Source organism: Channa argus, chromosome 22 (genome assembly GCF_033026475.1).
Source record: "Channa argus isolate prfri chromosome 22, Channa argus male v1.0, whole genome shotgun sequence".
Classification (NCBI taxonomy): domain Eukaryota; kingdom Metazoa; phylum Chordata; class Actinopteri; order Anabantiformes; family Channidae; genus Channa; species Channa argus.
Window position 1 is genome coordinate 8103719 of NC_090218.1, and position 262328 is coordinate 8366046.

Consider the following 262328-nt stretch of genomic DNA (forward strand, 5'->3'; position numbering starts at 1 on the left):
GCTGTCAAAGGTCAAAGAACTGTTTGATCCTGTGGAAATAAAATGTGGGCTTTCACAGCAACTCGCAGTGCGTTGTCGTGGAATTGCTGCATCAATCTTTGTGCAATTATTGTAATAAGCTAAACTCGCAGAATGCTGCGGTTGGACCCCGAGCTTGATTTGCATGGCATTTAGTTTGAATGCATGAATGAAGAATTCGACGTGGGTTCCACGGTACAACGCGTGTTTATTATCCCCAACATTATTGTGTTTGACGTTTTCATTTCGGGGAACAAATTAAAATATTTCAATGCAGATTTTATCTCCAGCACCGGGATAAATGGCTGCAAGTGCCACTGAGTAGCAACATTATGTGATATTTCTGCCTTGCACTTCAACTGAGCAACAGCGCCTCCCTCTGTTTGGTTTCCGCCATGAGCATGATTCCTTCTTTCAGGACGACGAGAGGACGAGATCCTCACACAGACAATCAGCGCGTCGCTGCCTGTGTATTTACCTTTGTGTTTGCCTTTCCAGACCGAACAACAGCTGCTAAGAATTTCAATTTTTTACATTTCCGCGGAATTTTGACACAGGATTGACACAGAAACATGAGACCAAGGTGACATTGACTTGAAATGCACATGACACAATGCATTAGAATTCAAATGTAAAGTAGTACAGTGTGCTGCAGTGTAAAATGTAGTCTTATAAACAGGTGCAGGGCCAAGTTCAATTATTCAGTCAGTTAGTACAAAAAGCCATCTGTACCGCAGGAAATGCAGCTCATACAAGACAATGCTCTTTTATTTTAATTTGGTTTTTGCTCATTTTTACTCCAACTTTGCACTTTTTACCCTTTCGATGTCTAAATGTGTTTTGCCTCTGATGAGCTGATGTCACAGCTCTTGTCTTTACAATTTCATTGTATTCTGTTTGTCAGCATCGATGGTAGTTTACAGAGACGCAGTAGCAGTCACTTGCATGGTAACAGTACCTGAAGGTATAGGATTTGTTTTTGTGCCATGAAAGCGCATCAACGTTTTTTTATTTACACATTAGGAAGCAAGATTGCAACTCCTGTGTAGCATTTCAAGCAGACCTGCTTGAATTATGATTAACTCTTCCCCCTGAGCCACATTTGTACTGTAATATCAATTCGAACCCTGTTTTAAATGGGCATATGGCAAAACTAAAGAAATGCCAAAGTGAGGGTCACTTTGAAATGCAAACAGGTTTCCCAGAATCGCCCGTTCAGTTGTTTCTAATTAAACTCTTATTGTAGATGAATGAAAAAAGACTCGAAAAACAGTCATTGCCATTTGAGACACTTTGAAGCCTGCACTGTTGCAGCTCAGTATGACCACGACCAACAAACATATTCCTTCATATCTTGTACAAACAGCAACAGTTCACTGTTATCCTGCAAACTAACAGACATTTTAGTACACTATAGAGAACAGCACACTTTATTGACTTGCCTGTGTTAGCTAGTGTAGTCATATTAATACTGTGTCTGGAATTAAAATCTTGCTTCAGTCCCTGGTCATTCATAAGAAGTGTCAACATTCCATCAGAATAAAAGAAAAATGGGGCAAGAAGATGAGTGATTAAAAACAAAAAGAATAAAAGTCCGAGGGAGAGCGAGGGAGGTGTGCATGGCTGGGACGCGAGCAGTCACCCAGAAGTAGGCCGTGAATGTAGCTTCATCATAAATACATGTAGCCACTACACTGCACCCTGCCGTGCTGCTATTTAAAGACCAGATGATTGACCACCTGTAAGGAGTAAAACCTGCTCGGGCTAACATAATTCATTCGAGCTCGGCCTTTTCTGTCCCCAATGAGCACTTGGTTCAATGGGATAGAAGCTGTAAAAATACAGTGCACCGCTTTTCTTTCTGGGTTTTTTTTAAACTGTGCTTTCATTTAAAAATATTCCCTCTTATACTGCAACGTGTCATTAGTCGTGGTCGGTAAATAAAATAAAACCCCACCCGAAAATTAGGCTTTCAACTTTGCCGATGTAAAATAAGTGAAACACAGGCTATTTCGGAGGCATAACGACAGACAAATTCACACCAAACAGTGTTGTGGTTCATTTGGCCGCTTTAAGATGATTTTATACAAAATACATGATGAAATATTTACTCGACAAGCACAACAGCAGCATTTATAATTCATCATTTTCCAAAACAATAAGGGGAAGATCTTTTAATTTTTGACTTGCAAAAGCAATCCACTTCTTGCACAGTCCCAAGCACTTCAAAATCCTTGACTCAGATCAACTTGCAGCACAGTCGTTCTCTTCCTTTGTTGCAGAGAGGAGACTATTAAAAGGAATTTCCAGGCCGGTCACAGATGGTTGAAATAAACAGCACAGTACTTCCAATTCCATCGCTCATTACGGTCACACTGACTGATGCCAGACCTTAGATGGGAAATCTGCAAGTACAGCAGTCGATGCATAAATTCAGTCGACTCGGAGAGGACGAGTATTTAGCAAAATGACTTTCTGTGTAAGCCTCAGCTCTCCCTCAAACTTGGATCTTTAGTATTTGTCAGAGGAGACAGAAGAGATAGGGGGGAGAGGAGGAGAGGGGAAAGGAGACTACAGCAAAATAAGGTGTCTGTCGGGTGGAATAAGGGATTTGGGGAAGTGATTATAGGTGTCATGGAAAGGACACTGCTGATGGCATTATGCCTATTTATTTGAATGCGTCGGTGCTGCCAATAATGAGCCATCAAGTAGTGTGAGTCGCTGCATGATTAGATGCTCTGAAGGCAAACAAGAAGGGGTGTCTGTGGCTTTCAATAGAGCTTTGAAAGGGCAGCGATCGGAGGGCTGAGCCATCGACGGAGAGGGCGAGGAAAACATCCTAATGAGAAGTAGAAAGTCGTGCACAATGGCCCCGAAATATAAAAGTCTGCTGTTCGTTTCATATGACTCACGAAACACACTGAAGATAACAAACCTAAATATGGAATGTAACATACGGATGAAGGTTTTTAAGAAAGCCGGCCAATGCTTTTCACATCTTCTCAAGATTGAAAAATGTTCTTTTATTTCTTTGCCCATTATGTTTTTGCATGTTCGGGCCCTGCTAGATCATGAAATGTTAGCACGCTGCTGTACTTCTGTCATCCTTCTGAGCAGGTACCGTCCATCCCCTCTGCCTACTAAGCCAGTGAGTCATCAAATTCAAAATGAGTCTTCCAAGACTTGCTTTGAGCTTTTTCAGCTCATTATCGATGAACTTGTTATAATTAAGAGGTGTCTTGTGTCTGCAATATTGATCTTCAAGCATAAACTCCATGAAATCCTTTTGGGAATCAGCAACAAGTCCAAATGCCCCAGATTTTGCATCAAAACAAGATATTTTTAGGTGATTGCAGAAAAGTAGAGAAACCTATTGCTCAGAGATGCAACACAGGAGTTAAACTGAGGAAGTATAATTAGCTGCCACGCTAATCATCGCACTTCAAATAATAGCATAAATAATATCTATTAACACTTTCATGTAGAAATGAACTCCCTCTGTGTTTCAAATAACAGATTAAATGCCAGCAGAGTGAGACATTGCGGGCACATGTCTTGGAAATGCTATAGTGTGATAGTCTGATGGCTACTGGGATAAAAAAATTGCAATATTTCTGGATTTATGCTCATTTCAGCAGGTCAAAAAAATATAATAAGTTCCTTGTGGCTTTGTGTCGTTTTGCTGCTCTTCCCATCGGCCCCTCGTCATCCACTGTGAACAGGCTGAGACAGCTTTCCCTGCTAAACTAGGTCCACTGCTCTCCCCGGAGACAAGGCTATTTAACGGAAAGTCCACTAAACATTAAGGGCTTTGGCAGCCGCAGCAGAGCAGGGTGCTGAGGGACACACAAGCAACTCCTGGAGCCAGGATAAGTAGAAGCCTCCAAGACACCACAGAGAGCTTGAAAGTCTCAAGTTGTCTCCTGGCCAGCAACAGAGCTGTCATCCCACACACTGTGACAACAGTGACTCTGCAGGTGTCACCAGTGCTGGTGAAGGCATCGGGAAAGAGGGTGTATCCTCTGAACAGATCCGGTAAAATGAAGCCAGAGCTATTTTGGATGCAGCCAGCTGAGCACCAGGAGTTCTCCTCACGCTTGTGCTGTATGTTGCCTCGAATTTGTGAAGCTGGCAACAGGAGAAAAATGGATTCAAGAGGATGTATAATTAGCATCTTTGCTTGGAGGCAAATGGCCTTTAGATGTTTTCATGTCTTTTTTTTTTTTATCTAGACATTTTCCTCTTCCCTTCCAACTCCTAATTTTGGCTCTGTGATTCTTGACATTGTACATTAAATGTTTTTCTTTGATTCAATTCTTCATTTTCTTGAAGCATAATTTGCATCAATTCTCCACTGAGATGCATATTAATATTCTTCTCTTTGCTTGATTTGGCTGCGAGCGTACAGTTGTTTTCTGCTTCCTGTCACTTAAATCTTTTAATTGATCAGTTTTGTATTCCTCGGTGTAGTGTGGGCATATTTAGTTTTCTGCCAGGGGTCTTTCTCAGCTACTGCACAAACCTCCCGTCTCACAGCACAGTGTCACCTTTAAGAGCTGAATGCCGATCCATTAAACCAAAAATCACATGGCTGCATCACAGTTTTGAGTGTGAAGCTTCTCTCTTGGTCTGCATTCGAACAGATGATTACTTTCCTTCAGTTCTCAACAAGAAAGCTGATGGTATAAGATTACATAACTTGACAGATTTGCCAAGCTAACTACCGGCTACCCACACAGCAAATGATAATTCATTCATCCACCAGTTTTCTAAACCTGTCAGTGGTGTTTTATTAGACACAGTCTGCTCCATATACTGTATGTTTGGACAGTGATACACTTTTCATCATTCAGACTTCATCAAGTCTGCGGCGTATATTGTTAACTACATGAATTTAGTTGTAAAAAAAAAGTGGGTCTACACCTTATGCGTTACTTCCAGGTACTTCCAGAAGGTCTACCATCGATTGTTGATTTGGACGCAAAGCCCCTGTGAGGACAGTCATTGTCCAATAGTTGTTGAGGGCTTTGTCTTCACAAGAGAAAGAAGTCTTCTGTCGTCCACAGTTGTCGTGGTCTTCCAGCCTTTGCTTTCAGCTGTTGGATGTTCCTGAGGTCACAGTTTGTTCTTTCATCTTGAGAATCTTCAAAAATAGTTAATTTGACTAAGCCTAATGTTTGTCCTCTGTTTGATGGGATTGTTTTGATCCTTCCGCCTAATGATGGCTTGTTCGTTGGCAGTGACAGTTCTTTGGACCTCACATTACCAACAACAGATTGCAAATGCAAATGCAACATTTAAAATCAAATCCAGACCTTTTAGCTTTTCTGAGATGGACTAAAAGCACTGAAGCCCATTCTCACCACTGTAGCTTGGATTTGAACGCAGATATTAATTAACAAAGATGTTAATTGTCTAGGGCATATGCATAGACTATGCCGTACACATTCTTAACCTCAGGACTACACACAAGACCCTACCTCTCACACTGGATGAGTGAAGCTGTGAACTTATCTCCAACTTCCTTCTCTGCCATTCAGCCGACTGTGACTTCACTCCTGGCATCTGGCCTGAAGCTTGATTCGGTGGCAACACTGCTGTTCTGTGTGTTCTGGTTAGTCCGCTGCTTTGTGTCGCGACCGCAGGCTTTCGTCTCATGCTACTAAGGGCTCCTGCTCTTCTGGACCAAATTGAACTTATTAAGTTCAATTTGGTCCAACAGAAACACACAAAACTAACTAAACTCTAACCTTCAAAGAGGGAGGCTTGAATTCACTATTCTCAAATCCCCCAAAACAACATGGGAGAATCACTTGTCTACAACTTTTCAACTGATTGTGAAACAGAGGCAGATCCTAAACTTTTGGATTAGGGTCAAAATAAGGTGGCAGTCAAATGTAAGAAAACCTTTTCATATATAATAAAATTAAATTAACAATAATCTATTTGTGAAGTGTTTGAATATAATAATAATCAGTTGGGTAGAGATAAAAATATGTCATGCAGAGATAAACTGCCTGATTATCTGGTTTTGTGAACAGCTCGAGAGTAGTTTAACACGGGTACGAAAGCGCGAGCAGCAAACTCTCCAAAAATTGTCTGTAATTCTTAATAAGTTCATCCAATAATTTCAAGCAAAAACTACAATTAAAACTGACGGTCCACAATTTAAGCACCTTTTTATTGTGTCATTTCACAATTATTGTGTTGTCATACAGAGCAACAATTATTTTTTTTAAAAATGTCTCACTGTCCAAATACATTTGAACCTTACAAAAACTGACGGGGACTGTTTTTATTTTGTATCCAAACGGGAATGTGGTTGTTTGAGACAGTTGCAGTTGCACATGGACAGTGATGTGACTGCTTTAATGGTTCTACCTTAGAGGTAAAGCAAGTTTAAAACAGAAATCATCCAAATATCATGATAATAACATGTAGTGCATGACTTAAAAGTTAATTTGTGTTTAAGCTAAGAAGAGAATTGTGGTTGCTGAACTAATTAACCAATGAATCTGATTAACCAATAAAATCAGCTTTTATTTCCAAATAACAGACCTTTCTCCTAATTTTCTTAGAAATAGCGCATTTGTGTTCAGAGAGATCATTAAACTTGTACCCAGTGTTTAAACCCGGAGGTTCTGTTTGCATCTTACAGTAGCTGGCGTTTTATTCAATTTGCACCACGTGAGACTCCGCAAGCAGTTGGCCAGGATCAAGTTGTGGGTGTAGTGGAAGGATGAGAGGGGGCGGAGGATCTGACAGCTGCACAGCGAAGGAAGAAATCTCTGTTCATTTGTTACGAAAAAAAAAAAAAAAAGCCTCCACTGAGTCAGACTGTGTGTAAATGTATTCCGACTCGCCTTTCTCACGGATGAGCCGTGATGAGCATGTACAGAGTAACATTCAGTCTGATCCATGTCAGATCCTATGAAGTCACTGCACATCAGAGCTCCTGCCAAAGGTTCAAAGTGGCATCAGCAGCAGTTCAACAGCATGATACACAACCGAATTATAATAAAGCACCGCATTCACGTTTACTCTTTAATGTGGTGCGTTATGGAGCATTAGTGTTAATTAACATTACATTACTGAACTCGCTGTTGATTTAGTTGGATCTGTTCCAGTTGTTTTGAACGATCCCATTTTTACCTTCATTCAGTCAACCTGCAACTGGAGGCAACAACCACCTGCATCTAGATTAATTAAAAAAAAAAATGTATTGTCAAATTTGGCCTGTTAAAATACTTCCTGAAGGCTACAGACTGACAGAACAACGTAGGAGTCAGCCCATATCTGTACCATCCTCCCAAGCTCTGAGGCCTCCTTGGCAGTGCACAGCCAGTCGACTTCCCCAAGCCTAAAGGGATCTCGACCCTGTTGATTTTGCAAACCATGCAGATGAGATGTTGCTAAGCACCCGGTCTCTCTCTGCCAGCATAAAGGCCATGTGGGAACAGCGTGGAGGGGTAGATAGCTGTGCTAGATTTGTGCCACAGTCAGCGCTCCAGCAGTGTGTGTTTCTGTCCCTGGGAGTGTGTAGGAAAGTGTGTGTGTGTGTGTGTGTGTGTGTGTCTCCCCCTTCTCTCTGTGTCTCTCCCTTGAGTATTTTCCAAGCTTCACTCCCTGGCTCTTGGGATTAAATGTGGTTTCCACAGGTCCTCAATGTGTGACAAATCTCTTGATGGGCCTAAATCTCCAAAAGTCCTTTGAACTGTAAAAACCCCTTTAAAGGTGTAGTATCCAATTTTCCTCTTTAGCTAATACCATCAGCACTTTTCTGTAAATGCTTCAAAGGATGTTCCGTACACGATGGATGCTGCAAATATAATATGTTGCAGGAAAAACCTAATTTTGTTTTTCTTTTTTAATGTGTTCATCTGTCTAAGCTGTGTATACACATAACTTTCCACACAATCCACAATCTGCTTCCGCATTGTGAAGCGGAATTAAGGTGTAAAGTAAGTTGAACAAAGAGCTGTACGAAGCTCTCAGCACAATGAAAATGAATAAATTCGGTCAGTGTGTGAAAGGAAAGGGGGAGGATGGACGTTTAAACGTGTGGTGGGTCTCTGTTTACTCCTGTCGTCAGTAATCTCATCAGGAAAGCAGAATACACATTTAGTGGGGAGTCGACTGGACTTACCAGTCTTGGCTACTTGGAAACACACCTCTTTGTGTGGGTCGCAAGTTGTGTGTGATAATCAGCTTCTTTTTGTCATCAGATGCATTTGTTCACTTATTTCCTTGTTTGTCTCATTTCTGTGTTAAGTATTGCTGAGATAGTATCTGTACGGTGCAGTAAATTGGCAGAACATATCATCTGTAACAAAACAAAAATATGATCAGATTCTCTTCTGCAGAATCAGGAAATGTGTGGCTGTCTAGACTCGTTTTGTTTTCCTTGATTCTATTCATACACGTAGAAGTCCATCACTAAATGTCTGGGGTTTATCTCTCCAACCGACTGTGGATTTAACAATGCAACATGCAGTGGAACCTTTAAACACTGTGCCTGTCAGTCATTCCTCCTCAACTGAAACCATCACAGGAGGTCACAGCTATAGGCAACAGCATCATACTGTACCTGTGCTCAAAGGATTGTCAAAAGCGTTCTGGGAAATACACGATGACGTAGAAATTTGAGGAGACAGGTTGGGGGAATGGGCCTGAAACAAAAACAGAAAGAAATTGCAACACTTCATCATAACTTCGGGAACTTTTGAAAATGCGTCGTGAAGTGGTGAAATGAAACCAGGTGAGAGTATCAGAGGCAAGATTTTTCTGACGCAGAGTGGCTGAACTGATGATTGGATAATGTGTGTTGGCAATTCCACTGGAGTCCCAGAAGAAATCGCTGCATCTTAGACTTGGACCCACTTTTACTTCTACCATCAAATGATTTGTTTCAGTTAGAGGGGAAAATATACACTCGGGAAGATGAGAGGAACATTTTGGATGGTGAGTGTTTCTACTAGTCTGATCGCGTTGGCCTTTTGTAAGAACACTGAGTACTGAATCTGAATATTCCTGATGGTAAGAATATAAGAAAAAAACACAACACAAACTAATACTTGATGAAAACTGCTAAATTAAAGATATTAGAGATTGAGACACATTTTTGCTGATTAGCAGTTTCTTCATCCAAACACATTGATTGTTGTGTCAAGGTTGATGGTGAAATCCATCGGAATTGATCCGCGCATCACCAGCGCAAGAATTCTGCGCGATCTGGGCCTTTTCATTGCAAAAAAAATAAAAAAATGTTGGTCTGCACTCTGGAAATGCTATCAGCGAAAACCCCGAGATTTAATTATTTAACAAAGTCATAAAACGCCAAGTCGTTATTTCACGTCCAGCAGGACATTTCTTAGTTTGGTCAGGCCCTGCAACCACAAGGAACTGTGAAGTGAAACTTGGCAGCGCGGCTCTGAGAAGAAGGAGTCAAAGCCATGCAACTGTTTATAATATGAGACTTATTTTCGAAGCCTCGAAATCTGTTTTGACAGGTAGAACACTCGTGGGTCGGCCGGTGCTGTCCCCGATCGCAGCCAGAGGCAGATAAGGAAAGGATGGCACGACTCCACAGCACACAGCGTCAGAAAGCATCAGACCTGTTTCAGGGTTTCACCAGTTCACAATGAAAGGCTCGTGCATTATGGTGCTTATTTCATGATGCATGCAAAGACAAAGAAATGGAGCGTAGATACCTCTGGTATCTTCTTTGCACTTTTTGGTTTGTTTCTTTTTGCGTAATTTGATTATTGAAACAAATAAAAACATGTTCACTCAGCCCCCAGCGTTAGATTTCCATTCTATCTAAATACGTTTGCTATCATTGCCAGTGTCGTCAATATACTCTGCAATGAGATGTAATTTCATGTTGATCATCATTTTTATCAGGAGCTGTTCAACTGTGAGTGGGTTGAAATCTCATTTTGGAACAAACCAACTTGACAAACTCTTCAGATGCTGATTGTTATTTTAGCTCCGTCACAGAGCGAAGAAAGCTGCTCCCGAGAAAAAGGCCCATGCAAGTACCAGATGCCTACTAATTCACGATCTGTGCCGCAGTCATATCAAACGCGGTGGGGGTGGGGGGGGTGGAGGGGGTAGGAAATTAAATTAGATGAATTAAAGGAAATTTAATCTTGTAAGTGAGGAAACATGTGCTTCCATTTCTGCGCTGTGTGTTCTGTGTAAACTCAAGTGCTTGCTACATTAAAAATTATCTCCCATCTGCATAACTTTTTTTTGTTCCTTTGAACATATAATAACATCATTCTTTGCTTTTGCCTCACTCCCTGATCCTGGAGAGGCGGGGAGAGGAATCTTAATTGAGGGTACAGTAGGTGGTTGGGGACGAGAGGTGGCTGCAGAAAAGAAAATGCAGTAGTTTTAATCCACTCATCCGCCCAGGCAGTGACAGCAGGATTACAGCAGAGACTTTAAAAAAAAAAAAAAAAAGCCAATTATGACAGCATGTGGCAATGCACTGCCCTAAATTCAATTACCCTCTCAAGCACTTTTCAATTTTCTTTCATTAAGTGGATTAAAAACAAAGGCTCTTAAAGTTTAGAAACGATTAAGTCAAAAGAAAGATGAGAGGCAAGGCTGGGGAGGTGACTCATTTCTGCTTATGATTAGTCATGGGTGTTTGTGGTAGGAATTTATATTTCGTGCATCAAATTGATCTGGTTCAACCGGAGGTAGAAAAATTAAAAAAAAACATATCAGGCCTGCACAGCTGCTAAGTTAGTTAAGGATTTTCTTTTTCATGTGTTGTGAGTTTCACTTACTTTTGCATCAGCGTAAAGAGAATAGAGTGGGTTTGGAAAACTCATGGATTCCCTTCAAAGGGAAACACACTTGTGACAGCAGGTCACAACGTTTCCTGGCAAGAAACAGTCCTAATTTATGCAGCCTTGCTGGTGCAACGGCTTTGCCTATGAGGTTTCTCTGTGTATTTCGGCATTAGACCCATAACTCAATCAGAATTTCTCTGTCAACAATGGAGGAAGTTCAATGTGTCTCCTATGCTTAATGAGAAATGTTCTCTTGATGCTTTTTTCCCCCCCACTGTATTATTTTTCCTATTTCTCCTTCTTTCCCTCCAGGTCGTAGAGCAGAGCCAAGTGTATGTAATTTCGTTTCATTTCACACTGCACACAGTTGATATTCAAACATTGTTATGAATGCCAGAGGTGGTTTTCTTTCTGCACAGAGGCAGAAATAATCCAGTTTTAATAAGCATTGGCTAAGAGGTCACGATAGCTGTTACAGATGTCCCAACCACTAATGTGAATTTCTCAGATTATCAGCATAAAATGTATTTATTCATTTTAAATGTTGCCTTCATCCGTTGGCCATATCTCCTTTAGTCTCTTGACTAAATAATATATATATATATATATATATCAAAATAATATATAGAGGGAACTGGCAATGATGTTGTTATAGCTGTTGCTCGTTTATCACAGGTGACGCCGGCATCTGTGCTGCTCTCAGCGCCTGCCGTTCCTTCCTGTCCCTACTTCCTCTCAGAGGTCATCAGCCTATTACTTTATGTTATCTGTCATCATCAAAGAGGATGGATCGGCCTCCGGTATTTGGTAGCCGGGCACTTCACATGCACAGGGAGATTGATTGATCTGCTCCACTACTTCCTGATGAAAGACAGTACATTTGTTGTTGCTTGGAGCCCAGCACTTGTCCTGTTAAATCATCTTCTATCTTCTGTCTGTTAATATAGAAACAGTTTTTTTCTCAGATAAATCAAAAACCGCTAGGTTCTCCTTTACCTATAGTACTTGTGGTGACCAGTACACACTGAATTTGAGGCATCAAAACATATCTCATTCTTAATTCGCCCATTCCTTGTTTATTATTTAGCGTTAATTGTTATTATTTGTTTTTAATAATAGAAGTTTGTCATATTTCTTAGAGGGATGCTTTTTTATGGTATGACCTTTTAGTTCTTCATTAGTACTTAGATTTTTTTTCTTTGAATCACTATAAGATCACACAATGTGCTATTCCTGTGATATTTGTGCATCATTCATCATTTTGTAATATATAATACAGGCTGGTGCTGGCGTTCCTCTTTAACGAGGGTTAACCACAACATTATGAAATCCAAGCACTTCAAGTGTTCTGACCTTTAAAATGATAATGGAAACATGGACAATGATTTGTTTTTTCGTTTGCTTTATAAGCTTCAGAATTGTAAATATTTCAACCAGGAAAGTTTTACAGGCAGTAATATTCAGATACACTCCCAGAGTGGGGACCATCATGTTATACCAACTTAGTCTGTAGGCGGCGCCACATTTCAGCGAATGGAAAAAAACTCAGTGTCCCTAACGACTTCCCGTTGTCTACGTATCATCCCGGAAGATTTTACCTTTCTCCTGACACGTAGCAGCCGCAACCAAGTTGGCAGTGTTCTGTACAGATTCAGGAGAGGTAGGTGGTATAATTTTCGATGCTTTAACATTTTGAAAGTGTTGATTATGTGAGAAGACTAAAATTGAACAGAAAAGCCAGCGATGACATCACGCGCAACATGTAAAGGGCTGCTCTCGAACTGCGGCGACTAGCATTAGCTAGCGAGCTACCCGCAGAGTTAACGGTACTATCCGGCCCCCAAAGATTCACAGTTTTCAGTTATTTGGCTGAATGTGCTGTATTTTCAGGTAGTTGCCATCGTCGAATCATTAAATGGGGATGCATCGAGTTGATGCATTTACTGGATGTTTAATGGCTTTATTTTAGTTTGGTTTTGTGTGCGAGGCTGACTGCGTTAGCTATTTTTAGCCCGCTGCTTGGTTAAAATAATGCGGAGGTAACATTACGTTACTGTTTTACTTTTACTCGACTCCGGCAACGAACAACTAGTTTAAGTTGTAGAGACTGTTAGAACAGCTGCACTCAGCTTTGCTTCAACAAGCTCTGTCACGTAGTTGATGTTACCAATTTTGCCACGGGCCACGATTTTACCAGTCGGAACTTGGAAATGTATTAATGATCTGTTTGTTACAGATGTGTTTGAAGACGTCGGGCTCCTTGTATTGACTTCAGGCTTAAGCTAGAGTTGTTTCTTCTTTGGTGAAAATTACAGTGTATGTTAGTCAAGCAATAATTGGACTTATTAGGGGCCTAAAGTGGCCAAAAGTTTGGACACACTACATCAGTACTTGGTTATTCCTCTTTGATAAACATGGAGTTTAGGAAGTCAGGACACACTGCGTGGATAGAGAGGACAATGGACTCCACCTATTGATGTTATGTAGTCTAAAAGGTTAAATTGCACGCTACACCACCTAAGCTGAAGCTTTTAGAACAGCTTTCGCAGTGACTTTAAACATTAAAAATTGGGACGAGTGGGTGAGAATTCCTGTCGAGGACAGAAAGACATTTAACTGGTTACAACTTGTGTTTACAAGCTGTGGTATCTATCTGGATTACGGGCTTGGAAAATGTTTGCACGCACCGCAATTTAATTTTAATATTTATAAAATCTAAGCGTATGAACGTGTTTGTTTGCTGCAGCAGTTGCCTTTACTTGTTTTTACGTCGAAAATCAGTTTTTGCCTACAACTAGATTTGTAAACTAGTTTTGAGTATTCAGTTATGCTGTGGTTGGATGGATTGTTCAGATAGTGAATACAGTACCTAATTATCTAGTTTCTGTGTTTTGAGTCAACTAATGTATTTGTTGCAGAGCCCTATTCTTTAACGTAATTGCAGTTCAGAATTTCATTATTTGATTTTGATAAACCACAGAGCCAAGCAACATGATCAGTGCTGCGACGTGAAGAGAACGAGACTGACTGGCTGTATATAACGTATACTATATAAAACCACCTAGATTTTAAATGGATAATTTTGATTCTACTTGGGCTAATCCCCTTAACCCCTGTTTTATGTCCTTATGTTTCATGTGCCAGTGTGAGAGATGTCGGGGTTTGACAACTTCAACACAGATTTTTACCAGTCAAGCTACAGTGTAGATGACCAGAACCAGGGTGGCTACGGCTACGCTAACAATGAAAACCCATACAATAAGTAAGTGAAGAACGATGTTGTACCGGATTCTCCCATATGAAATCCACAAGAGCAACACCGCATGTTATTTCAGCTTTTCAAAACTAGTATTGATCCTTCGACAATATTGTTATGTGATTCCCAGGCCATACGGTCAGTACGACTACTCCCAACCCATGGGCTACACCTCACCAGAAATGATGCAGCCCCAGCAGCCATACACAGGACAAATCTTTCAGCCCACACAGACCTACGCGCCATCTCCGTCGCAATCCATGTATAGCAGCAGCTTCGATGACGAGCCGCCGCTGTTAGAAGGTAGGTAAACTACACCCTGGAGACTGTGAATTCTTCTTTGCCTCACTCACTTCTCTTTATATGCCATGAGAGTGTAGAAGTATTGCAAGAGAACTAAGTACAACAGCACAGTTACACAAGATACGGTTTTATGTGCACAACACCGGGATGCTGTAACTGAATGGAATTCAACTTTAGACAGATTGAGCAAAGCACACCTCCAGCACCAGCTGCTGTTTCGCGCTGTCGGTCATGGACAGTTCACTCAGCCAAAATACATAATTAATACGATGTTGATCAGCATGTAAATCTTTGCCATCAGATTAGGTTTAAATGAGATTAAATTTGACTATGCACCCATTTGATAAAGCTGACATAGCATTGACCCACAGGTCAGTTTTAATTGCTCTTCTTGTATTTATGTGTTCACGTATGGTGCCAAACAACTCTGTCTGAACAGCTGAGACCATAAAAGTCCTGTCAACCGTACGGGATCATTTTGCAAAAACGTATTTTCTCCGTATTTCTCCTCTTAGAATTAGGAATCAACTTTGACCACATCTGGCAGAAGACTCTGACAGTGCTCCATCCAATGAAAGCAGCAGATGGTAGCATCATGAATGAGACAGACCTAGCGGGCCCAATGGTCTTCTGTTTGGCTTTTGGAGCGACGTTACTCCTGGTAAATTGTTTACTTAAAGTTTTGAATAGGTCAAACGGCAAGTAATGAAATCCTTCTGCACCTTTTGGTGTAGTCTATCCAAATCCTTAACATTTATTTCCATTCACAGTCAGGTAAGATCCAGTTTGGCTATGTATACGGAATCAGTGCAATTGGTTGCCTTGGCATGTACTGCCTACTCAACCTGATGAGTATGACGGGCGTCTCTTTCGGTTGTGTGGCCAGCGTGCTTGGATATTGCCTCCTCCCCATGATCCTCCTTTCCACTTTTGGAGTCCTCTTGTCTTTACAGTGAGTACACAAGCAAACATTGTTAAAACATTTAATAGCTAGCTAAATGTAATAGCACAGATAATAACATCGGCTAAAGTGTTCATTGCTTAAAAAAATTGTCAGACAATGTTTGGACTTTCAATGTTGCTGTTTCGATGTTTGAAAGCCGTGTAGTTAAGAAAGTTATAAAAGGTAGTGTGAAAAGCTAACTTCCTGCTTCTTTCTTGTTCTCGTCAGGGGCATGATGGGAATCATACTAACAGCAGCAATCATTGGCTGGTGCAGTTTCTCAGCCTCAAAGATCTTCATTTCAGCCCTGGCAATGGATGGACAGCAGCTGCTGGTTGCTTACCCCTGTGCTCTCCTCTATGGGGTGTTTGCACTCATCTCTGTCTTCTAAAAAAAAATTATCGAGCGACAGTTTAAAATAACTTCTCTCCAGTTTCTGTAATTTCAGTCTAATTAGTGTCAGCGTAATTAGTGTAATTATTTGCTGATTATACTGTTATTACAGAAAAATAGGAGCTGCTGTCTAAAATGGCACCAAGATGTTTTTGTTTTTTTCTTAACCTCCATGTCTCGCTGTATTCTGAGTTGCCCATCTGCAGTCTGGACTCATGTCTACTCTCCTTGGTCCCTTCATGTCTTCTAAAGGAGAGGGCTGTCAAATAACTCTCCGGTGGATCACTTTGAACCTTGAATGGCCTAACACAGTCTTATGATTTGAAGGATGTGAAGGGAAAGAAGTGAGCAGTCACTTCACACAATGGAAACCCGAGGAGACAATTTAATTTAGACACGGGCAGGAAAAGGTTCTCGCTTTCCAAGAAGAACCCGTAACCTCAGAGAACCGTGCAGTCTAATTTGGAGACAGTGGAAACGCAGCCTGTCATGATATTTTGGAAAAGCCCTTTTGAGTCATTTCTGGAAATCTTCAATAGCTAATAACTACAAGACTAAGGGAAACATCAATGTCCATTCCACACAAGACTTCAGTAGCCATTTCTCCTGGTGGGTGTTTCCTTGACGGTGTCGTCTTTTCTCCAGGACTAAGAAGATCACAGCAGTGACCTGACCTGTGATTTCAAATCAGCAGCTTTGCTATATCTTCTCATGTATTGCTATATTTTATTCTCATTTTAGTTTTGATGCCTTTCCAGACGAAAAAAAAAAAAAAAAAAAACAGATTTAATTAGATATTAAAAAACAAATTATTTGAGGGATACAATAGGTTGTTGCTGTAGTTGGCATGACTTAAATTTCTATATTGTTATTTTAGAGTTGGCCCACTTTGTGTATGCTTTGATGTGTCAGGTCTTGTCTCATACAGAATAAAATGTTCTGTGAAGATTATCTGCCTTGTAATAATAATAAAAGCTGCATTAGAAAGGCAGGCTATTGTATCTATTAGTGTCATAACTTTATACTGCTAACTTTACATCTGGGTGACTTTCAAGTTTTAAAACAAGGCTTTCTAATATATGAAAAGTATGCAGATGTTATCTCATGGACATGAGTTTGCACCTCCAGCACTAAAGCTTGGTCTGGTGAAGGCAGAGTTAACCACAAATTTCCACTTGTTTAGTCATCAGCTCTTGAAGATGCTCTGCCTCTCTCATGTGTGTGATGAGCTGATTATTGGCACAGCTTCTTTTCTACGTTCTCAGCAAAGTGTTTCATGTTCACTGACAGTAAATGTTTCTTCTGAACATTTATTTCCATTTGCTTATGAGTAGTTATTCACCCATGTACTGCATTTCTCCATAAAACCCAAAGGTATTTTCTTTACACCCTGGTTCTTTAAAAGATTCTTAAATTAAATACTGTACCCTGACACAGATGTATAGAAGTATTCTTCATTTAACAGAAGCACCACCGGATCAGATGATTTTGCTAGAACAAAAACCACAAATCCAACTGTTAATGAGATGCTCAGTCTACAGTAAAAACACTGATTAACCTTTTGTGTTCTTAAACTTCCTACTCTGTGAATTGATAGCGCACACTGGGGCAATAATGATGTTTAGTTTGAAATTTAAAAAATTAAAATTAAGTTGATATGTTCCTTTTTTCAAGTAAAGTTAGCAGGAGCAGTCTGGCAATATGTATGTGTCTATAATATTGATTTGAAAGGAAGCAAATCAACCGGAGTTTTGGGAGTTTGATGATTATTTTTTTGTCTGAATGGTCTCCAGAGTCACATATTGCTTTCTCTAAATAAACCATTCGTTGTGCATGTCAGGAACGGCCTTTTTCAACTCATTCATCCAAACACATAATAGTGAGTGTCTTGAATGCTCTAAGTTACTCTGCAGGGCGGATTTCTCCTCCCTGAAAATGTGAAAGCGGAACTTGCAGAAAAGTGTAGGGCTATATTGTGAGCAAAAATAAAAAGTATGACTAGCACATTTTATTTTCAGTGGTGCTCGTTTTAGAATATATTTTAGAACACAGAGATTCACTAACGCTGCTGGAAACTGGGCCTTAGCATTTGTGCAACATATACTTTGCTATATTACCACTGAAACTCGTTCCAAAGCCAAAGTTTATCAAGTTGGCTTGCACATATGTTTGCAGTTACTTGTGCGATGAGTCAACAATTCTGCAGTTTACAACACTGATTGAGAAGCGCAAAGGGTGGATTCAAAAGCGGAGGTTTGAGGCTGTTTTTCACTGTTTATCACCTCCCGGAACATTTATACCCAAAGGCCTCCAGATGACAGTGTTGAGTTACACATCGCCCGTCGTCCTGGATGACTTAAGGTTGTGTTTGTGCTGTGTGCATTGGCAACAGCCTGACATTTCCCCCTGGAGCAATGACTACATGCCTCCTCTTAAACCCTTACAGTTATTGTCAGGAAATTATCAGCTCGATCAGATCAGATCAGTATGTATGAGTAGCTCAAGCCTCTTCCACCGTAGCTCAGTACTATTAAATCCTTAATTGGTTGATGTTTATACATTTGTTTGTTCAGCCCTACTTCTGACTAACTGCTTCTCTTAAGTGACATAGCATAATGTGTCATTTGGGGAATGTTGCTTTTTAATTTTTTTATTTTTTACTGAAACGCATGGAAATAAATTGATGTTAATTTTAGCTTTCAGTGGAATAGATGCTACATGTCTCTGTTGCTCTCATCACTGCTCCTACATTAAAATCATCATCATCTTCAGCATAAGCAGTTTAAGAGAGAGGCGACTAGTTGACTGGTCTGCTAGTCTGGGGAATAAGGGCCACTGCCCCATTGTGTTATCTAATGGAAGATAATCTCACCTCCATCTGGCCACCCTGAGCTTCAAGTGTGTGTGGCCCAGCTAGCAGCTAATGATGAAACTGTCTCTCCTGCTCTGTTAGAAAGAGATACATGGAGAGACACAAGCGGCGGGAAAGTGACGGTGTAAATCTATTTTTGTAGTAAAGGCGCCTTAATAATTTCAGTCGTTAAACGCATTTGCATTTTATCTTCTTTTGCGACATCCTATTTCCCTGTAATCAACCCTGTGATAATGATAGAGCTATATGAAATTAACTGCATTGTTACAGGCAAACCAACTCTCATTGTAAGTGTTAACATACATAATAGTCCTATAGTCTTAGTCCTATTTGAATGAAAGTAAATTTCAGTCAACTATTCTTACTCACCAGTTTGTAGTTTTATTAAAGCATTAAAGATTTTTTTCTGGGGGAATGTATCAGTCACTTAGAAAATGTTCCCACTGCAACAACACTTAAACGTTTGTTCAGAATTTGAATAGCATATATATTTTTCCCCCCAAACAAAAGAGTGTAGTAGTATTAGTAGTTATACATGTGTACTTATTGCAATAGGCTTTTGAATTGTCTAAAAAGCCACAATAACATAAAAACTACGCAAAGGGGCAAGTGTCTACATAATGTCGTAAAAGGTGAGAAGGTGCATCTGCTTTGAACTGGCAGACAGCAGCAGATGTGGCTGGCTGGGTTAACAGATGTGGCCTGTGTTTGAGATGAGATGGGCTCCAAAAAGCCTCACAGCACTGAGGCTCATTAGGGTGTTATCCTCAGTGAGGAAGCAGACAAGTGGCAGGTGGAAATGTAACGATTGGTATTCAGCAATGCAGCACTGCCTTTTAATGCATCTGCAAAGCCAGCAGCGCATGAATATTCACTGAGTAGCTGTTAGCACAGCACTGAGTGTGATTTGCTCCTGCACTTCATTAGGCTAATTGTCCCCCCTCATGGCACTGTGGATTCTTCTAACAGTTGACTCAGAACTCAGTGAACTAACACAGATGTCATGGGTCATCTGTTTATAGTTGCAGTGCTCTTACTTAGCTCTGAGTGTTTTTTGCCCTGTGCATGCATGGTAACTTATCATTTGGATCATTTTTTTTTTTTGACTCTATTTGCATTGCATTTATTTTAACTTGGCCTTTAATTTGCATGTTTTGTGCTCTTATTTAGATGTTTATTGTAACTGGGTGAAAAGTCGTCCGTGATACACTGGCGACACAAAACAAATGCACATTTACAAAAACAGAGACACAATGAAACACAAGCGTGGTGTAAGACTTTTTTTAAAAAATGCACATTGACCACACAATCATTACTGCTTTCATAGCAATAGTTTAGTAGTAACCAGCAGTTGTTCTTAATGCTGCAATTGCCTTATTGTTTCAAGTGCAGCTTTAAACTTTTGAATTTACTTTTAACTGGGCAAGAGTTTGTGAAACTGGTGAGTTTGTGGAGCTAATTGCCTTCAGAAAATCTTAAATTTATTCCTTCAAGACTTTCCCTGTTATCCAGTTCTGCTCTAGGCAAACAGCTTCATGGAAAACATTACTGCACAGCAGTTGATCAATAGTCAGCAATTCGGGCATATATTCGTGTGCTTCAGTCTGTCTGGATAAAAAAAAAATTATAAATGTACGAGAACTTGCCCCGGAGATACCATGCCGCTTTCTAAAAGAAAAAGTACTTTAGCTCTCGGTTCTCCCATCTTCAGAGGGGATGCTTCACTTCTTCAGTCGATTCTCTAACCAGCCTCTCTGCTGCTTCCTCTTGATTCTTTGCAAACGGTGTGTTTTTGGTGTGCAGTGTGTGCCTCTACAGTATGATGTCTGCGAATGTACTCTCCTCCCAAACCAAAAAGGGGTTTTCTGTGTGGCAAAGGAATGAATTGTGAAGGGATTATGAGACATAAAACCCAAACAAAGGAATAATGAAAGATAATCTAGATGACCTAAGGCTGAATAAGCCAAGCAGCATCTGGTGGATGACCAAAAGCAATGTAAGCACAGCCTTACATAATAACTTATGAAGAAGAAGCTATATTACTAGACATTTTTACTACATAAGCTGGTCAAACGTTGGACATGCCTCGTCATTGAATTCAGTGGAAAGGGAAAGTGCGACTACGTAATGCTAAAGAATACTGGATGTCCTCATGGGTCATTGGTGGCAAATTTAAAAAAGGGAGCTGGTTGTCATTCATTTAGTCTCCCGGACCACTGGACAAGGGAAAAGCAGCAGCAAACAACACAACAGCAACAGCGACTGGAGGCCATCAGGTACATCAGCACTCACAGTCAAGATGTCAACATGAACCTTTAAATCCATTGTGTGAAAGTCCCCAGTTTTAATGAGGAGTCCGCCTGGGTTTGCCGTATGTTGTTCGCTAATTGCCTGGTGGACTTCATCGAGTACCTCGTTCCTATCGCTGGTATTAAGCAGTGGCAGGGATAAACACGGCAACAACATACTGCGATATACTTTTACATATCGTTGAACATTTAACATCATTAATCAAATGTAGTGTATAATATACATTTGATTATTATGTTGATAATAATATGTGTTTTTAAGTGTTTAAAGCTTTGTATGCTCTGAGAGAATGACGTTTATCTCACAGGGTCACATAAACAAGATATTATTGTCATTTTTACCGCAGCCTGGCCATCACATAGCAGTTGGATTAATTCTACACTGCTCACTGTGGTAACGATAACATCATGATTATTTCAAAAGTCATTAGCTCAGTAGTGAAAATAGGCAAATGCAATGGTAGTAAGAGTAGTTTGACCTACTCTCTCTCTTCTCTCCAGGGACCAGGAAGTAATTGGCATCACAATGAGGAGCTGCAGAGGGACCTAAGGACCTTATTGCAAAAGCAGAAAGACAAAAAAAAAAATCCTCACTTGGCCTTGTATAACCTTGTATAAACTTAAATCTCGGCTTTGATTATTTATAAACTAATAAGTGAGAAACGCTGCTGGGTTTGACACGATGGTCCAAGACATGACACGGGAAATAACAAGCTAAAAGAGGAAAGTCGGAAAAAGTGAGGCTGACAAAGAAAACAATTTTATTGACAGCAACAGTATGCAACCAGCCGTTGCAACAAGGTCTAGCATTCGCTGCACAGATGTCCCATCACACCAAGAACATTTTCTGCACTTTACCTTGCCCAGAAATTAAATTCAACCAAATGGTGAGAGGAGACAGGGTCTCGTTGAGGGGATGTGGTGCAATGCGATTTACTGCGACCCTATTACATTCATCATAAATAATACTGTTAGAGTTCTTCATCACATTAGTCATTGCACTGGGGTCTGGTAAATGCAGATTCCGGTACTGTACAGTAGGTCTAGCGTCAGCCATTTGTTTCCATAGTGACAAGAGGCGCTAGGTATTCAGATATGACAACCAATCAAAGCATGTGCTCTGTGACTCAGCAGATACGGCACAATGAATGGAATGTTTCCATTAATGGAAATAACTCTTTGTGCCAAGTAAGACTACAAAGTAAGTAGTCAGGCATGTGCCGCAACTTGTAAATTAACTTTATGTATGTATATATATTCTTAAGCAAATTGCACTGCTTTTCCTCCCCAGGAAATTATTCCTCTCCCAGAGTTCCACTCAACCAGTGAGAGACTGTAGAAGGTCACTGATAAATGTTGAGAGACAGTGTTGAATAAGTCTGTGTTGCTTAGTGAGTAATATAATGTACTAAAATTGTGCTGGAGGTCATGTGTTTCTCAGCTTCTTTGCAAATAATGGGACCACTTTTTTTCATGGTGGTACAAAAATAGAACACAGTCACATATTTAAAAAAAAACAACAACCATATTTCTACTACAACCTACTGCTAACTGAGCTAAAATCCAAACTATTGTTGTACTTACGAATGGGACTGAACTGTTTTGAAGCTTTGTGGTGCCTTAAATACTTCAACTGTTTCACGTCATTGTCATTATCCCTGTCAGTTTTGTACGGGCAGTGCCTCTTCGCCTTCAGCCACAGATGCATGATGCACACCTTAATAGCAAATTAGATCACGGTGCCGGTATTATTTGCCACTATTAACCTAGAACAGACAAGACAGACCTCTCCAGTAAGAACTTCAAGAGCAAAGTTTGTTCTGTCACAGTTTCAATAAACTATGAGTAAACAACCCTGACCCTTAAACTACTTAGTAAGCTAATTCTATGTTAAAGGGAACATGAATCGGGAAGCCTGGGGGCCCCAGGGATGCCTGGGGGCCACATTCACACACAAGGACAGCCTTTTTAAATCTCTTGGCATGTCAAATCCCACCAAACCTTTTGGTCTGCACGGATGTTAGCTCTGCTATACAGTAAACCAGGAGAAGCAGAGGTGCTGGTTGGAGAATCGACTGCAGGACTGAAGCAACGCTGGAGCAAAAACTTGCTGTAGCTGCTGCTGAATACTTGCTGCATTTCATAAGCACGTTTTTCTGCCAGTGTCACTTGGGAATGGCTTTGCAGGAAGAGAAGCTGTGCCAGGGTTCCACAGCTTGGTTCATCATATCAGTTGTCAGCCTCAAATTGAAACGTATTTTCAGCTGTGGACAATTTGGGACCACTGTTACAAAGGCTTTATTGTTCTATGAGTTGCTACAGACCAAGCTACTGGGAGGGTTGGTGCATGGGAGCCTATTTGGTCTACCGTGCATAGCCTTGGCTCATTGTACTTACAGTTGGTGTGATTGGCAGCAGCTATGGGACTCTGTCTGCCATGGCAAACTAGGATAGCTGTGCTCCGACCATACGACATGATCTTGCGATATAAATATGGAAAGTCATTTTGCCCCATTCCCTGCGTATACTCTCATTGCTAGAGGTGTTTTTGGTTTGAGAATTACCACATGATGTTTGGTGTTTAGCCCCGAGTCAGAGCGCAGATGCCAAATTTCAAACGTTAATGTAATATACGTATTCGGTTTCCACATAATGCTTTCAAGGCCCTCTCTCGCTGTTAATATTTGGACTAAGCACTACAATATTTTCTCTTTCCACTAAACACTCAGATTAGTAGAACTCATTCTTCTATCTTGGGACAAATTGTGCAACACAGCCTCCATAATCGCCGTGTCCAGCCTGGAGTAGGCATGGGAACATTCATTCGTCCGCATCCTGATTGCAGATTAAAACACTACGGCTGTAATGGACGCTAATTTACACATCTAATTACTCCTCCTGGATAAACAAGCTCCTTATTAGCGCAACAATTAGCCAGGTAATAAAACCCATGCTTTTGGATGACTTCTCGGTGCTATAAATGATAGAAAGGAAGGAACAGATTAAGATAAAATACGACGCCTAAGTAACAGGGACGTCTCTGAACAAACGGTACACGAGGGAAATGTCCTCGTAGGAATTGTCTGAAGAAGCTTAAAAATTTCTCAAACTTTTTTTCCTACTTGATTTTGTTTGGTTGTCAATTAAGGATCTCTAATTTAAGATATTCTAATATTGCCACATAGAAGATCTGCCTTTGACACAAATATAACAGGTCCACACTGACTGAATCAGCAACCTGTTTGTTTTTGTTTGGTGCAGACGGATAACGCATGCTTAGAAAGCTAGTGTGCTCTTTAAAATCGAATTCAAATTCATAATGAACTTTTATTTTTATCATAAGAACTATATGCATGTATTGTATATTTTACATACACATGAACATATTTATTATTGTTCTTTATTTCTTTGATTTTCTATTTGTAATCGAAGCTATGACAGGAGTTTTAGATGGACGTGATGACAGCCTCGCACGCATTTTAATGAGTTTGGTTTCAATTAACATAATGAAAATGTTCAGAGTTTTTTTTTTACATGGCTTAATTTTTTTCTGTTGAGGAGATTATCAAATTCTCTATCGTTCAGTTTAAAGGTTTGAGTGAGATGGTTGTTTTATGATTATTTCGATTTCTGGAATGTAGTGGGATGTTTGGGTGCATGTAAACACAGCGGGCAGCAAGGTAGAGAAGTGGTCAGTGCTGCCACTTCACAGCTGAAAGGAGTTTCTTTGTGGATTTTGTTCTCCGAGAACCCAGAGGAAACCCACGCAAGCACTGGGAGAACATGCAAACTGAACCAGGGACCATGTAGCTGTAGCAATAACCACTCGACCCCTGTGCTGCTGTTTTTAGGGAGCAAGAAAGAATAGCAATATTACTCCCTTTTTTGTATTATTGATTGAAAATCAAAAGCAAATTAAACGCTGAGCTGTCAGCTCAGTGATTTCAGGGATGGTGTCATAGATGCCGATCATGATCTCATTACACTGGCTCACAGTCAAATTCAGGCCCTTACAGCCTCAGGAGACTAGATATGTTCACAGTGTGCCTTTGTGAGTCCATGCAGAGATATAGCTATGATACTTTATCCTCATATTAATCTTTGGTTTAAAAAAAAAAAAAAAAAAAAAAAAAAGGCAAATGCTTTAGTTGCTAGAACATCACTGCAAACCAAAGAACACAGCAATGACATAAAACTAGCCTCCTCTGACACATTGTGTTTGTTTGTGGCCGTCAACTCTTGTTTTGTGTCACGTGTCAGTTAAATATATGAATATAAATATATATCGTATATTCTCTCAGTCTCATTTTCTTTCAGAGTCGTCACTTTTCAACCGTCAGCAGTCATAATTATGTTTTGTAATGTTTTCAAAAAAATTTTTGGCACTTTTCCCCAAAGTCCCCCCCGAACCGACAGATTTAATCGACAGATTTTTGTGAGCTCTTATTTGAGCTCACAAAGCCATATATAAATATATATTTTCCTGAGCTTCCCAGGGATTTTTATTTACAAATTTGAATTGCTAAGACAACATCCGACACTGCTGAGTTGGTGACTGAATCACAGTTTTTCTGTTTTTTTTACCTGATCATGATCTCATCACACTGGCTCACAGTCAAATTCAGAATCCAGAATTCACGAGGCTTGTTGGTTGACTCTTTTGACGTTTATCATAAGACACTTTATGAATTCCAGACATTTTATGATGACCGTAATCTAGAAAGACACACATCAGTATGGTCAAACAGGTTTTGTTCTCAAAGGGATTTCCTGGATAAAATTCAACTTAACTATTTTAGATAACTACATGCATTTTGTGGTCATTGAGTTTGTAGGTTACCGCTAATGTCTGAGCAGCTAATTGTAGTTGTTAAATGTGAATAAACTAAACAACTACATTCCAGTAGTCAATTTTGTGTAAGTAAAAAAACACAAACAGACAAAAACAACTAGTATTTTACATGGCACATGACAATTATACTAAAAGAGCAGATTTTAGCAGAAAGTAAAACACTGCTTGAAATGACCAAAATCTTGTCACAGTCCAGTCCAGGTTTGTTGCCAGTAGAGCACGGTGTGCAGACAAAACACATGGCGGCACAAACAAGAGAAAAGTCCAGGAAGGAAGACAAAATGTCCAAATCTGATGATGGTAGGGATTAGGAATAAGCTTGTCAAAAACAGGCCTGTAATCCAAATTGAGAACCCTGGCTTGCAAAGCTCGATGAACAATCTGGCAATGTTTGCGTGTTCTGGCAGGAGGCCTATTTACAGTCTGTTAGGAGCTGGTGCAGTGGGCGGAGGAGGTGGGGGCTGGTGCCGTTACGCTGGAGGCAAGAAATGTTGGGTGGATGTGCATAGCACTGGGGAGGTTCGTTCTCACCACCAGAAGGTTCATGACCTTGGAGATGGAAAAGGGGCCAACAAAATGGGGGAAGGGCAAACTCCTGGAACCCACACGAAGGGGTAAATCTTTTGTCACCGGACATATGACGTGGTAGAAGAGGGACGCCCGATGGCCATTCATGAGCACGTTAGTGTCATCTCCTTGTGTCAGAGAAAGTAGTGCCTGGTATCCAAAAGTGGCCTGAAATGAGGCAGGAGGAGTGTAAACCACATCAAGTGTTCCAAGTGGAGAGGTTTAGGGAACACAGACACCAAAGAGTCATCTACTAAATTCTTTGCTCCCTCAGGCCGTTGGACTGCAGGTGAAACACTGAGGAAGCCCTGAGTGGCTCCTCAGAGCAGCTGCCAGAACTCTTTCCAATATGTGGATGTGAACCGCAGGCCCCAGTTTGATCATGTAAGCCATGTAATGAATGTCTCCACAGGCAATGTTGGACCCCAGTTCAGGTGTGAATCCTTCTGAGGTGACAAATCAATTGAGAGAGAATTCCCCCCACAGCAGGACCTAGAAGCAGAAGTTCACAGAGATTTTCTCCACATCAATACGATATGGAGACACTTGTTGGGAATAGGGCAATTATTTAGGACTGTGCCCCGTCCCTTACTTCCCAGGAGTCTGTTTCCATGACACAGGAGGCTGGAAGGACGTGGTCCACATAGTAACCAGGACAGTAGGACAGCACAAGGTTAAAATGATTGAATAATGCCCATCTGTTCTGGTGTGAGTTCAGTGTTTTTTGCAATTTTCACTGTAGTTTCTCTCTGTGGGGGTCAACTCATGGGCAGACTGCTGTAACAATTGGGAAAGTAGTTGGTGTCTCGGCAGGTGTAAAGGGTTTCTTGAGCTCACAGAAGGCCCTTACAGCCTCAGGAGACTAGATATGTTCACAGTGTGCCTTTGTGAGTCCATGCAGAGATATAGCTATGATACTTTATCTTCATATTAATCTTTGGTAAAAAAAAAAAAAATAAAAAATAAAAAAAAGGGGCAAATGCTTTAGTTGCTTCCTGGAGCTTGGGGTAGAACATCACTGCAAACCAAAGAGCAATGACATAAAACTAGCTTCCTCTGACACATTGTGTTTGTTTGTGGCCGTCAACTCTTGTTTTGTGTCACTTGTGTCAGTTAAATATATGAATATAAATATATATATGAGGCAGGTGTGGAAAACCCCTGGAACATTTACACTATTTTACTATGAAGCAGGTGGGACAGTCCATCTTGGACAAAACATCTGTTTCAATTTATCTCTAAACATGTAAAATCTTCTCTCAGTCTGATGTTTCTTTCAGAGTCGTCACTTTTCAACCGTCAGCAGCTCCCGACTGATTTGTTACTGCAGGGTTATTCTAGATTACTGCACGAAAATGTACAGATCCAGTCTAAAAAAATAAGGTGTTTCTCCTTGGCTGTGTTACACCGACTGTTAAGAACAACAAATGTGCAAACAAATACAACCATAAAGACAAAACTAATGTGCATGACTGCAACCGTGTGCCCCATGATATTTTTTACTGCATCCCTAAACCAGGTCCTGTTGAAACTTGGATGCATTAGGGGCACAGAAGGCAACGCTCATAACGGCCACTGGGGGAGTGAGATGCTCCTCCCAACTACGCACCAAACTGAAAGGCACTGTAGCACTGAAGCGCTCTCCTCCATAGGCCCAAACACCCGCCTAACTCCTTTAAATGGATCATTCAGTTGTAGTTACCTATTTAACTGCCTCTCATCCATTTCCATGTAGGCAGTGATGTAGTGGAAAACCCATTATGATTGTAAAAGGTTAGGGAGGTCCGCCACAAACAGAAATCGAGTTAGTCATTATGGAATGGGTTTAAGATGTGGAATGACATCCCTGTTTTACAAAGTAATACAAAGTCTGACTCAAAGAGCTGTATTTGGTTATTCTATTTCATCCCCGGCATTAAAAAATGTGTGAATATGTTGGAACTGGTAGTGTTGAGAATGAGTAAGTATTTTGATGGTTGATGGAAACTGTGGTGTAAAGTTTCAGTTGGCGTGAGTTAGCCACTATATGACTCATCACATCACATAACCATCAACCCAGAGAACAGTTTTCCTATGTGTGCATGTGTGTACCTGCCCCCCCCCCCCCCCCCCCCCCCCCCCCCCCCCAACCACAGCCACCACCCCCACCCCTCCAGCCAGCCACCACCACAACCACTACCATCATTCTCACCAGCGGCATCAATCCCACTCACCCTTTGATCGCTAATGCATGACGTTTGCTTCGATTAACTTGGAGGGGAAAAACATGACTTACATAGAAGAATAGAGCAGGTACATATCTTTTTTATTGTCTCCTTACATAATTATGTTGTGTAATGTTTTCACAACATTTTTGGCACTTTTCCCCCCAAGTCCCCCCGGAACCGACAGATTTAATCGTCTGGCTTATTTGAGCTCACAAAGCCACATATAAATCTATATTTTCCTGAGCTTTCCAGGGATTTTTATTTCCAACTTTTAATTGCTAAGACAACGTCCGACACTGCTGAGTTGGTGACTGACTCACTCGAACATGAATCACAGTTTTTCTGTTGTTTTGTTGTTGTTTTTTTTACCCTTTTAAAGCAATATAGTCCTAACACCCACCATATTTCTTTTATTGGATCTCTGAAATGCACTGAGCTCTTGCAAGAGCCTCTAATTCTCCAAGTCTTATAAATAGGCAGTGATGTAATGGAGAAAACATGAAGGTAAATGAAGGAGCCATTCAGATTAAACCATCAATACAAAAGAACACGGTTACAGTAGAATACACACAAAATGTAAAAAGACAAAAAACATGAGGCTGCAACAACAAGTCCTCCAACCTTGGGATCTTATAGGTCGCTTGTCGGAACCCTCTTAAACGACTTGCTCACATAGGGAGGCATGTTTCTGTTGATATTACATCACAACTCAGTGCCGGGCAACAAAATGGCTGATGCCATATCATACAATGAAAGTGCCAAAATGGCTGCAGGTGTAACACTGTATTTACACCAAACAGTAAAAAGATTACAACTATTACAACTGTGCAAACGCGGCAGCTAGTTTGAACTTAGGCACCGAAGTTAAAATGTTGTGGTTTTGCTTAACGTAGCTACTTCATGTCCGGTCACAGTAAGCAACAGAAAGTTGTTTCACACTAGAGAACGTTTGAGTCCTGTGGGAAAGTCCTCTACTGTGTTGATCCATACATTCACCCTAACTTCCTCCTTTCAAGAGATTCTTCCTCTAAATACTGGAGCTATTTTGGTCATTTGTTCCTGCTTATATACAACCTACAGAGTTGACTGATGACTCCATTTTGTGATTAAACAAGCTGTAACAGCACTGACATGTTAAGACATTTAGTCCTCGACTACTTTTGGACTAAATCTCCTGAGGGAAATGTACAGCTTTTCAACAAGACCATAAAGTTATCTCCCACAAGACAAGCAAGCAACACAAAATGCTCAGTAGATCTTTCCATGGATTTATCAAGTCTTGCCTTGTTATAGTTATTTGATCCATTGTTTACATTCAAATATTGATCAATGCAGCTTTAACGTGATTTATTTGTTTATTTGATTTATTATGAAATAAACCAGCCGTTGCCTCCAGCTGGTCCAACTGAAAAGATTTTAATTTCCAAGGATGATTTCAGTATTTCTTTTCTCTTGTAGCTTCATGGCTACAATTTGAGGTAACACTTCACATGACAGTTTGACATTAACAGAGTAATGGAGGGGTAATTTTTCAGGCAATAAGGTAATAGTGAGGGTAATATTTTGGTAACAACAAAGCAGCGGGGGGATAATGTTTCACTTTTATAAAGGTAATAATTCACACCTACAAGCACCTAATAACCTGACTGCATGCAAGGAAAACTCCACACAGGAAGGGCGCTGTCAGCTGACGGCTCTGTGAGGCCAGGGTGTAAACCATCTAGACCTGACTATAAGTCTAGTTGTCTCCATGTTCGCCCTTCCTGACGCAACCCTCCCGCACGGCTGGGGGTGGGAATGGGCTGTTGGGGGTTCGGTGTCTTGCCAGAGACACTTTGACATATAGCCGGGACCGGGGATCAATCCACTGACCCTGTGATTCGTGGACTACTGTAACTATCTTTGGGAAAACATATTTGATATGCACTTTGAATTTTTTGTTTGGCTAGGAATCACAGAGGGAAATCTTTTTCTCTTTACAACTGTGGCTTGATGTTACCATGATAATGAGTAAAAACAGGACGTTTAGCATGTTTCACCTCAATTTCCTCATCATTATGTAAACTATTACATGTTTCCAGGCCTGGCCGTTCTGTGTGTGAGTGTGTGTGTGTGTGTGTGTGTGTGTGTGTGTGTGTGTACTTTCTTTTGTGTGAAGACAACCCTACACTAAGCCATATCCTCTGTGCTTAGTGTCCACCAATCAATTAACACATGATGGGTCGACCCTGAAAGGTCACAACACAGCAAGTAACCATGGTGACAGCATTGGCAGTAGAAAAATGAGCCGCAGGTTAAGCTAAATGATGATGCACACACAATACCCACCAGAGGGAAGGATGTTGGATAATATGGAGAACAATAACTTACCGTAAGAATAAAAAAGTCCAGGCAAATGGTCAAGGCAATTTACTGCACCAGTTTGAGTTTAGGTTTTTTAGTTTTTAGAACACAAAGTCCAATTTGTTTGAAGTAAAAATCATAATAAACTGAGGAATTTGCAGTGTGGACAGGCAGATGGGGTAAAGATAAGAAAAGACTGGTTCAACAAACCGTGCTATGGGATCCTTTATTCTTTTTCTTTCATTATTCATTTCGTCATTGCTGAGCAGCTGAAAGACTAGAAACCTTTTCCCTTAATGCACATATGTTTCTTTTATGAGCTATGTAATTAAATAAATGTGTATTCAAAAATTCAAAAATCAACTGGATGAGCTCAAATACAGTAAATGATAGTACAGAGATTGTTCAAAGTGTTTTATAATTAACCTTCTGGATTTTAAGGTTCTGATATTTACTCCAAACATACTCCAATCCATGTACGTTCCCTGAAGAATCTTGCCATTATCAAAGATAGATATCAATGAAGCAATTAAAAAAACCTTTAATACACTGTACATTGTGTAGTTTAGTGAGATGAACAGTCCTGCAAAGCCATAGATATGTTCCTGTATATTCCATTGAAATTCCTTAGTGCATGCTGTACATTAATTGTACTCATGTCCATATGCAGAAACAGTGGCTTATGGTACAGTTATTGTAGTTACGTTGTGAGGAAATGATGAAGGGCTGTCTCCTGACAGCGCAGAGTCATCGTACAGACTAATGGCTGTTGGCAGAAATGACTTGTACCGTTCTTTGTCACAGCGCATTTCACTTGCTGAAGCTGCTCTGTTGCCTGACCAGCAGCTCGTGGAGAAGATGTGAGCTGTTCTCCATGATGCTAAACGGTTTGTGCAGCATCCTCCTCTTCACTACCAACTCCAGAGTTTCCACAGTGGTCCCCAGGATAGAGCCAGCTTTCCTAATCGGTTTATTCAGTTCATCATTGTCACTGGCTCGGATGCTGCTGCCCCAGCAGATTGCAGCAGAAAGATTGCATTGGCCACAACAGACTGGTAAAACATCTGCAACAGCTGGCTGCACACATGGACCTGAGCATCCTCAGGAAGTAGAGTCTGCTCTGAGCCTTTCTGTAGACAGCCGCTGTGTCGAAAGTCGTCCAGTCTGTTGTTGAGGTGCCGTTTACTCTGCTCCCAGTCCTCCTGATGTCCACGACCATCTCTTTGGCCTTAGCCACATTCAAGATGAGTTGATTGTTTCCACACAAGTCCACTAAGCCTCAGTACTCTGCCTACTCGCCAACACTGATACACCCCACCACTGTCTTAGAGTTGTTAGAGTTCATTTCTGCAGGTGACAGGAGTCCAAGTTGCACTGGAAAGGTGTACAGGGTGAAGAGGAAGGGTGAGAGGACCGTCCCCTGAGGTGCTCCTATGTTACTAACCACCTGCTCTGACACACATCCCCCGCAGCTGCACAAATTCTGGTCTGTCGGCCAAGTAGTCAGCAACTTAGGCCAACATCCTCATCCTGCCTGGGCAGAAGATCATCGAATTCTGTAAGTAAAATGAATAAAAGTTACACAAGCTGCTTTTAAACAACTGCACATAAGCTTTCCATCATTAAATCGTAAAATAGCAAAACTTTTGCTGTATGTTTTCTAACCAATTTGTCCCCACATCATCGTTTCCTTGAGGTTGGTTGTCTTTCTTTCAATGCAGAAGCTTTAGACCACTATGAGTCATTTACATCAAACTGAGGATTTATTACCTGATTCTGTTTCACTCCCTTTCTCTCCTGCATAAAAGCACAAGCGAGTAGTATTACTCCCCCCCCCCCCCCCCCCTCCCCCCCTTCTCTCTCTCTGTCTACTTTCTCTCTGCTAACTCTGCCAGGTGAGCAAATGAGTCACCCTGTTAAATAGAACATCTGTGTGCCACGTATCAGCTGTGAAAACAACAGCTGGCTAAAGCCGCAAAACAAAATAAGCAAAGTACCTAATGAGGTTTGGACAAATTATGAACAGAGAGCATTTCCTCCTGTTGTTACATTCACACACGTTCTGTGGATTTTTTTTTTTTTTTTTGAACTGATGAAAGCTGTCTTCCTAAATGTAAGCTTGGCTCATTACACACAATCTCAGTTAAATCTACACGGGCCCCATCGTGCTGTGACAGAAAACCAATCATTCATTACTAATACATTGGTTCATTTATGAGTCGCACGATGCCAGTTTGTTTACTACCCTGATCCTCTATCATCCTGTTACTAAAAAAGAACCCCCATTACATTAAATGATAATAATATAATAATAATAATAATAATTGTATTTCCTCTGTTTTTTGTTTTTTTTGTGTAGTGCATTTTAAGGTTAATTGCATTAAGAGGTATACGGTAATCTGCACTGATGATGTCATTAGTGACATCATACGGCTTTGATGATTGCCTTTATAGTTTACCTTTGTAGTTTACCATTCAAGTTTGTTAGCAACTGGACAACAACTTAAACTTGTATGTACAATTGGTCCGTCATCGGCTAAGTCGAGGAGAAAATACGATAAATGTTCAATTTCTTCATACAATGATCTCCGGAGTGAAGTACTTGCTGGCCTTTCCGATTCAAGTAAGATCTCCTCTACAATAATAATAATAATAATAATGATTATTAGTTTTTTTTTTACTGTGCTTTACTACTTTTATTATCTTTGTAATTTGTTTGCCATAGTATTTCTGTAAATATTGTATAATTCATGCTGTTTCTTACCTAGTAATAACGTTAATGTCGAAATAACAGTACTGATGCTCCCAAAAAAGCCTCAGTTCATTGGACACTTTTAAAGCCCTAAAGACATTTACGTGTGCAAATGTTCCAGCATTTACTTTGGTCAGTTATTTTAGTACTGTCTTCCCTTACTTGCGTGGGTTTCCTCCAGATACTCCAGTTTCCTCCCAGAGTCCAAAGACATGCAACGTAGGTTGTGAATGTGAGCATGAATTATTGTCTCTCTGTGTATTTCTGTCTGTGCTGTCCCTGAGATAGACTGCTGAGCTGTCCAGGGTGTATCCAGCCTCTCGGCCCAATGATAACTGGGATAGGCTCCAGCCCCATCCCCCCTCCGCACAACCCTAAACATGATAAGCACTTGCAGATAATGAATGGATTTCACTATTGTTGTCCACAAGTGCTTGCTTGATGCATGTCAACCTTTGGCTTAACGGAACATTTTACAATGTCATTTAATAAAAACATGGGCACAAATTTCACTGTAAAAATTGTACTTACTAGACATAACCTAAACAATGGACCTAAAAGCATTTTTCAAGAAACTTGTACGCTAAACGTTGGGTGAACCTTTCAAAATTTTGAGTTGGGTTAATTTAATAATATATATATTACTGAGCGTTTTCCAAGCAACCTGTAAGAGTTGGTTGGTCGTCTTGGGGTTTGGAGAAAAAGCACAACAAATGAGAAAAATGAAAGCAAATGAAAATCCTCCACAAGAATAAGCAAGAACTGGCAATAGCCTCTTGCCTATTTTGCCTGCACTTTCACATTCATCCTGGTATTGATATCGACTTATTAATAGCTTGTATATACAAAACAATGTGCGTGCTGATCTAAAGTGCCGCAATAAAAACCTTATCACCGTGTTAGCTGTCAGTTAAGCTTTGCTTGAAGTCTTTGGGCAACATGATAACATCAAAGCCAATAAAAGCCAATAAAATAATCACCCATTTTACTCCCATTTAATATTGAATAATGCATTCAGAAGATCTCTTTTGACTTGACAGTGACCTGAAAATGTCCATATGCACAACAGTCATAACTGACTGCATACACATGAAACATAATTAGTTTTGAGTTGGCGTGTGCTGGCTGCTGTTCCTGTTGCCACACAGCCAAAACGGTCTCTTTCATTTTCATATTGTTTTTTTTTTTTTAATAAGGCAGGTGCTATAAAGGCTGTTGTGACTAGATATAAAAATGTTTACCCTACAACAGAGCAAATCATTAGCCGTAGATGTGGAGACATTTTTACTTTGTCTAATCAATAGTAGTGAATTAATTTGCTTTGTTTTTCTAACATGACCTTTTTCATTTAAGGATTCAGTGTTGTAGTTTTTCTTTAGAATTTTGCAGCAGTGGCTGTGAGAAAGGCCACACAACGGCATTGTCTTTTAAAATTTCCATCTTTCTGAATGACTCACGGGATTTTTGGACAACTAATTTCACACTGTCCAAACAAATTGACTAAAACTGTAAAGGGTAGTACTACAATGGGGGAACCATTGAGAAACTTCCATTTCTGCAACACACAAAGTCTGTGTGGGTTTTCTTCTCAGAAAATTAGGTCAAAGTAGCTCATCAGGCTAAGATAACAAATTGGAGATGTATAAAGTTACAAAAAGGCCAAATTCTAAGAGGGCTGAAGCGACTTCAGGTTTCATTGCTCCGTTCGGTGTTTACAAGATGGAAGGTCATCTAACCAGTCTGGACAACAATTAGTGAGTATTCCCTGGAAGGTACAGTGTCATGCAGCATACTCACATGTTTGTAGCTGTTTTAGATGTGGAATATGGCCAAAAACACAGACGTGTTTAGCTGTTTTATTAACTACGTTAGAGCCGAATGGTCGTAGAAATGCTGCATGCTTAAAATAGCTTTCGGCAACATCTCTAATCCGCAGGTACAGCATTTCAACTTATAACACGTAAAACACAGCATATAAAATTTATAAGCTAGGGTCCTAATTTCATCTAAATGTAAGGCCCCCTTGTTAACAGCAGGACTCGATACTTTCAAAATGCTTTCAAAACGTCATTTCAGATTATGATGGTTTTATTGGACGGCTCCGAGCGAAATCGAACGGAAACTGAAATAAATTGACAGCCTAAGAATGAGACGGAGGAACTGCTCCTGGACTGTTGGCGTGACTACATTCTTAAGGACTATTAAAGGTTGGCTTATCCTAATTGTGTTGGTGCAAGTATAGACATATAACCTAAAGTGTACTCGTGAATAAAGGACTCCAGTGTTTGCCTTGTTTTGACTCAACACACTCGGTTAGTAAAAAGTTATCAGGAAAGCGTTTTACAAATTCCCGTGTAGCATCATTCATGAGTAATTCAGTGTCAGCTGCACTGAAGCATGGACTCTCAAACTATCTTTAACACAACAAGATCCTTAGGGGAAACCACATGGTGACATCCCCTTAGTCAACAGGACTGTTGTGAATTCATGGCACCAGTGGCAGTTAACTGTTTTCCCCTCCGGATGTTTATAATACGGTAAATGCGCCAAACATCTTGTCTTATATGTGTTTACCTGCTCATACAGTTGTGGGTATTTTTGTGCATTCCCTGTGTCACATTTGCCATTTGTGTGTGTGTGTGGGTTGTTGTTGTTGTTTAGATTGCTGTTGACTTTGAAAATGAGTGGCTTAAATGCAGGCTGGAGTGGAGCATTAGGAGCAATCATTAAGGCGGGGGGGTGGGGGGGGGTTTGGTCTGCCAGAATTTACTGTACAGAACATGGGGAGCACACACACAAACACATACAGACTTGCTCAATCACGTCACACAAGTCATTTTCATAATCATAATTTCAGCTGTGCAGAAATACAAATTTGGTTTCCTAGTTTAGGAGCAGAATGAGAACAGGCTGTTCTGATTGGGTTTTAATATAACTGCTACAGACAAACTTTTTCGGCTGGTTTGTCAACAACAGCTTTGCCTTATCTGCTACCAACCGTTATGTGTCGCACAGGGCACAACGAGACTGAAACCCCATTTTTTCTTCCCACTCGTGGTTTTTTTCTCTGTCCTTTTTTGGAACTAACTGCCTATTTCTCTTTGTGGTGGTAAAGTCAATCTGATCAAACGTCATGCTATCAGTAAATTGAGTGGTTTGCTCGGGGGGAACGTAAACAGCACCTGCACCTCAGCTAACCTCCATACCAGGACATGTAACACTTGCACAGCAATTTTAGAGCTCTCATTTTTTTTCTTCTTGCTTTCATATTGGGAGATGTACTACGTGGCAACTTATCCATTCAGTTAACAAAGGATGTTTCTGAGGCAAAAGAATATAATAATATTTTATAATTGTTTTTCAGCACCACAATATTGTTTTGCTGATTTGTTTTTACAGTGAGTGCAACTCGCTAATTTGCGTGGGGAATTTATTGTGTCTTTACTCAACAACCACAATTCCTCTTTGCATATGCAGACACGACAATGTGTCTTGAATACGTTGTGGGTTAGTGAGTGTCTGCATTTGCAAGTTTACAATAGGCACAAACTGGTAGCTTGAGTCTCCTCTTGAGGAATTATGAAAAATAGGATACATTTTTTACCGTGTAGCTGAGTTTTGAGTCCTGCTGACTCTGCAGCCACTGTGTTGTCAGATAATTAGCGTTTACAGATCTTACTGCTTTGTGAACAGTTAAATCCGAAGGTCACTGCGGTCAGTTGACTTGAAGGTCAGCGTCATGCCTTGCTCTCTTTGCAAAGCAAATACTCATACAGAAAACTGAAATCTCTTGGGCTTGTTTTTGCTAAAGTGAAGCCTTTACACATAAACGAAGATTTGCATCGCAGACACAGTGGCTGCTGCTGTTTGCTGTGGTATTTGAGCTGCTGTGGGGGAGATACTGTACGTATGTGTGGGTGTTTAACAAAAAACAAAGTCAGACAAGTGGATGTATGTGTATATGAGATCAGAAAAAGCATCATTATTTTGAAACTTAGCAACTTAGTTAGCAGCTTTACTAAACCATTAACAACCCACAAAAGACAGATGTGTAACGTGGGATTATATTAAATCCAGTTTAAAATTCATGCCAAGCTCAACCATTCTATTATAGTACACTCACCACTTGATATACTCTGATAGGGTCTGCGGCAGTCAAGAAATTGTGAAATTTAAGACCTTGTATTAACCATCTATTTACATTACATTTACATTTAGTCATTCGACAGGCTCCTTTATCCAAAGCAACTTACAAAGTGAAGCAAAGCAAGCAAAACATTTGAGTCAAAGAGAAAGCATGAAGCAAAGTGCCACGAGAAGAAATTTCAGTTTGACTTTCATGACACGCAAGCGCAAAATGAGACAGATAGGAAAGTTGTTGTTTTTTTTTTTTTTTATAGTTTTTTAAAAGTTTAAGTGCATTGGAAGTTGTGGAAGATGTTTCCAACATCTTCTTGAATGTTAAGTGTGAGGGTGCTGAAGAGTTTTGTTTGGGATCTTGTGCTGTGTGGTCTATGGTGCACCAGACTCAACTCATTGGCAGAGCACAGAGGGGGGAGGGATTGGACACCTGAATGAGGTTGTTTAGGTAGGAAGGTGCTGTTGGGTTGACCCCTCTGTAGGAGAGCAAGCGGCTGATCAAAAACGGCACGTGCTGAATACATAACACAATGAATGATGAAATCGTTAGTGCAGTAAATCAGGCAGGGCATCCAGTGTAAAAATGGGCCAAATCAACACGAAGGCCAGTGATTTTTCGTGGCGACCCTGAACTTAAGTCATAAGGCGAAAGACAAAAAAAAAAAGTGGAGTCAGAAGTGGAAAAGGTACTGAGATGAGGTCAGCAATACCTCAAAAAACACTCATAAAACTGGTCCACATCATATGAGAAGACAGTGAATAGTCATTCCACACTGCCTGTGTGTAATATGTGCCTCTAAAATATAGAGAAGTATGGAGCATCACATATTACACATAATACACATATTTCAAAACCTGTGCTTAAGCACAGAACTTGAGTAAATGTACTTACAAGAACTGATTGAAAAAACTGGTCAAACTGGACTTCTGAACATACACGCCCACCATTTCCTGTATCTTTGTCTTTGGAAAAATATTACAGCTAGTTTGAACCACAGATGTGCTACAGCACCCCGTGTGAGCCTGGGGGGGCTGATCGAGTCCATGAAAGGACTTCGCACTTCCATTAACCATAAGTGCACTTTTTGTCATACGGGACAGGAAGGAAGATGGATGTGTGCCAAATGCCATCCAGGAAATAGTAAGCCATCATCCAGCGCTCCTGTCTGACTGGTGCTGCAGCTTTATTGGACTACTACTTTATAAGAACTGCCTGACAGTGTGCTCTAATGGTCTGAAATCTAAAAAGTACACATGATTCTTCTGTGATTTACACTTAGAATGATCTTCTATAAATAAATGTGTGAAGAATGTGCGCAAGCACAGCTAGAAACCCAAAATATAGCAGGGTCCATGTAATAGTTTTATACCCCGAATGGATACTATTTAAGTGTAAGTGTTTATTATGTCTATTTCAAAGCCTTGGTAAATGTCTCTATGGACATTTGAGTTTATTCTTGAATCACACATGTGGCAGTGTATCATCCAGTATAAATAACAGCTTCGTGCTTGGATCAGTTCTCATACGGCCTTGATTATATTTGTTCGAATGAGTTCCAGACATTTCGCGTCACCGTGGACGTCTCGTTTGAAGTTTCCCCCTGACTTTGGTGGCGTCTGCTTCTGGGCTTGACAGCAAACACACACACCCACATGTCACAAAGCGCAGAACTTGTTTGTCATTCTCTTGCTGTGTCATTTTCATTCTTTTTCCATTAGATGTTTCCTAACCATTGTCTTCCACGGCTTTCCCTCTGTCTCAGAGAAGAAGCACCAATGGGTGTGAACAGCCGGTTTACCTTTAAAAAGAAACCCTTCCTTCCTTTTTGCACTTCCCTTTAAAAAAAAGAAATTCTTCCTTCCTCACTGTGCTCTCGCCTCAAACTCTGACATAACTCAGTTGGGAAATTTAAGTCCTGTGTGAATGTTACCAGTACTTTTGAGGAAAAGTGTGAATCTTCAATAGTAACACAGAGGAAGGAGGCGAGAAAACACAACTAACTCCTGTTTGTTGTAATACAGTAATGTTTTGCTTTGCACTGAAGTTTAAAGCAGCCATCTAATAAAAAATGTCAAGTCAAAAATCCACAAACCTTCATCTATGCTACAAAAACTGAAAATGAAACTATCACATCAAATAGAAATAACTGCAGGCTGCAATCAAAGAATGATAGAAAACGGGGAACTTACAGCATTTTATAACGAGGTAAGAATTTATGTTAAGAAAAGACTAAGCCTCAGCACTGCCTCTGTTCATCTCTGCTCCCATTTACAACTCAGAGCTTGGCCAAAAGGCCTGGGGACTCATCAGTAGTTTGTCAAGCAGTCAGCCTGCGAGGTTAGACATTTTGGCAAAGACAACAGTGAGAGCAAATCTTACTCCAACCTTCGACACGATACATTTGTCTGCACTCTTTTACTCAATTCACCTTGATTAACACCAGTTAATGAAAGGGCTTGGAAACGTGCCGCTTTTGGATTCTTCCAACTCAGGGTGCACTGGTGATACACTAGTGGGGATGAACCACATACTGCAGGGTCCTTCATTCAAGTCCAGAAATTGACCTTTGTTGCAAGCTTTTCTCCTTATCTTTCTACCCTTGCTTCTCTATAATGGCGTAAAATGACCAAAATTTGTATGCCTCTTTAAAAGATAGTTTTTTCACCGTATTTTCACAAAAGACCTCTTTTGTCTACACACGTCCACTGGCTTTGTCATTTAAATTAAAGCTTTAAATTTCTGAGCTCCATAGCTTATTTAGTCGCTAGGTGCAATATTACAATATACCCGGTGAGATCGTTTTCTTTCCTAATGATAAATAGTCCAGCTATTTCTCAAAAAACATGTTATTGATATCATGCCTTAAATTTTTTTACAGTGTGTGAAAGAGCATATGTTTCTTATCATCTATCATCAAATTTGCCCATTTTATAGTTTGCGAAACTGGCTGGCTAGTATTGCGTGTGTGTGTGTGTGGGTACGTGTGTGCACGCATGCGCCATGTGCATTTTGGTATTGATCAGTGGTCATTGCTTTACATTAAAAAAAATTCTCAAGTAACAAAGATCAACAGTCGGTGTGGGAGATGCAATGTACCTGTGTGCAATGATCACAGTCAGAAGCAGGTAGTTTGTCACAACTGCGATGAGGTAAGAAAAGATAGTTTTATACACACATGTAGCTCGGTTGGTGAAGCAGTTGTACGCGGACCACAGGGGTCAGTGGTTCAATTCTCGGACCCTCCTGGCTTAAACACTGAACCCCAAGTTGCTCCATTTCAAAGTGTTGAAATGAAAACATTCTTGTGTGGACACAAATATAATATAAATGATTATTTTTAACCAAAATGACAAAAGTGGCATAAAAACACATTACACGGTCATTTTTAAACCAACTTGTGGAAGAGTGTAGGGTCCAGTCACTCGTGCATCCAAGGTGTGATCATCACAAATTTCCTCCCCCTCCATTGTATTTAGGTAATGACAGACATTTCAGAGAGAGACTGTATCTAAAAGCTTCACTAGATAAATGAGACAGAGATACCCCTGAAACTATGTGATTTGAATGTACTGACCTTTTAACCGTAGTTGTAATTTAGTCGGATATTTATAAAAGGCTGCCAACAGTGCACAAGTTGCACTGAGTGTGCAATTTAGTGTGCGTACAAAATGTCCTTTTGCTTGGATCTAGTTGTTCTTGAGGCAAAGGTTCAATCAATTTTTTTTGGGGGGGGGGGTTTCTTTTTTTTCCCCCAAAGCTCATGAACATTTGAGAGCAAGCCTTTGGCCTCTGTGAGCCACTATCAGCACATACGAATGCACGTTATCCAATGAATATTCACCAGCAGGTGTCTATACAGCAGCACATTGGCTTAGTGGAACCTACAGTGCTCAGGAAGAAAGGTGTATCACATGATCACATTAACACACTTGTGTCTGAATTCACCGTTGCACATGCATGCACATAGTGCACCACATGTCCCATGTTTTTAATTATGTCTTGCTGAATAGGATCACCCATTTTCACAAAGCATTAAACCCTCACAGTGTTCCCTGTGATGTTTTGAGAACAGTGTGGTTTTCTCAGGCCCTGGGGAGCTCCTGCCTCTCTCCAGCCACACTCACTCTTAATGAGACATCCGCATGCACAGGACACACTCCTGCCCTTTCTAATGGATTAACTAGCATGGAGGGCCACACCTGCACCCCACCTTCCCCTCTCCCTTTTCCGTCCTTCTTCTTCTAGGTGTTGGTTTACGTCTGCACATCTGCCTTTCTTTTCCTGCAGATAGAACAGCATGTGTGTCTGCACGTCTGCGCAGCCTAGTGCCCTTTTTTTTTCTCCCCACTCTTCGTCTTCGTAACGTAACTCAAACTGGTCCTTGCTCTCGTACAGTGAAGTGCCTTCAGGGAAATTAATTTCTAACTAAAGGCCTAATTTCTAACTAAAGGCCTTGTCTGGAGGAAGTGACCAACAGAATTGCCTGTGAAGTGTTTTAATAACTGGCAAAATGTAATTTATGAATATGTCTACTACTAGCCTACAAATACATTTTAATAGTGGAATATTTTTGAGCTGTGCTAAAAAAGTACTGCCCTACTGTAGTAAAGTCTGTTAAAAATGTTTGACCTTTTTTATATGACTCATTTTATTCAAAAATATATTTCATAGTCCTCAAGCAATTAGTTGTATGAAATTTGCTGATAAACATAAAAGGTCATTTATCATTTTGATCACTGGCTGTGTTCATCATCCCTGAGGGGGCACATGCTCCTTCAATCTTTTCCGTCTGTTAAATTCTTTTTTTTACTATATGTGTTTTAAATAGCTTAAGTGGCACTTTTTATATTCATATCTAAGGCACAAACTGGGTTTTCCCAGTCGAGAACAGGAAGTTGTTGCACGTTAAACAAAAGGTAAGAAAAACGAATCACAGCTCACAACATTTGTAACTTGTGGGTTACTAAGAGCTTCATAAGTTTCCTGTTTGAATCGACGTGAGTGGTTCATTTAAATTTTCACTTTGGCTCATCTCCTGTTAACCAGAGTAGAAAGCCAGAGCAGGTTCAGTTAGTATGAAGACACAGTCAGAGATAAAGTTACATCCATCCATCCATTCATTTCCTATTACAGCTTATCCTGTTCAGAGTCATGGGGCAGCTCTCACCGCCGGACAGGTCTCCTGCCTATCTGAGGGCCAACACAGATAGACAAACCTTTCACACTCACATTCACACCTACGGGCAATTGAGAGTCACCAATTAAGCTAACATATGGCAAAGCCGAATTAACACCTAACAGTTTTCAGTTGAATATCCATAATTACATTTCAGATATCAAGAACTGGATTTTGACTAATCTAAATTACAGTGTGACTAGTCAAATTTATAATACCAAATATCAATAACTGCATTCTGACTATTAAGAATGAAGATTTGAGATTTGAGAATTACCTTTGGACTCTCATCACAATTGCTTTGTGGATTTCTGAAAACATCATGGTCGTCATTGAGCTGTTTTAGCATTTATTGGAAGTCAAATTCAAATTTCAGATACCTAGGATTTTTCTATAACTGGTGAAACGTGTGATTTAAGACATCTGCAACTACATTTTAACTATTCAGAATTTTAATTAAAGATATCTTTAATGACATTTTTGGACGTCTCAACGAGTCAAAATTCAATTAAAGATATCAGAAAGTGAAATTATGAGTAGTCAATATGTAGTCACAGATATCTTTAATTACAGTTTTGACTAGTTAGAAATCTATTGCAGATATCTAATATATGTTATCTGTTATATGTTGTCTGTGATGTCATTATGGATATCTGTAAAATGAATTTTGTCTAATCACAATGTAATTAAAGACATCTAGAATTCACATTATGGAGAGTCAGAATTGAACTGTCGATATCTCAAGTTGGATTTTCCTATTCGAGTCAATGCGACATTCTGACGGTCAGAATTGGACATCCAAAATTATGTGAATGTCATCGCGCAGCTCGTTTCAGATTTCCAAAATCCCATGCTCAAACAACAAGATACACTAAATTGCCAAAAGTATTTGCTCACCTGCCTTTAGACCCATATGAACTTCAGTGACATCCCATTCTTAATCCATAGGGTTTAATATGACGTCGGCCCACCCTGTGCAGCTCTAACAGCTTCAACTATTCTGGGAAGGCTTTCCACGAGGTTTAGGAGTGTGTTTATGAAATACATAATACACAGTGCTCGCAGTCTTCGCTCTAATTCATCCAAAAGCTGTTCTATCGGGTTGAGGTCAGGACCCTGTGCAGGCCAGTCAAGTTCTTCCACACCAAACTCACTCATCCATGTCTTTATGGACCTTGCTTCGTGCACCTGAATTCATTTATTTGGATGGGAGAGCGAATACTTTTGGCAATATAGTGTGTCTCTATCCTAAATTCCCCTGTTTCGTTTCCATCTCCAAGGTTGTAAACCTTGTGGTGGTGAGAATGAACCTCCCCAGATCAATGCAACTCCATCCAACATTTCTTGCCTCCAGACTCAAGGCACCAGGCCCCACCTCCTCTGCCCACTGCACCAGCTCCTAACAGACTGTTAACAGGCCTCCTGCCAGAACAAGTAGAGATCTTACATTCACATTCCCATATAAGTCAATGTGACATTCCAACTAGTCAAAAACGTAACCAGTCCTCCATCTACTGCCCATTTGTTTCTGACTACTACTCTCCTTTCGGCTTTTCCCGTGAGTTCTATCCTGTTTAATTTTAAACAGTGTAACATCACTGAGATTTGTGTAAATTGTGAATTGAAAAAAATTGTAATTTCACTAACTTAATATAAAACATTCATCTGTAAAACAATTTAGTGTTTAGTGGTTTGGGAGATTATTTCTATGTCAAAGAGAAAACATTCAAGCACAGAGCTATGAGGAGAAATGTTTCCATGATATTATTCAACTGTAAATGGATTCTAAATGAACTTGTAGACTAGTGACAAATGGATCTTTTCTGCCACCGGATTGTGAAACTGTGCCACTCAAACATTTTTTTGCATGACAGCCCTTATGATTGTTCATATATGTTAGTTACTGCCCTCATATATGAGGGCATGCTCTGTTTGAGGTTATTGTAAATGTGTTATAAAATCACATATTACGCTTTAATTGTTGAGCTGCACCTTCTTGGTTTTGGTTTTTTATGGGCATATATGAGAAATAAAAATTATTTTAGGTTTTTTAAGGGCATTGCCATTAGTTTTGTCCCAGCCAAGATGTAAGATCTCTGTTAATACTGAGACTTGGTGTGAACAAATATTAGATGTGAGATCACCCTCAGACCTGGAAGCTTTTTATTGCTTGTGTGTGTTGTGAATTTACATTTATATTATTTATTTTTTTTATTTTCGCATATGTCTTTACAACTATGGCGCATGTATGAGAATGCTCCTTTTAGGAAACGGTTGATCGATTTGTCCCTGGAATTGATTTTTGTTGTTAGTTAATCATGAATGTTGCTTGACTGAGAACATGCAGAAGTGTATTTATGTTACTTTGACTCATCGCTTTGCTCCAAACGTGACGCTGTATGATGTTGAAACTGGCCGCACCCACGGTGGAAAGCAGTTCTACAATCACATGTATGGAGGAAAATTTATTGGTCACTTATTACTTCAAGATTAATTTGACCTGCTTGAAACAAACAAACAAACAAAAAAAAACTCTTGCAGTTTTATTACTGCACATTCCTCTTAAATGACTCATACAGTCTCTGTATGTGTTTTATATTTTTAACATCTGAAAAAGCGACTTGTCTATCACATCTGATGTCTGATAGGGGCCTTTGTTGAAGAAACGATATCACTGTGTGCAGGGGGGTCGTAAAGGATTCGGCTTAAAGTTTCCAGCGTTACACTCTTGGCTCTAGCAAAAAGCACAGTCAGCTTCCCAGTTTCAACTCCACTTTGATTTTCTTTGGTCCTGAAACTAAAAACGCTCAAGTTTGTTTGGAGAATGTTCTCCACTCATAAAGGGCACAGTTTAATCCTGTACTGGCTGTGTTTGGGGTCTTTCCTCAGTTGCTGCAGCTGAGCTGAAGGCCTGAACAGAAAATAAATAAATTCCTCACAGGAAGCCTGGATGAAAGGAACTGAAGGTGTGAGGTGTCAAAACACCCTGTTTTGCGTTTCTTGGTTGGATTTATTGCTGTGTTTTAGCCTTGTTAGCAGTCTGCGTCTGTGTTACCGTAATCAAGACGTCAGGGGACAAGAAGATAATTGTGATACAGAAGTAAGTTCCTGAGGAGAAGATCATTCTAGTCTGCTTCTGAGTGTATGGCCTAATTTGGGACATAAACCGATTTCCTAATCTTTGCTCAGAAACTTGACCAACAAATGACCACAGATGGAACTGAACTGTGGGAACTCGAAGAAAGCTACCACAGGATTCACATCGACCCCGCTTGGTTTAGTTGAGAAAGCTGCTAACACTACTCGAGTCTCACCGTGCTCGAAGGTTAGCGGCGGCAGACGGACACGTTTTGACAGATTCCCCAGCAGTTTCAGTGGGCAAAGGGGCGTTCACCGGCAAGTGTGAAAATAAGGGCTGCGTCAAGGCGCCACAAACAAGACATGTGACAGGAAGCTGAGCTGTGCAGCCTTAAAATAAAATTGAATTCAACGCTCGCTTCGACGCAGCATAACGTATTCCTTGCGCCGCAACTTCTGGCAATTATTGCACACATGTGTGATTTAAACTGGATTTTCCAGCCCGCGGGGTAGTTGCGCAATCTTTACACGCCCTGTGGCAACATTAAAGCTTTTATTTTGACAGGGCAGGACAGAGGCGCCCTTCTTCCTCCAGTTTTTTTTTTTTGACACCGTTTCACTATCTGTCCGCCCTGCCCTCTCTGAGTTCGCACTTGAATGCGCCAGGGCAGCACGGCTGAATTATATAACTTTAATGTACTCACAGGCTTAATGGCGCAGCAGCGCACTATTGCGTCGCCGATTTGTCGACTCATTGCGGATTTCCACTGAGATTCAGAGGACGCGGGCGGATCGATCACTTTTTCCTCCCTTACGGCGGTATGCGCGTTGAAAGTTATTGGCACTGACCGGAGAAACGGCGCACACCGTGGATCTGCGGCTCCAAATAGCTCAGCGACGTTGTTGACTTTAGTTATAAAACAGCTGATACTGCGGACAAGCTTTTCCTGCCGTGGCGGGAGAGAGAGGCAGCGCCTGGTCCAGCTGACAGTTCTCCGCGCAGCGTTTACTGCGAGGAAAAGGGGGCTGCTATTGCCAGGGTTGACAGTGTTGGATATCGCGCTATTTCTCAGATGTTTTTCCAACTGGGACTTACTGGAGATGACCTAATCAGCGGAACGCTCTTCCTTTTCGCCACAGGTACGATCCGCTTTGAGCCGCAACCACTTCCCTCCTAATTACATTGCTGCAGAAAAATATTGGGGAGAGGTACAAACACTGGTTCTTGGCCGAGGTAGGCCGTCGGTGAGCGTCCTCGGTGCGTCGTTGTAGGCTGACACTGATAGTTCTGCACAGTGTGACACATTGACCACCATTGACAGGGGTAGCTGTATGGGTGAGTGAGTGAGTGGGTGGGTGAGGGGGGGAGGGGGGTGGGGGAGATGTTGCACAAACTCCAGCGGACACGCAGCTTATCAGCGTCTGCAGGACTGTGATCAGTGCAATTTCCCATCGCAGCCAACAGGTTGCACTAATGCTGTACAGTGACATGTTGAGCTGTTCGCTTGGAAAAGTACAGAATGGAAAAGCCCAACTTTTCAACTTTAACATACGAATGTTTGTTTGTTTTTCAGCCTCCCGAAACACGTTATGTCAAGTAGGTACGTTTGGGACTCATGTGTTTCATGTGGTCTAAATGCAGTAAGAAGCCTATTGCATTACGGAGCCACAGTGGGCGGGGAAATGGTGAAACCTGACCAAAACAAAAATCTTTCAAAATCTCCACCATGGAGTCCAAATAAATAAATAAATAAATAAATAAATAAATAAATAAATAAATAAATAATAAGACTAATTTTATTTAGGTCCATGGGCTGCACTTGAAGCCCCTATAATAATACTAATATTACTACTAATAATATAATAATAATAATTAATTGAGTTGATCGACCACATGCATTGAATAAATCACTGGGAACTGAACCGCTCACCAGTAACTTTTTTAATATCCGATTTTCACCGTGCGCTGCAGGACGCCGTACCTGTATTTGTTGTAATACTGATTGAGTGGCAGCGTTTTTTAAGCTCGGCTGACTGTTTCATGTCTGGCCCTCCAGATATGGCAGCTGTCATTGTTAATGATTTACAGATTCATGGGTGAGCTGCGCGGAAAAGGGATTCATTTGCAGAAGTTGCAACTCTTTTCGCCCCCTCCCCAACCATCAATTTGTTTCAGAATATCTGAGGTTGAACTAAACTGCTAATTTGCTCATTCTTGCAAATGGAGATAAAGAGTTGTGATTGCTGCTAAAGCCCAGAGGCCTACAGTGGGTTAATCTGGTTCAAAAATGAACGTTGTTGCTTGCAGAATGTGAGACTGTCTCTGGCCCTGCTTCTAAGTTATGTCTGGGCACGTCTGGCATTGCTCGATCCCTGAGATGAAAGCAATTAAAAGAAACAACTTAAACATTATAGTTAGTAATGTCATGTGATGGCTGTGGTATCCTTTTTTAAAAAAAAATATTTTTAATGTTTTCAGTCAGATTTCAGTCATTTGGGCCTCTGCCATTATGTTCGTGGTTTGGGTGTGAAAGGAGGACAGGGCAGTACTTTTTTTGAATGGGCTGCTGACATTTCTTAAAAAAAAAAAAATGACAAAAATATATAGACGATTGTAGGCAGAGGCATCGTTGCACAATGTGTATCACAGTATTACTGTGATACATCGGTGTTTGTTAAACTTTCAAGTTTTGTGTCTTGCTAACCTTGTGTCTTCTCTGTCTCCCACTCTGCGTGTATTGCACACTCTTTGACTCACACTCCACCGTGCTGTCAGGATAAAGAAATGGATCAGGGTGGACTGAAGCGCAACGGTAATCGAGACGACAGCCTGACATTTGAGGAGAGAGGAGACGGAGTAGGCAGAGATACAGGTGACACAGGTGGTTCACTGCTCCAGTCTACAATGCATCTGCCCGGCACTGGGTCTCTGACCCAGCCCACTGTGGCCCCAAATGGACGGGGTGGATTTAAAGAGCAAGGGGAATTTGGAGGCCTGTTTGACCCCCCTCAGCATAATGTTTTGGAGCTGGACATTAAGGAGGGTAAAATGATCAGAATGGAAAAACGGCAACACCAGGATGCTAGCATTTTCAATATTGAGGACAGTTTGTCTTTGAGTATATCTCATCTTGACCCGTTGTCCACCTCTGTCATCAACACCTCAGAGAACTCTGTCCTGGGCAACCTGCCTCTACCCGACCTTTTCCCTCAGCGCATCAAGCAGGAGGGGAATTTTGCCATGGATAAAGACTTGGGATCTTACAGTGGACACCCAGGCGCTGGTCTATGTGATCTGGATGGCAACAGCAGTCGTCTGCTTGAGGAATCAGAGATTTGGCAAGACCTGGACCTTTCTAGCTCGTTGCCGGAAATCAGTGATTTTGAGCTGGATTCAGAAGTGGCACACTTGGATACCATCTTACATGACACCGGTGGTGGTGGCGGTCCTGACAGCAGCCTGTCAAAGGAACCAAAGTCTCTGGTTGGTAACGGAGGAAACTGTACCAATGTGAATGGTACAGAACAGCAGCGTCAACCCATACATCATCATCATCATCCTCACCAGCAGCAGCAGCAGCAGCAGCAGCACTTACTACAGCACCAGCAACATCAGCTACAGCATCAACATCAGCAGCATCCATCACTTCTCTCCAGCGTCATGATCAAAGAAGAAAAAGATCCCGACGACTCTTTCATCCACATCTGTACTCCTGGTGTGATCAAACAGGAGAAGGACAGCTCTAGTTTCTGCAAGACACAGTGTCTCCAGAGGAACATGAGCTCTCTCCAAGGAGGAGGAGGCCCCATGACTTCGCCTATGGATGTCAGCCCAGGACCTGGCTACCACTACAGAGCCAATCGATCCTCTAGTGTGGACCTACAAGACCAGAAGCCTTTCCGTATGTACTCAAGCCTTTCTTCATTGGGGGAGAACTGGTCCGCAGGGAACCGATATGGAGAGTCGTCCGGGATGCAGAGGGGAAATGATGGACTCCCCTCTACTTCACCCTTGTCATCGTTTTCTGTCAACTTCTCCAAGTAGGTCACTTAAAATTGCTGTTTTTTTTGTCTCTGTGGCATATTTGGTGTTTGCTTTCTTCTTTTGGGTTGCTCGACTCGTTATGTGTGTGCTCAGAGGGTATTAAAAGCTAAAAGACGTTTAAGGGCTTCAAAAAATACCCAAATTATTTGACACCTTATTGACTATTGTTCATTTTGGCCTCTGAAAGCAATTGTGCGTGTGTCCGTTTGCGCCACTCAAATCACACTGAATTCAGAGTGATGTATCAGGACTCTTCCGTTTCCCACACTAGACCTTTTGAGTATGCAATTTTGAAAACAAGTGATCATTTAAGCCTACTGTATATCTACCACTCTAATAGTAGCACAGCAGAAACACCCATTCGGTAAGACGACGATGCTCAGGTGGTGCTGTATTTTTATCTGTAACATTTTATCCTGAGGGGAAGAAGTGCTACCATCCCTGGGCTGGAGGGCATGCAGCATTTATCACCTCCAATAGTCAGACCCAGTATATGACACACAATACTCCATAGCATATTTTAGGACTGCTATGATGAATCAAAATCCCCCCCCCCCCCCCCCCCCCCCCCTCTTATTTTTCACAGGATTGCAGATGTGAGAAAAGGTGATAGGTTAGTTGAAGAGCTGCCAGACTACAAGGAGGGTGGAAGGATAAGAAATGCTATCATGAAGGAAGTAACAATGTAATATTTCAGCATCGGTAATTTCACAATCTAGAATAGTTTTTTTTTTTTTTTAATTTTGATTGCTCAGAATCAGATAATGAAAATCTGTATTTTTTTTGGAAAGCTTATGAAATAAGTCTCATAACTTGTCCATGCGCCACCTTTTGGTATTTTTCCCAAATTGTGTTTTCACACAGCAGTTGTCATAAAAATATCCTGCAGTTACGCAACAGGAAATGATTAATTGAGAAAACGAGATATGTGCATTTCGGATGGCTGCAGTGTTTTTATTGAGAGGGCAGTGAGTCTGAGAAGTCTCTTAAATCTCATAACTGCATTGGCCATGAGTGGAACCTTTAAAAGGAGCTGGATTTGCTGTAATATGAGCTTCTTTGTGAACGTGACTTGAAAGGGCAGTTCCCAAGATGGCGAGAGTCTATTGCGAGTCACTACTGTCCTTCTGAAAGCAGCATTGAGGTGTTTGGCTCTGGCTACTTTGTAAACAAGTCAAACAAGTTGAACATGCGTGTCAGCTACCGTTTCGTCTCGGCCGTCGCATCAATATGCTCCTGGGATGCTGTGCTGCTCGCCAGTTTAAACTGTGGCCTCGTTTTCCTCCCTCTTGTTGCTTTAAGCAAATAAAAAGCAGGGTTATTATTTCAAAAACGCGGTAATTCCTAGAGTACATGCTACAGTGCTGCGCACTCAAACTACTTCCTGGTATGTACTCGAACTACTTCCTGCCGTGTTGGTGTTTGTTGCATCACCTTGGTGTGTTTTCATACGGTGTTCCTCACATGCACGGCGCTGCTCTTCAAGGCCTAAACAACTTGAAAACGCTTAGATGTTAATGCAAAAAAAAAAACAAACCTTCATTTTAAAATAAAATCTTGAAGTTGGTATTATGCCAATACTAAATTGGTCTGTCATATATCATGAAATTGTGAAAAATAGCAATCACATTTTGCAACAACTAAGCAAAAATAATGCTTTACAGTGGTTGCACCTGCTAATCCTTCCATTTCTTTGCTGCTTAGTTTCAAAATCTCATCATTAATTGTTCTGAGCTGCGTAGACTGAAGAAAAGAGTTAAAAAGCTGATTTAAACTCTCCTCTGTTGCTGTGCTGTGTGTGTCAGTGTGTGACAGAGCACAGCCACAGATAGCAAGGCAGACTGCGAGTGTGTGTGTGTGTGTGTGTCTGTGTCTCTGTGTACACAGAGAGGCTGGGAGGCCACGTGTACAGATCAGCCATGGTGGGCTGTTGCCTCGCTCTCACTTCACGACTGTCACTCAGTCCCTTTTTTCATCACCTTTTCACCTCTGTACGCATAAACAGTTCACAAATAAGGTAGAAGTTTAAGTGTAATTATTTAGATGGAAATTTGTCTCATAGAAGAAGATTAAGACCTTTTGCGAATGTGTAGGGAAATATTGAAAACATTAATTGCTGCAAGATTTGAGCTAAATGTTGCATTGCTGTAATGTTTACACTGTCTTTAAGTCTGTCTGGTGTTTTGGTGTCAACCTAACCTAATAAAGTAGAATCCACCTATTATCTGTCACCACTTATCCTTTTTGGATCGCGGGGTGGCTGGAGCCTATCCCAGCTGTCATCGGGCGAGAGGCGTGGTACACCCGGGACAGGTCTAATATGCTAACGTTGCTCACCGATGAGGTGAGGAAGAGCAACAGTTAAAGGTTTGTGTCACAGACAACGCAAATCTGGTCTTCTGTCTTTATACCATGTGCACAAAAGATTGAATCTACGCGGAGCCTACACCATTGGAAGCATTGGTGTGTGTGCAAGTGAGCAGATCATGTTGGAGCGGGAGCTAATAGGCGTTAAACAGCAGTAACTTCTGCTGAAGCGAATGCAATGCAGGAAAGAGAGAAGTTGGAAGAGATGGTCTGCATGACCAGTGAAGTATAGTTACATTTCTGGGGAAGTACACAGCATATACTGTGTAGTGTACTTGTTTGCTTTACACAAAATGAATGTTTAGGTCTCAGAAAAAAAGGGGGGCAGTCTATTATCAATGTCAGTGTATTGTACCTACAGCACGATATAGATCAGCATAAAGAAACATAGTAATTCATATTGTAACATTACTTGCAGTTCTGAATTCATTTTTTTAATAAACTATTTTAAAACCCCAAACATAATGACTTTTATTAAACAGGCTAAACTGTTTAAAAGTACTGTAGATAAAACAAACCAGAGTTGAACTAGGTCAACATGTCTGTTGACTCAGTTTCCTGAACTTGTAATCTCTTAAGATTATGCCAACCTCAATCCACATTGCTCACTTAAGTTCCTGTGGGTTAATAGGTTTACCGATAACCTTTTGGTACATGCAAGTATGTTTCACATATTTTTCTTGTCGCTGCATCGGTGCTTTAATTGCCAGTATCTCATATCAGCAAAGACAAGTTTCCCAATAAGATATGAGCATAAGTAATTTTATTTACTCTGTCTTCTCACTGATCTGTCCATCTGCCTTGAGAGACACACACACACACACACACACACACACACACACACACACACCTCCAGGGGCCAGACTGGACTGAGTGTTTGAAGTAGGCATCAGTTATGATCACTGCAAAGCAGAGAGCCAAAGGCGGTTCAGGCTCCAAGCCGTTTCTTATTTAAGGCTGTTTGGCTGCTGACTTGTTTATCCTGGTGTTTGCTGTTGTGAGCACAGGAATGAGGAGTACGGCCAAAATGATTATCACAATGCAAGGTTTCATGCTGATCGATATTGATCATTGAGCTACACGTTTAACACGCTTAGGAAGGAAGGAAACACATTTTGCATGATTTGATCAAGTCACAAGTTTTTCGGTTTCTATTTAATTTTTAATTAAATTAAATAAATACAGTATGATCTAATACCTTTTGTGATGTAAATGTCATCATATTATATGTATGTGACATATTCAAATGCTGGCTGTACCCTACGTAATCCGACACCTGTTATTTGACCTAAAAACTGGTGGTGCTGTTTCAAGATTGTTCTGTTCTTTTGCTATGCTAAGTTGTTGATATGAATATCGATGCGAATGTGAGGGACTCTTCAGTGTATAGCCTGATATTATTGAAATGCTACTCAAACAACAGTGTAACATTCTGTACTGTTGCTTGTACTGGTTATGACAAAACTTTGCTGGCTGCAGGTCCTTTCAGCTGCCACGAACATTAATCAGTGAGTAACTCTCTCTCTGTCTCTGTAGCTGGTGTCGGCACATATCCCAAGATTGTTTGCAAGAGAAAATGCTCCTTAAAGCAGTAAAACTTTAGGAATTGGGCATTACACAAACACACACACACACACATTTTTTTAATTACTCATTAATTGATGGCATTTTTTAATGACACATTAAAATATGGTGGGAGGGAGACTGTACTTAGATATGACAGACATGAGTATAGATATAGCCCTGACTGATCTGCATCACATAAATGGAGGACTAAGATTATTATGTTTGGAAACCACTCAATCAGGAAACAGGAAGCGTGGAGGCTGGTGACTATACTGAGCCCACTGCCCCCTTTGTGCTGTTGTGGATTTTAAAAAGTTATTATTATTATTATTATTATTTTCTAATTTGCCAAATTGCCTAATTTTCACATCTATCTGAAATGACAATAGAAGGAAAAATAGAAAACAAGGCGAAAAATAGCTCATGGTTTTCATGAAGAAACTGGTTTTACACAAATCCGAAAAAGACAAAAACTGCCACTAACATGTACAAAACAGTCCATGTGGTTTGTACGAGTTGCCCCCTCATGAACAAGAAATAAAAAACCAATTAGTTTGTTTGTGCATTAGTCTCGCATGTGCCGGCAACACACACTGAAGTTTCCACTTGCAGCCTTTGAGGATTAATTAAAAAAAAAACATTTTTTTTTAAGCAAATTAAAGCAGTGACTCATCCATTAGCTCATATCTATGCATCGTACTGACAAAACATTTAAGCTTCATTAATTCTGAATTTGCACTACAAGCATTTCATATCAGATAAATAAATGGTGAAAGAAATTGAGATGTAATTAAGCATAGATGTTTCTCTTGCAGGAAAGAGCATCAACGAACGAGACGGTTTCTTAAATATTTCGGCTTCCCGTTGCTGCTGACATGGTTTTGTTTTGTGTGCGCAAACAAATATAATTGTGTTTTGTTTTTTTTTCATATCCTAACCACTGATCAAACTTGTGTGACGTTTGCACAAGGTTGGGTCGTTTTTCTTACAGTCATCAGTGATCCCAAGTAAATCTAATAGTCACCCTACACCCATGCTGCCGTTGCTGTTAAAATGTTTTTTTCCTCTGCAGTGGTTGATGGATGAGCTTCATTATGTGTGTTTATGTGAACAGATTCAGAAATGATCATAAGAACATTTGTGAGTTTTTCCTTCTTATGAAACCGGGGCCGAGAAAATCACAAAGCTCAGCGGAACACAAACTTTACTAACAGGACTTGTTTTATTACTAGTCCTGTATATTGTCTATGTTGATGAATCAAGTTGGTGGAATTTCCTGCCTTCGCTGCTTTCCAGTTATAGCTCGCCCGTCACTGTAGAAACCCTCAGAGCAGTTCGGCACTGTGCCATTTTGTGTTTTTCAGCATGCTTGCTAAACTGTGAAATATTTTGTTGTTTGTGTCGTGTATAGCCTGTCTGTCTGAATGTGGGTCATCATCGCTTCTTCTCTCTCTGTGTCTCATCTTATACATATGCCATCAATTTCTCCTTCCCACGTCAGCAAGGAGGGAAATGCCTTTATTCTGTAGAAGAAATATGCATGTCTCTTGCCTTCTGGATGTTGGACTAGTAAACTAATTTGAATCATGGTTTAATCGTCTCTCTGAGCACATATTCAAAATTGCTTTGCAAATTACAGATTTTTCCATTGTGCCTAAACATGGTGATGGTGAAATCTTTAGTTTGCTCTTCTATTGGGTCACTTTTCAACCGAACAAGACTTAGGAGCTTTCCCTCCACCCGACACCCTCAGTGCCACCAGGGTGGAAGAGTAACCTGGGAGACTATAAGCAGGGGGGCACAGGCTCAAACCCTACAGACAGCCAGTATCAGCCTGTTGAAGCGTGAGAAACTGATCTCAGAGCTGTGCTTCTTTTTGTTTAGAAACACTTTTTAATTACATTTAATAACAAATAAGTGCTCAGTGCTATTGATTGAGTTGATTCAAAAGGGGAAAAAAAAAAATATAAAAAATTCTGACATAAAACATTTATTAACAACTGTTTACTTCACAATTGTCAGGAGCTATTAGTAAATTATTTCCAGAGTAAGTGCGGGTCTCGAGACTGGACAAAATATGGGGGGGGGGGGGGTTACGACAGGAAGGGTGTCAGGCGTAAAACTCATGCCAAATCAACATGCGGAACATGTTCCGCTGTGGTGACCCCTGAAGGGAGAAGCCGAAAGCCGGTGATCTATTTATAAATTACTTGCTCCTATATTTGCTACTGAGTTAATGTAATATGTGTTTCCTTGGAGACGGGCTTTTAAGTTAAAGGAAGAAACAGAAAAACTGAACTTTTATTTCATTGCATCAGACCTATTGATTATGCATATGTGTGCCTGAGAATGTGTAGTTATGTTAACTGTCGGGATGCATTTGTAGCCCTGCTGCATGGCTCATAGGTTGTCGCTAGACAACGCAGAGGACCTTGTGCCACAAGCCAGTCAATGATTTACCACACCAAGGTTACTGTACATGTGGAGGCAAACCTTCTGCCCCCAAAGCTGCTCTTCAGATCATCCATTGCAGCTGGTTGGAGTTTTGCCTCGATCGAAGAGTATGACTATGAGATTCATTATAGGTCCAGCCACTTATTGTTGTATATCTCTTTCAGCAGTTACAGGAAATATTCCACAATGAATTTAATTCCTTTAAATTATTAGGAATGAGTAAATTCAACATAATGATTAATTCATTAATAAAACTAAATGGCTTGCTGTACACCCAGCATTGGTTCTATATCTAAGCCCCCCCCCCCCCCCCCCTTTTTTTTTTTTCCCACGGTCAACCCTTTCATATCTCACGAGTTTTTAATGTGCCGTTCAACTGTAGCGAATGGAGATTAGTGTCCACATGATCCTGCAGCTACATACAGTAAATGGAAATGAAGGAAATGACACATAAAAAGAAGTAGGCTGATTTCATTTGTAGACCGTTTGAGCCAATTTGGTGGCTTGCTCTTCAGAGGCCGGCGAGATTCTAGAAATAATAGTTTGTAAAAGAAGCAGTCTACAGAGAATGCAGACATTGAATGCAGCACCACGTTTAGCATGGAATTTGGCTGGATGGGTTTGAGTGTGTGCTATGTGTGCTGGTCCAAACATGATATCAAAACAGGCCACGGTCAAGCTCCATAATGATCCGTGTAAAAGAAACTTCTCATTTAAATTTAGTCATTTACAGGTTTAACCTAAAGGTGAGAGACACGCAGACACAGAAAACTTGGGGTTCAGCATCTGGCTCATGGACACTTGAAGGTTTGAAGCACTTCAGGGACAACCTGCTCTTATTTTTAGTCCCTGCATTGGCCTAGGTGAAGGTAAAGTCACTCTGGCCCGTCTTGCTACTTAGACCTTGTGAATATCAACCCTCCTTGCAGCCAACATGCTGCCATTCTTTCAATTGGAAGCCCCTCTGTGTCTAGGGTTTGTCTATTTTGAGCAGAGCTAGTGCTAAGGCCAATCTGCTATTTCTAAAGATGCTTTAGCTCGTGTTGATAAGGCGCCGCTGTGAGTTACAGTGTGCCAATTTTTCCCTCGCCAAAGAAATGTTGGAAATAGACCTGTGTGGTGGAAGGCAGCCATATGATATTTATTGCTTATCTAATGACATTATTTGGCCAAAGTTCAAATTTGTGGGTAATGCCAAATGGCTTTTAAAGCTTGTGCTTTTTTGGGTTGTTGTTGGGGTTGTGGTTACCCCCCACTCACCCCCCCGATAAAGCTAGTTTGGATGGAAATGTCCATGTTGCCTTTTTAAAGTGGGTGCCATGGATCTGTGTCAGCTTAGAGCATTGTTGTGGCTGGGACAGCGGTTCATTTCCAAACGTTGTGACGTGATGGATGAGCCGTTATTAATAGTGAGGCTCAAACTTATTTAAACTGTTTTGATCTACAGTAATAAATTACACATTTCCGTTCTGGTCCACACTGAAATCTACTGCCTGGATATCAATAATAATCAACAAATAAATCTTAATGACTTGTATTATAAATAAATATTAAAATGAATGAGGGGGCCAAAACATTAGGACCACCACTTCATATGATGCACGCACCCATTATATGAAAATATCAAATATATATTCTTTATATTATATTTAGAATCTAATGGTTAGAGCCCCTTGAGTTGCATACTACTCAAATGCTCCGCTCCTACCCTCAACTACAAAACATTTAAGTTGTACATTTCTAGCCACCCACACACACCTTACCCTCTTCCTTTTCCTCCAGACACTATCTGCCTTCTTTGATGTCGCTTGCTTTTAGTTTTTCTTTTTAGAAGTCTTTCTTGCCTCTTCAGGTGCCTCCTTTGTGTTCATTCTCTGTATCGGTTGCACTATACATTCTGCGTTGCTTGCAGTCGCCAGTGGAGAACAAGTGCTTGTGTCCCTCCTAGAGGCTTATTGTCTTTCGTGAAGTAGTGGTAGCGTATATTGAAGGCTATGCAATCAGTGGTCACTGCGAGTCACAGCAACCTTGAAAACAAAAGCTTGACAACTGTGCAAGAGGTTGTGAATGTGGCAGGGACTATTTCTCAGGCATATTTTATTTCTGTCAGACATGCACGCAGGTTCACTGATTGCTGGTAATAAATCAACCCCTTGACATTTACTGCATCACTAAGGTATGTTTGTTTTGTTCCCTTCATTTTTATGTGAGCATAAAGCGAAGAGAGAAGACTGTTGCACAGTGTAGAGGAGTTTTAAGTGGGGCAACAGTAAAAATGGGATTTTCGGGTCAGATATCGACAGTGAATTAGGCTGCAATAATCTAATTTTCTGGTTTCCAGTTTCTTTTTTTTTAATTTCTTTTTTTACATGTGACAGTAAATCTCTAATTTACTGGCACGTTAGAAGCTGTTGGTGAGGGTGCAAATGAGAGGACATATATCGAGCAGCTTTGAAGTGGTACTAGAATACTTCAGCAGGAAGAGCCAGGCATCATCGTGGTCATCACTCATCTCGCTGAATCAGTCACGAGCTGCAAACGCAGACTTAGTTTTGAGGAGTGTCCTCAGTTTTTCAGGCCCATTGATTACAACACAACAGCTGTGCTGCAGGTTTCTTTTTTTTCTTTTTTTTCTTTCTTTCTGTCGTTTGCTTTCATCTGAGAAGGATGCCATGGTTTGAACAGTAACCCAGCACTGCCTTGGGTTGTGAAATGGTGGATCATTTCAGGCATCCAGCAGCCAGACTAGCACTGGGTTCAAGGTTAGCCTAGAGTTGCTAACCCTACAGTAACTCATCCTCTTGAAGCTATAATGGGAAACGTCTACATTGACGGCCACTCCTTTAATCATTTATAGTAAAAGCTGCATGTTTTGTTTGATGTAATATTGCCCGTCAGCTGGTTTCCATTACTTCCACTCGGGATCTTGATAAAAATGCCTCACTTACAACCGTCAGCTGCAATTTAGCAGTAGTGTGCATAAGCAATGCTCTTTGGACAACTGGCAGTGGATTCTCTGATCTGATCATATTACCTTGCAGAAATACCTTCGACAGTGTTAACAAGGGCACGGTCTTGCTTGAGCTTGAATTCTCTGAAGGTGTTTTGCAGTTGTAGCCTACATGCCAATTCATGCTGCAAAAGTGCACTGCACTAATGTGATTCTGGGGCTGAACAGGTGGGACCTTGGCTAACTGTTTTGGCAGCTTCTTGAACTTGAACTGGCTTGAGTCTGATCTCAGCTCAATATACTTTTTGCCTGGTGGACTACTGTGATAGTAGGCAACAACTGGAGCAAATGCAATATGTTAGGAAAAGTGTATAAAGGTATGTAAAAAAATCTGTTGCCATGAAATTGGTCCCGTGTGTGTGTGTGTGTGTGTGTGTGTGTGTGTGTGTTTTCTTTCACAGGCTTGGAAACTAGCCAGCAGTGTTATGTAGCAACTTTCTCAGTTGTATTCAAGCAGATGGGAGCAGCTACGTTTGGAGGTCTGGTGTCAGCCTGTCTTGCCGTACCTTGAATGCACCATGCAAGTCGATGATTTAGCCGCTCAAAGTCGTGGGTGGCCCTTTTCAGCACAAAAGGGTGCATGGATCACACATAAACATTCAATTGGAATATTCAATTTAGCAGAATTGACAAGATGAATTATAGTGAGTTATGGGCCATAAGCACAGTGACTGCATGTTAGTGATTGGCAGTTAAGAGTTTTGCCTGCTCTGGGTGTTTAAACTTGCACAAGTAATTAGCAAACAGTCTACGAGCCTATGGTGATAGGTACGAACTGTAGCTGATTAATCACCTCGGTCTAAATGTAAAATTACATTTTAATTGTAGTACATTGGTCTAAACATGGTTTTAGAAGTTCAACCAGTTGGCTTGTTTTCACTGTTCATTAAAAGTTCAAAAGAACTTTAACTAACCAAACAATTTGTTGCTCATTTAAACTGTGAAGTTTTCACTTCCTCTCTAATGTGGCCTGAAAAATAATTAGTTACAATCAGTTGCCTGAAGGTCTTCTATGCTAGATTAAATGATGTTGGAGCACTTTCTTTGCTATTAATCACCTGCATACTGAAACTAAATTTGAATAATATTTTACCTTGGTATATTATATCGAACACAAACAGCCCAAACTACATTCTTTAAACTGATCGTACAGGTGAACTAACACCGTGAAATGAAAACTCATGTATTAGGCTGCATTGCTTTTAACTAAATATACCACATTAGCTGGCAGCTAAGTACTGTGAAACTGAATCCATCGAGACCAATTCTTTTTTGTTTCTTGTCTGACTGGTCTCACTTTATGAGAGGAGGAGGAGGAGGAGCTCTACTGTATATGGGCCATAATCCAGATGGGTTGGATCATTGGTTCTATATCTGTCTCTGTTGGCAGCTTTCTCCCTGATGCTTTTTGTCCCTCTCTTTCCCGCGGCGTCCTCATCTTATTTTTTTTTTTATTATTATTTTTTTACTTTTCAGCAGTCTGATTCAGACTTTTTAAAACATATATTACCCCTCTCGTCATTTCACGTTGTTTGCAGCTCTCTGAAACTAATGCAGTGTTTTCATCAGACTTTTTTTCTCTTTTCTCTCACTAGTTGGAAAGTGGCCAAAACCAGTCTAAGCAAGTCTCTGCTTTGTTAGTTTTTTATATTTTGTTTTAAAGCTGCGAGCCAGGGCTGCTCTTTGTTTTTAAATTCCCGCCGAGCTTCCTAGTTACCAAATTTAGGTCACCTATTTCTTCTCAGATCTCGCAAGGGCCGGGGGAATGCAGTGCAAATTCTCAAGAAAGCGAAGCCCCAAACAGTTCAAATGAGTGACAACAAATGCTAGAGTTCCAGGAGATACAGTACAAAAAGTATTGATTGTTGACATTTGAGCTCATTGGAGTAAATGGTTGAAACAGTGTTTTGGCAGAATGCTATTACAGAAATACTCAAAAATGAATGTGGCTTTGAAGTCACAACAGACACTTATTTTCCCTTTCTGTTCACCTGTTGATTCTTTTCTGAGTTGATTGAATAATCGATTGCCGGTTCTTTACTATAGAAAGCCCCAATAGAAATTTGGGGCTGATTGACTCCCACCGTCAACCCGATGCTGGCTGTGTCCTTGACGTGTCCTGGCCCTTAGGTGCAGCGTTTGTGTTTTCACAATTATTCACATCAGAATGTAAATGTAATGTGCAGTGAATGAATAATGTATAAATGTAAAAACAACTGAGTTTCATGCACTTAAAAAAGAAAAACGGCAACAAAAGTACAGAAGTAGGAAGCTGGCTGGATTAGCTTGGTAATCAGCAAGTTAATCAAACATCTGATTTGATTCTATGTATCATCCCCTGATGATGGATTGCAGTGTCCTAACTTTGTAGAGACATGACCATCTGCAGGAACTCTGCTAAGTCCCTTTTAAGACATCCTGTCAGCAATACCCAGCATCCCCCCAAACCCCCTTAATTTCTTCTTATTTATATTGAATGTTTTTGTAGATTTATTTCCCATTTCTGTGATTTGAAATAATTCATTTATATTTTGAACACAGCGAAAACTGACGCTCTTTACATTGTAGTAACAGACACCATGACTATGGCTGAAAGTATTAAAAAAAACAAGTGCAGCGACTGACCCGCATATTTCTCTGCTAATTACTAATGACAGTGCAGTAAGATAATCTGAAAAGGGTTGTTGCCCCACCCGCCACTGCCATATATCCAGACTGCTTCACACCAAAGATCATGAGAACAACTATGCACAAATACTGGTAGGAGCATTTCTGTCCTCCCAAAATATTGGAAGGGACTAGTGCTGTGAACGTTATGCAAATTGTAAATTTCTTTTGTTGAGGTGGGGACAGTCATTTCCCCACCTCATTTCATTTAAACATAAAATACAATTCGGCAAGTAAAAAGCCAATAAAGGTTGTTTAATGACACACCCGTAAAACAAGCATTTACATGCATTGTTAATGTCAGCTCTGTCCGTGGTGTGTGTGTGTGTGTGTGTGTGTGTGTGTGTGTGTATGTGTGTGTTAACCATAGTGAGTTTGTCTATTCAGTAATTATTCTGAAAATGCTAAAACAACAGCTGTCTGTATGCTGTGCTAACAGTTTAGCCCGATTTCTCACATAAATTAATAAGCGGGCAGGTTCTGGTGGAGTCTGTTAGCAGCCTTCACTAAACCTGCACCGCTCCCTCTACTATCTGTACCAGTGAACCACATCAGATGAAAAGAAAAAAAGGCTCAGTTAGCGATAGTGACTGATTTCTATAACCCAGTGATTAGTATCAGGACTAGATTATATTTTATATAGATAAAAGTATAAGAGACATAATATGACTTTGAGCTGTATATATGAGTTAATGGATTTTTACTCAGTTGTCAGTTCATTATCTTCACCACGTCAGTAATATCAGTATCGTGTCCACTCTTATGCCAATAAGGGTGTTAAAACTTGAAAAAAGGACAGCCCCAGTAGGGACATGTCCATGGGCAAAGCCGCAGCCTTGATTGGGACGGACATTTCCGGTCTTCTTGTCATAATCAGGTTTTATGACTGGTAACTGTGCATAGCATGAGCTGCCTCTCAGAAGCTACAGCTCTGGTGCGATCTGCCTGTGAGGCGTTCAGGGACTGTGCCAAATGTATGCGATAAATTTTGAAACACTGGATTGGTGTGTGTGTATGAATGATTTTTTTTTTTTTCACATTTCCTTGTTTGATTCATTTTATTTTGGGGTGTAGGTCACAACGTACATGCCTAGTTCATCCTGGGCTCGTCACAGCTCTTTATCTGTGTTAACTTTTGAAAATGATGACGCCGTTCAAATTCTGTGTGTCACTTCTTGTGCACGAGATACAGCTCTGAGTGCTTTACTGCACCTACAAACCTGAGCATTAATCCGACCTCTTGACCTGTGTGGCATTTTTATATGTTTGGACTTTGTGTTTTGTGTATTGCAGAATAAATGTTGCACATGCTCAACTGTTCTACGGCCTTGTTCTAACGTCTCCCATTCCCTAGCTTCACATTAGCCACCTCACTATTACCCTTTTATTCAAAATTACAGCGGAAGCAGCATTTTTCTTCAGTCTGTTCCCTGCTGCTCTTTCTCCCTTCTTTTCTCTCCACTCTCTCACCACTGTTTCACCACTATTTCTCTTTCGGGAGCCCTTACACCCAAATAAAATCATTAGCTCTCAGTTGGCTCTGGTCTAATTCAGCATAGCATTTCTTATTGTTTCAGTAAAATGTGTTAGTTTCTGAGAAGAAACCCAAGTTACCATTGAATGAATTTACTTTTTGTAGACTTTATTGTGTTACAGTTAACTGCTCAGCTTTTGACGGCAGCAGTCCCTAAAGCATCTCACAGAGGAACAACAGCCTGAAATATGCTGCAAATCTGAGGGACGTAGTCGTATTTTAACAGAAAATATTGCCTTGTTTACACTTTATGTCTGCTGGCTGATGCTGTTGCAAAATGTTACACTGCGAGACGGTTTCACTGTTCTTACTCATGCCGTTTCTATGCTGTTGCTATAGACTTGAACCCCAGGGTCAAGTTTGTCACTATTATTCTGAAATCGGGTGCCCGGGAGACCTGCTCAGGGTGGACCTCACCTCCTACCCAATGATAGCTGGGACGGGCTCCAGGCCTTCTGCGACCAAATTTAAATTTTAGTGTTGAAAAAAAAAAGTAACAAGCTCTAATACCCAGAAGCCTCTGTGCCAACAGCCTGGATCAGAGAACTGTAGCAGATTCAGAGAACAACATCCTTACTGATATTTCCCAGATTTATCCAAACTTAAGCCAGAATTTATGCTGCAGATATTGTTATCAATATTCAGCTGCCTGGAGCTGCCTGGTGCTAGATTGCAAGGGAACGATATGAGGAAAAGTAGGTGTGTGTGTGTTCCAATGGAGCAAATTAATCTTTTCTTTATCTCCAGTAATTCAGTGCTGCAGATGTTTGTTTAGATGTTTGCTCGTCTCAGTTTGGATTGTGGCTTGCTAATATTCACCTGCAATATTTTTCAACATGAGGGCCCATATCGTGTGTTTCTGATTTAAAACCACATGGCTTCATTGATATTAGAAGGTGACATGAGGTGCATTCTGGGAAACCTTTGAATACAACATGAGCTCGTTTGTCGCTGACTGTAAGGACATGTTCAAATCACAATATGTAACGAGTGTTGTCATGCTCTTTAAGATTACCATCATTTAAACACATGAACTACGTTTAAATGAGGGATTAACTGTTAAAGTGCTGACACGATCTCAGAGCTATACTGCTCAGCTTTTTGTAATCAATAATTTCTGCTCCGATGTGCTCTGTTTGACTCCACCACACACTGCCCACCCCTTCAGGTATTACTTGTTATGCAATTACCATAAATAATAATGCTACACTTAGCAGTCAAACAGAAATAATTGGCCTTGTGTGATGGTTGGGAAGGGTGTGTCCCATTTCAAAATATTCTGAAAGCAATATCTTTGTACTGCTGCCAGGTTTAACTTGAACCCATTGGCACCTAAAAATGATGGATAAAATAATACGTAGTTGCAAACACTGCTTCATTTTCTTGAGCTTACAATCGAGAAACCAACATTAGTTTTGTGCTGTGATATACTGTGAAAATGATATGGAAAAGGAGCCTTTAATGAGGACATAGTAAGATTATATAGTTTTTTTTTTTTTGAGTATTTGGAAGTTTGGCAAATATGTCTAACTTAAGTGAGCGAGGGTGAGGCAGCAGGGGAGGAGGAGGGAGTGTGTGCGTGCAGATGTTGTAGGAGGGGTGTGTCACAGTGATGATCAGCTTTACGTGTTGCGTTAATTACAGGTTATAAGCAACTGGTCTGTAAAAGTTTTCTAAATTTGTGAAATGTAGTTCCAGCAGCGGTGGTTCTCTGGGGTGGCCAGGGGGTCCATGCCCCCACCTGGCTCAAATCTTGATCTGATCTAAGAATCCTGCTGCAGCTTTTTTTTTTTATTAATGAATGAATGATGATTGTTGAAAGCTACTAAAAATTCAGTGATTCAAAACTAACTGGCTTCTGTCCCCCACACCATAACACTGTACGTCCAAGTACTGCAGTACAGTCCCTTGTCTTTTGCCCTTAAAGGATTCACCATATGGTTTACATTAGCCGTTTCATCCTCGCCGCTGTGTGGCTGCCTTTTGATCTATGTTAATGCTGTTGTCCTACGTGAAAACACTACAGAAGTAATGTTACACCCACTGGGTCATTGAGGTCATCTGGCAGCAGAAAATGAAGTGCACTAAAAAGATTAGAGTGAAACAGGGAGGAAAGAAAAGGAAAAGTACTTGTCAGTCCTCCCCACATTTCTCAGATAGGATGTGGTAGCAGAGTGAAAGGTCTGTCTTGGTGTTTGACTGTGCACTGAATGAAAATAGCAAAAAGTGAAGCTCGGATGGACAATGATTTCAGATGGCTTCAGCACCTGGGGAGATTACCTTGGTATAGCTATGAGGACTAGGTGTGTGTGTAGCGTGTGTGTTTTGGGGGGTGGGGGCATTAGTACACAGATGCTGTCTCGAGGCACTGCTTTGGGGTCTGTGCTTTGTTGTGGTGCGTCCATTAATGTGGAACCATGTTACTTTTACCACTAATGGTTTTATTTTCCTCCATTAATCCAATGCGGCGGATGTTGTAGTTTTTTTTTATTTATTTTTTTGTTCTCTTTTTACAGTTGCTTCGGCCAACAGGAGGAGATTCCGTGACTTTGTCACTACTGATTTAAACCATCAGGACTGATGTATGCTTGTGCATTTCCTCTCTAACCCAAAAACGCCTCTCATCATTTGATTCTTGACCAAGCCCCAACCTTTGAAAGTGCTCTGTTCCATCCAACAATGCACTATTCTGAGTGCTATTGACAGAGTCAGAGGTAATTTCCCCCACTACCTGCCGTGCTGTTGGTGCTATCTGTTGCTGTTTGGATTGCAATAATGCCAGCAGGGACAACTGAATCACCTCTCTAGAGCTCTTATCAAACTCTTTATCCTCCATGTTCTTCTTTCTATCAGTCAATGAGTTCACTTGAGAGAAAGCATATATCTGGAGGGGCCCTCCTCCCTCCCACAGGCAGGGCCCAAAGAGCAGCGCAGAGGCTCGTATTCCATTGGCCTCCTCGTAGGAATCTGAAATGTCGGACAGGTAGAGCGACTGACTTGCTTTCAAGGCCTCAAGCCAGACACCCAGCCACGATTCACCAACCGACCTTATTCCAGTCAGTTGCAGTGGCTTGTTATGAGATCTCTATTTTGAATTCTCCTGGCACGTCGACCCCTCCACACTCTTCTCTGTTTCACTTTGCCATCATTCACTTGCTGTTCATGCATAAGGTCATAAAAATAGTGGGTGCTATTTTTAAATTCTGAGTTGTGAAATCTGGGGGCAGAAAAGTGCAGTCTTGTTGTTTTACTCCTAATTTTGTGTTAATACATGTGCTTTCTTTTTGCTTTCTTTTTGCTTTTCTTTCCCACCTCTTCTCTGCGTTCGTCTTATCTCCCATCACATCTGCCCTCATTGTTTCTTTGGATCTGTCGTGGTAATGCTTAGATCATAAGAGCATCTTTTTCCTTGTTTGATTTCACCTCAGGGAGGTAGGTGTAAGAGGCTCACTGGAAACATTTTTATTATATTTTTCAAGGGTGACGATCTGTCTCTTTCATTGCATTTGTGCATGCATGGACGTGTGTGTGTGTGTGTGTGTGTGTGTGTGTGTGTGTGAGATAAAGGGAGAGACAGCACCCTTATCAGCATAGTCAAAAAAGTAGTTGTGTGTCTTTATTGATTCAGGGTAAAAGTCTACTTTTCTCGCAGGGCTGGAAGCTCCGAACAAGTCACAACACTTGGAAAAATACTTGTTTTGTACAAATACAGTATGAGGCAGCATGTTTTAAAATTAGGATACTGGATGTCTGTGTATGCGTATTTTATGTGCAATTATGGTTTTTTTTTTTTAATTGATTCTGCTGTTATTTTATGATAAACATTACAAGTATACAAATATTGGTTTTTACTGAGTTTAATTCAGGCCAAGAAAACCTCACTTGGGCCTCGTTTCATCTTCTCCACTGGCAGTTTGTCAGCCGTTAAAACAAACATTGTTAAAAACAAACAGTTTTCTAATAACTGCTAAATATTTAACTGAGCCTGTTTGTAATTCACCAGGCTTCATTGTTTGCAGTACGCCTCAGGCTGGTGTGGAATCAGATCAAATACACATTCATGCAGTACTTGGCATGCTTTTTTTGTCGAGGACAGGTTATATAATTTTAGGAGATGTGCAACCACAGGTGTGTGGGTGGGTGGGTGGGTGGAGGGGGGTTATTTTCCTTTTTTATTTTATTTTTGCCACATACTGTAGCTATGGGCTGTGCTGCACCGTTTTGTCTCTGTTATGGTTCGTCTGCTCAGCCACTCTGTCCGATGTTACTGCCGCTATAAATGAAGCAAGTCACAGATGAGATGACTGCAAATAAATCGTGATAAGTGATGGAGAAGGAAAGAAGGCTTTTTTTATGCTTTTAAAATAACTTTAAAAGGTTTCCATAAATTTTCAGATATGATTCTGGATGTGCTGAAGTTTAAGTTACGGTTAGAGTGTATTATATGTAGGTAATGGTGTAAATTGACTGATGTCACTTGACCCTGTATAAACTGTATTCTTCTGACACAGCAGTCTTGTCCACGTCTTGGTACGGTTATAATTGCATGTAAATAAGGTCTGGGGGAAAAAGGGAAAGGGAAAACCCTTTCAGGAAATCAAAATTCACAAAAATCACAACAAATTATTTAGAGCCGGACCAGGTCTGAAACCAAGAGCTGACTGGCAAACTGTGTTTAACAGCTTGGGTGGCTTCCATCAATGGACAGTGCCACCCAATCAGAGCTCATTGTGGTTCATGAGCCTCTACACCAACGGAGCCCCTGAGTATCTCAACGTTTTTTAGGGTTGGAGGAAGTTATGCTCAGGCCATTGCCAGTCTGCATATGCCAAGGTGTAGTACTAACATGGGTTGTGCAGGAACAGAAGAACGAGCAGATCAGGGCACTTGAGGAGCAGCGTTCATCTCAAACCTAAACAGACGTGTAGAGAGTAAAAGGAAAATGAGGTTCCTTTGGGAGCACAGTGCTACAACGAAGACAAGACAACACATTTGGATTTGACAAAGAGAGAAGATCCCTAACTACATCGAGTGCACAGGTGCATGTGCAAACAGTTCAAGACATAGGACGAAGACATAAAGACTAATAGTGTGCAGTAGTATTAGGTCATTTAGTAATACTGATGTAAGAAATAAGTGCAGACGGGCAGCCTGTATAACAAGAACCACTTGTTTTAGAGAATTAGTGGGTGCAAACGTCTGCACCCCTTTATATTTGCAAAATAATGGCAAAAAGAGTAAAAAAATTATGATTATTACTTTAACTAGTGCAAAAATCCCTTCATCATAATAATAACTACATTTCTAAGGACTGTATATAAAAAAGTTAGTGCAAACTTTTTCATTAAACTTTTTCATTATTTTCATTCATTTTTTTCTCTTTGATAAATAAGTAAATAAAAATGACCTTTTAATATGTTCCTTATGTTGTAACATTCATACTAGCTAAATGCGCATTAAATATTATGTTGCTGAAAAAAAAATCTTTGCTTTACCCATTTCGACATTTCAAAATAAAGGGGATACAAACTTTTGCACCAAGCTGTTTGTGGTGCACAAGGCTGGAACAAGTTACCGTTGCATATCAGTTGCATAAGAAAGTAAACTTGGGGCTTATGGAACATTTGGGAGATTAAGTTTGTAATGTCTATCGGGGACTTCGATTCTCTGTCTCTCGTGTTAAGTCAACTAAACAGAAGTAAGAATGTCATCAATGTTGTGGCCTCTGAGATGCTGTCTGCTTAATCAAGTTAACAAATTACACTGCACAGGTTAGGACAGAACTAACCAGTGGCAGCTGACCGGAAACACTCCATGAGCACGTAGCTCGATATTTTACTGCCTTCAGAGGAGCTTTAAAAGGCAGTTTTTCAATTTTTGAAAGACACAATGCTGCCAGGAGTTTGGATTGTAGGGCTCTTCGACAAGCTCTTGTCATGTCTGCCATGTTTGCTATCACAAAGCAGCATCTGTGCCTTTTAAAAACCACTGGTGGAGTTGACTTAATAACGGTTTATGCGTTGCATTTGTGTAATATTTGTTCAAGTCAGAATTTCTCAATACACCTACACCACCGGGTACACGCAGCCGCTGAAGATTTCCTTTTGTTTTTTTTTGCATGCGTGAATTGATAAACATGAATTCTCATAAGAAAACTCAAACTTCTGTGAATGAAGGAAGATGTTCAGATAGAGCGTCATTGTAGAGTTTGTAGTCTGCTGTGAGCTATTGGGTGACTAGTGCAGCTGCTCGCAACTATGTGCCGTATATGGTGCGTGAAAACTGTTTAACTACCGAAAGTCAGCAGCATTGATGCTTGAAATAATAGGAACATTGAGCAATGAAATTCTGTAGGAGGTGATTTTTACTTTCTACAGTTTTCCATAGATGCATCATTCAAGGGGACTTGTCAATCAGCCTGCTCTGACAATGTAGCCACTGTCTTCTTCTGTATTTTTTTTTTTTCTTTTTCCTCATTCCGTGCCCCAGTAAATGCTTTGTCATCTTAGACAGACATCTCTATGACAGGAAATCAGCTTTGTAAAGTGACTGCGATTCACAGCAGCACCCCGTAGGATGCTGATGTCCCCGGTGAGGTAAAACATGATGACCCTGCTCCCTGTAACGTCTTGTTTCTTATACCACGAGCAAAACACCCTTTTCCTGTTTGTGTCCTGCATTCTTGTTGCTTTCTCACTGTCAGCAGCATTCATTGTGCATCTTTAACTCCATTAATGTTTTTGCAGACAGAGATGGTAGGCGTATGCAAATGGAACCCTCCATTAGTCAGCCAAAGCCGCCACCGCTCCGTTTCTGCTATTGTTGCCGCTGCTGTGGACATTTTTTTTTCTGTAGACTTGCCTACCAGCTCTGCCTGTTGACCTTCCTGCCTGCCTGCTTATGTGACCTGGTTTCTACCATCACTCAGCATGTTGGCAACTGCCTCGCAAAGTTGCTTGCTGTCGTTTGCCTTGTGAATTTAAAACGCGTGTCAAAGTGTGTCACCAAACGGCCGTTCGCACACTGCCTGGATTTAAAATCCAATTCACGTTAGCGGCATTTAGCTGCTTAATCTTAGCAGAAATATAGGAATACAGTACAAGGAAACGGGCTTGAGGTTAAAGCAAATGGAATTTCTAGTAACCACAGGGCCTTTTATTTCAATTGTTCGTCAGTGGCAGCACAGAGTAATGTGAGTTGTCATTTATTCCTCTGTTTTCGTGGGGTGTGTATGTGTGCGTGTTGTTTTTTTTTTTTTTTTTTTTTTTTTTTCTCAAGCTGAGTCGGGTCAGACCTCAACATGATACTGCAACGTATATTGAATTTCAGCTTCCTCCGTGTTTTGTGTATAGTGGTCAGACACTCAACACTTGGTTAACCCTAGCCCTCATTTGCTGCTCCGTTGTATGTTTAATCCTTTCATGCGTTTTAGATCAGTGAATGTAGACTAAACAGCTGAATAAATTGTGGATCCTTTTTCCCTCTCACATGACCACCCCGACCAAGCCATTCTTCTCCCCGCCCCCTTTTACTTTTTTTAGACCAGATGGAAAATTGATATTTTGTCACTGCTATATGCATTTAAAATGTCACATGAGCTTTTACTACATGTACTGCATGAAATCTTCACATCACTCTCATTTCAACATTATTCACATAGTCATCTCTGGAAAAAGACCTTGAACACTATCCCAAACTGTAAGTCTTCCCTCCAACAGTAGGATGTTTATATGATTATGATTTACATGTTCATAGTGTGGATAAACATTTATCTCACTGTGGTAGGTTTCCTTTTATTTATCTGATTGTGGCTGCTACATTTCACTGCTGCAGGCTTGTTTGCAGAAATCAAACAATACAAGCCAACGGTTACACAGGATCAGTTGCTCTTTTAAAATAACTTTACATCTTTTTTATATTACTGGCATTGTGATAATAATAGTACGGTGACCAAATGACTGGTGGGTGAAAAGCGAGGCTTTTTCTGTGCACTTGTTGTTGTGAGTAAGAGAGTGGGCTTTCTTGTGGACAGTTTGTGGGGGCTAATGCATTAAAGTCCTAAATGAAAGCTAATTACATAAGGGCACCAGGGAGAATGGGTGCAGTGTGTCCTCAGGCTCTGGCCATTCATCTGATTTAAGACACACAATGTGTCAGGACCAAATCAAATCTGCAGGAAGCAATTCAAGGTTCCCTGCAGAGCTTGTGCGTGTGTGTGTGTTTTATTTATTGTGTTTTATTATATATATTCTAAATATAAATACACACACACTTTGGTTTCGTGGCTGGATCAGAAAAGTTGGGTGTCTGATTAGCCTTTGTACATTTGCTGTTGTAGCAAGTTTTGCAGCAGACAGCTTCAGGGTTTATAGCCTTTTAGAGAATATTAACTTTAACGTTTGCCTATTATTTATTCTTGGATATTTTCACAGACAGCAGTGTACAGGAACATCCTGATCATGGTTAGACACCTGGAAGCTGCTCCGTTTGACTAGCTATAAGACCTGCATGTGGCAGCTGAGCTACTTCACTGGAACAGTTGGGGTTGAAGGCCTTGCTCAAGGACACAGCAGTTGTGGTGATGAAGAAGGAGCAAATATTTCTTTATTTTTCCCACTTATCCATTAGAATTGACACAGCGTGTCTGGATATCTTATAACTTTTTGTTAATTAATGAAGAATGCAGTTTTGATACGATTTCATTTTAATTTGTTCATTCAGTGTCTCTTTAATTATTAGAAGAATAATTACTTGCTTGATATAAGTGATGGGTGGTTGCATTTAGGACTGCAACTAAAGCTTATCTGCTCATCCAAAAATCAAAATTTCCAACCTGTTTAATTTAAAGCTGAAACATCTGAATGTAAGAGTGAAGTTAGGGATAGCGTGCGACGGCAAATCAAGTCCCTCCACATCACCCAGCTCTCCCTCTCCCTGCTCCACTTCGCTCCGCCCGGCCCTCCAGGTATTAGACTTTTGAAATTACAATAAAACAGAATGGTTAACTCACCAGTGAAGCAGAAATAATTGCCCTTAGATTTATTTGAAGAGTGAGGCTCGCTCAAAAACCTTTGGATAGCAGTACCTCCACACTGCTGCCAGGCTGTCTAGTGAGTCACGCATTTAATAGGAGCGTGTTTCGATACAATATTATCGAACAGTTACAGTATAAAACTTTCATATTCTAGAAGACCAGCAAATAAAAGAAGCATGTATTCACATCTGTGAGCTGGCACCTTGTACTTGAAACTTGTTTATGTAGAATTTTAAAATAGTTGCCTGTAAATTCCAAACCTTCCAAATCTGTTTATCTCTACCCGGCACCCCAGAAAACGAACTTGTTTACCTGTGTGAATGATCATTTTATTGCTTAAAAACCTGCTGCAGTATCCATAATTCCGCCTTATGATGAAATTGTGGTGGAATAAATGGTGCACGTAAATCAGCACAAATGTAAAGATGACACCCAGCAGCTTGAAGTAGCTGTAGGGCCAGTGTGCATTCCAGCGTTTGTGTTTGACAGTTGCTCTGAACTTCACGATAAGCATGACCTTACTGTGTTGTGCAGGCAAACTCCTCTTTAAAGAGGGATGAACATGAAAGATTGAGCCACCCGTCATTCTGTTTCCTGTGGTCTACACCATGTGGCCCAATTTCCTGTAAAAAAGCCACATTACAATACAGCATCTACACTCCAGGGATTGAACATGTGACCTTATCTAAACTGTAACCTTCTTGGAGAGAAACAGAAGACGTTTTATCTCCTGTGTAGCTGCCTCCAACTACTCTCTTCTGCTTCGAACATTATTCTGTAGATCAAAGTTGGGGGGGAAAATGGATCCATTTTCTGGGCTGACCTACTTTGCCATCAGCGTAACTGAAGCTGGATCGGTCTGGGTGACGGTGTGTCTGAACCTTTTGATCAGGTGTTACACGATCAAAGAGATGTTCATTACATCACGTAAAATTAAGTATGATGTTGAAAATACCGTGTGATAACGTTGTTTCAGTTTTTCAGTTCAGTTTTCTTTTGATAACAACATAAATCGTGTATCACACGAACTTCAATATTCCTAATAACCCCTGTTTATCACAGTGAGATTCGATTGAAAGAAGATAAACAGTGACAATTATCTATTTATTTTTTTACATTATGAATTCCTGAGGCCAGGTCACTCGCACTTTAGATGCATCAGTTTCTATCCGTTTTAGTATGTTATAGTACACTGATTGAGCACTACACTCTAAACACTCAGTCAATCTACATGGGTTGTTTCAAAAGGGAGAAAATGAAGAATTAGAATTGAAAGTTCCCTGGTTCCCTGCAAGTCACAGTGGAAATTAATGTTGATGAGATGCCATCATATCTGCTTTTCTAATGATTCTTTATGAGCATCTGTGCCAGTGTATTGTAGAACACAGAGGGAGAGAGAGACACACACACACACAATAGAAAAGGGGCAGGCGGGGAGTGGGATGGCGTAAACATCAACTGTCTCTCCGAGCATGAAAGGAAGCGCTTTGCTGAATTGTAAAGTTGTTTTTCCTTATTTGAGCTTTCACTTTTCTCGAGCTCTGACTCTCCTCGCTCTCTTTGGCCTCACGCGGGGGCTCAGAAAGACCGAGCAGACGGTTAAGTTGTTCAAGATGAAACGGGCCTTAATAGTTTGGTTTGGGTAGGCAGCGAAATGGAATGGAGGGATTTTAGTGCATCGCTCAACAGTTGCTGCTGCCCTCCAAACTAAATTTAAACTAGTTTGTTGTTGCTTTTCAAATTGACCCATTGATCTGCAGCTCATTGGCTATCATCATGGCATTATTCCTCAAGTTTTCTCTGCTCTGCTGTTGCTATGGTTAATTTTTGCATCTGTTTGGACAAAAACGCTTCTTGAGATCAAAGAAAGATCATGGTCATGGTTTAAAGAAACCAGCACTGCCACGACTGGTATTGAGGGACAGATCTGAGCAGCCCGGGTGTTGACTCATCCACCCCCCCCCCCCCTTAGCTCCTCACTAACGGGTTTTGCATCTCTTTAACAACACTTCTGCCTTCGCTTCTGACATGCAACATACGTAAATCACATGACCACCAGGATCTGCCCAGGGAAACAAATGCACAATGTGAACAAACAGCCAGCCTGGGCTTTTGAGTCTCGCCTCAGTGTCTGCGTTACAGGAAGAAACAACTAAAGCTGTTCAAGTAAAGTGGGAGCAAAAGGAAGAATAAGCTGATGCTATGAAATGATGATTGAAGTGACAGCAGTGTGTAGGAGAGATGTGAGGAGGGGTGGGTGGGTGAGTGGAGTTTAGTGAGAGAAGAAAAGAGGGAGCCATCGCACGATCACATGATGATTTCTGAAACAAGGGCAGCTTTATAACTGTGCTCCTTTTCTAGCAACCGAAGGCTGCACTCAGTAATTCAAAAAACAAATCAACACACTCGCACAAAAATGCACACATGCAAATGTGTCCTATGACACACATGCGTACACACAGAAAACACACACATATGTTGTGTACGCATGTCTACGGGTAGGTGAGTCGGATAATCCCATGACTCGCCTGACCTCCTTCAAACTCCCTGCCAGAAGTGACACCCGATTGGCTGAGAAGCTGAGCCAGGGAGTGCGGGGAGGGGGTGTGTGTGTAAGGCATGCGCTCCAGCAGCTGTAATACAAATATTATATAACCTTGGCAGATGAGGTGGGGTGAGGGGAAGAGGAAGGAGGAAGAGGGGGAACGAGCAATAAAAGAGGTCGAGATGGAACTGGTGAGAACGGCAGATGTGACGGTAGAGAGGAAGTGAGAGTAGGAAAAGGGAGGGAGGGAAACACCACAGTAAAACAGTGAAACTATACAATAATGGTTCAAAAGGCAGAACTGAAGATAAAACATAAAAAGTGACTTTTACTAAGAACTGACCATGATTGACTGCATCACATTTAGTACATTTAACATACGTACAGCTTTTCCCAAAAATCAACTAAATTAGCATTTTTTTCCACCTTGTACTATAACTTCTATAGTAGAGCTGAAACATTTAGTGAGATAATAATGATTTGCAGGCAAATTCATAAACTGGCAATTGTCAAAGCTGTTTTGATAATTGCTTGCACCATTTTCATACAACTATGACAAATATTTGCGAGTTCCAGCTGCTCCAATGAGAACATGTCAGCAAACTGTGTGGAAAAGCCAATAAATAAATACTAAAGGAATCCTAGTAACAGTCCTTGGATTGGAAAGTACCAAAGCTGTGTGAGTCTGGCTTAAAGTAAACCCTCACCTGTGGCCATGGGGTGAGCCACACTCATAGCTGTTCCACTTAAATGCTATTATGGGACTTTTCCTGCAGTATGGTTTGATATGTTATTTTAGGCCAGAAAGTAAACGCGCAGATTTCAAATATGGTCACTGGTACGATTAATGCTAATCAAGCACTGTCCTCCTGACCTTTTTTTATAATTTGAAACACTGTTGTATTTTCTGTGAAATGCTGTTGTGTTCTTTCTAGGGGCCATTGTAGGATTTATTATGGGCCAAGGGCCTTCAATAAAAACCAAGAAAATATTATGAGGGAATAAATATTCTGCTGAACCTAAAACAAATGCATCATTATTAAGCAAATATATGTTCCTAGACTATAAACATATATTAAACTGGAATTAAAAAGAACTGAAAATTATAGCGCAAGACAATAGATGGTGTTCACGGGTGTGTTTACTGCCAACCTAAATTTAGAAAGGCAGCAGATTATTTTGATATTATGCAAAGGTTTTAAGAATAGTTTCCATAGAAATGTTTATTATATCAAAGGGAATAGCTACAAGACTTTGTGCTCAGCAGTGATAACTAATTTAGTATTGATTATCTATGATATATTACATTGCTCAAATCTCTGCCTTTATGAATTCGGCTTAGTCGATCAGTCTCTATATGTTTCGAGCTTTAGCACTGTGAACGTTCCCATATTCTTCATCATCGCCCACACTTTCGCCTAAAAAAGCTTTGATGTTAATGGAAAAATGATGCTGGCATCATTCTCACTGTAGTCACTGGTGAATGATTCCCCGGTGACTTAGCAGGTCATGATAGTTCAGACCCTCCCACAGTTTGTACAGACTGTTGTGTGTAATTACAGCTCATCTGTCTTTTCCACCACCTCCTCATGTAATTTCATGACTTTATGAGCATCAGTAAAACATAAGTTGTGTCCATGTAATGCATTCTGTTTTTTCATTTATTCTGATGTTATTTATTATTAACAGTTTTCATGTAGTGATTTATAAAAAAAAAAGAAAAATCTGAATCCTGATTTAATGACCTCTATTTTCTGCTGTACATACAACAGAGAATTTTGCTTTCTTAACAAGACATTCTGTCGCAGCAGGATTTAATTAAATCTTTGGAGCTTTGTTGCCAAGAACCAGTGCACACACATTTAGTGCAAACGTGTCGTTCTCTGCCTCCTCTTTAAATAATTACAGGCCTGATTTGAGCACATTTTAAGCAGATTTTTCATGTTAATGCTAGTTTGTCTAGCGTTGGAAAGCAGCATAGTCCAACTGCAGCTGCCAAATCGGTTGGGAATTTTAGCACAATAGCTTACATGGACCATGTCTCGCTACAAGCATAGTTTGCCTAATTGGATTGTCTGACCTTAATGATAAGCGGGTTTACAAAGTATCTATCAGTGTGAAAGTGAAAGGGCCCATTTCCAAATGGCTTGTATTAAGAGTCCCACAGGGTTCTGTGCTTGGCCCATTTATAGTCTTTTTGTGTTAATAATGTTGCCTATTACAGATGGTCATGTTAAACTTTGCTATGCTGATAATATGCTTTTATACAGTCGAGGACCTTGGCCCACACCGGAACAGCTATACTCATTCAGCTCAAGGTTTCCTTGAATGCAGACCATTTAAATATCCAAATATTCAGTACACGACAACAAGAACTAAAATCATGTTCCTGTTTTGTAATAAAACAGAAAAACCTTCTGACACTGCTAATATTGGGACAACTAAAGGGCAAACATATTTTCATTGGTTATAAATACTTTGGTCGTGTGGCTTGAGGACTTTTTTTTTTTTTTTATGCAACATGTTGAGAACCTTCTGCAGAACCGAACAATGACGTTTGGAGTCTTATTTTTCTGTTGAAGCCAGAAAAGATTGTTTGCTGCTTCTTACCTATTACTACCCGTGTTATGCATGAACACACCTGCACAGTGTCTTAAAGAGCCAAGACCCATGTGTTGTCCGTCCCTGTTGTACAGAAAGAGCTGCTTTACTCTAATAGTTTACAGGGAAATTCAAGAACCTGGCATCTTGGCTGCTGTCTGTAGCTGTATGTACTTTTTATTAGTTATTATTAGTGTGTTTGAGCCTTTATTCGTTGTGTGCTCAATACTCAATTAAGGTACTGTTTTCTGTATGCGCGTGCACCAGACAATCTTTGTGTGTTTATCAGTGTGTACAGCAGACGTTTGTTTTAGACTCACTCTTATCAGCACACACATGCATTTTACTGTGTGTGTGTGTGTGTGTGTGTGTGTGTGTGTGTGCGCGCGCATGTCTGTTGCACTGTGGTCCAGTATGGGGGTGTTCCTATTGAGGCTTGAATCTGCCCCTGCATGGCTCAGTGCCACACTTATTTGCTCAGTGATGGGAGGAGCATGTGAGTTAGCATACGAGTGTTTGTGGGTGTGCGGGTGTGATTTAGGAGGGTGGTGTTAATTTGCAAACACCACCCTGTGGTCACTTCACATTACTAGCATTCAAAATCTGGATGCAGCATAATATAAGCAGGCTAGAAACCGAACACAGGAATATTATTTGCATGATAAAAACCACTTTGTACATGAAGAAAACATTAAGCGAAAAGGGTAAACGGGATATTTCCAATCAAATCATGAAGTGCACATGTATCAAAAACGATGTTAATGACCTGCACAGTTTTGTGTTTCAAAGAGCCAATAGAATGTAATTGCTCCCACGTTCACATCTTTTAGCTTTCGTTTGTGGGGGTTTCCTGCGATCTCCCATGTCACTGGCAGCCTGTTATTATTCCGGAGTCTGAGCAAACCTGAAAGAGCCTTGCAGGTCAAGCTTAACCTGCCAATTACTGTTCACAGAATTTTTATTTGAATGCAGCCAGTTTTTTTTTTTTTTTTTTTTTTTTTTTTATAGTTGACAGTTATATTATTTTATTTTATGTCACAATGTAGTTATGTGGAAGAGCTTGTAACTACTATTGAAAAATGTATTAATATATTGCGTATTATTGCGTAATAGTACAGTAGTTTCCTTCGCATGCTACACAAGCTAATACTGAGTATGATTTTTGCATTTCAAATTTAGGTCACATTACCTTCTGTAGAGAGGTAAGAATGGTTACAGGTTGTGGGTTTGATAAGTTTCAGAATGAGCCATTCATAGTCATTCAGGAGCTAGTCATGCAACCTTCTAGGCCTGAGGTTAGAATAAAACTTTTGTCCGCATTTATATTTGGATTCACAAAGGGTAGTGTGCTTTTATAGTAAACCTTCCATACCTGATTAAGCATTAATGTTTGATCATTTCTAGTTGTGGTTGGACTGTGGAAAATACCCATTTTGTAGAGGTGTCGTCATCACTGTGAGGGTCACACGCTCTGTTCCAGGGCTGGACGGCAAAGCTCCCAGCTCCATTCCTCCTGTGTTTATGCCATGTGCAAAACGGGGGGTGATTGTATATTTTCTCCCGACGACTGCCAAGCCTGTCTGCCTGCGTTGGGAATAATCTTTGGCTAGTTCGCAGCTAAGCTAGGGGCTAAACTTCTTAGCTGGATACCTTCCAATATCCAACACCTCTGCTCCATCTTGATTGCAGTCCAATTTACATAAGCCAGAGTTGTCTTTCCCGAGACCGTGAGGCCACTGGCCACGGTGAAGTGAAGTCATTCTTGCTTGGGGGGGGGAGACCGGTGGAGAGGGTTTCTGCGGTTTGTGGCACACACTAAAAAGTTTAATCCACGCACTTTATCCCCTCCCGTTGTTGCAATCATGACTCTGTAGCTTGGAAGCAATAGAAAAGGAAAAAGGTGGGAAAAAAGCCCTTCGTGCATTAGATGTCTTTGTTATCTATAGGACTGGATCTAAGATCATTATCATGCTCCGTAAGCCAGCTCCTGCATAATACCCGTATACATTACCACTACTGCACTGCCAAAACAAACAAGGGAGAAAAATGTAAGCCCTGCTAATGCCGACAAATTCCTCTAATGGAATTCCATCGCACTAGTCTGGAGTTTGTTTGACTACAACTACATTTTCTCGCTTAACATGCTGGTGATTTGCCTGCAGTACTGTGGACAAATTGGTGCAGGCACCTACAACAGCTGCATTTCAGATTGTAGTCCAGGCATCTTAGTTTAAGTCTAGTAATAGACTGTGAGGGATAATGACAACTGTGTGTGTGTGTGTGTGTGTGCATTTCTCAAAAGGTTTAAACAAGGCTTTAATTTGCATCCTAACACAATTGCAGGCTTGCAATGAGATTTAGAGCTTAGTTTAGTGCACAGTGGAGCCGCCACCAGTGATAGCGTTTCATTGAGTTTAGCTTGAAGGGAGCCGAGAGTCACGGCGACACACCTGCGCCGTCCTTTCCCCTACAGGCTTCTGTAATGCAACGCAGTAAAAAAAATGAAGAACTTAACTACACATTTGGAGGGAAAGACGATCATAAAGTGCTGCTGAAAAGGTTTAGTTTCCAGCTTTATGATGCAAGAAGGGAATTTATTTGGTGTTAATCCATCTGTACATCCATGGTTTCTTTTTGTCATTTTTTTTGAGTAATACAGCATTGAGGCTCTCCAAACCAATAAACCGGCACTCTGCTGCCTGCCTTGAATTTTATACCGACACCTTCATATTTACATGCACGTCACATTTATATTCTCTCCCTTCTCTTCTTTCCGTATCCATTCCAGCTCCTCTCCCAGAACAGGAGAGGCTAGCAGCACGGCAGTTGCCGGCCAAACCAAGTCCAGCGGTCAGACCCATAAGATCTGCTTGGTGTGTTCGGACGAGGCCTCGGGATGCCACTACGGGGTTGTAACCTGCGGCAGCTGCAAGGTGTTCTTCAAGAGGGCCGTCGAAGGTTGGTCTCACACAGCCGTACTTATCCACGTCCACTCCCTCAGTCACGATGATTAGAGGATTCCTACAAACCTTTATGCGACAGATTAATATAAAAATGTGACTTTAATTTAATACCTTTTTGAACTGCTTATTGGGGCAAAATTCATGCTTGCTTATAATCAGATGTGCATTTTTAATTTGTATTTTTTAATACTATGCATCCACAACCTTGCCGTACGTATGCACCTGATGAGCGAGGTTACCGGCTCGCAGAGTCTTACTCGTTACAGGAGGTCACTTCTAGAAGTTGTAGCATAACAGTGAGACATTCCTGTGTCATTAAAACATATCTCACAATTCAAGGTCAGAGCTGGATAGTAGTGTCGAGCTTTAGTAGACACAAATTTTGTGGGTTTGAAACTTTGTCCTGACCTTTCATGTCAACAGCTTCTCCTCTTTTGCCTTTCCTGTTTGTCCTGTGTCAAATCAGAGATGGCTTGCAAGTAATTCCCACTGATGACAAAAAAAAAAAAATCTGCCTCTTCTAAAATATTTCTAGCATGATGCCAGCTAACATTGTGCTGCTTTATGTGTTTACTTGAGCTTGTAAGAGCCCCATTGCCATTCTTGCCATTCTTCTGCCTCACAGTCACTGGAGACCCTGGGATGGAGTATTTGGTTCTTCTCTCAGGCGAGCGGCTTAGGCGTGAGGACACTTGTCCTGAATCTAATTGGGCAGACAAAATCTTGTAGTGGAAGTGGCAGGATTTCATCTAACAAACCAAAAGTAATTTGTTAAAAAAATCTTTTCTGCCCTGTGCTTCTATTTCTCCATTTCCTGTCTTTCTATAATTGTCTCTGTAGATGTGTAATTGGTTTGAAAAGGTTTTCTGACAAACGTGTTACCGTTAATGGATTATTTATATGCATTCATCAACGGATAATGCCTAGGTGAGCAATTACTAAACCATTTTATTTATCATTGACCCAAAGCTAGTACTAAATGTATAGAAATGAGTCACGCTGTCTTTTTTTCATGCATCCCTTTTTATTTTATTTTTTTAAATTCTGTCCTTAGCCTCACTACCTGTTTCCCCCAGAATATATTGATGTAGTCAAAATGGATTCTTCTGCGCTAGTTCAGAAGTTAAGGACCACTGGTGGTTATTGCTAGAAGCCTTGTAGACATATTGAGCTTCTTTCACAAGATCAATCAGCCAACGTTCCTGAAAAAAAATCCTACAGATAAAAACGTGATATGAGCTGGAGAATCTGCTATGATTAACTTTTAGTTACAGTATGTTTTGTAAACTGCTTTTGATTTTTGAAGAGCTGGTGTAAATGCCAAGCGCTCAAACTGAAGTGTACGTTTTGTTTTGAAAAGCACTGCCTACAGTAGCACTGAAAAAAGTTATATCTGTTACTCTTGTTTTTCTCCCACCCCCCCCCCACCCATCTTTTATTCTCCGGTTGTGGTCTCTATGCTGAAGGATGGAGAGCACGACAAAACGCAGATGGTAAATGCACTTTTAATAATCATAAGTATGATGGTGATGGTAGCACTATGACCTCTGATTTACCCATGTCCCTGTTTTATTTCATCACTGAAATATAACCAATTTGCGTAGGACACATGCATCACCTCTTCTGTTAATGCATGCAAATGTTCTGATTTGGTAATTCAAGTCAGCATAAATTGCCTGTGAGGGATTGTTTTTTTTTTTTTTTTTTTTTTTTTTTTAATGTGTTCTTCAATTTCTGTTTGGAATGCTCCACCTCCACCTTCCTCACAGGTGGTTGATCCAAAAATTGCAGTCAAATGCCCTGTTTCTAATTCGGCCTCTACTTTTTGCACTGACCCTTCTGAGATCTGCTGTTCGTAATCACCCCTCCCCTCAACTGTGCTGCCCATGTGTTTCATTTGCTCTGTGTGTGTCATTGTTTTTTACTAATAACTGTGTTTAAGGGATAGAACACCACCTATGTGCCGGTATGAAAACTGAAAAAAGTTTCACTTGGTATATTCATTCCTCCTCCTGTTCGTACTCGTTAGAAGTGTTTCAAGTGGATCAAGTGTACATCTTTCAAAGTTAGTCTTTAATCGGTAAGGTTGCCCCTTTGCATTTCGCTGGACTGGGATTCCCTGTGGACCTGCAGTGAACGATGTCCTTTCCTGGAAGATTGTAAGAAAAAGACTTTGGAAAATACCCACTTAATGTGACAAATTTGGAACTGTAAAGCCTTTTATGGCCTTCAGATAAACGTTTCCACAGTGGGAGGACTGTCATCTTTCACTTACATAGGAAGCATCTCCTAAAAGCCTGTATTAACAGGAGCAATGACTCAGTGGTCATATGGGCACTGGGTTTTAGGGCTGACTTGAAAACCTGTGAACTTATGCTGTGAGAAATCAAACAATGGACGCTACAGCCAAGAATTATTAGGGCCACCGTCTGTAGCATCTCAAAGTGACCTGTGTTTTCTTAAGATGCTCTAAACATCATTCTGCCGCAACTAAATAGTATTTAGTAGAAACCTTGGCGACATCGTCACTTAAAGCTGCACAATGCCATTTGTATTTGAGATTTTTTATTTAAAATATGCTCCAAAACATTAGGAAAAAAAAAAAAAAAAAGAGTGATTAAACAGCCTGGCAGCACTACAGAGAGATTCCCCTCTGAGGTTTTTGACTGAGCGCCACCCTTTTATCCAAGTCAGGGCTGAGAGCTCACAGTTGTCGATTAAAACGCGATCACCCTGGTCCGTTACTCGTCTCATGCTAGGGCTTCAAGCTATTAAAAAAGAAAACACAAAATCAGTGCCTAGTGGCATATTAAATAATAAACATAATTACATTTTAGTAATCTTCATATTTAATTCCTCAGTGGAAGCCTTAGAAGTTCTTGAAGATCACAGCCACATTAGTTAATAAGTATGAGATCATAAATATTAGTTTTTGCTGATCAATCTTGAATTGAAGTGCTCATTTGCAAGAACGGATAAAAACAGAAGACACATAAATTAATAAACCAAATTGTTGTTTTATACTGAGCATATTCTTAGTTCTAACCCCACCTGGTCCCTAAACCCATTATTGGCCGTTTTAAATACAATATAACGTTCACCTTTTCCAGCCGTGATGGATAAGTGCTAGTGCTGTTTTTGAACGAACCCAGATGAATCCATTCAGCCAAAACGGTATCGAAGTCATTTGATACAAGGGGGCAGTGACTGTTCACTAGGCTTGATATGCTTCTAGATGAATATTTTAAGACAAAAACTAAAAAGCAATGTGAGGTGTTCACCTTCACAGCGTGGTGACAAAGCATGTCACCGTGGTGAGGGAATAAACGTCAAACTCAATAAAGATATACACTATAAATGGATGCTGAAATATTATACAATGTACACTGTAATGGAGTTATGTGTTTCCAGTGTAGCACAGTCCACGTTATCCAACATCATTCCTGTGTTTTGTGCCGTATAACAGACAATGGTGCACATTTTGTGGACACTGTTTGCAAAACCACCTACTTACTCCACGGGAAGCCCCATAAAGCACAAATGTCCTCTTTGGCGGCTCGTTCGGGGGGTGCGTCTTCGTCCTAAAGCAATCGAGCATTAGTAAGGGGAGTGACTCCTAAACGCACGAGACATGAGTTGCAATATATTTTCCCCTCCCTGGACTTTAGTCGCCTTAGTGGTAGCTTAAAAAGTAGCTGCTTGGCAGGAGAAAGGTACTTAGGAAAGATTGTTTAGTTTGCAGGGATGGAGCCAAATTCCGATTTGATTGACGGATTTTGAGTCCTTTAAAAATGTGTAAATTGTAACTCTAAAGCCACTTGCAGCTCCTTGCTGTGAGTTGATAGTGCTGACCAATGGCCTCCAGAGCAAACAGTCATTAGTTGCGGCCCAACGTGGCAGTGTTAGCTCTAAACCCAGCCAGAGGCTCCGCACCAGCCAGTGCTGATAGCTGCTGCCAGGCCCTTGTTAACAGATCGGGGCGGGATAAGGGAGAGAGGATATCAGTGGGACTCAGCTGGCACGTTTGACACCACAGATGGCTGGTTACGCTGTTGTTTGCACTGACTTCCTGTGATAGCAGTGATGGCTGCAACTGGCAGCTTGCAGGCTGCTAGCTTGTCGTCGTCATACCGCCAACCGTTCAGATAGTGTAGTCCCGTGTAGTCTATCCTTTTTTTTTTTTCTGGTGATTGAAAAAGCCTGATGAAACAAATGAACCCTGTGAACCTCATTTTAACTTTACACTACATTACACCTGTTTGCTCCACTTTTACTGCAGAATTTCTTCAGTTTCGGCCAACGTTAATGTAGGGCACTGCTGTGCTGAGGCGTCAGTAAGCTGAGCTAATCATTGGCTCGATGTCCCACCTTCATTGTTTGCTGCTGCTCACAGTTCATGCATTAAGACTGCTGCACTAGGCTCAGTAGTTACTCACCTGTGGGCAAAAATAATGTGAAGTCTGCATGACAGACAGTGGTGGAAAGTGCGTGAAATAATGGCTAATGCTACATGTAAATCCTTATATAACAGTTTTGTGTATTTTGATGGTTGACGGCAGGAATCTTCTTGTCATACCGACAAAAAGTAACAGTGAGGTTACGTACAGTACAGCATGTAGCCCTTGATAACAGATGCTTTCACTTGTACTTTACTTGTGAATACACAAAACAATGGGCTGCTATTATATCCATGTACCTCCAGCATGTAGTGATACACGTTATACATGTTACTTCACAGTATATATATAGTACCACTGGAATGATCTAATGCCCTTTAAGCTGCATCCAACACACGATATTTGAAAGATCAGTAACAACAACAAAGAGTGTTTTGTCGAGACACTATTGACTTTATATAAGGTCTCCATTAGCCAGTGAAGTTGTCCTCAGTCATGCAGAGACTTGTGTGTGTGTGTGTGTGTTTATACAACAAATTAAAGGTGACTGGAAGAACAGCAATTTTATGCAACAGTATTTATTGCATAATCCAGTGTGATGATTTCTGCATGAATTTAGAAGATGCTGTAGTATATTTGAAGATATACCTGCACATGATAGGGTTTCAATGTGGATATATATTTGATTTTCTGATTGTATTAGCTGTGAGGCTGTGCAAATCTGCTCTGTAATGAGTAATGCCATTATAGCAGGAGTGACTAAAGGAGTGGGCCTCCACCCCACCGCTCCATGTTAAACAGTAATTGGCGATGGGGGAGTCTGTTACAGTCTGGTGATCCAGAAGGAGCATATGCACTCTCATAAGATGTGCTTTTGTGCATCCCATTTATCAGTAGAAGCATGCGAGATCCCTACAGTTGGAAATAGTTCAGCATTTGGTGGCATGCAGGGCAGACGAATGATGAGAGGTTTAGAAGTCTTCTCTTGGCAACATTTAGTTTAGTTTTTTTTGTGTTCACAGCTTAAGTCGTTCCCCCCCCCCCCCCTTTTTTTTTCTTCAGTGCTTTTTACCTTCAGACAAGCATCTAAATAAGCTTTTGTAATTATTCAATAAGATCAGCCGCTTGTGGCCTTCTGCATCCCAACCCACTGATCCACCAGGCCCCCTATGTTTTGTAGCTATTCAGTAAGTGAAGTCAGACCATGACAATAGTTTGTAAGATGAAATTCCTAAGTGTGACACATTACATTACTGATTATTTTTTTTTTTTGTAATTTCGCTGACTCTTTGTCTACAGTGACTTGCAACTGAAGGATGTGGCCAAACCAACAACAATCTGTTTGACTGCATATAGTGTTCACTCACACGTCTTTCTAAATCACTGGCTGTGCTCCATTTTCCACAATGTTACATGATCTCAGCAGTAGATGTGAAGCTCTTTCTTAGGTTAGTGACTCATCTTTCCCAACAGATGATTATAGTTGATTATCAGTTTCATAAGAACAACCATCATAGTGAAAGTTAGGGTTTGTAAGTCTTATCAAATATTTTTTACTGGAAATATGATCAGACACAGCACTTTGTCCTTCTCGTCCATTTCCTGCTTGATTAGCAATTTAAAAAAACCAAAAAAACCAAAAAACAATTCTATCAGCTGTTCAAATTGCAACCCGTCCCGGTTTGCACATTTAGGTAAATGGTTTTTTGTGCACAGTTTAATGACCCTCTGGACAGATAACGTCACCTAAACTTGAGCTTCTGGCGCTGAATCCCGTGTTAAATACATTTACAAGGAAAAAAGGTGCGTTTGTGTATGTTTCTATGCAACAAACGTGCAGTCAGAAGCATGCCGTGCAAAGGCCACATCACCGTCTCTAGAGGTTAAAGTCTAGTAAAATATACTGTACTTTACTGCTAGCACAAAAAAAAAAAAAGCAAAACAAGGAAAAAAAAGCCTCTGCTAACAAGTATTGTACGTGTAGCTGAAGCCTGATATAAAAGACTCCTCTGTGCAACAGACCTCCATTGTTCTCCACAAAAACTGTTAAAACATGTGAATGAACCACTGTATTGCGCTGGCTAACATGAACACGGCCATTGTAGCTTATTTTTAGGCCACGCCACCATACACTGTCTGTGAGAATGTAAGAAGCCGCTTCGCTTGCGCGGGAGAGGCACAGACACCGCAAGGAAGTCGGGAGAAACTGCTGGGGTTGGTCTTTTCATACGGTCTGATGAAATGTGTTCGCATACCACTGCAAAGTGACCCCCCCCCCCCCCAACCCACCCCCCAGGTCCAATATCGGTTGCTGCCTCTTTTTTTAGATCAAATGTAATAACCGTTTCCCTTCTTGTTTATACAACCCAGTTATGTAGGACGGTGATACTGGGCTAGCAAAAGAGTAATTATGAGAAAAGCAAAGTGTTCTGAGTGGCGGAGAGAGCTCTGTTCACAGTAAAGGATTCTGCCAAGTGCAGGCGCGAGGAAGTGAAGCTGTCGACAACAGAAGGAGGCAACAGACTTGTCAGGCTTACTGTAGAATCAACAGGTGGTTATTATAGTCATAATACTGTACTGCTCACACTAATCCTCCTCAAACCTTCCTATCTAGCTAATATGTCTCCATGTTTTTTTCCCTTTCTTCCTCTCCTCTTTACAGGCCAACACAACTACCTGTGCGCAGGGCGGAATGACTGCATCATTGATAAGATCCGCAGGAAGAACTGTCCAGCCTGCCGCTTCAGGAAATGCCTTCAAGCTGGAATGAACTTGGAAGGTAAACAGATGTAGCCATCTTTAGATGGAGCTTGGCATCCTTCAGGAGTTCACCAGCTGTGACTGTAAGATCACAGTAAAGTAGCAGTTAAAGCTGATTTAACTTTTTGTAATGCGACCTCTGTGAAATGGAATATGGTAAGCGGGGTACACTCACGACAGGGATGTGATTAATTTGATTGGATCACTCAAAAGGTCGGCATGGCTTAGCAAATACAGAGCAAAATAGGACTGTAGAGGACTGTTGGCCTCCACCCACACCTTCCTCGACCGCGTTATTAGATCAAGAAGCAGAGAGTGGGGGAGAAATTCACATATTACAGCCTGGCAAACTTCTTTTGAAAGTTAAAGTGTTTTAGTTTTTATTTATTTATTTTTTTTCTTGAACTCATCTGAAAAAGAGCAGTTTTGTAAAATGATGGAAGGAAAATCTGAAACGTAATAAAAATACGTCTTTTACCATAAAACAATCAATAGATATCTATGTAATATATAGATATCTATATATCTATAATATAAGTAATGTATTCCCATGTCCTTGTAGTGACATAGAACAACATTGATCAAGGTTTGATCATGGTTTGGGGTTTTTTTGCATTTAGATTTAGTAATTTGGCTTTTATCCAAAGTGACTTACAAGGCCAGCAAAAATCTAAGTCGAGGCGAAAACATCAAAGCCAAGTGCTAACGAAATAGGTGTTTCCATTTCATTAGATGCAAGTACAGAAAGGAAGTTTTTCTTTTCTATTGACAAGTTTATTTTAACATATAAGTAGCCTACAGGAGTAAAGTTAAATCTAGCATAAAGAAATGAATAGACACACTTGGCAAGTCTGCCAAGTTTAAATGTACCTAGAGCAGACTGTCTGCAAATGCCAGAAGACATATGGGAGACTAGGAAGTCAACTGGAAGATGACTGCTTGGTCTGATGAGAGCTCTAGAGTTCATCAGAGCTGATGCCGTGTTTGAAGGAAACCAAATGTTGCACATCATCACAAATACACCGTCCCCACCGTGATGCATGGTGGAGGCATGGTGGAAGACTTTGTAAAGGTAAAAGGTAAAATGAATCTAGCAAAATACTGGGAAACTTGCAAGAGAACTGGGACTTGGAAGAATATTTGTTTTCCAAGCTAAACAGAAATGATTTAAAGACAACAAGATGTTCTGGTGTCCAATTTGTGGCCTGACTCAAAAAGGCCTGTTCACTCGCAACCTGCAGCAGTTTTTCAAAGATGAATGGAAGAAAATTGCAGTGTTTTGATGTTCAAAGCTGATTGAGACCTATCCACACAGGCTCAATGCTATAACTGCTGCTAAGAGTGCATCTACTAAAAGGGAAAACCTTTTACCAGTAAAAGGAGCGATTACTCATTCAATAACTTGTTTCCAGTTTGAGATTTTAAATAGATTTGCATAACTTTGGAGAGATCTGGTTCAACAAAGCGAAATTAAGTTGACCACAATTGTGAATGAAAAATTAAAAGATGGAAAACCTCCTGCAGGGGTGAATACTTTTTGGAGGCGCCATAAATGCATGAATGGAAAAATGTTCTCTGCCTTTCTTCTTGCCTGTCAGAGTGATGTAATAGTTCAGTGCCCTTATTGCTAGGAAGGCCAATGCCTTGTTCCCCCCAAAAAACCTGATTGTCCTTCAGGAGATGTTTAAATGTTTAAGACCCATCTAGTGTCGGCGATAACGGAGCAACAGGTAGAGCAAACTGCAAAGTGCTCGGTCCTTGTGTCATTTCAGCCGATGCTCCCTTAAGAAATGAACTTGTTTGTCTGTAGCCTGTGCAAATCAGTGCTGAATGGAATTACATGCAAACAGTACGGTGTTTGTCAGACACAGGTAAACGTAGTTCCACATACAGGCAGAGACCGAAAGACTAGAGAGAGGGATATGATGGACGTCAGTGCATCAGCAGACAAACTCCCACCAGAAAGGCTCTTAGTTGCCATAGAAACACCAGGAGAGGAAATTAAAAAAGGTAGAGCATAGGAAAAAAACATCTCTTTTTACGGTAACCTCACAACCCCCGGTATATTTTGTACATGTAGTGAGAGAAATGGTCAAAAACGGGGCCCAGATGATGTGAGCAAAAAACAAAAGCAGGTTGCATTTGCTTCCGTTTCACTGGAGACAAACTGCAAAACATTCAAATGTGAAAATGCGCATTGTTCTCTTCATAAGTCATAAGGTCCTAAGGCCTATTGCTTGACACCAATCCAACATTGTTGCACTCTCTAGCAAATTATCACAACTCATGGGATTCGTGGGAATATTTATTTTCAGTGTATTCACTCAGCTAATTGTTTCAGTTATTGGTGTTATTTTTATTTTTCCATCCATTTTAAAATTTTTTTTTGATTTGGACTCAACCCAAGTGGAGCAGTGGATATACAGTACAATAAAAAGAAAACTGGGGTCTGAGGCCAAAAGTGAGGTGGTTGTGTTGAGACAAGGTACTAGAGAGCCACTCAAACAGAATAAAATGTTGAGTTTGATGTGAATAATGAATAATTCAGGCAGATTAAATGTGTAAGTATGTGTTACAGTATGAGACAATATGCTCACTGGTTCCTTTGTTCTCTTTCTACTCCTTTGTCTCACCTCGCACTCCAGCCAGGAAAAACAAGAAGTTGCTGAAGAGGCCCCGGGTGCCCGGCTCACCAGAGCCTGTCATCAACATGCCCCTTCCAGTCATCCCCAAGTGCATGCCCCAACTCGTGCCCACCATGCTGTCTATGCTCAAGGCCATCGAGCCGGAGGTCATCTACTCGGGCTACGACGGCACGCTGCCTGACACCTCCACGCGGCTCATGACCAGTCTCAACAGGCTCGGGGGACAGCAGGTCATCTCTGCAGTCAAGTGGGCGAAGTCACTGCCAGGTAAAAAAACAACCCCCCCCCCCCACCCCACAAAAAAAAAACCCTCTTTCCATGTGGTGTGGTTTACCACCGCTTAGCAAAGTGGGTCACTGACACTATTCCCAGCTTGTAACTGAGTCTGATGTGTAGTGAAGTGGACCAAGCCACCGACGGAAGACGAAGGCACCCGCTTTCTGTCGTCCGTTACTTTTAAAACGTGGCTGGTGAAGGAAGGTGCATTAACTTTGAGATGTAGGGAAGCAATCTGTGTGTCGGCACTGCAAAATGTGCAGATCGGACCGTCAGAAACACAACGACAGTGCTTTTACTGTGCCGTCCTGTTGACACCGTATCCGCTCGTTAGCATTGCTGTCTTGGTTAAAAGTGAAGTGCACGAGCAGCTGCAAGCTTCCAGTGAAGAAATAGAACGTCTCATACTTACAAGTGGTGAGACATTACTCCAGTCACCTTTGACAGGGCTCCACACAGACCGTTGCTTCTAGCTGTTCAAGTGGACTCGTATAATTAACCAGAAGCTAAGGTTGTATCATTTAGCTGATCGATCGCGGTTAGGCTGGGAGGCTGTGACGCAGCGCTGGGGACTGTGGAAGTCCTGCGTGTCCTCTGACTTCAGACTGAACAAAAACATCTTCTCCAAACAATTTCTCTTGGCAGCAGAGCCAAAGAACAACAGATGTTCGGCAGCCATGAAATAAAATGTGTGCCCTCTGCGGTGGCTGCTTCCATAATTACAGATGGAAGAGGATAATAATTGTGGCTTTACAAAACAAAAATCACTTTAGGCACCCGGCCTCTCAAAAGTACTCGCAAAGTATTTTGATCTGGTCGTGACCAAGGTTAATGTCTTTGGGAATGTTTATAAAGCTGATGTTCCAGCCTCAGGCTAAACCATTATATCTGTGAAGCAAATGCTGTTGCAGCAAACAGCACTGCCCACATTTATTCTCAGTATTGTTTCATTCGTTGATGTGAGAACAGATCTGGCTCTGTTCGGGGATGTGTGTGCAGTGTCCCATCAGCTGGCGGTCTGCCACGTGTGACAGTGAGGAAGACTTAGGGGAGAGACTCCCACATAAAATAGCCACTTTTATGGTTTTGCCAGTGTGATCGCAACTGAACTGCGGTTTAAATCCGGTTTGAACATCGACATTGAATACAAGATCTTCTTGCATTGTTTTGCATAAGCCGACCCTATAATAGTGCTTTAACAAGGTATTGAGCAATTACTCTGTAAATGAATGAATGAATGTTTGCACAAGAACAACTATGCACAGCGTCACGAGTACTAAACTGTAGAGTTTAGAACCAGTGGCCACCAACTTCAGATGTTATCACACCTTTTAAAGGATGTTATCTATTATTATCAGCACCATTACTATGGGCCAGTAGGTACCTGCTCCACATTGTAGGGTCAAAAGGTCATTATCACGTAATATTATGCACTGCAGTGACAAAACTAAAGAGACACAAACCAAAAAAAAAAAGTATTTACTACGGCTGCTAAATGCTACTGATCAGAACTGTGCCAGTAGGTCACCCGTGGATTTAGGACTATGGATTATGCTGTGTGAAGTTGATGACTAATAACAACCATTCAGGCATGAACAAGTTCTAATTAGTTGCCCTAGATGTTGATAAGTAAAATGCATCACAGGTAAATATCAAGATTAATATCCATATTCTTTTGATCAACAATTAAACGACACATTTCGACCGTATCTAAATACTAGTTTAACTTGTGTGACTATGCCTGTGTTTGGTGTTCTAATCTGCTTTAATCTGTCCTTCCTAGGCTTCCGTAACTTGCACCTTGATGACCAGATGACATTGCTGCAGTGCTCCTGGCTCCTTCTCATGTCCTTCAGTCTCGGATGGAGGTCGTATGAGCAGTGCAGCGGTAACATGCTCTGCTTCGCCCCCGACCTCGTGATCAACGAGTACGTATCCCGGCCCGCTGTTGCGCCGTACACCGGTTTTTCTTTGTTTTCGGTTTTGCTCACTTGAATTTTAGAAGTGGAAATTGAAACCACTTCAGTGTCTACGTTAGACGTTGGAGCTTCAGAACTGGAGCCAGGGGGCAAGTTTGGTTAACAAAAACCCAGAAAGGTGACTGCAACAGCTAGTCTGACTGAGTTTTGTTGTTCAATAGTAGTCGGCCGACCGTTAGCTCTGAGGTATCACCGTTTAATCCACACACAGACAAAAATATAAAAAAACATGTTGTTTGTTAGACCTACTTCTTGTTGACTTCTTCACCCAGTTTTTTGTGCTACCCTTAAAACGTCAAACCAAGCTCGCTACTCTGTACTCACATGCACGAAAAGGAGTTTGTTTTTTTTTGTTTTTTTATCTGACTCAGAAAAATCCAAAAGGCATCTTAGAGCGACATGAATAAATCAGCCAGACTGACCTCACCTGATATTAACTTATTACACAGTATGCCTGCCAATAAATGACAAATTGCAGTACAAAATAGCAAAAAGAGCTCTTAAAACTCTTTTTACTAAGTGTCCTGCTTGGTCTGTCCACAGATCAAAGTGTATCACTGCATTTATGTTAAAAGAAATAATGATAATAAGAATCCTATTGACAAAGATTTAAATAAATGTTAAAATTAACATCTGCCTCTGAAACGTTAGCCTTTTCCTTTAAGAACAAATGGTAATTATTTGTTAACACTGTCGAGCTAGAGCCCGTTAAGAACGTTTTCTGTGTACTTTACAGCGTGAATGAAGAAAAACCGTCATTTTATAAAATACAGACTAAATTCCCTAATGATGAAATCCTCATTTTACAGTAAACAACCTTTACAGCGCTGCGCTGTGTCCTGTGTAACATGCTGTGTAAAGCCACACAGCGGCAGCTCGGGTTCGACGGCAGTATGTTAATTACAAAGCCTCGATCCTCAAACATCGATTGTGGTTTGATGGATCTGTGCTTGCTGCAGCCGTTTCCGTCCCTGGAGGAAACAGGATAAGACGACTTCTCTCAGCTTGTACGTTCCTGCAGTGAGAGATTTCAAGAACTTTTGATTTTCCGACACTTAACACTTAAGGAGGTCCCTTAATCCTCCTCATCTTACATATATCTTGATTTCCTCAGTGTTAAATAAATTGGGGGGGGGGGTATGGCTTTTGTTTTTGATTTTTAACCCCTCATTCTGATGGGAACTTCTTTTGAACTTGTGCAAGATTATTTTTCGCCACGGACTTGATATTGTTTGTACTTTGTGCTCGATTGTAAAGGTGCAGCAAACACATTAGGTTCATGCCCCTAAGAAAACCTGCAAACAGCTAATCCTCTTTATTGGAAATACAGCGGAAGAGGCCTGAGCTTTTATTATGATGTCATTACCAAATGACACTTAAACTCACTGAGGAGTAAAAATAGATATCAAACGAGCTGTTGCCAATAGCACTGCGGTCGGTCAGAATGAACAGGCAGCTCTTGCTACGGATCCGGAGAAACCTACTGTATTGATTTTAGAGGTGGAAAGTAACGCGGGCTGTGTGCTGGTGGAAATGAGGTGTGAAAATCCATCAGGACTGATTTCGCAGTCCGCTTTTCTCCCGCAGGGTTAAAAGTGCTTTCTTACTGGGGTTTATTTATCAAGAATGGAAGAACAGAATAATTGGAACAAGCTTTGGATCTAATCTGGATTTTTGCTCTCCCCTTTTATCTCCACTCTCCCGTCCTTTTCTCCTCTCAGTGAGCGTATGAAGCTGCCCTTCATGACCGACCAGTGCGAGCAAATGTTAAAGATCTGCAATGAGTTTGTCCGACTGCAGGTGTCCTATGACGAGTACCTGTGCATGAAGGTCCTGTTACTGCTCAGCACAGGTAATGAAAAACATTTCACACTTTTACAATTATTATTATTATTTTTTTAATAATTGCAGTTTACACATTGCAGTGCAATTATTCCCAAATTAAAACACGCCTCAAACCACCTTTCCCACACACACTGTATGTATGTATGTAATAATTTAAATCTAACATCTCTTAAAGCAACAAAATAACTGAATATGTTTTCCTGTTATGAGAAACTGTTCCCGGTTTGGCTTGTAACCGCAGGTCTGCTTCCAGCGCGTGTTGCAAAATGATAAAATGCCCAGTGATTTCAGCTAAGTGTTGAATTGGTGCTGTGCAGTTTTCTGTTTTTTCTAACTCTGGGTGGGGGGGATACAACTTATTGTTCGGCTTGCAGTGTAATCACCACAATCACCAGTTTCCAAACCAAAGTATGTTATGGGAAACCTCATTACACCAAACCCCTTTTCCAGTTTTCAACTTTTGGTGGACCATTTAACTCGGCAGAGATTTTCAGCGTGTGTTCTAAATGTATTAGCAATTAATTTTCATTCGTTGGTGGAGATGTGCTTGAGTTACTTTAAAATGTACAAATTAGTGAAGGTCATTAGATTGAAGATTAACAAGGCGGAACAAGTGACATATTTATCTGCCCTAGCTGTCCTTTCCTCTCTGAAAAGGTCAAAGAAAAGGTGGTTATAAAAGCTGTGGGCCAGACTAAGTCCAGCTAAAGTATGTAATTAGCGATTACAAATCACCAGACAACTGCTGCAGAGCACAGGGGGGAAAAACTTAGCTACTAAATGAGACTTTTACTCTGCTTATGTAAATTTCACTTTGCTGAAGAGGAGAACGTTCGGCCTTCCTCCTCGCTCTCGGTGAATGGTGGGGGAGAGGATGGTCTTTACGGCCGATTTGCTCGTCGTGCACAGGAAATGACATTTTTATAATGAGCAGCGGTTGCACTTTCTGACTTAAGGGACAGTTTGATGCATTGTAAAGTCATTTTAAGAAGGTGTACACTTCACGTCACAGTGGCAGAATTAACATCTGCGACTAAAGGTAAATTATTAAAAGAAACCCAAAAGGGCAGTGGAGGTCTTTCATTAAACGCATACAACAACACAAGTCAGACTTGAATAATCCAGACTAGAGAGCAGAAAGGCTGTTTGTTTTTACTTCTAGTGTAAATGCACAAAGCACTAAGCACTTGCACTTATCTAATTATGGAAATTCGACCGTATTTCATTCAGAGCCTGTCCTTCTTATCTTTGCATAATCTGTAGGCCAGTGGCTGTGGGTGTGCGTGGGATCGATGCCAGGGCACCAGACTGACAGGCATCCGTGATGTGTTGACATCAATTTAAAAACAACTGCACGTTGACGGGTTTTTGGTTGGGCTTTTGTTAATTTTGTAGTCAGTGCCCCACATGATGAAACCCCCTCAATGTGTATGTGGTTATTTTTTTAAAACACACTATTTAGCCAGACTTTCTGATTTTTACAGAGATTGTGTTCAAACATTTACTCCTCGTCCTAAATCCCATCCAAGGCCACACACTGCACGGACGCTACTGATGGTACCTTTAGTTCTGCATATTTTCCACTGCCTGCAGGATGCCTGGTTAGGAGGTGTGTCTTTACCCCGTGTTAATGCCCCGTGCTGTTTGTGGTGCAGAGAACAGGATGAGGACAAGACAAATGGAACAAACAGAGACAAACCAAATATGCGATACACAACTATTAACCAATTAATGAAAGGAAAGAGTGCTGGCGTAGTTTAGAGCTACGTTGACTTCCCAGAAGACTTGGGGCCATGTGCTGTTGATTCAAGGTAATTTCAGCCAGTTTGACAAAGTGTCTATAAACGGAGACGATTCACTACTGCGGCTACCTCCCCATAAGTTGGTTCCCGGCCAAGATGGCTCCAAAGCAATGTGGGAAAAGAAGCCTGGAGTAACAGGGAAAGGCCTGAGGAATCATTTGGGACTGGTTAAATGAGTTTACCATATGCCAAACTTTGAACAGGCATAGCATCCAGGGCAGGACGCCACAGAGAAAGCCACTGCTTTTGGACAGAAATTTAAAATTGCCATGAAAATCATTTGCGGACTAATGAATCTAACTTTGATTTGTTCGGGAACAACAAGCAGCACTGTTTATACCGAAAAAAAAAAAAAAGAAATGCAAACCAACATCATTCCAGCATTGACGTACTGTTGAGTCAGCATCATTATTTGGTTATTTGCTTAGCTGCCTCTGGACCTGGACTGCCTACTATTGTAGAGAGGGAAAAGTGTCCTGCAGGACAATGTCAGCGTCACTGCCACTCATTAACGATGTCTATATAGTCTTAACTTACGTGTCTCGTGACGTCTGCGTTTGTGTTGATGTTTGCGTGTGTAGTACCGAAGGACGGTCTGAAGAGCCAGGCCGTGTTCGATGAGATCAGGATGACGTACATCAAGGAGCTGGGAAAAGCCATCGTCAAGAGGGAAGAGAATGCAAGTCAAAACTGGCAGCGCTTCTACCAGTTAACTAAGCTACTGGACTCCATGCAGGAGGTTAGAACACCACACTGATGCAGTTCTGTGTTTACCACGTGCCTTATCTTTCCCCCCCATTCTTGTATGTAGCATGGCTTCTTTTTTTTTTTTGCTTTCATACCGTGTAGGTTCAGTTACGCAAGATATTTGGTGTTGGTGCAAAACCCTGAAGAATACGCTCACTGATCTTTCTTTATCTTTTTCTGGCGTCGCTGTATAGCTACATATCTACTGTAGAGATGAATCTGGAAATGGCTGTTACAGTACGACTCTCACTAATCTGATTTGTTTCTTCCAGATGGTCGAGGGTCTTCTCCAGATCTGTTTCTACACTTTTGTGAATAAAACGCTCAGTGTGGAATTCCCCGAGATGCTGGCAGAGATCATCACCAACCAGTTACCAAAATTTAAAGACGGGAGTGTCAAGCCTCTGCTGTTTCATCAGAAATGACTGCCTTAAACTGTGAAGCAATGCCTTAAATCCCGCCCTGCCCACGCACCTCTCTGGGGCCCCGAGACTTTCACCCTGACCCCTAAGCTACTGACCTGCCCCTCCAACTCCCTAGCACTTTGATTGGATTTCATTCTTCTGGGCCCCTTGTAGGAATTCTGCGTTGTCCCGCCCAGGACTCAGCCATCCAGCTTGTGGCCTCATGCCCCCTAATCAGATCCCAGGTGTGGCTATTGTGCAGTAGGACTCCCCTAGTGCTGACCTGAAGCCCTGCCCCTTGTCTAACCAAGACGAATTTGGCCTCCAGGGGACATGATTGGCTCTGATGGATGCATTTTGGGGATCTAAGATTTTGCAGCCCCCCCCCCGCCCCCTCATACCCTTCCTTCGTCCACGACCCTGCCGTAACATTTTTTTTTAAAGGCCGTTTCTCTTTTTGGCCACCTGCCTCTTACTTATTCCTCCTGCCTCGAGTGTGTGACAGCAGTTTTCATTCATAAGCCAACGCCTAGAAGCACTTTTTATCCTTCAAAAAAAAACAAAAACAAATAAAAATAAAAAATACTGTCAAACTCACTGGATTAGCAGCTTGTTGCAGCCTGCCCCAAGTTCAAGCTATGCTGCTCACCTGCCCAGCTCGTCCGTTTGCCCCTCCTAGCTCCACTACGCAGAGAATGTAATGAGCGTTCACTTGTGGTTTCCAGACTGTTGGCAATGAAACAGACAAAGAAAAAAACTAAACAAAACAAAAAAAGAGACACACCCCACACACTCAAAAATGAAACTAATCAAATTATATACAGGATATATAAAAAAACAGGAATACTCGTATTCATTTTTTTTAATGCAGACATGCATTTCCAAAAAAAAAACCAAAATGTTTACATAGGATGTATCTGAGAAGGGAAAACCAGTGCCTTTCAGCTTTTAAAGCTCTACACAGCCATCTCCTCTCTAAACTGTTGTTTTGCATTAGAATCTCACCTTTGACATCCTTCCATAAATTTTGTCTGTTTTCGTTTTGAAACGCTGGCAATTTTGACATTTTGGTATATTTAACGTGGGCAGCTCTCCCTCTTCTGATCCCCAGACGTGCACAAGAACGACACTCTTTGGTACTTACCACTGCTCCAAATCAGAATTGGGTTATTTTCAAAGCTGGTGATATTAACGTTAGATACACATTCAAATATTTGCCCTTTCACAAGTCTCTGAAAAGCTACAACCAGTTGTGCTAAGTGGACACAACTGGAGTTTAAGCAGGCCTTATTTTATGAAATATGTGGGGGCAGACTGGCTGATTTAACATTCCAAGACTTTAGATCTTATAATAATCCGTTTTTAAATTGGAATCAAATTTGTTTACAGACCTTTGCACTTGTGCAAATGTTTTATTTTTTTTTTTTTAGAATGAAATTGCTTTTAAAAGCCATGTCCACAATTGTCTGTGTGTTGGTAAGTAGCCATAATTATTTCAGTAAAGCTGGTTTCAAGTTAAAATTGGCCTTGTTGGATTCATAGTGCGGTTCTAGTTTACCAAATGGTTTCATGCAGCTTCATTTTAAAATGTGCTCTCATGAAGCTCCACTCTCAGTGACTTACCAGGCCACGCTGTCTGTTTGCACCTCAGAAATCAGAGCAAGGTCAGGAAGGAATGGACACAATACTTTGTCTGTGTTGGAACCTCACACATTTGAATGTTTTAGACAATTCTTCATCTATAAGCATGTAGTACACCTGATAGGTAAACAAAAAACATATGTTTCATCATATTAAAATATAAAATTGTATTTCATCAATATACCATTTTGAAAGAAATATGCCCTTTAATCAACTTTATCTCAGACTGTCTGCACTAACAGGGTCATAACTGGGGTTTTTTTTTTTCCCCTCAGTGGTTGAGCTCAATATGGCTGAAAAAAAAAAAAGAAAAGTGAATAACATATTTTGTATGAGAATGTAAAAAGACAAACAGCCACCTCTGTTCTCAGCACAAGATTTCACCAGTTGAAATATATTTGGAAAATGCAGTTTGGTCCAAACAATTTGTGAATTAAAAAGCTCAGGCTATGATTGACTACATCAGCTGCACGCGTTCCACTAGTGCCAAATGTAATAGCGAGATTTTCTATGTTTTGTTTTCATTTTCAAGAAATGTGACTTGTGTGATTTTACAGCTGTGATTTGACGTCATGCCGTAACTTCAGGTTGAAGTTTGGAGAAAGGTCGCAGTTCAGTGTCACACCACACCAGCTCAAACGTAGTGATTGTTGTCATACAGTGTGTGTATGATGTTTTGTTTTCTTTTTTTGGTGATGCACAAAATTTTGTATTTTTGAAATTGTCAGCAGGACTTTTCTGCTGCTGTCAGACAGGTGGTGACCAGCATTTGGTACGTGTGTGTAATGTGCAAACATGATTGTGCCAGTGTATGTGATAGCCAAAGCAAAACATTATCAGCGGAGTTGTACACTGGTTTCAGCTGGAGGCGTAAACACAATGCACCCAGCCACACACACACGCGCACGCACACACACTTCATACCAGACAGTTGTTTTTTTTTTTCTTCACTGTTTTTGTATAACTGCCAGGGCCCCTCTGCCTCGATTGTATAGATTTCCAGCTGTTTACTCTGAATGGTACTCGTCCCTCCGCAGCGCATAACTCTGAATGGCGGTTAACAGGTTGCCATAGTGACTGGCCATTTGTGTGTCGCTTGCAGTTAACGGCACAGCGGGTTCTGGACGCGTACAAGCTGCCATTCAGCAAAAGCGAATATGTTTTTAATCAGAGACTGGGCACTTGCAGCGGAGTCGTTTCATGTACAGTGCAGACCCTTCAGCTTCACCTGCTAACTGGGGTCACGTAGCCTTATGCTTTTTGCAGAGCGTGGGTTTCATGCAGCAACATTGATTATTCTGGAGAAAAGATTTGACTACACTGTCGTCGGGTAACTTTAGTATACAGTATTAAAAGTCAATTCCAGATGGTGTTGCTTCAGAAAACCTGCTTCAACGTGTAAATGTAACCACATCCCTGCTCCTTTCTAAATGGCCATAGGTATATATAGCAGCAGCAGCAGCAGCAGCAGCAACATATCCAGCGCAATGTGTAAACAGTGTCTATTATTGAAAGAAATATTTTGAGACATAACCTCTATACTCATTCATTTTCACTTTTACCTTTCAGCCGCATGTTCGACTAAAGGCCTTGCAAAAGGGAGACAGAGAGCCATAAAAACTCAATTTTAAATCAGGAAATAGATAAACCCTTAACAATTATCAATGCTGATGTTTAAAAAAAACAACAAAAAAATAAATAAAAAACAAAAAAAAAACAACTATTTTCTGCAATTTTGAATACATCAGCTTGATCCTCTTTGATATAATAATTTTACTCAATTCTTTTTTTTTTTATATATATATTGAATGTGTCAAGAAAGTAAATATTTTTCTGTTTGTTGGTTTGTGTTAAAGGTAGATGTGTTGAATAAGTTAGGAAGTGTTAAACTTGTTTGTCTCGTGAAGTACGTGGATGCCCACCGTGTTTCTAAAGGTGTAAGGAAACGAGAGAGGGAGGATGAGATGGACTTTTTTTTTCCCCCTTTTCTTTCTTTCTTTTTTTTTTTTGAAGGTGGTTTGGTGTTTATATAAGAGTGACCAAAGCTGATGAGAAAAAAGAGATTTAACAAATAAAAAAGAAGTATTCAAACAGTTACATTTTAAGTAGCACTTATTATCCAACTTCTAGTACTTATTTTATTTGAAAGGTATCTTTTAAAAGTAAAAGTCTAGGCTTTGGGCCCCATATATATTGCTGTGAGGATTTACTGGTCACTTTGAAATAGATAATTAAGAAAAATTTAATCTCTGCGTGAAAGTAAATATACCAGAGCCTGATGGAATTGCACTACTCTGATACTGGTTGATAAGAGTTTATTTTGTATAAAATACATGCAAATATTATCTTTAAAGTTTAAGGGCAGATTATGTTTCACTGGTACACCATATGGCTATGGCTTTTACAGAAGTCTGTTTTATTCATATTTCAGTTATGTAAATGTAATCCAGTCTCAAAAGCATAAAATGTTTGTTTAAAAAAAAAATAGTTTGTATTACTTCTGTATTACACCGCTTCTGCAGTCAGTGTCAATATTTTCACCTATTTGATTAAATGTTGAAGTTATCTGTGTTGTTCTTTGACATTGGACTTGGCATTGTGTTGGTAACAACTTGGATGATGTTTTCTCATCGTCGGCTAAAAGTGAAAATTTTAGAATTTCAGAACTGATTTCTCTTTAGTTCCGACATCTTACACAATAAAGTATCTTGTTTTTCAATGCTAAGCTCCAGTTGTTCTTTTGTTGTTTGTTTGTTTCTGGAATTTCCCTGCAAATAATAGTTTATCATTCAACATGTAACTGCTATGTGTTAAACTTACACTTACCTGTAGCTTTGGTGCTGAACGTTGGCACACAATCAATATGACGTCTGCTCCTGTAGTAAATATTTACCAAAAAAGGTATTTTGAGGAGGGGGCAAGATCCGCTGCTGACAGGAGGAAGCTCCGCTACATCGGTCAGTTCAGGTCGCACAAAGAAAAACAATCAAAGCTGCATCTGATCAACATTTATCTTTAATCTTTTTAACAATTCACCAAAAGATTTGAAAGAATATTTAAGGCTGTAGATAGACTTAAATGATACAAAAAATCTGGGCAAAGAATGAGTAAAAGGAATTAAGTTAGTAGGCTAAAAAAATACAAAATATAACATTTCATACGTTTAAAAAAAAAAAAAAAAAAAAAATTATACCTTATCAAATGTGTAGTTATTTACAACGACAATAAAACCCCTCAAAAAGAATAAAGTTCAGGATTGTGCCTTTAAGAAAGTCTCATAAATAAGAAGTTCAGATCTGGGCAAAATAGTCTCAATTCACATAAAATGTATTTTTTTTTTTTTACTATTTGATTTTGCTGTTGAAATGCTTTTTCACTATTCTCACTATTCTGTTCTAAAAGAATAAATTCAATTGAACATGTTTTTGTTGTCGTCACCTCCGACATTCGTTAAAGCCTCAAAGCAAAACAACTTCTATATAAACATCTAAACAACTTCGGGAATGTTCCGATTTCTTCATCTCTCTGTTCATATGTTTGAGCTTCTCTAAAAAGCCATTTCTTTATCTCACTTATGAATGACAGCCTTTAAACTCCATAAATCCAAATACACTAAATGACAACAAGTCTTAGATGTTGGGCAGAAGTCATTTGGACACAAATCTCTTCAGTTGCTTGCACACACTCCATGCTGCTGGAGAATTAAGAATAACTTTGGGCATTTTCTAAATGAATCTTATTTTAAACAATTGCCATGCAGACACTAAAAACCAGCGGTGACTGGTGTCTACTGGGGGGATTGTTGAAAATACGATAAAGAAAAAAGACCAAAATCATGCTTTAAAAAAAAAATAAAATTGAAAAATCTACATGGATCTGTTAAAGCTGGGAGAACATAGCCATAATATGTACAATCAAAGTTTTTTTTCTAAAGTAAGAACACTGATAGTTCTTTTTTCCTGTGATGTGTAACGTACAACATCCTGATAGATGGGAATTCCCTGAATGAAATGAAATAGTGCAAACATGACGCAACACTATATACAATACAGGATCCGATTATTTCCAACAATGAAAAAATGTCAGCGCTGGAGAAAAGCAGCGAGGCCTCGCAGCTGTGCTCCTTCTAACCCGCAGTAGTCATTAGTTCCTCCCACACTGCATTGTAAACCGCTGTTTCACATTCTTCTGTGGGGTCTCTGCAGGTCAGAAGCATTGTAGGACAGGAAAAAAAAACCAAAGCTGGCTTTTGGCAAACTCTTTGGGGCTCTCAAACATTACCCAGGTTGGGTCTTGTCCTTGGGAATTACCAGACTTCCACAGCAAGTGCTCACAAGCACATTTGGGGGCATCCAACCAAACCCAATTATTTCAATCTCTTTTTCAACACTCCAGTCCCTTCAGTGGGATTAGCAATCAAGCTTAACATTTAAACACTGCGTTAACTAGCAAGTCCAAAGTCCTAGTCATCTCCATCATCACTACAGGATTAGCTTTCTATTTTTGAGAAGAAAAAGAAAAGAAAAGAAAAGAAAAAAAAAAAAAAGCTGAATCAGTGGCAGTGCAGCTCAAAATAATAAATCAAGGGGTGAAAAACCACAAGCCTCCCAACGCAGACATAGCATACAATTTAGACAAGTGATTACCTCCACAGACACACTTTCCTCTCACGCACACATTCCGGGTTCACAACCGCAACATTTCTAATCAGGATTCCACACTAATCTAACACCAGCCAGAACCACAGTGGGACTCTTATGCTTTTTGTTTTCCCCCCTTTTTCCAGTGCAATACATGGATCATCTCCTCAGTCCACTCTGCATCGGTCCCGTCTCATATCCATGTGACATGATGCTTCTGCTTGGTCCAGTTTCAATTCCCTGTCTAGTCAAGACAAGTGTGTGTGTGTGTGTGTGTGTGTGTGTGTGTCGATTAAATAATGAATCTTTTCAGTCTTGTGCAGTCGGAATCTAGAGCGCCCCAGTCCAGTTTGGTCAACTAAAGTCCAGTTGGAGTCTGGATTACAAGAACTCTACATAGTTTTGTGGTATCAGCCCTGTTCGACCATCCAGAGTCCCTTCCAGCCATCCAGGTTCCCTGGAGGCATGAACTAAAAAGAGAGAGAGAGAGAAAGAACATTTTAATTTGTTCTCAAGGGAAACAGAAAATGTCCCTAAATATTAGGCACTCAAACATGCACATGACAAGCATGTACGCAAACAGTGGGAGAGTGGACTAATGGCCGAGTCCAAACGCCCAAGCGTCTGAGACCACCACAACAACCTGGGATTAGAACTTTGGATAGTGGGAAATATGGAGAAAGTCAGAATTCAAATGGTTTTTCTAAATAAAAAGGGTCTTTCTTAGCATAAAATCATGGCAGTAATGGAGGCTTCAGTGGAGTCAGAAATCAAACCTTAATGAGCCAAAGCACGACCAGACAGCCCCAAAGAGAACTAATATTAGACTAATGCAGCACATCAAGCTTTGTTCACGGAGAAAGAAAAGCAGCTACATCACAGACCCAGAATATATACTGTTAAAAGAAGACCAGTTCGCAGTAGTCTCGGAGGACTCATAGTGGTCCCCATTACATTTATTTTTATGTGCCGTTTTATGCTTATAAGGTTGAAGCATTCAGGAATGTCTTTTTTCAATAAAGTAGGTCTGCATGCAGTAGATTTTAGAGTATAATGTACTATCCCCTCCCCCCAAGTGCCTTTGTACGTTGACAATACTGCAAAGCTTTTCATGTACACCAAGTATTACTGAACTGCAGTGTAAGCAGTGGAGTGGTTCTCAGTACACAGTAGTGTCTAATGTGGGAAAATTCCCCTAACAACAAGACATTTATGAAAGTATAACCAAAAAAAAAAACAGTATTTAAAACGTAAAGGTTGCTCTGTCTGTGTTTTATCTCCATTGATGTACCTGACTCGTTGCTTTTAATCTAAATGTTGGTGACACTGTCTTTACACATTTATACGTTGCAACGTGACAGTATTTTTGTCACTGCTAAAACAGCGTTACGAGGCTGCAGGATGAGCTCCACGGGGACAGCTGGGATGCTCCATCCTTGGCTAACCGTGAGCAAACGGGGGTGTTTAGATACCGCTCTAGGGATCGCATGTCCCCAAGGTCATACTGACCCAAAGAGCTCGGATGACACTGCTGTGCATTATGTAACTCTCAGCACTCTTTAAGCAGCTGACTTTATTTAGGGTCTGAGAGACCGTGTGTCAACTGGCAACTGAATCTCTACCAATCCTGTGTGTGTGTGTGTGTGTGTGTGTGTGTGTGTGTGTGTGTGTGTGTGTGTGTGTGTGTGTGTGTGTGTGTGTGTGTGTGTATGTGTGTGTGTATGTGTGTGTGTATGTGTGTGTATGTGTGTATAGCATTCATTGGAAAAGTTGAGTGAAAGAAAACTGAGGAGATATATGATTTACAGTTTTGGGAGCAGCATGTTGTTAGAGGCTGAAATTAGGCACAAGAAGAGACTGTCTGAAATTCATAGAGGGAGGGGAGACTGAAAGAAAAGGGAGTGAGGGAGAGGGAGATATTGAAAATAGACTTTGTCAAGTATTAATATGAAGATCATATATTAAAAAATAAATTAGAAAATATAAATATGAAGAAAAACATACAGTATATTCAATTATACGTACATATACAGTGCAATAAGGGTCAGTCACATTCATGATTATTATCAGCCTTGAAGTAATGTAGCACATAGTGCCAACTAAAGAAAGTGCAGTCCACCTTCATATTTCATCCACATATTACATGAGGGAAACGCTATTAAAAGCCTTTCGGTTGTATTTTTTGTGCATGACGATTTGGATCTCTTGAAATATACTTTCAATTTTACCAAATCCAGCCCAGAATAAATGAAGCCTTGCAAATTCCCAAGGTGGACTTTTTCATTTCATCCTTGTACTATTAAGAGACACGCGTTCCTTCCCTTTCCATTTCCCTGGCAACTTTAGAGCTCCACTCACCATTTTCGAAGATGGTCCCAGCAATGAAGGACAGCTCAGAGTCGTGCTCTGCCTTGCAAGCATACAGCGCTCGGGCCTTCCTGCCTGCAATACTGGAGACATGAAAATGTTGGCGTGAGACACTACGTTCAACCACCAGGGGAAAAAAAAGTAATGCTTCAGTTAGAAACCTCACACCAAACCCAAGGTAACACCCTAAAATGCTGTACACAACCGGCCGGCAATTACTTTATACAAACTGTTTCATAAGTACCAAGTGGCTCAATTTCCACGTGATAATTTCTACCATAAATACTGTAATTCTCTTGGACTGTTATTTCATGCTCTAGTTGTTGTTATTGGTCGCACAGCTACAGTTTTGTTTTTACAAGTCAGGTTTTACTTTTACTTGCCTTTTACCTCACACACAGAACCTACAAACCAACCTACTGTAGATATTAGTGTCTGAAGGTTTAGGCAGAAACAACAGACACCACCTGTTGGCAATTTCTGCAGCACTACAGGACTTTTGGAGCTCGGATTTTGAAATATAGTGAAATGCACAAAGCTGGTCTGCCAAAGTTGAGTTCACAGCATGGTGCATTTTTATTCCAATGTAAACGGAGAAGTTTAGACGTGAATGTCCACGCCCTGTCTAAGCAAAAATAGTTACGTAATCCAGCACGTTCTATTCACATCCCAAGGAGCAATTCCGTTTTTAAATTAATTTCTTATTTGGAGAAAGGTCAGCAGCTACAGTCAACTACACACCTAGTTTCTAGAAAACGTGGGAAGTCGTGTAAAGTGTAAATTAAAAATGCACGATAATGATTTGAGTGATTTGCAAATCAAGTTAAAGCTATCTTTGATTGTAAGTAGTAATAATACAATAATACGTTTCAAGTAACAATACTGAATAAGTTTGCTCCTTTAACAACATGTTAAAAGGACCGGTGTGAAACAGAAAGCTAATGCCAAACAACGTTCTGCATGTGATAAAACCACATGGCTCCACAGTAAAAAAAATGAAGCATTCTATTTTTTATTGCATTTTATACAGAGGTCCAAGTGTCCTGATTAAGCCAAGTAAATAGATACCACAATAAAGAATTTTAGCATTAGCATATTTAACAGTATTTATGGCACCTGACCTGTGGTTCAGGAGGTAGAGAGGTCAACCAGCAAACCTCGGCTTTGCAGTTCGATCCTATCAAGAAAGCGTTATCTAATTCTACATCATGTACAATTCAAGACATTTCCTGAAAAGTGCTTTTCGAAAAGCCTGAATCAAAACCACTGCAGAAGTGAAACATATCTGTGTCCAATGTGTCTCCTCACGTCTTAGTTCGTTGTCATGTGCTCAGTCAGATCACTTGACAGCTTAGAGTTTCCTAGTACAGCTACAGTCTTTTACCGCATCGCTGTGATTAGAGACAAGCTGTGATTAAAACATTCCAAAAACACCGTGGACCAACCTGACGGGAGAGGAGTCACTGGAGGCAGAAGACGCTGGCTGAGGACTTGACGGGGCTGAGAACATTGGCCAAGAGGGAGAATGTGGTGAAGTGGGACTTGGAGATGTTGCACTGATGGACATAGACACACAAAATGACATCTTTGTCAATATTGGCAGTATGACACCAATATTCAAAAGAAACCGAATGCTATGTTTATCATACAGTTGTGACTTTACCTGGTTGGTATGCTGCCACGGCCCTTTGGGTTGAGCCTGCAAACATCAAAATGAAAGAACGAACAAAATTAATCTCTAACCTAGTGAAGCCACAAGGCTAAGGACTAAGCAGTTTATGGACATGTCAAAACAAAGGACAGTGTTTTTTCCCTGCCCACTGACATCTTACTGCATTTATTTCCCAGCACACAAGAAAGAAAATGACAACTCTGCAAAGTAGATCTCCCACCTTGGCTGACAATAAAAAATCCCCTAAAACAGCTGCAAGGTGGAAGTGACCACCTAATAGCTATCAACAGGTAGGTTGCTCAATGTGCTTAAGTTCTACCCAAGTCAGAAACGCTGGATTATATAAGCAAGGTGTCAATATACTACGCAGAACATCTGTGCATGTGGTCAGACATTAAAAATCTCCAATATCTTCCTGTCCATATACTTAACAGCAAAGACAATTTGTCCCCTTTGTATGAAGGCTTTAAAACTGCTTCATAAGCTTGTTTCTTGGATCTTGGATGTGAAATGAGTGAAAACTGCTTAGTCGATTCAGTTTAAAAAAATCACACACAACACCCCTATAATTACTGTCATTTGGAGAAGTGAGCTAAACAGGGCTATTAAAGCTAATAGTGCTGACACAGTATGTGCGAGTGCAGGAGTGGTACACAAATGCCCTCCAAGAGGAGCAACCCCACCCCTTTGCGAGCTACAGCATTCATACCTAACGAACAAATTAATGAGAGAAAATGTAATTGGTCTAAAATTTATTTTAGACCTGTCAGTAGTTTGATTTTAATGGAAGAGAGCAATGCTGATGGGAGTAGTTAGAAAGCACTGAAGTTTGTGGAGCTGAGAGACGGAGCAGGCCAAACTATGGCCCATGAAACCAAGAAAACCGAGTTTAAAGGTTTCTATTAAAAGCTTGTGTTAGTTGAGAGTAATGAAGGTTCCGGTAATCATTCTAAATAATCACAATAAGTGAATCATTTTATACTACAGCATTGTTTAATCTAGTGTTAATATAAAAATATTGGAAACCTTAAACAAACCAAAAAAAAAAACTTACCAGATACAGTTAGATGCAAAGTTTTCATCCAGTTATTTTGAAATTTGAAGAGTTTTTTTTCATCGACATGATATTTAATGCACTAATTCAATGCAATAATTCAAGAGTCCGAACAAGACAATGGTAAAGACTGGACGCCTACGGTGTGTCAAGTGCTGTAACCTCTGATGACAGAAGAACGCAGAGAGAACACCACAGACTGGTCACGATGTTTACAGGTTATTGCATGTTGTTTTTGTCGTGTGTTTGTTTGTAAGTACATTTTGTAATTGTTTCCAATATTACGTTAGTAATTGTTTCTAATATTAGTGAACAATTAGGCCCCGAGTATGTGTGGGCCAACGGTGGTCGCTGTGTCTTGGAAGGTGGGGTAATGTATGCGTACCGTTGATTAACAACGACATCACATGACTGCCTTTGCTTATGAAGTTTGTCCAGTAAGCTTACAGCTACTGTGGAATTATTTTGGGGAATGTCTGTTTGGACTTTATTGGTTATCGTCTCAACATTTTCTGTGGATATACTTTGTTATAAGCTCAATTGTGGAACAGTGTTTGCCATACGACCTCTAGAGTGGATCATTTTTGGACCAGCAGACATGCGTAAGCCTGCCTCTACAATCAGTAGTAACAAAAATATTATGTTGATGAAAAAAACATTTTTTTCAGTAAGGGGATGCAAACTTTTGCCCTTAACTGTGCTCTGCATTCGGTACCATTCAGGGCCCTTTTTTTTTTTTTTTTTTTTTTTTTACAGAATAGACTTTTTAAATTAAGTAAATTACAGTTGCCATGGCGACACGGCTATATCCTAAGGTACGATTTAGGATAATCACAGTCTGTCTGTCTCCTTTTAGGAATAAAGACAATATTAATTCGTTCAGTAGAAGGAAAAAAGTGATAAATGTAGGTTCATTGAAGTTACTATGAGTCCAGTGTATTTCGAACAAATATTAATGGACTTGACTCTGCAGCTCAGTTACATTATCAAGTGACAAATATACGTAGAACGAGTGGCGGAATAACATTATGTATGAGATAAAAAGTTCATTATCGTTAAACATTGTCGCATTCAGTTGGTGTTTTGGAGCTTTTTGTGTGTATCACGATAAATTCTGGGCAGCTCAAGGATGATGGATGTTGTTGTTGTTTTCACCTCCATACGCTGACAATAAAATGGCTGTTTTTTGCGCCTGACAGGTCACAATAATGTTACAAGGGCTGCAGTGCAAACAAACTGACAGGACCATATGAACTGAGTAAAGATAACAGAATGAACAAGTTCATGAAAAGTTAGAGGAACATGCTGTATTTAATTATTAAACTGTCAGTTGGAGTGATTGTCTCAACGATCCAACTCCTCTCTCCATTTGTCACTCACAGCTCGTCAATGTTAGCTCTCATTCGTTTCCTTGTTTCAATTTCTTTCGGTCCTGTCTAGCCACTTCTAACCCTTTCTCTTTTACCCCAAACACCCACCCTTCCCAGCAGGGCTGTCAGAAAAGCCCATTTCCAGGCTGACAGTCAAGGTATTTGACTCACAATGTAAATCAGTCTTCTCTTTCTCCTTTCTCCAAATGTTCCTCTTTTTCATAGAAGAGTTCCCATTTGCAGAGATGCGTGTTACAAAGTGGATGAAATGGTTTGGTGAATGTCAGTGAGTGGATTTGACGGATAATTTAAATAAATTCATCGGCTGTCTGTCCCCGCTCCACCTGACAGGTCATCTATTAGACACCAACACTCATGCAAAGCAACACATTTCAGTCTTTTTAAAAGTGCCTACAAAGACAGCCTGCATCTTAAGTTCAAAAACATCGCCTGCATCTAGGCAATGATCACACATGCAACAGTTTCAGTACTAAAAGAAATGTCACATCAAAGTGAACCTTTGACTGTGCACCCCCTGTGATGTGCATGTGTTTTGACTAGACTTATTGATTTTTAAATACTCGTGCACGGCAACAGCACTTCCTGTCTTACCAGTGAGACAATTCCCCTGCTCATAACATCTCTTTTGTACCGCGACAAACTGCATATCTTTAAGAGGACAAATGCAGTTTTCAACTTAGGGAAGTAAATGTATAATTTACTGCCCAACAGCTTCGAGGAAATCAGTTTCTTGTGTTCATGACTGAACACAAGATTGAGCATCATATTAAAGCACATTAAAGCTCTTTCACCTTTTAATGCGAGATGGATTTTTCTGTTAGCAAAAGAAAGTCAGAGCAGCATAACAGTGCTTTGGAACAGTCTAATATGGTGGATTTACCATGTGAAAGTTGATGTAGTAGGCTACAGTTTATTCCATGAGCTCATGCTTCATTTATTTTTTTTCCTTAGAGAGTATTACTCAGATGGAGTACTGTAAACAGTATGCAGATTTACCTTTGTAAACTTTGCCGAGTGCAGATCCAATAAAATCCAGTTCCCAAAATAAATCACTATCATCGTGTTTAAATAGGATAAATAGTAGTTATCAAGTCCATTTATATATTTTGTCACATGTACATCTCGCCAACCGTTTGCTTATGACTGTTTGGAATCAAAAAGGGTGGAATACAGAATATTCATTTTTCAAACGTGCCACCTTTTGAGCGTGTGCCCCAGGCTGGTCGCCCCAATGAAATAATTTCTAGGTGTGTATCATGTTCAGTCCAGATTTCTTTGACAAACTTTCAAAGCTGCGGGAGAAAATTCTCGAGTAATAAAAGATGTAAAAACACCTGTCCCTAGTGTTGTTGTGAAACAAAAACATCAGCTCGTAAAGCTGAGTATCAACACCTAAATACTAAAGATCGGATAATCGGCATCTGCAACAGTAACTTAAGCTGTCAAAAAAATGTAGTGGACTAAAAAGTACAATATCAAAGGGAATGTAACATGAAATGGAAATACACCAGTAAAGTACCACAAAATGGACGGGGCAAGATCAGTAGTACTTGAGTTAATGTACTTTACTTTGCCACGTCTCGTATCATCAAATGGCCTTCACTTTTCCGTGCCATGATTTGTGACACTATTTGAATACTGTCGTTTATATGACGGGTTCTAAAAAATTAGGAGAGGAAATGGTGGACTTCTACACATTTAGTTGAAATAATAAGCCCAACTTACTTGCTGATTCATTTCCCTTTTAGATTAAGTTGAAACTCAAAAAGTCAAACTCGTGACTGTCCACCAAGAGATGGTGGTTAGTGTCCCAGAACCTCATAAGTATAGCGATATTTAAAGAATTGAAAATGCCAAGCACCGAGAGACACGTTATTCCTTTCAAAAAGACATAAGTGCTTAAACACAGTTGCAGCTTTTAACGTTGAATCAATCATGCGGGGCTACCACCACTCAGTGTAGTATCTGAAGATCTGAGAGCATTAAAGAGGGAGCTGCGTACTTCGTCTAAAAGAAGTTCATCAGTAAAAGCAGCAGAGGTACACACACAAACACACACACACACACACACACACACACACACCATGTCCTTTTCTGCCATCTAAGTTTAAAACTTGCTCTTCACTTGGGTTCCAAATAAAGCAAACTCTGAATTGAAATAAAAAATTTTTTTTTTAAATGACTACAGTAGGTGAATACTACTGTTCATTTTACTGTATGAAGACTAATAAGTAGGTATTTCTTCACCTACTTATCAAAAGTTTCAATTAATCACATTATACATTATCATCTGTATAACTCCATTATATTAGCTTATAAATTATTATCAGACTTTTTCTATTAGAAAACCATTGCACTTGAGCTAAAAAAAATACTGTATGACTATGGCTGATACAGTATGGTCATTTTTCATTTCTACTGCTGAACATGAGAGTCTTTGTCATCAGAATCTGTTTTGGAAGAATGGCTGCACGCCTGAGCACTTATAGACATCAAATTAATTCTGTTTCCAGTAATCTGTGACCAGCAGGTCCAGATCGCCCTCTGACTTGTGGGTAAATTTAGATCAGATACAGATTTCAGAAGGCCCATCTGCCTAATTTTTGCTAAAATAAAAAAGGGGTCATAAGAGGGATATTATGTAACGTATGGCACAATTAAGAGCCAGATACTGTATCGTTTAATTCGATAAAATACAAAATGTTCCTTTGTCCTGGGTTTATACAACACAGTCGTTGTACACAAACAACAAAAATCTGCTTTAATGACTCGTATCTGATTTTCTATTTTGGTGCAAACTCTTTTACCTCAAGTTATCTGGAGATATTTTGTACCTTATCTAGAACATTTCATTGAGCATGATTGAGCATTTATAGAAATTTGCTAATTACATCATCCAACATGGGTTCTTGTACCGTATTTACTTATGTCATTGTGTCAAGTTTAGCTGATTTCAGTCTTTCAGTCTTTTTGTGTTTTGTAGCAAGATAAGTCAAGCTTATGGTTTGTACCCAGATCAAACTGATGCATCGGATTGCATCTTCTCATCTCATTCTGACAACACACTCTCATTCCCCATAGTGTGGGACTGCTGGTTTGAATGGACAACCTGGCACAATCTTGACAAGCTCACTATATTGATCTTTGCAATGGCAGTTCCTTTGAGATGTCCACTTCAGTGACTAATCCAGCAGGACAGATTTAGAGCTGCACATTCTCTTTACTCCAGTGTGTAGTGTTTTCATTGTGGGTAGTTGCTGAGTTACTAGAAACCATTCAACTGTTCCATCCTTAAATCTGAAAAAAAAAAAAAAAAAAAAATCCCTGCTGTGGCTCTGTTCACACTGAGCTGGTAGAAGTTTAAGGGCACACTGACCTTTATTCATGGCAAAAATATATTGTGGCAATAATCCAAGTGCAATGTGGGATAAGGCTTTGGGTTTTAGAAAATGCAAGATGCTAATGGCTAACGTGGTTAGACCTTTGAAGGAAACAGACCGTTCTGTCATGACCAACATATACTGTTGTCTTCGGGTTTTAAATGTCCCTTTAACGTGACTCAATGTTTGGTTTTTTTAATGATCTGTGGTATACAGACTAGAAAATATTCTGACTGTTAATTTATGTCATTTGTGCCCAAGATTATACATATAAATTAGAATGAATATATATTTTAATAAATAATTTTAGCAAGTCTACTTGAGCTCCTTACTACAAATGTTTCCCACATGCTTTTGGGACTTAGACAAGCTCCCAGTCACAAGACTTCTTAAGCTCCCTGCTGCCACATGTGAATTCATGTGGCCATGGCAAAAGTGTGTGTGTGTGTGTGTGTGTGTGCGCGCGCACACACACCTTCTTGAGCATTTATAACAACATTATCATTAACATTATTACTCGATGAATACTGTCTCCATTTCGTAATAAAAAATAAAATCTGTAGGGCCCATGCACGAGGCACCACAGGTAACTTTGGTTTAACATCATTGCTCTGTCCCACTCACAGTGAACTCGGTCGGATCTGCCGAGTTTCCTGCTCTCCGTCGTTGCTGGTCAGGCTGTGCCTCGGGGTTCGACCTTGGCTGCTGCTGCTGCTGCTACTGCTGCTGCTGTTACAGTTGGCAGAGGAGGAAACCGGCTGCTGCAGCTCACTGACTGTGGCAACACTGTTCCTCTTTTCACCTAGAAGAATAAAGAAAGGGTTCCAAACGCTTTCGTTTTTTTTTTGGGCCAGAACAATGTGTATGTTTTTCCTCCTAACTGTTCTAACACTGTACACCTGTTGACCACTGTGTAGACACTTTCTCCCCGAGAATACTATATGGTAGCAGAAAACATGTGTATGCCAATCGGAATAAACAACAACAAATGGGAGGAATTCAATTAAACGACACATTTTACTGTTTGGTTTGGGCAAATGAGGTGGTTTAGCCGACCTTTATGGGAGTGTGTTGGTGTATGGAAGAGGGTGAGCGGCCTCTCACTGCAGGACGGCGCTTTGCTCTCAGTGCTTTTTCTTCTAGACATGTTGGGCTGCAGATTGGTCTGACCACCTGCAGGACTTGGTGCATCCCCAAATATCTGTGCAAACCAGACAAGAGAATAAGGTTAGAGTACAAACACGAAACTGTATATACGGTACATTTACAAAATGTAAATTACGGTGAAATGTTAGTTTAAAAAAAGTTATCTACTAAACACTAGACAGCATGTTTTTGCTTTATGGCCTTGCGTGTATCTGAAGGACAACACAGCTTATCTTTTACATTTAGGGCAGAGAGACTGATAACAATGTTTTGCTTAAATGAAAAAAACATGACCACCCATGCAGAAATGGTTTGTGATTTCATGCAAACACAGAGCTAAAAATGTAACAAACCAAATGCCGCTTAACCTACAATATTAATACATCTTGCGTGTAAAAACAGTGATGGTTGAATGTGTGACCTAACAACATTAAATCCTGGACTGCTGAATTGCAAGCTTTGCAGCTCAGGCTTGTTGCTGGTTAGCGTAAAATGTATTTTACATTCTGTGTTTTATAGTTCCCTCCTAACTATTTATTATATTTCAAAATGCATGTTTTTTTCCACAACTAATACTCCTCTGCAGGTATTAGCCTGTTATCTCAGCTAAAGTCAAACATCACTGTTATCTTTTTTTTCCTTATGCTTTTCAGCATGCTCCACACCCATAGCTCTGCTCAACACAATCAGGAAAAGAGACCGTGTGCTGGAGAACTCCTATTAATACATACGATTTGTTGTTTCAATAGCAGAAAAGCACAATACATGTAAGATGTATATGTTTTAGTGCAGTATATATATGAACAATCCAAGCAAGACAACACAATTTCTAGTGTTTGCAATTAAATTAAATATTTAGTTTTTACCAAACAGCTCAACTGTCATAAAGGGAAAATAAAAAAACACTTTGCAAAGCAAATACAATGGGCACATTGTCTGAAAGAATTATCCTGAGCACAGCCAAAGTTTAGAGATTAATTTACACTGCACCATGTCACTAAACACTGTTCACACAAATTCAAATCCTCCTACCTTCTCATGATGCTCTATGAGGATCTCCACCACAATGTTCTGGAACTTGATGTCCATGATGGCTGCCACTGTCTCCTCCTGAGGCCGGAGAAGGGTTGGCCCAAACACCACTCCCAGATTGGCGATGGTCATCAGGTTCTGTTGGTGATGACTCGCAACACTGTGGAAGGTGGAGAGAAAGAGAAGAGTGAGGGAAACGCACCGAATACAGAAGTATCTTCTAAATTGGTCTGAGCCGCCTGCTTTCAGCAGCAGCAACTGGATGTTTAAAGAGACGTACTGTCACAATTGTTATCTCACCATTTTGTTTACAGGTAACAGGGTGACCGCAACAATGGGAAAAATTGTAAGTAAATATAGACTTATCAAATGTGAATTTCCCATTGAGATAAATCTATCCATCTGGATCAGTACAAAAACTTTTAAGTGCAATTTCTTTGGCCATGTCATCCTAGTTTTCTACTCTCTGATCTGCTTGTCAGATGGTCAGACAGCTTTTAAAGCACCTTTTATGAACCCTTTTAAAACCAGTAATATCTCATTCACACTCGCTTTGTGCCAATCATGCGACACCTGTGCAGGTGAGGAAGGAGGGACACCACTGGGAACAAACAACAAATAATCAGCCATCTGTGAGCATCAGGTCACAGCTATGACTGGGAAAAGGTCAAAGTCACGAAGCAGGAGCCGCAGTAGGACACCGGTGATAGTCTCTGCTGGACCTAATTTTGACTGTTTATGTGTTTTATTAATTTGAATTCAAAATAGCTTCCAGTGCACTTTGTGTAGTTTTGAAGTGGGAAAACTAGACAGGCCAAGAAAATCACACTGTATTAGGATGTAAATGCAATACATAAAAAAATGTTTACTTGTAAATTACACAATTTACATAGAGGGAGTGACTGTAGGAACATTAGTAACTCAACGTTTCACTTTCTTTCCATCTCATCCATGATGACACTCATTATATGAAATGTATTAATGTATAGCTGTTTTGCCTTATTTGATCTTTTTTTACCCAGTTCTTACAGTTCACCTTGGCAGTGATGCTAATAAACCTGATCTGAAAGAGACAGAGTGCCAGGGTGCTGTGATTCAGCCATTCAGCCTGTAAGTCAGTGATGCTGATGATGACGAAGACGTCTGGCAGGTGTAATTCACCATGTACCTGCATTTGTGATTGACCTACGTTCTGAATGAACATGATCGTCATCTCATTTGTCACACATTATATTGCACTGCCATCACACTGCTGAAAAAAAAGTCTAAAAAAGCCACCGGGCTTCGGCGAAGGTTCGGCATGAAAACGCAGTGGTATTTTTCTGCAAAAGCAGATTACAAACACATAAACTAACAGCGTTATGTTTTAATTCACATGTTTTCTTTATAATACAGTGTCTACTGTATTAGGAGGAAATGTACTGTATACTCATTTTATTACTAGCTTAATGTGGTATTTCAACCTATACACTATGCTATTGGACTTCCTTGCATCCACAGAAACACCTGTGCCTTCACACTAGAGGTATATTTTCCTTTAGAGCATAAGTCTATAAAGAGATTTGGGCTGACAGCTGCTGCATGGATTTCCATTTCAGAACGCACTGCCATAATTCATGTGGTCAGGAGATTACACATAACTGTAATTCTTTTCCAGTGACATAAAAATGACTGCAGTGCCCAGCTGATATTTGCACCTACTTGGCTAGGTGTTTCATGAGCAGCTCCAGCATTTGTCTGTTCTTATCAGGTAGTCTGTGAACCAGAGCATGGATCTCTCTCACTCGGGCCTCTGGGTTGTCCATCTCTGGAGACAGATAGAAAGACAGGGAGAGAGAACGTTGAAGAAGAAAAAAAACACCTCGACAGATGCCACAGTTGTTTACTTAGGAACTGAAAAATACTGTACAGCGCATTTAAAGAGCAGGTCTACAAGTGGAAAGCAAGCAGAATTTATTATTGTTGTTACACAGAGGTTATATACTGTGACAACTGGCAAATGTACAAACTAATTTGGAAAACAACTTGGTGAAGGGCAGACAAATAATGAATATTCTAAAAGAATGAACAAATAAATTTGAAGAATAGTGAAGCTATGGTGAAGTGAAAACAGCAAAACAGCTTTGGACAGATTTTCTAAAAAGATAAATGTCACTCAGATTTCAAACACGTATTATGCGGGACTCTTCACAGCTGTAGGATGAAAATACAAACCACATACCCAGAACAGTTTTGCATATTATTTGGAACCTACTTTTATTTTTTTTCATGTTGTGAAAAGTATTGAGAATTTGATGCCAGCAGACGTGTCTCAAAGAACACTTGGGACAGGGGCATGTTGACGGCTGTCTTGCATCACTTCTTCATTCAACCACACACATTTGAACACTGAGGAGACCAACTGACTTCGTTTTCAAAGCAATGTCTTAACATTCGTGCCAGATATAGGACCTCTGCTGCGCAACAGTTTGAGGCCTCCTTTGTCATATCTTTGCACTTGATAACACACCAAACATTTTCAGTGGTTGACAGATCTGGACTGTAAACAGACCAGTGCAGCACCCAGACTCGGTTGCTACGAGGCCATGCTGCTGCAAAATGTGCAAAATGTGCAAAATGTGGTTTGGTTTTGTGTTGCAGAAACAAGCAAAACCTTCCCTTTTATTCACCGTTCTTTACATTTTACACATGTTGCTTTCACTTAAAGCGTAAATGACAGTAGGATGCAATCCTGTGCCTCTGACACATTGGGGAACAACACAGCCGTTTGCTGGCTATACTGTTGGTAGAACTGCTGCTACTATATATTATGCCATCATTAAGGCCTAAATACTCAATAAAGCAGTAACTTAAAATTCACTATTCACCATTTTTCTGGCCACAAGGAACAAATGGCCTTAGAGCCGATTCCTACCGAAAATCCGTTGCAAAGTATTCAGAGGGAGACTACAGCATTCTTTGTTTTGGTCATCTCATTGGAATTGTCCAAAGTGAGAAAAACACAACATCATGCTTATGGTGAGTACATCACAACATAATTTATATCACTACTGATACTGACTGAAAGAGCATTGCTTACAGGAAGACAGCAAGAGAGAGATGAAGGGAGCAGACAAGACAGGCAGAGTGATGAAATCAGACATGAACACGGAACAGAGCTTGTTTTAGTTCAGTTCTTCTGGACTTCTGCATGGTTACGATTAACAGGTAGAGTGGCAGGGCAGCAACAGACAGGCAGCTCTGTTGACCAGAGACCAGAGTTGTTAAATGACGATTATAAGTCACGGCTGCAGGGCTGGTCGATAAAGAGATGACAGCAGACTCACACTACATCAACCCTCAGGGCGCTGGCTGTCAGCGCCAAGCAATACGCTCACACAGAGCTTCTCAACCACAGGCACATTCTTATCAACTAACATGGCCGACAAGTTCCAACATATCATCTAACACATACACAAAGAGAGACGACCTGCCTCAAATATGGTTACTGAATTTTTAGCAAACACATAAAAAAAAGCATGAGACCAATCACACATACACACACAGCTCAAAATCAAACAGCTTTAACATACACATACATGGGCACATACACTACATTATACCTACACATAGCACCAAACAGATGCATGCATGGGAGTGGTCTACAACACATCTAACCCTGTCCTCTGCAACCTCTTCTCTCACACCAACTGACTTCATGTCCTCTCTCACTACATCCATAAATCTCCTCTTTGGTCTTCCTCTCGACCTCCTGCATGGCAGCTCAGTTTTATTACCGGGCATGAAAGGTCAAACATCTGTTCGAAAATGAGGAGGGTGAGGCTTCTGGAGTAGGACTAAACAACAGGTGTTTGTCTTTGTCTTAGGTTCTATTTATCCCAAAAGCAAAACCCTGGAGGACAAGTAAATCTCCATTTTTCAGTTTCCTGTTTTGTGTTTTCTGTTTCTTGTCAAGCTGACAGGCCTGGAGCTGCCTGCTCATCACTTGCAGAAATTACCAGAATTATCATGGGGGACATGACAAAGCATAATGTTTAACCAATGATTTAATGGATGCTGAAATTATGCCACCTGTCTAACAGCAACATTACACTGTCTGCATTCATTCATGCAAACAAAGCAAGCCTAAATTATTAACTATGCTGGTAATGCCAGCAGGTTTTCTGAAAATTAGAAAGATGCTGTTGGCCATCCTCTGAATTTCTTTCAAACTCTTTATATGCTGTTGCTTGAAATCTTCTGTGTGCAGTTTGCTCACACATTACATCATCATGAGAAGTAAATCAAGAGAAAAGGTGGTATGTCTGAGCAATATGGCTCATTGAAATATCATCAGATGCTCTCAATGTATATATAGTGTTTTAATATACTGTGTCTCTTAATAATGATCAAAGATTGACTTTCATCACGACACTGTTTTTTAGGAGTATCTCCATCAACGTGGCTGCTGGAAAAGAGGAGCAGAATGTTTTTGTCAGTCAAATGTGTGCAATTCAGGTTAGACTTTTAATGTAAAGACTTTTTAAATTCAATTTATGATCATCAACTTTAACCCTTGAATCATGCCTCATCCTTTAAACTCTTTTTTTATGGACCAGATTTTCAAACCTATGATAAGTTACACATTTGGTTGGAGTCAAGAAACCATCATCCTAGTAGAAGTCAAAAATTAAAACCCAAATTAAGCCACTGACTTGAGATAATGAGTGAGTAATTACTGTATATTTCTGTTGCTGGTACATGTCTAAAGCAGGTATCTAAAATCCAGGTGGAACCACCCTCCCTCCTCCTCCTCATCCTTCCCCCTCCCACACTCCTCCTGTTTGATCCATTGCATTTTCTCCATTTGTTGTCCTCCGCACCTATGCTCTCTGTTAAAACCAGGCATTTACACAAGAGCAGCACAAAATGACAGGAGAGTAAGCGGAGATGAAACTAGAGGAGGAAGGTTCGCGAACGCGGTAATGGGAGGAGTTGGGAGCCGATGCACGAAAGAGAGGAGGAGAAAGGAGGAGCTAAAGGAAGGAGTTCAACTGAGGACGCTGTCCTCAAAACACCTCACTGCTTCTGCAAAATCTGCCTTGGAAAAAAAAGACTCCTTCTCACTTGAAGACACACTCCTGCAAATATGCATTCACAGTAATTCATGACATGCAAATGCTGACACCCACAGAAACCCGAACTGAAAGACAGAAGATTTAAAAAAATCAAGTGTCAAGAGCCAAGGTGAGATAAGAGAAGTAAATCATACAAACAGTTGGCAAGTACGTGTTATATTTTATGATTGTTACAAAACAATGCATTATAGCATGGGTGGCCCAAGTCGAACCAGCTACCTTTGTAGACTTTTCACCACATACACACAACAATACACTTTTCTCATTTTCTCTCCTGTTGACCTCATTTCTTGGTAGCATTGCCAGACACATGGTAATTTCCTGGAGTTATTTTCCCTGTCAGATCAGCTTTCTAAATGTTTAGCTACTGACAAGCAAAGAAAACAGGTCAAGGCTGTTAAATGCCCTGGGTTAGACCGAACGTGAACGTGTTGAATGAATCAAAATATTTAGTAAAAGGAAAATACAGCATCAGCACAGAAAAGGAACCACGTCAACCAAACTAAAGCAAAATGTAAAAAAATAAAGAAAACAAGTACAAACTAATGGACTGTCCCATTACATTTTGTGCTTGCAAAAGTTTATTTTGTTGCCTAGGAGCTGCACGAGAAGACTGGAATGCAGTGAAATGATTGCATCAACTACCGTCTTCAAGTATTTAAAAAACTAAATTTCCCCTAATTCAATACACTGCACCCATCAGCTGCTGTTGAAAAGTCAAAAACTTCAAAATACAAAGCTTTTGCTACAGTAAGTTTTCAATTTCAAATATTTACGTCAACTTTATTTATTTCATGTATTAATAAGTGACACTGCACTTTAATCGATACTGACGCTGATAACATCTGTGGAAGTGTGTCACGGTGAGCTCAACAGCCAGTTTGCAGCATTGTAGTTTGAAAGTGGCCTTGTCATTCTGACTGTGCTCAGTGGCAGATCTAGATTTTTTACATTTTTTATTTTATTTATTCGAGTAGCCAGAGCAGGTCACACACCTAAAATAGGTTGGGGAATTTGGGAAAGTACTTTAAAAGGTTTTAAACTCAAAAAAAAAAAAAAAAATTTTTGATAAAAAAAAAAAACCGATATACTAATAATGTTTACATGTCTAAAAAATTTTGCTCAAGGGAGGAGGTGCCACTCCATGAAGTGAGTTTTTATTTTTATTTTTTTTTACCATTCTGAGTAAGTTAAAGTGACCTCTGAATGATATGACAGTGGTGGTAGTCATTTTTGTAGAGAGTATCTTAATTGTACATACAGTTTCTACTATGTGTGAACGTACAGAACATCATCATCAGCAAACATTTGTGTCTGACATTCAAAAGGTTCTAATATGGTCTAATATGCAGCCTTGATGGAACACAATATTGTACTTTAGAGGATCAGATAAGCAAATAAGATTGTATCCTGCAAAATGTTTCATTTGGAATATTTCACGTAGATAATTAATACAACAGAATGTCACGATTAACATAATCAAAAGCTCAAGCTAAAAAAGCTAAAAACAATTACAGCCTCTGGAATTCTAAATACTGATGTGTCGCTCTCGGGGGGGGTGATGTTTATGCTTTACTTGGAAAATTTAAAGATAGATTCAACAACATACATACTGAATAAAATTTAAAGGAGTTTGCAACCTCTGATCATAGTTTCATTTATATCCAATTCAATATTCTTTTTCTTGTTTTCACTGACCATTCCTATTAATTCAATTTTTTTTTCTTCATGTTCACTCACTTATAATTTAAGATAAAAAACTGGTTTAGCTTTTTTTAGGTTTCTTTTCACTGGGTTTCATAGAAATTTGAACATGAATCTGTCATCTTTGTAACCATATTTAATGGAGGGCTCTTTCTTTCATCGGTCTACTTAAATTCTTGCTAAGCGATGGCAGGAAGGTTTTAGGCTTTGTGCTCTACTTTTAACAATTTTTGTAAAGGACAGTGACCTCATTATTGAAAGTCAAATATGAATATTAAATATTTTTCCTGTAATTTTTGTGCTATAAACACGAAACTGTTGTCAGATAAACAAGTCAATAAGTTAAATGATTTACAGAGAATAGAAATTCTGCTCCACTGGAGAAAACTCAATCTACCTGAGTCTGAGAGGTTGGAGTTACTCTAATTCTCCCGTCCATTATCTGACTCACGTTATACTGATACGTTCTGCCTTTAAGCTAATTCCAAGAAGTTTTATTGCCCCAGTTTATGTTAAAATCTCTCACAAGAGTTTTCTATCATTCATTTTCAGAATATTTCCTATTGTAGGCCTGAGACCCGCCATTCTTATGTTTAAAGAAATATTATTCCAAGTGGAAATAGTGACTTTAGTCACCAGGTTAGTATAAAACAACACATATCCCAAACTGACAAATTATTCAGGGCTTGGAAGAAGATTACAGTGATTTGTAGGCCCGCATCAGAGCACAATGGCAGCCATCTTTCAGGGATCATGTCACAAATCAATGCAGACCAGAATAAGCCTGCATTTAGATCCGCGTCTCTATTAAACAAAGTATGAAAACACTACACCACAGCAGGTCGATAACATACTGTGCGCCTCGCAATATCAAGCGGCACTGTCGGTGGCACAGCGGGTGTCTTGGTGCCTCAGCGGGTGAACCCTTAATTTGCAACTGGTCTAACAGCAAAGCCTCACTCATGTGATGGCTTCTCATTGTCACAGTTAAACTGGGGATAAGCTTAAGAGACATCAATCTAATGACTTGAGAGAGAAGACAGAACTTAAAAATTTAAAACAACCTCTAATCCATATTTAATCCATTCATAAACAGCATATATCCACATAATATGATCCAAGGGGATTTGAACCTAAACTAATAGTAATCCAATGTTTATTTCTCCTGCTTAGCAGTTTGTTGTAAGAACATGTGCACCTTAAGTAAAACGTATGACATTATCCTTTTTAATCCAAGGTGAGTTCACAGTAGAGTAAAACAAATAAGACTGAAAAGTACTCACTTGCAGCTTTGATGAAGCTCATCTGGTACTGGTACGTCACGACAGGTGCGGGCAGCATTCTGAAAACACAGAGATGGAGATGTCAGGTGGAGAAAGTCTGCTTAGATGAGCTGCAACAAGCCTGCTTCACAGATCTCAGCAGATCTGGATGAGAACCGTTCTACCTGTTGTCTTTTTTTCGCTGGTGCATGAGAAGTCTAATGTACTTCTACTGATTCTCGGTAGTACTGTGCCTCATCAGAGATACTGATGCAGTACAATTTACTCATTGCAATGCGTGCGATTACAGACGCTTCTTCTCTCTCAGGGCTTTTTTGAGTATCTCCATTTACATGCTAGTGAATTACACGATTGTGTGTGTTACAAGTCCATGATTGCGTTTAATATCTGTGTTTTGTACGTAGGTGTGAACAGAGCAAATTTATTAGGCCCGGTAATTTGAGCACAGCTTGAACACTGTTCCTTTCTCTCTTTCCATCCATGCATTTCTCTTCCGCTTAGCTACCTGTTCATGTCCTCACACAACTGCATGTCCTGATACATCCCTCATTACCAGTTGATGAGAAATCCTTGAAGAGGTCACATAAGAGGCCAGTAGGTACAACTACTAAGATGACATAACTGTATGCAACTGTGTGAATATAAACTGTGTAAATATAAAGAGTAACCATGCTTAGTAACAATTCCTCTATAGCTAGATACGTGTTTTTAAAAGAAGTACACTAAATAGGTTTAACATGAAAATACAGCAAATGCTGTGTGAATAAACAGGAACAGAGATCTGAAACCACTATGAGGTAAAATAGCCTATAAATGCCATCGTTTTAAGTCCATTTATCATGGCTCTTTTGAGGTTAAAACACAATTTTAATCTATACATACTGAAAAACAACTTCATCACAATTGCTACCAAGTAGAATAAGACATTTGGATAATGCCTTCTGAACATTTACATACAATGTGTCTACATATTTGTACTGTTTAACTCATGCATGCATTTATTGAAGGCTTTTCACACTAACCTGAGATAGTGCTTAATAGCACTGGTGATAGTCTTAATTTCCCACTCTGGGGTTTCCAGCTCTACATCAGCACATGTCTTCGGATCTGATGGACAAAAATGAGAAAATAGCCAAATACAATGACCGAGGAGAAAACTGATTTTATTTTCAGTTTTATAGTAAAGGAGTGTGAGTTTCTGAGTTTACCCATAGCAAGGCCCAGAAGTTTTTGTACTTTGGAGTTGACCCCAACGATCCTGTACAAGCCCTGCTCATCAATACCTGGACGACACAAGAGGAGATAAAATTAGAAATGAGAAAAATAGAATTATTTAAAACATTCATATATTTTTCATATACTGTGTGTAAGTGTGTTTTTTATGTGTGTACTATGTTTTTGAAGCTAAAATACTATACAGTAAGTACTTTAATAGTGTATTACAAACAATCAAAGCAAATCCAGTGATGCTGAATTCATATCTTCAATGGCTTCATTGCTGCCCTTCAGTATCTCACTACCAATCACAAAGTACAGTACACAAGTTCAAGAAGCAGAAAGTCCACAGAATCTGATTTAACACTCTACCTCGAGTATCCACTGCATAGATGAACTTCTTCATCACATTGAACCCAGTTACATCCAGCTGAGCCACTGACAGACAGGGTGACAAACAGGGATGACACATTTCAAGAGGTCTTAGAGATAGTGAGTGATTGTTCAGTCACTGAGCTGCATTTTGTTTAAAAAAAAAGAAAAAAGAAACTTACTTCCTTCAGCCTGGTTGTCTTTGTTTAGGTTGTACACCTGCAAATAAAAAAAACACCATCTTCTCAAGCTCATTTACAAGTAAGCCTAATGAAGCAGAAGGTATTTATACTGTGTATTAGTAGCAAACATGAAACTTGTATGATGTTGTGCTGTTTTTCTACATCTGCCTATTAGACTTGTTAGAAAAACCTATTCCACTTTTTGGAGAGCCTAAACACACTGAGCTACATGAAGGCATATACTAGTCAGCCACAAGATTTTAAATCACAAGGTTTAAATGTACAGGTGGACAGGGGCCAGCAAGGTTTGATGCTCTGTGTGTTCTGACACATTCCATTTTTTTCCCCCCGTTCACCTCTAAATTAAAAACCTGCCTGTGATTCTCTCTATTAACACTCAGCCAGAGGCCTAAAATCCCTAAACCACTTAGTATTTCTTAAGAAAATAGTAAAGAAAACTTTTCCAATGCTGTTATTAATTCTGTGTCTCCTCAATGTTATCTCAGGATGGCTTAGAGGTGTTCTGAGCCCTTAATTAAAACATCAGCTTCAGCAGGTGAAAAATTGTGCTATGTAAATTCTGACAGCATGTGCAGAGGGAAAGCTCCTAACGTCAGACCAACAGTACAAAAATGATTTCAAATGATGCTGGAGCTCTTGTTATGTGTACTGGGCACAGTGTCCCTGCCTTTTATAAAATTTCCTTTTGTTTCCTTGACATTAGAACAATCCCGTAACTGTGGTAACCTACTGGTTCTCTCCCATCCATGGCTTCCATCCACAACCTGCGGTCTTCTTCTGACATTGCCTGCATGGTCATCACTCCAGGCCTTCACAGACATAGTCACACACATTGATTTATCAAAAATCAAGGGGAGTGAAAAATAACATGCAAATATATGCACACAGCTATGTTGACCTTTAAAAACAAACTACAGCTGCAATCATAACTTTACACTTTAAGTACAGAGCTACTTAACTGAGGACATTCTTTTGCAGTCTTTCAAGTAACTAGTTAGATGAAGTCATGGGGAAATTTGCCCAGTATTAAAAGGAGACACACATCCAATGGAAAATGCATTATTTAAAAGGCGTATTGCCCTTCCTCAGATTATCGGGTGTATCAGGTGTAGAAAGAGGTCTGCATCCAAATCATATATTTAGTCAAGAGAAGCATATTCATTTATGGGTTCCAAAGGTATGACAGATGGTGAAACAGCTTTTTGTTGTCATAAAAGGATAAAAAAAAAAAAAAAAAAAAGGATAAAAAGGAGAATCAGACCAGGATTCACTTAACTAAACAGCTGAGATATATCACCAAAAATAAATCTGATAAATGCAGCCGTACACACACACACACACACACACACACACAGACTCATTACTCATGACCATTGCAATCATACAGTCTGTCACTGGCAGTACACCTCCAGCACTACAACCACCTCCACGCATGCACACTAATCCACACACTGCCATTCAGTGTTTACAAAAATGACCCTAACAAATATATTTATGCCAATCTGTACAACCACAAACATACAGCATGCATGGATTACTTACAGTACAACTTCAGAGACAAACACACACAAAGCATTAGAATACATAAAACCCAGGTGGGAGAACAGCAAAGCACAAGGATGAGATGATGACAGGGTGAGACGATGTGATCAGAGAAGGTCAATAAAGAGCACACAGGGAGGGAGGGTGTGTGTTTGTGTGTGTGTGTGTGTGTGTGTGGACGGGGGGGGAGACAAGGTGGAGGAAATGTAGGCAAGCAAAGAGCCACAGTAGGCAAAGCCTAAGAGGACACACAGCTTCAGGTCCAAATCAACTGAGCAGCACCTCCCTGTGTATCTAACCTGTAGTTACATCATGTAAAAATATGAGCCAGGCCAACGAGTGGAAAGTCACGGAGATCCGTTAAAAACAATGTTCACACTGGTGTAGAATTCCGTGACACATTCATAACTTTTGCTGAAGCCAGAATCCCTGGATGTTCTATTTTTTGATCAAAATCAAATGAGCTGGATATGTGATACACGTAGGGTATGTAAGTTCTGTTGCTCTGGACTCACCAAAGGATGGGTAATATAACCAAAGACAACACCTTCATAATCCAGTATAGACAGTATGTTGAATGGTGTATTTTTTTTTTTTTCTCTTTCCAAAGGAGAAAGTAGTTCGGCTTTTGCTTTTGATACAAAATTATATCATCAGCATAAAATGGGAATTACAGTGCTGAGTTGGAAAAAGCTGAAGAACATTTTTATCCTCCATTCTACACAGACAAGACAGTTTACATACAGGTTAGTGGCTTTTAAGGTCACAAGAGTCACCACTGAAACACTGAAAGCAATTTTAATTAACAATATGTACAAGTTTGAGAATGTGAATGGTGCCTGTAAGCATCAAACATGTTCCCAGAGACTTCAAACGCATTCATTTTTGCTGCTGCAGAAGCTACAAATTAAATAGTTGAAATGAATGTAATATGTCTTGCTAATAGGAAATCAATTTTTTTTAAAAAAGAACCGGTTGGAGACGGATCAAATGAAGATTTTGAATGGGAAACACACACTTACTGACCTGTCCACAGCCTCCACATCAAAACAGAATCTTTTTTCTATCGAGTCTGTCTTCCTCCTGGTGCATGACTTCAGAATGAAGCTCTCCTCTTCTCCCTGACAAAGAGAGAGTAAAAAGAGAAGTATTACAGAAGCAGTCAGAGTTTTATTTGCGCTCCACATGACAAGAAGAGTAGATTTCTGAAATAGCCAACTGCATTTTATTTTGTTAATTAACAACACTAAGGATGAAGCTGTGCAACTTTTACTTTTTTAAACAAATGATGTCAGTGCAATAACACATCATTTAAGGGCTACATCCACAAAGACATTTAGGATAGTACCTCATTGTGCAAGTCAAACTATTTAACTAATATTTATATGTGTTTATATGTGAGGAAAACACCATTTATTAAAACCAATGCACAACAGTGAGCAAAACGAAGGATACAACAATTAACCAGTTTGACATACACTCAGCACCTCTACTGTATTTTGGTTCCCCATTCTGTAAGTTCCAATTTTTTCTTTTTTTAAATTCTCATTTGCCCTGACTCCAATTACCGTAATTAACCAAAAAGTTCTGTGGCAACTCAGTTTGGGTTATTCAGTGAGTAGGTGGAGTGATATGTAATTGCACTTTGACAAAAATACTTGGATTCATGCTGCGTACTCAAAATACGGTTTGGACACGCTGCACTCACATCTATTAATGATGCTGTTGAGGAAGAATTTGTTTTTTTCTTCTTTCTAAAACTAGTATCTCCATGTAAGACTTCACACTGGTGTAAAATGAAAACATGCGTCATAAAGACCATCTCAAAACAGATATTTTCTATTGATAATTTCCCGTCAAAAGGTCATTGTAGCTTTCTTAGAATATCTCATGAAAGGTATTATCAGGTATTAGGAATTATAAAATAAATTAAAAAAAAACCACAACACGCAAATAGTCAGTGAACAGCTGTGGTGCTGAACAGAGTAGAGTGGGTTAATGAGTGTTGGAGAGCAGCCCACTGGGATGAGCTCAGTGAGAACAACTGCAAGCCCGACAATGGGACGATAGCCTGAAGTTACACTTAGGCCAAAGGAAGTTCCTGTGTTTTACAGGGCTTTAGCTATTGTTCATTTTGGAGTGTTTTCTCCCTTCAATCTTCTCTTCAGCAGGTAAAAGTCAAAAACTTTCCACATTCTCCCTCTTGTGAGTCTCACGTTAAGTTGGCAGTGTGTTTCAGATCAACGTTTTGCTGCCACGATGAGGCTTCTCCCAGTAACCTTTGATGCTTTTCTATGCAACCTGGAATATAAAATATTTCTGTGCACCTCCGAATTCAATCTGCTGCTACCACCATGAGCTGTGTCATCAGTAAGGGTTAGTGGGTCTGTTCACAGAAGCTGACATGCAGCCCAAGGCATGACACAACTTCCACGGTGCTTTACAGATGAGCTTGTTTGGCTTAAATCATGATTGGATCATTTCTTCTTCTACATTTGGCCTTTTCATCACTCTGGCAGAGGTTAATCTTGGTCTCATCAGTCCATAAAATCTGTTCCAGAACTTTTGTGGCTCATCTCTGTACTGTTCTGCAAATGCCAACCTGGTGTTTGGATCATGCAGTGTGGCATCTATATTTCTGCTAAGTTTTTAATTAAATAGTGGATCATGTGGAGGTTGTAGGTCACTGACAGTTATTATTAGCCATCGTTTTCCTTGGCCAACACGTTCTATGTATGTTGCTCATTACACCAGTAGTTTCTTTCTTTGTCTGGACAAATTACTATACTGACTGTGGCAAATGTTTGGGCAATGCCTATGTTTCCTTTTCCTTCTTTTCTCTGATGCAAAATTGCTTGTTTTTCCAGTCGTCACAGGTAAAATTCAAAGCTATGTATTGCTTGAACAATAAATCCCACAAGACACACTTGGGTAGCAAAAAACACCTGCCAGACAAAAACTAATGAATTTGTTTATGGACACAGTCACAAAGAGAGATGGCTACACAGATTGATGGATGGATTGACACCTTGTCTGTTTAGTGACAAAATGTTTTAGTGCCGTGTATTAGAATGGCCAGAGTTACTCACCATTTTCCCTCCTGATTTAGGGTCAAATGGTACCATGGTGACCCTCTTAGGCTCACGATGGTATGTACAGTAGTACTTCACCCAGGTAGATACAAATGACCCTGAGGGAAAAGCAAGAAAGAGATGAAGAGAAATGAAGCGAGACAATGGTTAAAACAAAAACACTGGGGAAGAAAACCAAAATGAATATGGGAAATGGAGAAAAACATAAACAGGGGAGACAAGGTTAAAACAAACAACAAATACACGACGAGTTCTTCATCAGGGCTGCTGTAGTGCTAGACATGTTACCATAGTAACTGCACGCGGTCAGAGCTGGTGTCACGTCTCCAGCAGATCGGACTGGACTTCATCAGCCGTAGGTTAATTAAAGTTTGTTTGTTCTGCTGCTGCTGCTGTGTGCGTGTGCGTGTGTGTGCATGTGCGTGTGCGTGTGTGTTTGAGAGATTTCCAAACAAAACGCTCTAAAATAAATGTGCTTTGCCTACAAACACACACATACTCATTCATTCATGTTACCATGGTACTGCAAGACTGTAAATTGTTGCTGATTTGTGCCGTCATTGTAAGACGTTAATGGGATGATACATACGCTTCTCCTGTACAAACAGGTATCCCTCCATGGTGTGGTGGTTGACAGTCTTGTGTTCATGTGGATCCTCTTTCATCTTCCTCATCAGACTCTCCACCTCTGAGCGTGTGCTCTCAAAACGGTTCCTCGTCTGTCCAAACACAAGCACAGACGTGCACATGTCTTTTTAATCCTGAGAAGACTCAACTTGCAGCAACAGCAACATTTTTACTTAACAAATTATCCTCATAGAAGTAGTAGTAATGTAAAAGAATTAAAAGTGATGTCAAGGGTCCTCCTGGTAATAAACATTATTTCCAGAAGACTCTTTGACTAACTGACCTTTGAATTTCTCAAAGCCTTCAGCTGTTTCACATTTGGAGACTTATTTTTTGTTTGACCTCTGAACTTTTAACATGGATGCTTCAATGTTGCTTTTTAAGCAAACCAATCTTTTAAGTTGCAAATTACAACTGAGAAATTTAGTGAGGCCCCTCCATGCTCTTCTTTTGGCCAAAATCTAAATAAATATGTGCGAAGGTCTACACAACATTTGTACTTAAAATCACATCCTCATCGATCCACATCGAACGGAAAAATTGATAAATCCAACCGACACATCTTAGATCAACTGCAACTACTTAATATGTTCTAGCTTTTTTAATTTATACATCCATGAATCAATTGCATTAATGTATTATTATGAGCATTACTTAAGGGGTGTGTGTGTGTGTGTGTGTGTGTGTGTGTGTGTGTGTGTGTGTGTGTGTGTGTGTGTGTGTTTAGGTTTGAGCTTACATTCTGTATGCTGATGGTGAGGTCAGTCTTAAAGTGGTTAAAGTCCTTTGCCAGCTCATAGCCATGGTGATAGTAGGTGAAAAGGCCTTGAAGAAATGCCAACAGCTGAGGATAGATATAGAAAATATGTTTGAGAAAAGGATAAGAGGAAAAGGAGAAGAAAGTATAAGAAAGTGAAACAAGAAGCTCAAAATTCAATGTTTTAAATCACAAAACTTAAAGCAAGGGCAGGAAATTAAACCTATTTTTACTTTCCTGCAGAGCTAAAAGTCAGGTTTTTGTTGGCCATGTCTGCAACAAACGGTTTTTACTTCCTCAGTGAAAACCAAAAACGTGCCCTCAAGCAACGCACCAAAACCCTAAACCAGTCCTTGTCAAAAACATTTGATCATTATTGTACCGAGAAGCAGCTGTGTCTATGTCAAAGTAAATAAATGAATTAAATAAACCCCTGCAGAAAAAGAGCTTGTGATCTCAGCAACTTTAAGCAGCATATAACAATATGCATATTACATAAAAAGAAAAAACAAGTATCGTCTTACAGGCTCCACAAAGTCAAACATCTTTCTCTCTTGGACCTCCTGCACCTTGAAGACGTATTCCAGAGAAACCTCATAGAAATGCCGGCGAACATTGTCTACCTGGTGGTCCGCCTACAAAAAGGAAGTTAACTTAGAAAACTGACATCTCTGGAAAACGGGAGAAATGTGCCTAACAGTTCGGTGAAAGAGGAAAGAAGTTAAGTCAGACACATTACAGCTTCTTACATCATGTAGGTGCGACTCTTTCTTCTTTGCTGACAGGCTCAGGTGCTTCTCCAACACTGCGCAATACTTCTCTGTCTCTTTGTCAAATTTTTTTTTGGTTTCCTGTAAGAGACACAACAACAACAACAACAACAACAAACAAGGCACTATGTAAATCCAAGCCCAAGAGAAAAGACCATCTTTTTAAGTAACAAATGTGATAGTAAATGTATAGTTTGGTGTTGATGGAGCCAATATTAATAAAGCAGTCATACTAAAAACAAAGAGAAAAAGGTGTACTTTAATTTAAGCTTTCTCCTTTCTCATTGCAGGGTTCTTTTTTTTTTTTCCAAGGAGTCCAGTACAGCTGGTTATAAATCAACAGGCTGTTTTTTATTAATTATGAGATCACTGACATGGGAGAGAAGGATTAACGCACAATAAGCCAGGGACAGAAAGAGAAGGGTGTGTGTTGTATATAGAGATTGTAAAAGGAAAAGTTACTCAAAGCTGTTTGAGCAGTGAACACACAGAGGTCAGGGTGGGTCTCCTTCTGTTAGAGAGGCCCCAGGGTGTTATTACTGTACATCTGTCCTGGCTTGTCAATGTTACTGGATTTCTTTTTTCAAAGCGTACAACCCGACGGGGCAATGTTGTAAATCAGTGAGCAATGAGATTACATCGACGTGATAAATTATTAAATTAGAAAGTATTTAGGTAGCCGGCTTTGCCTTTTGTATTCCTGTCCGGATGTTCGTGATTGGGCAACTCACCTTAAAAGATAAAACTCCCCGAGTGGTGAAAATATCAATATGTTGCCTTGTCAGTTTGTACTGAGACAAGCCCATAAGGTCAACCAGTGCTGCAGTCACATGACTCAAGAGTTTCATTGCCAAGTCAGTTTCAACAAGTAGAATCCTTTGGGCCAAGGGAGGAATCGATGGCAGCTGCAGAATGCATCAGAGATGAAGAACATCCCTCTAAACAACAAGGCCTCTGCCTCTTTACTGTCACTAAGCAAAACATTACTCCTACAACTCTGTATCTTCCTCACTGAGGGTTCCATAGGTTAAATTGGGGTAAAAACATAGGAAAAAAGCCTATTTCAGTATGTAAGAAACTTGATTGCGCAAAAAATTATGCACCCAAAAGCAGTTTTTTAGCATATATTTTTTTAAAGAAGCATTAAAAATGCTTCAGTTGAAGCCATCTCTATTCTCAGCCAGAAGGTGGCGATGTCAGTCTAGTATAATAACTGACAAGTGAGGACTGTCTTTTTTTTTAAATTTTCCGGGAGAGTCAAGAGGATAAGCATTGTAACCAGACCACAGCCGCCGCTCTGCCATGTCAACAATTACTATGACATCCCAACTTTATGCCAATGCTCCATCACCACCTGCCCGTTTCTGCATACAATATCTAAGTACACTAACAATAAAAAGGAAAATACTGCATCCGCTCATTTAAAACACCCTTAACAAAAGCCGTATCTGCTGTGTCCTGTTCAGTGCTTACCGATTTAAATGCCGATGCACGGCTCATTGAAACAGCGTTCAACTGAAACAAGTTCTTAATTTGACCTCAATTAATGGGACCAGCAAACCACGGCACTTCCTAATCCTGAAGCTAAAAATAAAAACCTAAAAGGAATCTTTGCATAAAATCAATCATTTTGTGCTGATCTATTCAAACTTTGTATCAACAACTCGCAAACATCAATGCAGCAACCAGGTCATTTTAGAGAGTATATTCCTAATGTGTTCCCTCTATAACGGTTGCAGAATTGACATCTTTGTTTCGGTTCTTTCTAAGCATGAGCTTGACATTGCTGGCACTATTTCTTGTAGTCTTAAATACATGGCTGTGCTGATTAAATTGAACATGCACTGAAGGCATAAAGAATTGAATTACTTGCTACGGCTTTTTGAGACCGGCCTCGCGCATCAATGCGATTGGCACCGATTCCTTGGAGTTTCTTTAAAGAAACTATGTAATGTAAAACCCTGAATGATTTAAACATATTTTTATTATTCTTTATCCACTCGCTCTAATTTTCCTAAAATTTCTCTTGTGTTACAGAACTGCCAGCTTTAGGACTAGGTGAAACTATGTCAGTCAAAGATGATGTTGGTTCTTTTAGGGCTAAACTGGGATTAGTATATCCGCAGAGATTATGCATTCACTTCTTAATCTTGCCATCATATCACAATCAAACAATGACCGGCTATATGGGAATGGATTAGTAGAGTAGGCACAACTAATGTGTTTAAACGTCTGTGTATCAGCTACTCATCCTTGTCCTATGGCTAATGACAGCACAAAGCAAATGCACCATGACCTGTTGTAGGGAGATTAGTAAATATGCCGTATTTAAGTGTTTAATCACCAGGGAGGGGATTTGGGTGTAGTACTCTTCTCTTAACTTACAGTGTGGTGCCACTTATTTCTAATATCCCGCTCCACAGTGCAAATGCTGAGTTTGAATGGTACTGCACGTGTGAGGCTTTGTGAGCTGTCAATATCTTTACACAGAATGACTAAACAGGGAGAAAGTTGTTTCACGTCCAAGATTCAATGATTAAAATGTCAACGTCGGACTGTTTATCTACTTGCTTACTTTTTTTTTTTTTGTTCAAATGTTTCCATACCCCCTGTACAGTCACTTGGGGTATAAAAGATTTATCCTCGCTGAAACGATAAAACAACAGCAGCTATGCCGTGAGGGAGCCCTGCTGGTCTCTTAGACCCCCCACCCCCCCAAGTGATTTATGGCAGGATTATTTTATTTCTCTAATCTCCTATCCAGGTCATGTACTGATAACAAAGACTTTGTTAGACACTCAATATGGGAGTACAGACCCTGACATATGCAGCCTGTATTCAGCGCATCTTTGGTTTTATAACTTCCCCAAATTATCTGGGTGAAGGGACAGTGTTTGAAGATGGTGAACTTCACAAAACCCTTTCAGCTGTGCATTCAAGGCAGAATATGTTATCATAAAACTAGATAAACTGCAGTAAAGTCAACAAAGTGGTAGAGATGTGGATGTGCAGGTGTTGCTGAAACTGCAAATACACATCCAGGGATCCAAATCTCAAAAGCTGTAATCCATCAATTTTTACATCCAGTCTGCTGTGATCCATAAACCACATTTAAGTGATAATAGTAGCATTTCATGCAAAAAGTATTTACAGTACTGTTTAACCCAAAGTGTGTAATACCACCAACTGTGTTTTGGGTGGGCGTTGTGTCTGTCTGTGCTTCTCAAACAGCTGCAGCAACATTAAAAGGATTTTAATGATTTTGTGGTTGACGTTTCACTGCCAGCATAGATGCATCAATACTGTCGCACCGTACTAGTGAGGGTCATTTTTGTCGCCGGCCACGTGACTGTCACCTCCTTACCTTAGCTGCACTGATCTGCTCTTTCCGGAACCGCTCCAGAGGCATAATCAGCACATCATTAGCATTCTCGATCTGGAGGCACAAACAAACCCACAAACAAAATGAAAGTCATTTACCGTATTAGAAATGTGTCCTGCTTTTCAACTGAATCAATTTGTCTCAAAGAGATCAGCTTTGTCCGTTCACAAAAACTGGGGAGTCGTATCAAGCTCCCACTGCCTCCTACTCAAGAAGTGTAATATCTGGTACAGGTTGTCAGGTCACTCACCATTCGCGTCCTCTCATCCTCCAGATTCTGAAGGACTGTTGCAAACTCTTGAAGAGACTTGGCTAAACACAGGTAGATTTGCAGGGGAACAAAAGATAGAAAGTAAAAGTTTCTTAATACTAATGGTGGCAGAATTACAGGCAAACAGAAACAGTTTGATGTGTGTGTTTGGTGAAGGTTGGTGTAGCTGTGAGGAAGGTGTTTTCTTTCTGTTCCTGGAGCTTAAAAAGGTCATGACACAGCAAAAATAATTGACTGGAAATGAAACTGGAATTTAAAAGGACTGGTTCATTTTTTAAAAGGAGCTCAACTCATTGCACGTTTCCCACAGCTTCTTCGTTTAGGGCCGGAGTTTCCACTGCAGGACTTTCAGCTCAATCCTAATTATTCACACAATACAAAAGTGTGATGTTGCCAATAATAATTACAATGAGATTTTAAACTCACTTTTGTAATACACCAATCAAAAGTATTTATTTTGACTGGATACACTGCAGATCAGTTTAGAGTGAAAAACCCATTGTACCAGAAAGAAGAAATTAGTTTGGACATGAATGACTATGAAAAATCTAAAGCCAATAGTGCGTGGAGCAGCATCTGTTCAGGAAAGATAGGCAGGAACAGTTAAACATCAGGAGTGGGTGGTTCAGGCCAGTGAACTGCTGTGGTCTGCACGGACAGAGCCAGGCAGCATGAGAGGGTGTGGTGACTGTCTGTTGTATGTTTCTCAGCAGGTTGTTTGGACAAAAACAAGCATTGAAACTCACACTGTGACTTCATGGATTTAAGAATTATATTCTCATGTACAGAAAGACATTATAGATCCATCTATCCATTATCTAAAGCACTTAGCCTCTTAAGGGTCATAGTGGTGCTGGAGCCTATCCCAGCTCTTACTGGGAGAACAGCGGGGTACACTGTAAACAGGTCATCCTCTCTCAGGGCTGACACATAAGGACATACAGAGACAGACAACCAATGAGAGACATACATGTCTTTGCAATGTGGGAGGTAACCAGAGCAAAAGAAAGATGAATTAGTGACCGCAAAAAGATAGCCATCCTCTGTTATTGTTTTACTAAAGCTAAACAGGAAAAGACACGACAGTTCTTGGGTTTATAGGAAATGTCAGGGAATGTGACATTATCATTTATGAAAAAAAAAAACTTTCAGACAAAAAAAAAGAGAAAAAAATGCAGTTGAGGCATAATTTGAGACTCTGAAAATCAAACTAGCCCCGACATCAGTGCTGATACGCCGGTTTTATTTCTGAGGGTATTAATGAGACAGCACTGTCTACTGTCTGTTTAAAAGCAATCCTTTGTCTGCCACTGTCACGGTATTGGATTTCATATCAGCAAGCTCACCTATGCATATCTCATCATCCGTCTCTGCGTCTCCAATACACTGGAATTTGAAGTCGTTAAGAGAGTCGGCAAACTTCCTCTTGGCCGTTGACAGACCTGAGAGAAGGGAAAAAACAAAAGAGCGAGAGAGTCAGGGTTTACTGAGGTTTTATTTTACCTGTGAGAACAGCTTTTTTTTTTTTTTTTAAGCAAAACCCATATTTCATGTTAAATGCATCTTATTCTGTGGGAGTTCATAATGATTTATCCACGAGTCTAAAATGTCACATTCTTAGTTTTAAAATTGGTTACCTGGCCTCAAAAAATATACAGTAATACCACCATGAAAGCGAATATTATTCTTTGTCCTGATTACATTTCTCATTCTGTAACTGAGTGGAAAATGCTTCACTGCAGACAGGAGGATAGTCTGAGTGGATCCCAAGTGGCGTTAGTGATGAAGGTTGACAGCTCCTAAATGTGTGTGGTTTGTGTGTCTGTGCTGCAAAGAGCAAGAACTTCCAACAATCTCACGTCACATCAGCCAAGTGAGGCAGTGAGACGCTTTGGACAGAAGGAGGCCTTTCCAATAATACATGAGGGGAGAAGAGCTCCTAGGAAACAGGCAGTGACTTCGGCTTGCTGTCCATTTATATTCGGGACAGGGCAACCTTCACTTTAGCATTTCCTGTTGCCCGATTGGCCGAGGTCAGCCACACAGAGTACACTTATTTTAGAATGCACAGATACTGGATGCATATGATTTATAGTTGTAGAAATATTTAGAGAATGACCATTTATATTAATGCTTTGGCCAATGAATATATAATATTTATTTACAGTTTTTCTTTTTTTTGTCAGAAACAGCAATGAGAGTAACAAATTGAAGCAGTCTAGCCCAGCAGACAGTGCCCACTTTCCCATAACAAAGACGTGTACGAGCAGTTGTGCATTTCGGTAGCAATTTTTTAACTATAGATGGAACTTAACGAAATCCAGACAAGGATGCAGAAAAAGAGACAGAAAAGAAAGATCAAGACTTTCATGGAAAGACAGATGGGAGTCAGGAAAAGGACAGTGAGTGTAGAGAGAGAAGACAGACAGAGCATAATTGGCCATGTTCACATAAATACCACAGTTCCTCCATGCAGATTTGTGTGTGTTTGTGTGTTTGCGTGTGCATGTGTGTATAAATGCTCAGAGAGATCTGCTGCCGCTCGCCAGTCAGAGAAATGAACTGCAGGCCTCTCTGCTCCTGCGCGTCCCGCCAGAAACTCACACATGTTGGCACAAACACACAAACACAACTCTCTCTTTTTCGCTCTTCGGACTGGGTCACACACACACACTGTGGGATGTCCGTTACTTGAGCAGTGAGTCACAGTGGCTCCGCAGCGGCAAAACAACTAACGTATGACCAAAATGAGACCACACTCCAACCTTGAAGGATAAACTGCGGTTTTTAACTGTTAGTGTAGAAATCATTCAGCTCCATTACTCATAGGTTGGGACACATTATATTAAAATGAAAACCATAACAAAAAGCGGCATGGCTACAAGGAGTGTGGACTTAGGAGGAAGGCAGTGGATCATTCCTCATCTTTCATTTTGATGAATTGAAAAAGAACAGGCCTAATGAGCCGCTCACTGACAAAAAGCTTTGCATAAACGCAAATGTGTAATTTTGAGTCATATTGTTAATAAATCAAAAATGTAAGTACTATGTCTAAAACAATTACCTTTAAAACTTGCTGAACTTGGCAAAATCCAAAAGGGTTTGTATTAAATAATCAAACTTACTATAACAGATACAACTGTAGCAGCACAAGTAGTAGTACTAGTAGCATAGGAGAGATAGATTCCACATTAAGTTTGTTCTGAAAAATTCACATCAATTCCTCAAAAAAAAAAAAAGAAAAGAAAAAGCATTAATTTAACAAAGTTCCAACTTAACCATTTAAGTTTAATTGGTTACTTTAAAAAAGACCTAAATCTTAAATTTAAGTTTACCTTAAGTCAAGCATCAAATTCAATTGGTCAGATTTGGTCTTTCCTTATATGAAAATGTAAGATACTGGATAATCACTGAAACAATCAAAAGCAAGGTCAATGCCGATGCTGATTTAAACTTTTATTAGGAATTATAATATAATTCTATCATATGAATGTTGACAGTGTTATGCAAAGTGAGTCACTGTATTGTATACAACATCGTAACCCTCTACCACATAGCCTGGTGCCATCGTAAGAGAATTAAATGGCTGTTTAAAACGTTCCTGTCATACCAAATTTTGTCTTTACACAAAATAGACAGTTTTGCCTTCAAATTGAACCAGTAATTCTTTGCTTTCATTTTTCTAACAGCTTAAAGAACATGTAGCTTTTTTGTTTGTTTATTTTCTTTAAAGTCTTGCCGCAAACTGAAACTCTGATCCTGAAAACGGCATGAATTATTACTGTTCTTTATTTTTCGGACTCATTATTGGGGCTCTCAGATGCTATTTATGCTAAATTGCGGTGATTCGATACTATGAGCAATATCAGCTACGATGTCGGTCCACATCCAGATGTGTTGAGTTTATTGCCATCACTCAACAACAGTAACTGATCTGATACATCTGCATTCATGTGCTGACACTAATATGACATTACTTTTTTATCAGTTATGTGATAGTATTGCTAAGGGGATAATCATAGTTTTTGAAATTTAACACAAACAGTTTTACTTTTTATCACTTTGTCTTAAACGGCTGTTACTCTGGGACCTATTCCACTTGAAAACAATGACTTCAAGTTGTATCACCCAAAGCTATGAAGAAAAAACAAACTCACTAGTATGAGTTTCTGTTTAGCTTTCTTGCCCTTGGAGCATGTTTCACTGTACATTTTGGCAAATAAAGTGATGAGGTAACAGATGAATAGTTTCTGGCTCGTATATACAAACACATCATGCGTGTCGTATCACGCCTAGTGCCATGTTCTTGACCTCTGACACACACACACACACACACACAAAACAGAGCTTGCAGTTCCCTCAAACCGTGTTTTCAAATCAAAAACACATTGTGGGCTGATATAATTCTGAAAGATCACGCCAACACAAATCAATTACTGCAAGACATAAAAAGAATTACATGCCACAACGAGTACATTGTCCAGAGAAGCTTTTATTATTAGAGAATACCTAGTTAAGGATGCAGGGAGCAGTGATACCTTACCATTTATGGTAGCTATTTCAATGCAGTGATTCACAAGTTTGAGCCTCATTTAAAAATACATTTAACAGGAGTGTGTGATAAAAAAAAATCAGCAACACCAAAAGAGGACAATGTAGTCCAAGCACCACACCATCACTTCTTAGATGCACTAATTTCTACTAATTGCACAACCCATTGCACTGAGTGGCTGAAAAGCAGTTTGGCAATAGGAATTAAAAATGAACTTACACCTAGTAGTATTTATCCATGCAGTAGGTTTTATTTCCTGAGCTTTTCCAGATGTTTAGACTTTTTCCTGCCAAGTTACTTCAAATCATGCAAAGGCTTTGGGGTTTAAAACTGTCAGTCAGTCATTTCCTCCATCAGGACAATACGGTTTTTAAAGAAAACTGCTGACAGCGAGGTCAGTGAATTATTCTCAGTAACCAAGACAATGGACACAACAAACTATTTTCAAATTTACCTTCAGTGCATTGTGATAACAGCATGTTTAAGAGGTCTACATTATATCTCTGAGCAAGCAAAAACACAACTAAACTAGAGCTTCTCTAGTCCACACAGGAAGGACAGAAGTGGGCAGTGACGGCTAAAAATATGTCACCCTGTTGACACTCACATAAATACAATAACTTGGGACTTTATGCATTCTTTGGTTGTAACACATTGTAGTTGCCACAATAAACTATCGAGATGAATCCAATCGTACCTTACATCACATACTTTTGATATTATGGCTAATATTTGTATTTAAATGATTGTACAGTGATTTGGGGGATGTGTTAAATGAGCTACAAACAATTCTCATGTTAGTCACATACAGTATATTGGAAGAGAAATAAAATGCAAAAAAGTTAAAACAACAAAAAAAGCTCTCCATTGTGTGTGTGTGCACGCTGTTTTTCAATTCACTTAATCCTTATTACTTATACATGAGGTTAGTAATAAATTTTCTTTACCAGGTACATTACCTAGTCAACTAAAAATCACCATCAGCAACAGTTTGTATTATCTAACGGTCAAATAAAACAAGACAAGATAAACCAACAAAATAACTAACTAAGAAAACAAATTCCAGAATGTGAAAATGGGATAAATGATGACTTGTTTATTACAAGCCAATAAACCCATTAAAGTATGTCTGCATGCTCAGCTGTACCGTTACAGGTGCTGTGTCACTGCTGTAACATTTACTGTAGGGCTAAATGTGAAAGGCAAGGCCTTGGTGGTTTGGGTACTACTGGAATGAGGCATTCTGCTCACAAACGGAACAGAAAAAAAAAATGCTTAACTGTGTAAGCTAGAGACAGAATGAATGTGTAATTAACCACAACCATGCAGCAGCACAGTACAAGGGCCTGCTATGCATATTAACTCTCTCACTCACACACACCCACTCAAAAGAATGGGCCTGTGTGATATCAACAGGATATCCAACAGTAGTTTGAAATGTACAGTAGCTTTGTTCCACAAGTATGTGAATACAAACCCTATTCATCAAGTGAGGCGCACGCACGCACGCACGCACACGCGCGCGCGCGCACACACACACACACACACACACACACACACACACACACACACACACACACACACACACACACACACACACACACACACACACACACACACACACACACACACACACACACACACTTTTGTGCAGACAAAGATTTCAGTTTCCTCCTCTAGATCTTTACATGATTCAAGGAAAGGAAAGAGAGGATTTTGTGGAATCAATCCTTTAGCGAAAGACTCTAGAATCATACTACAGTACATACAGTAGTACACCAATGCATTTAAAAAATAATTTTTAAAGCACTTTTTTAAAATCAGGTGTTCAAAAGATTATTGAATAAAAATAAAAATAGTTTTACTGATATTTAAATTTAAAAAAAGGAAAAACTTAGAAAGCATTCAACTTTATTCAGTCCATTTATCTTATCAATCAATTTATCATCATTTGTTTTGTACTTTCAGCTTATCATGCAAGTTCAGTGTTGCCACAGTGGATCATTTGTCCCCGTGTTGTTTTGGCACAGGAGATGGGGATTGGCTGTTGGGGGGGTTCAGGGTCTTGCCCAGGGACACTTCGGCACGTGGTCGGGAAGAGTGGGGCAAGAACCTCTGAACCTTAAATTTTCAGACAAGCCTAAAAGTGTGGCTGTGACAATGGAAAAGCTGAGGTCAGCAAATCTAACTAAATTAGTTACTTTTTAATTGAAGGTAATTTTAAACTACTCCAACAATACACATGCACACACACACACACACACACACACACACACACACACACGTCGACACACCTATGAAAATCAGTGTTGCTGAAAAAAATTCAAGGGAAAAAAACTCACTCAGTTAAGATGCATATTGTAGCTTTAAATAAAGTCAAATAATGTGCAGAAAGACTTTCAATGCACAACAGTATTTCTCTCTTTTAAAATGCAGTACAAAAGACTAATAATTAAAAACAAATACTTGTAAAGACATCACAGTACACATGACGCTGCAGATTGCAACATCTATTCCATGAACAACATGGACCTAAATTACGTTTTCTATCAGCCTTGTGCTGTACATTTCTTTTTCTCTAGACTCACAATGGGCTACTCAACAATAACTTAACATCATACTGCTGCCAAATGCCTTCACCATAGTACGATCCTGTAAATGTGCCTGAGTATCTGACAGCCTAACTCCGCCTGTGCCAAATGCAATAAATAACACAATGTTATTTCTTTTCTGAGGGACAAAGCATGAATGGCTCAAGAACAGCTCTACTGCAATGCAAGAGAACATGGTCAAACACTGAGCAGGAACCTGCAGTACACGCCAGGGATTTCGGACCACGAGGCCAATTTGACATTTAGCAGAGAGGAAACACCAATTTCATAGCAACAATGGCTCGCAGAATCAGGGAAAGTGCGAGAGAGTGACAGGCAAAGGAAGTGGCTTCTTTCAGGAGTTGCCATGGTGCGTGCAGGATGGGTGTAAGCAGGGGTTAAAGGTCACCTTTTGCGGTCAATTCTGTGATGTCAGCTTTATGGGAAGCAGACTAGCACATTAGCGGACACCATATAGCATCTCATCACTCTTCTGAACACACTGCAGCATCGACGCGTGATTCAGGCCAATGATGGCCATGATTATAGATCCACTTTCAGTACCTCATTTCAGTCCGTCTGTTATACAATCCACCGAAACCGCTGGACAACAGCAAAAAAGCTTCTGTCGTCCTATAAAATTAATTCTATGCTTGTCATACAGTCCCTTGGGCTGTGTAAAGCCGGTTGATGTAGAGCTTAAAGGGTCATTACTAATCGTTGTTAAATCAATTTTAGCCACCTCTGTCACTGGAACATATTTTTACATGAATGGGGTTCATTTTATGGCTGACTTGAAACATGATATAAGCGTGTGTTTTTTAACTGTGTAAAGCGCGAAAACAAAAGTCAATTTTAAAAGTTTTGCTATGGTACAAGAGAAATCACATCCCAGATTGTTTCAGCGCTGTGAAGGTTTGCATTGGATGCAGCAGCGATAACGTCACCTCCGTGATGGAAAGAGGCAGGGATTGGCAAAGAAATGGGGGGAAGGGAGAATAAGCAGCTCAGAGTTTTATTTTATCTCATCACCTTCCAAGGGCTAAGCTGGCTGCTTGTACAGCAAATATGTCATCAGGGCAAGTTTCTGCCAAGATGCCTGGACAACCTCCAGGCTGTGGCTCTTTACACATCCTCGCACACATGCAGGCGATACGTGCATTCACGAGCTCTACATGCCTGCAAACACATGTAGATATTAGAGGGCAAAATTACAACCATGTTCCAAAAAAACCTGAGAAGCTGTGGAAGTGTAAATAGGTTAAAACGGTAAATGGTGCATTGACAACATATGAAATACTGAAACTGAGAAATGTTTATCTTTTTATATGTATGATCATTTTGAATATGATGCCAGCACATATTTTCAAAAACATTGGGACAGAGGTACGTTTACCAATGTGTTGCATAACCTCCTCCTTTTAAAAACACTATGTTTGGGAACTGAGGAGACCAGTAGTTTTGGTTTTTAAGGCAAACTTTTTTCCCCCCATTCTTGGCTGATAAGGTATTTGAGTCGTAAACGGTTCTAAGGCCTCCTTTATATTATTTTTACTTCATTATATGCCCAATGTTTTCAGTCAGTGAGAGGCCACGCTGTTGTAACCACGGCCGCAGAAACTGCCATGACCATCAATACAGTACTTTGAAATACTTTAGTTTGGACCAACATGATTCAAGATACCGACCAGCTTTAATATGCACGATCTCCTCTTCATATTACATCACCTTGTGATGTGTGCTGCAAGGCAAAATTGTACTCCACATAAAGTGTAGCTGCTTCAACAGACAAAACCCTAAGAACACACACACACACTCACAATTTCTACATAACTCCTAATCACACACTAATTGCAGCCACCTGTATAAATATACCAGCTGGTGGTTTAACTACTGCTCCAATACCTTACTCATACTTTAACCCCCAAACGCAAGCTATTAACTTTCAATTTTATTTTTAATACATGTTTCACCAATGAAGTCAATAAAGAAGGAAACAAAGTAATTAAAAAAAAAAAAGTGTAATATGTGTGTCACTTGTTTATGTTCACTGTTATTTACTTCATTATGTTGTATAAGACACCAAAGCTTCATTCCCAGAGTATGTGTAATGTTTTGTTTAAAGTATACCGTATGTACAAGACTGTAGGATTTCCACAGATTACAAACAATTGCTTTTATTTCCAGCTCGAATTATATAAAACCTTTGTGTTTTTGCCAAGAGCCACAGACTGGTGGACCATGAACACCACTGATGTGGTGATGAGCTCCCTTGAATGTAAAAGTCATGACAGTACACACACACACACACACACACACACGCTGGCCTGCATTTGGAAGCAGTTATAAAAGCAAACATGGGCCAATACGTGACACAGCACTGGTGTTGACAAAGCAGCACACACACACACACACACACACACACACACACACACACTGGGAACGCTCATTTTGTCTGACGAAGCAGATGGCTTTCATCACACGTGAATGTGTGCAGCAGTGTTTGTAATGTAAAGGTTGGCTCTAATTAAACTCAGAACAGTCGAAACCTTTTCATTCTCCCCGCACAGTACATCCAGTCTTTCATCAAACTAAACAATCACACACGGTGGACACACCCCAGTTGCATCTTCATTCCTGTTGAATGTGTCAACTGCCCACCCCATAAAGGAATCCCAGAGAAGGAATTTAAAGAAGGAGGTCGAGAAAGAAAACGGGAAAGTGGCTTAAATCATGCGTCGGCAAAGAAATCCTCCAAAATCTCAGCACAGTAAGGTTAATGTGGCTTTTCTATGCCTTGTTATAGCACTTAGCTCTTCAGAAACATGGCTCAATGGTGGTCAGAGGCCAACAAAGTGATTAACAATGGCCAAAACCTGGCAACAGAAAAAGAATTCTACAATGACACATACAAAGTCCCTGTTGGGAGGGGGAGGGGGGAGGGGGGTGAGACTGCAGAAATGGGAAGAAGCAAGAGGAAAAGAGAAGGAGGGAAGTGAGCGGAGAATGACATTTTAATGACATTTTATTAGTGAGATTATTTCATAATAAAACAGATATTTAACCTAACTTTTTATCATGTCTGTGGTGGATTTAATGACTTCACCCTGAAATATTATGATTATACTGTATAACACTACTTTAAAAAGTCAGATAACCATTTGGTGCTGCGATGGTTTCATGAGGAGTGTCTTGCAGTTTATATAAAGTCGAAACCTTAGTAAACACGTTTGTGCTACATGTTAAACATATCAGCCAATGTACTAATGTCACCTCTAATTTAACACCTCAAAAATGTATTATTTTCATAATAGATTCATCTGTTGATTTTTTTCATTAGCCAATAAAATGTTTAGTCTACAGAAAACGGCAAAAGGGTCCAACTAAAGAACCAATTTCTGCAAGCTAATCACAAGAGAGAGGGATCTCATACTGCACATGCAGTTCATCACTTTTATTTTTACCAAAAAAATGCTAAATTTGACCTCTTTTTAAAACAGGTCAACTGTGTGTTGCGTGTACATACATACAGTCCAGGCATTACTTACTGTTTAAAACATTTTTCACTAATACCAACAGCTGAAAAAAAAAATTCCGTTTGTTTTAGGTCTTTAGCAGTTTTTTTCCAATCTGACCTTTTTTTTTTTTTTTTTTTTTTCCTTTTAAGACAGATTGCACATGCCTGACCGTGGATTGCAGACCTGAGGTCTACAGTTGAACCCTTCTAGAATATGGTGGAAAATGCTGCAGGTTCACAGAGCACATGGAGCAACATTTTGAACCTGGTTATGTTGTTAGACCTGCAGTCCAAACCCTCATAATTTACACTGGCTCAAACTCTTGTATTACAGAAACTGAAGTACTTTTTAAAATATTTTTGCTTCATAAACAACATATAGCATTGTATGTAAGCATTTATCAATTATTTATTGCAGCACTATTGTTGCCTGACCTGCATTACACTATGATTTCTTACCATTTACTTATGAAACATGAAACCTCCAAACATTTTCCAGTGTCTGTGGATAAAATTCTACCACCGACTATATAATTAAGTCTAATAGTTGGAAGTGATCAGTGTAGCTCTTGGAGGAAGAGCGAGAAACACTCTCCATCACTGAGGCTTTAACGTTTTCCCTCCTCTTGTCCCAGGCCACAGTTATCGTACCCTAGCAACAGGCACAAAGAGACTAGGCCAACACAAGGAGTTCAGTTCAATTTCTCCATCTTGCTCCTTTTAATCTCTCATACAGCATTTCCCGTTCGGTTTTTCACCACAATTTCTTTTAAATCTGTTCCTCTCACTTTTTCATTGTTTATCTGTTTTGTCCCTATCAGCTTCTCCTACTCTTCTGTCACACAACACTCCTCCTTGCTGCATCACTTTACTCCCCTCTCTTATTTTGGCAGTGCCACAGCGAATACAGACAACCGGGGAGGTTTTCCCTTTTTTTTTTTTTTTTTTTTTTTTTTTTTTTTTTTTTTTTTAGGTTTCTATGGGGTGAAATCATTCTGTGGAGCACCAGTTGCCGCTGGAAAAATCCACAGCAGGAATGTGGGACAATCTTACTTGGAATCCAAGTGGAGGACACAGAAAGTAATGTCCAGCTCTGGCTAAAACTGACCTCGTAATTTAAAAGGCAAGCGCCAAGTTTTCAGCCAGTTTTATAACAATCCTGTGAAGTCAGGAGAACACAGATGCCACAAGTATTCATGTGTCCCCAGTTTCTTGTGCTTTAGAGCATTATTCATTATGCTGAGATGATGTAGCTAAAACTTTTGTCGTATAAAGGACGAAAAGAAAAAATTAAATACACTATACATTTAATGTCATATTCAAAAATTGTTTACAGCAAGAAACCATGTTATAAAGCCTGTGATTTTAAACTGTGAAGTTACTTTACTTCATTTTAGTTGTATTAACTTTATCATAAGATTAGAAAATTACGAGTTTAGTTCATGAACATGTATTTGCAGAAATCCGAGTAAGTTGCTGGATGTGTGACAGTAAACTGAATATATTTAGCTTTTGGACTGTTTTTTGACAAACCAAGCAGTATTAAAATATATATTAGGATAATATTCAAAAACTACCGTCAAATAATTAAAATATTGAGATTAAGTGCTAAAGGAAAAAAAAAATAAAGTCGCTGCCCAATGGCCCTCAGAAAAACTAAACTAAAATCTAATAGCTGATCCAGTAAGACAACCATGCACTGGTGTCCTCTTCAAAACAGGAAATGTAAAAAAAAATAAAAAATTAAAAAATGACCTTCCGTTTACACAGACAGCAAGTAAAGAAAACATGGGATGAAATACACCAAAGATACATGAACAGATGCACACACACACACACACACACACACACAAACACACACACACACAATGACAGAAAGGAACATGGTGACAGAGGAGGATTTACAAGGTGAGAGAGACAGAGAAGGAAGCAAGAGCCAGAAGATGACAGAGTGGCTTGTTGTAGAGTTGCTCTGAGCTGCCTGGAGACGCTGTTGTCCCACTTGAGGTCATCGCTGGTACGAGACAAACTAAATTCCATTCCAACACAAACAGTGGAAAAACAAATTTATTCTTTATCATTATGTCATGTTATGTTGTTCACACATTTTCCATCAGCTTTGCCCAAACAACAAACCAAAACTATTTAACAGTTTAGGTCTGATGCTTACTTGTAGTTAAATGTCTCATGGACTGTAGCAACACAGAAAAAACAAAATACCTAAACCTTTGAATTTGCCTTGTGTGTAATATCTACACTGGCGTTAACAGTATAAAGTCCTTTTTGGCACATGATGGATGAGACTAATGTCAGAAGTGTGGTGATAGGGAAGAAAAGAAAAAGGGTGGAACCACAGTAACCAGATTAGTACCAGTCTCCAAATAGCCTCTGTCCACTTCCTCCTCTGTACCCAACACAAACCTGACCTCTGTTCCAGAAACATACAGCAAAACACTGCCAGCAACTCTCTCTTGGAGCTTAACTGTGACCTCGGTAAAGTCACAATTTTCTGCTGGCTATGTTAAAGCTGAAAAACGGAGATGTTGCACATGGGTATGGAGCTAACTGCACGTGTAACAGCTTGAAATCTTAACCTGCATCCTATGTTTTATGCTGCTGATCAATAAAAGTCATGTTGTGACAATGTATGTCCAGATCAAGACAGTTTGCACAAAAAGAATGGCCCTAAAAATAGAACAAGCACAGTGTTGCCGTCCATTTAATGCAGAATTGACAAGCCCTACATTAGTGGAAGTTATTCCAACTGTTACAGCCATTAAATGTGCTATGCCAGACTTAAACACATTACATGGCTAATGGAGTATCCTGTAGATGCCAGCTCTACAGCATGGCACCTTGCCTCCTGTGGATGCCAACAACTGAATGCTTGAATATAATGCCACTGAATTAGCTGCCAACTCGCTGTCTGTGTGCCAGTCCTGACTGCGTTGAAGATGTTTGGCAGTCGTACAGACTTCCCCGTCCACGGAGACTGGACAGCATCTCTAAGCATGGACTCTGTGATACATTAACCAGGAAATAAAACAGCAGCCTCTAACAGGATTGGCTGAAATCATTCCTGACCTCATTCCTTCAAATCTTATGAGATTGAAAAAGGATTATGGGAGAAGCCAGGAAAGAGTGAAAATCATAGATGTAGCAAAAATGAGAAACAGAAATAATGTACCATCTATATCTTATACATTAATCTATATCTTTTATTAAAAAAAAAAAAAATCTCATACTTGATGAATCACAGATAACATTGGTTTTTGATTATGCAAAACTGTCTTATTCACCCAAAGCGGCAGGTAAATTACTAAGAAGTCTAGTCTAACTTTTACCTTTTTTCAACATACATTGCTTGTCAAATTGTGACAATTGGTAGTGAAGTGTGGAATTTACAATGTGACCAGTGATCATAATATCTAACTTGTGTGCTGCTCTGAATTTCAGCAGGGAGAAATATAAATGTATTAGTCTAAAAAAAAAAAATATATATATATATATATATATATATATATATATATATATATATATATATATATATATATATATATATATATATATATATATATATATATATATATACTGACCCAAGGTCTCACTTTGGTGTCTCCACAGTGTCTCAAAGTTACGCATTTACAGAAGACTGTCATCAGATCACCATAAAGATCAGCACTTGTGCACATATGGTCTATAACATACAGTAAATCTTCAATGCCAAAATTTAAAAAAAAAAAAGCCTCAGGTCTTTATGCTAAAATAGACATTTTTATTTCCATGTTACTTGAATTTATATTGTGACCTTAGAAATAGATCAATTGGACCAAATTATAAAGATTTGATTTTATCTCCCTCCAAGGTAAATTGGTTGTTTATACCTGTATGTGAAGATAATACCGTCACCTAACTTAACACGTTGTTAGTTTACAACTTAACATATCTTAAAGAATACATTTAAAAAAAAAACTGGAACAAAGTATTCATTCTTTGTATACATTCATTTTCAAAAATCCCGATACAGCACTGAAACCAACAATGAATTGTGTCTACTTACTATAAAAGTTCCTGTCCGTACAGCAGACCCCTATTGTCCCAAACACATTACAAACACATTAGCAAGACACATTTTTACATTTCAGATCTTTCCTCAATAATTACTGTTGATGGTTGCTCAAATAAGATTCATGATTTAGATGCAGAATCTTAATCCACAAAAGCAAAACCTTCAAATAGGTCATCTTGGGTTCTGCGGTATTATAATGGGCATTTTTCATATTTTTTCTAGATAAACTGGCTGTTTAAATAATTGGGAAAATAACGATTCATACATGGAAACGTCAGCAGTTGCAACCACACACTGATACACATCATAGACGTAGTATTAATACGTGTGCGCACACTTAAAGTATTGCCGGTCTCATAGTGGCCACACTCCTAGGTTTTTTTGGGGGGGAAGTTTGAAACAGGAAGTGCGAAACAAGAACAGGAAGAGGAAGTAGGTTTTCTATCCAGAATTGTTTCCCAGCTAGAAAAACTGAATCCACACAGTATGGGAACATTCCATTTTCTTTTAACAACCGTGTAAAATGTATCATATGGAGAATTATTGCTAATACATTGCATAACAGTTCTATAACTTATTTTAAAATGTATTTGTTAAATATTTATCATAATGTAATTTTAAAAAAATGTAAAAACCCAAATAATTACATTTTTAAATAACCAGGAAACGTCAAATAATCAAATGAAAACATGTTATACTTTTTCTACGTAAGTGCATTAATGGTGGTATATTATATGAAAACGTGAACTTTTAATAAAATTTAAAAAATGCTATGTTTCCTTCTGTGTGGCCAGTATAAGCATGATATACAAAATTAAACTCTAAAGTTATTAATACGTGCAACATAATAACAAAAGCAAAGAAGAACTGCGTGATCCTGTTTTATTTTTCTGACACAGTCCAAACAGCCACCACATGGCAACGTTAACTTGGCCAAGGACCAGTTTTCCCCTGAGCAGATACTGAGAAGTCATCTCTTTGTGTATCCAATGCCATCTGACATTCACCAGCCAGCGTAACAACGCTGTCTCCCTCCTCACAACGCGCTGCCTTTTATGTGCTGTGGCATTGGAGAATTTGCTGGAGGTTTCCGAGATATTCAATGAAATTCATCTTTAAATCATAATCCAGGAAAAGGAATAAGAAATGTCACTTTCATCTCACTTTGGATGTTGAGTCCAGCCTACATCTCCCTCTGTCACACATGCTCATTCCTCCATCTTTCTTCATCTACATGCCTAGAGGCACAGAAATATACATTTAAATCATGATTCTATTGGCTCCAAAAAGTCCCTGCCACCAACGCCCCACCCCCAACCGACCCCCACTATCTCCAGCATGGAAATCTCAACCTTTAGCAAGCCAAGCCCAATGCAGACAAGCCACCTCCAAGCTGGAATGTCCCTTTCCTCTTCTCTCTGCTTATTCCCTTATTCTTCCGTCACTCTCCCGTTCGCTCTCTTTCTAAAAGAAAATACCAGGTTATCAGGGCAATTACATGAATTCATCAAACCCAAAATGTTCAATTTGACTTCGGGAGAACATGTGTTATAGATTAACTTGTGTGTGCACAGGAAGAAAATTCGGATTGTGTCATTTGCAAATAGTTTTGAATGCAAATTGAGCCTTTTTGCAACCAAAGCTACAAGGCAAACACGGAGAAGTGAGCATGCATGCATGTCTACGCAAGCTGTCTCTGACACCTGCTGCAGCCTCGGGCAAGCTGCTGTCAGGTTAGGCAAAGCTAAGGGCCAAATCAAGGCATAGAGGTGGAGCAACGCTGCAGTGATTTTACACATATAACATAAATGTTTCTAATGCACAATGTATTACAGCGATTCCCTGAATTATAGTATGATGTAGTAAATAGCATTTTTCCATTCATCAGATGTGCTTATGGATGGATAAGGGGGAAATGTGAAGAAACTGCATGCACAGTTGGGCTTTCACCTGTACACATCCATAACTCCTAACCAGCCACTGTTGTCAATCCATCATAAATGTTTATGACTTTTGATCTTTCTTTGGTCCAGTGCCTTAACGATTGTACAGGGGGCACCACAGTATTAAATCTCAGTCCATTTTCTGCATGGCCGGCTGCCATCTGCCATCACTGCAGGTCCTGAACAATTCCAGGACGCTAAAGCATGTAAGGAAGATTATGACCAACACCTCTCAACCCGTTTAGACACTGTTCGTAAAAATCCTCTCTGGCAAAAGGCTGTGGTCCACCAGGATCAAAAGCTCACGCCACAAGAACAGTATCTTCCCAGCTTCTGTTGGTCTCATCAACAAATGGTCATCCCCACTGACCCATATTCTGATCCCATAGCCCCAGTATGACTGCGGCACTCTGGCCATGAGACTATATACAGAGACTGTATGTTCTGTACTTTGAATCTCTTATTCCTGCTCTCTTTATTGTGTCTCTCTTGCTCTCTCTCCTACAATCTCTCTCTCTCTCTCTCTCTCTCTCTGTGTGTGTCAGGATGGATCACAGCAGCCTCCACGGCTTGCGGCCGAGTGGCGGCTGCTCAGTGGTTTGTCAGTTTTATGTCCTTCCTACAATTGCCAGTGAGACAGAGAGACACTGAGATGGGAGAGAAACAAAAAAAAAGATGAGATGAGTTGAAAGTTACAAATTCGGAGACATGGTCCTAATGCCCTGGAAAACAATCTGGAGGTCTAGCTATAAAAACATAACGTACGTTTGTTTTGCTGAATTCTGCCACGTTGAATTCTGCCTCTTAAAAAGATTAAAGCACTAATCCCAAAGCTGCGGGCACAAGTGAAAAATGTCACATGCATCTCATGAAATGAAAACACTTCTTCCGAAAGGACCTTTCTTGGATTTTTTTTCTCCTCGCTTTAGATTTTTTTTTGCCTTGTACATCCCTTGTGAGCCGCTTTGGATAAAAGAGTTACTCAGAATTAAGTCATATCTTTATGCAAATATACAATAGTCAGTAAACTGCACACATATGAGCCAAAGGGGAATGTAGAATGAAGATGAATGGGGGAGAGTTTAAGACTTCAGCGTCAATCTGTGAAATGACACTGGATAACCTATAAATAAAACAGAGAAATGATTTACGGAGAAGCTGAAACGGGAATTCCACTCACTTTACCATTGTAACTTCAGGATTTGTTTGGTCTAATCAATAGCTACTCAAAGAAACTTGAAAAACTCCAATTAACTGCAAAAGAGTCCAACAAATGATGGTCTGTAGACAGTGGACTGGAAATTACTTTGCGGAACCTACAGCAAGACAAATGAGATTTGAATTATTGTGGTTTTAGTGTTTTCATTCCATTCCAGAAAATGCGCTTTAAAAAAAAAAAAAAAAACATATGAACCTCCACAGCATTCCTGCTGCCAGCATCTGATTTTCACTAAACATTTTTCAATGTGGCATCTTTTATTTGAAAGATGGATTTGTAAGCTGCATATTACATTTCCTTGTTCAAATGAAAATTAGAACAGATGTAATGATATAAAAAAGTGCAGCCAACTCAAATGATGTAATGAAAATGTTTAAGTTATGTACCTTTTTTTATTTAATGTTACTAAAAAACCATTACAGCCTTAAATAACAAATGTGCCCTGTTGGATTCCTGACAGATTACATTCATTATTTCTTGGCGCAGTTTATTCCCGCCGCTCTACTCATTTTCATTTATCAGAGCACTGCTTATCATCGGACCCATTTTCCTTTTAAAAAAGGCACAATAAAATACAAATTTTATCAGTTATATTAAAATCTACATTCAGAATAGAAAAGACACTCTGTGAAAACTCCTGTGTCCTCTTTGATGACAATCCATCTTACTGTGTCAGCAAAAGAGATGGTGACTCCACAATATCAACACTGTAAAAAAAAAAAAAAAAAAAAAAAAAAAAGGCACTTGTTTGCTCAAACAAAGCCAAAAATTTCTGAAAAAAACTGTCAAGGCATGGTGTGAAAATTAAGAAAATTAAAATGTCAAGTGTTTGTCTCTACTACATTTACATTTAGCAGACGCTTTTCTCCAAAGCGACTTACAAGTGAGGTACAAGGCAGCAAAAATCTAAGTCAAGGAGAAAACATCAAAGCAAAGTCCTATCAGAAAAGTGTTCACAGTTCACGAGATGCAAATGCAAGAGAGCAGAAAGGATTTTTTTTATTTTTTATTTTTTTAAGATGCTGTACCAGAAAGAGTACAATCAAGTGTTTATTGTGCCAAGTTTAAAATATTACCAGGAGTTCATTTGTACTAAATACTAAAGCCCAACATCACATCACATCACAACTATAGTTATGTATACTCCTTACTGTGACTGAAAAGAAAATATAAACGATACGATGCATCCAACTAACCATAAATCAAACCAGAACCAACTGTGTTTGTCTATGATCAAAGTTTGTAGGTCATCAGGCAGCATAAAGCACAATTACTGCTCTGTTTATGTTCAATTACAGTCAGAGAGACCCTGCTTATTCAGCTCAATAAGTTATTGCTCAGGGCAAAGAAGCCAGAGGCTGAGTGAGCCAACTCAGCAGACAGGCTAAACTCAGCTATTTAAACTAGTGAGTCTTCTTTGACCTCATCTTCAACCTGCAAGTCAGGAACAGCCTTACATAATGCATACATAATTTCTATTGCATAATAGAAAGTACTGAGTCAGACACAGACAGACCTGAACTTTTTATATATATATATATATATATATATATATATATATATATATATATATATATATATATATATATATATATATATATATATATATATATATATATGCCTTGACACCAGGCATAATAAAGCAAGCACACACCTAGCACATTACATGACCCTCACTAAGTCTGAGTTCTGGTTGGATTTACACTACGGGACCCCCCCAAAAAATAAATCCTCTGCTTGTGTTTGAACAGTATACACATCAAATATGCTAGGGTGTGATAAAGCGCAACCCACAGAGGCGAGAGAGTGGTAACCTAGGGATTAAATATGCTTAGCACGGGGTTATTTTTGGAGCAGGCCGGACAAAAGGGATGGGACACACACACACACACACACACACACACACACACACACGCACATGAACGAACACACGCATGCACGCACGCTGCCAGTTTACTGGTTTGTTTGGGTTGGCTCTGGGTGACAGCGGAGATGAGTCTTCTCCTCAGCCCACCCCTGCACGTGCTAAGTCTTTCAGACTGAAACACAGTTCTACATATACACTAAAGCAATGAGGTGATGCTGAATTATTCCAGAACATACTATAGACTATATAATAGGTTGTGACTGGAACCAGGGGGGTAAATTTTACTTTTACAGTAGCATGTTTCCTTCCTCTAACAAACACTGCTTAACTGTTCTCGAGCAACAGAGAAAAGACAAAGAAAAAAAGCTACTGATCTGCTACTTTAATGTTTACTACGGAAGATGCAAAACAGCTCAAAGAGAAGAAATTTAAAGCTGCAACAATAGTTTAATTAGGCCCTAGGTGGGAGAGGAAGTCTATAATATGCTGCCTCATAATGTTCCTGTGTGTAACATATTCACAGGTAGTTGTCCATTTACCCATTCGGCAGACATGGAGCAACATTAACTTTTGTTTCCAGTAGTGGTTGTCTCTACCTGTGTGAAAAATATTTACTCCACTTTAAAAAAGGTCCATTTTTATCTGCTATAGTTCTCAAGTTAGGTTCCACTCTTTGGCCGCCACTTGGTGCTAATCGAGTAGTATTTATGAGGTGTATCGGGGCATGCACAATAACGGCAGCTGGAAATGACGCGGATGAGGGTACTGTGACTGAAACAAAACAAGAAGCAATGAATGGGAGACTGGAAGATCAAAACTGTGATAAAAGAGGCTATTCATTAGTGCAGGGAAACCTTTTAAAACATTTCTGTAACTCTCCGGACCCCCCCCCCCACCTCATTTGATTCATGTTCAACACATACATTTTACCAGCAGCTGACTAATAAATGGTACCGATGGGAACATATATCCAAATTTAATATACATCAGTACAAAAATACTACAAAATGCCTTGCTGGGTCTTGTTGTGTCATGAGTTACATGATTCAACTGGCTTCTCAGTGGTATTAGACCCCCACAACCACCAATGAGAGTAGGGACTGAAGAGCAGCTCAGAGGATATTTATTTAAGATGCAATAAGATTAGATCAAACTTTATTGATCCCACAGTGGGGAAAGTCGCTCACAGGAACATTACAAAGTGCAAAAAGCATTTTTTTTAAGTATTTACAAAAAATATACAAAAACATATACGGAATATACAACGTATATGGAAATGCATTTATAAATAAACAAACAAAACAAACAGAGCCAAGAGTATTTACAGTAGTTGAGTGTTTGAGGTTTGTTCTGTAGCTCTTTAGTGTAGATGTACTCTACAAGGAGCAGACGTGGCTGCAAAGTCAGCTCTCGTTCATGAGGATGAGAGGAATAGAACACAAATGGATCTTATTGTTACAAAACTTAATTATATCCTGATTATATCAAATCATCTAACCACGTTTTATACACTAAATCATATTGAGAGAAGAATTATATAGCATCCTCCCATCCCTAATAGGTTGGTGTATGTTTGTTTTCAGCCAAAGGCTTTAAAACCTTTTTCCCCATATGCCTTTCAGCACATCTGTACCTACGTCTGCACCAACACGTGTTAAGTTGGGTCCATTTCACTGGATTGAAACCTGAGACCTGACACATGAAACTCTGCCTTCCACAGACTTTGCATGCGTCTGCACCACCAGCTTTTTTCCCTGCATTCTTACTGAACATAAAATGGGATGAGGCCACTGCCTCTGGACAGGCCAAGCTAATGTTCTCTAATGTTTTCTGAAACGGGTCATGAGTCTACACACTCTTAATGTGCTCGCTCGCTTTGTGGTTGCAGCTCCATCCCAAAGACTGCTGACAACAACAATAACAGAAAGAGCAGGCCTCAGCTCAGGTCACAGCTTTGTGTTCAATAATTCATTGCATCTGTTCTTTTTCAAGGCCGTTTGCATTCATTTCCAGCACAATTTCTATATTGCTATGACATAAATATAAAATTTTGCCAGAGTGTGATGATAAATAACCAGTTTTTTAGTCTGGACAGACACTTTCTTAATATGTGAATCTGGATCAGCCTGTTAGTCGTTTTCTGAATCACGGCATTACACAAGCCTACTATGTTTGCATAGTATTGATGCCTGGTATGATTACTTCACCACAGCGAGTGTTTGCTTATGTCGCATTAAAAATAACACAACCCCTGGTAAGACGCATTATTAGGCCTGGCCATGGCAAGCAGTCGTGTCTGCTCTGGTACAAAAATGAAACAATGAGACTGATAGAGAGCGTCTAAGCCTCCTGCATTTGATTTAGTATGCACTTCTTCACTCATCTGCCATGCCATTTCCAATAATAGCCATGGCCGGCTTCTCTGCAAGCACTTATCCCATTTCAATAACACGAAACAGCGTATCTTCAGACATGGAAGCCGGACGAGAGAGAGAATTGGGGAAAGAAGAGGGGTAACGGCTATTTCCGTGGCAGACTGACAAGAGGAAATGGTAACAAACAGGATGCTAAGAAAAAGAAAGCTGAAGAAGTGTGAGATTATGATTATAATAAAATATGCACGACCACAGCTAAGAGGAAAAAGGAAGAGGGAAGCTAAAGGAAGAGGAAGAAGGAGGAGGAGGAGGAGACAGGGAAAGTAGAGTAATTGTTTTGGAAGGTCAACCGTCTCCTTCAGCGCCAGTGACAATGAAAGCCTTAAGGATTTACCCAGCATCCATTCATGACTTGTTTAAAATAACCTGACAGCAGATTAGGCTGGAGGCTATAGAGGCTAGAGTGGAATGTTATTAGCCACTGATTATCCTCCAACTAAAGAGATGCTTTACATTTTTGCTTCTAAAAGGAAATGTTCCCTACAAATATACCAATAATGGAACCTAAACTTCCTGATCAGAATAATAATTCAGCATGTTCCTAAAACCCCATGAAATGTGAGAATTTTTGCATTTTTTGTTTCTTTTTTTTTTTTTTAACAGACAGATCATTTCACATCTGAAACAAGCTCATGATTGTATTTGTCATTGATGGAGAGAAAGGGATTAACCATCTGGACATGGAAACTGTTTTCTGAAACACAACGATGAATCGGTTTATTGTATAGATGGTCATTTTTAAGCCCCCCACCCCCCCTCATGGACACAAAACTTCTCATGGTACAGGCAGACAGAAAAGAAAGCTTTCATAGCTCACAAAAAAAAAAAAACACTAAGAGCAAGTGGAGCAGAAATTCAACAGGGGACAACTGTGGTTTAGGTCCAATAGTGCCACATAGTTGCAAGTGGACATGCTTGAGGTTCGTGGAGACATCAAGTCGTTAACACCTCCGCAGTAGATGGAAGTGTGTGGAGATTCTCGGTCATCCAGGTTGCAGTAATGAGTCCACAGAGGTTAAGTTCCTGCAACTCCCCACCACTGATCAGAATTGACTCAACCTTTTGGATGAGAGTCCAAATGTCTTCTTGCTGACAAACTCTATTGCAACTGCAGGCATTCACAACATTGATTAAAGTAACAGAAAAATATAAAATTAGCTTTTCATGTTTTATCTAATAATTGATTTGCATAGAAAATATATCTTTGTAAAAAAAAAAACTACGGCTTTGTAAAAGTGACATATTTTCTTTTGAATTGTAGTGGAGTAGATGCATAAATTGGCATGAAATGAAGGTAGCAAAGCCAGACAAGTATAAGTACTTAAATACTACTTCCACTACTGTCCTTAGCATCACCTTTTGTTTTCTCCTTTATGTGCACAAAGAACTAGGCCTATTGTTGCCCTAACACTTGAATAAAGTCTAAGTTGCTCCTTAAAAGACAGCAGAGGAGGATTGTTCTCTCCTGCACCGAACACAATATCATCCCTCCTCATAATAACAACCTACTTTCACCTTACAAGCTCCATACTCAGGTCCTTAAAAAGCCAGCTTTGAACTTGTAACACTGGCTCCTCTCCCTTTGCTCCGACTCACGTTAAGCTCTGATGTCGGGAGGAAAATAGCTATTTTATCAACAGCATGTGTCAGCATGTATGTGTATATGTACAGGGCTGTGGGAGAGTATGCGAGTGTGGGTGTATTTGTTTCTTTCTGCCTGATTTAAGCCACACATATCAGGCTAAGATGCCTACTTCTGTAAGTGTTCTGGAAACACTTCAACATTATCTTGCTGAATACAACACCTGTGGCAAGTCTGGGCAGTGACTGCTCCAGTGGCCTGTTTTTTTCCCCTGGTAAAATGTAGCTACTAAGAGCCACACCTTTTCTCCACTGCGGGCTGAGAGTTTCTAGGTCATTATTAAGGTCTTGAATTGGAAACTGGCAGCTCAACACTGCAGGCTAAGCAGTGAATGATACCATGAAGCTAAAGATTCACGTTTAAGAGGACCAGAGGGTCATAGAATTCTCTTCCTCTGACATTTCTCTCTCCTGTAGGATAGAAAAACCTACAATTTGTGTCTACACTATTCTATAGATAACTTATATAATTCAGCAGCTTCCATTTGGAGATCATTGGCATTATTGCACTGAAGTGTATTTTCTCCTAATCGATCATAAAATGCTGCAAACAAAGTCATTCATGTCCCGTGATACTTTATAGACTGTAACAACATCCAGCTTCCAGGCATGACACTAAAAACAAGCTTTATCCCCACTAAACCAATATAGGAGTGGGGGGTGGGGTCTTTGATAAGCCAAATCTGCAGAGACAACACACACACACACACACTCAAACTCGGAGCTGTACTAAACACTGAGCACACATGTGACCTTTGAACCTTCCTGGGGGTATACTGGCAGCCAAATTTAAAAAAGCAAAGTTAGTGTGAAGGTAAGAGGAACGGAACACAACAGATGTACAGTTAATTTATCCAGGCTAACATTCCGTGAAGTGTAGTTCATTCAAATTCTCCGTAAAACAAGTTCAGACTTGTAGCTCAAAACATGTAGATGGAAAAAAAAAAACTGTAAAAATACTTTGTTTCTTTTTTATAGGCCACATTAGGTCCTGATCATCCATAAAATCCTGCTACTTTCTCTTTGTGCAGCATACATTTTAAGTGAAACACAAACTTGTAAGTTATCCAGCTGACACCCCGCAGTCATGAACAGGGGGGGGTGTCGTGCACAGTAAGTCACCACTCGCCATCTGCAGGTCCAATTAAACAATTTGCTATAGCGTAATCACGTGCAGTAAAAGCAGGTTATAAAAACACCTGCAAAATGCACAGCTGTCTCTTTTATGAGCCAACAGCAGCGCTCAGGTAGCTGTGTGCAGAAAGTTAAAGAGCATTGCACACAGTTCACTTCCCCTCTTCTCTACCTGCTCCATTCCCACTTTTTATGATATTAAGAGCACAATAATAAAAGTAGCCAGCTAAATAGTTCCTTTCCCCAAGCATCAAACTTCCTCTTGGAGTAATACTTTTGGTAAAATCAATACCAACATCTGAATTTATTGAACCATTTAGGTCTTTAAGCTACAGCAAAGGAGACAGCTGTAGCAGTAAGGCCAAACTCCAGAGCATTATTAAATCAAGTCAAGTTTCAGTGGATTACACGTAGATCCCCCAAAGGGCAAAATGATTCATTTCATTTCACTAAATTATCACGTTAATGATCTTAGCTCTGTTTGGAAATACATCACTGTGCCCTCATTGCAATTGTAAAGGCGCAGGACAAAGTGTAGTTAGGACGTTATGTTACGTACATTTTGTGACTGCACAATATAAAACCCATCAAAGTTATTTTTCTTGTTCTTCATTAGATTTACATGCATATGGAACTAATTTCCATATTGAAGCAATTTAAATTTAGTTTTTGAGGCACTTTATAAAAGTCCTCCGTGACTCAGAAGTTTTTTTAATTATTATTATTATTTTTCACTTGGCTTTCTGATCTTCAACTTGCAGAATGCTGCATGTGCATTTTTACACCTGACTCTCTGTTTTTACATGCTCCTGTTAAACTGTAGGAAATATATGTATCCACCTGATTTGGTGACATCACACGAAATTTGGAAGCCAATCGTGATTCAAAATGAAACTCCTACCAAGTTTAATGGGGAATCTCAAACCGTCAGCGCACAGATGCTGAAAATGGGCTACAGTGAAATAAGCATTTTGTAGAAAGCAGAAGTAACATTGTATTTTATAATTCTAGACGGGGATGTTTAAACAACATCAGCTTACAGGGTGAGGCGTCACCTGCTTCAAGTTTAGATAATGATGCTGAACCGTATACGTTACTAGCACATTTAGTGGACTAGCACTAGCTACTTACTGATAGAGAAGAGCAACACCAGGGTTCACTGTAAGCATGATTTCAGTATTTTGTTTTTAATTGGGTCGCAAGCGAGTTAAAGCTCAGGTATACTAAGGATCCGTTTGTGTTTTAGTAACATGTATTCTGCTCTGTAGACATGTCACAACCAACACCCTTCATCTTTTCTATTTCAATAATGACCTGCACATTTCATAAAACTGTCACAGGGTTGTCCATGAAAATGGTAACTAAACAGCATCAGTCCTTTATGCATTTGCATTCACGTATAAGCAAAGCTGCAAAAAAAAAAAAAAGAAAGAAAAAAGAAAAAGTACCGTAATTGCTAGACTTTTGACATATTCTTTTCATGAAGCCTGGATTTAAATTTAAACATACGGTTGTTTATGTGCGAATGCCACTTCCTGTTTTACAGTTTCATGCATGGACAGAATGTCCACATAGAGTTAGAATTCTTTGATAATTAAGCACATTTTTAACTATAGATACAAGTCTCTTTTGCAGTTCTTCTTTCAGTTCCTCTAACGTCCTCTAATTCTGTAAATCTCAAGAATACCTATGAATGCCTGCAACAGCAACAGAAAAAAGGAAATATCTCATCTTGTTATGGCATGCAAATGAGGGGCCAACTAACTGCACTGTAGATGGCACCAAAATAAGTCCCATATTATCATGACAGAAAACACACAAGTACAACTGCAGTGTAATAAGGCTCTACTGTGTAACCAAGTAAGTCCCGGACCTAAAATATTTACCAGCCTTAGTCCAGCTGAAGACCAGGGCCAATACTCCAAATCAAAAATTTAACTAATAAGATGAAGCAGCCTGCTGGCTGGAGGCCTACTTCTGGGAGGACACTGCTATGAGATTTGCCAGTTTTCAGTCAGTATACAAGTGTCATTTCTGCAACAAAGCTGTTTGCCTAGAAATGCATTGTGCATTAGGGTTTATATTAATTGTAGATGTACTAGCCAAATGTACTTCATGAATGCGCTGGCAGCAGTGCTGAAATTCACTCTGGCTTTTGAGCAAGGCTCACCCTTCTCACTGATCACAAAATCTTAATGAGTTCTGCTTGAGTCAACTTTGCAGCTTCTTATTTATTGTAATAAAAATGACTAATACGAAACCTGGAGGGAGGAGAGTAGCAGACATTAGAAGAATGCAAGGATTCCAGGTCTAATGATTTCAAGTTAACTTGCAAATTGCAGTTTTAACCATTCAAATAGTTCAAAACAGTTACATTTATCAAGTAAAAATTAATAAGCCTGGTGGCCCAATGTATTAATTGTGAGTATTTACGTTGTGGACGTCAAACAAAAATAATTTGAAACATCTTAAAGAATAAGTGGTTTTTCGGAAAGAATATTCACAGTATTCAACAATCAACATATTCATTATTTGATTATTAGTTGTAACTGTAATTTCGAAGCACTATTATAATGGATAATGAGGAAACATGTTTTGCCACCAGTAAAATCTCCAGATGCACTGAAGAACGATGTGCTTAAATGCCCAAAACGTCAAATGCCAGAAGCGACCGTTCCCTGGAATCACAACAGGAATGTCAGCTCTCACCATTTCCTTGATGATGCCTGCACATGTTGCCTTTGCTGGTCAACAAGGTGGAGCAATGGCAACCGCAGCAGATGATGGCAACAAAATAAAGCCAAAGAAAGGTGGTCATGTTGGGGCCTAGCTCAAGCTTTGGCAACTGTTTAAGTTCTATGTTCTTATGTTATTAGAAAAACCCAGTATTTTGCAACTAATCATCAGTTGCACAAGAAAGACAAATGTGCTGTTGCAGAATTCTAAATGTGGGTGTCAGTGCTTCTTCTGCTTTTTTCCAGAAAATATGTAATTTTCATCAGTACGGCACAATAAGGGCCATGATGTGTGTGTGTGTGTGTGTGTGTGTGTGTGTGTGTGTGTGTGTGTGTGTGTGTGTGTGTGTCTGTGTGTCTGTGTGTCTGTGTGTGTGTCTGTGTGTCTGTGTGTGTGTGTCTGTGTGTGTGTGTGTGTCTGTGTGTGTGTCTGTGTGTGTCTGTGTGTGTCTGTGTGTGTGTCTGTGTGTGTGTGTGTGTGCTGACAAAAGCCAAGCAATAATACCAACAAAGCTGGGCTGAGTTGTGCCCTAATTTCCTTCTCCTCCACACTACGTCACAGCTAGAGGAAGACCCCCAACCCCCCACTATGTCGTAGTGCAGTGGCAACACACACACACACACACACACACACACACACACACACACACACACACACACACACACACACACACACACACACACACACACACACACACACACACACACACACACACACACACACACACACACACACACACACACACACACACACACACACACACACACACACACACACACACACACACACACCTTGATAAGAGCAGAAATGTACCAGTAGAATAATTAACACAAATGTTAATTTGCACGCCCTAACTGCTCAGAACTACCAACAATGTGCAGCGTGCATAAAAACCCTGGAGCCCACCCTTATCTCCTCTTTGTTCCTAGATGATATATGCAAAGGAATGCCTTCAGACTGTGACACCCCACCTTGCTTCACCCCCTCCCCATCCTTGCCCCTCCATGCCTTCTCTACACAACCTAGATTGCTCTGCTCAAAAAAAAAAAAAAAAAAAAATCTATAGGCCGTGTCAATGACACCCCCACCTCTTCTTTTGCCCCTTAGAACACTGCTCTGGACCTTTTATAAGAAAACCCAGTGCCCCTCATCAACACTAATAGAGAATTAGTTATGGTGTGGTGTGCATTTGTGTGTGTGTATAAGACCATCTATCAGCACAGTTGACAGTAGAGCCACTGAATCACTACTATTACCCTTCCTATTACTCACCAACAGCACAACGGTCAGCTCCAGAAAAACAAAGACAGAAGGTAAAAAGGAGAAGAAAGAAAGAAAAAAAAAAAAATCAAAAAAGGGAGAGTGTCAGAGATGCATTGCAGCAGTTCAAGGTCCATCGTAGGGAATTCCCACTTCACCTCCCACATACACCCTCAGTGAGCCAGAAACTTGTTTGTAATGTTGCTAGGGGTAGTTAAAAGTTCAGTTTGAATTCAGTAGTAAATGGCTGAAAATGTCGTCTTTATTGAGATGAAGCTAATGGGTGGATGGCTGTTTTTAAGCTAGTAACAGGACACAGACAATGAAGCGCACATTGCTGAACAATGCAAGTGCTTTTACAGTCATGTCCTGTATTTTTTTTCCCCCCCCTTTTTTTTTTTTACTATGTCGTTTTATAAAGCTGTAGCTCTTTGGAAAATAATTTTAGTTTTGCACTATATTTATGAAAGTACTGGCACTGGCTTCTCCTACAGGCATTGTTTAACTGGCTAATTCTGGTCTCTCCAGAAAGGCCAGCTGAAGTAGCCGCTGAAAGTTTTACCATTCCGCAGTTTTTGCCCTAAATAAACCACAGACAGACTTATGGTTGAGGCACAGGCTATTACGAGACAATTTCAAACAGGGCATAGCACATGACTGCACCATCCATGTTTCATTACCGGCCAAATCTGATCTAACAATTTTTCATGTCCTTGTTTAAAGTCTTTGAAGATGGTTCACAACCATTTGTTTGACAGTATTCTGTCCTCCTGATATGTTAATGCTCCATCTGGTAGCATTGTCTCATCATCGTGTTCAAAGTCAGAATAACACACACTCTCAGTTTTCTGTCCACCACATGTGCAGAGCACAGAGAGGCCAATAAGGCTGGAGGAACACCTGAGGGCTATTAAGGACTAAGCAGTTCACACAAAGACTGTTTTCAACAACCATCACAGATTTCTGGAAGTGGCACACTCCGGATGACCGAGTAAACTCGGGACAACAGGTTGAAGACTGGTCAGGAGTGAGGGGATGTTTTCGAGATAGACCCACAACCTCTTACGTGTTCTTCTGCCAAAGCAAATATGGCTTGTGTAGGAGTTCTACTATATCCAGAATAACAACATAAAGGCGCAAACGTAAATCCACACATTCACACACAGTCAAATAACCAGCTGCATCCTGAGCTGCATTCTCTCGAGTTGTATTCTTCCAGGCCCTGCATGACATAATTTAACGGTTTAGAAAAATGATCTGGATGACAGAAATCGTCATGCTTTCACTCCAACATGTGTTTGTGTGCACAACTGTGCATGACAATGTGATTAAACCTCTTTAGGGTGCAGAAGGATGGCTCTCACACTGAAACATTCCTAACTACAGGAAGCAGCACTGTCAGTACAGCGGACAATGACCTCATTGTGAAAAACTAGACCATGACAGCTGAGCCTTGGGACCACAAACTAGTACCACGTATCAGATATAAAGTACTGTACATAGTATCATACACGTATATAGGGGGCCTGGTGGCTCAGTGGTAGAGCATTGGGCTGGGATGCAGAAGGCTTGGGGGTCGAATCGCAAAAGGGTAGCAGCAGGAAGGGCATCCAGCGTAAAAAGCCGTGAATCTTCAATGGTTACAGATTCGAGGATTTTTTAAAAATTGCAAACATGGATTGTGCCTTTGAACTATCTGAATCCACAACATACTGACTGAGAGTAGTGTTAAGTCTTTTAACTTAGGAGGATCATTTAACACCGATCTTGCTTTGTCATTAGTGAATTATATAGTAAATAGTGCAGCACAGTGTTGGAGTGGTTAGCACTGCCACCTCACAGCAAGAAAGTCCACAGTTTGAATACCTGGCCAGCTGTGGCCTTCCTGTGTGGGGTCTCCATATGCTTGTGTGTTGTCCTCCGGCTACTCCACAGCCCAAAGACCTGTATCTTAGGTTAACTGGTGACAGAGTGTGAATTTGTGTGCGTCTCACTGTCTTGGCCCTGAGGCAGACTGGTGACCTTTCCAGGGCGTATCCAGTCTGTTGCTCAAGGTCAGCTGGACAAGGTTGGAGTAGGAGTTTTAAAGCATCCCAACCCGATGCTCTTACCCATTGAGCCACCAGGCCACCATTGAGAGTAGGGAGGTTTAAATCCGTTTTCATTAAGCGTGTTATGTGACATTAATCATGTTAGCTAGCTAGCTAGCCGGTAGCTCAGCCCCCCACATTCAACCAGGAACAACTGGTCACATAAATAGGAAATCGTCTGTAGACCAGACTTATAGGTTTGGCCTTAGTGGTCTACGGACAACAACATAAACCGCGTCCTTTAAAAGGGATGCAGCCCCTGAATTGATACGCAGCTACAAGTATCAACTCATCATCTTGTCCAAGGTTCATTTTTCCAACATCTGAAAGCATTCAGACCATCGAAACATACAGAATAAGATACTTACTGTACATGTGGAAGGCAAATCATAATGTGACACAGAGGTGTGTTATTACATTTTTGATGATTTTACTTGATAGGTTGTTGACATTCTGAGGCTGATATACGATAAAGAAAAGAATGGTAGCATTAAGAAAAAAGGACAGGATTTCTCTCAGACACAGAGACAGAACTCTCTGTTCAGATACAAGTGACAGAGAGAATATAAATAACTCCTTAATCTCAGTTGACATCATGACATCATGTCAGTGTCACACAAAGTGTCTATATGTGGTGTCTCGTTTCCCTCGCAGCAGCAGCGAATGCACAGTTGGTAATTAGGGTTTGTTGGGCAGATTGAGCAGAGTCATGTTAGAGGTGGAGCAGTGAAGCAAACAACTACAGACGCGGTAATAACAAGCTAGATCGGGTGTTAAGTGACATCTGGGTAACAAGCAGATATTCACACACACACTCACACGCTTATATCTGTTTATTGTACGTGAGTGTGTGTATGTGCATTCAAATATACTTATTCCAGGGGGACTTTGTGATTTTTCAGAGTCTATGATGAAACCAAATGTGGCATTTTTTATTTTTTATATCAATGTCCACATGTTTCAGTCTAAAGCCAACAAAGGAAGATGGAGCTGCTGTGACTTTGCAATTAAGGCGATTTGTTTCGCCATTTGAAAAAAAAAAAGATTAAAATAAAACAAATGGCATAGCAGAATATCTAGAGACGAACCATTTCTTTCCCACAAATAACCAAACCAAAAGCTGATATCCAAATAGCTTTTAGTACAAAAGCTTCAAAATCTGCAAAACATACTCCAGACTTTCATCTGTTAGCTTCATGATGACAACACGTCATCAAAATGTTCATATTTTGTTCTTATCTTGAAATGTTAACGTTATTGTTGCAGTGTTTTATTAGCTGGGTGCTGCAGACCAATAGTCTGGAGCAGCCGCAGATGCCAAAACTCAACACCCTCGACTACGCCAACAACACAAGCATTAATCAATTCAAGATTAATGTCTGTGAACCATTACATTTTTAGGGGGGGGAGGCAGTGAACTCAATTCAGAATTTAAAATTGTTATAGAATTTAAAACTACTGTATAAACGTGAACTATATCATTTTCATTGGACAATGCAGTAGAAATGCTATATCAGCAAAAATAAATAAATAAATAAAAATTATGTTTGTCCAGACTTGACTTCCAAGAGCATTAACAGTGTTGATCCACACTAAGTCAATAAACTAAAATAATGATATACGTAGCTCAATATCTGAATGAGACCAATAGTGAAGACAGATCACCATTCAGGTGACGAAGAGGTCAACGAAGAGGTCAACCTGGGTTACAGCATATTGATATAATACACGATTCATCATGACAACGATAAAAAAAGACCTTAAGAGAAATTTTCTTTGGTAGAAAACTAAATTCTGCGCCTAACAAATCAACATATTTCACAACACTGATAGAAAGATCCTGTTAATCCGGTGCTGCCTGTTACACTACACTAACAGCACAGACATTTTGAATGAATAGTTTATTAAACCGTTTCACCGGCCCGTGTCATCCTAACGCCCATCCCCAGTTGGGGTCTTTACCGAGACGCAACAACGGGCTCCACAGTAGCACCCTGTCAGTTCTGATGTAGCACGACGGCACGTGGTGATTGTAAATGTCCCACTTTTTCCCCCTGTGTTGTAACATGCATGTAGTCACCGCAACAAAAACACATGTGCAGGTTGTCCGGGAACTGTGGGCCACTTCCAGCAGCAGCTAGTAATGATGAAAACTGCAGGGGCTTCCCAGGACAGTCGCACTTCCTCTCAGTACTTTACTAAAGCGGAGACGGCGTGTTGAAAGATTGGACGGACATGATTCAAACTGCAGATTTGCAGAGATCATTTCAAAACACGGCTAGAACTTATAGACTTTGTGCATCTGATTCATCACATGTGCCAGCAAAAGCCAACACTGTGTGGTACAGGCACAGAAAGATTAACCAGGAAATTCTGCTGAGTTGCTCTTTGTAGGCGGGACCCTGCTACAATGGCAAAAAAACAAGCAAAGGACTCTGTCGTGCCAACCTCAATGAAACGGGTCATGCTGTTTGATTTCTAGATCTCATCCATAGACAAAAGCCAACTTGTCTTTACAGCCACAGATCAGCTGACAGAGTGGTGACAGAGAGCTGAGCTGGTTTGTTTTTAAAGGTACAGACGATAACACAGGGGCGGAAAGTTCAGGATAATCTGGCCTGCTGCTCTGCCCTGGACTTTCCTGGAGTTGTGCTCTCTGGAAAAGGACAGTTTGAATAACACATTAGAGGAACAGGAGTGTTCAAATGGTGCTCTGTGCAACACAGTGCGCGCACACATTTGTTACTACAAAAGTGAGAATTTAAAAAAAAAAAAATTAAAAATCATCTGTAGATTTTTATTGAAAATCAAAAAAAGGATTTCTTTTGTTCCACCACTTTGTAGTTCGGCAGAGTTCGCCGCATTGTCAGGGAATCAGAAATGTTGCAACTTCTCTTTTATCTTAGTACTTTAGAGTCTTATCATTGATTCTGGCCTAAAATCCATGATAAAAAGTGATTACGTTTCTTTCCATTGGTGAAAAAGATTGTGTGACAAAAATCGATTTTGTCAGCATGTATTATAATTTCCAATATCTGGAGATGATGCAACTGAGGAAGGTGTCATCATATTCTCAGAGCCCAACATTTTAGGTTTCATTTGACAACAATAGATATGTAAAACCATTCTAGTTGGTGCTAGTATCATCACAATAATTACGATGCCCAAATTTTCAATGCGAACAGCTTGTAAAGGATGAGGCGAGCAAGCAGCTCACCGTGCCAAGAAATGTGGATGTTCACATACAGTTTGGTTGTGCAAAAGTTACGTTCACCTCTTCCTAAAAGTTGTTCTCGGAACTGTGCGTAACATGTCAACGTCAAACGTGCTGGGCCCAAAAAACGGATTATACAGAACAACTTAAAATATGATCCATTGAGTGTCCTGCAAAATGACACTTCCACATATGGACTGGACCCACCTGTTCTACCTCCTGTCACACTCTGGACCTGAATGGTTCAGATTCAATACACCAAACAACAACATCAACAACAACAACAACAAATAAAAATGCAGCCCCTTTTTCGGTGAGATGGTGGACATGTAAACTGATTTTCACTTTCTGATGCAGTTCATTAACAGACAAGCAAAATACATTTTAAACAGGAGCTTCTAGTCAGACACTCATCCATATCCATTCAATTGATACACACACACACACACACACTTTACACCCCTTCTCTAAATGCCTCATAATGTAACCTGATGAGAGCAAATGTGCTGACAGCTTTGAGGGTCACTGCTCACTCAAATACACCCGCGTTGCTTTCAACTCCTGTTATTCGTCTTATCAGAAACACACACACACACACATACACACACGGTGTGTAAGTGTAATCTTTTCATGTGACTCCCTTGTAAGTAAGATAACACTTTCATGTGTTTTTCTAGCTCTTTCTCTCTCTCTCTCTCTCTCTCTGACACACACACACACACACACACACACACACACACACGGATGCATCTCAGCTCATTCTGTCAAACCCACATGCACCACTCCACATTTCTGTGCCCCCCCCCACCACACACACACCACTTACTTTTCAAAGCCTGGACGAGGGCTTTGCCGTCTTTGATCAGCTCCTTGATGAACTTGTTGGTCTTGTCCAGCTCCAGTTCGTGGGACTTGAGTCTCTCCCTAAACTGCGGGCTGTCCAGGTAGCAGTCGCTGAACTCCAAGGGGGGCAGTCCCATCTTCTTCTTCTTGCGCTTCTCCTCCGCCGCCACCGGCCTTGACACAACCTGGGCGAACCGGCAGAATGCTCCGAAATTGGGAAGAAGGAGGAGCAGGAGGCAGAAAACCCTGAGCTACTACAACTGCTGCTGCTGCTGGAAATGATGGCAAATCCAATTAGAACATGTAAACAACGGGGCGGAGATGAATCCCAGCGAAACGTCTCCTACGTTTCACCCCTGCTTTTCCTCTTTAAGGACAAGCCCGCAAGTTGGCACCGGCAGAAGTCTTCCTCTTTCCCTCCGAAAGGCTGCAGACACGGCATCCACCTATATCCGATAAAAAGTCGGAGCCCGCTGAGCGTTTGCTGAGTCCACTTGCTCAGGTAAACCGCGACAGCTTTCCTCTCCAGCAAGTCATTCTGGACCCGGACAAAGTGAGCCACGGCCGAGGAAGGAGGGATGGAGGCTGCACAACATAATAACAGAGCGAGATGTTTGCCTCGTCAATGCGGTGTCTTCCCTGGGCGGTTTTAAACGCGCTGCTCTCCGTGTTTAGCGTCGCAGACCGTAACCAACCTACCCGGACACGGATAATCCTCTGACTGACGTCTCTCTAGACCAATCAGATCAGCGCGCAAAAAAAAAGGGGGTTGGGGCGGGTGCGTAGTGAGCCAAGTCGAAAGAAAAACGCGAAGAGTGCTCACTCTGATCGGTTTACTGGAAAGAGTTAGGGCCTGACTCTTGGTAGGTCTTTATGGGTCTTTATGGGCTCTGTCTGATGCCTAGGGTTCCCCCAAATGAAAAATACTAACAATCTTTTGAGCAATCAATAATGCTTTTTGATTTTTCAACATCCAACAATGAAGTTAACAACTGCTCAGAAATGGATTATTGTTTGGGAGTACCTGGCATAGACCGAGGCCCCCGAGACATCAGGGGGCCCCTGTGAAGTCAGTGTTAATTTGTCCTGTTACTAAGCTACAGGGCTCAGTTAAAGACTCCAAAATAAGTTACCAAAAACAGCATCTGTGTTTCAAAAATGATCAAAAAGGGACACAGATGACCACAAGGACATGAAAAAAAAAAGACACATTGACCTAAAAGACACAAAACATGTTCAACATAGACTCACAGTGACTACAAACAATATGACTAAAAAAAACAGACACAAATTGACCCAAAAGAAAATTACCACAAATTGTTAAAACAAAACATCAAAAAGGGACACAAATTATTTCGAAGGCACGAAAACTGGGAAATAAACTTAAAAAAAAAAAGAAACAACACAAAAGGATAAATACAATGTGACCAAAAATTCATAGGACAACCATGAAGAGACACACACAATTATTCAAGAGAGAGGCAGTGCAGACACTGGCACCAGCGCGGCTGAAAACAACAGGGAACAACTCAAACGCCAATGCAGTGGTTGAAGATGGAGACACCCCATCAGTAGTTGTAGCAAAGTGTCAGTGCACGCTGAGGAGTAGCGCATCTTCTTCAGCGTACAAGATCTTTGTTTTCCGCGGGCTTGGAACCTGATTGGTGGGCGGAGACGCCGACGTCATTTCAGCGGGAGCGGGGAATTTCTGTGGAGTGGCATCTCCCCGTGATTACAGCCGCCGTCTCTCTCTTGCGCCCTCTGGTGCTGCGTTGCTGCGATGCATCCGATTCTTGTTATTATCATTTTATATATTTTATATCATTTTATATATTATATATTATCATTACTATTTTGGTGGAATTGTTAAAACTAGTTGCAGTTAATTAAAAACGATGATAAAGACTCAATACATGATGGCTGAATTGCATTTGGCTGCTCCAGTTTGATTTCCACGGTTTATTGGAAAACTGAGTAGAATAGAAATATGGCCGGAACCATATTCACCAATTCACAATCTAAGTTATGTAGTTGGATCTACAGCCAGATAATAATTAATCACAAAATGGGCAGGCACTCAGGATTAAATGGCACTGTTAGGCTACATTCTGTTTATTCATTAATTCACTGCATAACCTCATATAATTCAGCTTTACATTTTCTTTGTTCTTATTGATGGGTGTAGAAGTATTTGGCTTTTGTGTCACTCTGGCCCTGTTCCTGGGTGTGGTTTGCTTCCTCTCTTTTGCAGCAGAAAGCAGCTGTAATAATTGTACTTTTTTTTTTTTTTTATCTGGAAAGTTTTGAGGCCATTTTGTGGTCCTGGCTCACTGCCGCCTTACCATGTGCCCCCTCGGTTTTCATTTATTTTTTAACATTGCATGCATGTCACCGAAACATGCACTATAGGTGTTTGTGGCTACTGTGTGAAAACAGCTTAGATTTAGACACACTACTTCCCCTGCCAAAGCTGAGCACACTGCTCATTTCTCCATCTGCTGCAGCCTGATGTGCAGAGATAGCCATTCACAGGAAGTCATCGCGTGGTGCTTTTTATGTGTCGCCCCTATAGTCTATAGGGGTCTAGTTCAAGAACCAAAATTGACTAGTGTACAGTCGGGTACATGTGGGGAGAATGCATTTTGGCATGATTATGCATAAGGATGTCATAAATATGGAAAACACTGGCCCCTATTGTATAAAAACCAAACACACGCACTTTAAAAAAAACATGATGTGACATGTTGTGTCTCAAAGGTCACAAATTATAACGGTGGGACATTTAGCAGCGTAAATCAAAAGTTTCCTCATGTTATCATTTATCTCAAGCAGAACCTGTTGGTAAGTATAAAAAAAAAAAACTTGATGATTACTTTCTCCATGAGCCATCTTCTCCAAATGCAAATCTGTTTTACTTTAAACTACACGTCAAACTCCTGTTTACTAAACTCAAGCACTCAAGCTCTATGAGCTCATGTACTTTAGTTGGACAGGAAACTTGCTCAGAGGCGGCACGTGTATTAGAGAATGACACCACAATAAAAGGCGCTGTGAAATTGCCGTGGCCTGCTTGTAGTTAAACAAAGACTTTCCATTCGCGTTAGTATCACTGGATGTATTTATAAGCTGTGGCTTTAACCAGCATCAGCTCCGGGATGCTTTATGGGCATCGAGATGCTGTTAATTAGATTTTCTTGCTCCTCTCTAATTGCATCAACCTCTTCTGGAGAAAGCTTCCTGTTGAGAAGAGAGTAACATAATTATCTGTGGGAGAGCTAAGAATATCTACATGCACATTTCCAAATCCTCTGTATGAGCTTAAAACAAGGAAGAGTTAATGTACTGGAAGTTTCTTTCGATCTGTTACAACTTCAACATCCTCTTCATGTTTCAAGAGAAAAAAAAAAGACCCAACCTACATTACTACATTTTGAAAAAAATCCATAATATAAACCTGAATATGCCTAAACTTGTATATGTATAATTGAAAATAGAACAAATGGCATTAAAGAAAATGAAATCATGCTTGATGAAGCACATACTTTAACGTTGCAAACCTGGCAGACCCTCCTGAACGTCTGTCAGCAGCATGTTTTCTAGCTCAAACCTTCTTTATGCATCCACATGTGGTTCAAACATTTCAATCATGATAACACAGACTCTCCCCAAACAGAACGTACAGTTATGAGCTGCCAAACTCTATTTATTTTCAACAGGCAACCATCATTAAAGCAGCTATAATTCATACTTCAGACACGACCATGTTTATCACCAAACTGTGTTCCTCCACACACTCGCTTATTGTTTTTAATAAGGTAACACAGTGTCATGTGGATAAATCATAATCACAGTGCGTTTCTGCACTGACTAATAAGCTGGTGTCTCTAAAGTGTCGCTAGATGTTTACACTTTCATATGTGCATGTGTGTAAGATTGTGGGGAAGTTTCACACACTGCAGTGGCACAATTGTTACACAATCTGCTAATGAGCTCTTCCGCCATCTCCTGGTGAACGGAGATAAAGCAGCTGAAAAGATCAGGGATGAGCAGGTGAGACAAAAGTAGGTCAGACGCTGGGTTGTTTTTTATTTTATTTTTTTGGGCAGTGTCCTCCCTGATTTTGCTTCACATTCTCTGCGTGGCCTTAAAAGGTCACATTTATTAAACGTAGGAGGCGTTGTGATTCCGCAGAAGCCTCCGTGCAGCTATAAGAGCAAACAGGGGGGTGAAGAGACAAATGAGGCGACCACTGTGGACACTCCAGCCAACCTGCTGTGCAGCATATTGTCATGCAAGAGACACAAACAGAGACACAGACAGAGACCCAGACAGCGTGAGACAGACAGCGTGAGACAGACAGTGAGACTCTGTGAAGATGTTGCACAGATGAGATGTTGCACACATCTCAGGTGAGCACCTTGCATGGCAGCCACCGCCATCGGTGTGTGAGTGAGTGTGTGTGTGTGTGTGTGTGTGTGTGAATGGGTGAATGGGAATCAACATTGTAGAGTATAAGTGACTATTTAGATGCTCGTATTTCACCTTCCACTGACCTTATGTCTCTCGTGACCTGACGTTGGCCTCATTTACTCTGTGTGAGTTACTGTTAAACATAGTTATCTTAACTATATGTCTTTACCTGAAGCAGGAGTAAGATTCTGGGATCAATTCTGGGAACTGCAGTCACTCTTTGTGTGTGTGTTTAAATAAATGTTTATATTGTGTGGTACACCAGTGTCTCCAGGAGGACCCCCCCCCCCATTGGAATGTATCAGCGCTCAGTCAGACAGGCAGCCCTGCTCATTTCCAGGCTCCGACTGGATCCCATGGCCAGGACACTTGCGTCACCCTTGAAGTCTCTCTCCATTCCAAGTGTGGTAATTTTAGTCCTGACGTTGGCCTGTTAAAATGAGTCCCCCTGATGCTGGTGGGAGGGCGGCGAGGTGAGAGAGACTCGATGGAGTACAAATACAGACAGTCCCAGCGTAATTTCAAGTCCAGCCACTGTCTCCTCTGGTGGACAAATGAGAAAAGAACCTGCGGCAGGAAAAAACAAAAGAAACAACAAAGTGCTTTCACTGAAAGACGACGACATGCTGGCTCATCAAGGACACTCTCCCATCACTTTCTCCCAGGTAGGTGACTGACTCACTAGAGGACCCTCAGCTGATTCATTAGTAACAGATCAACTTTGATGAGAAGAAAACAAGTTGCGACAACTTTTAGATGTAATTGTTGGATGAGCCAATATTTGTGTGTTTGTGTTCGTGCATGTTAGGGGTTAAAAGCTGCCCCGGCCTCTTCGGAATCCACGAACTCTGTTTCTTAATACCCTGAAGCCTTTTAACAACACGTCCTTTAATTAATATTTACTTTAATATTACACTTTAGTCCACCCACCCTCACGTCCAAACAAACACACAGGTTTATTCTCTCCTCCCACACATCCGCACTTTGACTCATTTGACGTCATGTCCACCGGTGGCTCTGTCCGAAGGTCCCAGCGGAGGAGTTTGGCTCTAACTAACCTCCCATATCCCGTAATACAACGTTCCCCTCCACATCCCGTTCCTAGGAAAACGGGCTACGAGTGGGTAGTCAGTAGGCCTAACATTCCTCTTGTGGCTTTGCACCGCTCTGTCTCTCGCTTTCCTGCTCCCCCTCTATCTTTTGCCAAGACGTGCTCCAAGACATTCCAGATGTGGGCCAGGCTGGCTGCAGCAGCTACAAATGATAACAAAGAGCAGAGCTGTGCGGTGCTTGGCTCCTTCACTGCCTTCTTCATGACAGCTACTGCTCCTCTGGGGTCTCGATTCGACAGGACACAGACTTTGTGACAATGTGGTTTTACTGTCCCAGGGTAAGACAGGGGTTGGACAGATGCTTGTTCCGTGATCACAAAGACTTTTTTTGTGTGTTCGTGAAGTATTGGACCGTAAAATGAAGCAGTCTCAGGGAAACTGTTACTGTGTTGGAAAGGCTTGATAGGTTATTGCAGGGCAACTGTTGTGCTGGCAATTATTTGTTGTCTGGCCTTGAACTGGTTTCAGGTGAGTTACATCACTGCCATCTGGCAGTGATTTTCGCAAAGGAGGAATCTAAGTGATGTTCAGTCAGAAAACAAGTTCGGGCATGTGGCAGCTCCAACCAGCCAACCTCCATCCCTGAGCTCGTAATAGGAGAAAAAAAAAAAAAAACAGTGCCTTAAAAGGATGACAGGGAAAACAGAGACACAGAGAGAAGGAGAACGTGATTGAGGGAGGCTGGCGAGGGAAGAGTTCCCTGCAATGTTATTATGAAGGCGGCGTTGTCTTCTCCTTGCTTTCTCTCGTGTCTCAGAGGCGGCCCGGGGGACATGAACGCTGAACACGGCGGATCTCCTCTGTCGTTGCAGGCACAGGGACATCACTCTGCTTCGCCCAAAGCTCAAACTCTCTGCAGGATGTCCGAGGGAGACGTCACAGTGCTGCCGTTTGCACCTGCATCTATGGACCAGTCCAGGCAGGAGCGTCCCTCGCTGACCAGGCTGTACAGCCAGAACGGAGGGTATCACCTGAGGATTTTGCCAGACGGAACCGTGAGTGGTGGGAGAAACGAAAATGACCCCTATGGTGAGGAGGAAAACACCTGTCTGTCTTTTTGATGTGAGATTGGCTGTTGTATTTCAGAATCACTGGCAAAATGTAAAATTATATTTCCGCTATAACAGTATTCAACAGATTAACAGGAAGGAGGGCAAATTATTGACTTGTAAGATGTTTTAAGGTTAAGACTTCACAGCTGTTTAAATACCGATAAAAGGTAAACTGAACTATTAATGGTCCATTTCACCACAAATAATTGTTTTTCTGCGTACACATAATCACATGGTTTTGTTAGCATATGATATTCATTTAGGTCCCAGGCATTAGGTGGTCAAATTCACCATTTTTGTCAGATTGCTTTTTGAGCCCCTCCCTAATCCCAGCGTCATAGACCTGTGCGTCAGAGAAGCTAATGGCACATTTTTGCTGGTAAAGTGATTTGAAAATGGATCATCAAATTAGATTCTCCTATTATGTCAGTGTGTCCTGTACCGTAGCACTAGTGGCCGATGAGCCTTTAAGGTGGAATTTTACTCGAACAAACTCTTTAGCCAGTTCAAACTTCATTTCCCGCTACAGCTGCTCTTTGACTTGGGTTTTCAATTGAGTTCCGTGAAAACATTTCGAATTCTTTCAGGAGATAAATGACCCAAAACAAAACGCAGACTGGCAGTTTTACTGTGCACACAAACAGGCTTACTGTAAGTCCAGGCAAACAAATGGGTTGGGAGCAAAGTCCAAGGGCAGACAAAGAGAGTGTGAGGCAGTAGAATCAGAAATCGGACACGGAACAGGTAAACAGAAAGTCCTGAATCAACTGTGACAATCTTGAAAATTAGAAAAGGGTAAGAAGCCGATATGTTTACTGAGAAATGAAGCCTAATAAAAGAAACAGGTGCAGGGAAGTGTGGCAGATCCCAAACTTTGTGTGTGTGTGTGTGTGTGTGTGTGTGTGGCTTCACCTTCCATTACAAAAAAGCTGTGTGATGTTTAACCGTGTCACATGTTCGCGTTGCAGACATCCTCAGCCTGAAGGCTGTGAGTGTGGGAGTAGTGGTGATCAAGGGCGAGAAGACAGGGAGGTGCCTGGCCATGAACAAAAAGGGACGTCTCTACGCTTCAGTGAGTTTTTCACATTTTACGGTTTGACAAAATTACTGCTGCCATGAACTCCAAACCTCACCGTACGAAAGATCACATACTTTCTACAGAATAGCAAAGCTATTTTCCTAAAAAAATATTACTCATGTCACTATAAAGCCTGAGTTCCACAACTGCAAAACACTGGAAAATCACAAAAAGTCATGCAAATCACTGTGAGTAATGATTTGTCATCAGGGCTCATAAAAAAAACAATGAGCAATAAGCAATTTTATACACAAAGGTCTATCGTGTGGATTCTTCTTTCTGTTATTCAGCATCACAGTAACACTGTCGCCCTTTTGTTTTCTTGTGTCAGCAATCGCTGAACGATGAGTGTTACTTCCTTGAGACGTATGAGGAAAACCACTACAACACATATTGCTCTCAGAAGTACAGCTGGTACGTTGCACTGAAGAGGAACGGCCAACCCAAAGCAGGCCCCGACACCCACCGGGGTCAGAAGGCCGTGTTCTTCCTGCCAAGGCCCGTAGGCAACATGTAAAGCAAAACGGCACCAGGAACCGCGGACACGCTCGCTGAGGTCTTTACGTTATCCGCCGTTCGTAAACACCACTTAAAATTAATACAAGAGGCGGGTAAAGCCCGAGGCCGACACATAATGCTGTTTCTACAGCTACTTCCAGCTCTGATTTGATTTTAATAAACTAAATGTAGTTGTTTATTCCCCAGGAAGTGTGGGATCAGGCTACCCGAACTCAGACATGATCCTCACCAGGATATTACCCAATATCAAGAATTCCTTTTGCCTACACACGTGCAACCTCTCCCAGCTGATAGAAACTGTGGTATCAGGGCATGTCAGTCTTGATAAACGGCATTCCCTTGGAGCCCTGGTATGAAATTCCACGGCTGGAAGGCAGCAACAAACCACTGTTACAACAGAATAGCTGCAGAATCGAACAAGTCCGGCACAAAGGAAAATGATGGAGCAGAAACAAAGTCAAACAAATGTTTAACAAAATGGCCATAATTAAGAAAATCTGCTAATATGCTGCAGGCAAACATTTGTATGTTTTAAGGCACACGTTGAAACATTTGTTACTGTAATGACTGAAGTTGTTACAGAGTTGAAGATTCAAGGTGGTGGTCAAACTGAGAGCTCGAGTGTAAATTGTCTGATTGTTATTTTTTATTTTTTTAAATATAAAGTTAAATGGAGGTGAAAAAAATATCAATGTTTCTACTGGCGACCACAGATGTTCCAAAAACCTTCTTTCGTTAGGCCTCAAAAGGCTGCAGATGTTTCTACAGATGTTTATTTTAACACGTTACTGTAACTTTATAATAGGTTAAATTACTATTGTGAATATTTATACCATATTATAAGTAATTAACCTGAATGTCACTGAAATCTGTGATTAAAGTGTTCAAATTAACTTATGCATATATACGACAAAAGAACAAAAAGGTAACGTAATCACCTTTTCACAATGTAATACATATTGTATTAAATCTGTGTATGAAATATTATCCACGAATTAAACAATAGTGTTTGATTTACTGAGCCTCTAACTGTTGTTTTTTAGTAAATATGCAAACGTATCCAGTACATTTGTTGCCAAATCCGCTTGTGCGTGTGTGTTTGTGTGCTGATTGTCTGTTTTTGGCCGTGCACGTGAAAGTCATCTATTACACTCTTACAGATGTTCACAAGACCCTAGTTTCCTCTTTAGAAATGATGTCTGCCCACAAGATGGCAGCATTGTTTAAGCTCGGGCAGTGTCTTTCCCCCCAAGGCCAACACTGAGGGCATCCAAATCTCCAGTGCTTCAGAGTCACAAAGTCCAAGTGAAATTAAATTAAATTGATTGGTAATCGAAGAAACCGCGCACGTGCCATCAATAGCATGTGTTTAGCCACTAGCACATACTGTACTTTCAAAACTCATACACAAACACACTGTAGGCTTTTCTAATATGTAATTTAAAAAAAATATAGGGAAAAGAACGCAATAATAATTTTTATTTAATACACACAACCAAATTACCAAACCACACAGTAAACCCTGGCTTTTTGTGCACTGCTGTCAGTATTTGCAACACATTTCTGGATGCAGCAACGCTCCCTTTATCTAATCCGCACTCACAGTAACGTCTAACTGCTGAGACACTGGAACAACACGTGGCCTGCAACATAGTTTCAGACGCTGCTTCGCCAGGACGAACAAAGCAAACAACTCCCGGAGGAAATGCTGGAACGAGGTTTAAGACGTTGCGGAGGGCCAGAGCTGATTCATGTCTCCAACCAGTTCCATTTTATTGTGGGATTTTAATAGAGCTGGCAGGAAACAGTTACAATAGGATTAATAGTTTTCCAAGTACCAGGAGTGTGATGAGGGAGTATTTAAAAGACTGGAGCAACAACAACAATTTCTCATTTAAGAGATTACTTTGTGAAGACCCCTTAAAAAAAAAAAAAAGATCAGACCTGAATTACATATAATCAGTTAGTAAAACATAATGCAAATGTAACTATAGACACTAAACGAGTCACTTCCACATTAACCACCTAAAGCAGTGAAACACCACAGACCTTGTTTTGTTCATGCTTCAGTTAATCCATTGTTGTCTATGCAGGACACACGGCTGTTTTACAATGTAGCAGCGATAGATGTGTGCAACGAGTGTTATCATGCTACTGAATGGAAAGTTATCAGTTATTTTCAGCCCATAGTTGGGATTTGGACCTACAGGCAGAGGTTTGATGAGGGACACCTGTGGGAAATTAGTGACATCTAGTGGCTGCACTAAATATTTTATGCAGCAGAGCTGCACTTACTTGCGTAAGAGTCAAGTCTTTGCAAGAGATTAGGGTGGAGGGGTGGATGAGAAACAATGGTTCATTTGCCATTAGGCAGTGTTGTTTCTGTGTTTTAACCCACCCGCTGATTTGTCGGCCGTGAAGCCCTAATTATTTCCTTTCTTTTGTTTTTCTCTTAAAAACCGACAGTTTTATTAATGCATTGGGTGCGAATACAAAAGTCGAACACGTCAAGTCAGGGACGAAGCCAAAGACACGTAAAAGAACGTTTAGTTACCACCAAAATGTAAGACGTCCCCCCCCCCCCCACCCCCCCCCGTCTGGTCTGCAAGAGAAGCAAACAGATCAGGTTCTGCATTGCCAACACTGACTGGACACATGGCTGTTAGTAAACTGTGACCTCTCATTTACAGGACGGTGTCTCTCCTTCCTTTCGACCATTCACCAGGCCACCCTGTGAACCGACACAACACAAGTGTGCGAGCACACATGCACGCACATGCACACAAACCTGGTTGGCCAGTGGCCTGCAGGGCTGTGCAGGGCAGGAAGGGAATCATTCACTGTAAACTGAACAAGGACTTGCTTCCTCTGGGAGTCCCCTCGCCTGACAGTGGCCAAGATCGCTGCAACACAAACCGCTCTAGCAGATTGTGTGTGCACGCACGCACACACAGGCACACGCACACACACACACATACAAATCAACATGTACACACCCTGGAACTGGGACACATTCTCTGTTACTCGTCTCTCTTTCTTCAGTTCCGTCTCTCTATCTCTCTTCCTTCCTGTCTCTCAATTTCCAGCCTTTAACCTTCATGTCACTCTTATTGCTCCCTCTGTTTGTTCCTTCAGCCTTTCTTTTATACGCTCTCAGAACTCACCACATCTATTTTTCTCTTTTGTGTTTCCTTCATTAAAGCATTACCAGGCCACTTCTTGGACGACAAAAGTCACCAAACCCCTGTGATTGTTCTCCGCCACCCATCAGCTCTCTTCCTTCGCTCTCCTCCCGTTCTGGTGGCCTCGTCATTAAAACAGAAATTCGTTGTCGACGTTACTGCATGCGGGATATTCCCCTCACCCCTGCTCCAGCAACACAAACCAGCAGCAGCGGAAACAGGGGATGCATATCAGTCAGCTGTTCCCACTGACACCAGGGGGGGAGGAAGGCAGAGGGGGAGACAGAGGGGAGCAGGGGGGACAGAGAACGCAACCATTTTGACAACCCAAAGAATCGTGCGAATGCTTGTGGTTAGCTCTGCAGCAACTGTTTTCCCAATAGATAATTTGCGCTGCATACACACATTCTGAGGGGGCTCCAAACACGCAGCTTTGCCTCTGAGTGAGCGCAAACGCCATTTGTCAAACCTTTAGGAGCCACATACAGCGGAGTAAGTATGTGAAGTAACAGTTGTTCCAAGGCAGCAGAAGAGTTGATAGAGCTGGAAAAAAAAGGAGTCCTGACAGAAATATGCGTCTCTTTGTTGTGCTACATGACTTTATTCATATGGCACTAATTCATTTCGTGGACACGAGTCCAAACCCAACTTAAGGTTCTCAACCGACAACACATAGTCACCTAATTACAACATCATTTGATTCATTGAAAAACTGCTTTTAAAAGACAATGTATCCCTTCCAGAAACTTCCCCGTCTCTCCCCTCTGTGTTGTCTTCAGCGGGCTCAGAGATGCCAACGCTGACTGATGGCAGCAGGCAATTTGCATATATGATCGGACCTTTCTGACAGTACTCACTTTGTCTGAGATTGAATGTGATTTTGGATTTAAAACAAAATAACATTGAGACTCACCATAACACATGATCTAGACCTCCTGAGCCCACTAGACTGTGGAGCAGGTACCTACTGGCCCGTAGACATGGTTCTGATAAAAATGGCCACTAAATGGCGTGATAACATCCAAAGCAAGTAGGTTGGCACACTATTCCACAAACCGTGGACCAGTACTAAGCTCTTTGAAAATGTTAATAATTAAAGGCCGTTATGATCTTCTCCGCTTCTATTCATCCTCTTGCTGGCTAGAGTCATAAACTCCAATGGGTTAAATAAGTATTTAGGTTTTCTAAGAGGCCACATTCCAAAATGTGTTGATTTGACTGTAAAGCTATTTGTACTACTACAACCTTCTTTACTAACACAAATAAAATAAAAATAATCAGTGCAGTAGGTGGGAGAATTAAGGACATTTTGTCGTCCAGCCCACTGTCTTTTCAGTATTATATGATACAGCAAAGCTTTATGCCCAGTGCCAGTGCTGAGGTGTAAAATCGGACCGTGGTCCTCAGGATGTAACTCAGACCCTCAGGGTCTGTAACTTTTCCGTTACCTTAACCGGTTGTTAGTTTCACTTGCCATAACCAGAATGTGTCACTAACCATAACCATGTGAAAGTGTCCTGAATAGGAATCTGAATAGGAATTAAATAAATTGACACAGTCACAGAATCAGTCACTCTGTACAACTTGTACACACACACACACACACACACACACACTGTCACACACTTCGGCCGAGTGTCTCACATGTTTTCAGTGTGACTCGCTAAATCACTGCCTGTGCTTCTGCAAGCACAAGCCGTGCTTTTGTTGAGTAGGCGAGCACACACACACACACACACGCACACACACACCTCTTTGAGACCGGAAATTGTCCTGTCTTCTCAGCTGTGATGTCTCACATACACAAATACACTCTCCACTCTCACACACAGACCAACTGCAGTGATGACGCCTGTTATGTTCAAAAATATCCTCAATAGAATAGTTTGCGGTGAGGTCACACGTCTTTTCCTTCTTTTACAATCATGGGAATTTAGACTGCTGACACTGACGCTGCAGCCAGGAACCAAAGATCATTTAAAACACACTGTTCAAGTTCCCTGTTACTCAGCATCCCAAAGGAAACTTGATTGATGAAAGCGAATTTCATAAGTGAACCCTTTAAAGTATTTCTGACGTTCTCGGCTTCCTGATGACGTTCAGAACTAAGGGAATGGGCCACTGTTCAATTGTTTCACATCCATCTTAAACAGTGGCTGTGACCCCAGGAACAACAGTAGTTCCGCTGCAAGAAAACAGCTTTACCAGGAAATTGAATGATGATGAAGTTATTTGCTTGCCCTTGGATATATTTAACACAACTTTAAAGTAAATCTGACAACTTTTAACTTGTTGTGTATATTATATCTCTTCATGACTCATCACCTCTGCAATTTTGTCGTCAAGGGCAACCACAATAAATCTCTTTGAACCCCACAGCCATTTATTTTGTAAATAAGTAAATAGGCGGAAGGAGAGAACATTTAAATCTGTGTCTTTACACAAAACGAATCAGAAAGGCCACTAAACTCTACTTCTTGAACAAAAAGCATGGCAGCACCAGTGTCAAGGACATGATGCAAAAGGCATTACAGTATCCTCTTTTCATTTCCTTGGAAGTTGACATGGAATGATTCTTATTCTGGCAGTGAATGCGTAAGCAAAACCATTACACCCACTCTTCTCTGCGTCGCTGCCCAGTCTCCATTCTGAGAAAGAAATGTCCAAGTTTAACCTCTTTATCTCTTCCTCTTCCCTTTCCCCTTCCCGTCATTCAGAACTTGAAAATAAAAAGAAGTCTTGGCCGACCGAGGGAAAAACACGACCTCTGAACAAGCGGCTGGGGCCTATTTATGGCAAATACCTCACATTCCACGCGCCCTAGATTTCTCATACTGTTTGGTTGCGGCCGTGACGATTTCGTTGCAGGATGCTGCAGCTTCCTCTCTTTTTCTTTCTTTTATCCTTCATTGGATCTTGTCCCCACTTCCTTTCCTTTTTTTGTGTGTACCCAGACCAGAGAAGCAGCTATAATTGTCCTCTTGTCCTACAAAAGGAATGTCCAAAGCAAACCAGCCTTTTGAAGTGGTCCATTGTCCGTTGACCTCAGTAGGTGAGGAAGTTGTGGAGGGGGAGGTGAGGGAGTGGTAGAGACTCATGGAAAGGAAGTGCAGAGTGCAGAGAAACAACAAAAGATGAGAGAAAGTTGCATGAGGAATGACGATACAAATAAAATTTACTTTTATTAATTTACATTTCTTGCACAGGTTTTATTTCCAGTATTTTATCCATTACGTTTGTTTTTTCTTTATTATTATTATTATAATAATTCTTATATTTATTACGTATCACTTTTATTTCTATGTTTCAAACGCTCTATTATTAGCTTGTCAGTCAACTTTTAAGCCCGTTAAATTGCATTACCTTCTGGAAAACTTGCTACAAGTCTAATTCTCAAAACTCAATGATCGAGCGACATAGCAGCAACACTTCCCGTCCCTAACGAATCGACTCTAATTTAAAATACGTTTGCCCACTACAGGTGGGATAGAGTAACTGCTGAATGGTATAGTGAGTTTCCAAGAGTATGGAAGTGGTGGGGTGAAAGTGAAGTTGCCGTCAAGGCAAGGGGGAAAAAATGTAAAGGGAAGCAGACTTGTTCAAAGCTTCCTGTACACCCAACCCCTTTTTTGTTGGACATAGGGGTCTGTTTTTGACCAAGCACAAACAATGAGATACAGTAGTCCCCGACTCTAATAACACTTGTTATGACAACTTTTTAAAATATGTTTTTAGTTAAAATATTTCCCAAAACAAATCCTATTGTGTAGTAGTGACGTTGATGCATCCTGTAGAGTCACATCCTGCAGAGTTCGTTTCCATGAAAACGTTCTCTTGGTCAGCACCAATGTTTAGGTTGGCGGCGCGTGTGCAGTGAATTCCCGCGTAAATGGAATGATTCAAGGCTTCCCAGCAGAACGTTGGCCAAATCATCACACTGCTATGCTAGTTTGGCTTCTTCCCGTACTGCATTCTGATGCCATCTCTTGCCCAGGTAATCCATGCACACACACCCGGCTACCCACCCGATGTGAAAAAAGAACCCCATTCATTAGACCGGGCCACTTTCTTTCATTGTTCCATTGCTCACACACCCATTGTAGGCACTTTGGTGGTCTGCACAGGTCATGATGGGCACCCTGACCAGTCTTCATAGTACTACTGTACGATGTTCAATACAAATACCGTGTACCTCTCCTTCCTATTAGGACTATTGTAAAGGTGCTCTGCTCTCGTTTGATGTCAAAGTTCCAGGTGATGAGGGTTCAAAACGCTTCTCCTGGGTCAAGATGAATTGCAGTGGCAGCATAGCTTTGTGCTTGATATATAAGGGAACTGCTTCAAGCACACATTCCGCGTTATTTTGTTCAGTGTACCTGCACTGGGCTCAGGACACAGATGTCCTGTTTTTCATTTTTTTCTCCCAGCTATTTTTAGATTCTCTGTGTTGCAGCCGGTTCTCTTCAGTCACCTCCCCGAGATTTCGTCTGTATAATTTTACTAAAAATGAGTGCCAAGACCTTCTCGCTCAAAATAGTTCGTCTGTTACTGCAGCATAACAGTGGGAGGGTTAGTCAGCTGGCCAACAACAAGAGGTGAACACGACTGAGCTGTGTTTTATTTGAAGGCGTTAAGAACACACAGCTGCCTGTTATTTTATTCAAAAGTGACTCCATTGCACATTCCTTTTGTCCTTGTCCTGCATTACATTGAATTACAAGAGCTAGACGTGTCACCTGAAAACACCAGTAAATAATTCTAGAATATTGAGATAAATGAAACGTTGGAGTTACCGGTAATTGTTATGAAAAACATCACAAAAAAACTTAAATCTCTGAGGTTTATTTGCAACGAGCAGGGTGGAACCACCAGGTGGATCTCACTATGCATATGCAATATTTAATTCAATTCAATTCAATTCACCTTTATTTATAAAGTTACCTCAACGCACTTTACAGAATAAAGTCAAGACTATAAAGATGTATAGAGAGAACCCAACAATTCCCCCTGGAGCAAGCCATAGGCAACAGTGGAGAGGAAAAACTCCCTTTAACGGAGGAAACCTCCAGCAGAACCAGGCTCAGGGTGGGCGGCCATCTTCCTTGACCGGTTGGGGTGAGTGGAAAGTGAAGAGAGAAAAGAAAAGACCAACAAAAAGCAACAACAAAACATCGGGCAGGTTTTAAGCCTGGACTTAAAAGTACAGAGGGTGTCTGCTTCCCAAACCTGAACTGGGAGCTGGTTCCACAGGAGAGGAGCTTGATACCTAAAGGCTCTACCTCCCATTCTACCTACACTGTAGGTAGATAATATATAATTAAAGTATAGCTTACATGAGACTCTGCAAACTCCAACTTTGCATTAGGAAGTTTAGTCCTAAGCAGTTAGTAAGTAGTGAGTTTAAAAATCAACCTGCATTTATTCTCATGGACTGAACTCCCCTTAACACGTAAGAGGTAATGATCAAACCAGTTCACATTGGTATGTGTGGTCACTTTTTCTTTAAAGTGAAATTTAAAGATTTAAAGTGAAATGCAACTTAAATTGCTTTTTGGTTTGAACTGTTCTTCAAGGGAGTTTGCATTATTTTTTTACTTAAAATGTTTTAATACAAGTAGTAATTTCCTTTTTCTGTGGTGATTAGGGCTGCAGCAGCGGATTAGTACTGGAACAAACAAACCCGAGTGTAAAACTCAGGTAAACCTACAGAAACAACACGTGAATACACAAACGTCTTTAAACTGATGAAGCAAATTTCCACTTCAACAGAGCAACATTAGCATTAATTTAAATTTATTAGTTAATTATCACATTAGTTCAGCCTCACTGTCTATCAGCTCCTGATGGACATATCTGTCTGTTTAGCTGAATGTTAAAGGTAAATGCTAAAGCTTGATGTCTACTCTTGAGTCAAATCTACACTGTAGGTCTTGCATGGGTACTGCAGAGCTGTGGACCCTACGCAGACCCTATGACATGCAGATTAGCCAGACAACACTTGGTCCCTCTTTCTCAGATGGCTCAGTGGTCAAGCCTAGTTACCTCGTGAGCTGTGAAATTGCAGAGGACCAAAAATCATCCTTAGGTGTTCAATAGCCAGCTGCTAAATTTGTATAAAGAAAGGACCAAAACTGTTAAATCGCAAACTCGAAAAGCAAAACAATGAGCTAAACAACACTAAAATGTTGAGTACAGCCAAAAGGAAGGCCACAGTCTGCAGGTTCATCCTCATGAGAAACCTCTGTAGCCGCTATATTTGGCTATGAACTGTGTGTGTGTGTTTGCATGGAAAAATGCTTTGTAGCTTTTGTAGTTATTTTGGCTCCGTTTGTCCAAAACGATTCAAAAACTCCTCACACACACACACTCACACACGTACGGACGCACTTGCGCGCACACACACACACACACACACACACATAGATGCTCCCTGCTATTACCCAAAGCACACAGTGTACAGTTACTCACATCCCCAGGAAACTGAGGTATGACATCACCTTATCATCCCATGGGTGGACCGGAGGGGAGAGAGACCGAAAGGTGGGGCGGGGGAATGAGGGAGGGAGAGAGAGAGAGAAGAGGAAGAAAGTAAGAAAGTAGGAGAGACATTTCTTAAACTTTCCAAAATGATTTTACAACAAAATGAGCAAAGTGTGATGAATGACCTGTTTTCCTCAAACACAACTGCTGCATTAAAGCTGTCACTGTCAGAACTTACTTCTAGGTCTTAAAACAGATGTTTAAAAATGATCAGTGCTGTCAGTGTAATAACTCCAGTTGTGTGTGCTCTGAAAGGAGGTCAGATTAAGGAAATAGATAGTGTGCTGGTTTTAATTACCAGCACATGACCAAGAATCATATGGTTTATCTGCTTCGTGTGTACTATAATCCATGCAAAGGGTATAGAAGGCTTTAGATGGAGTCCTCTCACCTGACGTCAGTGAACACAACAGAAACTCAAAAAACACAAAGGAGAGTTTCTTCCCTTACACTGTTTCTCATCTTTTATGAAGCCCACATCCCTCATATTATCAGGGATACTAATCCAGATTTAAAAAATCCACAAAGTTCCTGCACAGCATAAACACCAAAAGTAAGCTGACCCCTACATGCGTCCTCGGTGCCATTCGATGAAAGGATTGGAATGAGGTGATCATCAAAAATGCTCAAAATACAGCAAAGATTTTTGCCTAAAAATGTGGTTTCTGAAATTCTTCTTCTAGACAGCACAACTGAAACCGGACAATTCAAGTAAACACATGGTGTAAATAACAATAGAAAAAAAAAAAACGTAGCCCTGCACAATGTTGGACACTTGATTCTGTTTATTTTTAGTTACAACGTCAATTTTATTGTTTTAACCATATACAATGAATAATTCCTGAAACTTTTAAGCGATACCTGCACAACAGCATCACAGCGCTTGTTTCATTCTGTATCTGATGCCTCGATGGGTCAATAAAAAGGCTGGACAACCATTACATAACAAACGTCTATACTTATCCCTCAGCTGACAACACTTAACGTCACTTAGTTGGAAATAGACATAAAAATACAAGTTCACTGGAAAATTCATCACCTAGTCAATTGTGTGTGAGTAAGTGTGTTTGAATCACACACAATCAGAGGAAATAACTGTTTGAGCACTGAGTCAGCCCAGCTGTCTTATCAGACTGGGTTAGAAAGAGCTCAAGAGCCTGGTCCACACCGTAATACCAGCGAAGCCCGGGACTCCCAGACAATAAATATTGTCAGACAATTGTACACCGACATCTACCCATTAAATGCAATTTGGTTCTTTTTACACAAATTGTTTGATCACTCGGCCATTGTGATTTATTTACTGTGTGTCCTTAACCTTCACATTCTCCTCTGTGTGATTCACGTGTGGGTGCAAAACCGAATTCAGCAGAAGGGAAAGTACAACAACACAACCCCTGCAATTATTGTAGCAATTTGAATTTTGTGATTTTGATTGTGTAACAGTGGAGTAAATGAGTGACACATGCACTGTATGTGATAACACCTCTGATGTTTCCGCTCAGATGAATGTTGAGTGGCTTGAGCATCACCGTATGAACCGTGCTCATAGATACCTCTGTACACTCATGTACTGTAGGACGTGGAAACCCAGCTTGAATTTTCCAGTTAGGAAACTGTCCACGCAAGATGTGCAGTAACTATAAATTTGTTCGGGGAAGCCACACTACTTTTTGGAGAAAAATAAAGTGACTCATATGAGCAGCTAATGTTTGCAACTCTTCTGTGTAGGGATCATTGGTTTATTAACGGGTGAATATCTTGATCAAGCAACTTATGCTCACAGAGTTTTGCCTTTTGTACATACTTGACGAAACAATGGTAGAATCCACTTGCATCATAAGCCTTTTAGATTTAGAAAATTGAAATTCCCTGGATCAAGATTCAATTGTCTAAATAGTTCATTAAGCGCAGTGTGTTGCTTTAACACCATGAGCTATGTTGGTGCCTAAGTGAACAGTGACATGATCATTTGTTCTGGCCGCCACACTCGACATGTCACAGACTGGATTCGGTGCACGTGTTTTTTTTGTTTTTTTTTTGGCCCGTGGTTAAAGGTTTCAAATGCATTTGCTGTATCCTGGGATCTGTCACTAAATAGACGGGCTTTCTGATGAACGTGGCTTGCTAAGTGGAGAAAGTTTATCATGGGATAGAACAGACGGGGACATCGCTCATCTGGATGGTGAAAGCGGGCAGGGGAACACATGCACTAGATTTGGACTAACTTCATTTCTGTCATTATGTCACGTTTAACCCTTCTCCATACACACATACGAGTCAGGAATTAGAAGCCAACCAAAGCCTCCATGGCCAAAGGTATTTCAAATCACGATGGGTGACAAGAAGGGGAAACAACATGAAGATTTACATGCACAGTGTGAACAGAAGAATGACTACATAACAGACACAGAGGTGTTGCGCGACGTCACGGGAAAAACCTCTGCAGAGGCAGTTCTATTAAAAGGTGCTATTAGTCATATTAAAAGATCACAGCAGGCCATGTGACATTTTGCAGTGACAGGATGAGATTGTTTTGGATGAGAGTAGCCATGCTAAATGAATACATGCTTGGAAACAAGCCAAAATGAATAAACTATATTTGTGTACATTTTAAGATGTAGAGAAACCACATCATAGAGGCATAAACCCGCTGTCCGGTTTTCATATTGGAGGAGACATCTGCTTAGTGAACACAGCACCGAGGCATCACCGCGTCTATAAATAGCCCCAGCGCTATTTATAGACAAGAAGCTAATGGTTGGATGGATGAATGGCTGTAACTCCCCTCAGTGTCATCGAGGCTTAATAACATAATAAGAGCACCCGTACCGTTGGCATTGTGCTCTGTGAGCAATCAATGATAACAGCTTCCAAAAACACGAGGCCGGCAGTTTGTAAAGGGGCTAACAGTAACCGATTTTACCGAAAAAGAAATGACACAATCAGCATGTTTTCACCAACCCACATTTCCTCCCCCATTTCCTTTCCGCGGCGAGCTCAGACACCACTGGTGAGTATTTATCTATGAGTCTCTCTCTTTATGAGCACTCACCCAGTCACTGCTGACCATATTCAACATTTCAGTTTAACTTATGGAAGCCTGACAGTACAGTGTCATTGAGTGGGCTTCAGTGTGTGGTTCTTTTGTATGCATGCATGCATTTATGTGTGCGAAGGCTTTACTAAATATAGCTTTGTTTCCCTGGTAACACCTGAGGATCATACTAGTACCTTCAGCGCATCGACTCTCAAGAGCATTTTGTCAATGAAACTGTAAAATTTCCAAACCCATTCAGCAAATGCTCATCTGTATTTGCAGTGATTCATAAAAAATTCCATTCTTCCCTTCTCATTGTCTCCTACCATCTTTCACATACTTGAATAGACATACACATATGCACACGCACAAACACATAAACACACACACACGCACTTTCTGATCTGCCTCATTTGTGATCACTTAGAGTCAGATATGCGCTGTAGGGGGTGGGTGGAGAAGATATCCATCATTTTAGCTTCTGCCTGCCGCTTTTGTGTGCAGATCAGCAGCTGAAAGGAAGCGATCCGCCAACCATAACAATCCATAATGGCTTTTCTGCCTCATCCACAAGTCTAGAAGCGTGCCTCCGGTTGGGGCTATCCCCATGTGCTCCACCCCACCCCCCTCCGTGGCTGCAGCGTCTACCACCCCCTGATTTCCATGAGTGTGTGCGTACATTTGAGTGGATGGGTAGGGATAGTTTATGTGTGTGTACGGGGGAATTCGGAGCCGGGGCTGCGGAAGATCCCATTGAAAAGAAGTGGAGCCAGCCAGTGCAAGCGGGGGCCTCTGAGCCCGTCTGATAATGCAGCAACAAGGGAACCAAGCCCAGGATCGGACGTCCACTTAATAAGTGGACATCTGTGGACATGTCTGCATGTGCAAACACCCCGATGTGGTGTAAAAGACTGGATGTCCTCCGAAACAGATGGTGCACATTCGTCCAGTTGTGTTTACGTAGAGTTATGGCATGTACGACATGGATGTGTTCACACATATCTGTCATCAGTTGTGAAAAGGATAATGTGGGATTCAACAGAGCAGCGTTTGCACTTTGGGGTTTATACAACCCTGTAGTTTAGACATCCTGAATATTTTATCTCAGCAGAATAGATAATGTTGATTTCAATCTTAAATCATTAAGACTGTACAAAAACCTGTTTATTATTACTGTTATTATCATTATTATTATTATTGTTATTATACTTTTTGAATACATTTATTAGCTTTTTTCTTCCAAAAGTCCCACAAACGATTTACTAGATGAGAACAGTGCTAGAGTTCAGGCATCACGCAGGCCTCTGGTATTTTTAGGCATCACTTTGTTTAGGTACACTGGGATGCATTCATGCATTAACTATAAATACTATAATAATAATAACATGTGCAATATGTAATGATAACCATAAAAGCCTTATAAAATGAATGTAGTTAATATGAATATAACAAACTGTGTTAATCAGCTTAAATTACCAGGTAGGAAACACATCCAGCACCTCTCTCATTACCCTGCACCACACACACCTAATACCTTCACAAATTAACAGCCCTACTTTTACAGGAGCGTCAGTGTTTTAGGCACCAGATGCTCTACAGTAAGTGCCCCCCCCTCTTTCTCCGCTCTCGGCTGACCCCTCCCAAGGGAGCAGCATCCATTTTAGAAGGAAAAATGCAAAGTAAAAAGATGATGGAGCAGGAGAAAAGCAGAGTGAAGACTGGAAGAATTGAGGTTATGTGTTGCTGTGGGTGAACTGGAGAGCAGCAGAAAGGGTCGAGAAAGTGAAAATAAGCGGAGAAGGGGGGAACACAAAGTCGACTGAGAAAAAAAAAGAGAGAGAAATCAAGTAACCATCCGGTGATCATTTTACAGGCTGGGAGGAAGTGTTCCTGGAGAGGGGAAGGAGCCAGACAAATGGCTGAGTGGGTGGCAGCTCCAGCATATTACAGAGCTGCTGGCCTTCATCAGTCCTGCAGGTAGACAGCAGGAACCACAGAGGTGAACTGTGACTTTCTGAGAGTGTGTCAAGCACATAGCAGCTTTGCTAATGATGTAGTAAACAGACGGACAGCACAATGTGAGAGAGACGATCATTAAAGCAGATAACAAACCCAAATTGCTTAAGAAGTTAAAAAATTTTGTTGGTAATTAGAATAGATTAAGGTCTACAGATTTTACGAAATGCCACATTTTGCAGCTGGACAGCTCCCTTAAACTTTCATTTTAGGCCATTTGGGGTCACAGGAGTTTGTAGAAGTTAAGTAAATGCAAAGTCAAATCAAAATACACGACGGGTCCACGGCCTTCAGAACAACACATTTTTACATTTTATTTTTACTTTGATGCCAAAATGGACAAGATTTTGTTGTTTTTGTTTCAAAAATAAAACCAGTTTCCGATCTCACACTGTAGTATGGTTATGGCTCGGTTAGGTTTAGGCTTAAAAAACAACATCATCATCATGGTTAGCGTAATAACCATATGGTTAGGGCTGTGGTTAAAAGGAACAACACTGACTGACGATCGGAAACAAACCCTTGACTCTCTTGTTAAAATCTTGTGTTTCGTTGGCCATCCAGCCACTCCAACCACTTCTTAGGTGGACTTTGTGGCTCCGTAACAACGTCACACCACGTCCTCCTTTGCTGCTGACAGAGAAGGCTCATAATTACTAAGGTCACATGTGTCCCTTGAATAAAAGTAACTGCTGCTTTGGGGCTTTTGCTAAGGAAATGTGCATCAGCCCACACCCTGTTGAAAGTACACCACCCGACTTTCTTTGCATCTTAAAACAAAGGAGTCAGTTTTCAACAAATGTATTAGTTCATATTTGTCATTACTCAGCTGTAACTCACACCAAGTGTTGGCTTCTGTTCCAGTCTGCAGGGCATGCTTTCAATTTTGTTGTCACCTTCCAGGTTCATTAATGCTTCTTTATTTCTTATGTTTAGGTGATTTGTTTCAAGGAGCAAACTCCTTTTCCCTATTACGATTCGTCACCCCCCCTAGTCTCTGTGATAACCAAGAAACTCTGCCTTGCACATTATAAACCAGTAGCTGCTCGTGTTGACTTGTAACGCTGAGCGTGCGGTTCACTTTGGGCCTGTTTAAGAACTGAATGTAATGCAAAACGGCCCATGCAAACCTTACAGTACAGATGGTGCGGCAAGGGGGGTACGTTTACATATGCAGAGCAAGAAGAATATGAGACAGATGGTCATTTGTTGACTAATCTCTCACAGAGCACCTTTTGCACATTCACACTCTGGCGAGACATGGCTGACTAAAGACTGAACTAACTTTTCCTTCCTCTGTCCACATGTGTGAGGCCCCCACATCCCTTCTGGGGTTTTTTTGTTTCAATTCCATGTCACCACATGACCATATTTCTTTATGCCCTAATCACTGTTTTCCCCTCAAAGGCATTGTAAATGTCAGAGTCATCTGAATATAGTCAGTATCTTATACAGCTCTCAACAAAGTTCTAATTCAGATGAAATTAAATGAGGTGCGAGGATGATGAGAAAACTGAGAGCCAGGTGTCCCTGTCTCTAATCTGTCTGCCCCCACCTAAAAACAGACACAGTCACCTCTCTCTTTTTGTCTTTCTCTTCCTCTTTGCTTCTCCCCCCACCTGGTCTGCTTGGCAGCAGCACAGTGGAGCGAGCGAAAGATGCTGTAGTGCATTTGGTTTCAATGCTAACAGACACCATACAACCTCTGCTGAGAATCTAATATGGGAAGTGCTCACTTCCCCTTACACAGGAATGCAGGAAGGTATCAGACATTATTATTTCCTTTCTACCTGAAAACTTTTTGGGATAAGAATGACAATATGACTCTTTTGAGTGGACAAAACGTCCATTAAACCTTCAACTTTGCAATGAAAACTAGAAAAAGTCCAAAATCTGATTTCCAAAGTGAAGTGTATTTCGGTTGTGTCAGTCTGCCTGTCAGTGTGTCAGTGCTAGTTTGCTAGTCTGTTGTATGCATGTGCGTGTTTTCTGGAGTCTTGTAAGGCCCCTGGTATCCAGCAGAGGAATGCAGCAGTCTCTTGAAAAGTAGTTATCAGCTAATGAGAATTCCACTCAGAGCAGGAAGGAAGGGCTTAGAATGCGTGTCCCTCAGCGAATTGGGGCGAATGTTAATCACGATGCCTTTAAGTGCTCATGCTCGCACACACACACACACGCGCGCTCACATACACACACACACACACACACACACACACACACACACACATGGTTTCATGCATGCACTCACAGGAGTCCAGACTGAGCAGAGAGCTGCAGAGCCTGACACAGGAATGGGCGGGAGTGAGAGAGTGTGCGTGTGTGTGTGTGTGTGTGTGTGTGTGTGTGTGTGTGTGTGTAGGGGGGGTAAAGATGGGGAGAGACCGAGAAAGCAAAAGAGGGGATGTTTTTAAAAACTGGGCTTGGTGTTGTCTTCGTGGTTTGGAACTAATTGGTTTCAGATGAAAATCAGCTGGAACCAAACTTGAAAAAAATGTCCGTTTTACTTCGTACTACATCCCCTTTTCACCAAACACCCGCCTCCTGTTTGTCTTTCCTTCACTTTCTCTTCCAGCCAGCCCGATCGGACAGTTTATCGAGCTTCGTATTTTTGCATCGAGGAGTGCAAAGTGTCATGCATGAGGTCAGAGGTTGAGAAGTCCCAGAAATTAAAGAATCAGTTCAAATCAATCAGTTCTGCTCACAACGCACTGACCATTTCACCTACTGGCAGTTTGAACTTTCTCTTTCTCATTCGATCCATCTCCCTCCTTCGGTCTCGCTTTCTCCCTGTTTTGCTGTGAAGGACACAAAGCCTCTGGAGATCCTGTCCCTCAGGAAGAAAGCAAGCATCCCCCTCCCTCCTTCTTCCTCCTTTTTCATAACCTATTATTTATGTCTGACAGACCTCCTCCAGACAAATGGCTGCCATATGGAGAAAGAAAGACAGAAAGGCAGAGGCGAAGAACTACAACCCCCCCCCCAAAAAAAACTCTTTGTCTCTACGACCTTGCAAAATTTGGATCAGATTTTGACAATGCTACCTGGGCTGTGCTGATATTTCCTTTTGGATGGCTTCAGGTTTTGTGTCTCAACGAGCTGACAGAGATATCAATCCTAGCTTACTGTAAAGAGATGTACGCATTCTGTGGGCTGTAAACCACGACCACAGTGCATCCGTGTATCTGTGGTAATATTACATTGACAATAATCAGGCTAAAGAACAATCCCAACTTGTATTTCCAGCTTAGGGATTTGTATAGACTTTATGTAGCAAGGTGGAAATTAGGCATCTGTCTATCATCTATCATCATCAACTCCAGCCAAACCGCCAATGCAAAAATCCAGGGGTCCATCACTGACGACCAACTGACGACGTCTCCTCCATCGCACAGGTTTGAAGACTTCCCCTTCAGACCATCGGAGGGATAGGATGCTACCACTGACTACTACTAACAGGATCAGCAACATGTACAGTCGAACTTCTCACGACAATCCAAAATGAGGCAGCGCTTCTAATGTCTGATTAGCCATAGAGAACACATGTCACGCCGCTTTTCATATTTTTGCCTGCACTGGCTTCCAGCAGCTGCCACCATCTTAAAATTGAGTGCAACACTTTTGCACATTTGCACACGTGTGATGGTTCCCTGCGTCTGGTAAAACAATAAATACCTTAAATGACATCTCATCCATTCTTTTCTGAAACGTAGTTCTTTGATTCCTCTTTTCATTTTTTAACACTTTTCGTGTTTGTCTTTGAGTTGAGTTTGTCTCGAGTTATTCTTCCTGTTTTCACTGCTCTCGTTATGCGAAATGAAAAGTGTCTTCCGCTCTTCGCCTCTCTAAATCCCTCATTCATTCTTTCTTTCTTCCTTACTTCCTTCTTCCATCTCTCGTGTAATAGCTCTCTTGTTTCTGCTGGACAAAACAGCACCTTTGTGGCCTCTGTGGCCTCTTTCTCTCTCCCGCTTGCCCCCCGCCCTTCTCTTTTAGTAAAGCAACATTTAAAGCAGGAATAGGGAAATTGTAAACAGCAGGTTTGGGGCCTGGAGGCCGAGGCAGAGGACAGCAGGGCCCAGAGTCCAGCAGAGCAGAGAATCAGGCCTTTGTTATTGAGGGATTACTGTAGGTAGGGAGGTGAGGGTAGGGTTGCCACCTCAAGTACTAAAACCCCCCACACCATAACCTTTAATCATCAGTAAACCACACACACACCCAAAATAAAACATAACGAATAGAGACATGAGTCTGACTACATTGTGTTTCTTCTTTTTGTATTCATGAGTGTGTTTTTCTACATGTTTTTTATGCACAAAGAATGATGAGGCTTTTACATTAAGCCTCCCTGTACAGTGGTGATTCCACAATACACAGACAACAAAGTTACTGCTGCCTAATTTGAAATGGTTTCCTGGCTGCAAGTGGCAAATAGTAGATCTATCCTCTATTTTAAAGGGTTAAAAATACTTCAGTGAGATACACTATTCAATTAGGTGACACGTTTTTTCTTTTCAAAATGCATCAATGAGAACTATGACAACTACCCAACCTTTAAAAAAAGTCCTTAAACACTGGTTAAAAAAACAAATCAGTCATGTACCCACATGTAAATTACTTTCTCATCTGTTGCCTGTTCATGGGGGCGTTTTGACCTTTTGTCTTTTATGTGTTTACCGTTTATAGTAGCTGGTCTTCGTGGTTCAGTGTAATATGTCTGCACGTGTAATGTTAGGTCTGTATACATTTGGTGTGAGTGTTTTAATGGTACCTACCTGTTTTAGGATGATGGATGAAATGTAGCCATTGTGCTAATTCTGGCATTTTTACATTGATGCCCACTGCTGATATGTTGGATACTGTGCATCATCCTGATTGGGTAAAGGACAAAAAATATAAATTGCCATAGCTTTTTACAGTAGCCCACTACTTTGGAGTAACCCACTTATTTAGCGGGTGCTATAGTTAAGACATTACTGCCAAAACGTGACATTACAAACAAGTTTCCAACTTTTAAAAACTCACATATAAAAACTATTGTTCCAAATAGGAAATCAATGCAGGACATAGCACTGCAGGTATAAAAACATGGGCACTGATGATATTTAGACCTGCATGTTAGAGGATGGATGCACCACTTGCGACTGTATAAGATGTAGCTCTACAGCTTTGATTTTCGCCCACTAATTAAAACCACAGTAGGCGTCTGCCAGACCATTGAGCTGAGGTTTAAATCTTTGCACTATAGCAGATATTCGGACAAAATTGCCGTCCATCAGCACTGGCCATTGTTCTTGTTTTAACCATCCATCAATGCCTCACTGTAAATCACAAAATGACATTTCCTGTCTTCTAAAGAAATCCCCAGCATGTGGCTGGAAGGTGTGTGCCCTAAAAACACACGTGCAAATCGGTGAGATCGATCAAACGCCACGGCTGGGCTCAATCGGGCATGGAGAGAATGACAACCTCATGTTGAAGATTTAACGTCGAGCTGGAAATGCAAAGTGAGGCAGGTTAGTATCGCTCTTTGATGCAAGATATCAAATGGATTGTGTGAGGGTTTTCCTCTCTTCGCCTTTTATGTCTCTCTCTCTCTCTCTCTGTCTCTCACTCATCTATAGTCTGCCTCCCTCTTGGTTTTGTGCTGAACTTTCCATCCACAGCCCTTCTCTCCCGGTGTGTGTGCGCTTTGAACTCCTTAAACTATTCTTTTGAAGGGCAGAGTCATAAAACTTCCTTTTATGCAGGCTCGGTCTCTTTGATGGGGTTGTCACTTTGTACAATGCTACGCTCTGAGCCACAGAAACTTCAGACAGGCATGACCACACCCACAGAGACAGACAGACAGACTGACTGACTGACGGACAGATAAGGCCCCGTGAAGGACAGGGAGCACGGCAGATATGGTGCCTTTACGTTGTTTTCCATCATTTCCCACAAAGCAACTGACCAGTTTGGTTGGAGAAATTCTTCTGCGGGAGAACTTCGTGTAGTGGCTTCTACCTGAAACGTTTCACCTAATAACTCCAGTCAGTAGGTCTAAATTGACAACCATGTTCCTTTGTTCCAAATGAGCACCACACGCTAGAAGCACATCCATTCGTTTCTATTTGGGCAACAGTTTCCCGTCACCTCGGAGCACTTCTGGTTAGATCTGTTGCTGCTTTTATGTTCCTTTCCACTCTTTTGCATCTTTGCTTTGCTGCTCTGTGCCAAAGAGCAACACACGTTTCCACTGCAACCATTCTTCCAATGACATTTAATATCTCATGCTTGCTCTTGGATGGACACTCACACCACAGACATGCACGCATGCTGCCATTGCAAATGTGCACCACGGAACATAAAGGCAACTCTAGAAAACAAGCAAACTAGACGCCTGTCCAGAAACAAGCATCTAGTTTACCTTTGGAGCACAGGCACAGTCGGTGGCACTGGCACTGCAGAACGTCGGTGCAGATGCAAATTGTATATGGATGCCACCCCAACCCTTTACATCATAGAAAACATTAAGTCATTTGGGGAAAAAAATCAAAAGGAGGCGCATTTTAGCTGCTATTGCACAGATTTGTTTTAGATTACTAGCAACATTCACATGACATAACCATACAATGTGTGAGGAAAATGGGGACCTTCGACATAGTTATTGTAGACCTGTGGCTGTATTTCAGTTAAATATGCACATGTGTGTCTGTTTTAGACCAGAGTCACTTACAAACTTGAATGTGAACCGTCGACAGGAAAAGATTGGATCTAACCAAACGAATCAGCCCATAATGTGATTGTAGCCCTTGTTTTTATGTTAATGTGGTGACTGGTCAAGATGCCACTGTAGATAAGTTTGGCACCCTAACAGTAATTTAAACACATCTCATCTTCCGCTGATTATCTGATTAATGCATATTTTTAGCAGTGAATTTTGTAATAATTGATCATTTTTGTTACTCTACATTTGCTTGGTTCTGTGTGGTGGGATGTGAACCCACCGATTTCTCAATAAAACTCCCATGTCTCAGTACAGTAGACGTATCCTGTCTTCCAATTTCCTAGTTGTTCCCAGTTGTCACACTGTGTTCATTACAGTCTGGGTTAGGTTTCCCATAAGCATCCCAACACTGAGACAATCTTTGTTCCACTGAAAGCCGTAACCACTGAGAGGCTTTTGGGAAGCTGTAACCTGGCTGTTCCCAGGATCCTTTTCACCTGAGCCAGAGAACAACAGGGGGAGAAAAGGGGTTACACAGACAGAGACTGTTGGAGAGCAGTAATAGTGGGAACACAAACATGCATTCATTGACACAGAAGAAAATTGAGACACATATCCCCATATTCTTTCTCTGAGAGTTTGTTTTTTAATCAATGCTCCTAAGCTGAAACAATACTAAGTGCATAATAATAAAAGAATAATAAGTGAATAGGTGGTGAGGGTCTCATGGGTAAGTGTAAGACGCATAGTCGCATATGCTAGTCGGATAGTGGGTTTTTTTTTTTTATTGTTGGACACAGTCCCCCGCAACTTTAGATGCTCAGACAGCACTTCAGTTGAAGAATACTGACTCTAGAACAGCTTAGTAGATCCCCACCAAAATCTAACTCAGTGCCATTCCACATGAAACTATTGTAAATAAGTTAAGTAGTGTGGCAGTATGTTAAGTGCTTTGTACCAACTCATTTTTTTTTACTCAAGTAAAATTACTAAGCAACTTATCTACATTTTAAGTAAAGTACAAAAGAAAGAAGAAAGAAAACAGTGACTGAGAAAACAATGCATTTTAAACAATACTATAATAATAAAAGGTCACTGTTGGTAAAGGTGGAGCTGACTTCATCCATTTTATGTGCTGAGAGGCGGCTAACCCATAATGATAAATTAGCATTTATCCGTTCATAATTTAGTTTTTTAAAAAACATCGTATTTTAATATTAAAATCGCCAGGGGGGGTATTAATCTTGTGGCTGATCATTGTAGTCATCCACTGATTGTGTTTTCTACCAAAAACACTATTACAGTTGCAGTTTGGCTGCATAGAAACTATTTTTAAAACACCTACTAAGTAGTTACCGTTTCCAGCACAGGTCGAGCTGTTATCTTTCATAAAAAAGGTCGAGGAAATAAAATGCATAGCAATCTTGGTCGGTAGGTTAACTTATAAAGCGGTAACCTTTGCAGCTGTGACTACCACTGATTGTGATGCATTCCTGGAACAGCAAAAAGGTTTACTGCTCATGATATGTCAAAGCCAGGAAACCAATCTTCAAAAACATAAAAAAAAAAAGACAGAACGTTTGTGTGACAGGACCCTGCAAACTTCTGAAATATCCATCACCCCTCACTTTCGAAGTTCAGCGGAAGTCCTGTCAGGGCTGAGTATGTGAAACAGATTTCTAGGACAAGATCTCTATACATCATAAGGCCTCTGTTAAACCAGTTTGATCATCAACCTGTTTTCTTGCTGAGCATGTCTTCCGCTCTTTGGTCTGTGTGGTGTGTGTGTGTGTGTGTGTGTGTGTCTGTGCGTGTGTAAAAGCACATAAATCAACGCATCAAAAGTTGAACGCTGTGAAAACATCCTGAGCGGATACTGAGACCCGCATATACACACGTATGCACATCCATACACACGCACAAAAATTGTCCATGTGAGATAGGTATTAGTATTTCAACTGGTGGGGTGACGTGTAAGAGAGCACAGTGTGCTATAAATAAATATTTTAACTTGTACATTTATGCACCACAGCCAATTTTTGGATAGGAGGATGAGTCAAATTGCGCTTCTCATGGCTTTTTAAGATGACATAGAGTAAATCAACAAACCACAACACAGTCATTTAGAGTTAGCCTCTTAGATGTCCTGACAGCAGAACAGTCATAGTGCATCAATGTGGGTTTCCACTTTCATCACATCGGAAAGTTATTTTTCAGTTTCCTGTGTCAGTGGCACACGGCTGAATGTGTTGCTGCACCAGACAGCTAAATATAACACCAAGACATCTGCGGTAAGGACGTTTTGAAATCATGCAAATAAGCATTTTGCCGAGGTGTGGGCTGTAAAACTGCAAACTTCTCAGTTATTGTGAGACGGCTCCCGGCCAGGATGGTGAGTCAGGTGGGGATATTCGGGAGAAGGCTCAGGTGCTTTGGACCTTAATATTAAGTTTCTCATCCTGATCATTATAAACCTGTAATTTGAGTTATGATGGGTAAGAATGATCCTATAACCTATAACAAACACAGGGCAGATTGCAGATGGTCAAAGAAATTCTAGGTTTTACTTTTAAACAGTAGCCCATGCGGCATCCGAACACCCATACTGGATTTAAAATAAGTATTTTAAATACATCCAACTTATTTATCAGTCAGAAAATTGCTTTGATGGCTGTCAGTGACCAATCGAGTCATGGGTCAGTGGGTCACAGAGGAACAGGCTGTGGAAGCCACCGAGGAAAAGAGAGAGCGCAGTGAAAAAGCAGTAGGGAAAGACAAACGCTTATCGCTTCAGTGGCCTCGTCTCGGCAGCGCCATCCCTGACTGTCACCACCTTGAGTGACACGCATCGGGGCTGAGGGGTCAGCAGGGGTGAGGGAAGTGTGCTGTATGTGTGTGAGCTCCCTTGGAGAGGAACAACAAAAGCAGTGATTGCAGGAGAGGTTCTGATCCTGTTTGACCTATTCTGTCTTGCTTTTAGACAAGCGAAGGTTTACACTGTAATAATGTTGTTATTAGTAACAATAATCAGGATTCCCATCTTAAGTTCTTAATGTCCATTGTCAACCAATGCTTTCTTGTTTTCTAGCAGTTCTCCGGCTTGTCCTTGATCAATAAACGATGCGAGGAACGCAACACCAATACTTAGTACGTCATTGTTCTCAGTCGTCCCTGTGCACTTTGCGTGTGTCTGGGAGATTTAAAGGATATACACCAGTGGGCTAAATAAGGCCTTATCATCTGTATGTACTGTAGATGTGGCAAAGTGTGGCCGAGCTTTCCCCCCAAAATTTCTGCTATTGTTACGGTAAATTTCTGCTGGGATTCTTTGGTACTGTATCAACTGTAAGCAACCATTTCTGACCACTAAGGCTCCAAATCAACACATTCTCCACAAGGGCACCATGTTCCATCCACCATTGTGTAGTTAAAATCTACTATGTCTGAGGCCTTAAGGGGGAACGGGAATAATTACGCAGGACCAAAGATGGCCAAAATGTTTAGGGAGGCAGGCATCCGTTCAAATTTTCGCCATTTGGCACCAAAGTGGGGGATGCTACCTCTAACCTTGGCACCAAGATGGTGGCTGATGTGTCCCTTTTTTCTTTTTTTTTTAGCACAAACTCTGTTTTACAACTGTGTCAACATAGTCTTGTGGTTGGGATTAGGCACAAAAACATCAGTTAAGCCTTAGAACGAATTACCATGGTTACGATAAGTAAAAACGTTGTCGTATCACTACTTCCTTAGTGTCACATGACAAACGACTTGAACTCTGGTCTCCTGTAGGAAAGTCCTGTGTTTAGTGACCTATTCAACAACTTTAACCTTCTCCCTACAAACTGTCGTGCACCTTAATATTATATCGGGGTCTTATCTTTACTGTACATTTACAGGAGGACAGTAGAAATACAATGAATGCAGATTAAACTTTTATTTTTATTTTTGTATATTTGCATAATATTATAATTAACCCGCCTCATAATGCCTCCCTCTTGCATGTGATCTGTTAATTTGTTATGTCAGTGTAGCTGACCGTGATCCATCAGTAGCATCAGCATTTCAATGTATTACTTTGTACTTATTTATTTGCAGAGACATACACATAGTCAATCTGTTGAAGGATATTAAGAGCATGAACAACAGAACTTACATTTTTTAAATGTTTACATGCTTGACTTCTGTTACAAATTTGAGTTTTCACTTCTGCTGTATCCTTTTATGATTAACCCTAAAATCATAAGGTCATTTTATATCAATTTTAATCATTAACAACAAATTTTAGGGGTCACAGTTTATTGTAGGGAGTAAAGAATATTGTCATTCCTGGAAACAACAAGAAAAGCCCTCTAAAATCCAAGTGGAGCCAAATATTTTGGATTCATGCCTTTGGCAGAAGCACCAGGAAGTGATGAAAAGGTGACCTTTAAAGTGACACTAAGCCACATTTTACTTCAGTGGGACCAATGGAGGACAGGAAGGAATCAAACTAGTGTTAAAGGTCACGTGTCACTGCATGCATTTGTATATGTGTTTATCTATGTGCGTATTCAAAACATGAGAGAAAGCAAATGAAACCTGCATCTTGGCAGTTGGGATGGGCTTCATTAGACGAGAAACAATAGATCAAGGCAAACGTGAGTGACAGGATGTAGGGGACAAGGCGGTAGGTGGGCGGTGTGACCATTGTGAAAGGTGAGGCTACTGTTAGTGAGGAGGGAGCTGCAGAGGAGATTGAAGGTGGAGTGAGGTTGTGACACATGGATAGAGACAGCCAGCAGGGGGTGGGAAGAGGTGGCAGGCAGATAATAATTGAGGCAGGATGCGGGTGTGCTGCATTGATTAGGGTGCGTGTGTGTGTGCGTGTGTGTGTGTGCATGCACATGCGTCACTAGAGGCTATAGGTCTCCATGTTGTTTCAGGTGTCCATTCACCCCCCCCCCCCCCCCCCCCCCCCCCCCCCCCGAGCTAACCAGCAGGCCTGGAAGGGAGGACTGGCAGCTCATTAGCCTGATCAAAGACTGCACTTCCCCCTCTGGTTAAACACACGCCAAGACACACACACACACACACACACACACACACACCCACACCCACTATTGAGTTTATTTCAAGACTGCTATTCCTCATATGCAGGATGTGGGGATCACTTAAGGAAATTAAGGTGTAGTGATGAAGGTAGAGGCGGAGAAAGAAGTAACAGGAAAGGTGAGGCCAAGAAAAAAATGCTGCATTTCCAGGTCAATTTACAAATTATTTCCTTTTTACTGAAGTAAATGTTCTTTGAGCAGACTTGTTGTTCATTCCAGCCTCTAAAAAATCGAAATGTATCGGTATAAATTGCTTTGATTAAAAAAAAAAAAAAAAGGTTATAAACTAAAGGTAATTCAATAGTTGCATTAGTTGGAAAATATTTGGTAAACTCCACATTTTAAAAAGATTAATGACCATGTGAAACCAAAGTAAAAATTGGGCCGTGAGGGAGAAACTATAAGGATTATGCATCACTTTATCAGGGACATTGTTTGACGGTTTCTTTCAAAGTGAAAAAAACATGCTTTTCCTTTAACGCCCGGATATAGGGGGGAACAAGCCATTGTCTTTTATTGCCAGTCCCAAGTCTGGATAAAAGCAGAGGGTTGTGTCGGGAAGGTCATCCGACGTAAAACACAAGCCAAATTAAACATGCGAATCATGAGTTCCACACCTAATATTGCTTCCATACTAGATCGGTCAGGGCCCGGGTTAACAACGACCACCACCGGTGCCGTTGACCTACAGGGTGCCAGTGAAAATTGGGCTACTGTTGGTCGAAGAAGAAGAGGAGGAAGGTGTGTTTGTAGGCAGAGAGAGAAGAGGAAAGCTAAGAATGTAGGACTGAGAGTAGAGATTTTGAATGTTGGGACTATGACAGGGTAGATAGTTGATTGACATGATGCAGAGAAGGAAGATGGACATACTGTGTGTCCAGGAGACCAGGTGGAAAGGTAGCAATGCTAGAAGCTTAGGAGCAGGGTTCAAGTTGTTCTACCATGGGTCAGAATTGGAGAGAATTGGAGTAGGAGTTATCCGGAAAGAGGAGTTTGTGAGGAATGTTCTAGAGGTGAAAAGAGTATCAGACAGGTTGATGAGTATGAAGCTGGTAATTGAAGGTGTGATGTTCATTGTTGTTAGTAGTTTTGCCCCACAGGTAGGATGTGAGTTAGAAGAGAAGGAGAAATTCTGGAGTGAGTTAGATGAAGTGATGCAGAGCATCTCCAGAGGTGAGAGAGTGGTGATTGGTGCAGATTTCAATGGACGTGTAGGTGAAGGGAACAGAGGTGATGAGAATGTGATGGACAGGATGGGTTGCATGTGATGGATCTTCAGGACAGGAACGCGGAAGGACAGATAGTTATTGGGAATTCGTTCTTCCAGAAGAGGCAGCAACATAGGGTGACGTATAAGAGCAGCGGTATAAGCACAGATGCACAGATGTTGTAATCTGAAAGATATCAGTGACTGTAAAGTGTTGGTAGGGGAGAGTGTAGCCAGACAACACAGGGTGGTGGTGTGTAAAATGACTTTGGTGGTGAGGAAGATGAAGGGGACTAAGGCAGAGCAGACTTATAGGTGGGGGTGGGTCTGCATCAATGATCAGTTCTGAGCCCCTTCTTGTTTGCTCTGGTGATGGTGATTTGTAGTGAGAGCGGGGAGCAGGTGGAGGAGCAGGTGGAGGAAAATCTAGAGAGGTGGAGGTCTGCTCTGGAAAGGAGAGGAATGAAGTTTACCCTCAGCAAGACAGAATCCATGTGTGTCAATGAGAGGGGCCCAGGTGGAACGTATAGGTTAGAGGTGAAGAGGCTGCAGGACTTTAAGTACTTATATACTTATAAGTCCACAAATATAATTTAAAACAATATTTAGACGTGTGATAAGGGCATTATATAACACTTGTAATACAAAGTTTTTTAACTATTATTTGTGTCTGATTACCAAACATGTCTAACCTGCACGCTCATCTGTCCAGCTGTGGAAACTGACCTTCTGTTTAATTTTATTGTTAAAGATTTGATTTTCTGGCTGCACAGATGCTTTGCTAAAAATACCAGCTCCTCTGATGCAGTAAAACATTCTTTGTAGATTGAAGTTGACTGTCTGGATGTGATCATTACCACTGACTCAGCTCCTGAAGCTGAAATGATTCATTAAGTGAGAAGTGGATCTTGTAAAAATAGACCTGAGAGTGACCAGCAATTCTCTTATTTTTCATACTGAATCTGATCCTGATTCATATCCTGTACTGACAGGATCTGCGCTTGGAAATGGACGACCTCATCGTCTAAGACAACAAAAGAATCCCAGTGAGTCAAAGCATCCCTCATGAGCTACATCCTCTCGGCTCAGGAGGAGATTGGGTCATATAAGTCAGAGACGTGTGAAGCGCATCCACCACACTCACATCTGGACATACACCCACAAGCACACACCGGCTGTGGGGGGCGAAATCTGATTCACAAACACCTTTACAGCTGGTGGCGGTGGTGCGAAGTAGATGGGTAGAGCATCGGGCTGGGAGACGCATCAAATCCCAGCCCCCAAACTTCATTGTAAGATGTAGTGTATGTGTGTTCAATGATGACAACTAAGCTAAGTTAACTTAACTGTAGCTTAATAAACTTTACGGTGATAGAACACCAAGATGTAATGCTTCAGATTAGCCCTGTTCTAAAAACAGTACATGACAAAGTCAGAACTGACCACAGTGCAGGTTGGCAACAGGACATTTTGTCTGCCACCTTCTTCATCCTGCTCCTGCTTTTCAACAGCCTTGTGGCTCATGGGAAGCTACTGTCTCCTTTCCTGCCATCCTTCCTCTATCCATCCTTCCTCTGCCCTTCTTCTCCACCTCCCGTTTTCCCCTCGATTATTTTACTACTCCTGCGATCACCTCCTTCCTCACTTGCTTCGATTTCCTCACCCCTCTCATCTACGCTCTTTTCAACTCCTCTCCTCTCATTTACACATTTTTTTTCCACTTGTGATCCTCTTTCCTCTGCTCCTTTACTCATTTGTCTCCTCTTATGCTTCCATTGCCCCATACTGCTGGACAACGCTATAGCCACCATGACCTTTGATGTGCCAATAATTTACCTGCTATACTCATATGTTTTTAAGCTGAGAGAAGAATCGGATACGCACAAAGCAGAGAAAAACTGGCTTAGTAAAAATAGGAAGCATACTGTGGCTTTGGTGTGGATTCCACTAATGTGCTATCTGGCACTGAGACAAATTGGCTTCTAAATTTAAGTCAAAAGCACCATTGTAACAAAATTATTTAGTTCTATTGCTTTAAATCACTAAAGTCCACCAGGAAAAAAAAAACATGTTCACCAGTTTGACAACATCAGTGCAGCATTTAGAAGAAAGAAGTTACGAAAACAATGGATAATGGATTCGCACCACCATCTTAGCACACGGCAAACTAATCGTAAAACCTCCTTCAAATACAAACATTCAGATTGCGGGGTATTCCCGAGGTTTTCTGTCTGTCATGAGGCTGGGGGTGTCGGGGTCGTGTGGAGAACACGCACAACTGTGCACATTCATCCCAGTTAGTTAGTAGTTAGTAGATGACATATAGTGAACAAACCCTTTTTCAGGCTAAAATCTATGTAGTATGTACCAGTTCCGCTTGACGGACATGTAATTGTTTTGCAGAGAAATATTATGCAAACGACAATTAGTAAATGTGACCTTTATTTTTACTAATTTCCCTTTGCACCTTTGAGCTTCAGCAATACCACAGTCGTGAGAAGTAAACACAACAACAGCTACAACTGTCAAAATGTCAATGTGGTTCGCTTAAACAATAGATGATTTTTTTTGATGCTTTAAGATATGCAATGCACATTTAAAGGCTTTTAGATTCAGGGTTATGTTTGAATGCGCAATATACGTGAACCCAAATACAAAAAAGTCTTTGCAGTAGGGCTTGCTGTTCTGCTGACATGAAAAATTCCAGAGGAAAAAAAAAAAAAGAGGTTTAGTTTTGTCTTCACGGCTGTCATCTAAGCTGGAAGAACCCTGCTGGGCGAGGGGAAGAAAGGAGAGTGCCGGTGGAAGTTGACCTTCGACCCTTCTTCTGAGGAGTGACAGGACCCCGACGGCTCTCCGACCCCCGGGGACCGACCAATCGCCGAGGCGTGACCTGCCGTCGGGGGCGTGCCCGCAGAGACCCTAGCGACTCCTCTCCACCTCTCACATTCTGGGCATTCCAAGTGTCACTGTGCGCACATATCATCCACGGCCGCAGCAATCGGGGCACATGCACGTACACGCCAGCCTGTACACGCATATGCCACACACGGATTCTACTAATTCTAAAAACTTGTTGTCTCCCACTTTCACAAAATCTTGCATCTGTGTTTAAATCAGTTAATGGCATTGGCCTTAAATTTCTGAATTTCTAATTACTGACGACCTTATTAGAACCTTAAGAACATCTGGGACTGGTCCACTGACTCTCCTATGTATCAGTGCTAAGCACGGAGGACCAACTTTTAGTTTTTCAAGGTGCCAATCATTGTAATTTGTAAACACTTGTAAATTTAAGGCAGTTTGAATATTTTTAACGGTGGACGTAAAAAATATCTGTTTTTTACAGCCTTGACTGAATTTTAGGTTTTCATACATTTTTAATATCATGTTTTGTTAGTTTATAGTTTTCTTGCTTTTATCATATTTTATTTATTACATTTTTCTAAAGCATTTTGAGTTTTCCTATGTATGAAATTTAAATACATTTGACTTCTTTGCCTTTATGTTCTACATTACACTCTGTTCCCTGGTGCACGCATACTGTATGGAGAATTGACAATTAAAGCTCACTTGACTATTTTGAATATACAGATATTTGAACGGTACTTATCCGCAATAATATATTCTCCTATGAGAACATCTTCCAGATGTCGCCCCTAAGTCTGATGACGAAACCAGCTTTGCTCCACTAATGATGAAAATGAAATATGGTGTTTCTCTTTGGGGAACATTCACCTTCTGCAGTTGGCGCAGAGGATTTCTACTTGTTTCACACATTGCCGTCGTTTCAGCATTGGTTCAGAAATGCAACATGGGCCTCACATAGACTATATTTAGTTTTAATGTTGAAACTCTCACTGTCTCTCTGTCTGCTTAGTTTAGCACATTTTGCAGTTTTAGAAGCAATGTGAATGTTTTGTGGCTCCCTGCTAAAAGGCATCACCCCACATTGGTTGTTCTTATCTATTTATGTACTTCCACATATGACTTACGTGTGTATCTTTGGTGTTAGGGTACCAAGGATAGACCTTATTCTATGTGTTTGTGTTTGTGTGTGTGTGTGCATGTGTATGTGTGTGTTAGTAGTATAGTAATGTGCTTTTCATTTCCCCGTCTTTTGTGGTTCGGCCTATTAGAGTGGTGCTGTCCACGTCCCATCCTGTGGTCCTGGCTAACATCACGCTTTACACACACATATACATACACTCACCAACCGTACGCACATTGCCCTCGCACACACACACTCGCGCAGTCTCAACACTGACCCAGACAGAACCAGACCAAGCTACACACTAATTACATGCCTGAAATTAGACATAATATCAGTCAGTCGACTGACTATGGAAACAGTGAGGGGAGGCCAAGTTAGGGTGTGCGTGTGTGTTTGTGTGTGACGTCTGCATGTACTGTGTGTTCATGAATGTTTACAGATGTGTCTCTGTGTATGGATACTTATGTTCTTGTGTATCATAAGTCAAATGTGGAAACATGTGAGTCAGTAGGGGAAAATAATAGACGATGATCTTCAGTGCTACAAAAGACACTGGCCTTTCTTTACATCATGTGTTGTCTTTTCTCTAACTTTTTTAAAAGAGAGACAACCTAACACAGTGTGTTAATGGTGCAAACTTGCAAAGATGGCAATTATCTTTCCATCATTTTGCAAAGTGCAGGGTCCTGTAGTGGTTTGTACAGTATCTACAGTGGGTGGGTGGGGGTCAGACTGGAAGGACTGTGGCAGGAAAATGTGGAGAGGGATTTGGAAAGCATGCCCCAATGAACAAAACACTCAAGTTCAAATGCAGTTTTAAGCCACGAGTAGTAGTTTCATTTTAGAGACATGGTGCAACTGTAAAATTGGTGGTGAACCGTTGGTAAAAAGCCAACAAATTATTAAAAATACATCAGATATCCAAATGTTTCTCTTTCATGCTTGCTGTTTGTCTGTTCTCTGCGTTCTGTCTATTCACAGTTGACGGTCATCATGATTTATTGATAGTAAATAACTTTATTTATGAATCATGTAGGAAATGTATGAACAAAGTCACTTAAAAGTGCTGATGCAGGGCTTTCAAACTGTACACCATGAATATTTATTGAAGGTTTTCGTTTAAATCTTTGAAATATTAATTGAATTTGAACTGACTTTAAATGGTAAAGGGACAAAAACGGGTTGGGTTACAATGGTTTTATGTTGCACTGTTTTACATGTTTTCCAATGAAGTTTTGAGTGATCTTAAGTCATTTTTCTGATTTAGTTTTTTGGGGGGGTTTTTTGGAGGTGGGGGGGGGGTCTGATGACATTATATTATGTTAAATTGAGTAGATAAAAAGTATGAGTGATAGCTGAGTTTGTGCATATGGTAATAACAACCACGGACATGTTTTATGGAGGGTTATACTCAAACACAGCATCCAGTCACTTTACTGAAAATTGCTCATATGGCACAAAAGCCACCTAATTTCTCTGGATTGTGGGTTTTGTTGCCCACTGGACTGTTTCTGAGACGCACACTCCCACTCAGTTCATAGACTTTACACTGCGATGACGCTCTTTCTGTGGGAAATATAAAGTCACAGACTACAGTTAAACAGTGCCCAGACAGAAACTGCATATTTATTTTTTATGGCCTGGTTCTTTACTGATGCCAGGGTTCGGTAAGTTAAAGGTTCTCACCCTCTCACAGTTAGAGCCTCTTTAAGATGTGAGTCGACGTGATACGGCAATTGCCATGACGCATGCCGGAGCGGACACTCGGAAAGCGCAGTGAAAAGTTGCTGTGCAAAACGTCTGACACATTGCCACAGGTGATGTCACTGAGGGGCTGAGGAATATGGAAATGTCAAATTTAGGTGGCGCGGAGTAAGAAAGAAGTCCGTGTAGGTCACTTCTTATCTACCTGCTGGCTTGGGGCTACATTAGTCAAGTCTGTGCTTTCTTGTTTCTTAGAGCAAGGAATAAAGAAAGATGATATAAAGATATCATTTCTTTTAAAACTGTTCATGATGGCCAAACTCTGCTAAGACAATATACCTGTAGCTTTCATGAAGTGCTTAAATTACTTTAAATGATTTAGAATCATGGGCTACACCTTCAGAGCGTTCAAAGAAATGGTCAATTGTCCAGGCCTGCGATTCCCCAGGACCACCCAAACTAAAAATGTATCACAGCGCTTTAATGAGATGGTTTTATTGATCCCTACAGGGACATTCTTTCCCCACACTCAGGAAGTTCAGAGGTCAGGGTCAGTAACAGAGCAGCACCCCTGCAGCTGACACAGATTCGGGGTCTCACTCGAGAGCATTTCAGAGGGGCAGATGCTTGTCAGCATGGGGACCGAGTTTGTGTTATCCGTGGAAATATAGTCTACCTGACCTTGAGGTCAGGGGTTTCCAAACGAGGGACCCTCAAATGTCCCTGCGAGTTGAAATGAAGTATAGGTTTCTCCCCCTAAATCGCCTTTCCAGCAGACGTCCACTGATAATACAGTAATGGCATATACCGCTTGATGTTGTCTCAAGTTTGACAAATCAAAACCAAACAAGGTGAGGCCACATTTCCTGGAATAATTTTACCAGAAAATAAAATAATGAAACATCCTGCAGGCTCACTGCTGACCTAGAAAGAATGAGGGAGCAGGGCTTTTCTCACAATAGGTGTGACTATCTGGAGCCACAAAACCCATTTCCTTCTGCGTAACCTCTCAAATTAAGGGTCGAGATTTTCCTTTTAAAAATGTCAAGTGCTCATGTAATGCTTTACATAAGGTTGTGAAAGAGATCTCTGGACTGACTGAATAAACTTGATAAGTTGACAATTAAAAGTAGAAAAAGGGCATAATCAAGGTCAGAGCGAAGAAATAACAGGTGTAACCCTTATCGTGTTCAGAATTGTGGATTGTGTGGATCCTTTGCAGCCACACGTATCCCAAGATTCGTTTCAGTTGGACCTTTGAGGTCTATAATGAATGGAGACACAGCTTTAGAAACAGATTACCACTCATGTCCACGCGTACAGCTGTGGGCAAATCAGAATCGGCAGTTAATGTAACTGCATGTCTTAGGACTGAGGGAGGAAACCAACGAAGTAAACATGCAAACCTTTACACAGAAATACCTCAGCTGGCCAACAGGCGAGTTCGAACGCATGACCTTCTACCTGTGGGGGCGACAATGTTAACCATTATCACCACATGTTGCATCTTGGTTTCAGTTTGACTGTGGAACCAACTTTCCCACCAACTTCAAATAAGTAACATGTTAGAGATTAATTTAAAGTAATATTACAATAATCCTGTTCCAAAGCAACCTGTCCCACGGTAGCAGAGCCAGTGTAGATGATTTGTCCTCTGTCTTCCTTTACAGGAAATTTCTGAGCTCTAATTTAACGGCTCTAAGTGAATTAGGTCTAATGTGTCCTTATGGTGCAACGAAAGGCAAGCCAAAGTCATCAAACTCTTTATTTTGATGGATGTGGACACACAGACACACAAAACCACATGTACATGCACCCCCACCCCGCCTTCCTCCCGGCTCTTACCACACACCTTTCCTGACTCCACAGCACACAAACACACCTCCTCACCAGGCGAGCGGCGAGGAAGGAAGTCAATATTTGAGGAGTTGGAGTTGGAGGAGCCGGCCTCACGATCGAGATATATGCCTCTTACTACTGTGGAAGAACCATAGCCTTTTCTACAATGCAGCTCTCAGCTCCCTGCTTTTAAATGCTAGTGTGGATTCTAACATGTCATCACATTTGTTACTATTGGCCTGGTTCCTACACCCTCATGGTCACACTTTCCAAAAACACAAGAGCTGGAGATGTTCTGTGCTGTGGTTGTTCACAGCCTGATTTTCATCTGTCAAACTCTGCGGCCCCCATCACTACCCACCGTGTATTAGGTTCATTAGATTCTTATGAAATGATTGTAACCTGGATCTATGGCAGAACCTGGAGATATATAAGCTGTGTGGATGATTTTCAGCTGACTAGCTGAGCTTGTTTTTCAACTGTGCATCTATTATTTATACCCAGCTACAACAACTGCTCCAGTTTAACGCAAAATTCCTTCTCAACTGCTAAACACGCAACATCACGGTCGGTATAATTTGGCAGCCGCAACCATATTTTGAATATCTGAGGGAGGAGCTTCCCTTTATTCCATCCTTGCATCAACATCCTTATGGAATTTGACTAACAAACTCTCTGCTCCACACGACCAAACAGAGTTGTTTTGATATGTAGGAGCCCTGGGAGTGTACCAAACTGTCTAATGTTCAGAGCTAAAAGGTAGAATGGGATTGCTCAATGTTCCTAACAACACAAATATTTACAGGAAGCTAGAAAAGGAACCTTGCCAATGCAGGGACAGGAGGAGATATAGATGTTGCTGTGGGTTAGCAACATCTGTATTGAATTTAAATAAAGTTAACTTTGCTAGTAGTGTTAGGGTTTGGGTTACATGTTGTGGAGAAAAGCTTTTTTTTAAAAAATATTTTCCAAACCTTTTTTAGATACAACTTTGTTGGATATGAACTACCCGGGAACAAATCATTGGCAGAAGAATGGTTTAACACGGAAAAAAAAAGACCACATTTTTTTTCACAGACAAGAAAAAACAAGGCAATGTAAAAACAAAATGGCAAAGACGCATGTAAATCGGTTGCAAAGAATTTAAGATTAAACTGCGCAAGGCAGTTTGTTGCATATCACACGTCCATATTTCAAAGGCTTTTATACATTGAAGATTGAAGATTAGGATTAAAGTGTTTGCACGGAAACTCATTACTAACTAGCAAGAAAGCTAGTAAATACTGTTATTTTAGAAGCTGTTGTTTAACATTTTTTCTTAAAAATATGTAATAATATTACTTATAATAACTAAACAATTATGAAAACTGCTGCTAAATTCTGATCTTTAAATTAACTAGTCAACCGATTACCGTATCATTTCAGCTCTAAAGAGCACTAGTCGGTGCCTGGATAAATGAAAACTGTGGTGGCAGTGGTGGAAGAAGTAACCGGATCTTTTAAATAAGTAGCAATACCAGAGTGTGGATTTACTCTGTACACAAGTACATGTGTTACGCAAATGTACCCATTTGTCAAATTATGGCTTTTCAGAATACTGTATATTATATCCACCCATGCATTATCTTTAACCCCTTATCCTGTTCAGGGGTGCAGTGCCGCTGGAGCGAGAGGCGGGGTACACCCTGAAAACCCACGCAAGCACAGGGAGAACAAACTGGGTTGCAAACTCCACACAGAAAGGCCACAGCCACGCAGCCAGAGAATTCAACCCCGGGATCTTCTAGCTAACCGCTCCACCGCTGTGCTGTCCTTTGCTCATTATGTGCCCTGTGTCATTTAATGTTGCAGTGTATTTTGTTGTATATATTTTGTTATTATGGTGAATCTGAAAAGTTACCACTGCTGTGGTATAAATGCAGCGGAGTAAAAAGTACAATATCTCCCTCTGAAATGTGATGGAGAAAAATTATAAAATAGATGTACAAGTAGTAAAGTATTTCCTTTCTAAGACTGCATTATGGGACGACATCACTTATTTAATCACTTATTTATGTGAATACTATATGCTGTATAAAACACAATGGACCAGCATTAAAGCCTTTTCATCATCCTATCATCACGTCTCGCGTTCTCTCCTCAGGATTGTATGTGAGGAAAGCTGGGGGGCCACAGACCCCGTGTCAAATGCATTTTTGCATCATTTCAAATCTCGGACCTGTGACACTAAAGTCCCACACAACCGTTAACTGGCAGGCGATGTGCATTGTAAAGCGTTGGGGGTTTGCAGAGTAAATGACGGCTTACCTGCAACAGGAAGCGTTTGCTGTAAGCTGAGAGCACTCTGTAGAGCTATCACAGTGATTAGCAGTTAAGCACTGTCACCTAACACTCTGGTCCCACACACAAATACACATGCATGTTGAACGGTTAGCAGCTTTTCTTAAGTTATTGTTTTTGGGGATAAGTCGGGAACAGATTAATGAAAGTAGCAGACCATTGTAGTTTGATTTAGACCAATATGTTGGTGGCTTAGGACAACGGTCCTGGACATTTTAATAAAAACGAGTAAGAAAAAGCAAGTCTTATAATAAAGGTTTTGTAAGATTTGCGTAATGGGATATGGATACAAAAAAAAAACACTGCTCTGGAGGCAGATGGGGCTGTCCATTATAATCCCAAGCTCACAGCAGTAGCCAGCAGATGTGGCACGAAGGAAGGCTGGGAGGGAAGGCTCTGGAGAGAAGTCCAGGCCTTCCCTTTCGTGCATGTATGCCTGGATGACTGCACTGACGAGAAATCCACAGTTCAACACGCACTTCTTGGAGGCCATGCCTGCAAGCCACACAGCTGCAGAGAGGAAAGTATCCACAGTATGAGTCTGTGTACATCTCTGCATGTGTATGTGTGTGTGTGTGTGTGTGTGTGAGAGAGTGAGAGACTGCTGTGTTGGTCTATTACTATAGATTCTATTATGCCAAAGCAGCAACCTTTTTCGGAAAATATGCCCGGCAATAATAGAAATACAAAAGACTGCATCATCTTGTTACAAGGCTGCTTTGTAAAACAAATGGTAAGTCTCTGAGTGAAAGAAAAACTAGCTTTCAGTTTGATGTTTACTAATGTAGCACCAAATTACACACTTACGCCTCAAACAGCTTGATTGTCACCATACAGCTTTAGTTTCACTTACTTTCTGGCTGTTTATTTCCTGCAATTCTATACAATTATGTTTTTTTTTTTAATTATTATTTGTTTTTGGAGTTTGTGCTAAAAGAGAAAAACAAAAAATGGTTTATGTAAGAAGAGAAAATGCCATAAAGTTTGATAAAGATCCCTTAAATTCCTCCCTTGAGAAATAAATCAGCCCCGTGGACCTTTACAACCATCATAAAACGCCCTCTAGCTATTAGTATTTAACTGAGGTATTATAACATTTTAACATACAATTTTATAATTAATAACAGAGGAATGTGTTAGTAAAATTGTGCAGTGAGCTTTTTTTTTTGTATGATAGGTTCATACATTTTGTCTTGAGCACCACAGACACTATATAAGGTTGTTACATTAACAGGGGGTGGAAAACTCCAAAAGGTCTGAGAAAGTCCGTTAAATTCACAGTTCAGCAGTACAAAGGCTGCAGTCTCCTGACATTAGTTATCTCAATACAAATACCTTTTAACGGCGTGTTGTGCCCCCTCTCTTTGTCTTTCTCCAAAACAATAATCCTAATTTGGAGATGTAGTGGTTGCCATGGTGATGTGTGCAAATGGATAAATGGATAATAGGGCAACTGTTAACCTTTGACTGGGGGAGGAGAGGGAAGTAAGTGTCCGAGGGGGGGGGGGGGGGGGGGGGCATACACACACACACACACACACGCTGGGATGTCAGAGAGAAAGGAAATTCACACTCATTTCCTCCGTGTGGTTTCGGTACAAATCAACAACATCCTGTCCTTTTGTGAATTCTGCCTGCCCTCATGCTGGTTTGCGTTTCAGGAAAGGCGTTATAACCCCCCCCCCCCCCTCAACACACACACACACACACTGCCCTCCTCCCAGCCTTCTCCTCTCGTCCCCCTCCTCCTTTTCTTCTCTCTCTCTCTCTTGTTTTTTTTTTACACTACCATAGACGCTGTAGTCATACTTCACATTGTGGCAGAGGAGGGAAGGGCACGTCCTTGTTCGCAATAAACGGGCATAGACATAGTGGCACAGGAAGACTATTATTTATCCTGGTCGACCTGAGATAAGCGACCTCACAGATTCGATGTCCATGTCGAAAATAGTCGTTATAATGAAAAAGGGCCCCCAAACTTCCACAGATGTGTGGTTTTCGTAAGTATAAGCCATGACAGCATCTTCATGTTTTTCATTAGGCATGTTCGCCCCCATTCATCAGAATCAGCGCGACATTTCGGTTCAGATTTAGCAGCAATGGAAAAACTAAGTTAATTAATAGCAGATTTAGCCCACTCACATCTCGCTCCCCCTTTACACAATGGCATAATCACGTCCCCTTCAACATGTAACAGGAAGCGTGAGCTGCTTGGATAAATACATTAACAGGTTACAGTAAAGCGACAGTGGCACCACAGCCGATGAGCAAACTCTTTATGTAAATCAGCCCTGACATTGCCCTTGTACCCAAAAAAAAAAGCCCCCACCTCTTCGTTTCCTTACCCCCTTCTTTCTCTCTCTCATACACACACACACGCACGCACACACACGCCATTCGCCATTTTTCCCCATTCATAAAAATCTCGGCATCGCGCCTGCGCAATGCCATTCGGAGTCCTCCCCATTCATAAAAATGTAACCTCCGCATTTCAGCCCTCCCGAGTCGCTCTGCCCTCCCATTCACAAAAAAAGAGAGAGAAAAAAAGCTGAGGCATCTGCGCAGTACCGTCCCTCTCCCTTCCTCTACCCTCCCATTCATAAAATCTCACTTCCCCCCACTTGGTGGTTGCAACATCACATCCAAAGCTCTGCGTCCACAACCGCAGTCGCCTTTTACGCACCAGTGAGCGCAGAAAAGCGCTGGAGAGCCGCACTCCCTTCGTCCAATTTGCCCATGTTACCTCCTCTAACATTTGGACCTATCTTTGATGAGCATTCGCGGAGCTAATCCCTTGCTTGGACTGGACTATAAGCTGTGCGCAAACGTCGTGCGGGACGATGAGATGAGAGTTTTATCCTGAGACCACAGTAAGTAATCACGTCTGGTGTCTGAACATGTTAAACGCTCGTACCTGTGAGCGTGTGTCTGTACAAACCGACTATCCATTCCCCTGACTGCCTACGCTCGACTGTGCTCCTCAATCCGCCGACTCACGGGCATGGAAACGCGCTTGCAAACTCAGTTTTGCAACAAGCTGTTTCCCTGAACACTGTTTGACACGCTGAGTCAATATTTAACCACTGATTTCTAACCAAAGGCAAGTTTGAGGACGCGGAGAGGTTTCGTATTTAAAAAAAAAAGCCTGGAACACATTCAAACGCGTTTTGACAGCTAAATATGTGTCGCGACATTGACGGAGACGCTGTGCACGGAACGGGATCCACGGTTACCAGAAAACGCAACAGAACGAAGCTATATTCCGACTCCTGTCTCGTTCTCTGTGCGCTCTGAAGCCTGGACATGTTCTATATGTCCGCTCGGTTGCGCATCTTGTTCTCGCTCTGCAGCTGGAGGGCTCCACCACATCGGCTGCGTCAGGTGCTTTTGCTCATAGCTCTGGACGTTTTCATCGTACCACCTTCGTTGCTAAGAAAATAAAATGTGAAGCATGTGCTGATCTGCATGATGCCACGAAACTGCGCACTTAACTGCAGCCGTCTGTGTGGTGGAAGCACACGATGTACCATTATTTTTATTATCAAGGTTATAAGCCTGCTTTTATCAATTTCCAGATATTAGGAGCGAGTGGTTACAGTGCCTATATAAACATGCTATTTGAGTATGCCGAGCAGCCGCCTCCGGTTTTTATGACTCAGTCCATTCACATATTGGAGGGGACGCACGCCACGCACGCACGCACGCACACACACGCACAGTTCCGGCTTGGAGCTCATACTGGTCTAGATTTGATCATCACAAGCGCTTGTGTCGATGCCAGCAATGTCGCAACAGGTTTCTCAACCAGCGCTTTTGCACATTTGAGGAAAAGGGGAATAACATGAGGTGCCGGTCAGGCAAAGCAGTGACAGCTATAGGTTAGAAACCTGCAGCGCCACCGTTTTTTATTTGTATTTATTTTTTTTATTTTTTAGCTCCGTGATTGAATGCGCAAATAAAAATTGTATGCAGTGCATTTTTGGACAGCATGTGGGCAGCGGAAATATTCGTTGCGTTGCGCCGTTTGTCTTCAGTCGCCTTCTTGTTTTCTGTAAAGTAGGTTAGTTAGGTCGTTGCCGGCGTCAGAGCGCTCATTGATGAAATGGACGGAGCCCGATTTCATTCAGGGACTGGAGCGTATTGATTCATGCTTGCAAGGCCAAACGCAAGCAGCAGCATCCATTCACAAAAAAAAAAAAAAAAAAAGTGACAGTTCCCAAAAGTTGTGTGGTTTACAAATTCAAAGATTGTTTTGTCTGATCCAAGTGTATGTTAATATGCATATGTTTTTTTAAAATAAATAAATAAATAAAAATACTTAGTGTCAGTAAATAACTATGGTATTAATGCGCCAAAGACCTAATTTCTTTAGCCTCTTGCATTCATTTTGTCTTTGCTGAAGTCCCTCTTCTGGCAACCTTGTCCTCTCTTTGCTCTGCCTTCTTTTGCATCTTCGAGTCTTTTGCATGCAAGCCTTGCTCTCTGGTCCTCTCTGCTCTTTAGAAAGGAGGCAACGAGAGCCCAACTTCTATTGTTCTAATGTCAAAGTTAGAATGGAGGAGGTTTCAAACCTTGTTGGTATTCAGCCTAAAAATCAAGATCGTTTGGAAACTATACATTCAAAGTATTGCTGGCCTGGAAAAGGATTTGGGGTTTTAAAGACTGAATAGTTGTCTTGGGTGAGCTAAACTAATATATATCAATTTGAATTGCTGTCCTGTGTGTTAGTTTAGTTGGAAGCCAACGGATCCCTTGGGTTCTTTGTGAAGAAAGTGGTTTTAGCAGTTTAATCATGGGTCATTCATCAGCAGTTGAATGCAAAAGCAACCGGACAATGAAACTGTATCACAGAGGGGGAAAAAAAGCATTGAGTTCCATAACATGTGGGATTAAAAACATGCAAAGGTTTTCCACTCACATCATGTCAAACATACTGAAGATTTCAACGCGCCTGTGTAAAGACAACTTTATTTAATTGCTTCGTATAATTTCCCAATGTTTAACCTAACTACCCTAGAATGATCAAAGTTTTACCACTGTCAACGATTTGTTAAACACTTTATTTGGTAAGAAAGGGACTTTAGAAAACAAGGATAAAAGAGCGAGAAGCACAAAAGAACATGCAGCCAGTCATAACTGTTTCTTTTGTACCTGTCTTTGCAGTATCCTAAATGCTGCTTTAGAGTGAAGACGTGCAAGGCACCAGCCTACACATGGAGTCCAGGGTTGCCCACCACATTCCAGGAGTGGCCTCCTCCCTCATTTCCCAGCCCCTGCTGGACAGTCGAGTGCCCTACGGCCGCTTGCAGCATCCCCTCACCATCTACCCCATTGACCAGATGAAGTCTTCGCACGTGGAGAACGACTACATCGACAGCCCCGCAGTTGTCTCCCAGCAGCCTCTGAGCCAGAAGTCTGCAAATCGAAGAATCACCTGGCATAGTCAGAATCAGGAGGCCTTCCTGGGAGCAAACCACAACCATCATCACAATCACCAACACCAGCACCACCAGCAGGGCAGGTGCGAGCCCCACCCTCAGCAGGACACCACCACCCACCCATGGATTTCCTTCAGTGGGAGGCCCAGCTCTATCAGCAGCAGCAGCAGCACCTCTTCTGATCAAAGGCTGCTGGACCATGCTGCACCCAACCCAACGGTGGACCACCACCCAAACCTGCACCCCCAACAGGGCCCTATCAACACAGTCACTACCCGAACTCCAGGCTGCTTCACTTCCTCTGAATCTAAGGTTCTCACCAATTCTTCCTCTGCTTCCTCCTGCTCCTCCTCCTCCAAACCTCTGGACTTCAAGTCTGCAAAGATGCCTGCAGGAGGCGTGTGCCCCTCTGGAGGCCAGCAGGGGTTGGCACTGATCCCTTGCTCCCCCACCGAGAAGAAGCACCTCCTACTCTGCGAGCACTGTGGGAAGTGCCGCTGCACGGAGTGTACTCTGCCCAGAACCCTACCCTCATGCTGGGTCTGCAACCAGGAGTGCCTGTGCTCTGCCCAGAGCCTGGTGGATACAGCCACCTGCATGTGCCTGGTCAAAGGGATCTTCTACCACTGCACAGAGGACGAGGATGACGAGGGCTCCTGTGCCGACAAGCCCTGCTCGTGCTCCCAGAACAACTGTTGCACGCGTTGGTCCTTCATGGCCGCCCTTTCTCTTGTCCTGCCATGCCTCGTCTGCTATCTGCCAGCTACGGGCCTGGCCAAACTTGGACAGAAATGCTACGACAACGTTAGCAGGCCCGGCTGCCGGTGCAAGAACTTGCAAGGTGGTACGAGTGCCCCTGTGTGTAAAAACGGAGGCGTGGAAGCAAAAGTTGGGACCCTAGAGAAGCAGCAGCAGGGGTCATGATACTGGACATAACTGCCTTGCAGTGGCCTTGCTATAAAATGGACAGGACTACATAGTACATGCTTGCTCTCTATGGACAGGACAATCCAACACCAATCCCTTAAACTACACCCTTAATCTGCTGGAAGATGACTTATGTAAAGCAAAGGTACTTAAATGGATTGTTGACCTACATTCCGTAGGGTGGATGATCAAAGTGGGCCTATTCTGAGAGAGCTGGCTAGTAGAAATAGCAAAAATGCCTCTGAGATATATCGGTTCTGTAACAAGAGTGACACAAGAAGAAGAGACTAGATTTTGGGACTGGCGTTTGTGTTTTGCCGCGAAGATCGCTGAAGGCACAAAGTCATTGTACCTCTCTGCTGCTCTGTATTTCTCAGCTAATTTTGTAACAGTAACTAACCAGAAGCTGGTTGCTGATCCTCAGATAACATGAAAGCTATATGATGGAGATGATGTTCTGTACAATCCCTCCCTCCCCCAAAAGCACAGCCCATGTTCCCCTGTCTGAACAAACACAAAAATCAAGTGATTACCTATACTATGGCTTTATGATAGGCCACTGCAAGAGTGAAACCACCACTTACGCACTCGCTGTCTCCACTATTACGATGATCACCATATTTTAGCGTTGCCATTTTTTTCCCTCTTACAGTTCAAAGATTGTAGCTTGGTATTGCTACCATTTCATCTCCACGGAGGAGCTGTAAAAACAAACCTTTTGAGACTTTAAAATAATAGTAATTTCTCAAAACTCTCACTGTATTCTGTGTAAGCAGTTGTACTGCAAGTGGTGAGGGAGAGATAATCACTTTGCTTGCAGAGTGTTTTTTTTTGGGGGGGGGGGGGGGGGGGGTTAATGCCCAGAAATTGGAAAAGATTTTGAATGCCGTTCGCCAATCACCTCAGAAATAATGCATGTCATGACTTGCATGCTCTAGTATAATGGTAACCCACCGTGCTAGAAGTCGCTGTGTCGTAGAGAAATGTGTGAAAAAGTACACCCAACCTTCTCAGGGACTGTTACAGTAATCCTCTCTAGACCTTGGCCCACAACATGTGGATTTTTTTAAAAATGCCTAAGAGCCTGATGTACTTCCTCTTTCATAAGAAGGTAAAGAAACGTTCAGGGGCTGAAGGGCAATAGTGAATCATTTAAATCAAGTTATGTTGGAGTTAAATTGACCTGAACATGTTTCCAAAAGAGAGGGGCTACAAGTGACAAAGTGGAGCGAGAGAGAGAGAGAGAGAGAGAGAGAAGGCCTAACAAAGCTGTTGTGTTTGTATCTCTAGTCAGCCTTTGTCGAAATCAAACCTGCCACTCGCACAACGTTTTTAGGAGGACGTAAACCCCTTAAAGGATGTACTAAAGCACAGTATTAACCACCTCAGCTATCTCGCACTACATTGAGTCCACACACACACACACACACACACTCACACACACACACACCCGAACCCTCCCTGCACACTAGTCTTCATTAAATTCTAATTCATTATGCTGCGTAGCTGCGTTAGTCGGGTAGTTCTCTCTTTTATTCTTAAAGTCTATTTTTGTGGCATGATGTTCGTAGGACTTTGCCAAAGGAAGCAAGCGTACAGTAGTATGTTTTCGCTGTCTGAGTGATCACAGTTGTTATGCACTCTTGCCAAATGGAGCTGACGGCAGTTGGTTTGTAGAGGCATGCTGCCCTTTAATACAGATGGCCTTTTCTGTTTGGCATAAAGGCATATTGTCTTTGTTGATCCATAACACACAACTTGCTTTCATGTGGGGACCCTTAACCTCCATTAGGGCACCTAACTTTGCTCATACCTGTGTTTGTCTTGTTGCACAAAACTGATATCACACAGTTAAAAAAAAAAAAAAAAAGGAAAGAAAAAAAAAACACACACACTGTCCTTTGTCTTGAATGTATGAGGCAATATTTTCAAAACCTAGCAATTCAGTCTGAAAGAAAGGTGCCAAAACCAAGAATGATTGTGTGACTGGGCTGAGGCCTAGTAGGTTTAGGTGGACAGCAAAAATCACAAAAGTTCTGACAATATATTTAGTAATAGAGCTATGCAGGTGAAATGTTATTTGCTGTAAATAGTTTCACAACATTTGTGTTCTTTAAAAGAGACTTTTAAATGTCCTTGAAAGATTGCATGGTACAATATAACTACAGTTCAGTACAAAATATATAGAGAATATATTAGATATATTTTGAGGGTAAGATTAAGATGTTTTTGAGGTTGGGGGAATGAGGAAAGCTGAAATGTGGTGAGAGGAAGCTTTGGGAAGGGGGGGTAACAAAAATGACAGGTGTTTCTATGACTAGCACTTGATTTAGAAAAGTGTGACTGGCAATAAAAAAAAAAAAGAAAAAAAAAAAAAAACTCCTGCTGTTTATGCTATCCATGGCTCATTAGCAGTCGAGAGGCTAAGCTAATTCCCTGGTTCCTCTCCGAGTCCTAAAGACTGTGGACTCATTGAATCCACACAGGGAACACAATCTACCCCTATCCGGATCAACCCATTTCCTGCTGTTACTGCTCAGTGTCTCAGCTCTCTCCCCTCCTTTTTCCCCTCTTTCCTCCCCGAGATTGTCCAACAAACACCCCTAGCCTTGATTGACAAACACAGCTGCTGTGCATAAACTTGTCATACCACAGAGACGGGAGAGAAAGACACGTCTGTCTCTCCCTTTCTCACTGTTTTTTTATTTTTTTATTTTTTTCACCCCTCTTGAGTTGTGCTCAGTGCCATCTTTTTAACCAGCGGACCTCTTCTTTCAACAGCCGTTGCCTTTCTTTACTTTTATTCCTCGGGCTTTGTCAATGCCAGAGAAATGTTGTTCCCGTCACATTAGCTTTATACTTCTACATGTGCTCACTGGCCCGTTCAAGGTGTGGAATAATCACCACCAACAACTGAATGATTTAAACCTTTTTTGTTCCTTTCTGCAACAATGCTGTGTCTTTCACACACCCAGGCCCCCGTCATGTCACTCATTCGCGAGCAATGATTTGTTTTATGTTCTTTCAATTTTAAAGTCAAAGCGGAGGAAATGCCTCGTACATCTGGGTGATTCTACTCCATTCCTTTATACCTTTGCAATGTCATTGTCGGGATTACGAAACAAGATCTGTGCTTTTGTTCTGTTTAGATATAACACAAAGAAAAAAGTCTCTCATATAAAAAGTTCCCTTTATAGATATATTTATTTTGAAGTTCTATTTTATATAGTATTTATTTAGATGCCAACTTTTTGTTTGTGAAGAAAGCTTATGTCGAAATGGAATGTACATTGACAATGGAAATATATATTGTTAAATATACTGGGCTGTTGTGTTGTTACTTTGTGAGAAGTTTTCATTGGCATAACCCACCCCCCCACCCACCCACCCACACACACACCCACCCACCCACACACACACACACACACACACACACACACACACACACACACACACACTATAACATGGCCATGCACAAAAATTGAAATTACACAAATCTCAATTTCTACTACATTAATTTGGAAAGACAAAACATGCTGAGTAAAACTTTTAAGTCTTAAGGTAAAAGTGCAGAGGTTCAGAACATTTTTGGACTGAAAGCACATTTAAATCTGTTTTAAATGTCTCTGTAGCCACTTGTGAACATACTTTAGATTCCACATTCTGATTAATTTAGCCATTAGCCATTCTGTCAAAGAATATTTAAAGGCTTAAGATGTTTCACATTTACATTACACTTCCACTTGCGGAGCCCCCCCCCCCCCACTTCCTGTGTCTGAATAAATAATGACCTATAAAACACCAATGGGGCAAATAAAGCAGCTTGACCTCAAACCGAAGGAAAACATTACATAACACGAACTAATTCACAGACTCCCTCTGGACGGTATAACACAAACCAGTCATATCAAAGCCTATACATGATGGCTGCTGTTTTTCTGTGAGTGTGTGTGTGTGTGTGTGTGTGTTTGGCTTGCAAGTTAAACTGACTTCCTCCTGGTTTATAGGGGTGGTTTGTTATAATCTGGATGTGTAACATTCCTTTCTCTCCAAAGCACCTCCTCATTAAGCTGCAGCACAGACAAAATCGTCCTGTCTTACACACACACACACTCAAAACACTGTCGTCAGCCCCCACCCCCAGAGCCCACCTGTGCTGCTGTTACCCTGAGGTGTTCCTCCCCCCTCCTCCTGCCCCTCTATACACTTGTTTCCTGGGTGTTTCCCCGAGTGCACCTGGGAGAGAGGAACTAATGAAAAACACAGTTTGTGCGGAGAAGAGAGGAGAAGAGAGGAGAAGAGGAGCTGACCTGGCTTTCCAGCATCACATAAAGAACATGTTTCCGCTGCAGAATCCCTGCAGGCACTGCTGTGTCTGCTCCAACAGGTGAGATCAGAGACCAACCTGCCAGTTTACCTGCCGGTCTGTCAGCACCCACCTGGGAAAAACACACACACACACACACACACACACACACCTGCATTTGACTTCCTCCACACCCACATTGTTATCTCCACCCCACCGGGCTGCACACATATCATCAACACAGGAAGCTGTGGCACAGGCAGGTGAAGAAGAAACCATTTATTATCAGCTACTATGATGGCAGGCCAGATTCACTGAGGAACCAGTCCCCGGTTGGAAGCTGTGTAAGCAAATAATTATTTGTGCTGTGGTTTGGCCTGCTGGGCTACCACAAGGCTTGAGGTTTACTGCAGGAGACAATGCAAGAAACACCAGCCAGAAAATGAAATGCTGAAACTAATATCTTCAGTTAGTTTTAGTTAGGATTTGAAACACTTCCCGTCTCTTTTTTTTTGTTTTTATGTTTTTTTTGGTTCGCTTGTTTTGAATGTGCTGACCTGTGTGGAGTGAAGCTGCCGTGTCAGATTGCTGTGGCTGCACGTTTGTGCTCTGCTTCATTTGCAACGTCACTGTACAATGTCAAGAATAAGGTCGTCCCACCCCTGCACACATACATCAGCTGTATAGTCTCTTTTGTGCCAGTGATTCCTGACATATTTACACACAAACGTACATGGAAAACTCTTTATCTAGTACAGTCCTCTGGAAAATAGATGAATAAAATTCCATTGTAGGTAGGATAGAAAGAGGAGAGAGTGAAAGATGGATCATTTCATTATGTTTGTCATCGGGCTTCTTACCGGATGGGACTTATTAACTAGGATGTTTATGTCACCGTCACTACAAACAGCAGTTTGTTGCGATAGCACGAGACAAAAGGATCAGCGGGCGCAATCTCCAAGCGACGTAATCCGTCTCGTGTTTTCCTTCTTATCTGCTGTGTTTCACAACCAGCAGAACTCGTACTGCTAAGTCACCGTATTCGGGCGACGTGACCCGAGATACCACTTAAAGGGGAAAACCGCCACTTTTCAGCATGAATCTGCATTTAGGTAACACGTGTTAGACTAATGCTCTGAGGCTGAGGGGGAAAACCACATGCCAGTTTCCTGCAATGAATGATGTTTCCCCTCAGCTGGTCTCCAAATCCATTTGAGATTTTCAAGAAGCTTACTGTAATTCCGACTTTCCAGCACTTATGTGCTTCAAGTTAGCTCAAGTAAATCCCCCCGCAGTTTGCTATTTAGATGACATATTGCAAAAGTCATTTTCACATCTGGTGCAGCGCTCAACCGAACCCCCTCATACCACAGACAACCCCCAGACACTCAGACACACAAGTTACTCTTTCTTTTCCCTTCACTCCTTTTAGTCACCGCACTGTTTTTGTAAAGCACAATGCATAAATGCTAATAGACTTTGGTAAATATATAAAGTGTGACTGTTTGACGGTCAGTCTCTGATAAAATTGGAAGACACCGCAATAAAATTGATGATAAAGTCAGGATCAAAGTGTTAACATGTGATGTGGCATCACCAACTTAATTTGGCATCAGACGTGACACTTTGTCATTTTAACCACAGAGTGGAAAATCACTTGTTCTATACCTTCGAAGGAGCTCACAAAGCCACCCAAGATCTATAAACATGTCTCATTTCTTGGCTTTCTTTTGCCACATCTGCCTCTGATGCGTCATATTTCTTTGTCATGCAGGTCTCAATCACAAATTGCAAAAATAAGATTTGGGAGAAAATATGTCTCTTCATAAACTTGTATACGGAATCAACGTTCTATGCAGCAAATTGTTTCCCTACTTTAACATTTAGTTTTAATAATACATCAGCCTTTTTTATTTCAGCGAGGTACAAAAACACGTTTGTGGTATTTTACGTTTTACTGTTAGATGGCTTTTGTGCATCCAAATCAAAAATGCCTTTTTAAAAGCAGACTTGGTTTCCTGACTGCAGGTGGCTCTAGAATAGTATGATGATGTTGAGCGAGCAGGACTGTGTGTGTGTGTGTGTGTGTGCGTGTGTGTGTGTGTGTGTGTGTACGTGCTTGCTCATTTGAGTGATTTTGACAAAGGTTCACAGTGTTTTAACGTGCATGAGATCATGTGCAGGTCTGCAGGAAAGCATGGTCATATATGGGGTAGAAATGGCAAGTGCACGCTGTTTGGAAATGGAACCCCTGACATTTGGACCTGCAGACTGCAAAATCATGTCGCCTCCCACCACACACACACACACACACACACACACACACACACACACACACACACGCACACACCCACACACATGGACAGATGAAGAAACACATGGTATCTCCTCTCCTCTGCCCCTTCCTCTTCCCTCCTCTTGTTCCTCTATGGAATTCAAAAGTAAAATGAAGCTAAGTGTGACAGTAAAGCTTCAGCTGCAGGAAAAACACACATTTCAACACATGGAAAGTGTCAAGGAAAGCAGAGAGGAGAGAAGCAGGAGCTGGAGAGAGGAGGAGAACAGGGAGCAAAGGAGGAGCAGTTGTTCGAGCCTGTCTGATTTAATGTGCATGCGTGCAAAAGTGGTCCATGTGTTTGAGCTAAACTCTAGATGCTGTATTGAAAACTCCATATTGTCAAACAACCCAATACTTTTCACTTCCAGGATGCCAAAAACCAAAGTGGTTTTAATAGAACAAAATATTTCTCAGTTCACGGCTTAAGCCTTTGAGTTCAAAGAGGCAGCAGAGGAAGGAAGACCGAAAAAAAAAGAAGAGAAAAGAGAGATTAGCCACCGTTTTTAGCATCCCAGTTGCCTGCCTACCAACAAGTCAGCCAGGGAGCCAGCCTGTCCACCATGAAGCCAGTCACCCAGCCAGCAAACAAGCCAACGGTTCCTTTCATTCAGCAGGGCCACTGGCATGGGACCAAGTAATGCCACTAAACAAAGAGCTAGTGTCTTGCATCACTTCCCCTCAGAGAGGCCATCCAGGCCACAGCCTCTTATCACCAGGCGCTGCCAGTCGGCAGAACACTAAGGCCTCCACTACACCAGCCACTTTACTGCTTTCTGTTACAGCCCTCTCCCATTATACCACCATAAACCTGCACCAAGGAGAAAGGTTTCATTTCAGCTTTCACAGAATGTCCATGACAGAGGCGGCGTGTAAAAAGAAAACAAATTAAAAGTGCACTTTTACCCGAACATCATCTGGGTTTCACCAGTTTACACACAAGTTTAATGGTCATACAATAGGCTTCAGCAGTGCAATCACACATTTGTAACGGAGGAAGAAACACATTTGAACACCTGAAACATAAAAATGTGGTATTCCTCTGATTATTGTCTTTGGTTAAACTTTTATTTTCCTATCGCAGAAGCTAAGCTGTGAAAGTCTGGAATCCTAATGGACAGCTTTGCTCCTTGGTCTTGATAAGTATTCTGCCCGTGTAGTTTGATACTTCCTTCCATTCCACAACCTCTGTGTGTGTGTCTGTGTGTGTGTGTGTGTGTGTGTGTCATGGATGCGTGTCTGTTTTCAGCAGGCCCTGTGGCTGCCTAAGGGGGGTGGACATGTGTAAAGGAACAGTTGCATTCCATTCAGATCCTCCTCTCAAAGGGAAAACACACACACACACACATACACACACACACATTAAAACAAACTGAGAAGAACACACAAACCTACACCCTCTTTCTTTCTCTCTCTTCTCCCTCTTGTTCCCTCGTTTGGAGCCGACCAAACTTGGCTTCCGACCCCGGAGCAGCGACACGCCCACTTGGCGGTGGCCTGCAGTGCATTCCTGGTGAGAGCATTATCAAAGCCAAGCACTTTCTCTGGAGCAGGGCCAGCCTCCCCACAATAACATTTTATACATTTATCTCTTGGCTTGAGCCTCTGACACTGAGCGCTGACACAAACGGTGAGGACACACAGACACGTGCACATGCACAAGCGAGAAACTGGGTGTACATGCAGGCACACAGAGAACAGTATTGCAAAACTCAAAACTGTTTTGATTCCGAGCTTTGCTCACACATCTCTCCCTCTCCTCCTCGACGCCCATGTGTTCCTATCTGTATGTTCTTTCTCTAATCTTGTTTTCTGTTTTCGAAAGTGAAGCTGCTGTACTGACGTTTTCCCTTTCACAAAAATAACCGTAATAATAATCAACTTTCACCTGAGCTCTGCTGGTTATGGGAAACAGCCTATTCTTAATCCCTCTCAGCCTCATCAGTGTCTTCACATGGGCTCTCAAAACTTGGGAGTCTGAGAATTTCACTACAGCCTAAAAACATTGTATTTTGTATACAATTTTTCCCTTATGTCAAGTATTTTATTTTAGAAAACAGGGATTTATTGGCTCTACAGTAGAGGTTGGTTTAAACTTGGTTTAAAGGGAAACTTCACCAATTTTCTACTTGCTTTTGTTAACTTGAATTTACGGTGTAATTGTACATCCAATCCCAAAGTACGGTCAATCATTGACCCAGTGCCAGGATGACAGGTTCCGGGGTGCGTAAGGCTCAATGATTTTTGGGGAGCAAAGGGTGGTCCATCTGCTGCAGCACAAATTCAAAGAGGGTCGTTATTAGCAGGTGACAGACCACACAGTGCATCTGTGTGTAGCTGCAGACCAGTCAGTCCACCAGAGACGACTACAATGAGCATGTGCAGGTCATAACTGGACCACGGAGCAATAGAAGAAAGTGGCCTGGTCTATTGAGACACTTTTTCTTGCAGACTGTCAGATGCATGTGTGTATCGGACCTGGGGAAGAGAACAGACCAGGATGGGAGAACACCCCATGGAGACCTCACCTCACAACTCACAGGGGACTTAAAGGGGTCTGTTGAAGTCCATGACTTTATTGATCAGAGCAAGATTGGAATCTACACAATATTTGGGTTTTTCAGTGTTGGTGAATATTTGACCAAAAGTACTTTGCATCTTCGCATGCAATGTAATAATAACATAATAATCTCAAAAGTAACTAGTGGAGTAAAAAATCTAATATATATTCATCTCAAGTGTAAATACATATTGTGACGTCAAATGAAAATATCCAAAGCAAAATCTCTTAATTATTTCGTTAATTTTCTGTTGATCTTCTACAAAATCACCTATTTGTAATCTTGACTAGTCGCTAATTCCTAAAGTCGACTGCAAGCAAACCTTGAACCAAAGTGAATTTGAAAGATGAAATACAGAGAAACAAACAGAGGAAAAGTTTTGTATAACTGTGTAACCACAGCACTGCGTACTGCAAAACAGCTGCTGTTACTTTTTTCTATTCTCATGTATCACTCTGTCAAAAAGACAGAAATACAGATACTAAAAGTTTCTTTCAAATTCATGTAATTAAATGGACTTTCTCCAGATAGAGAGAGCGACTTATGTAGCAGGTATGATTTCAGAGGAAGTTATTCTATGAGTGTGTGTGTGTATGTGTGTGTTGCTCAATCCTGTTTGTGTGCGAGGGCATTTCTGTGTGTGTCACTTTTATGTCCACACTGACACTACTGTTGCGTGGACGCAGAAGGACAAATCGACGTCCCGTTGTTGTCCAGCTTTATCTTAGATCGGTGAAAATATATCTGTAATTCATCTCTATCTGCTCTGTAATTGATCTATGTTTTTCCCCAAAGCTCGTGAGTCACAATTGTCTCAAACAAAAACATCTGTGCAGAGCTAAGCCATATGGAAATCAGATGAGCTTTTAAGGAGTTAGTGTGCATGAAATTTAAGCCCTGACCCAGCATATTTGTAACTGTCCCCACGACAACAATCGGAAGAGACAAACAGGCAGCTTGTATGAAATTCATCCCGTGAATATGTGCACGTGTTGGCCGTGACTCTGCTTCATCAGGCTGCAAACTAAGTATGAATGCACACATGTTGTTGAGTTGTCTTAAACCTACAGCGGCTTTATATTACAAATCTGGCACAGCGGTGGTGCCAGAGACTAAAATAATGATGTTACACACATCTGTTATTCTACTGAATCTGCCAACTCACTCACTGGCAAAGCAGAGGAGAGAAGAGCAGCGGAGACACTTGAAACGTGCAATTTTTCGCTTGTAACTTTCACATGGTCACATCTCCGTCTTCAGTCAATTGCTAACATAGCTCTGCCCTGAATTGCCCTCTCTCCTTCCTGTTAACATACATCTGTTTAGTCAATATCACGAGCAACAGGATGAAAATCACCATGGCAACCGATCAGAAACAGCTATCAACTCACCAGCTCTCACGCTAACACACCTGTAGGCAAAGACAAGAGACAAGAGAGGTCAGGTCATGTTTTGTCATCTGTGTAAGAGCCGAGTGCACTGGTGCATGTGTGTGTTTGTGTGTGCATGTTCGGGACCTCGGGGTGGGGTATGTTGGCATGTCTCACCATGGTTCGATGTTTCCTCGTAGCTCTGCTGGCATTCTCGCCTTCCTGTTGGCTGACCTTTTCTCTTCCTGTGAAGTTCCTGTCATGCGTTCTCGCCTCTCGAAGGTTTGTCACTCATGCGGAGATTTAGAAATAGACATGAGTTTGAAATATTACAGGCTGTTCAAATGGAGATATTCTTTTAATTTATCCAAGAAAGTTGCAGCAAACAAGGTGGCAAACAGCAAAAACAACTCTTAATTATTGAAATAAAAGGTGTTTCTGAACTGTGAGCTTCCAAAAGAAGCGTGTGTCAGCAGGAGCAACAGTTTACCTACATGGATGTTTGTGGGGAAACATCCGATTTATGGTTAGTGCAGTGGACACATTCCTGCTCAGATTTATGAGGAAGAATGTATTATGTATTTGTATTTAGAGAAATAAGCAATGGGAGAAGATATTTTACAGAGACTTTCTTCATTTGACGTCTCTTTATGGTTGGTTTAAGACTCTTTGTGGTCATGTTGTGGATATTTAAATAAAGTTCTGCAAACTTCTAACAAGAAATATTACCACTGACCTCATACAGAGGCTTTGGTGCTGTGCCCCCCGGCTTCATTGGGCCCCGGCCTTCATAGGCCCGGTTAAGAATCGGTTCATGGAGCGACCCAATCTTAAGGATGTGCAAGATGAAATTGCCTGACTGCTTTTTTTAATCTTACTGAACAGAGCCCTGTATCCAACTGCCAATCAATAGGTTTGAAAAAGCAGAGAGAGAATGAATTACAAAGCCCCCGGGCTTCATCATCCAAAGTGATTAAGGTAATTGTTTCCAAGAAAGAAAAATCTCTAGGAACTACAGGACCTAGTCAAGCTGAACCTAATACACGTACACAGACATACAATGGTGTTTTAGCACATTCAGCTTGTAAAACAGAGAAGGGGCCTGGCCTGGAAAACCCTTTGGCCGAGACCATTATTCCTGTGTGTGTGTGTGTGTGTGTGTGTGTGTGTGTGCATGTGTTTCAAGGAAGTGATGGGTCTCACTGAAATGCTTCTGAGATAACTCCTTCCGACCCCCACCTACCGTACCTTGTACGCTGTCTTCTTGCATGCATGTGTGTGTCTGTGAAGTGTGAAAGAAACAGGGAGATAAGGGGGGGGGGCATCATTCAACAGCCGCTCCTCCATTAGGCCATTGGATATTAAATTAGTGTTCTAACAATCTGAACATCTAGTTTTCTTCCTGTATTTTGTTCTTGCCTTCCTCTTTTCCTGAGTCTGTGTATGTGTCAGCAATCATATGCAAAGTCCTAATTAGCTGCAGACAACCTATAAAGTTTTTTTTTTTTTAGGACAGGACAGTCTGAATTATAGAAGCTAATGAATAACAGAGGCTAGCGACATCATGACCTCACCCCTTTTTTATCTTAATCTGCTCTGTATATAGATGCTCTTGTTCCCCGGGTAAATGTTCTTAATTTTATGTGAATGCTTGGGGACACTGTGGCGAGTGACCGATGGAAAGACAGAGCGAGAGAAAAGAGAGTGTGACACGGAGAGACACAGAGGGAACAAACCCGGAGCACCTGCTCTGCGACCTCAGCTTGGACAAAGACAGCTCTGTCTCACAGTACAATGACGGTCGGGACACTGTAACTTCCTGTGTCTGGTGGGACAACAGGCAAGTTAGTTAGCTGTTTCTGCAGGCTGAATCTATTCACACACACACACACAAACACACAGAGCTGTCTGCATCAGTCGCTCTCTCTCCGGAGAAGTAAACATTTTCCTGCACAGATTTCAGTTTGTAATAAATGAGCCTAATTGACACAGATTTCTTTTAAGGGGAACTGCTGAATGCTCCCCGGTCCTGAAGGACTTCGCTCTGAGTGGTTGTGCTCATCAACTTGCAACCTTTGCTCCACTTCCTTTACACATTTCAGGGCATTTTTAATTCCCGTTTTTTTGTATGAGATTTTTAAAAAGACCAAGAAGAGAAAACAGAAAACAAAATGGGAGAAAATTAGACTTATTATTGCCATCACCATGGAAACAGCTCTAAGGCGAGAGAAGAAATGTAGCATTTCTGAAACACTGTAGTTACCAATAGCAGGTCTAAACAAGAGAGGAAGAAAAAGGCTTTTTGAAAAACAGAGACACTGAAGTAAAGCTTATATCAAGGGATTTCTGTCTTTCTGTCCGTTTTCTTTCTTCTTTTCTTTCTAAGGCTTTAGAATTCAGTTCAGAAACAGCTCCATGATATGCAGTGTTACATAAGTGTCCACCACCTCAATGTCTGTGTCTTTGATAACAGGAAGTAAGCTCAACCGTCTTAAATCAACAAACCTGTTCTTCCATTTCTTTGGCTGAACAGTTCAAGGTAACCAAGACATACAATTCCTGACCTCCTTTTGCTTCTTACAGAAACTAGAAAGTAAAAAATATTTGAACTTTTGTTGCAACTTGCTGCAGCTTAAAGTCGTTTCATTTGGAGCTTGGATAGTAACTGCCATATTCTGGCATTCAAAAAAGTAATGCTCGTTCGCCATTTACCATTTCTATTTTCACCTTTGTGCATATGAAAAAATGATGTTCAGTGCGATGAATGTGGGGATCAACGTTAAAAGAGTATGACTTGGAGAGCATGAAAAAAATAGCCACGTTTACACTTAGATTCACTCGCTATCTTTAAACTTCAGCAACTGTTTCTCAGTAACTAAAGTTATAGCATGAAAGTGGGCAACTTAGCTGCCACTACAACAGTGAGATACATGGCACTTATTAGGACCTTGTCAGATTTATTTTGTTTTCCTCAAACGCAACGTCTGTAAAGCGACTACATACATTCCAAGTCAACCAGGCTGTAGTAGCAGAGCTGTAGGACGCATGTATGGGAAAAGAACAGAGTACCGGGCCTCACCGTTAGCACGATGTGACTGACTTTGATTCTGGGTGCCAATTATGTGGTTGCTATGTTTCCTCTGTTGCTACCCTGGTGTCTTCTGTTCACACGCCCGAGAGGACGACGACAGGGACAGGAAAGGATGTTATAAATACATGTTATGTTATGTATAGGTGAAGCCAAAAATATAATTATTGGTGGGGCTAAAAATAGGGAGTTATGTGAGTTTACAACAGAGAAACCGCTGAAGTGATGCAGAGAGTGGTTTTACACGGTTGTTTTTGTGACACATATTCATTCGTTTTTTTTATTAACATAAAGTCTTTGTAGAGGTGTTACACCTTTAGTTGTCTGTCGAAACATGTTCCCTACACGTTAAATACAGCATCGCACGTTTGCTGCCACTGCAGACTAAAAATTACACAACTGTTTTCTCACCTATGTACGAGAGGGATGTACTGTAGGTCTCCTGCAGGTTCTGCAAAAAACAAGCTAAATGTTAAGCAATAAGCATAAATACTGAGGAACTGATCTTTAGTGGTTCGTTAACACTTTACACCTCAGTTCAGGGAGAAAGTATAACCTCGTCAAAGCCGAATCCGTGGCAGAGCTGCAGGTGAACCCAGTGTTTTGTCTAATGTGTGTAGCTGTTTTGTGAGGCCTGTGCTGCTTTTTTTTTTTTTTTTTTTTTTTAATTTACTTACTGCGTCTTTAGTTTAATGCAGGAATTTGTTTCAGGCTTGAAATTATTGAGTGTGGGGCAATCAAGAATACTCCAAAGTTTCCCTTTCAGTATGTTCAGGGTTGTTGTCTTGTGTGGATGAACATTGCAGGATGTACATACACACTGATGCATGTTCTGTTCCACTTTTTTTTTTATGGAGCCTTTTATATGTGGTGTTCTAAGGGGTAATTAATTTGTTATGATAGAAAACAGTCCTCCTCTGATTTAAAAAATAAAATATGGGAAATGGAAAAAGAATGACACAATTTCAATACTACATTTTAAGAACCATCAACTCATCTTGTGGACACAGTTTCCTTCATTTAACCTCCAAAGTATAGGCATTAAATCTTTGTGGAATTGCTGGTTATCTCCTCTTATTCCCCTCTTTCCTCTTCCTGTAACAGAAGGAGACGTTCACCCCTCAACAGTGGAAACCTCCGAACACCGAGTCCAAGCCCACAGGCCTCTCAGAGTGTCAGCTCGTAATACTGCGGCTTAATGAGGGAAGAAATAGCAGTGGTTACCCGTTTGGTCTGAGTCCTCCTTCACCCACAGACTGTGTGCATGTGTTTGTGTGTCAGCACATACCTGAAGGTTTGTGCGTTTGTGTGTGTGTGTCTGTGTGCATATCTGTAGTTCCGGAGATGTGTTGTGATGGAAAATCAAGTATTATTAAATTGAATGATTAAATTTAATCCTTAGCATTTTACCTTGTTATAATAGCAACTTGTACTCAGTGTACTTTTGAAGAATGTTTAAAACATATTATGTTGTTCAAACTTTGTCTCACATATATGTTTTGTCTCGAAGTGTTTGCAGAACTGCTACAAGGTCAGGTATTGCCTAACAGCAGACCATCCCACACTGGCTCTGACCCAGAGTTACTCTATGCTCACAGGTGCTTATCAAAGTGCTGGAAAGGGAAATGGTTTCCATAAAAGGAGAAAGGGCCGAGGGCAGTGTCCTGAAGGTGGAGGATGGTCTGCCCAGCAACAGAAGGTTATAAAATTATGTGTGAATGTATGAAGTTTAGAACTACATAGGATAGAGAATTGAAAATCTGTCGATGTACTTCTCTCTTGCAAGATAATAAAACCCTAAAACACATATTGGGTGTTGAAGCTTCTTTACTAGATACAAATGAGGTATCTATGACCAGAAATTGTCACTTTTGCCATGACAATTTGGCGTCGTCGGCAGGATCTGTGAGTGGCCGTCGGGGGAGACAGTGGACAGTGGTCAGCGCGCACCCTGGAAGAAAAAAAAAGACGGCGGACTGGACACTGCCCCCTGCTAGCCGCGGCCAGATCTACGAAATCTAAATTAACACTGGTCAATACACACAGATACTGGGTGAGTCGTAAAGAAGTTTCTAAGTCAATTTTGTTGAACTTGAGTTACCATTTTTCATTGAATTAATCTGAATAATCGGGCGAGTCCTAGTCAATTGGGGAGCATAAGTGACATTAACCAAGTTGGACATAGGGGCCAACAGGTCTAAGTGATTAGGGCTAGTGTAACGGGAGCTTATAAAAGATACCCTCACCCTCACAGAGACGTCTGTGTTGAATTCCGTGCACGGAGTCCCATGGGAAACCAGGGAAGTAAAGGGGTTTGGACCCCACAGGGTCCGATTGTTGGGATTATGGAGACCAAGTATGGTGACAAAAGTCTAAAACGTTTGAAAATTTGGATTGAAGATTTTGGCTTTCCTCCAGGAGGTTCTTTAAGTAAATTGTGGGAGTTACATAAAGAATGTTTGAACATGTGGAAAACTGCAAACCAGACCGATGAAGGAGGAGACCCGAAAAGTTGAATTTAATGCACCTATGATTGAAGTGGCTGGACCGGAGGGCCCGCAATTGGTCTCAAACTCCGATTGGGAGCACGGAAACAATGCAACATACAGAGAAGCTGTTAACCATCTGATTGAAGAATTTAAATTAAAGTTCCCAATGAAAATCGATATGATGAAAGTAATTGATTGCAAACAACACGAGAATGAAACTGTGGTCGATTATCATCGCCTGACTAATGTGTTTGATACCCACAGTGGAAATGAACATCCAACGGACTTGGGTGATTCTCCGGGGCCGTGGGAAACACACCTTGCAAGCCACTTCATGAGGGGACTTTTGCTTGACACTGCCGCGGGAGTGCGCAAGACCTGCATGGGTGTAGATCAAGGTGCAAGACTGGAGGACGTTCGGAGACATGCCATACATGCCCAGACTCAATCTCGCAAGAAGAACAAAAGGAAAGAATAGAGGGCCCATCGTGAACTGCACCTGGCAACCGTTACAATGTTGAACACGATGTCAGAGGGTAAACCTATGCGTCGGAGAGGACGAGGCTCTGTAGGCAAAGATGAATGTAATAAATGTGGACGGAAAGGACACTGGAGAAAAGACTGTCCATATAAGAATGAGAAATGTCCCTATTGCCATCGCAGAGGGCACGGACCGGAGAATTGTCCTGAGAAACCATCGCCAAAGGCAAACTGACGGGAGGAGGAAGGGCTGGTGCTCCAGGGACGGTTGCTGATGACTGATCAAAAGGAGGGAGGTGATGCACCCATTGACACACACTGCAATGAAGACATGCTTACACACGCATACACTGATCTGCTAACTAACTGCAATGAAGAAATGCTTGCTCATTTGCCAGACAGATGCATTGAAGAAAGCTTGACAAAGCTCGCACATGCTGCAATTAATGTGGATTTGCTTGAACGATGTTTCATTTCTGGAAGCTAAGTTTAAACCACCTGCAGAAACATATACTCAGTATAGTCAAAGTGAGAATAAATTTCCTGAATACACACTGAAAGTAAATGGTCAAGAGGTGACATTTTTGGTAGCAACTAGGTCAATATTAAAAGTAACTGAACTTGCAATATCTCCTAAAATGACTGGTAACTTTGTGTACAGTGTTGGTGTTTCTGGAAAAATGCAATAAGAGTATTTAACCCAGGCATTGCCTTGTGTTGATTGTAAAGATCAACCCTTCAAACATGCATTCATGTTATCAAAATTGTGCCCCGCCAATCTATCAGGACGTGATTTAATGATCAAACTTGGGATTTGTTTGATGTCGACATCAGAGGGGATACAAGTATTCAGGAATTTGGATTTGCAAACACACACCATGGTGAAGTACAGTCCTGATTCTTTGTTATATGTGTATGAATGGAAGCTGCAGCGGTCTGTTTTGTCTGGAGAGTTACGCTCACGTGCACGTGCTTTGGTGTCTGCGATTAGCACAGAGTTCATGTCAGACGGTGATTTACACTGTACAGCGCATGAGGTAGGTTTAATAAAGAATTGTGAGCCAGTTTTGATAACACCAAAATCGACCTACAGGCCTAAGAAACCAGGGACTACAATTACAGGGAACAATCACACCTGCATCTCTAAGAGATTCAAACACAGGAGTAATTCCATCAAGAGTCTCCTGCTACTGACGTTTCTTAGGCCTGTAGGTCGATTTTGGTGTTATCAAACCCCTTATACTATTCTTTCACAAGTTCCACCTGATGCTCAATGGTTCTCAGTTGTAGACCTGGCGAATGCATTTTTCAGTGAGCCTGTTCATCCTGAGAGTCAGTTTCTGGTTTGCTTGTTTGGTTTGGTGATCGTATGTGGACCTGGAGCCGGATGGCACAGGGTTACTGTGAATCTCCATAAATATACAATGAAGCTTTATGCAGAAGTCTTGAATCTCTCACTCTCGCTCCTGGTTCTGCCTTGTTGCAATATGTTGATGACATAATGATCGGCACACGTGAACAGTGTGAGCCGGATACAGCTGATCTGCTTAAACATTTGGCAGATGAAGGCCATAAAGCCAGTTTGTCTAAACTTCAGTTTGTACAACGGAGAGTTGTTTTTCTTGTTCATGTTATCACAGCGGAGGGAAAGTTTCTTGCTGAAAAACGTGTTGATGCTATTGAGAATCTACCAAAACCAGTCACTAAGAAACAAATGATGTTTTCCTGGGAGTGTGCTCTTACTGCAGAAACTTTATACCTAATTATGCTGTTCTTGAAGCTCCTCTCAGTGCATTGATTCATGGCAAATCACTGAAACCACATGACACAATCACCTGGACTCTGGAAGCAGATAAAGCTTTTGTTGACATGAAACTTACAGTATGTTGACTCGCGTTGTGTTTTTGGTGTAACACATGACGTTGGTGCCCTGTGGCGACATAGGGACTTTTTAAAATCAGGGAAAACCCATCCTTCACCATGACGAGGTGGCAGCACTTCTGGATGCGATCCTTTTACCGGCGGCTATTGCTGTCTGTAAATGTGCCGCTCACACCGATGCCACTGATCCTGTTTCTCTGGGCAATGGTAGAGCTGATGCTGCTGCTAGGGCTGTGGCTCGCTTGCCACTTCCTCAGGAAGTTGCACTTTTCTGTGATGACTCTGTGGACTCTCCTCCTTTGTGTCTCACTGCTATGTGATCTTTTCTCTACTCCACAGGACAGGAGACATTGGAAAGCTTGTGATGCTGTATTCAAGGATGGCATTTGGTGGGGGCCTGATAACAAAGCTTGCTTTCCAAAACACTTCTTCTCACATTTTGCTAAGTTTACACATGGTCTTGGTCACGTGTCAAAAGGAGGGATGGTCTTGGCACTCACCAAGCATTGGTTCACTAAAGGTTTTACTTCTCATGCACAAAAGTTTTGTCAGTCATGTATGAGCTGTGCCATGCACAACACTGGACGAACACACACGCAACAGCAGGCTGCACATCCACAGCCTACAAGGCCATTTGAACACTTGATGATAGATTTCATTGAATTTACTCCATCAGAAGGGAACTCCATTCTACATTCATGTCGGCATAGAACGAATGATTATGGTTCTGAAACAAAAACTGAAAAAATGTTGTGAGGAGACAGGCTTAACATGGCCAAAAGATCTGCCTGCGGTCCTAATGTACATGAGGATGAAAGAGAGACATAACAGTAATCTGAGCCCATTTGAAATTCTGTTTGCACATCGTCCTCATGTGGGTCTAAACCCAGAAACCAGCCTTCCTCTTTCCACCACTCTGTGTGAGAATGACACGTTACAATACTGTAAATCTCTGTCTACGGTTGTGTCTCAGATATCTCAACAGGTGAAAGCAGCCCTTCCATCTCCAGCGGAGAGCAAGCTGCATCCATTCAGGCCTGGAGACTGGGTGATCGTGAGGGAACTTCGTCCAAAACACTGGAAGTCCAGAAAGTGGAACGGCCCATTCCAGGTGCTTCTTACCACCCATACTGCAGTGAAAGTCACAGAGAGCCACGTGGAAACACGGCACCCATTGTAAGAGGGTGCCAGAGCCTGTGGACGACGCATCCTGGATGCGGGAGCACTAGAAGCAGCCAAAGTGGCCATAATAAAGAATCCCACAGGAAACCTGTGGTTGACTTAAATGAACTTTACAGCCAAAAGAGTGACAAATTCATCTTGTGTGATGGGTGCAGCTGCCAGACCTCTTCTGCTGGCAACGCCCGTGCCCTTCAACAGCTCACAATGTTACAATCAACTATTGCATTCCGACTTATTCCATGGAGATAATTCACAGTTAAAGAGAACCAATGTTACAACGGTCGACGGATGTGACTGAAAAGTCCTGCATGCTGCTGCACAATTACCTCTGGGAGAAATCGAGGATGATAATGTTAGGGGCTTTGCTGGAATAAGATGCCAAAAACATCCAGAGTCTGCCCCGTCTCCTTACCCCTAAGGGGTCATTTGATGACACAATCTACATGGATGAGATTGGAGTTTCCAGAGGGGTGCCAGATGAGTACAAAGCCAGAAACCAAGTAGCGGCAGGATTTGATTCTTCTTTGTGTTGGTGGTGTACCATCAATAAAATTGTCGACTGGATTAATTAAATATATTACAATCAACAGCGATTCATAAACAACACCTCTGATGCTGTAGAGGGCCTGGCAGGGCGGCTGGGGCCCACTTCATTAATGTCCTGGCAGAACAGGATGGCCCTGGACATGGTTCTTGTTGAGAGGGAGGGTGTTTGTGTGATGTTTGGGGACTCATGTTGCACTTTTATTCCAAATAATACTGCACCCGATGGAAGTGTCACAAAGGCACTTGAGGGTGTTAGATCCCTCAGAGAAGAGTTTGCACAGAACTCCGGTGCAAATTCTAGTTGGACTGACTGGTTTGACAAGATATTTGGCAAATGGAAATCTGTCATATTGTCTCTGTTTACTTCTGTACTTGCTGGCCTGACAATCTTTGCATTTTGCGGCTGTTGTCTTATCCCATGTACAAGGTTTAACTACGTGAGCCACGGAAAGTGCTATGACTCGCCAAATGGCACTTGTTGACGTGAGATCTGCTAATAGTAATATATCTCTTTTACAGCCTGATGTTGACTTGTACATAGACTCTAGTGACGAAGATTACTATGCTTAAACTTGTGTCAGGTGATTTAAACATGCTATATAATACTTTCTAATCTGTGCTTAGCTCTGTACCCAAGTGATGTCACACAAAAACAGTGCCTAAATTTCCAATACAACATTATGACGATGTATATTGAATTTCGGTGAATTTATACATCTGATGACCATTGTTGTGTGTCTTATGATTAACATGTAATCAAAAGGAGGGAAATGTGACGGAAAATCAAGTATTATTAAATTGAATGATTAAATTTAATCCTTAGCATTTTACCTAGTTATAATAGCAACTTGTACTCAGTGTACTTTTGAAGAATGTTTAAAAGATATTATGTCGTTCAAACTTTGTCTCACATACATGTTTTGTCTCGAAGTGTTTGCAGAACTGCTACAAGGTCAGTTCTTGTCTAACAGCAGACCATCCCACACTGGCTCTGAACCAGAGTTACTCTATGCTCACAGGTGCTTATCAAAGTGCTGGAAAGGGAAATGGTTTCCATAAAAGGAGAAAGGGCCGGGGGCAGTGTCCTGAAGGTGGAGGATGGTCTGCCCAGCAACAGAAGGTTATAAAATTATGTCTGAATGTATGAAGTTTAGAACTGCATAGGATGGAGAATTAAAACTCTGTCGATGTGTTTCTCTCTTGCAAGATAATAAAACCCTAAAACACATATTGGGTGTTGAAGCTTCTTTACTAGTTACACATGAGATACACTATGTTGCCAAAAGTATTCGCTCACCTGCCTTCAGACCCATATGAACTTCAGTGACATCTCATTCTTAATCCATGGGGTTTAATATGACGTCGGCCCACCCAGTGCAGCTCTAACAGCTTCAACTATTCTGGGAAGGCTTTCCACGAGGTTTAGAGTGTTTATGAAATACACAATACACAGTGCTCCCAGTCTTCGCTCTAATTTGTCCCAAAGCTGTTCTATCGGGTTGAGGTCAGGACTCTGTGCAGGCCAGTCAAGTTCTTCCACACCAAACTCACTCATCCATGTCTTTATGGACCTTGCTTTGTGCACCTGAATTCATTTATTTGGATGGGTGAGTGAATACTTTTGGCAATATAGTGTATCTAGAACCAGAAATTGTCACGTTTGCCATGACATATGTTTGCACCGCCTCTATGCACGATTTAATGCTTCTGTGTGTGTGTGTTTGTGTGTGTGTGTGTGTGTGTGTGTGTGTGTGTGTGTGTGTGTTTGTGTGTGTGTGTGTTTGTGTAGGGGGTAAATGAATGTGATTGTGTTTATTTGCTGGCTGTGTGTAGGATACAGGAAGCCTTTGGGGCCCAGGCTCTTGCTGTTTGTTATGGAGTGAGGAGGAGGTAGAGCATGTGTGTCTGTCTGTGTGTGTGTGTGTGTGTGTGTGTGCGTGCGTAGGTGCGTGCGTGTGTTTGTCTGAGTGAGAGAGAGAGAGAGCGAGCGAGATGGAGGCAGTGGAAGTTATAGCCATTTCTGCTGTCTGTTACTGCTGGGCATGGAGTCTCAGTGGAGCCAAAGCACGCTGCAATAGCATGAACACACACACACTCACACACACACAGAGTCACAAATGGTAACACTTTATTTGAAACATATAGCACTGATTTATAGCAGCGTAATGATCCACTCAAGCCATGAGCTGATTCTTCCCGCATGTCAACTTTTGCAATGTTTTCGTGTTACATCTTCTTCTCACATGACACGAAACCGGAATCCTGCATCGTTTTAACGAGCAGAAACGGTAAATCAAGTCCAGAAAGCAGGCCACCATCCACCGAACGAGGCCTTATGACCCAAATATTTGGTTAGTAAACCTTTTCAGAAATCTACTGAGCAGGTTAGGTGCCAAACATGCTGTACCTCCAGCAGAGACAGAGCGTGTTCTGAAGCTTTGGGACATCCTGTAACGCCAGGACAGGATGACAGCTCCTTTCTCTCATTACTGTTGCACATTACAGACAGGTTAGCTACTCTGTGCTACATGAAGCAGGCTGGGAATACAAATTTCTTCTCTGATTGTGGGGCTGAAAATGTACAAATACTCATTGCACCGCATTACTGTGTTTATAATGATGCAGTTTTCAGACTTTTTATTTCAGACGCTTAATTACCTGCGTCCTGGTAATTACATTTTTATACTACTGAAGCCAGTGGTGGAAGTATTCGGATCAGTTATTTTGGTATCATTAGCACCGTGGCAAAAGAAGTAGAGGTTGTGCACAAAGGACTTTATTGCAGGATGGCTTCACTTCATATCAAGGGGCGTGATACTGCTGCATATAATTATTGATGCATTAATGTGTTTCATCAGTAAGTAAGATGTATGATGATGCATTTGACATACAGTTTAGTGAAGTTTAGTGTGAAGTTGCAGAAAATGAAATAAGTAGCTCAAAATTGTTCTAAGGTACTCTGCTTACGTAAATGTACTTACTTGGTTACTTTTCAGTACTGCCTAAACTGCAACAACACATACACAAATAGCAACTAATTTTCAATGGCTATTTTCAGGCAATGACAGCACTTGCATGAGGTTAGAGAAGGACTGTGGTCACGGTTACTGGCTAAAAATACTAAAAACTTACTTTATTTTAATGACAATTCATTGAAGCCTTTTTTTTGTTGTTGTCGCTAACTTAACCAATGTTTTCCAATTTTAAAAGTGCCTACCCTCCAATCACACTGGGCTGCAAACCTAATTCACAGAACGAATTCCTAAACATAAATTTAAGAGAAGGGGTTAAAAAGGGATGTTGGTTTCCTTCACTAAACAATTGGAATAGTCAATTTAAACGGAAAAGGTTTGAAGCAAACCTGCAGCACTGCGACTTTATTATTGTCAGAGCAGCATCTGTGCTGTACATACACATTCGCCACACTTATATGTGCATGTGTTTATTATTTATTATTTATTATTATTTCTGATTATCATTATAATTATTTTTGACTCAACCTCAAGACTGTAGTAGATGTGATTTTTACTTTCCTTTATTTTATATCGACACCGAAGAACCAACAGTATTTGGATTTGAATTTACTAATCACACTGTTTCATACATACATATATTTAATGTCTCAGCTTTTGTGGGCTTAGAAAGGCCAAAACAACACCATGTCAGACACTGATGCAATTTGACATAAACAAGGCCTCAGTCTTTAAAGTAAGTTTTGTGCATTTTATTTCGTTATTAGAGAGCTGAAATGTTGTATGGGTAGAACGGGGTGCAACACGGACCCCCGGGAGCATTTCGTTGTTAGCACCTTGGTCACCAGGGACCCGTGAGAAATACAACTTTATCTAAACTGCAAATATTTTCCAAAAATAATCTGGATGAAGAAGCTTATTCTTATCGTATCGACTGATTCGTATCCAAAACAATACATATTTAAAAAGAGCTCGACAAAATATGCTGTCCAACTGCCAGGCCGCAGCTTTTTTAAATCAGAAATTCTTTTACAAATACCATTTTGATCTGCTTGTTTTGCAACACGCTGAAAAACAAAATCTACTCTCCCTCTCTGTTTTTCGCCTCCTGAGGTTTTGCTGCAGTTTCCTTAAGTAATTTGACAGTTTCACCACATCCAGTTTGGTTTCTGGCTGGTGTCTTAGTTGGGAGCGCCAGCAGAGCTTTTTCTGGAACCTACTCCTTCTTCTTCTTCTACCCCCTGCTACAGCTCCAAATGTGTGGTTTCATCTCTGAGGGCCTCCAAAGCACATGGCTGCTGTCCCAGTGGGAAAGAGGGACTGAGGCAGAGGGAAGTGGGAAGAGTGTAAGACTGAAAACGAGGGCAGATGCAGAGAAAGGGGTGTAAGGACAGAGGGACAGACTGACAGACAGAGAGAAAAAGACTGAAATGGCCAACGTGGGGGGATATACGGACTCTGAACAAATAGAGCAGAGAAAATAAAGGGCTTTAATCTTCCTTCCAGGTCGCCTGCACTTCCTCCCTCCACCCCTCTCATCATGAGCCCGGGACTTAAACACCAGATAGGAAAAGAGTCTGGTCTAAGAAAGACTAAACGTTTCATTTAGCAATTTGTCCTTGTGTTCCCTGACCTCCACTAACCTAACCTAACCCTGGGCCTTACAATTCATGGCTGGATCAGCTGCCGCTCGCAGCCGAACAGTTTCAATCGTTTAAATGTGAGAATTAAAGAAGATTTCTGGTGGATTTGTGTTTGGTATGTGTCAGTCAGATTATAATTTTTTTAAAATAAGTCAAGCCGTGTTCAGTAGTGAGGCCTGCTCCTGTATGTTTTCGCTCCAGTACATTCATAGTTGCACAAGCTCGTCAAATCAAATGAAAAGTCTCATGTGAAGTCTTATTACCAAAATAAAACGCAATTTACAATTATACATTCATAGCTGAAAGTTACACAATGCATTTATAGTTACAGATGTGATGCAATGTCTTGGTGTATAACAGTTAGAAATGCATTTCAGTGTTCTCGATAGGCTGCACCCCATGCAGAGCAGCCCAGACTGGAAACCTTTGTCACATGTCATTTCCATCGTTCAGCACTGCATGTATTTACCACGTTCTATCTAATTAGCAAAAAAAAGAAGAGAAAAACATGAATGCCCTTTTGTACCGCAGCCATAATATCTTGCAAGTCAACAGCAATAAAACTTACTAAACTCTCAACAGAGATTGTCTGTTTACCCGCACTCAAGTAATCAGTTACAGTCATCTTTCCTGAGTAAGCTGCTATCTCAGTTGTCAAATAAACAAGAAACGTGGTTTCTGTAATTTCCCCAGAGTTTCTCCCGGTCATGTAGGCATGTAACCAGGCTTCCAATCAGCTTTTGACATGAGCGCATCTGCAGGACAAAAGGCTGGAGCGCGGTGAAACTAACAGAGTTGAAAAGTGGAGTGAAATGAGAGGCCGTTACATTTTAAAATCCGTTCCCCCGAAGCCAGTCTACAACTGAAACTACTGCAAAGTGCAACTGCAAATGTTTTCCAAAAATAATCTGGATGAAGAAGCTTATTCTTATCGAATCGACTGATTTGTTTCCAAAAAAATAGATATTTAAAAAGAGCTTGACAAAATATGCTGTCCAACTGCCAGGACGCAGCTTTTTTAAATCAGAAATTCTTTTTACAAATACCGTTTTGATATAGGTCATAGCCAGGGACACAACGGACTTCACACTTCCCACTTAAAGTCTGTTTCCACCAGCTTTCACACATCTTTCAGCAGAGTCTGGCTACTGGTTGACAACCACTGGAAGTTCTGGAGCTTGACAAAACCCCCAGATTCCTCAAAAAGGGAAAGTCTTGTTTGTTCTTGTACCAACATAAACATGGGCAATCGCTAGGTTTGACATTTTACAAACAGAAAAACAAAAGAAAAAAAAAAGGAAATGCATAAAAAAAAGAGGAGAGATGCTGAATGGAAAGGCGAGGAGAACATGGACTATACAGCCTGTCTGCCTCTCTTGGGTTGCGACGTCGCTGATCTCAGTCGTAAATATTAAAAATGTTTTTAAAAAATCTTTGTAACAACGACTGGCAGTGACTAGTTATTAAAAGTAAAGGCTTGAATCCACACGGCACAAACTTAGCAATTTTTCTCTTTGAGCCAAGTCTCTAAAATAAGCCCTAAAAGGTAAAGACAACAATCAAATTACTCACCTGCTGCTCATTTCCATCCTCAAATCGTTCTCAAAACCTGGCAACAAACAAGTAGCATCGTTTAAAGCAGACATGTGTCTTCTAACCAGAATTGTGCAAGTTAAGGTGGAATAAACATGTCACCGAGAGGGTCGATGTGTTTCCTAGAAATTCTCATCATTTAATGCTGTGTCGTAATGTTGTGGTGGATTGTGTTTTTTTAAATGAATTAACTTTTTATTATTTACAAAAAGACACAAAATTTAGTGCTGTGAGCAGAACAATGAGCAAATATTGTCTGATAAGCGATTACAAGTCATAAAATGCAATTATGTTGCAAAGTAGTGATATAAAGCTTAATTTTGGGAGAACACAAATTATTATTTTTATTATTATTACATTAATTAACTCAGAACTACGATTACATTTCCCTGATGATGTTATTCTTGCTGCTACTGTTTTTTCTCAGCTGCTGTTAGTGGCTCCTGTTTTTTTTTTTTTGGTGAGCATCACATGGTGGGACATGGTGTTGTCGTCCACTTACAAAGCTGTTTATTTGGGGGGATTTTATTTTATTTATTTGTTATATTTTGCTACAGAAGAATGTGAGCTGATTATGATTCAGAGTGACAGAGAGGAGACAGACAGACAAAGAGGGGAGGGAGAGTTGGACAGGGGAGGGGGTGAGTAATTTACACCAGGAAGTAATTATGTAAATTCTAAGCTGGGTTTTCTAGTTTACAGTCCAGCCATAAACCTACTGTGATGTCTGTCTCGCAATAAACATTATTTATTTCTTTGTTTATTAATGCTTCCACTGCTTGTCCTCCCCATCTGCCTGTGTGTGTGTGTGTGTGTGTGTGTGTGTGTGTGTGTTTAAAGAGACTAATGCAAAACCCCACTGACAGGGAGGCAGCACTAAGTTTAGTGAGTTCAAGTTTAAAAGCAAAAAAAAAAAAGTGGGTATGTTAATGTAATTATGTTTTATGAAGCAAACATCAGAGCTTGATGTGGGTTTGTCACATGTGGTTTGATACGTTTCTGTGTTTGCGTAATGCAATGCTGAAGTTTCAAAGTGGGTATTAAACAGATTTTAAGGCCTTGGGACAAAAGGCGGATGAGGTCAAACTTTGTGAGAAGATGTCCAAAAAAACGTTTGTTGAAAAATGACATTCTGAATATGTCAAGCACAGCAAGACAATTGCTCATGTTGTCACATGGTAAATATTGTATATTGTGACGGAAAGTTCACACAAACTAAGCCGGTTAACAGCCTACACGCACACGCGCTTATAAAAATGATTAATTGTGAAAGCTTGTTTGTGAAAGGAAAACTCGACAGAGGACAATGATGGAAGTTTTCTGCGTGGCAGCAAAGTTAAAAGAACAGCAAACTTTGCTCAACAAACTACGAAAGGAAAAAAACGCCCCGATACATTCTTTTTTTCACAAAGTTATCGCCGCCCGCCATCCACTTTTTAACCTGCAGCCTAATACCTCGTGTCTGATTTTCATAACATCTCGGCCGCCCTGTCACAACATCTGCAAACCTCTGCTGGGTGCCAATAAGCCACCTGCTGAAAAACACCGAGCAGAGGTTAAAGTCCGCAGAGGCTCGGCAGCTTGTTTTCAACTGTCAGGAAGGCAGGATTCCACAATGACATGTTGTATCCCATCCTAAGTGTAACATCCTCCTCACTGAGTAAATAAAAGCTCAAAGTTAATTTGTGTGTGTGTGTGTGTGTGTGTGTGTGTGTGTGTGTGTGTGTGTGTATTTGTAAATAGATGAGGTATATGAACCGTCCTCCTTAAAGGAAATACTCAAGTATTAAAGCGAGAGAAAGATGGATATAAATGTCTCATATGCATGAATGAGGAAGTGTGGGTATTTTTGTGTGTGTGTGTGTGTGTGTGTGTGTGTGTGTGCTAGTGCACATGTGCATGCACAGCAGATAGCCTCTGTGTTTATTTAGTTTGAGGTGACAGCAGGAAGGAAGGCAGGTTAACGAGCTGCCGGCTCCAGGCACCCAGGCACATGGTGATTACGCAACCCAGGCCAACTGTTCAACTCCTCTCTCTCTCTCTCTCTCTCTCACACACACACACACACACACACACACAGTTCACACTTACCTAGGTGGGAAAACAACACACAAGTATGCAGGCATATTCAAAGATTTCGACTCCACATGGTACTACATCAACATTAAGTCCAGAGGTTCTAAAACATTCCAGGCTATTCAGGTACTTTCTGCATTTACCTCTGTTCACAATGAAATGCAAATTGATGGAAAAAAACAACTAATCCTCTTCCTCCTCCTCCTCCTCCTCCTGAGCATGTGTGGAGGACTGACAACCAAGTCAGCCTCAGAAAACAAGCAAAGAAGAAACTGCGTTCTTCTGTATTTCGGCTCTGCGTATTTAAATCAAGCTGCCTGCAAGAATTTTAAAGTGAAGCCTTTATCACAAACAAGCAGAGAACAGTGTCAGAGAAAAAGCAAATTAATCCTCTTTGTCCGTCCAGACAGTCCAGACAAAGGAGTCTGGTTGCTTTTAATAGTAAAACGCAGCACTACTGCAACCACCTGTTTGGGCATCAATATAGCAACCTGTCTACTGGAGCTCAATTTTCCCATTACACACACAACAAAGCCAAGCCAGTGGTCTCGCCCTCCATAAGACAGTTTGGAGAAGATCCTGTTCGACGAAAGAAAGCCACAGTTTCAGTCGGAGTGGAGCAAGAAATGTGCGGTGAAAGATTTACCCGGCTTAATGTAGATGTTGTCTTAGACAATCAAACAAAAGAGCTTCGGTTTGCCTGACATGGATGATCGCAGTGAAAATGGCTTTTTTTTCTCTCTATGTTGTTAGTGTAAATAGTACAAGATCATTTACGCTGCTCGAGCCGTCAATCTGTTCAAATTCCAGTTGGGAAATTTAAAATCAGTAAGCCAATAATTTTTCCGGCCCTTTAGACAGCTGCCTCTCATTGCCTGCACTCACAATGACCAAGTTCACCGTCCTGCAGCAATCTGAAGCCCTAAAACCAACACGGTGTCTTAGAAATGACATTACTATGCTACCAAAATGCAAACATAGCAACTTTTCTTAAGAAATACCATTTCTGGCCGGCTTACAGTCTGACACAATGTAGTTTTTGAATACAGCAATACATTTATTAGTGAAAAGCAATTTACACAGACATTCTGTGTGTGGTTAAGTTTAGCGAACAAAGGTGCTTTAGTTGGAGAAAGATTGTGGTTTTGTTTAAATATATGTGTTAAAATGTTCCTAATTTATTTAAATGTTTAAATGTTGTTGCTACAAGCTGAAATATTGCTGTAGTCATAAAAAGTGCATATTGTGTTGCGAGATCAAATCTTTCGAAAGAAATACGGGCTCTGGGAACATTTTAATAATTATGATTATTTTATTGTGTGGGCTCCAGTCCCATTTAACACAGCTGCCATTATTAAACAGAGTTTTTCATTCATTGAAAACAGAACACAAGTCAATCAGCTATCACATTTCCACCACAGCAAAGAAGGATAATTTCCACAAGAAGGGGTCAGTATAAATCATAAGTATACTGTGTGCGTGTGTGTGTGCGTGTGTGTGTGCATAGCAGTGATGGTCAGCCAAGCAGAAAAGACCCTCCACATAACCCATTAACACACTCTCACCTTTGACCTTCACCCCCCACAACCCAAACTCCACTGAATGGCTCTCTAATGGAGGCCAGACTTGAAGAGTGAGTGCATATGTTAGTGGGTGTTTCGTTTCCACATGCACCCAAACTTGTGTCCATCTGCATGCGCATGAGAGCGTCCGACAGACGGAGAGAGGGAGAGTTAGTGAGTACAAAGACAAACCATCTCCAGAAAGTGGAGGAAGTTTACACAGCAAACTCTGCAGAGCTCCAGGAGCTGCTCTATTTATAAAGACGGCAAAACCTCACTACATGTGTGTGTGTGTGTGTGTGTGTGTGTGTGTGTGTGTGTCAACGTGTGTACACAAGAGTTTCATGTGCTGTTTGTGTTCTGCATTTGCAGAACCATGTGTGTCTCTGTCAGTGCATGTGTGTGAGTTAAAATTAATAAATACGCACAATTGAAGGCTTCCTGTTATTTGGTGGTAAAGCCAGAGGAAGTTATTTTGTGGTACACTGATAATTTTGGTCAGAACACCGAGCTATAAATACTGTCAGCGCTACGAACCCAATCCCGCCTTCCTCTCCTTGCTCCAGCCCTCCCAGAAATGGAAAACTTGTGTGCCGCAGGAAAACAAGCGCAAAATAAGAATGCAGGGAGTTGTTTTTAGATTTTTTTTTACAACCTCCCGCTCTCCAGGCTGCTCTTGTGTCAGGTTCATTGTGCGGTACGTGCTTTGTGTGCCAACAGACAATAAAGTTTCTAAAATGCACCGACTTCTTCATACCCAGTGTGTGTGTGTGTGTGTGTGTGTGCTTTTGTCTGGACTGTCAAGTGGCGCTGCATATTCTGCGCCTGGAGCCCTGTAACGTCATATACACACAGAAAAAAAAAGCAGCGCCACTGTCACTCACCATAGATAGTTTAGAACTACTCATAATAGATATAATACAAGACAAATTGTCCAAGAACCAAGAATCAATGGAAATCAATCAATCATACATGTAAACCCTGAACAATTTACATTTATAATCCTCAGATAACCAAAAAACAGTTCTTTGGCCCCATAACATTCATCTGATCCCAAACAATAAATGCTGTCACTATTTAAACAGTCGTAGCCCATTTACAGTTACTAAGAGAACGTGTAGCAATGGTCTCATGCTTGTTTGCGAATAAGTAAAGTTTTCTCAATGCCTCTAAATACTGAATTCATTTGAATGCTGTTTTGTCATCTCAAAGTTCTTTGTATTTAATGGAGATGCAGTCAAAGTTCGGTATTTTTCCTACTTTCCACAAATCCCATGAAAACACATTAAACAGCGTCGTGTTTGCAGTGGTCATAGTTCCTTCATTAAAAAGAATATGGGCCCTATAGGTAATTTGGTCAAATGATCATGAATACTCGCACATAGAAATGTCTATGAATCCACCCTCACAAATGTCCTCTACAAATGCGCAATGATCTCCTTTTTGCCATTTTTTAAAATTAAAATGATATATTTGTTCTGATTTCAGACTAACACATTTCGCTTCTGCTTCTTTCGTGTGTTTTGTTGGTACAATGAATAATGCCAGACTTTCTCCTGAAGGGAAACAACAAACAATCTGAGAGAAAAAAGGAGATGATTTGAACAAGAGGGAAAACATTGGTGGTTTCAAAATGCTGACATATCACATAATCACAAAATGTAAAGAGAACCATGCATCCGCACGCTGGGACACTGGCCTGCGACACATGCGCAGACTGACACTAATGTAGGCAACTGGAAGATGCATGTGGTCACTGCACGAGGCATGCCAGGAAATTCTTTGTAGGGCATGTTAATATTCCAGATGCTTTCGGATATAAACAAGCCTCCAAATCAGAGAAGGGGAAATTGGATTTGAATGCAGCACTGCGTGGCGATACAGAGATGTTTATCTCTGCCTGCCTATCTGTGTAGCCGGATGGCTGAGTGGCCACTTAGTGTTTACCTACGATAAGGGCTTTCTGTTTGACTACCAGTTAAGCTGCAGTCAACAGAGAGGCCACAGTGGGGAACTTTTTAGAAAAAAACCCAACTGTTGCTCATAAACGAGTCCAGGTTTTGATCTCCACGCTTCAGACCTGCATCAAACAGGATGGGATAGGGTTTATGGGCTTTATTGTTCTTTAACACACAAGATGGGTCTGGCGTTTGCTGTGCAGAAAGCCTAGAAACCTTAACGTAGGTTCACATATTTTCAAAGTCAAGAGTTAGGTGCCTATATGTACACAGGAGGAGGTTTTTCTTGCTGTAACAATTCCTCCTGCTCATACTGCTCATGGAGAGTTTGCTTCCTACGGCCCTTTTGTGTGAAGTGGCAACTTTCTATTAGAAAATAAACATTTGCTTCAATTGGCTCATAATTCAATCATAATAGTTTACTCTTTCACAACTGACTTACATCAAACTCCTGGATAAACTTATGGCACTTCGAAGCATTTGGGGCAAATTTTCTTTTACCTTCTCAACCAGGTGCTTTGCACTGAACGTCACCCATTGGAGCAGATTGTCAGGCGAATGAGATTTAAATTGTTTTTGGACAACAGTGGCAGTCAATCGCACAGACCAATAAACTAATCCGGGTTGCAGAAGCCGAAAGCCGCTGATCTTTGACATACGTAGTCCCAGGTCTTCTGCTTTCTCAGGACATGTTCGTAAGCTCTTGTCTTTGCAGTGTAGTATGGAATATATGTAATTAGTAAGGCAGACGGTTACTTTATACGAGAAATTAATCATGTTACATTTTGAGGCTCACGTGTTTGTTCTCACAGACTTAACCTCATGTGTTTTACCTAACTGTAATGCTTAACTTCAGATATTATGAAAATGAGGGTCAAAGCTCTGCAGTAGTGGTTTGTGTGCAGGTTGTTTGTCTGAATGGCCTCTCGTCATCAAGGGAAAAACATGTAAAGACTAAAAAACTTCAGGAGAAATGTTGATTGCGTGCCCCCTTTGCTGCCGGTTAATCAACTGTTGTGTCTATGATTGCTTAAGACATATCTGAGGCAGCAAGCCAGCAGCCAGAACTGACGGCTCATTTCATGGTTTTACTTTGAAGAAAACTAAGAAGGAAGGCTAGACTTCGGCCGCTCCAATCAGAAGTCCACAGGCAAACCCTCTGACCTTCCACAAAGTCCTTCTTGGACTCCCTAAAAGAGTGCAAGAGAGTAGCAGCCTGTTATGGATTCATAAAGCTGGACCTGCGATGGCTGCTGTTCATTGTGAATTAGACCTGGCTTTGCAGCCCTGTGGCCTGTGTTGAGCTTGACAGACTCAACTCGACATCAGCAAATATCCCCTTACGCAGTGCAAGCAACAGCAGTTAGGAGAGAACCAGTTTCAAAAATCTAGATCCAAGCAGAAACCGCAGTACAGGACGGCTTATTACTCACCCCAGTATGTAAAGTCAGGCTTTAAAAATAATGGAAAAGGTGTCCAGTGCAGTGTGCGGCTGCCCTATTTTCTGCGTCTTTAATGAGTCATCGGGACATAAAATAAATCACGGCCATTGTTGGTGTGTCTGGTAACAGTAGATGTTTTCGAAAAGAAATGTCCAGTCGAGACCATTCTCCTGTGACAGGGTAGGTAATTTGTACCTGCTGCCAAAAACTACCAGCGGATACATATGGCGCTTTGGAAACATGGTGGTTAATGGGTCACAAAACATTGGACTTTGAGTCATGTGACAACCCCGTCTCAAAAATATGTTCCTGTACTAAACTGCTCTACTAAAGCTTTACGCATTTTTGTAGCGAGCAAATTTAAATTATCTTTATGTTCTGATGTGTGTGTACTTTTAATAATGGAAAGGAAGTTGCAAAGAGGCGGCTGGATGTGAAAATGAGTTTTTCCTTCATTTCACCAGTTCTTAATCTTCTTCTTCGGACCCACACCAGCTGCTGTAAGTGCCTAAACACAACCAGACAATGCTTTAACAACACTACAGCCAGAGGAACCTTTTGTCGATATGTTCAGTATTAACATGTTTGCAACTTGCCATTTACGTTACACGTCAACATGTTCTCTACATTCTCACAGGAAACGTAATATGGATGTCACTATGTTCCTCTGGAAAGGATAATCACGCGCCGCTTAATTGTGAAGGAATGCAGTTTTTATAAGACAGATGATGTTCGATGCCCGTGATGTCGGAAGTATTGCTTTTTAAGGTTTTTCCTAACCCTAAGCACATTTAATCAGTGAATTTTAACCTCACCTAAACCTGATGTCGACATATTTTTGCGGCGCCATTTTGCCTCCATTGCAAGCAAAAGTATCCAGTCTTTTGTCGCCTGACACCAAAAGGATGCGATTTCAGCAGACGCCTGCCTCCCTACAGGGTGGTGCTAACAGTTTATTGGGTCGTTTGAGAGAGTAGGGGCAAAGAACAGGTTGGTCCAGTTGAAGCAAAGGTTGTCAATCATAAGCTCAGCACAGCACACCCTCAGATTTACCACTGACAGCTACTTTGACTTTATATTTGCAAATGCATCCCATTTGCAGGTATGTAATATGGTGATTATTTGCATATAACATAGCAGTGCACTTGCACCTGTGCTACCAGTTACCAGTGTTTACTGAGTTTCCCCCCATAAAGCTCCTGTATGTATTGTATGTAGTCTTGCTTTATACTAATTACTTCTGCATACTAACACATATGAATTGCCTTACTGTTTTTGTCTTTTAGGAATATGCTTCTCCTCCTCCTTCTTTCAGTCTCCAACAGACGGTAGTTACAAATGACAAGTGTTCACTCTGCGACGTCAGTATCGTTCCCCTCGGTCAACTCCGGTTTGTCCCGGGACTTTATCCCTGGGCAGTATCGGAAGTCACTGTTTACTGATCCCATAATTAAGGCTCATTCAGCTGAGGACATCTCGATTAGCTCTGCTGAATGCCTGGTTCTCATTTGGAAGATGGGACCAAAAGGGAGAAAGGAGGGAGGTTGGGGGATGGAAAAGGGAGGGAAGGAGGGATTTTTATTTTAAATGAAGGTGACTTCTGACTTTTTTACACTATTCTATCTGTCCTCCTCTGGGAACTTGAACCGATTTGGGACTAGACTGTGACACAGATTGCGTATTGATTTTTATATTTGCATGACATTAAAAGTCTAACCCTAGTTATCTTGTGCTATAATGTGGCGAACTACGGTTGATGGCCTTCTGTCCTGGGGAAAGTTGACACAGTACTTGGAACAAACACCTGATGTGTTCTGGTGTTTGGGTTTCACTTAGGATATCCTTGGAAGCATTGCATGCAACCTTTCAAACCAGCAAACGAGCAACTAGTGAGGAGTTTCCTGAGATCTCAGCAAAGCTCTCCTGTTAACATTGTTAATTCTATGGGCGCTGGACATGGTCGCACATAAGGAACAACGGCATCACACACTGAAAACATAACGTTTCTCTCGCTGTCAAGTCTTTTAAAGGAGTCATTAGACATTTTGGGAGATACAGTGAATCTAATTTCTCTTTTAATATGCTAAGCTAAAACTTTCCACTATGAGACAGGCTGTGTGTGGAGCAACTTTAGCAGGATACACAGGATCACACTCAAACTTACGCTGTCATATGTACTAAAAGATATTCGGGCTAAACACTTACACTCTATTTTTATGTGTAGGCAAAAACATAACACTCCGACACACTCACACACACACACACACACACACTGTTATGTGAGAGTGTAGAGTTCATGTAGCAGATTAGAGACAGTAGAGTCAACAGCGCTATAGATAGGTTGCTGATAAAGTGTTCCCTGGCTTCCGCTGCCCTGTATTTACCTAACGACAAGTGGATCTCTGTGTGTGTGTCCATGAACACATGTGGTTATGTGGGTGTATTCCAGTTTCTATTGCGACACAACAAGGCTCAGTGGCTCATTTTTCACGCTGATGTTTGTCCATTAATGTATGGTTGCAGCACTGCTCGCGCTGTTGCAAGCGTAAGGGGTGCAGCCATTTTTGTGCTCCATGCAAGTAATAGAGAGTGTACTTGGGTGAACAGTGGAAGCACAAGGCGCAGGACTGGTCCACATGAACTGTGGTGTTTTCGAAACTACAGTTTTCTCAAAAGCAGCTACTTGCAGCTTCAGCCTGAACAGCACAGTTCACTGGTGATTGGAGAGCGAGGTAAAAAGTGATATGTTTCTTCAGCTACAAGTTATTTTTGGCAGAGGACACAGCCTTAAAGGGAGCACCGGTGGGAAAAAAGCATTTCCATCATCAGATAGAATGATGTTGTCATGGGGGAGCACTGGAAAAGCAGGGCTACCATGATCGCAAACTGCATAGTATGAGCAACAAGATAATCTGACCTGAAGGTGGAGAGGCTGAATCTTTGATTAGTAAGGATTTATCACTCTCTTCTTGTTTAGTCCTTCTCTGTCCCTGTTTGTGTTGCATGTGCATTTAACTTATCAAAAAAGAAGAAGATGTTTGCTTCTTTGTGCATTTCTACAATAATTAGTTGTTTCTTAACAAGTGAGCAAATATACATACATGTACGTACACATTTAACGGGGACTTTAAACATTGGACACAGAACCAGAAAAGTCATCTGGTGTATTTTCTGCTCATAATGCTCCTACAGTTTTTTTCAGTATATGTGGTCAAATGACTAAAGGTAATGGAAATGCAAATAGATAAAGAGAGAAAAACAAGATAACAGGATGTGGACATTCATCAGCAAGGAGGAAGAGCTCCAGCAACGTAGCGTGAGACAGACAATCGGACAGACGGGCAGTTGTTGCACTCTCCGCTCTGCAGTCTCTAGTTGAAAACGATGCGTAGGAGTCATGCATCAGTGAAGGAAATTGGGAATGTGAAACATGCCAGATTAGAGAAGAAATCTGTGGGCCTGCAGACAAGCTCAATGGCTTCAACCATGGGAAAAAACGCGCTCTCAGACATGCACATACACACACACACACACACACACACACACACACACACACACACACACACAACTGCAAAACCCATTCAGATTTTCAACCACCTGCTGCATTCCACAGCCAATAAGTCAGCTACTTGAGGAGCCAGCTTTTAATCAGCCAGTCGGTCAAAGAGGTTGGTCAGTAAAGCAGCCGTTCATCCCGTCGGTTAATCGGCAAGACAGTGAACCAGTCAGTCTGTAAACCATCCAGTTGGTTAGTGGGAGTGCGCATTTACTTCCAAACTGAAAAATCTGTCCACTAAAACTGGATTAGGCAGTGACATACAATTACAAGTACAAACTAATCACTTTCATGTCCAATGGGACGATTCTGGGAGACAGCAGTGCAGCTTTGTAGTAATACCACAGATGTTAGCTGAGGACTGGTCAGCCTGTCAGGTGGCCAACCAGCCACCCACACACTGAGCCAGCCAGCACAGGACAAGAGCAGAGGAAGCAGTCATTATGGAGGAAGCCAGGGAGTCTTAAAGCCATTATATGCCCCTTGGAGAGAGGTAGTCAAGAGGCAGCACGGCTGACTGGAGCGCTTCAAAGCAAGACAGAGTCCGGCCACCACCGCAACCACCTCCACCAGCCTGCATGTTCGAGGGGAAGCGAGTTTACAGGGTGAGATAGGGGTTACAGGGCCAGGTGGATGAGACGGGATAGATGGAGGAGAGGAAAAATGTCCTTTTCGGGGGGGATTGTGTGCAGTTTCATCTGCTGAGGTTTATGAAAATGTGCTTTCTAATGTGAGCTGTGAGCCACTCACTGGTTTTATGTTAAGATGATCAAATGCATGTGAAGTGATAAACCCATGGGAATTATTACACAGCCGCTGTAGCATCTTTGAACTCTGAACTCTGAACTTTGACCAAGAGTGGGTGGGGACCAAAAGAAAGCAAAAAGGACATTAAAAGGAGATTGGCTATATATTTATTACTGACACGGACATATAACCCAAATCTGAATAAATGGTAATGTCTGTCGGATGCTGATACATTTGCCTTATCAACTTTATATATTATTTGGTACAATTCTGTTTACAGTTTGTTCCTCTGCCTCCAATCGGCCAAAACACCTGGACTGTACTGGAAGTATTTCGGGCAGCAAGAGAAGAGCTATTATTATATTTCAATTAACAGCCTGAATCCCTATGTTAGATTATTTCAAAGCTGAAAAATGTTTCTCTTTTCGTCTTCATTTTTATTTTTTGGGGGAGGAAATAGTTTGAAGGGAGGATATTTGTGGTGTGATGGAGCATAAAGACAAGGAGCTGCGGTGGCGAGTTGGAGAAGAGTTTCAGGATGGAAAATAAGAGGTGAACTGTGGAGAAAGAGGTTTTGATTGAATGAAAATGATTTGGCTGTGGAATAGTAAAAGCTTAAATAGGAGGAAAGATGTGGACAAAGTGGTGCAGATACAGACCACTTCCTGGCCACTCTCTAAAATAAAAACATGCTGTGACCACAAGATGTTTTTGTAATTTTCTTTTTTTTCATGCCTTCACAATTCTTAGTGAGACTGACATAAGAACTTTAATCACTGAAGCCCATAAGTGAGCCTACAGCATCTTCATCTGGCCTAATAATTCGGCTTTGTTGATTTGTTAATGCCCTTTACAGTCTTAT

General features: G+C 40.9%; 5 protein-coding genes across 10 annotated transcripts; 4 read left to right on the forward strand and 1 right to left on the reverse strand.

Moving 5' to 3' along the window:
• The first annotated feature begins 8954 nt into the window (after positions 1 to 8954).
• yipf5 (Yip1 domain family, member 5) lies at positions 8955 to 17150 on the forward strand. Of its 2 annotated transcripts, none has more exons than XM_067492134.1 (6): positions 8955 to 8979; positions 13968 to 14085; positions 14210 to 14382; positions 14898 to 15043; positions 15153 to 15334; positions 15554 to 17150. In XM_067492134.1, the coding sequence occupies exons 2-6, from the start codon at positions 13976 to 13978 to the stop codon at positions 15714 to 15716; spliced, it is 774 nt and encodes a 257-aa protein (XP_067348235.1). In that variant the 5' UTR covers positions 8955 to 8979; positions 13968 to 13975; the 3' UTR covers positions 15717 to 17150. The 2 variants fall into 2 exon arrangements, with proteins under 2 accessions (XP_067348235.1, XP_067348234.1); XM_067492133.1 differs by lacking the exon at positions 8955 to 8979 and adding an exon at positions 12344 to 12483.
• A 29475-nt stretch (positions 17151 to 46625) lies between these two features.
• LOC137108100 (glucocorticoid receptor-like) lies at positions 46626 to 102018 on the forward strand. 2 transcript variants are annotated; one of them, XM_067492411.1, is made up of 10 exons: positions 46626 to 47155; positions 48792 to 50056; positions 80627 to 80796; positions 82268 to 82294; positions 87861 to 87977; positions 90604 to 90870; positions 92663 to 92807; positions 94580 to 94710; positions 97087 to 97244; positions 97525 to 102018. In XM_067492411.1, the coding sequence occupies exons 2-10, from the start codon at positions 48801 to 48803 to the stop codon at positions 97675 to 97677; spliced, it is 2424 nt and encodes an 807-aa protein (XP_067348512.1). In that variant the 5' UTR covers positions 46626 to 47155; positions 48792 to 48800; the 3' UTR covers positions 97678 to 102018. The 2 variants fall into 2 exon arrangements, with proteins under 2 accessions (XP_067348512.1, XP_067348513.1); XM_067492412.1 differs by lacking the exon at positions 82268 to 82294.
• A 276-nt stretch (positions 102019 to 102294) lies between these two features.
• LOC137108101 (rho GTPase-activating protein 26-like) lies at positions 102295 to 172127 on the reverse strand. Its single transcript, XM_067492413.1, has 24 exons — positions 171409 to 172127; positions 137661 to 137756; positions 136294 to 136355; positions 136026 to 136097; positions 132641 to 132742; positions 132416 to 132526; positions 131874 to 131978; positions 131097 to 131226; positions 130505 to 130605; positions 128442 to 128536; positions 126604 to 126682; positions 125853 to 125889; positions 125671 to 125736; positions 125292 to 125366; positions 125106 to 125190; positions 124084 to 124142; positions 117681 to 117786; positions 115980 to 116139; positions 114858 to 115002; positions 114426 to 114603; positions 107968 to 108003; positions 107750 to 107860; positions 106296 to 106387; positions 102295 to 104407 (listed from the first exon to the last, which is right to left on the reverse strand). The coding sequence occupies exons 1-24, from the start codon at positions 171560 to 171562 to the stop codon at positions 104319 to 104321; spliced, it is 2346 nt and encodes a 781-aa protein (XP_067348514.1). The 5' UTR covers positions 171563 to 172127; the 3' UTR covers positions 102295 to 104318.
• Positions 172128 to 176335: 4208 nt separating this feature from the next.
• LOC137108102 (putative fibroblast growth factor 1) lies at positions 176336 to 180673 on the forward strand. Of its 4 annotated transcripts, none has more exons than XM_067492417.1 (5): positions 176336 to 176560; positions 177820 to 178036; positions 179028 to 179131; positions 179469 to 179693; positions 179847 to 180673. In XM_067492417.1, exons 1-4 carry the CDS (start codon positions 176450 to 176452, stop codon positions 179652 to 179654), a joined length of 618 nt encoding a protein of 205 aa, XP_067348518.1. In that variant the 5' UTR covers positions 176336 to 176449; the 3' UTR covers positions 179655 to 179693; positions 179847 to 180673. The 4 variants fall into 4 exon arrangements, with proteins under 4 accessions (XP_067348518.1, XP_067348517.1, XP_067348516.1 ...); XM_067492416.1 differs by having other exon boundaries at positions 176337 to 176560; positions 179843 to 180673; XM_067492415.1 differs by having other exon boundaries at positions 176341 to 176560; positions 179469 to 180673.
• A 39249-nt stretch (positions 180674 to 219922) lies between these two features.
• Positions 219923 to 227000, forward strand: spry4 (sprouty homolog 4 (Drosophila)). The gene is made up of 2 exons (XM_067491899.1): positions 219923 to 220184; positions 222478 to 227000. The coding sequence occupies exon 2, from the start codon at positions 222528 to 222530 to the stop codon at positions 223674 to 223676; it is 1149 nt and encodes a 382-aa protein (XP_067348000.1). The 5' UTR covers positions 219923 to 220184; positions 222478 to 222527; the 3' UTR covers positions 223677 to 227000.
• The last annotated feature ends 35328 nt before the right edge of the window (positions 227001 to 262328 follow it).

Coding starts and splice junctions, on each gene's coding strand:
- yipf5 (XM_067492134.1), top strand. CDS start 13,976: ATGTCGGGGTTTGACAACTTCAACACAGATTTTTACCAGTCAAGCTAC. Junction 14,086..14,209: donor AATGAAAACCCATACAATAA/GTAAGTGAAGAA, acceptor TGTGATTCCCAG/GCCATACGGTCAGTACGACT. Junction 15,044..15,152: donor TTGGAGCGACGTTACTCCTG/GTAAATTGTTTA, acceptor TTCCATTCACAG/TCAGGTAAGATCCAGTTTGG.
- LOC137108100 (XM_067492411.1), top strand. CDS start 48,801: ATGGATCAGGGTGGACTGAAGCGCAACGGTAATCGAGACGACAGCCTG. Junction 87,978..90,603: donor AGCTGGAATGAACTTGGAAG/GTAAACAGATGT, acceptor CTCGCACTCCAG/CCAGGAAAAACAAGAAGTTG. Junction 97,245..97,524: donor TACTGGACTCCATGCAGGAG/GTTAGAACACCA, acceptor TGTTTCTTCCAG/ATGGTCGAGGGTCTTCTCCA.
- LOC137108101 (XM_067492413.1), bottom strand. CDS start 171,562: ATGGGACTGCCCCCCTTGGAGTTCAGCGACTGCTACCTGGACAGCCCG. Junction 125,367..125,670: donor CTATGCAGTGGATACTCGAG/GTAGAGTGTTAA, acceptor TGTGTCGTCCAG/GTATTGATGAGCAGGGCTTG. Junction 116,140..117,680: donor CTCATGAAACACCTAGCCAA/GTAGGTGCAAAT, acceptor CACCTTCCACAG/TGTTGCGAGTCATCACCAAC.
- LOC137108102 (XM_067492417.1), top strand. CDS start 176,450: ATGAGAAAAGAACCTGCGGCAGGAAAAAACAAAAGAAACAACAAAGTG. Junction 176,561..177,819: donor CTCCCATCACTTTCTCCCAG/GTAGGTGACTGA, acceptor CTGTCGTTGCAG/GCACAGGGACATCACTCTGC. Junction 179,132..179,468: donor AGGGACGTCTCTACGCTTCA/GTGAGTTTTTCA, acceptor TTCTTGTGTCAG/CAATCGCTGAACGATGAGTG.
- spry4 (XM_067491899.1), top strand. CDS start 222,528: ATGGAGTCCAGGGTTGCCCACCACATTCCAGGAGTGGCCTCCTCCCTC.